The sequence below is a fragment of the Perca fluviatilis genome, chromosome 2 (genome assembly GCF_010015445.1).
Source record: "Perca fluviatilis chromosome 2, GENO_Pfluv_1.0, whole genome shotgun sequence".
Lineage (NCBI taxonomy): Eukaryota > Metazoa > Chordata > Actinopteri > Perciformes > Percidae > Perca > Perca fluviatilis.
Window position 1 is genome coordinate 16,372,428 of NC_053113.1, and position 212,500 is coordinate 16,584,927.

General features: G+C 40.3%; 5 protein-coding genes across 24 annotated transcripts in view; 2 read left to right on the top strand and 3 right to left on the bottom strand.

Annotated features, from left to right (window-relative positions):
- Positions 1-8,915: 8,915 nt before the first annotated feature.
- Positions 8,916-13,641, bottom strand: atf5b (activating transcription factor 5b). Its single transcript, XM_039784419.1, has 4 exons — positions 13,420-13,641; positions 12,504-12,725; positions 10,968-12,153; positions 8,916-10,309 (listed from the first exon to the last, which is right to left on the bottom strand). The coding sequence occupies exons 2-4, from the start codon at positions 12,640-12,642 to the stop codon at positions 10,123-10,125; spliced, it is 1,512 nt and encodes a 503-aa protein (XP_039640353.1). The 5' UTR covers positions 12,643-12,725; positions 13,420-13,641; the 3' UTR covers positions 8,916-10,122.
- Positions 13,642-32,817: 19,176 nt separating this feature from the next.
- LOC120553505 (alpha-2-macroglobulin) lies at positions 32,818-68,989 on the top strand. Of its 2 annotated transcripts, none has more exons than XM_039792014.1 (36): positions 32,818-33,067; positions 34,687-34,867; positions 36,578-36,734; positions 37,448-37,500; positions 39,392-39,412; positions 40,738-40,906; positions 41,032-41,116; positions 42,048-42,168; positions 42,285-42,399; positions 42,867-42,976; positions 44,868-45,023; positions 45,307-45,543; positions 45,732-45,795; positions 47,560-47,705; positions 47,869-48,018; positions 48,400-48,627; positions 48,855-48,945; positions 49,021-49,156; positions 50,007-50,232; positions 50,431-50,557; positions 52,116-52,237; positions 53,053-53,104; positions 53,604-53,687; positions 53,874-54,050; positions 55,113-55,194; positions 56,865-57,021; positions 58,473-58,547; positions 59,844-60,003; positions 61,015-61,211; positions 61,295-61,510; positions 62,524-62,642; positions 63,258-63,348; positions 63,549-63,617; positions 63,772-63,877; positions 67,143-67,184; positions 68,256-68,989. In XM_039792014.1, the coding sequence occupies exons 1-36, from the start codon at positions 32,985-32,987 to the stop codon at positions 68,276-68,278; spliced, it is 4,428 nt and encodes a 1,475-aa protein (XP_039647948.1). In that variant the 5' UTR covers positions 32,818-32,984; the 3' UTR covers positions 68,279-68,989. The 2 variants fall into 2 exon arrangements, with proteins under 2 accessions (XP_039647948.1, XP_039647938.1); XM_039792004.1 differs by lacking the exon at positions 49,021-49,156 and adding an exon at positions 49,205-49,349.
- Positions 68,670-187,641, bottom strand: phldb1b (pleckstrin homology-like domain, family B, member 1b). Of its 19 annotated transcripts, none has more exons than XM_039791847.1 (26): positions 187,483-187,641; positions 153,860-153,961; positions 150,571-150,694; positions 148,051-148,221; positions 125,693-125,818; positions 115,820-117,315; positions 95,444-95,761; positions 93,567-93,713; positions 93,150-93,287; positions 91,128-91,256; positions 88,604-88,759; positions 87,982-88,092; positions 87,759-87,848; positions 87,189-87,323; positions 86,479-86,601; positions 85,410-85,571; positions 83,781-83,918; positions 82,909-83,025; positions 82,614-82,719; positions 80,810-81,152; positions 80,176-80,266; positions 78,943-79,089; positions 78,361-78,580; positions 74,920-75,005; positions 74,718-74,747; positions 68,670-72,692 (listed from the first exon to the last, which is right to left on the bottom strand). In XM_039791847.1, exons 1-26 carry the CDS (start codon positions 187,507-187,509, stop codon positions 72,552-72,554), a joined length of 4,974 nt encoding a protein of 1,657 aa, XP_039647781.1. In that variant the 5' UTR covers positions 187,510-187,641; the 3' UTR covers positions 68,670-72,551. The 19 variants fall into 19 exon arrangements, with proteins under 19 accessions (XP_039647781.1, XP_039647814.1, XP_039647823.1 ...); XM_039791880.1 differs by lacking the exon at positions 187,483-187,641 and adding an exon at positions 176,447-176,823; XM_039791889.1 differs by lacking the exon at positions 187,483-187,641 and adding an exon at positions 171,059-171,196.
- A 4,493-nt stretch (positions 187,642-192,134) lies between these two features.
- Positions 192,135-207,227, bottom strand: arcn1b (archain 1b). Its single transcript, XM_039785396.1, has 10 exons — positions 207,039-207,227; positions 204,178-204,441; positions 203,119-203,298; positions 202,604-202,809; positions 202,245-202,406; positions 200,297-200,462; positions 198,217-198,364; positions 197,955-198,063; positions 192,802-193,006; positions 192,135-192,504 (listed from the first exon to the last, which is right to left on the bottom strand). Exons 1-10 carry the CDS (start codon positions 207,039-207,041, stop codon positions 192,415-192,417), a joined length of 1,533 nt encoding a protein of 510 aa, XP_039641330.1. The 5' UTR covers positions 207,042-207,227; the 3' UTR covers positions 192,135-192,414.
- A 3,453-nt stretch (positions 207,228-210,680) lies between these two features.
- LOC120549246 (porphobilinogen deaminase-like) overlaps positions 210,681-212,500 on the top strand; it is a 9,215-nt gene continuing 7,395 nt past the window's right edge. The window contains 6 exon segments of the mRNA XM_039785986.1: positions 210,681-210,719; positions 210,721-210,766; positions 210,769-210,815; positions 210,979-211,032; positions 211,451-211,523; positions 212,227-212,276. Coding sequence (XP_039641920.1) covers positions 210,696-210,719; positions 210,721-210,766; positions 210,769-210,815; positions 210,979-211,032; positions 211,451-211,523; positions 212,227-212,276 — 294 coding nt within the window. The 5' untranslated portion in view covers positions 210,681-210,695.

Genomic DNA, 212,500 nt, shown 5'->3' on the forward strand with positions numbered 1-212,500 from the left:
TATTTTATTTTTTTTTTTTAGTATAGGTTGTCGCTTGACGAGAGAGTTAAAAAAAAAAAAAAAGCATACAAGATGCCCTGTCTAGTGAAGGTATCAAACGAATTTCAAGTTTCCCTCAGTTAACGTTTATGTTGAAATTATTTTCTTTCTTGAATCATGATAATGTTTTACTGCTGACAGTAGATTTATAATAACTGGAGGTAAAAAAACGTAAATTAAAACTAATAGCAGCAAGCACTACCAAACCAACACATTTACAGTAATGATACTATTGTGGTAAATTATATAAAAATGTTATACAAAATACTTCAGGGTGTGTGCTTTACATGTCAGAACTTAGCAGGGGTGTCAAACTCAATTTCACTGAGGGCCACACTGGAAAATGATAATTACATTAAGTGCCAGACATGTAAAGTTTGTTGACATGCTTTTATTTAATTGAAAAAGTAAAATATTCTTGACTGTATTGTTTGTCTCATATAGCCTATTTGGTCGACGTAAAGCCCTAAATAATTAAGCAAAAAAGTTCCTTAGCCATCAAAGAATTTAGCAAATCAAGCAAAACAATGCATTCTGAGGTATATGTAAGGAGATAACATAGGCACAGGCTAATTATTCCTAACTAACATGCTAGTTAACATTAGTAATTCAACTTAAACAGCTAATGTAAGTTGAAACTGCCTGCAAGCTTCTCCTGTACTGTACAGTAATTCCTCTACTATGCGACAATAAGTCGCGGGGTTATGACACAATCTTTTTTTTACAAAAACGTCTGCTACGGCGCCATAACGTGAGGTACAAGGTAATGGAGCCTTTTATACATTGTCGTGTTTCTTTAGAAATAAACAGTGGACAAATAGAGTTTCAGATGTAAAGTTATTCGCTGTGAAAGTGACGCCAAAATGAATGGCAGTCAATGGAATACTAACGGCGGGTGAGTGCTAGGTAGCATCAAAATGGCGCCATAGGAGGTTCGCTTTGTGGAAGATGGCTTACCCCCTTGGTTAGTACAAGGCAGGATTAGCCGGGAGACTTCTGCAGAAGAGTGGAATACCTGCAGAAGAGGGACATGTAAGTAGTTCTTTTGTAGATTATGGTGAACTTGTGTTTGTTGTACTTGTAGCAGTGTTTTGCGAAAGAGGGGGCTAATCGCTAGCTGGCCCCCTCGTTTCGGCAAGTGACGTAGAAAGCCGTGCAGATTTTGAACAGCTCACCCGGAGACTGAAGGCAGGACACATTCAGAAACCCGTACCTCACTCAAAACAGCATGGATGTTTTTTTTTCCAAGTTTGTATGCGTGTGTAAGCGCCAGAGACAAAAAATAACACCCCAAATCCCATAAAAAGTGATTTTTTTCATAATATGGGCACTTTAAACTGTCAGGCGCACATGTCTCACTATAGTTCTACCATTCATCAAACTGAAAATATGGATCCAGTCTGATGGCATTCTTTCTGCCCTCCCTGTTGTCTTTCTGCCATTAGTCATGCTGGCAAAATCCTACTTGATTTGTTTGTAATTGTTGGTTTCTATTGTGGAATTTAGTTCCTAATTGAACAACTTCTTTTGCGTTCTCTCTTATATCCCACTTCTTTCTTTAACCTTTATTTATCCAGGTAAGTCGATTGAAAACAATTTCTCAGCGGTTGGGGTTAAGGGCCTTGCTCAAGGGCACCTCAGTAGTGGTAATGAGGGAGGGACCTCCCAGTCCCAAGCTCGCTTCTTTAACCTGTAGGCCACCACTGTCCTGTTAGTTAGTTTGTTATTAGATGCCTGAAGAAGAGCAGATAACTACAAAGCATTATTTGTGTGTGTGTAAAGTGGTGAGTAGGCCTGACCTGGGTTTTTCACTCAAAATTTGGCAAATGATCTTGTTCAGTATTATGTTATTATATTATCACCACAGAATGTGTCAGTGTACTCTTGCAAGTAAAGGCTGTTTTCTTTCCAACTTTGGCACGTCTAACTTTGTACACGTACAGTGATCGGCTGCTGCAACTAGTCATTTACCCACGCTGGCCCAGCAAGCCCCAACAAATCTAGGTAATACTGATACACATGAAAGAGCAAGACAGTTTGACACCCACATTCTTAACATTTGTTGAGTATTGAGAGACTCAGGCCAGGCTTACTCACCACTTTACACACAAATAAAGCTATGTAGCTATATATCTCCTCTTCTTCAGGCTTCTGAGAAACTTCCGATGTTCAACCACAAAAAAAAACAAATGAGAGACTGAGGCGGGACAAGGACGTAAGCAAGAAGGCAAACAAGTTGTTCAGTTAGGAACTGTAAATTCTACAACAGAAATAAACGATCGCAAACAGACCAAATTCAGAAAATGAAATCAAGTAGAAGGAAGGAACACGTGTTCAGCAAGATCTTAGTTATTTCATTTTTTTTCCATACAAATATTAGTAAACTGAGATCTGTAGTTTTAACTGACAAACTTAAGATATTTATACACACCATCTCAGCTCACATTGACAACTGTAATGCACTTTTCTCTTTACGTCTGCTCTGGACCGTCTTGAGTATTACAGAATGCTGCATCGAGGCTAGGTCAAATAGACGGTTTTATATTACCCCTGTACTTAAGTCTCTTCTCTGGCTCCCTGTTGCTGTTAAGATAAGATGGACTTTATTGATCCCACAATGGGGAAATTCAAAATTCACTAATAGGATTCAGTTTTAAATTCTTCCTTACGTACAGAGTATTGCGCAGTCTTGCTCTTGCATATGTGGCTAAACTACTTTACCCATACTTGTCAGCTCATTGTCTTGTCAAATATCTAATTTAGTGATATAGATATAGATTGAGCTTTTCAGTACGTAGCACCTAAACTAGGGAATGCTTTGCCTTCTCCCATACAGTCTGCTGTTTCTGTGGACTCCTTTAAAAATCAGATAACGATTTACCTGTTCAGACAGGCGTTTGGTTGACTGGAATGTGGTCTGCACTTTCGTAACGTTGTGTAATGCCGATTGTGTTTACTGTCTCATTGTGTTTTTTGTGTAATACCCCTGAACAGCACTTTGTGACTTACATCTGTGATAGGCTTTATAAATCCATTTTACTTACTCACTGGTTATGGAAGGAGAGCTTACATTATGTATAATATAACACTAAATGGCTGGTTTAGATCATGTACTTGGTATGTGTGGGAGGGTGTGGCGAATGGGAACAACGTCTTATATCAAGGCATGCGTGATTATTAGGCAGCCTCAGGACCTCAGATAGCATTGGCCAAAAAGGGATTTAACGGATACTGAAAAGTCGATTGTAAAATGCCTTTCAGACGGATGTAACACTCTTGAAATAGTAATACTATTGAGGCGTGACCACCGGACAATCAAACATGGAGAAGAAAAGGCGCAAATTAACTAAGAAAGACATGAGAAGAATTCAACTTGAAGCCACTAGGAACCCATTATCCTCCAGTGCCACCACTTTAGACGTGCAGAGGGCTTTCAACATCAACACGACAACTCTCCATGGTGCTGATCGTGTCTGAGCTATCTGTTCACACTTTAAGGAAAGTTAACCTATGCGAGGCAAGGAAGCAATACACAGGTATACATGGTTGGTTCACCCAAATGACAAACAAAACATTTTCTTATGTACCATTAGTGGTATCTAGTCATATAGTAGATATATAGTTTTAGTGTTATTTGAACAGGCTTTGAGATATCTACCTCTTAAATTTCTGCCTCCACCCCAATAGTATTAATTTCACAACAAATGTGACGAAACATATTTGTCAACAGGCATTTTTTTCCATGATGAGACGAAACCAACTGACTTTATTAACTGTGACTAAATCTCAATAAAATATCTTCAACACTGGGCAATTCACACCAAAACAATCTAGACTGATAAATACCATACTACAGGTTAGAGGGGAAATATGTATTTTGGATTTTGGGGTGAACTGTCCCTTAATAGCTCCACGGTGTGAAGACACTAACACTCAGAGTCAGAGCAATGTACTTTTACTCCACTTGCCAGATTATATTTTTCTTTATTATGTTGGAGAGCTGAAGTTTCCTCTTGCTCCTCCATAAGGGAGGATATATCACCATCTAGTGGGCAGATTGTTTGATATTGTATATTGTCATGCATTTTGCATTATCTTGTATGTTGTTGTTTTCCTGCCTCGGGACTACAGGTGAAAATTTGCATTTATGCTATAACCTGGCTCATTTACAGTCTGTACAGAAATGTTAGATTGTTCATTAATGTGCACTGTCCCGAATAAATAAATAAATAAATACATTTTCATAAAATTACTGAACACAATCAAGTCAATATACCACCTTTGCACACAACAGGTCTAAGAATCTAATTGCCTGAGGATGTGCCTTCTTTGATTTAAATGGCCCCTGCCTTTGATATTTTTAGGCCCAAGTGATCCCAGTGACACCCGCAATTATTGTACAATGTATACCTAAACTACTGCTAGAAATCAGAGTTGTACCACTCGTCTGGTCTTCTGCAGCTCCATCTCACCCAGCATCTTCAACCTCAGCCCCCACCCTCATACTATACTGTACCTCCCCCACTGGCTGCATTCAGCAGCTCATAACAAATTCAAAAGCTTCTTGCTGGTTAACACACAGCCTCGAAGAGAGCTGCAGGCCATTCTCATCACTGAGCTCCAGCTCATCCTCTCCACCATTACTGGAGTCTCACTGTGGTCCCTCCACCCCCCTCCTCTCTTTCTCCCATTCTTGCATCACATTCCCTCTCCCACATCGCGCTCCTCTACTGGCTCTAACATGATCCTGTGTTGCCCTCATCTTACTTCTTATTTCTTCAGCCAAGAATATCAGTAGCTCACTTAGCGTGTCAAATCACAGTTGTTGAATGCTACTAGTGATGGATTTATCATATCTTCATCATCGACTGGAAGGTCTCATGTTATTGGTCATTACCTAGTGCTTTGGCCCACTTCTGTACTAATTCTATGCATATTTTTAGTCTGCATTCACACTGGGAAAGTGACAAAATTCAATAGATTCAATGATTTCCCTTTGCAGATCTCCTTGGTTTTGAGTGTGTTGTCGTTGCACCTCAATTCATTAATTCATTCATTCATTCATTCATTCATCCTTTATTTATACGAGAGATATCATCGAGGGGCGGTCCTCATTTACAATGACATCGAGTCAATTACAAACACAAAGAAAGGAAAAACAAAAACAAGAAAAAGAAGAGAAAAGAAGACACACCATCATGAGAACAATAAAAAGCTACTAAAACTAAAAAAAATAATTTTATAAATTACAATGCACAAAGGAAACAGAGGAGCTGCTCACAGCAGGGGGAAATAAAAACATATTGTGGATGGTAATAGACAAAAACTCGACCTTGAGGTGAAAATGTTGTCAACTGTGTTTACAAGGTTAAGAATTAGCTGTCAAGCTTTATTTACCTTTTTCTTCCTTTTTAATTAGCAGTAGGGTTCCAAGGTTACCGGTAGGTTTACATCCATCTGTGAATGTATTGCATCATTTCCTGTTAGTCCAAAACAGTAAATCCCTGTGTGTGTGTGTGTGTGTGTGTGTGTGTGTGTGTGTGTGTGTGTGTGTGTGTGTGTGTGTGTGTGTGTGTGTGTGTGTGTATGTATGTATAAGCGTACAAAAGCGGTATACTGTGACAATTGGAATCTTACTTTCTTGAGAAAGTTTGTGACCAAGTCGAGCCGAAACCAAGCGCCACCCATCGGCCGACCAGCCAGAAAAAAAAGTTCTTATTTTATAGCTAAACGGTACACTAAAATATGTTTCTGAAAACATTTGAGGTGAGAAACAGTAACAGAATCTTGATTCATATTTGATCAGCACTGCCTAGTTGGATTTCAAGATATTCATGAAGTGTTTAGGTACTTTTAATGTGTTTATAGATTAACAAGCAGTTATGCTGTTGTTAAGCATGCTGATAGAGAGCCATGTAAGAAAAGTGTAGACAGTTATATATCTATCTCTTCCCCAACAAATGGACTACATACATTATAATTGACAAACATGTATTGACTGGGCAGGTTCTATTGAAATCCAAGCAGAACATGTACTGTACACTACTCAACTGTTAACCTTTTCCACTACAGTCCTGCATTATAAGACACACGCTTCATAGTTGTATAGTATCTTTGCTACAAGTGCAATAACTGTATTTCATACTGCAAACACTGCAGACACATTTCCCTCCACCTGAGTACATTACCTCAGTTGCTATTTTTGTGTTCTGGCTATTATTTGTGATATTTATGGGCCTCAATACATTTACCTTTAAGTAGTGGTTACTAGATTTCATGTGTGATATACAAGTTTAAGGTTTTTCATGCTTCATGTTGTGTACATGATGCTCATCATGTACAAACCCCAATTCCAATGAAGTTGGGATGTTAAACAGAATAAAAACAGAATTCAATGATTTGCAGATCCTTTTCAACCTATATTCAACTCAATACACTACAAAGACAAGATATTTAAACTGATTCACTTATTTTGAATTTGATGCCTGCAACACGTTCCAAAAAAGCTGGGACAGGGGCATGTTTACCACTGTGTTACATCACCTTTCTTTTTAACAACACTCAATAAGCGTTTGGGAACTGAGGACACTAATTGTTGAAGTTTTGTAGGTCGAATTCTTTCCCATTCTTCCTTGATGTACACCTTCAGTTGCTCAACAGTCCAGGGTTTCCAATGTCGTATTTTGACGCTTCATAATGTTCAACGTTGGTTTTCGGCCTTGCTGCTTACGTGCTGGGATTTCTCTCTGGATTCTCTGGATGTTTTGATGATATTATGGATAGCAGATGATAAAAACCATAAATTCCTTTCAATTGTATGTTGAGAAACGTTGTTCTTTCACTGTTGGGATTATTTTCTCACGTAGTTGTTCACAGAGTGGTGAACCTCGCCCCAGCCTTTAGGGGATGCTCCTTTTATACCCAATCATGACACTCGCCTGTTTCCAATTAACCTTTTCACCTGCGGAACGTTCCAAACAGCTGTTTTTTGAGCATTCCTCAACTTTCCCAGTCTTTTGTTGCCCCTGTCCTAGCTTTTTTGGAACGTGTTGCAGGCATAAGTACATCTTGCTAATAATACTTATTTACTTAAGTAAGATTTTGAATGTAAGACAAGAGTATTTTTACACGGTGGTATACTACTTTTACTAAAGAATCTGAATACTTCTTCCACCATTGGTTTTCTACTTTTTTGCATCTGCTCTTGTTCTTCTTTTTGTTTCTGTGACATTTAAATGTCCCTGCATGGGATTGTAAACATGTATTTGATCTGAAGCGTCTTTATTTGATCCTCATTAGAAAGCATCTGTGCTATGCACAACATCTGGACTGGAATAGTTTATTCATATGATATTGTTATGTGCATTGCTCCACTTTTTTTCTAAGCTTAGAAGGACACCTGGTGGTGAGAGAGGCCCCTGTACAATATATCTAACTGAAAGATTCTATGTGCGCTCACAATAATTAACATAATATTTAACTTCTCCCTGTAGACACTCTGCAGAGCCATTAATCTGACATCCAAATACCTCTTTTTCTTTCTCTGTATATTCCAAAATGTCTGTTATTCCAATAACAGGACAGTATATATATATATATAGTACATTAAAATATAGTTCTCCACATATTCTTTTGTCCTTACAGATTCAGATTCACTTTATTAGCCATTTGTAGTGTAACCCACATTGGAAAAAAAATTGTGAAACATGCTGTGCTTTTATCCTTAGATGACTTTTGATGTCTTCTGTAATTATCAATTTCTCATTGTTAGTGTTTTCAAAAAATGTCCACATTATTTAGTTGGCTCAGTGCAGATGTTTGTGTGATTATAATGTGTAAAAAACAAAAACAACTTTAATTCATATATTTTAACTCAGCATGTTGTATTTGAAATGCTGGTTAATTGGTTAAATAACTCCCATTTTCTCCGTATTTATATGCTACATGTGTATTTATTTATTCTATGCTAACTGTAATTTAGCCCAACTAATAAAGGAATGGACTCTTATCTCACTATCTAAAAATTTTTGAATAAATTAATATGTAACAGTATAGTGAAGAACTTTATTGAACACACTGCAAAATCCCATAATAACTCTAATATCAGCATTACAATCCGTGTTTTACATTTAATCTGTGTCAATCAAACAACAAACAGAAAGAAGACTGATTGAATAGATTTAACGGCATTCCATGTCAACCCAGTACTTTTTTATTCTGATAGTTCACTTGCATCTCTCTCCTCCTCCTGCAAGTATTGTGTGATATTGCCTCATGCACTTGAAAGGCCTACGACTGCTAGGAGAGATACCAAGAGATTTCACACACACACACACACACACACACACACCCACACACAGGCACACACACTCTTCACGAGCTGGGAGATGAGATAGGCAACTTATGTTGTCTGTTGACTGCCGGAGCTTAATATCACTCCGCTCAGCCCCGGGGCTCGATTATAGTGCAAACACAAAGTACTGAAATATTGGAAAAAATAACATGACAAGTGTCTATTAGTTTTCCTCTAAACATATTCACCTCATTGAGTCACTCCCCTTTGAGTGTTTGGACAAGTTAATTCAATCCTAGCACCTAAATCAGAAGGGAAACAGCTTGTTTTGTTGCAAAATGGTCAGGTGACGATCAAAGCCCGCCTCGTGCTGCCGTCCAGTGGTTAATCCTGGGAAATAACTTGGACTCTGACTGCATTGCAGCCAAAAAGGAGGGCTGGATCCAGCAGTTATGGGGCAGGGCACAGAATAGATGGGAGGGGCAGAGTGGGTTTATTCTGCATCACTCTCTATCTCTTAATCCCACCCTTCTTATTCTGTGTTTGTGCTGTTATGGGTGCAGTTCATGAAATTAACACACAGTTGTTGCAAGGCGTTTTAATGGCTGCAGAATGAATGCATAATGGCCGGCATGCAGTGAAAAACAGTCCAAAGGCAGAGATCAATGATACTACATAACTGGTTTATTTGGCTGTAATTTACCTGATGTATAATTTCCTGACATTGACATCGATTATTAAAAGGACCTGAATTTCAGATACATCAAATTGATCAATTGAAAACAAAATTTCCCATGAAGTCGTACCGTTACCCAACAACGATTTATTGTTGTGTCAACAGGTGATTGTTTGTTCGCCAAATACAGCCGAAAGAGAGAAGAAGAGAAGAGAAAGGAAAAAAGCCAGTGAATGTTTCTGTGTTTGTCAGAGCGGAAAACCAAAAACCTGAGCATGAATCACACTGGCGGGGGCAAAACTCAGGGACAAGTCGCCAGCTGATGAGAAGAATAAAGTCAACTCAGTTAAATTGACACGGTGGAGATCTTGAAGCCATGCAGTTAACAGAATATTGCCTTCAAATAACACTCGCACATGCTTTTCCAAAATCAAACATGCATTGGGTATTTCAGTGGGGTAAAGAAGTGTAAATACTCAACATTGTAGCAATACAAATTTTCTAAATGTTTCTGATAATGAATATTTGTAGAGCATGTTACACACTTTTTTTTTCCAGCAATCCCTTTATTCAGTTGATTGTTTAAAGCAAATGATAAATGACCATTATTAAGTAAAAAATAAAATATAAAATAAAATAAAATATTTATTCAGCATGGATCTGCCTCGATGCTGCCAATGTGTGTCACCAAAACCACAAGCAAATTCCATCACTGCTACTAATTCAAAGAGCATTTTGTAAACGATCAATCATTGCAAGCGCAAACTCAGTCATCACAAGGCTGGGAGTGCAGTTCGGATCACAGTGGTCACGGACAAGTTCAGCATCTCCTCTAGGAGCCGCGTCACTAAGGCTTGTTATAGTTTAGTCACCCATTTGGAAACTTCTCCTTTTCTTTTCTTTTTTAGGAAAGGTGTGTTTTTGTTTGGCCATCCTCTTGGAACAATTATATATATATATTATATATATATATATATATTTTTTTAGAAAAGAACTACCAAAATCATGCAACTACCATTTCATTCCTGTGAGACAAAAACCAGTTGGTGCTCTCGACTTGATTTTTCTCTTGGTGCTGGTTGGGAGGTTTGGAGGTGAGGTCAGCGTGGGCGTTTTAGGCACTGCCATCCTGTTTGAGCCGCTGACTGCGAGCCTTGTAGACCTCGATCAGTAAATCTTTGACGTACTGGATTTCTCGCTCCACCGACTCCGCCTTGTCACGAAGCTCCCGGTTTTGCCCCTCGAGGCCGTGCAGCTCCTCCTCCAGAGAGTCCAGCTCCGCCCTCTTACGCAGCCTGTACCTGCAATAAGAAGGGACTTCGTTTTGGTCGCTTTTACAGGTTTCTGCTGCCTTGCATTTTTATTCATGAGTCAAGTGAGCGTGACCTTTGAGCTACATCGGGTGGATTACTCACACGGTTCGGTCATCCCTCCCCTGAGATAACGCGACGTTCTGTTTATTTCACAGAGTGCATGGCTCATGACTGATCAACATGGTCTTTTTCCAACTTATCACTTTTCCACCATACATACTCTTTCTACATATATCCCTTTTTACACAGATGCGAATAACTGAAACTCACACACAGATAAAACCAGACTTGGTTAGGTGGGGCTGAATTTGGCAGGCAGTGAGGTACTTTCCATTTCCCTCCCACACTCTGCAGGACATTTAAAGCAGTGGGGTGGCTGCTTTATGTAGCCTAACACTCCTGCATTGTTAAAGTTGCGAGGCGAAACAAGTATTCAGGTGTTGCTAATTTATTGATACACAAAAAAAAAAAAAAAAAAAAAAAAAATATATATAATCAGTTATAATCCACTGCAACATTGAAAAAAGTCTTCAGACTACAAGTTTTAGATGTTTAGGATGATTTTAGCATGTTTTTAAAAAAAATAGGGTAAGAAGAGCAAAGGAAGGAGTTAAAAAAATGAAAATGTAACAACTGAATTGTTTACCTGTGAGCAGCAGTTTTGTTCTGGTCTCTCTTCTTCTGCTTCCTCTCTCCAGTGCCGCCTTCCAGACAAGCGGAGCCCATCACCAGAGCTGGTTTGACGGAGCAGGGCTCATCCTTTAGCCTCTGGGTGGGGCGGTGGATGGGGGCGCCCATCAGCGTCCCCTCGCCCTCCCCTCTGGACAGACATTCGTAGCTTTGGTCTGCAAGGCATTCTGGATAGAGGTAGTGGCCGTGTTGGGGCTCTACAGCCTGTGCTTGTGACGGCTGATCTAGGTCACCTATAAAGCTATGGTAAGGCTCTGTGCTCATGGACTGGTGGAAGTAGCCGTCACTGGCCACCATTGTCTCTTGGGGAATACTTCCAGAAAGTCCTCCGTCTTTACTGCAGTGCAAGACCTCGAGCCCCGCGCTGTCGTAACTTACGTTTACCTTCACGTTGTGCATCAACTGTCCCTCTCGCTTGTGGTGGCTGTCGTACGAGCCACCCAGACAAAAACCTCGCGCAATCTCTTCGCTGCAAAACATTCCTTCTGAAAAACAATAACTCTCCTCTTCCTTCAACGATAAAGCACATTCTCTCACCTTCTTGACGCTACCGATGCTGTTCTTGCTCACTGTCTTCAGCGTGGAGTAGTGGTTCACAGACAACTCTGTGCTTCCTGAGTAACTTCCCCTCGAGCCCCACGTATCGAGTCCAACTTCCTCCCCGACTTTCACCGCCTCGCTGAGGATTCGACGCCCGTTGTTGTGGTGGTACCGGTGATGGTAGTTGTACGGAGCGGGTCGCGCAATTTTGGTTCTGGCGATGGGACTGCTACAGAAGCTGGCCAGGTCCAGTTCCCCTGTTGCCAAGGTAACAACCACAGGGCTGGTTTCTGATTGGCCGGTCCCATACGAGCCATAGGGTAACTGATAATAAGACTGGGAGCCCATGGCTTGAGCACCCTTGTCACATTTTGAGGATTTCTCCAACTTGTTTGTTGTGGATGTGGACTCGGAGCGGAAGTAGTCCTCCAGCTGAGCCAGCTCCTCCTGCAGCAGTGAGGTCATGACCTCCAGATCCGAGGGCACTTTGACATCTTGTTCTAACGGCGAGGGTGGAAGGGATGAGCTGGGAGAAGACTCGGTCGTCGACACAAATGAAGACAAATCAACTTTTTCCGTCATCCAATCTGAGTGACCATCACCTATAAAAAATTGAAAATAATCACATATTCAGTAAAGCAATCCATTATTTTCATTCAGCTCTTTGTGTAGAATAAGTGAACTAAAATCTACAAATTCAGGAAAAAAATCTTAAATCACGCCAGGCAGAGAGGATAAATGTGAAAAAGAATTAAGCTTTAAAAATCAAGCAATACATCCGAAAGAATCCAAGTGAACAACTAACCGATCATCTGAAAATGATTGAACAGCATCGTCTGCATTCGATAAATATCCACTTAGCTGTACTCACTGTACGACATTAGCCCCGTGCTGCACTGCGGCTCCGACCTCGGGATGTGGAAAAATAAAAAAGCGTCTTGGCAAAACTCACCAATTAAGTGCTGCCTCCCCGCTAGCTCCGCCCCCGTCCTGGGCCGTGATTGGCTGTGGCTAGCCTGTCGGAGATGGGGAGCGCCGAGCTCGCCTGTGGAAATGGGAGGAATTTTCCTGCGAAGGATCGATGCCGCCATTGTGTCGTCTGCTTCGATTAAATTGTTCAAAAGCACAAACCGTGCACTGGGTGGATGAAATAATTGTGGAAACACCTGAAGACCTGTGGGGAAACAATTAGGAAAATTACCAAATGTGACAATTTTTTATTTACCCTTTAAATTCTCCACTTCATCTCCTAAAGCCCTAAATAATCCCCCAAAACATACAAAAATAAATAAGAAGAATTAATATTAAAAAATAAAAACTACAAAATTCAATTTATTTTAAAAGTTGAATGAGTTCAAATGAACTCATTATTGATTTATGTCACAACAATATAATGATCAAGCAATAACGTGCAAAACTGTAACTTGACATACTTTGAGGAAAAATAAACCATGGGGAAATAATTGACAAAATGTAAACAAATTAAAAACATGAAAAACATGACATTATTTGAATAACATAATTACAGACTTCAACACACACGCACACACACACACACACACACACATATACATAGATATACATATAGATATATATTCATATATACATATATGAAGTTATTTTCCAGAATGTAAGCTGTAGTTGTGCACTTAAACTTGTACTAAGAAACAGGAATTAAATAAATTCACCCTTTTAATAAAAATCAGTAATAACGGTAATAATGGCTAAAATAGTCCTCTAAATGTTGTAAATTAACAGCTAAATGTAGCATACAATGTAGTGTTAGTTTAAACAGTGTCGAACCTGAAGACATGATTCTCCGAACTTTCCGCTGTGCTCCCCTAAAGCTAGAAAGCAGTTTTACTCACCCCATAGTTTCGGAATAGTCTTGTAGTGCGTTGCAGGAGCAAAGCACGCGAAGCTTTACGACGAGGAGGAAGACAGACACAGTTTAAAAAGCCATATTTCCCCTTTTGATAGTCAGGGACTCTTCATGAAGCGCTATTTCGACGAACAGACTTGGAGACAGAAAGTTTTTAAATCCGCTACTTCTGCAACTCCTGGTGCCCGGACCTGATCACAGCAGACGAAATTAATCCGCAGTTTACAGAGTTCACCCGGCCGTTACGTCATGAACCTGGGGACTTTCCCATTATCCAGAGACCACAGACATAAGCAGCACACCCTGTTACAACTCTCCTGATTTATATATAATGTATTATAATCATTTAAGTATTCTATATCTCGATTTGCAAATATTCTTTTTTAGCCTACATCCTAAAAATAAGGATGCATTTTAAATATTGACAAAAACATATTGACATATAGCATTTGTGCTTTCTTGAGATGCAATAGAAAGTATTAAAATAATGCCATTATTGAAACTAAAATACACATGACTAGCCTGCTTGAAAAAGTAATTGACAGAAAAACATGGTGCAGAAACGCCTCACCTAACAGTCCAGTCACACTCGAAAAAAAATATGGCAATACGTTAAATACAATAATAATAAAACCCTAAACACACTTTTAAACTGAAACAGTGTAGAGGATCGAGGGATAATTCACCAGACGGTGTAGCAGGCACTAGTTTTCGTAGCGCCGTAGCGGAAGGACATCATGTTGCAGTTCGAAGGTGTAACTTTAGTTGCAGCCCTGTTGCATCAGATCCGCAGGGGATTCGCTGAACGCTGTAACGATGTGGCCACACCATTGGTTTATCTGGGGGAACTTTTTTTATTTCCATTGGCCTGCCATCGGTCTTACACTGATCGCTGATCATTACACATTAGCACCAACCTGGGACTGGTTCACTGTAAATTATGACCAGTGATGTCTGGTGAGAAGAAATTATGACATCCAGCTGGGATCATAACCAGACAAACAGCCACTTCAACTCAATTAGGCTACAATTGTTCATTTTCTGTATGGCCCCCTCATTTGACATCACTTTTATCATGTGATTCTTGGTATCCTCCTAATTTACTTTAGACATGTTCTTAGTATTAACTTAATTTCTAACTTTATTTACTAACTTAAATACTTTGCAAGCTAAACTATCCTAAAGTCCCTTCACTTAACTTTTTATGTAGGTAATTCAGTTTACCACTTTGTCTTCTGCACTTTGTGAAGCTTTCACATAAATACATTACGCAACATCATAGAAGTTACTTGTACTAAAGGTCTTTTAAGTATGACCAATCTAGTCCAGTGTTTTTTTTAGTTGTTTTTTTTATTTATACTTTTTTAAACTTTTACAATATGGGTATACAGCATCTGACATTGTTACATGAAGTAAATTAAGTAATAAAAGAAAGACAGAGGCTATATGAGAATACATAACCAAAGTAGTCCAGTGCTTCCTGTCTCATGAAGTCCACTGTTTTTTTTAAACAATTTTGTGAAATTATGAGAAATATACAGACATTGACGTCACTGCGTGGATAGTCGAGCCGAGGAGAAAACTCAAGCTAATTGCTTTTTTGTTTTTTTAAATAGATTTTACGAGGTGTAATGACTAACACAAATGTTTCTTCATTAGATACATATTGCATAAACAGTATTTAAATGTAAGATACACTTGAGGAGCATAACCTAAGATATATTTTCCTGTATAACATTCACGTCTTTTGTGGAGAGTAGAAATGTAGACGAACATGAGACAGAATGCAAAAATCCACACAGAAAGGAGTCAGACAGCCCTGCACACAGACACGTGTTTTAAATGCCTTATTTGAATCTGCAACTTTTATTAAAAAGTATCAAACATTTACAGAGGTTTTATACATTCTGTGACACTCAAGATGGAATAACATTTTGCCAGCCATCTAGGTCATTTTTGAGCAGTAATAAGAGTCAGTTTGTGAACCTGTATCTCGATCCGTACATCCGAGCCCGCTGATATTTGCACAGAGGGGCTGACAAGTTAATCAGACAAAGCTTTATCCATGCACAAGTCACAAACACAGAGTATACAGAGGATTAGAACGTCTCCTCAGTCAACAATATGTGTGCAGTATGAAACTCTGAATACGCTTATAGCCATTCACAATATATGCCACTGATTCTAAGTGTTGATCAGAGTTAGAATGGATCACCCACATTGCACCTGTAGTCTGGCTTTCACAGTGACCCAGAGAATGTTCTCACCTACAGCCGCACCACATGGAAGGAGACACGGGCGGTCTGCAAGAGGGTTTCAACTGATAAAAACTCAATGTAAGACACACACACACACACAGAATAAGTTGAAAGACATTTAAAATAGAATATGTATCAACATATATCAGCACCATCTAAAAAAAATCTAATATCACGCCATGAAACACGTGGAATAGAACTGAAATGTGTAAACAGATATTTTAGCTTACAATGATAAAGAGTTTGTAAATTGTCCGCCTCACTGCTGTCTACTTTTATTTATTGGACAACGATCCGTAAAATCGGTAGGATATACAAGTGAAATATGGTAGTAACAATCATCAGATTAATAATGATAATACATTTACAAAAAGATACGGTAACTCTTTATTTTAACCCTCCATTAAGCATTTATAAGCACTACATAGATGTTTAATAAATCGTTTAGAACTTACCATAATGTAGTTGTAAGCTGATAAAAGTGTGTATTTGGTAACACTTGAACTCCTCCTGTGTACACCCATAAATGAAGACAAATAATGAATGACAATAAAATAAAACACAATTTTAACAATATAAATTATGCCTTCATAGAAGAAGTTATAATGTTGACAAATACTGTACTCTTGTCAACACTTAAAATGTCCTTATATCTGCTTATTACAGCATAATAGTATGTTATAAACTATTTATGAAATGATTACTGTATATATTAAATATATATATGCTGGTGGGGTTGAAGCAAAGTGTTACTCACAATAATAAAAATATCAAGTATAGTGTTATATAGCTGGATGTAATTCTGTCACAAATATGCCTCACTGTAGTTTCCACTTCACACTCTGATGCCGTTAGAAAGCTCCTCTCAGTCACAACAACATCATTATCATTTAACAGGCTTCTCAAAACAGGATCTTTATTTAATCATGATGTTTAATCAACCATAAAAAAAAACAATGCATCTGCTACGACTGCAAGCAAAAGGACTGCAAAAATGTAAAAACATGTAAGTTAATTACACACTGTTTTTGTTTTTGTTTTTGTTTTTTTGAAGATATATAGCCGAACGTCACTCCCAGCTGCTGGAGGACAGACTTTGATCCCAAATCGATTAATCCCAAATGGCAAAAAAGTAAAGTGAAGTAAAACCGACAGATGATTGAGTCAAGTTTACAGACCGTGACAATAAAACGGCCGCTCTCTGGTGACAGCAATTTAAACCAAATGAAATGCGTGCGTTAATGTGTCTGATGTTCCATCTGTAAGTACTGCCGCATGTTTCAAAATCCATCCGTAACGGGAAAAAGAATGTATGTTATACCACAACAGGTAATAGTCAAAGTTTGGTTCTGTAACCACAGGTATTTAATGTCTCTGTCCCCTGGCTGTCACTGTGTTTGTGCTCCTTGTACCTGACCTCTGCAGGCTGCTTGTGTGGCGTGACAGGCACTGTGACAGGTAGGATGTGTGGAGGCCCTCATTAGTAAAACCAGGAGGACTCTGCATGTCTCCTTGGCTGGAGCTCCTCTGCCTATCCTCTGCCTCCCCGACAAACCAACAGCTGATTGAAGCAGCCAGGTCTTCTTGTTGCTATAGTAATAGGCAACACTGGTTCACCCCTCTCAAAAACATGTTTTTGGCATCCCTGTAGCCGTGGGTTTTTACGGCCTCCCCCTCAGAGCTCTTACACCCCCTTTGTTTACAGTGTTCCTCTTGCTGTTTTTTTTGCAGACGGTGCAGTTTTTTTATTATGCATGATGCACCTCTTTAGTCGCGCATGAATTTGTAATCATCGAGGTCGCGGGGATCAGGAAAAGTTGTGGTGATATGTGCAATGCCCCTGCAAGAATTTTATATTTCGTCTGTTTTATAACCTCTAACAAATCATGTATTAAGATCAGTTATGAATGTATCGACAACACCATTCTTTCATACATTCCAATGTTTTCCTAACAGCAACTGAAAAGTTAAGATTTAAGAGTAATCATGACACAATGGAATAAAAAAACAAATTTAAAATTATTAACTCAATCATATTTTAAATCATAATACAGTTAAGTGCTATTTCATTGACTACATGTTCAAAATCAGATGATCAACTGCAGATTTGAAGAAGTGAAATATAAATGTTAGAATCTGAAATATGAAAAAATATCTCAGTGACCTTGGCACAAAAATAACATATTCTGTTTGATATCAACCCCTACTGTATACTGTATATATATTTACAGTAGAGTTCACAGATTTCAGTGCTGTGTGCAATAGTGAATCTACAATGAATTCCTTAACTTGCAGGCTTTTTCTGTATTGCGGCAAAACGATTGCCTGCTTTTTGTGCAGTATTGCCCTCCATCTGTCTGTTTGTACTGTACAACCATACAGGAGTCCTCTCCAGCAGTGCATCGTGGGGTGGGAAGAGCCTCCTTCAAAGACGAAGGCGGCCATGCACTCCTCTACTATGGCACATTGGTATCAGTTACACCATAATTTCATCACCAGCAGTTCCCTGTGAATCCTGCTTACATTAACTTTTTACAGGGATTGGCAACACAGACGCAGGGATGCATGGCAGTGCCAGCACTTGAACCCATTTAGCTTTAGCCCTTTTATTCAATACTCGATCCCAACATATTGTTATTTGTTGATGAAGTGTTGTATTTGTATGAACAAATGGCCTGAATTGTGAAGAATCCCTGCAGTTACAGTGGGATTACATTGAGAGAAAAGGCGAAGGGGATTAAAAAAACAAGAGGATGGGGAGACTTCAAAGTGGCAAAGTATGCAGGGCTGTGTTTGAATGATGGCTGGCGTATTGTTTTGATAAGTGTTCCCTGAGGAGAACATGTGAGGGAGCGTGTCACTTTCTCCTCTCATCTCCGCGAAAGGGAGCCGGGCACCGAGGGAACGTCAAAACCAGCTGTAATTACAGCATTCATACAACAACACTGCAGAGCGGCTGGTTCACACTTCCACAGCGGCACGAACACACACAAACGGCACAAATGCAAATGAATTAATTTGCTTTAAACATGAGCCTAAATGAACATGTTAGACCCTGAGATGGTGATGATAATACTGATGCACAGGGAGCAAGGAAGAACAACAAATTCAGACAATTTAATCCAATCCCCACGATACACACAACTGCTTTCATCACTGCTCATTGTGATTTTATCAGTCACTAGTGCTTGTTCTGAGACAAAACACAAGGTCAAATACACTGTAAATTTCTATATTTGTTCACAATGAGTCTGGAACATTAATTAACGTTACATCATTTCTGCTTACAAATGTAAATTACAAAAGCAACGTGAATAAAGATGAGTTCATTAACCCATTAATTTGGCCATGAACAGCTTTTAGATGATGATGAAATGATGATTACTCTAGGTCTCAATATGGAATATGTTTTATTTAGACATTTGAAAAAATTGTACATTTAAAGATTGCAAGCAAATACAAAATTCAATTCAGCTTTTAATAGTCAGATTTAATAATTACCAGTACTGGTTCAATTTGATCAGAGCACCTTTGTTGCATGTCCTTTCTTTCTCACACAAACTACATTTCCTGTCTGTGTCTTTTTGTGTCACTTTCAAAATAAAGTCAACATGCAAAAAAAAAAACCACACTGTTAAAAAGACAAAAAACAATCTGCACTGACCTTAAAACGACCTACAACCCTTTCTTTGAACATAACATAACGTAACATAAACACACACACGCACACACACACACACACAGTGCCTTATACTGTATATTAAATTAGACAAATTTATGTGGACAGGCCAGGAGGTTTATTGACTGGGACTGCTAAATAACATTAAATCTGTGCAGCATTTCTTTCACTGCAGGAATACTGATTCTGTTATTATAAAGCCAGATATGTATTCAAGATTTTTAAACTGCACTTCTAGTTTTCTAGCAGGATCACACACACACACAGATTCGAGCAGAGCAGATGGGTTTACACCCAGAGAAACCCACATTACTAGATTACTGTTGTCTTTCTCAGGGTGTTCCACCGCAGTCTCTCGTAACGATGTTGTGGTTGGGGGAGAGTGTACCAAGCCGTCCCAGCGATTTCAAGTCATTGTGGTCTCATTACAGCAGGCTGTTGGTAATCCTCTGCCTTTGATCTAGGAGCTGAAGGGAGCTGTGTTTTACTGTAGTTTAAACAATGTTCTCCCTGCTCCCTCAGCACCTCCACCAGGAGCCCTGTGGTAGCTGAGGAGCCACAGCAATGTGACAATGTGAGCGAGAGAAACGTAAAGTTGGGGGTCGGTTTGTTGAATGCAGGTGAGACAGAAACACAGATGGAGGTGTGTTGGTGGTGTGTAAGTGAATCTGAGGTTAACCAGAAGGAGTTTGATTCCATTGGGCTCACACTGGGCTCAGTTGGAGTGTGCTTTCAATTCAAGTCACAGTGAATACTGTATTCATGCCTTAAGGGAGACTAGAGCACATGATATCATTTGGTAGTAAACAAGAGATGGAACAACAGCTTCATCATTATACACAACTCTGTATATATATATATATATATATATATATTGCATCTGTATATATCTGGTATAACATTACCATTCATATTAGGTTGTGTGGTTCATATAATAAAATCAGACCTTTTCTTTGTAGCTTTGTATGTCAGTACTTTAGCATAAAAGACAGGCTTTTCTTTATTTAAAGGGATATCTTCAGAATTGAATTCAGTGCGAGAATTAAAAGCACCTTGTGTTAAGGGCTGTGAAACCAACAAATAAGTGAAATGATTATAAATGTACATAACAAAGCCGGATAAACATTTAGCCTAAAACCAAATGAGAGCCACAGTCAAAACCATCTTCACTCTCACTTTAAACATTTTGAAACAATACAACGGAATCATAATCAGCTTTAATGGCCAAGTAAGCGGGAAAACAAAGCTTTTTTTCATCTACTGTATATCAAACACAAAATCCCATCCAAAAGCATTTTGCTGTTTATGTGTGTCTTGCCTTTAGCAGTTAACTCAAAAGTCAAGTTAAAAAGTCATACTGGGAGGAATCCATCACAGACTAGGTACATTTTCTTCAGTTTGCAGTAGCCTCAATTGACCATAATGCAATGCAGCTGCCAAAAAAATTGCCTTGCTCGCTGACAAGTACAACCATACAACCAACACCTTTTAAACAGAAACAGTGGTGCATTGGACATTGTTTTGCCTCTGATCATGTTCTCAGAGAAAACCATTTTCATCTTGGAGAGAACCAGGCTAGCTGTTTCCACCTGTTTCCAGTCTTTATGCTAAGCTAAGTTAAGCAGCCCTCTGATTGTAGCTTCATATTGAACAACCATATATACTGTATGAGAGTGAGGTAAACAATGAGCTGATAAGAGCAGTAAGACTGAACCAAACCATTAATGTTGAGGTAAAAGATGCTGGAAGTGAGGCCTGGTCTTTGTTCCTGAACCTTAGTTTTAATAAAGTAAATATGTGAGATGGTTAAAAATGTGCTCCATGGTGCACTGGCAGCTCTTTGGATCATTGTAGTGTGTCTATACATCATTGCTCCCCTGGGCTTTCACCATGGGTGCTTATGGCATCATCCCAGACAAACCAACCATTCAGGAACAAGCGGTTGCAACAATAAACTACAATTGCAACATTGAATGACAATATTTTGTTATTGCTTATGCATCATCCTCTGACTGGGAGTTTACACACCTTTCTTGCAAGCTGTGAAAAAGGCATTCTGCGAAACAAAAAAAATAAATAAAAACAAAACCAGCTAGTATTGTAATAATATTTAATATGTAAATTGGTATTTTTTTTGTCATTTTCCTTGATTCTGGTGCAGTGACCTGTCTTATTCATTGTTATTTCAAGATACACAATTTTTTTAGAAATGACACAACTTGATTTCTATTCATTAGGTTGCAGATTTTAGAAGTTATTCTAATAAAATAAGGTTTCTGCGAGACTCCAGGGATGGCTGTTGAAAATACATTGGTGGTCCCGTAGCTTCTGCTACATAGCAAAGATGGAGACTGTTGAGATTGAGTAGTGTCTAGCGTTTTACACTCAACTTTTTGGCCGTTGAGTGCACCATCCTGGTAGGCCTACTGAGAGCGCACTGCATTGTGTTGCATTTTGCATTATACTTCTGTTTATGCACTCAAAATAGCAAGTAAGTACAGAAGTACGGAAATGGAGACACAACATTAAACTTGTTAGGAATTAATGATGGTATGAAATGACACAAAAACAGTAAGATGAAAATGATCCTGCAGTGAGTAAAGTGGCCGCAGACGATTCAGTTTTTCAGAAAAGTAGCTGCAATTTCACATTAAAACAAATAAGTCAGCAAAAACTAACTGGAGTATTTTGGATGTCACAAAAATGGAGATACCTAACAACATAAGCGCATCAGAGAGGGATCCTTCCTTTAAATCTTAAGTCACACAAAGCATACTAAAGTTAAAAGACAGTGTCCGGGTCTCTGGAGCACCCATGGGACTCTTGAAACAAACCAAGGCGGTGCTTAATAAACCTCTAGAAACTACACAGGCAAAAGAACTGAGGGAACCAAAGGCAGCAAGCTCTCTGCTATATCCACCACCTGAAGCTCAACACATCCCTGCTCCAGCTCTGTACACACACTCACACACAAACACACACCTGTGGATTTTGTTATACCAATATGGAAATCATACAGTCTGATATGGACTCACTGACAAAAGTTCTCTGGGATTGTGCTCATCGCTGGCTCATGTACCGCCGCTGTGCGCTTCTGTTTGTCCCTGATCTTCAACATTTTGGTAGAAGTGTGGATTCCAATAAAGGCTTGTTAAACAACAGATTTCATTCTCAGACTCAAGAGGGCCCTGCATGGCCCAGAGGCGTAAGCTGCTCCTTTGAACATCTAAATCCCCATGCAGCGTCTGACTTCCCTTTGTTATTCGCTGGTGGATGTTCCTTCACTGTTTTTCCGTGTATACTTTCGCTCTGGAAAGGCTCCAGTGGACCGTGTAGGGGGAGCTTTTAGCTGTAATAGATCATCTCATTGAGATCATCAAGCCCCAGTTAATTGAACTTTTATATGATATCTCTGTAGGAGCACAGGGTGAACATATTGTATTAATAAAGAATTCATCAACCAGAGATGGGGAGCCAGATTTAATGAGCCCCTCCCTGGATTGGAGATGAGAGACATGAAACAAACAGTCTGCTCTCAGCCCGAATGTCTGCTGCCCTCTTCTGCCTGCTGCTGTTAACACACACACACACACACACACACACACACACACACACACACACACACACACACACACACACACACACACACACACACACACACACACAAGCATGATAATCATTATGCTGTGAGTGCTTCTGAACAATGAAGTTGTTAAAATAAAATGCTAGAATTAATAAATCAATGTTCAATTGGCAGTATACATTTTCAGAATAAAAGACTTAAGAGGTTAAGGAGTTAGGCTGCAGTCACACACACACACACACACACACACACACACACAAAAAAAAAACCCCAGCAAGACAAGCAAAAAAAAAAAAGGGAAAAAGCAGAGAGAGAGGACCAGGAATCAACCGTCCACCAAGAAATAAAAAGATAACGAGAACCCAGAATAATTAGTAACAAATGGCTGACACAAATAGTAATAGTAATAGTAACAGTAATAGAAACAGTAATAGAAAGGGAGAGGAGAGAGCAGCTCAGTGTGTCAAAGGAAGGAAGTCCCCCGGCAGTCTAGGACTATAACAGCGTAACTATAACAGGTAACTAAGAGAGACAGGTCATAAGGAGAGGTAGCTTTTTCGGTGCCTCCCTATTGCAGCTGTGCTCCCTTATGAGGCCGAGACAGTTTCCAGTACAATGTACTTATACACAGTACCAAAAACAAATGTGCACAGTGTACAGTACAGCCTGTTTAAATATACTTTGACAATAAATTCATATTTTTATCATATCATATTATTATTCAAACTGTGTCAGTTTTAAAGGATTCAATTATTTTTAAATAAATCTACCAACGGCTGGTGATGTTTTAAATTTCCTTCATGAATGTCACACTGATGAATTAGCTTCATGTTGGCTTAGTCTGGGAAATATTATGTATACTACTGCAGTAATCTCATTTGTATGACTCTTATGGTTCTTATGTTGTTTTTTAATGTAAAATAGTATTTTCTAAAAATCAAGTGCTATTTGTCTTTATTCTAGTTCAGTGACCTGCCTTATTCGTTGTTGTTTTAAGACACAGACACTCATTTCTAGGAAAGTCTTGAAAAACCTTTTTAGGTCTTAGTTATAGACATAAATGATGGTGATTGTTTTGCAGTCAGTAAAAAGTGAAATAAGTGAAAAAGTGAAAGCAGGCGATGCTTGTAAATATGTATAATTTCTTGATAAAAACAGAGTTAGGATGTTACAAGATGAAAATATTGAATAAGGGGAAAGTATCTTAGGGGGAGTGTTTCTTTAACACTTCACACGAAGCATGGCAAAGTTAGAGGCAGGTCTCTACACTCAGTGTTTTTAAAGTGCTCATATTATGCCATTTTCCGGTTCATAATTGTATTTTGAGGTTATATCAGAATAGGTTTACATAGTTTAATTTTCAAAAAACATCATATTTTTGTTGTATACTGCACATTGCTGCAGCTCCTCTTTTCACCCTGTGTGTTGAGCTCTTTGTTTTAACTACATAGTGAGACATCACACTTCTATCCCATCTCTGTTGGGAGTTGCACATGTGCAGTACCTAGGTAAGGACTACTAGCCAGTCAGTAGCAGAGTATGAGGGAGTGCCATGCTAGCAGCTAGGCGAGCATTATAACGTGTGTTACAACATGTGTTACAAAGTGACACACGTTCGTCACTGAAGTAAAGGCTGGACTACAATAGAGCTGTTTGGAGCAGTTTGTGAACAGTGTTTTCTGTTGGAGATGTTAAGTCGCTTTTGGGTGGACTTTGGGCTTTTTCACTTTGTAAACCTATAACGTGCACAAAAAAGATATATAACACAATAAAGGAAAGGGAAAAAGCCAAAAAGCATAATATGAGCACTTTAAGGGACTTACCGTTGCTGTCTTTTAACCTGAATGCTACCTGTAGTAAGAATAACTCAAATTACAAGAAAAAAAGCTGCATTCAAGAGTACAAGTAAACAGGTAGGAGTAAAATGTACTCAAGTAAAGACAACGAAAGGGAATAAACTTCACAGATTTGGGGATTTTTGTGCTTGAGAAAGCGACAGGGAGACGATAGGAAGGAAAGAAAAAAGAATACATGTTTAAACAGGCTCATTTGAACAATTACCCATGAAAGTATAAAAGCTATTGCCAGTGGTATTTGGACTGCACTGAAGCCACGATGGAAGCCATACACTTAGCTCATAAAGTGCTGTTAATGGCTGACTTGATTACTCTGAATTGCAGCTACATTGGCCTAAACACTCTTCTTCTTCGTTATGCACCATTATGTACTGAAATAATCTCCCCAGTGGACATATAAAGTGGTAATCTTGACTCTTGAGCACTACCTTGCTCCCAGACCCCAGATTTGTGCAACATTTCATTCACGTTAATTGCCCTGAGGAATGTTTCTGACCTCTGAGATACTGTGGATAAATCTGATAGCAGTATCAGACTAGTGCTGCACACAGTCTGTATAACCAAAGACTGAAATACTGTGTATTGTAATAATTTCTGTTCCATTCAGTTATATCTTTGATTGATTTTTTGTAGCAGCAGAGATCAAAGGCAGGAGGAGACAAAAGATAAAAGAAGACAAAAGAAGAGCTGGAGGAAAGCCATCCTAGAAACTGTCACCGTGTCAACTCCAGTATAGTGGAAAACGTGAAATGAATTAAAAAAACTCAACACAAAACAGTTTGATTAAGTGCCATATGTATTGTTATGCGGGTTACTGATGGTATTTGCAAACTGGAAAAAAAGTGAGACCACGCCATGTCTGTGTTGTGGAAATGAATGACTCTGATCTGTATTCTGCTTCCTGTCCTCACTGGGGAATGAACAGAGGGAGTTTGTTTGTTCAAAGAGAATATTTTTTAATATCCTGAAAGAAATTCCCCTCATGTTTACCTTCTCCTGTGTCTCAGAGATGACGGACCTCATCTTAAGGCTGTTTTATGGTTCTGCGGAGGCTCCACGCAGAGTTTTCGCCGTAGCCTATGTAAGTGGCTTGATGTTTATACTTGTGCGCTGGTGTGTGCAAGGCAATTTTATTTACATAGCACATTTCAGCACAGGGCAACTCAAAATGCTTTACATAAAACACCAAACATTAAAAAGGAAAGAGCAAAAATAGAAAATAAAAAATAACAAATGTAAAAATATTAACGAATACAAATTTAATACGAGATAAAATACAATAATAAAAATCATAGTACAGCCTAAGAATTAAGAAAGGTCTTCAGCCTTGATTTAAAAGAGCTGAGAGTTGCAGCGGACCTGCACTTTTCTGGGAGTTTGTTCCAAATATGTGGAGAATAAAAACTGAATGCTGCTTCCCCCTGTTTAGTTCTGACTCTGGGGACAGCAAGTAGACCTGTCCCAGACGACCTGAGAGGTCTCGGTGGTTCATAGTGCAATAACAGATCAAAAATATATTTTGGCCCTAAGCCATTTATGGATTTATAAACTAGCAGAAGTATTCTGAAATCAACTCTTTGAGGCACTGGAAGCCAGTGTAAAGACTTTGAAACTGGAGTGATGTGATCCACTTTCTTGGTCTTAGTGAGAACTCGGGCAGCAGCATTCTGAATCAGCTGCAGCTCTCTGATTGATTTTTTAGGGAGACCTGTAAGGACACCGTTACAGTAGTCAAGTCTACTAAAGATAAAAGCATGCACAAGTTTGTCCAAATCCTGCTGAGACATAAGTCCTTTAATCCTTGATATATTCTCAAAATGGTAATTGGCTGATTTTGTTATTGTCTTAATGTCGAAATTCAGGTCTGAGTCCATAACTACACCAAGATTTCTGGCTTCGTCTGTTGTTGTTGTTTTTTTAACAATTTCTTTATTGACATTTTTATAAAAGAAGTGATAACACAAGGGTGTAACAAAAGACCATGTCGTTTTAACTTTTTTAACCCCCCAAACCCAACCCTGCATTGCTCAGGAAAGGAAATAAAGACAGAGTAGTAATTGCAATTGCAATTATAACTCAATACCCAAACAAATAGTAATAATTATAAGTAATGACAGTAGTATTACTAGTAACAATGATAATGCTGATACAAGGCAAGAAAAAATAAAAAAATTGGAATTCCAGTCGAGCACAGCAAAGACAGGGAGCTAAGGCACCAGTAGTAGCAGGGTGAAGTGAGTTACTTCCTTGCCTATTGTTACACCAATGGAAGAGGCTGCCCAGCAGGCTGAAGCATATTATTAAGGTACTGCCTAAAGTCCTTCCAGAAATGTACAAATAGATGAGGTTTCTTTTTGAGATTAAACGTAATATTTTCTGAGGCCATATAAGAGGTAATCTCCTTCAACCATAAGGAGACAGGAGGGGGAAGTTCGGTTTTCCACATGATAGCAATGCACTTGTTTCCAGCGATCAAGGCTAGTTTGATGAAGCGTGTATTTTTCCTCCTATCAGCTGGCAGAGCTGTCATGTCCCCTAACAAAACAAGTCTTGGCGAATGAGGAATTTCGACTCCTATGACCTTCTTAAGTGTATCCAAAATGGAGCCCCAATAGTGTGTTAGTTTTGTACAGCTCCAAAACATGTGCATCAGGTGGCCTGTGTCTGTCTTGCACCTAGGGCAGGTTTCTGAGATGGCACTGTTCATTCTATGAAGTCTTTCTGGTGTGTAATAAATACGATGGATAAGATTAAGCTGTAAGAGCTTATGGAGGCTGTTGTAGGAGAAGAGCTTCTGCACATATTGCCTCCCAGTCACTATCCCTAAAGATGTGATCCAGATCTTGTTCCCATGTGACCCGGGATTTTAACACATTATTTGCCAAAAGATCCAACATTCTACTGTAGGTTAGGGACACAAAGTCCCTTAGGTTTTGGATGTCTTTTGGATTTTTATTTTTATTTTATTAGTTTATTAGTTTATTTGTCAGTTCAGGCCCTGTACCAGAGTTAGCTATACAGCTAATTTACATCTGTGGTCCCTGGGCAAGGGAGATAAAAGGACAATATAGACAATACAGACAATACTATCAAAACAGATAAAAACTTAACAACAAACAACATGTGACAAGCATTACATCACATATAAGCCAGAATACAAAATATACATTCCATGTTATAAAAAGATCAATGATCACATAATTGATTCACCTTCAGCCAGGTCTTTAAGGACATTATAAAACAGCTGAGACTTACACAATCTCTAATGTGACGTGGAATTAAGTTCCACTTTTCTACTACAGTAAATGAAAAAGCTGATTGACCAAATTTAGTCTTCCTAAATTGAGTGTAACAGTCACCTCTTACAGAAGCCCTGGTGACCCTTACCTCATCTCTGCAAAATGACACACATTGCTTGAGTGGGGGTGGTGCAAGATCATGGGTCAATTTATACATCAGGCACATATCTGCAAAACAGAGAAAACTGTCAAAGGTTAATAGGTTGTGTTTTTTTATAATCGTGCAGTGATGGTAGTTTCTTGTTTTTTTTGTCAAGAACTTTCACAGCTTGTTTGTAAAGGGTACATAAAGGTTTTAGCGTAGTCCCACCTGCCTGGGACCAGCTTGTAGAACAGTAAGATAAATGTGAGAAGATCATTGAATGCAAAAACAGTTTAGCTGCGGCTATTGGTAGCTGGTGTCTTATATGTCTAAAATTAGCTAAACTAGCTCTGACACAATTGGAGATCTTTTTTATGTGTTTTTTAAAGCGCCCATATTATGCTCATTTTCAGGTTCATAACTGTATTTTAAGGTTTTACCAGAATAGGTTTACATGGTTTAATTTTCAAAAAACACCATATTGTTGTTGTACTGCACAGCTCTCTCTCTCACTGCTGCAGATCCTCTTTTCACCTGGTTTCTGTTTTAGCTACAGAGTGAGACCTCTTTTCATCTTCTTCTTCTGTACTATCTTTGATTGCACTCGCACATGCGCAGTAGCTCAGATGTAGAGCATGTCAGCTAGCTAACTCTAGAGACAGTAAAAGAAAGCCTGTTTCTCCAACTTTGGTCAGTTACAAGGCAGGGAGACTTCTAAATGAGGGCGCACATGTAAGTAGTTCTTTTGTACATTATGGTGAACTTGTGTGTGTTGTAGCAGTGATTTGCTATTGAGAACGACGTAGCATGCTAGCGTTAGCCGGCTAACGCTAACGCTACGAGCTAACGGTTGTGGTTAGCCAGCTCATTTTGGACTGTGACGTCACAGTCCGAGGCCGATTTTGAACAGCTCACTAGGAGACTGAAAGCAGGACACATTCATAAACCTGTATCTCACTCAAAACAGCATGGATGGATTTTTTTCAAAGTTTGTATGTGTGTGGAAGCACTAGAGACATAAAATAACACCCCAAATCCCAGAAAAAGTGTTTTTTTCATAATATGGGCACTTTAAAACTTAAGTTAGAATCAATAATTATCCCCCAAAGACGATGTCGGTTGGGGGAGAGGCAGTGCTCATTCTTCTGTGAACTAATAAAGTGTCTGATCTGCAGGTATTTAAAGGCACTTTTTAGCTGTTCGAAAGATTTAAGTATGTCATTTTCATAGATGTCGCCAAATGATTTGACTCCGTTCATAAACCATATCCTTGTAAGCCCGTCTCTAAGGGCCGGTGGAAGAGCAGGATTGTTATGGAATGGAGTGTTCCTGTGTAGGGTCATTAAGCATTTGTGGCGGGATTGTATAATGGAAAACAATTTGGAGGTGTGGTTTATAAAAGGATTACTTGTGCCAGTTTTCAGAGCATAATATGAGCGTATAAAGGGAATACCAGCCAATGGTACCTCAGCTGCATAGAACTGCTCAATCTGCTTCCAATCCAATTTCGTCTGCAAATCCAAATGGCTCTTAGCTGGGCCGCCCAGTAGAATAGTTCAAAGTTCGGGAGCTTTAGACCACCTTGCTGGGGAGTGTTGTATAGAGTTTTCATTTTTATTCTGGGCAGAGGAGGAGGAACCTAGGTAGCAGATTCATCTTTATGCAGTTAACACGCCGAGTGTTAATTGAGTGTGTAATTAAGCGAAAAGGTTCTATCTAATTGAGTGGGGATCGTCAGACCCAAGTATGTTATACACTGGGTGTCCCATTTAAAGGGAAAGTTTACTTGTGGAAATTGCTCCGCTGGAGGATTAAGAGACAAAGCCATGCTTTTTTGCAGATTTACTTTGTATCCTGATATGCTGCTGTATGTGGAGAGCAAGTCGATAAGAGCTGGCAGGGAGGAGTTCAACTGTGTTAAAAACAGGATTATGTCGTCTGCATATAGCAAGATGGTGTGGTCCACATCCCCCACCCTGACCCCTGAGATGGACGGGTGGGATCTTATTGCAATAGCTAAGGGCTCAATTGCTAACGCAAAGAGCAATGGTGAGAGCGGGCATCCCTGATGGGTGCCACGTGAGAGGGGGAAAGGGAGGGAGATGTCCGAGTTAGTTTGGACCATGGCTGTGGGGTGGAAGTACAATAGTTCAATCATGTGTATCAGGTTTGGGCCCAAATTCATTTTACGCAGAACAGCAAAGAGGTAGTGCCACTCAAGGCTATCAAAAGCCTTCTCCGCATCCAGTGAGATGGCCAATACTGGATCATCAATGGATTTTGCGCAGTGCGCTATGTTGAGGAATCTCCTAACGTTATCAATCAGTGAACGGTTTTGAATAAATCTGGTTTGGTCCAAATGGACCAGAGAGAGTGACAGTGATTAGCTTCGGAGCGAGTAGTGACTCTAGATAGCCTTGTTGATACCAGACCCTTCTCAGTTGTAACTGAGAGTGGGTCTGGGCAAGGTTCATTCACAGCTCATTACAAAAGGGGTGTCACCAACGGACGTCGCTCAAATGATTCTGGGTGCAATTTGATAGTCCTTCAACCAATCAGACCAACGATCCGGGTGACGTAGCAGCGACAGCGGCATCAACGGGTTGCTGCTGAAGTGGTGGCCATCATGTTGAATGTAAACAAAAAGTTGCTTGCCTTCGCTGTGCTATTGTCATCGTGTAAAGCCCGCCACAACGGATGTGATTGATGCCTCGATTTGGAAAAATTGGAAATGGGCTTGGCCAAACTGACTTGCAGAGCAAATCTTAAATTTGCCGGAAGTTCGTCAGGGTTTTCCCAGGCTAGACTCTAGAGTCATAGTGAGAGAAACAAAGTGTGAGTCAGGGGAAATGCAACGCTACCAAGCCACTGTGTGGACTCTGCAGCATTCCGGGATGGGAGACAAACGTGCTTTGGTTTATTAGCATTCCTTTAAACCAATCACAATCGTCTTGGGCGGTGCTAAGCGCCGGACGGAGCAACAGTGCATCGGAAAGCCTCGGGAAGGAACTTGTTTTGGTGGAACATGTGTATGTTCAAAAGTAGGCCTAGTTTTAGTCCTGCGAGAGAAAATTCAGATTGGACAGATAGTCTAGCTAGCTGTCTGGGTTTACCCTGCAGAGATCTGAGGAGCAGTTAACCATAGTCCTCAGAAATCGCCCGGAGTTTAAAATTCCAACACAAAGAAAGCGGAAGGTAACGGACATCTGGCCATTCATTTTGACGTCACTTTGACAGCAAATAACTTTACATCTGAAGCGTTTAAAGACTCTATTTGTCCATTGTTTATTTCTAAAGAAACACGACAATATATAAAAGGCACCATTACCTGCCCTTCAATAGCATTCACACACTACTATTGGCCAGGCATCCATGCTATCCCCTGACCGGCTGACCAATCCCCTAACCCTAACCTTAACCACTCGAGGTCAAATGCCTAACCCAACCAATCGAGCTGTTTCATAGGGTGGGTCTTGGCTTGGCCATAGTGGGACTCGTAATTTAGCCACCGGAAAAGTGCTTCTAATATCCTTCACTGGTCTCCGTCCAGAACAAGGGGGTAAGCTTCGCTTCAGAACTCGAACCTCCTATGGTGCCATTTTGATGCTACAAAACGATCACCTCCCGTTAGCATTCTACTGACTGCCATTCATTTTGATGTCACTTTGACAGCGAATAACTTTACATCTGAAGCGTTTAAAGACTCTATTTGTCCATTGTTTATTTCTAAAGAAACACGACAATGTATAAAAGGCTCCATTACCTTGTACCTCACGTTATGGCTCTGTAGCAGACGTTTTTGTAAAAATAGGCTAACGATTGTGTCACATAGTAGAGGAATTACCATATAGTACAGGAGAAGCTCGCAGGCAGTTTCGACTTACATGAGCTGTTTAGGTTTAATTATTAAAGTTAACTAGCATTTTAGTTAGCAATAATTAGCCTGTGTCCATGTTACCTCCTTACATATAACTACGCTCTCTGTCTCTGCAAGATTGGGAATGATTGAGATTTCTCTTGGCACAGCTACCAGAAGACTTACAACTTTCAGACAGGTTGCTCACGTCACATTTACGTCTTCGAGCTCAGTTGGAGGCTGCGCAGTAACGCTCAGCGCTCGCTCACCGTCTCCGTCCAGAGCAACGGGATCTGTTGGTCCATTCTTATATACTGTCTATGGCCGTGAGCCTTGAATGTGAAATGTATGATTGTAAAAGTAATTTGTTATTATACATTTAGTGGGAGAAATTGTAGGGGGGCCTCCGTAAAGCCACTCACTGCCACAGACAGTGAGATCTTCTATGTTAGAAGAAGTGTTCTCTCTGTTGTTTTCGCTTTTCAAACAGCTGTTGTAGTCAGGCCTGTTGATGCTCAAAATTGCATGGTCATCATGGGTGTATGAGACAATGGCTCCAGTATTTTCACCCCCTCGCCCACTGCGGTGTGGACTTTCCTCAAATTCCTTAGAAACTGGAGGAGTGGTGCTGGCAGCAGGCAGGACTGGTGATTCAACTTTTGGGAAGTAGAACTACTTTGGGAATAGGGAGGAGGCTGCAAAGGTCCAACGGATTTGGGGGGAGTGACTCGAGAGGGAGGGGTAGGTGGTGGTTTGGGGGTATAAACAGCAAACCACCGCCACCGCCCCCTCCGTGTGAGCAAGTTGCCCTGCACATCCCTGTCCGTGTCTCTCTGACTCCGGCCCGCAGCAGGCTGGAAGTACGTCCTCCTCCGGTTGAGTCCGCTCCGCTTAAGTTGTCCCTCTGCTTGGGGCTGCACCGACTCTGCTCTGCAGACATGGCACCTGTCCTCCAAATGTTTGCGGTCATCATCGTATCAGCGCTCCTGCAAACTGCGACATCGGCCCACCTCAATGACACGTAAGTTACATTCTTAACAAACTTTCGCATATTGTGCTGTCTACAAAAGTTTGCTTTGCGCGTCAGTGTTTGCAGGAGAAGCAGAGCTGCAGAAGTTAGTAAAATGGTATGTCGTGTTGGTGTCACTAAGGACCAAAATCCAGTATCGTCCCACTAGTGAGGCAGAAAGTCCAGTGGTTGGCCTCAGGATACTGTTATGCAATGCAGTCGTTTGTTTGTGTTTGTGTGTGTGTGTGTGTGTGTGTGTGTGCATGCGTGTGTGTGTGCGCGCGCGTGCGCGTGCGTCTGCAACCACTTACCACCATTTGACAAGCTGCTCACATCTGCCAATATTATTGGGAAAGTGGTGACCAATTATCAGCTTAAAGGAAACACTGTTTTTGCTCTTCATGGTGCTGTGTTATAAGCCTGTAAGGATTTGTTTTTTGGCTCTTAGTTGAACGCTTATAGACAGAACTCACTGTATCTCCATATTCTTTTCTGACCTTTTTTGTGCAGCCCTGTGTTTAATCTGCACTTTGGTCATCTTAACTCCAATGCCTTTCATAGTTTTGCATCAGTCAAACAACTCTTCATCATAATGCAACTTCGGTTCTAGCTAAAAGAGCGTCAATACTCTTGGCAGCACCACCAAAAACTCAATTAAATACATTTAAATTAAATTCTCATTGGCTGCAGCAGGCCACAGTATGCCAACCAGCCTAAAACACAGACTATTCAGCAGAGTGGTTGTTTAGGGTGTCCTTCCATGTAATTTACATGGAAATTTGAAATATTGATTTGCATATGTCTTTTTCAGTGGTGGAAGAAGTAGTCAGATTAGTAGAAGTACCAATACCACGATGTAAAAATACTCCATTGCAAGTAAAAGTCCTTTATTCAAAAGTGAGTACAGATTCTAATACAAGTATCAAAAGTACTTGTTCCTTGCCTGTTTTTTTATGTGCTGTAAAAACATTTAACATGTATTTCTTAAATGGAGTGTAGTAGAAGTAGCAGAACATAGAAATACCCAAGTAATTGACGAATGCATCAAAACTGCAGTTCTTGATAAATGTTGATAAATGAGTTACTTTCCACCACTGGCCTACTCCAGTGGACAGCAACAGATGTCTTGGCCACTTGGGAATTACGGAAACAAGCCATAAACACTGTGTTAGCATATACTTGTCCATTTCAATATCCAAAATAAAGGGATCAACATTAACAATTATTTGGAGTTGTGTTTCTGGCCACTTGATGAATGTAAGTCCAATATGCACTCTCCTTATAGCTCTGTTTTAGTCTCCACAAACTCCTGAGAAAAAAAATATCTGGATCATTAGCTGCTAAATGCTAAAAGATTCTTGATGAGTCTGCCAGTGTTCACCTCCACCTCATGGCTAAAATTATTTTAACAGGTGATGCCAATAACAGCTATTTAATTTCCCCTGCTCAGCTTCAGTGGGTATTAGAACAATCCAGGATTCCAATAATTGATACAAGAACGTTATTGCAATTACAAAATACATAAGACTGACTATTGCAATGCCGAAACAGAAACAAACTTCTTTTTTTTTCAGATCTGTAGCACATCATGTCCTTTTCCAACTAATGTAAAGTCTTTTCTCTACCTGCAGTATTTTTGCAGTGACTGTGAGCTCCCAGGTGAGAGGAGGGAAACAGGAGACCCTGTGTGCCCAGATCCACGGCCCCACGGAGCCTGTCGCTCTGACCATCGCCCTCGAAATGGACTCTGGCAGAACCGCCATCTTGGAGGAGGCTGTCACACAGGACTTTTACCGCTGCTTAAACTTCCAGGTCTGACTCAACATATGTACACACAGTTTGGCAAATTGCAGAGTGGCGTGTCTTATTTCAGTTTAGATAAATATAACATGTATTTGCTCTGTGCAAGTAGTGGAACATTTGGAACATTGATTATACCTTAAGTTTTTATGCAAACTCAGGGAGTATTTTTAAGAGAGCCATCCAGCGCCTGTTTCTGATCAGGAAACTGAGGAGCTTCAGTGTTAGTCAACACATACTTGAGATGGCATAGAGGGGCCTGGTAGAAAGTATTTTACAGTTTAATATAACAACTTGGTATGGCAACCTGAACGTAAAAGAGAAAAACAAGCTTTCCAAAATTGTTAAAATAGCAGCGAAGGTGATTGGCAGGCCACAAAAGCAGCTCAATGATCTATTTGACAGTGCGGAACTCAGGAAGGCCAGACTGATATCTGTGGATGCCTCACGCCCACTAAACTCTGAGTTTGAGTTGCTCCCGTCTGGCCGTCGATTCAGGGTCCCGAAGGCGAGCCGGAATATTTATAAGGGGTCTTTTGTTCCCCATGCTGTAGAGGCACTGAATGCAAAATGACTGGACTAGAAAAGTTTTTTTTTTAAATGTTCTCTTCTAGGCTGTATACTACCTGCTCTCCACTTGCTGTTGTTTCTGCTCATTGCACAATTGTTCTTTCATGTTTAATGCTATGTATTAGTGTGCTGTATGTTTTAATGTTTCATAACATCCAATGTAATGGTTGTGTTTTAATGTTTTGGAGAAGCCGAAGGTGGACAATAAAGTTTTATTTTATCTTATTTAAATCTGCATTTTCAGTGGCAGCGAGGAAGAGTAGTAGCAGATCTGAACTTTTAATGTTTTTTAGGTTTCCAGGCTCAGTTTACGTCCCCTAGCCCTCCATTAAACTAATGGCACAAATACTGGAGTCCATTATGTACCTAATTATCCAGCCGGCGCCATGACTGAGACTGTCAACACCAATGGTTCTCTGAAAATGACTGCTCTGGTTTCTGTCACACCGCTGCTCGCTGTTATGCAACTTACAGGACTTATCCATATTGATGCGAAATGACCTGCCGACCCCAATCAGCTCTCTGACAATAGTACTTAGTTGCACTTCATTCCCCAGTGTTTGGCCCTGCTGCAGGCCTAGTTTGGCATTTGTCTATCCGCAACTAAACAAAGGCTGCTTTCTGCCAAAGGCTAGCTATGTACCTGCATTCCTCTGGAATACACCCCCTGCCCTCTGCTCCCTAGCCTCAGTCTCACAACACACTCACATACAAAAAACGCCCTTCACAAATTTTCAAAGTGGTTCCAGTCCCTGTTATATAAAAGCAGCTCCATTAGCAAGTGAAAACATATGCTACACAAGTATGACGACATTTCATAATTAACAGTGGTGTAGTGGAAGAGGCCAGTTGCTCAATTTCAGAAGAACACGGATGAATTTGCGTCCAAGCAGTTGTTGTATACCATTATAGTTAACAGATGTTGCAGTGCAAAGACAAAATGTACAATCTAGAAAAGTGCTTTTCAACTGGGCACAAGTTGTGGTTCTGCACAAATTAAATTTAAAAGTCCCCCCCTTCCTTCCTTCCTTCCTTCCTTCCTTCCTTCCTTCCTTCCTTCCTTCCTTCCTTCCTTCCTTCCTCCCTCTCCTCCTGAAGATTCAAATATCCCCCCGGTCCTCTCTGACAGATGTGTGTTTTCGGGTATTGCAGGTCCCTACAGTGCGCGCCAGAACTGTGGCAACCATTAATGTCACTATTCAGGGTGAGAGTGCCTCGATGAACAAGAAGACCAAAATCCTCATCGAGCCTCCTGCTTTCATCCATATTATCCAGACGGATAAACCTATCTACAAACCTGGACAGACTGGTTAGTATCAGATGTTGTGGTACTCTGACCATGTCCACTAGGAGGACATTACAGTAAAAGTGTTGGAGCTTCCTGCTGTGTGGTAGAATTGCTGCTGCTCTGCTGCAGTCGTGTACTGTTCATACAGCCCACATTATGCCCTCTGCACTGCTTACCAATTCAGCTGCACTTGTGCAATTTTGGACTACATTACAATATCTGCATAATGCTGAGTCGCTACTTGACAACTTTAGGAATTATGTCTATATTCTGCACACACAACAATGGTGGTTCCTCAAGAGTTCTTGGTAGAGGTTGTGTGCAATAAAATATAAAAATATCTACATAATAATATCTATATACAACATCCATCAAATCACAATGAAGCCCACAGCATTTAAAATGTTTTTATTTTTAATCTTGTGGATTTGGAATCTAATTTTTGGAATTGTCATGTTATTACCGATTTAACATAACCCTGGTATATTTCCTATGAAAAAGATGAGACAAGTTGTCTCAATATTATTCCAGTGGTATTATTAGGACTTCTATTTCTCAAACGAATATTGCACCTTTTATAAAGTTGGGAGACTTGTGAAAGAGATCTATCTATGATGTCCTGCCTCATCCCATTTATTTTCTGTTTGCCTTACTGATGTCATGTATATATTTGTGTGTATTTAGAGAATAAATGGATGGTCATTTTTTTGGTTTGTTTTTTCTTTCCTTTAAAGTCCAGTTCCGAATCGTCTCTATGGATGCCAATTTCATCCCTGTAGATCGAGTGGTAAGTTTTATGTATTTATTTTATCCCCTTCAAAATGATGTCATATTGTGTGATGTGTGTTATAATTCCAACCAGTGAACTTTGCGATCTGGTGTGATTTCTACCAAGCAGTCAGTGAATCTGGAGCGAGGTCTATTTTGGTTCAGGAGAGTGGGAGGTGAAAGGAGGGCTGTTTGTTGATTTTGAAGACCGCGTGGGCGTGAAGCGCTGTGTGGAGTAGTGTGATAAACATGCTGTCAGAGTTCATTTGGCACACACTGCATCTGACCCAAACATCTGAATCAATACAGGCTCAAGGCCTTTTCCATTTGTGTTGAGAGGCTAAAAACACAACTGCGTGTAGCAAACATGAAATTAATTCAAATGTATCATATGACGAGGGTAAGTCCCTTCAGCTCCAAAGACTGTTTGTTTGAAATGGTCTCATAGGAAACAATGAAGCTGGGGCATAAATCGATCACTTTCTGTCCCCATCACTTTCCATTTCCATACACTTTTTCCTACTCGTGGTTAATTTGGGCGATGTGCTCACCAATGGAACCATACACCGCAACAAGCAGAACCTAATGTCCAATAGTCCAAATTAGTCCCACCTTTTATATGACTTTGCACTACACAATTTTGCTGACTTGTGCTTCCTTATTATGTTATTTTCATTTAAAATTTCTGTTTTCCAGTCATGTGATGATAAAGGAATGGGAAAAGTGAAGTCATGTTTGAGGTGAAACAGAAAATCATTGGCAACATTAAGGATTCATGTGTGAAACTGACCTACTCACTCTGCTGTTAGTCAAAATAGAAACTTCAGGAGATCTAAAGAGGAGTCTACATAGTTTAACATATTAAACTGGAAGGGCACTTGGAGAGCGCAGTCCTCCGCCAAGGCATGCCCTATCTCACAGTGTTAAAGCAATGTGAATTTTCACAGTTGGGAACTCATTTTTAACGATTATTCCGACACCACGTGAATGCAGCACAAATGCCCTATCCCTAAAGAAAGTGAAAAGTAATTTAAGTTAATACAGATCCACTCCAAAATGTAATGGGTTTTTCCTTGGCCCATGCTACACCTTACAACCAAGTTTCATGAAAATTGGTCCAGTAGTCTTTCTGTTTACTTTTTTTCAAATTTAAGTTTTAAGGACAAAAAACTATTAGCATATTTCTTTATTTTGGACCAAAAGTATTAAAATTGTAGATAACTTTTGTTAGCTTTCCGATAAAACCCTTCTAGAAGAAGTGTTTAGGAAGGGTGGTCATTTTAAACTCATATAGGTTAATGTTGAAAAAAAAAAAATGGCTTCAAATCGAAAGCGGGTGAGGTCAGAAATGAATTGTTTTCTTACAAATCCCACAGCCATAATTCATACAATCCTCCTATTTTTTACCCACACTCTATGACAGTGTGCAATACTATGTAGCTGCTGCTTCCAGCACTTCATCAAAGATATATGGCTGCACCAAATTCTATAAAATGTCAAATTTGTACAATGTACAACGTCTTGTACGTTATGTTACACACACACCCCCCCCATTCAAACTTTGGGATCTTGACTAGGACTTAAAACTTAAAAATAAAGTTCTGTGGGTTTGAACAATGTTTGTCTGTTGGGTTGAAAAGGTGAAACAAAACTGTCTTTGTCCTTGGATTATTTATTGAAATTTAAATTTCTGTAGGTTGTGCTTTCCTTTGCCCAGCCAGGACTGTATATTGCCCACTATCCAGTTCTTCTTCTGTTTATTTGTGGATTGCAAGTTATGACTATGGAAAAATTGACAAGATAGTGATTTTTCGTCTAAGCTAGCTTTACAGATGTATTCTAATTGCATATTGTGTGTATTGTGCAGCTTATTAACTTTTACATAACTGTTTTTCTTTTTCTTTTTTCAGTACAAAGTGGTGGAGCTCCAGGTAAGACTGACTAACAGTTATTGTATGAGGGACTGGCTCAGGTTCTTATGGGACCCTGCATGGCACCTCCTCTTCCAACAGTTGACTAGTTGTTTAATAAAATCAGTCGACAGATGGAGAACATTTTGTTCTGTAATGTGCCGTATTTCTGAGTGAGACGCAATATGTAGGGGGCTTACCATGTCGAGGAGGGTGTGATCTAATCGTTCAGGGATTTGATTGGATAACTCAAAACTGTGCCTGGATCTCCGGAGAATTACAGTGATGCACAACTGTGGTAACTGCTGCCTCCACCCTTCAAACCTCTCTCACAAACATTAGGCACATTCAAGATGAACTTCAGCTCTCCTGTAAAGTGGACGAGAGCAGGCGGCAGCAGCCGGGGGCGGTGACAAAACGCTGCGGTAAATTCTGACAGTTTCCAGCCATTTCCAGCACCCTTCAGACTGAAGGGCTATTCTGTACGGGAATAAGCCTTTAAATCAGACACATAGCACTTAAATTCCCTCCAATTCAAAAACAATAAAAAGTTTATATAAAACGTTGAGTCAATTCTGAACCAATCAGCTGTTCGATCAGCTGAGAGTCAGGTGTTTCCCAGCATGCCCTGGGTCCACCTGGGTCTTGCAGTCGGTGAAAATGAACTGCGCTGCCTGTGTCTCAAACCTGCGGCTGCCTTGATCTCGTGAGGTTATCGTTGGCCACGTGTGCATGACGTCCGAGCAAGTCGGGATCAAGTCAGACACAAATCTAAACGGCATGCAACGGGCGGCGATCGCCGGTGATCGATTCTGCGCAGGCCTGGCTCATCTCGAACGAGCCTATTGTTGGATGAAGTGCCAGGGCAGGGCCAGGCCAAAGCTCCAGCTAGAAAAGCGAAATTATGGATTAGAGGTCTAACGGTCAAGTTTTATATGACGAAAGGGATTAACTAGTCATCGAAAATAGCATTGATAGTATGTACACCCCCTGACAAGATGAGTCATGAACAGCATTTTAAAGTTTTACAGGAAGTTAAAAGAAAGGGATTTTGATTTAAAAGTGATATTCATGATTTTTAAACAAGTTTTGGCATACCATCCAATCCGGGGACACGGAGTTGCTGACAGTTGCAAACTCATTTTCATAATAATTATGTTGTTTCTGTACAAACAAATGTATGCCATCTGAATAATTTGAAAGATATTGTAATTACAGAAAGAAAAGGATTTATGTTGCTATTATGGAGGATTAAAAACAATCTTGAAACTCGGTTGCTTATGCTGGTCACCTGCAGCAACTCTGGACCCAACCTTCCGTGAATGTGCCTCTTGTCTTTTATTTAGGATCCCAATTCAAATCGCATTGCCCAGTGGTTGGATAAGACCATTGGTAGCGGCATCCTTGATCTTTCCCACCCCATGATTCCTGAGGCGGTACAAGGAAGCTACATGATCACCGCCTGGACGGACAAAGGAGAGCAAATATCCCACAGCTTTGACCTCAAGGAATACGGTCTGTTGCAGTAACATGCCCCAAAAATAGAAGAATTTGTCACATTTGCCAAACTAATGGGTGTTTGATCTAATGTGCATTTTCAGCAGTAAGATTTCTGATTCTGTTTCTTTCCCTTGCTTTAGTTTTGCCAAAGTATGAGGTAAAGGTTGACCTACCCAGCGTGATTACCATCCTGGACCAAGAGGCAACGATAAGGATTTGTGGAAAGTGAGTTGTGTCTTTGCAGTTTTCGAAAACAAAAAAAAACATTTGCTGCAAATCAAATGTTTTATGGTCACGATTCATCTAGTAGTTGGCTTAGTTCCTCTTAGTCCGTCTTAAAACTCTTTTCACATAAAAAACTAAAAGTACAAAAGTTAAAACAAACTGTGTGTGTGTGTGTGCTGATTTCTTAGCAAAAATACATTTTAATTTCAGTTCGACTTTAAAGGTCCCATGGCATGAAAATTTCACTTTATGAGGTTTTTTTAACATTAATATGAGTTCCCCCAGCCTGTCTATGGTCCCCAATTGGCTAGAAATGGTGATAGGTGTAAACCGAGCACTGGGTATCCTGCTCTGCCTTTGAGAAAATGAAAGCTCAGATGAGCCGTTTTGGAATCTGCTTGTTATGAGGTCATAACAAGCAAGGTTACCTCCCCTTTCTCTGCTTTGCCCGCCCAGAGAATTTGGCCAACCCATGGGAGAGAGACATCATGGCTTTCAAACGAGCAAAGTGGCAGTTGGTCAAGGCCACACCCCCACCCTCCACCTTGCCCCCCCTCTCTCCTCCTCAATAGCTACAGACACAGAAATGGCACATACTAAGGAAAGCTCATTGTGGGACTGGCTCTAGTGGCTGTAGTTCTGCACCAAAGCTGAATTTCGGGAAAGAGACTTCAGATACAGTATTAGGGGACCACTAAGGCCTATATAAAAGCATCCAAAGAGCACCATGTCATGGGACCTTTAAAGAATTAGCTTTTTTTTTAATTATCATATTAGTGTCATCCACATCTGACATGATATTGATATTGCTATTTCTCAGTAAATAATGCACTTGCTGTCTATGGGATGATATTAACCGAAAAATTTTAAAATCCAAAATCGGGATCAATTTCTAAAAAGCATTTCTGTATCCTTTTACTTTTTCCTGCAGATACACCTATGGGAAACCAGTTGTTGGTTCAGTAAAGGCAGTGTTTTGTAGAAAGGCCATCTGGTTTTACTGGTATTCAAGTTCCCGAGAAAGTGACATCTGCAAGACGTATGAACTGACGGTGAGAATTCCAAAATATAATGCTAAGACTTTGCTGTAATCACAGTTTTCATTCACTAATTCTATTTTCTATTTTCTTATTTTGGTTTGAAATTGAGTCTTGTTATTATCTTCTAGACGGATAAAGGTGGCTGTGCTGCACAAACTGTGAGCATGGCAGAGTTTGCCCTCAAAAAGAGCAGTTACCGTGACAGCTTTGAGGTGAATGCTGAAATGGAAGAGTACGGCACCGGTAGGTTTGACCGAATACACATTTAGGCTGACCTGGTACTAGGGCTGCACGATATGAGGAAAATATCCAATTGCGTTTATTTTGACTAACATTGCGATTGCGATATGATTCACAAAGTTGGTGGGAACGATCATTTGTATATCATTATTTACATTTTCATTGAAAAATATAAAAATTGTGACTGTACAAAACAAAGATTTTTTTTTTCTTTAGTCTGTGGGATACAATTTATAGGCTGGGATGTCTCTGTAGCACCACAGAACTAATTCAAAAAAACTTAATTCAGAGTGGTTTGGCACATATTTTGCCTTTAACAAATATTGCGCCCGACCGTGCGATTTGGATATTGCAGTAGTCCACATTTCGATTAAATTGCGATTAATTGTGCAGCCCTACCGGATACTGTTTATTGACTAATCCGCACTATTTCCTGATGAGCAGTGATCTGGGTGTTTACTACCATCTAGGGGTCATTCTTAAAGGCAGTGGGCAGACCATTTTCAGCAGTCACATCAGAACGGTCACCTTTGAGGATGTACCTGCCGCATACAAGCCTGGCATCTCGTTGGAGGGAAAGGTAATCCGTCTCATTAAAAACCACTGGGAGCTTTAGCCTGCTGTCAGCACAGCGCACAGATGAATATTTGTTTTATATCATGCTAGTGGCAAGGCTTGAATGTTAGTTGATCCACCACTTTGGTTTTGACTGAAATATCTCAACAAATATTAGACATTCATGGTCCCCACAGGGTGAATTCCACAGCCACTAGTTTCTGAATTATTACATTTTTTTATTTCTTATATTTTAAAACTGCAGACTTCTATTTAAAACATTTCTTTTAACATTCTCAGAGTCTCCCGGATAACGTGACAATCCATACGTTTTAATTCTTTCAACTTTTTTGTTGAGACGAAAACACATGAACCTTAGTCACGGAGAGGAAGCCAATCAGAAGAAAAAATCCGAGCTGTAGCAAAATCGGATTGCTTTGTTTCTGCAATTGGGGGAAAAGCACTGAATTCATCCATCCACACAATTTTAAGCTTGCCCATTAAATATTTCTCACCAAAATGCTCCTCAGACGTTTATATACACAGGCTTGGGCTTTTTGTTTTATCGAAGAACAAGATATTTTCCACCCAACATTATGCAGAATTCCTATGTTTTTGGTGACGCCTAACATTATCTCTAGTGGCGCCAGCATATCAAAATTGTCACTTGTCCAAGTCCATGACAAGGAAGCTCAACAATTAGGGACAGATATCTATGAGATTTGCTGTAAATATTGCTAATCTCCAGGGGTTGATTTCACATCAGCAAGAGGTACTGAGTGCCAGGAGCAGGACACATTATAATAGGCTGCCTTTATCCCTATCTTAGCAAATTGCATAGTCAGCTATCAACATGGATGTGCATCATGATTATGAAAATGATCATGCCATTTAGTGCTGTCAAACTTAATGTGTTTAATAATTTCTGTTAGGCTAAATAATTCACCAAATTTAACCAAAAGTTTAAACAAAAAATCCTAGCTTGCCCTTTCTGTCTGTCTTCCATCAGAGTGCAGTTTTTCCTTGTCTTTCATATTTGCGTTTACTATTGTGGGACTGGCAGACCTGGTGGTTGTTTGTGAAAACTTCACAGACAAAATTGATAGGGCCTAGTCATTTTCATCATTTCACAGCCTTAATATGAATCAAAAGTATAATATGACATTGACAAAATATTAAATAGGTTATTCAATGTTAATTCTGTCAGGGCCATTAAGTCAAGAACACACATGACAATAAAATGATTTAGGAAATTTGTATTGAATAAATTGCAATTCAAGTTGATAAATTCCGTCTTGACTACTTGGCCTGCCAGAACTGATGCTGACGCTCAATTTCTTTAACACAAAGCAACACATATTATATCATCAATAATAGCTAATCAAAAATCATTTGTTTATTCAGGTTGAAGATAGTTGTAGCACATAGATGACAGGGTAGTAACTAACACTCTCAGTGTAGTTTTGGTCTAGGCCTACAGAATATCTAATCCCCATGTTCAGGTACAGCAAGTAGCCTACTTTATCTCTGAAAATGTTGTCAGTAATACTCTCTACTGTTTTGTGTAATTTTGGGTTTCTGTAGCCAGTGACATTTCATTATTTGTATTTTATTTTCAATGCAGATGTAATGGCATTGTACATTTTTAGTTTTTATTTGAAGGCTGAGGCTTCATTAATAAACACAACTCAATTATCATCATTGGTTTTGAGATATTACTTGCTGTGAACACCTTGTCTGATAGGCTACAGTATTGTGGCATAGTATCAGGACATCCTGGCTCTTGTCTGTCGCCCACGGCTAGGGGCGAATGGCCAGATGATGGGCCTATTTGGGAGAAAGTCCAGGGCATTTTTTTTTTAGCCCCAGTCCGTCCCTTGCTGTGGGTTAGCTTCTGCTTTCTGACTTGTTTGCAGGTCAAAGTGATCGGTCCAGACAACAAAGCTGTTGCCAATGAGGCCGTGTATCTGTTTGTCAACGACTTTCAAAACGTAACGCTCACTACAGACATGACAGGCATGGCTTCATTTTCTTTGGACACCGCCCTCTGGAAGGACACTGTGACTCTAAAGGTTGGTTACTGTTTCTTTTTTTTTTCCTTCAGAAAAATCAATTCAGGGCCTCCTATTAATAACCAGGTCAGTATTTATCAATGATACAATCCATGCCTAATTAAGGAAACTTTCCACCATATGGATTATGTTAGAGGTGAACTACACAGACCTTAATTTTTATTAAATGAATCTATTTTTTCAAATTGGTTTCATGTCAGTTCATAGTTAATAATTAGAGGTTGATAAGTGATGGCTGTTGAGTGAAAATGTGACCTTTGACCTGTGGTTGTTGTGTCAACAGGCGAGGTCTAGAAAAACTGAGGAGCATGAGCCATATGTGCACAATATGCGTTGGCCAGAGTACATGTCGGCCTACCACAGAGTGGCAGCATTTTACTCCAAGAGCAGCAGTTTTTTGAAGCTCATGCAGGGGAGCGGGATGCTCTCCTGTGACAAAGATGCCACCGTGCGTGCTCAGTACATCATCCAGGGGGAGGAGCTAAAGAAAGGACAGGAAGTGCTTGAATTCTTTTTCCTGGTAAGACTACTGTGATGGGTAATGAACTTCTGTCAGTATTACATCCATCTTGTTTAAAAATCACTCAGATCACACATCTATGTTAACGTTAAGTTGAACAGTAATTAAACCAAATTTCTTTTGCAGAAACTGACTCACAAACACTGAAAAACATTTAATGTATCTGCCTGTGTTATGTTTCAATGTAGGTGATGACCAGAGGTGGAATTGTGCAACACGGTCGTGTCCCAGTGGCTGTTAAAGTGGGAACTGGTACAAACTAATGTTACTTAAACTAAGACAGCCATCCTAAAGGGTAAAGTCTGGTGATGATCTGCATTTCCCTTATTTTCAGCAAATCCCATGAAAAGATCACAACCTACAATAAACCAAGAAGGTAGCAGGCAGCTGTTCTAAGCGAAAAAGCTCAGATAAACTCACAAACTAGCTGGTGAATATAGTAAATGGACTGTATTTATATAGCGCTTTTCTAGTCTTAACGACTACTTAAAGCGCTTTAACATAGTACAGGAACCATTCACCATTCACACACATTCATACACTGTGGCTGAGGCTGCCAAATACAACAATAAATAGCAAAAATGTAAGAACAAAAAACTAAACTAATTTAAACAAATGTAATACTTAACTCTCCTTTTGTCCTCGGGTCAAAAAGTTTCTATGTCACAAATTTGGGTTTGTTTCAACCAAATTGTGAAAAAAAAAGCAATGATGATGGTTCCATACAATTAGTAAAGTAAATTATCAGTTCACTACTTTCATTGAATTTGGGTGTCGTATTCAATTTTATGGCATTTGAAAAAAAAAAAATGTTAAAGGAAGTTTGAAAAAATTGTCAAAATCATTGGAAAAAGTGCCCAAAAAAAACTTTCATAAAAGTGAAAAAACATGCTTAGTCAGCTTCCTCAAACAGAAAAGGCGCTGCTGGCTTTTTTTACACAGCATATTGGTATTGCATTCAAAGGTAAGCTTATTATCAATTATAGTGCCCAAGTACTTAACGTGGGTTTCAACTGTTTCTACATCCTGACCATTAACTGTGGTGTTGACAGGGTTGGAATTGTGACGTCTAAAATCTATACACATATCCTTGGTCTTTCTCACATTTAGTTACAAAAAGGCTTCTTGACACCATCTAAAAAAAATTATCTGTGACTGGCCCATGGGACATTTCCTCGTCCTTCAGCAGACCCAAAATAACACTACATAGTGTATGGTGAAATGTTTAGCGGTTAAGGGCCAGATATTTTTCTCAGGAAATGGGTAAATATGCAACTGTTTGCGAACAAGTTTGACATTTTAACTGAAAAGGTGATATTATGTCAGTGTTTTCATTTCATTTCCACTGCCCCAAAGTGGCCAAAAAAAATCAGTCAATACAGGTTAAAAGATTGATGTTTTCAGAAGGGCTTATGGTTAAGGAAATTATTGAGAGATAGACTAACATCTCCCCCCTTTCATTGATGAGGAGAAATGTTATACAATCTCTATTCAATATAGAATATGGCAATTTTTGGGCTGTACAAAACTTCGAAAAGGCGCGTGGCGGAGATTGTGTTACAAATGTCTGTTACTGCACTAAAATGTTGTCTTTAGTTTGTAATAGATTTTGTTAAAACATTTTTTCTTAAATTACAGTGAAAATTCATATAGGGTCAGGTCTGATTTTTTTTCTTCTATTTATTTTATGGGCACCTACCTTATCACATCTACGACCCCTGTTTGTTGCATTGTTCCCTTCTTTCCCCCTTTTCCTGTTCATCTTTTTCATATGGAAAGTAGATAAATTGCTTGGACAGCTTCAGGTAAACCTACATAGCTACATTAGCTTCAGGCTAACCTAGCAGATTATTATGTTCCCATGTACAGTAAAGGTGATTGTATAGACAAAACACAAATATCTGATTTAATATTAGCAAAATGAGTAAAAAGTGTATTATTTGTCTTTGATGTATTTTAATAGTTTCATACGGTCATATAACACATTTCCTTGTCTCTCTGCGTTTCATGCCTCAGTCAACAAAGGAGAGTTGTCCATATCACTCCATCACGTTACAAACCTGGCACCATTTGCCCAAGTGATAGTTTACACTGTGATGCCCAGCGGAGAGGCTGTGGCCGATAGCAAGGACTTCCCCATTCAGCTCTGCCTTAATAACAAGGTACCACCTATGTGACCCATTTGGACGTTCATAACGTAAAGCTACAATAAATGAGTCTTCAAAGCAATTTTGATATGCAATGAAATAAGTGTTTTAGATTATTTTAATTCTGTACTTGTGACCTGACATCTTCTGACTCTCTACCTTGGTGTCTCCTGTGCAGGTGTCTCTGAAGTTCTCCTCTCTCCAGGAGCTTCCAGCGGAGAAGACCACGCTCAGTCTGCAGGCTCACCCAGGCTCCATGTGCTCCGTCAGGGCCATCGACCAGAGCGTCCTCCTGCTGCAGCCAGAGCCGGAACTCTCTGTCGACTATGTACGGCACAATCTTCTCCGCTAGTTTGACCAGCTTTACCAACACTTGAAACATGCAGCATGCCTTGATTTTAGAGAAGAGAAAAGTGGAAATAGTAGTATTTAATTCTAAAATCTAGAATTTATAGTGTGGTCTGGTAGTAAAGCCTCTCAAACTGCATTTGAACTACTTCAAGTCATGATAATCAGATATTACAGTATGTAGTACTCAGTCAATAGGAGTTACTGCAGGTCTTTCAATTGATTTTTTTTTTTAAGATTTTGCTTATATATTTATATATATATATATATATATATATATATATATATATATATATATATATATTCATAGGCCTATACTGATTACTTACCCAGGCTAATGTACGTGTGTGTTCTTGCGCAGGTGTACAGCCAGCTGCCTTTACAGAAGCTGTCAGGATACAGCTACGAGGTTGAAGACTTTGAGCCATATCCCTGCTTCCCTGTGCCAATGCCAGAGCCTGAGCCTGAACCAGAGCCTGAAGCAGAACAAGGGATTGCAGTCGACGATGTGGAGCCAGTTGGTCGAGCCAAGCGCTCAGTCTACTTTGAACCACCCAGTCAGATGAATGATGTCTACAGCATCTTTAAAGTAGATAATTGGTCATTTTCATTGGCTTTAAAGAATAGGCTACAAGAGAAATTGACATTGATCGTACAATATCTATTCAGTTTTTATATACAGTACATTTCCATCTCAATTTGTCTATATCTACGTGTATCTGGGTCAACATATAATTGTCTTTAATTTGTGTTTCATTCTCTGTGTTACCAAAATTATCTCTTATTTTGTTTTATTATCTCTCTCTCCTTTTCTAGGAAATAGGAATCAAAATTGTGACCAACTCTGATGTGAAAAAGCCTTATAACTGCCATGAAAGGAGATATGACTTACTTTACTATGATTCTGGTATGTGTTATAGTTTTCCACTGGTATTTTCCATTACCCGAGAACAAGAAATATAATGTACTGTAAACTTTTAAGTGGCCGATTCATTGATGGGAGAAAGAGGAGCGATTGGGAATTCTTTCAGTTTGGAAGAGCCAGAAGCTGGAATGACCAAGGAGACCATTAGAACATACTTCCCTGAGACCTGGATCTGGGAGCTGGTTTCCGTTGGGTAAGTTTAGTTGTGTAATTTTTTTTTTTATATATGCTGTGTTCCTAGACGTCCTAGACTCTCCGGTTCCCATGGCCTTCAACATGATGCCACAGAGTGTAGGTGGTATGCTGGGCGGTAAAGAGGAGGAGAAGAAGGAGACCGTCAGGACATTCTTCCCCGAAACCTGGATCTGGGACCTAGTTCCTGTGGGGTAAAAATCATATATCATCAAAATCAAAAACATTGTAAATTGTTCTTATTTTCAGACGTGTGCATTTTGTATACTTTAGTTTATGACTGAATACCTGCAAAACTACATTTCCATCAACCTCAGGTGTACTTTGTGTGTATTTCTAATTAGCAAATGTTAAGTTTGTACAGACATTCATGGTTCCCAGACAAAGCATCCTAATGACTTTGGTGATATTCTGACTTTTCCTTTTAACGCCAGAATGAGATTAACATTTGTGCTTTTGACTGAATATCTCAGCATGCGAACATGTTAAACTATGATTGTGACCGTGGTAAACGTTACTGTATACCTGCTTAACATTAGCAAGTTAGCGTTGACCTTGTGAGCATGTTAGCATGCGGATGTTAGCATTTACTTCTATGCACCTCACAGAGTTTGCGTGGCTGTAGACTCTTTGGGTGCAGGAACAAAGGTTATTTCCACCACCGAAGACAGTTTTGAAATATAATAAGCACTCAAAGTCCCCACAGGATGTAAAGTCAAACACACAAGATATCAAATTATGTACTAATGCAGATTGTCATGAAGTTTGCTGAGCATATTCCTGTTTTGACTCCTAAATCTTTCAGGGCAACTCCACTTTTTCATTTGACTGTTGCTCGTATGTTTGTACAGAGACAGTGGGTCAGTGAATGTGGAGAAGACAGTCCCTGACACCATCACTAAGTGGGCAGCTGGAGCTTTCTGTGTCTCCTCTGTGGGCTTCGGTGTGTCGCCCAACACTGGTCTGACTGCCTTCCAGCCGTTCTTTGTTAGTCTCACCTTGCCCTACTCTGTCATCCGAGGGGAGGTGTTTACTCTCAAAGCCACTGTCTTCAACTATCTCTCCAAGTGCATTATGGTAAATATTTAAATCTCACAGATGGAATTTATTTCAATGGATTCACAAGTGCGATGGTGTAGTCTGTGGGTACGGTAATAAGAGACACTGATGAAGTTGCATTTTAACTTGTATCTCTTTGCATAAGTATGTCTTGTATGTTTTTTAATATATTTTTATTTCTGAAACGGAGTGTTTTGTCTTTGTTTCTGTCTGCAGGTAAATATTGCACTGGCTGATTCAGACCAGTACACCTTCAGAAACTGTGATGGCTGCCAGTACAGTGTGTGTCTGTGTGGAGAGGAGAGCAGGACCTTCTCATGGATTGTAACTCCAACTGCATTAGGTATGACTAATAGAAGGCTGACATGAAAACTTGGTTTCAAATCAAAAGTATTTCTTTGCAACATTAAATATGTATGACTAAATGAGCAACACTCAAAGTAAAATAAAAAAAAACTCATTTATTGTGAATTTAACGTTATTTAATTTATTGACTCCTGCGCATCACCTTTTGTCTAAGTCAGCTCCGCCCACTTCAATCCAGTGAGAAAACCACAGGAAAAAACACGCATACACAAATCTTTCATCTGAAATAAGCAAAGTTTGGTATTTTGCCAAAAGAAATGTAGGACCCCATTACTTTGATTAAGAAAATATGTTTTCAAGACCTCCTTTAGGTTTCTCTATATTTTCCAGACAATGTCTGTTTAAAAAACGAAAGTGATCATTCATACTGGAGCTAATGACCTTACTTTGACAAAAAATATAGCAGACATAGTCACTATGCTGGATTGATTTTCATACTATATAGAATTGAATGGAATGAAGTGGCTGCCTGAAAGCTATACATATACATTTGTGAATTTGTTGTGACACAAACATGCATTCACAGATCTAAGACACTATGGTGTGTGTGTGTGTGTGTGTGTGTGTGTGTGTGTGTGTGTGTGTGTGTGTGTGTGTGTGTGTGTGTGTGTGTGTGTGTGTGTGTGTGTGTGTGTGTGTGTGTGTGTGTGTGTGTGTGTGTGAGACTAAGAGGGGTCTGATTTTTATGTTAATCTTCGTTCACCATATCACCTTTTATTTTCAATGCAAAAATATGTATCGGTGTCATTAAAAAATTTATTGAATACCATCTCAAACCGTGTCAACCCGTCCCAGCTCTGCTCTCCCTGCATCGTCATTATGACAAAAAATAGTTCCAAGTGACTGTTATTAATGTCGCTACCAATATAGTGCAATCTTTACATCTTTGATTTAATTAAATACTGATGTGGTTTGTTCCATCCAATGCCAAACGTACACTTTTAGTGACAAAGAGGAGACAGAACAAGCTAATTAATCTGTACTAAGGGCCCTGACAGGTGTTGCGTCTGCACTGCTGGAAGCAAAGACAGGGGGCTGTTGTTGTACCGCTGCCTGGCCTGAAAGCATAGGAATTCTATCAGCCTCCATCAGCAGGGATGGAGACGAGGCTCTGATGAATGTCAAATTGCGCTCCTCTAACTCCCCCTTAGAGGAATGCTGACAATCACTTGTACTAACAAGTCAGGTAGTATCACTGACGAAACACTCAGAAACCTCTCCCTCGAGGGGTGATCTGTACTTGTCCTCTGTGTGAAGGATTGTGGGCTATGGAGAAAAGAAGGGAGGGGGTGTGAGAGAGCGCCATAATAAGGCAACAAATGGGGATTAATGAGGGCGAATAAGATAGGAAACAGGGGGAGGAAGGAAAACATAGATGGGAGGGATGGGGGAACAGGGAGGATAATGAGTTGGATTGAAAAAAGGAGACGGGAAGCTGTTTTGCCTCCGTACACAAAATGTGACAGTGTGACAGGGAGCGCTAATCAATACAGCTATGCTTTCGAAATAAGACGGGTGTATGTGTGTGCACACAGGTCAGGTGAATCTGAAGGTCAGCGCAGAGGCCCTGAAGACTGATATTCTGTGTGGCAACGAGGTGGCCACCGTCCCCGACATGGGCCGAATCGACACAGTGGTCCGCACCCTGCTGGTGGAGGTCAGTGACCTTCATACACAACACAAAACAGCAGAACGCCTCAATTTGAGTACTAATAAAGACATATATACTAGTTTTTTCTATGAAAGTAACCTCTAAAATACAGTCAACACCCTCATAGTGAATGAAATGGTGTATCTCCTGTTATTTTATTCTAGTTTTTTTGTAGTCTTTATGTTCGAATAAACCGTTCTATATCAGAGGAAAAAGTGACCACATACTGACAAAAGAGAAATCGGAATAAATCAATGTCTTCCACGGGCACAATGTGACAAAATGTGAGAAAAAAGAACTTGTAATGTCAGGAATTTGTTTATGAAACAACACAAATATATCGCCACGTTATTATCAGTTGACTGACTTGGTTGTGGCACGTCCTTTTAATGAATAATGCAGTCAGTTATCTTTATACCCCGTTTGTGTCACAGAGCCCATTTTTCCTACTGAAGACATATCTTAAATATAGTTTGTTGTTAAAAGAGACACTTCCTAAAAAAAAAACAAAAAAAACAGATGATATAGTGCATTTGTTGGGGACTATTAATTTGCATTTGGTGTTCTACTGAGCATTTGGGGCAGCGGGACAGTGTATGTAAGATTGAGTTAAAATAAAATGGTGTCCATGGTTTTAAATGAACACCCAGTGCAACAGTGTGGTTCCTTGATATTAAATAGTTGAAACAAGGGTTCAAACAATGTAGCTCTATTGCAACGAGGAATGAGCTATATCAGACTTTAGATACACACACACACACACACACACAACGTTGCCTGTTGATGTAATCAATATAGTTCTCTTTGTCTCTCTCCACAAGGCTGAAGGAACACCACAGATGGTCAGTCATAACGCTCTCCTCTGTCCTGCAGGTAAGCGCTCAGAAACGACCCGTCTATCAGTGTCTGTTATCTGGAAGCCTCAGGGCTAACAGCCATCTTGAACCTCTCATTCAGAACTAAATCCATCATTCTGTCATGGAGACCTGTTTAGGGTCAGAGGTTGAAGTTCTCACAGTTCAGTGTGAGGGTGATTGATTGTAATCGGCCGCTCACTGTTGTTCAGAAGCATTTGTGTTTGTCAGATTGGAGATGAGTACAGTACAGAAATGTATGAACTCACTCACTTATTATTGAGTGTTTTAAACAAAAAAACAAAGTGAAAAAATGCCAAGCTGTGGTTTTATATGCTAAGCTAACCAGCAATAAGTAAGTTTCATATTATCGTACATGTGAGAGGTATCGATCGTCTTACCTAACTCTCGGCAAGAAAGTAAATAAGCACATATCCCAAAATGTCAAATTGTTCCTTTTAAGCTCTTTCCTTTGTGTATCATTTATGTGTTGTTTTTTCTGTTCTTTGTGTTGCCAGAGGGGCCTGTGGAGAAGAAAATCTCCCTTATGATGCCCGAGATGTTTGTGGCTGGATCGGCCAGGGCCTCTGTCTCTGTACTGGGTTGGTGACACTATTTCTCAGTCATTTTTTTTTTTAGTCCAGCTGTCAAGACTCAGCATTTGCATGTGATGGGCCAGCTAACACTACATTATCTACTGTATATTAACCTTCCAACCTGGTAAGAATAAAAAGTTGTCGGGGTGTAATTTTGGAGTCTGCCTTATCTTCCTCCTGTTGCTTCTGCAGGTGACCTGATGGGCCGGGCCATGAAGAACCTGGACAAGCTCCTGGCCATGCCGTACGGCTGCGGGGAACAGAACATGGTGCTGTTTGCGCCAAACATCTTCATCCTCAACTACCTGAAAAGTACCGCGCAGCTGACCAAGGATATTCAGGACAAGGCAACGCGATTCCTGGAGAGCGGTAAGTTGTTCTGTACCATCTGTGACGGCATCGTGAATGTGGAAAAGAAATGTCTGAGTCTCAAGTTCAAAGATGGAGCTGTGAGAATGCTTACTCCCTTGACAGACAATGGGCGATTATTCCAGTCTGCATATATCCTCCATCGGTTCCCAAAATGTTTTTCAGTTGTCCCCTATAGGAAATAATGCCTCTGTATCTGTTGTCATTAGTCTGGCCTAAACCAGTTGAGGGTTAAACAAATAATGAATATAAAAATATAAATAAAATAAATGAGGCTGGCTGTGTTCAGACATGGGAACATGGCTCAAGGCGTTGCATTGGACAATCAAATACATGCTATTCGGGCTGGGCGATATAATGATATATATCGTCAAAACAATGTCAAAATGTCTCTTTCGTATTTATTTTGCTATATATTTATATTGCAATGTCAAAAAAACAGCAGCCAAACTGCGTTTTGACGACTCTTTGCGTTTTGATCCTTGCACGGTATGTTACTTTGCACTGAAGTTCTTAATAAAATATGCACAAATACTCAGTGCTTTTCATTTGTCAAGTATTTAATTCACACAGGAGAATACAAAAGTATGCTTTATCATGTGGTTATTTCATATAGACTATTTATTGAATTACCTGATATTGTGATATATATCGTTTTCAAGATATGAAATGACCTATATTGGGAGAGAAGATTTTGGCCATATGGAATAGCACATTCTTGGTAGATCACTATGTAAAATGAAAAATGCCATTTTTTTTCACAGTTTAACTCACAATCATCTAGATGAGGGTAGAACTTTGAGTGATAACTTTCCAAAGTTTTAAAATCTTGCCTCATAGTATTATAAGTTGCCGTTCATGGTTCTGACATTTGGTAAACCTTCAGTCTCTTGGATCTATTATTTAAACAGCCTTCCGGGATTGTATCATCGCTCACCGGCATGTGGAACAACAGGCCCTCACCAGCACTGACTGTCTGTCTGTCTGTCTGTCTGTCTGTCTGTCAAGGGATTCTTTTGTAAATGTGATGGTTTTGTTCATGTGTGTCTGTGTGTGTTGTAGGATATCAGAGGGAGCTTACGTACAAGCATGATGACGGCTCCTACAGTGCTTTTGGGAAGAGTGATGAGTCTGGAAACACCTGGTCAGTAACATAACTAGCAGATGCTGCTTAGGATACAGATAATGATGTTGTGTAATAGCCATGACATTTTCTATGAACATGCATATAGGAACTGGTCACAAATAAACAAAAGAAACTAACTGTCATATTTGAGCTAAAATGAGAAACATAATTTGAGCCATATTGTAATTTTTTAGTAATGATCATTTTATACATTAACACAAATTTTTTTAAATTAGAAAATTATTCATTTAATGCATTTTAGTTTCATAAAAAGACCATATACTAAAAATGAGATGTTTAACTATTGTGTAAACTGAGGAGGAACCAGAAATCCCACCCACTGTCTGTCCACTTTACTTTCACACCTGTCACTGAAACTTGATGGTGTGTGTTTTTGAAAACAGAAGTACCAAAATAATCTGAATAATAGAATATGTTCATTTCTATAACTCAATATATATTGCAGTTGCATCAGTGGTTATAGAACACTTAAAAACATTTATCTTGAGCTCTGCTGTTTTAAACTGTGTGAATATTTTCAGCTCAAATCTCCCACTTCATTTGATGAAAGAGTACAAATGACACGCAGACACAGTGGGAGGTATATATATACACACACACACACACACACACACACACACACACACACACACACACAGCAGTGTCCTTTCTAGTGTTTGGCACCAGCGAGCATCCTAATAATTTACTTTATGGGGAACCTGCCAGAAAATATTATTTGCATTTAATGGGCTTAAAGCACAGTGCCTCAGGGGATTTAACAAACCCTTTACTGTTTGAAAGGGTGCTGGGCAGTTTGGCAGTTGGTGAGTGTGTGCGTGGGTGTGTGTTTGTGGTTAGGAGAAACTAGGGCTCTCAAGTGTTGAATTACATTATAATTCCAACAGGAGATTGGATTAGTCCAAATCACTTAAAATCCCAGGACTCTCGAACAAGGACTCACTAAAGTGTGAGCAAATATATAGATAGAGAAAAGCCGCACTAATCAATGTTTCATATGAAGAATGGCTTTAAGGACTATGTGTAATGTGACAGGTGTTGATTGCAGTGATGAACCCACAGGTCAAGATATTTTTTTCAGGAGTCAAAATTGTATTTTGGCCTGAATTTACGTGGTGGCAAAACACAACTCAAGATGATTGCTACAGTAGCTCTTTGTCTGCTGGGTGTGTAAATGAATAATTATTTGTTTAACATGTTGCTCTCTATAAGTTAATATTTCAATGTTGTGTTTACAGCTTTTTCTGCTGCCCCCAAGTGGCCAAAATTAATGAACTTATTTTTGTGCACCTTAAAAGTATGATTAAAGAGTCAAGCAGTGTTGACCCATGCTGTACATACTGATTATAGTGCAATGCAATATGTTTAGTAAAATGTCTATAACTGGCTTCCTTTAGAAGCACAACATCTGAATTATGATCCAAATATATGAAATGTAGTTTAACTTTGCTGCCTCTGTCAGCTCCAGCTGTCTTTATTCTGCTGGGCTCTGCGGCTCAGATTATTGTTAAATTGTGGATGCAGCTCTGGCCCAGCGCTTTGTGTTAGTGTGAGACAGGAGGCTGTTATGTAATTGTCCTGAGGCTGGGTTCATTTTGGGGTTACCAACACAGGCGCACGTGGTTACATTTGTTTTCTAAAAAAAAATGTTTCTGTATTTGAACTTCCAGGCTGACCGCTTTTGTGATGAAGTCCTTTGGCGGAGCGAGACCATACATATTTGTGCATGACAAGCACATTGAAGATGCCAGGATGTGGCTGTCCAAAAACCAGCGGACTGACGGTTGCATCACCTCTGTGGGGAAACTCTTCCACAATGGCATGAAGGTGATGACATTAGTTTGAATGTTTTTATATCTATCACATCATCTGCTTTTGGTCGTTTAGTATGTTCCTATAAGACAAAACCACCGAATTAGCTCAATGTGATGAAGCAATTTGCATAGTTTCGGAGTGCTGTGAGTGTGTGCAGAGAGCGGAGATGGCCCCCGGGCCTGCAGGCAAGCAGCACGCGCACACACACACTCACACACACACAGCAGAGAAAATATCCCTAACAAATTATTGCGAGCCAGTCCCCATTAAAGCACAGCATTTCCAAGCCGGCTAACAGCAAAAAGCCATGACAGCTGTGTGTCTGAGGCAGGTACGCGTAGTTGTTATAGGCAAGGCAAGGCAAGGCAGCTTTATTTGTATAGCACATTTCAGCAACAAGGCAATTCAAAGTGCTTTACATAAAACATAAAAAAACAGAACAATTTCAATGCATTAAAAGACAAAAAATAAAATTTAAAGAGCAATTAGAAAACAATGAAAAACAATTTAAAATCATTAAAAGACAAGAATAAAATTTACAGTGCAGTATAAGAATTTTAAAGAAAGAGCAGTTAAAAATAGGTTATTTAAAGAAAAGCAACATTAAAAAGATAGGTCTTCAGCCTGGATTTAAAAGAGCTGAGAGTTGAAGTGGACCTGCAGTTTTCTGGGAGTTTGTTCCAGATATATGGAGCATAAAAACTGAATGCTGCTTCCCCTTGTTTAGTTCTGACTCTGGGAACAACAAGTTGACCTGTTCCAGACGACCTGAGAGGTCTGGGTGGGTCATAGTGTAGTAGCAGATCAGAAATGTATTTTGGCCCTTGGTTATAGATAAAAGTAAGTACTGTGGACTAATATTTGTAATCCGTAAAACACTGCGTGATAAGCAAGAAACCAAGGACAGTCTAAAGCGATTCCTTTTTATGTAAAATTATTGTTTCAGACAACTTCTCCTTGTTGTAGTTCTATTTTTTTGTTTTATAAAGTGGCAATCTCACATACTGGGGTATGGCTGCCAGATAAGGCTACATATACGACTTTTATGTGCTTAGCTCACGCTTAGTTTGTCTACAGTAAGTAGAGAGTCGATAGGTGTGTGTTTCATCATGGTGCTTATTTTCTCAGACAAGGAAAGAGACAAACTGAAGTGTGCACAGTTTTAAATTTAATCAAGAGTTTAATGGCCAATTGCTGCGCAGGTGTAATAAAGCAGCAATGCTTTCAATCAGCAGTTACTGAATCAATTTTGCCACAAAGTGAAAACAACGTTCACATTTAGTACATCATAAACTAAAACTAAAACGAAAATATGCAATGAAAAGTATTATTGTAAATTGAAACTAGATAAAAAGGATATCCTTTTAAGAAAAACTAAACTGAAACGAGTTTAGTGGCGCTGACATGAAGTAAAGCTATATGTGTGACCGGGATTGTTTCCGCTCTGCGCCTGTTTTCGACAGGGAGGAGTGAGTGACGATGTGTCCCTGACCGCCTACATCACCGCTGCCCTGCTGGAGCTGGACACCAACGCCACGGTGAGTCTATCGGCGCTCTCCTCCGTCTCACACTGTGAACGCCTCGCATTGCTGCAGCTGTGAGATGTTCACCTGTTGAACTCATTGGGTCTGCCCTCATTTTAAATGTTTATCAAGGTTAACTTTCTATATCCTATAACACTGGTAGATTTCCTGTCGTGTTTGATGCTTTAAATTTTCTGCAACCAGGATGCTTTATTTATGTTTCATAAATGAAACATTTTCAGATTGCACCATTTAATATAAATTCTTGTTTTTAGACCGGAGGTCCGAGCATGGCCTACAAATGAACTTGGCCAGCCAAAGTTTGTAGAAAGAAAGGAACCACAGTCACCTGTGAGAGCTGTTAGAGAGAATTAACACTATAAGCACCCTGATAAATATTGAGCGGAGGTAATCGCTTGTTATCTCTCACTACTGCCTTTCAGAGATGTCGGCCCGTGTTCCTTTGTTGTCTCTTCAGCTTTTAATAGTCTGTCTTGGGGGCTACATTTGTCTGTAGCAATTACTAAAAAAAGTTCCCTTGCAAACAACATTAAAGCAACTCTCATTTTTAAAAGCCTGCAGAGAAATCAGTTCATTAGTTTTTTCACTTGTTAGCAGGGCTTTTAAATGAATGTTGTTTTTTTTATCACAAGCCAACATGGCTAGTATATTTTTTTAAAGTTACCACTTGCCAAATTTTCCACATTTTCTTCTTTTCCCCCTCCTCTTGCATCTTCATTGTCCACTGTGTCTGCAGCCTTCCTCGTATGCTCTTCTGGTTTCTAAACTCCACGAGAAATATTTCCACGTTTTTTCTTTGTTTTTCCTAACTAACTTTAATACTTGATTTCAGGTCCTGTGGTTTGTTTCTCGTCGTTCCGTTCGTCTTTTCCGGCTCGTAACTGAAACCACAAACACTGGGCACGTAGCCAACGGTTGTATGACATGCCACGCCGTGGTGTTCATGGGAAATGTAGGATTAGTAAATAATAATAATAATAAAGCAGTGTTGCCAGATAAAGATGACATTTTCCAAGCCAAACGCACACACAAAACCACCGTAATTTCTCGGTAGAATACAGACCAATCTGGCAACACTGACTTGTCGACTTGCCTGCCGATTCAAACAGACGGCAGTGTTATTTGCTTCATTCATCACAAGCCAAATTGGCTAGTAACTTTACAATGTTACCCGCCAAAGTTAAATTTTACCGACATTTGGCCGGCTGGCGGGTGTCAATTAAAATACCTGCTTGTTAGGCTTATTTAAAGCACATTGTCTCATCTTTGTGTTTGCCTGTGGTGTGACAGGACCCCGTGGTACAGAACTGCCTGAACTGTCTGAAAGTGGCCGGCCAGCTGGACAACCTGTACACCACCGCCCTGCTGTCCTACACCTTCACTCTGGCTGGGGACCAGGAGATGAGGAGCAAACTCATCACTTACCTGCACCAGAAGTCCAACACACAGGGTAAGACTGAAACCATCAGCAACCCCCCAAACAATTCTACTGCTGCCATTTAGCAGCATCAACACAAACCTAGACAGATAGAGAAGGCTCAACTGTCTGAAGAAAATGTGTGTGTGTGTGTGTGTGTGTGTGTGTGTGTGTGTCTAAAAAAGTAGTTGAACTATTAGAAGGAGAAAGCTGTGTTCAAGTGTCATTCGACATGTAGTGAGTGTAATCAGTTGATGTGTCATTAAAAGGTTAAATGAATTAGACCGAATGAATTAGAAAGGCTCACCTGCTGAAAGCTGAACAAGTGCTATGTCACCCAATGTTGTGGTCTGGCCTGCGCTTGCTTTTTTGTTGTAGCATTTCGGTTTTCATTACATGTTATCCTTCCATATAGTGTCCCAACTGTATATGTATTTTTTTCAGAATGACAATAAAAGGTTGTCTTAAAAGAACGTTTTGTGACAGCTGTAGCTTGGCTGTTGGTATTCGCTCGAGGTTACACAACACAGAGGAGATGGTCATTTCCAAAATGAATTTCCTATCTAAACATTAAAATCTATAGACTGTAGACCTACCTTCTCATCGATTTTTACATTACATCACATGTCATTTAGCTGACGCTTTTATCCAAAGTGCTTTCAACCTTGAAGGTGCAAACTCCAGACAACAAGTAGTAAGTGCAAATACAGTAGCTTTAAATAAGCAAAACTACAATTAAATATTTTTTTTTATCCAAGGTACAGTCGGAAGAGATGTGTTTTTAGCCTTCGTCGGAAGATGCGTAGGCTTTCGGCTGTCCTAATGTCAATAGGGAGCTCATTCCACCATTTAGGAGCCAGGACAGCAAACAGTCGGGATTTCGTTGAGTGATTAGTTGTCCCTCGCTGTGAGGGGGGGGCAGCAAGCGGGTTGGCTGATGCAGAGCAGAGTTGGCGGGTTGGGGTATAGGGTTTGACCATGTCCTGATATAACTCAAGTGTACAAAGTTGGTCATTGCTAACCTTCTAATGAATGACACCACAGGTGGCACCCGTCACTGGAACAGAGCAGGGGCTTCTGGGAAAGGCCTGGACTCTCTGGAGGTGGAGATGACCTCCTACGTGCTGCTGGCTCTGCTCTCCGGTCCGGCCATGCCGGACTTTGGTTTGGACTACTCCTCCAGCATTGTCCGATGGCTCGCCCAGCAGCAGAACCCGTACGGGGGCTTCTCTTCCACGCAGGTAGGACAGATCCTGCACACACAGGTGGTTTATGGGTAACCCTTAACCCCCTAACCGCTTTTAATAACCTCTCTGCTTCTCAGGACACTGTGGTGGCCCTCCAGGCTTTGGCTAAGTACGGCGCTGCCACCTACAGCGCGGAGGGCAGCACTACAGTGACAGTGACGTCGTTAGGAGGCCTGAACAAAGAGTTCACGGTGGATCAGAGCAACAGGCTGCTGTACCAGGAGGAGAAGCTAAGCGAGGTCCCTGGAGAGTACACGGTCCGAGCCGAGGGCCAGAGCTGTGTGCTGGCACAGGTACGATCAACCACAGGATGAGCCGAAGACGAAGCCAACACCACAACACGTGAAGCAGGAACTGAAATAGGGGCAAGTTAGGGGCGAAAGAGAATAGGGGCATCACTTGGAGGCATAGGCAGAGATTTTGGCGGGGGGGAGGGATGCAGGGGATATGTCCCCCCCTCCTTCCCCAATATTTAGAAGAGGTAGATTTGTCCCCCTCAAAAAATATGAAAGACAACTCACTCCCCAAAAGAGGTAAAAATAGACTTTCAGGGGTCTCATCTTACCTGTTAATGTTTCCCAATGATTTCAGACACCCCTAGAGAGGACCATACCATTTTAACTTTGCATTGCCACGTCTTTCTTTCTTTTTTGACCCCTGGTTGTGTCTCTTCCCAATGTTAAAAGGAAACTTACACTCTTGCTTGGAGGCAATAAAAATGACTGGACTACTATAAATTAAAATGTGAAAATGAAACGAGTAATATGAAAGCTGTGTAACACCGATTTTAAAACTCATATCAGTGTATGTTGACGAGATGTTTAAGGTCCAGTAATTTAAAGCCTAAATACATCAGCAGGCCGATATCAACGACATGCTACACATTTATGATTATCGGCGTGTATTTTGACAAAGATTTCTTCCAGTATTTTTTATGTATTTAAGTTCCTTATTTAATTTGCGATTTAAACATAGTTTTCATTGATAGCTATTTTCTTGTCTTTTTTTTTTTACTTATATTTTATTTATTGTAGACAGTCAGCACATCTATACATGGTAAGATAATGAAGTATCTGACTGGACTAAAAAATTAACAAAATCAAATAAAAAAATAAAAGGGGGGTCTGGGGTGATTGCTCTCTTCTTTCAAAAAATGTTTCATTGATAGCTTTTGTTAAAAATAATAAAAATGTAAATGATATTAATTCTATCTACGGTTATTTCAAGGTAATTGTAACTTATATTTTTGATGAAAGCTTATTGTTCCATTGTAAAGTGATGTTTGTGATGATGTGTCCCTCCACAGATCTCCATGCATTACAACATCCCCCCTCCACCCGACTTCTCTGCCTTCAACATCTCTGCTGACACCATGGCCAAATGCAACATCAGCAAGCCCCAGCTCATCCTCTTTGTGACAGTCAGGTGGGTCTACATATTTTTGTAGGGCTGATCATGTCATTAGATCATTGTTGACTTGTAATTGTATTAAGAAGTTTAGTTGACTTCAATGCAGGGATTCATAAATTATATATAGTATTGTTGATACTATTTTTCTGTTAATATTCTGGACTTCAAGGAAACTGATTGCATCAGCAAACCATGCCATGACATAACACAGAACAGAAAATAGCTGCATTAACAGTTTACCTGCAGAGAAGAACTTAAATAATGACTTTGACCTACCTTTACATACATAAACAAGCCAGCATACAGGCCTTTGTTGGTGTTATGATTGTTACTTTTTGAACTTAAAATGATGAATTTAACTTGGGTTAATTACGATGCTCGTTCAGACATGTTGAACAGCATTAGAACATTCACACATTCAAGTTACACTTGAAGGTATCTACATAAGAGTGACATGACACTGTCATGAACGTGTCATGAACATTAGAAACAAGTCCTAAACGTATATGACAACGCTTCTTTTAGTAAGTGTCATTGGGTTTTTGTCATGACAAGTTATGGTTAGAGTTAGAGTTAGGGTTCATGTGTCGTGTGTCATGTGTGTGTGTGTGTGTGTGTGTGTGTGTGTAGGTACCAGGGCAGGAGAGAGGAAACAAACATGGTCATCATCAACATCAAACTGCTGTCTGGGTACATTCTGGATAAGAGCTCCCTGAAGCTGGTCAGTTCTTCAACAGTTAAACCATGAGCAGCCAGTGGATGGAAAATACTTTTATACTTTTAATACACATGTCGTTTGTGCTAATACTACCAGACTTTGCTACTGCATCTAATAGGTTATACATACTACATTATATTACTACATTATATTTAATATGTTGGCGTATACTAATGGCAGTCTGCGCTCTGTTGCTTTGGTAGCTGAAGAGCGACCGCTCAGTGAAGCGCGTGGACGTGGAGGAAGGATTCATCAACATCTACTTAGACGGGGTAGGAAGCACTCACAGAATGACTGTGTCTTTGTTAATGGTGAAATTAAGTTTCATTATTTTGATAAACCTCAGTACAGCCATTGTTTACTGTGCGCTCTGTTTTTAAGTAAGTAAATGGTTTCTTTAGCGGCCTGTTTTGGTTGTGGTTGCAGCTGAAGAAGGATGAGACAAAGATGCACAGTGTGACACTAGAGGAGGACGTGCCTGTAAGGAACCTGAAAGCAGCTGTGGTCAAAGTCTACGATTACTACCAGACAAGTAAGAGCTTCATTGTGTGAATGCTGATTCAGCAGCATACTTTCAGCTACAAAAAAAAACATTCAAACCTCAAAATGTTCAGCTCTTTAAAGGTCCCATGGCATGAAAATTTCACTTTATGAGGTTTTTTAACATTAATATGCGTTCCCCCAGCCTGCCTATGTTCCCCCAGTGGCTAGAAATGGTGATAGGTGTAAACCGAGCCCTGGGTATCCTGCTCTGCCTTTGAGAAAATGAAAGCTCAGATGGGCCGATCTGGAATCTTGCTCCTTATGAGGTCATAAGGAGCAAGGTTACCTCCCCTTTCTCTTCTTTGCCCGCCCAGAGAATTTGGCCCACCCATGAGAGAGAGACATCATGGCTTTCAAACGAGCAAAGTGGCAGTTGGTCAAGGCCACACCCCCACCCTCGACATACATACTATGACTTTTTAACACTTTTTTCGACATTCTATACCAATACTTTATCACTTTTTTCGACATACAGTATCATACTATGACTTTTTCGACATACCAAACTATGACTTTTTAATGTTTTTTTTAGACATACTATGCTATTACTGTTTTCAACATAAATTCTTCGGTGGCACACTGGCTCAGCGTTTAGCACAGCTGCCAACAGGCAACAAGCCAGTAGTCCCTGCAGAGTCTGACCCAGGTTCAATACACAGTCCGGGCTGGCCCTTTTTAGGTTTTTTTCGACATACTATACTATGACTTTTTTATCACTTTTTTCGACATACTATTACTTTATCACTTTTTGATATACTATATAATGTCTTTTTATCACTTTTTTCGACATACTATGGCTTTTTTGATATACTATACTATGACTTATTTTCTCACTTTTTTCGACATACTATACTGTGACTTTTTTGATATACTATGACTATCACTGTTTTCAACAAACTATACTATGACTTTTTTGTCACTTTTTTCAACGTACTATACTGTCTTTTTTTATCACTTTATTCGACATGCTATACTATCACTTTTTTTGAAATACTATACTATGACTTTTTATCACTTTTTCGACATACTGTAATATGACTTTTCCATCACTTTTCTTGACATACTATACTATTACTTTTTATCACTTTTTCGACATACTATACTATGACTTTTTTCACTTTTTTCGACATACTTTACTATGACTTTTTAATCCCTTTTTTGTTCATACTATACTGTCTTTTTATCACTTTATTCAACATACTATACTATGACTTTTTTATTACTTTTTTCGACATACTATACTATAACTTTTTTATTTACTATACTATCACTTTTTTGACATACTATACTATGCCTTTTAATTACTTTAATTACTCGACTTTTATGACTTTGACTTTTCTGTGACTTCATCGATATGACTTCTTTGGTGTTCTATACTATGACTTTTTTTTATCACTTTTCGATATACCATACTATATCTCTTTTATCACTTTTTAGACATACTATACCATTACTTTTTCCAACATATTCTGCCATTACTATGTTTTCTACTTGATTATTTTGGCTGCACGATGGCTCAGAGGTTAGCACTGATGCAAATTCAGTCCCTCCAGAAAAACGCGATTATGCGATCGCATAATTCAATGCATAATCAGCCAAAGTCCGCATATGGATGCAGGGGGCCGCAATTTTTCAAATACGCCGCACTTTCGCGCATAAATTGCTGATTTCTGCGCAAAATTGCTGATTTCTGTGCAAAATATACGGGGCTTGCATGATTTCATAATCCCCGCATTTTCATTGCAAAAAAGTCCCATATATCTTAGCAGAAAGTTGAAAAATGTTGCGTTTACTTCACACAAGAGCAGCCGTTTTCCCCTGTTGCCATGGGAACGTTATGAAGTGACGTAATTATGTGACGTGAACATCATCGAAAAGCAGGGTGTTGGGGAAAATTTTTTTTTTTTCATCAAATCGCAGTTTTTGCAAGTTCCCGCAATTTCATCGCATAAAATATCCCGCATATTCCATCGCATTTTTTAAGAAAACGTGCCGCATAATCAAGGATTTTTGTCTGCAATAATCACAAAAGAACTCTGGAAGGACTGCAAATTAGACCTGCAAGAAGGCTCTGCAGCCTTGAACTCTGTTTTGATCCCCAACCCGGCTGAGTTTTTTGGTGTGGAATTTGCATGTTCTTCCAGACTTTCTTTGACATACTATATTATGGCTTTTAAGACTTTTTTTTTCGACATATAATACTAATACTTTTTAATGGCATTTTCCAACATATTCTGCTATGAATGTTTTCTACGTAATTATTTTGGTTGCACGATGGCTCAGAGGTTAGTTCTGCAGCAAGTAGGTTCTGCAGTCTTGAACTCTGGTTTGATTCCCAAAAGGGCTGGGATTTTTTGTGTGGAGTTTGAATGTTATTCCAGACGTGCTTTGACATACTATACCATTACTTTTCAATGGCTTTTTCCAACATATTCTGCTATAATCTATATAATTATATTGGTTGCATGATGGTTCAGAGGTTAGTACTGATGCAATTAAGACCAGGACGTAGGTTGTGCTTATGACTTACTATACTATGTCTTTTTTCTACAAACTATACTATGAGTTTTAATGACTTTTTTTAAACATACTATACTATGACTTTTTATCACTTTTCGACGTACTATACTAATCATTTTCAATGACTTTTTTTGACATACTATACTATTACTTTTTCATGACTTTTTTTCGACATACTATACATTGACTTCTTCATCACTTCTTTCAACATACTATAGACATACTATACTATTTTAATAACTTTTTTGGACATACTATATACGTTGACTTTATTATCACTTTTTCCAACATACTATACTATGACTCTTTTGTCCCTTTTGTCGACACATTATAAGGTGTTTCGACATACTATACTGTCTTTTTCATGACTTTTTTGACATACTACACTATGACTTTTTATCACTTGTTTGACATACCTATACTATGACCTTTTATTTTATTTTTATTTTTTTAAACCCTTAAAATATTCTACTTTTGTTTAATACATTATTGGTATTATTCAACATTTCAATGAAATTCTTACTATTCTCACTACTTCACCTTCTTATTACGTAATTATGCCAGCAATCCAGTTTAGTTTAGCAATTTAGCTTTTCAGCATTAAAAGCATTTTCTGCAGGAAAAATTGTAGTCATTTTGTCCAAATATATGTGATGCTCACTTTTCTTTACTCACTTTACTTTCCTCTCTGTGACACTGCTATATATCTGATGTGTTTTTGCTGATATTTCCAGGTGATGAGGCAGTCACTGACTACAACTCGCCCTGTGCAGAAAGTAAGTAACATTTTTAAGCTCTGTGTTTACAGAGTTCATATAGGGTCATCACAGTGTTTCATAACACTATTATACCTGAACCAGTTATTATGGCCAAAACGGCATGAATTCACTCGCAACATCAGTGGTATAAATTTCTGATTTTAAAATATGTACAAATGATGTATAAGGAACTTATCTATAGTCAGTGGTATTACCTATATTAGATGGCGGTGTTGGTGTGCAGGCCCCCAGTTTAGAAAAACAGACAGGAGTGCTGACACGGAAGCTAAGCAATATACTGCTGTGGATGGATGCAGCAGCTAAACATATTTCAGCCACCTAAAAAAAAAAGCCCAGCTAAAAAATAATATATCAGTTTAGTCATACACCCTAATGGTTTCACGTCACCTTTCTGTCAGACAGCCCTTTATGACGTGGAACAGAAGCCATTATATACATCTATGCTCTCTTCAAAGCCATCAGACTCCTTTGACAAAAACCGTAATTTTACCTCGTAGAAAGTTGCACGAACGTTGTTCCGTCAGTTGTTGGTCTACTACTGCCTTGATCATTTAGTTTTGTGTTAGTGTGACTTTGGTGAATCCAAACTAACTTTTAAAACTCTTATACTTATTATACATGTATAAGTACCTCATACAACCGCACTTCAAAAAAATCCAAACTATCCCTTTTAAGGAAAAGGGATTAATGCTAAATATGCTTTTGATCTCACCACTGCAATGTACAATGTTTGAAAGTCAAATTATTGACTAAATAGTTCCACATAGGAGGTACTACTCAATTTAATTAATTATTAATCTTAACTGTCGTCCAGTCTACTACACACTAACATTTTGTCAGTGCAGCAGTCAGATAATTTGGGTTTTCCAAAACTGACTTTGTCCAATTTATCTCAGATTTTCCATATGTTTTATCAAAATTCACTAGCCAGTTAATGTATGATATGTAATTGAATGTAAAAACAAAATCCATGTGAATGTTATTTTTCTTAAAGCTGGTCAAATAGTGGGAGGAATACAGTAAATGTATCTGGATAGTTTACAGATAAATAAATTGTTTTTCTTCCAGGTGACAGCATCAACGAGCTGTAAAATCCATGTGCATGCCAGCGCGGGACTTCTTTCAGTTGGAAGAATCACTGTGTCAGAGAAAGAAACTAGGTGTTAATTATTTTTTTTAGACTGTTTCTTTATTTGTTTTTACTCCTATTAAACTTTTTTTTTAGCTGTGTTTGATTGTGAGTGAATTCCACTTTTTAGGAACAAATACTTACTGTCTGTTTTTTTTTAGCTTTTTTGGGGGAGTTTGTTCTACTTACTGTTCCATGGTAGGCTCCTCCTTGTCCTTCCAATTATGACTGTTAGTAATGAACCAATAATCAGTCGGCATGAGAATCCATGCGATAGTTGCTGCTGTCGCTCTCCACAACACTGGAACCTTCACATTATAACCCACTGAGTTCAAGAAAAGAAGACAATGTTCTGTAATAGTTCTGTTTTTAATAGATTTGACAAAATCCATATTAATCATACGTGAAAGTAACGCATGAGACATACAGGGTACCAATAACACAGTATGGTACAAGTATTGATTGTGAGTGTGTGTGTGTGTGTGTGTCTGTGTGTGAAACAGGATCTACTTTCTCGAAAAAAAAAGTACAGTCTCATGAATGCTTGGTGAGTTATGTGTGTGAGTGTGTGTTCTGCTGTACCAGTAAATAAAAATAAAAAAAGGTAGACTGATACATCACTACCATACAATTTGAAATGTAACTGACAATAAAATTTCTAAAATGACAAAAATAAGTAAAAAGTGTACTTCTTTTCATACAATACTGTTTCATCTCTTTTCAATAGCAAGATATTTTTTTCATTTGGGCATCCGGTTTACATTATATTTAGTTTCCTTTCTAATCAACATAGATAACAGTAATGTATATACCACCTACTATCAACAGACATGATTTAACAGCCTTGCCAGTGTTGAATAGTTTGGTTTGCACATGTTAACTGTGCAGGGAAAGTAAAGGCAAGGGGGACAGAATATATTAAGGTCTTTTCACTAGTCTGTTTTTTTTTTTTAAGTAAACGTGTCACTATTTCAGGCACCACAACTATAAATTATCATCACCGTACCAACACATGAAACTAAACAACAGTTCCACATGCTCCGAAAATCACAGCGTAGTTTTGTACTCTGTTTCTACAAAACTGACAACGGCATCCGGCGTCTGCTAACTACAAATGGTCATGTTCACAGCCAATCAATACACTCACAATGTGATGATAAACACTTGACGACAAAGACACCAGGCGAGCCTGGTCAGTTACAGTCTGTTAAAGCTGAAGTACACCATTTCTTCATCCACCCTCATGCACGCAGGCCTCCGCTCACAGTGGGGATTTAAAGCAGGGAGTCAAGATTTTATCACTGTTGGAATTCAGAGTTGTGGTATTAAATTAAAAATGTAGTAAACAGATTTTTTGAATAATACGGCTACAATCAATAAGTATTGATTTTAGAACCACATTTCCATAGGGTATATAGTCTCATATTACCATTTATTTTTACATGTAAGAATCCATAATTGTGAAGAATGCTTTGCATGATATACAGTATAATCTGAACTGAACATTAAAGCCAATGCCTGAACATTTTAGCAAATAAAAAGTTGGCAAACTAAGTTGTGATGAGTTAACCCTGCTACTGAATGTGCAAAAATAATGGCGACATTTGTCTGAGTTCAAACTCTTTTTGCACACACTAAACACAAGCTTTTTTCTGCACCTTTGATTGGTTAAAATTTAAAGGAGCACCCCAGCTATTTAGTATCGCAAGTTGGGGGAACCGAGACAACTTGACGCAGCAGTGGTTGAGACATCTCGACTTTTACTCTCTTATGAGTCAATTTCCCATAATGCAACCAGTGTCTTTTATTAGACTCTCACTAACTGGTAAACACACAAACTCCATGCCCCCAGTTTGTAACACAGTCTTTCCGTTATGAGTTTGTAGTCTCCAAGCTCAATGATGACACACTCAACAAAGACATTAGAAGACATTATACAACTGTTCTCTACTCAGCCTACGAGAACAGTGAACTGAAAAACTAGGGGAGTGCTCCTTTAATAACAGAAGAAGTTTAAGTTAAGTTTAAATAATGACAGTGAACTAGCTGATCCCCACTGTGTTCAGGGCCTTCAGTATTTGTAATGAGGCTACAGGCAGACGTCCCCTCATGTGAACCTGTACTGCATTAGAGCTCAGAAACTAATTTAAATGCGTTCATACGATTGTAGCCTTCCAGCGAGGCTCTGCTGGACTCACAGACACGGGATCCACAACAACACATAGTCAAGGCACAGTTGAGAATTGCATTAGTCCGTATCGTTGATCCTGTGTGGTCTCTGTAGCGCACTCTAGTGGTGGCTGCTTTAGGCTGGCAGTGATGATGGCTGCTTCCCAGCTGTGTTGTCGCATCATCAAGTTAGCTAAAGGCTACTTGGCAAATAGATGATATTTTCTGTTTGTAGCTGTGCACACATGGATATGCAGTTTGTACCTGGCAACATGGCGGCATCGTACAGAGACAGTGAGATAATGTTCAACATATTTACATGTACACTGAGAATGTGGCAGCTGTGGTTAGATCAATACACTGGGCTTGTGGAGAGTCAACTGAGAGTTGGATATCATCCGGTGAGTGTCCTCCAACTGATTTTGATCCTTACATAAAAAAAAAATTTTAATTTGGAAATTCTTTAAAGGCATGTTGAGCCTGGCTTGTACAGCCTAGCTTAGCACAACGGCTGGAAGCAGATGGACGTTCCTTCTTAAGAATTATGGGGATCTGGGGGAAACCCGCTTATTTACTTCATGCCTGTCTGTATGCTAAATTTAAAGTTATGGTCAGGTGTCAGTTAGCTTAGCCTAGCATAAAGACTAGAAGCAAGGGGCAAGAGGCTAGCCTGTCTCTGTCGAAAGATACCTATCAATTACACAAGATACAACATATGAATTAGTGAGTATTGGAACGTACCTAGGCTAGCTGTCTCCCAGTCTTAATGCTAAGCTAAACTAACCGGCTGCTGGCAGTAGCTTCTTATTTAGCATACAGATATGAGAGTGGTATCAATTGAAAAAAAATCAGCTAGAGCTTAGAGAATAAAACTAGAGCCAGGAACCTGTAAGCTTAGTTTAGCTTTGGTAAAATTCACTGGGCGATTAAACAAATTAGATATATAATTTTCATTAGTGAGCTTTAGAAGTGCTGGTAAGAAGATATTTTTACCTTTGGACAGAGCCACGGCTAGCCGTTTCCCCCTGCTTCCAGTCTTTATGCTAAGCTAACCACATCCTAGCTCTAGCTTCATGTTTAGAATTATAGCTAGATGGAAATAAATAGATTTCCCAGAAAGTCAAACTAATGTGCGGATCCTTAAGTTATTTCATTATTCTGCGTTAAGTAGAGGTTTTTATTTCGTAATATTTTTTATATTCTAAATACTGCACAAAATAATGTTTATGAGCAGCTCACAATAATAATATCAGTAACAGCTTTTCAAACCCTGTATTGGTTGAACCATAGTGCGAACCGCAGAGTGAACTCCTGAGCTGTAGTGGGTCAAAGTCTTAACAAAATAGCTCCAATTACTTTGGTCAGCCTATGTGAAGTAATATGACTAGGATGTAACTTAATGTGCTGTAGATTTAGAGTTAGTTAGTCTAAGAGCAGCACTGAGGTGTAGTGACTTGTGGACTGGGTGCAATGTTTTACTGTGTTTCACGGTTAGTCTGGACTCTTAGATCATCTCCAGTCCCTGTTGACTGATTTCTATTTTTTCTCATTCACACATTTTGAATAAGATTCTTTCAAATATATTTCTAAATTGATTAACCCTATGAATTACGATTATTTTATACTCTTTCTGTCTAAACTGAGCATAGTCATGATGGAACACTCAAACAAAACATTGGCATTATGTCATTTGGCAATTTTCTCTATAAGTAAAAAAAAATAAAGAAAGGAAACAAATAATACAAAAGGTTCAACAAACAGTAACTACAAGATCTCCATTTGGCAATATAGAAAGGCTTTTTAAAAGTCTTTGACAGGTATACATTTTGGTTTATATACAGATGTGTGTCCTCCAAGGGCTCCCTTTTTTCAATCCAAACTGACTCACGTAGAAAATGTGGAGGTGAAGACATCTACATAGTAAAATCAAAGTGTGAGATTAAAAACGAAAAGTAACAAACAAGGCGTTGTGTCCGCTGTGGACTGGAAACAGGAAGGGCCTGTAGAGTCTGTGATGGGAGAGTCCCTGACGAAACTATCTGCTCGTCACAGATGCACTGTCTCTCTCAGTTCATAAACTGCGTGTAACCCTCGGCTCCCGTGACGATCACATCCATCCAGATCCTCATGGCCTCTGCTGCGGGGGCCACCATGTAGTAGAGCCGGTCGTGGGTCTTAACGCAGAAAGTCAGGGAGGGGTTCGGGCTCTGGAAGAGAAAACTAGAATCAGAACCTTCCCAGTGGTAGTCCCACTGCCACGTTTACAGACCCCACTGACTCCCTGCTTTCTCATTGTTCTGTACTCTGAAATGTATCAGGTATGGAGTTATATATAGAACTATTTCTAGTCATAGTACCATTATCTTTATTGTGACTATAAGGTTTCTGCCTAAAAAGGAAGTTTTTCCTCGCCACTGCTTGCTCTTGGGGGAATTACTGGAATTGTTATCTTTGTAAATTATAGAGTGTGGTCTAAACCTACTCTATCTGTAAAGAGATAACTCTTTGTTCAATTGAATCGAATATAATATATAGGTCAATTTCAACCTTGAAGTACATATTTGTTGTATTACTTATCAGAACAACGCTAGTTGTCATTGGGGAGACCTTCAATTTAACTGAATCTAATGAGAGACTTTGAGAGTCCACACAGTTCTGCATTAATGTTTAATAACTGCAGTATCAGCCTGTGTTAAAATGGATAGTTTGGGAGTCCAGTGATCTAAATGCTGTTATAGAAGCTGTTCTGTCCTAGCTCTAGTTTGTGCCTCTAATGTAGTACCATTACATTCAAAATAGAGACAGAGCTTACCAAAAAATGTCGATACGCTTCAATCTTTGACAAACATAGGTCGTTTAACGACTCCTATTGCTGTTCTGTCCTAATCCTATGTTCTGCTGTTCTATCCTAATGCAATTTCTAGTTACCATGTTAGGAAAAGAATGTTGAGGATTCTGGAAATACTTTCAGAACAGCATAAAGTGTTGTTGTTAAACAACCGTCTGGGTTCTTTCAAAGATCACCAGGTATTTATTTATTTTAGAAAGAACTGCTTAGCTCTGTGTCTGAACTGTAAAGGTAATAAATTAGAGGCACGGACTGGGGTTAGTTCGGTCCTTAGAAGCAGTGAACGCCCGCAATTTCAGTTTACCATTAACATAAAATACTGTCTGTCTATCTGGAACACTGGTACTGTCAATGAATTGGTGTCAAAAACACAGTAGTCTACCCCCGATCTGCAGATTTAACGGAAATAAGAGAATGACAACAGTCTATAACAAAAAGTACATGAAAAACTAAACTTTAAAGAGCATTTTCCCCACAAAACTGTTATGTTTTTGGAAGAGCAACCAACCAGACTATTGTAAAATTGATTTCACCCCTACACACATGTTCCACTCATCTGCATCACTTTTCTTCTTCTAAACCATCATCTTTCTGTCTTCTAAGTGCATCAGACTTTAAAGTTTTACCCTCTGTAATGTGACATTGGAAGTGACAAGTAAAATAAAAGTTCCAGACATGATCAGAGCCACGCAGTAAGTCAGAGTGCGGAGCATTGCGACAGGCCATCAAACACAAACACGCACACTGAAGATGAGGAGGCAGCAGCAGCAGCAGCTCAGCTTTGGGTTGAAGATGAAAAGTACAAATGACAAGACGTGTAAGGCTTAAGTCAAGCAGCACGCAGCATGGATCATAAAGAACAGAAGTATGGCCAAAAACTACACCTACGGCTCTACGGACCATTTCAACTTCCTCAGCAGAGAAGTGTCTTTGACAAATGAGTAAAAAAAAGGCAGAGAAAGCTCAAATGGGGTCGTATTTCTGTCAAGCCCTAAAATGACTAAAAATGATTTGATAACTTTAATCAGTCAGGAAGTATTGTCCTTAACTGGACTTTCTCGCTCAGCCTACTGTATATACTGTATAATAAAAACATGAAATGTACTATAATAAGGGATATTTCCTCTGCAATAAGCAGCTTCTTGTTTTGTGACCACTTGAGCGATTTACACTGGGATTGACAGAGGGATCACGCAGGCTTAGCAATTCAAATTACAAACACACAAGAATCAAACCAGTGCACTGTCTGAGGTCATGAAACACAAGACTTAACCATGCATCATCAGCCATTGGACTTATAGTCTCTACCACTATTTACAGTCTATGGTTTGGACACACAGGGTTCAGTGAGGTTAGAGGGGAGAACAGAGAGCGTGATACATACACTGGTCATATTCAAGTTGAAAAATCCCTTCTGTGACAGCAGCCGGCCAAAGCAAAAGCAAAAGCACAAGGGGAGAGGCAAACCACAGAATGTGCAGAAACATGGTTTAAATGAAAGAGAATGCAGGATAAAAAATAAAAAATAAACAAAGTGTGAAATAGCTGAGAGAAAATCATTGCTGTCAGAGTCCATTACAACGTACCTTTGTGGCACTGCGGAGGTGATCATAATAGACCTCTTCTATTGCCTGGAAGTAGATCACACCCTTCAGCTTGGTCTCATGTTTGTCTGTGGGAGGGAAAAGAACGTGGGTTTGGTGGAAGACTAAAATCTATTGACACAGACAGACACATCGCTTCCATGTCACCTAGAATAACGACAGGAGGATACGGTCATTAAAAAAAAAAGAAGAAGAAACCAAACTTTGATCATGACCAATTTATGGTTTGTGATGATGGATGGAAAAAGACAACCACAGCACTTTTCCCTCTGTTTTTTAAAACCAATGGGGCTCTCATTGTATTTTCAGACTTGACTGCATTCTTACGCTACTCTGGTACATCATTGCAGTTTGTTTCATCAGCCACTGCAGAACTGCAGTAAGGAACCGGTGGGGAACTCAACACCCCTCTCTACCTCCAGGCACAAACACTCACAAGCCAACTTAAGAGTAGTAGGTAGAAACGCAGAAGTGCTTCATTTCGAGGAATAACACTTTCCTTTTAATACGCAGCTATTATCTGCTAATGACCTCTTTAGCATTCAAATAGCCCTGCATTTGCATCTCATTTGACTGCATCTAAATGACCAAAAACTCTGGTTGTGGTTGAGGTTGATTAACGTGAATTAGCGGCGCTCATGACTTATGCTCGTCACCTCTCATTGTTCAAGGTCCAGAGACGAGGGCAAGCGATGCATCTCAATCTGCCTCCTCAGAGAGTGCAGCGCTGGGCGCATCTTAACTACTGCCAAAGTAATCTCAGTACACCTCCTCACCATGGCTCACTTTCAACAAGGTACGCTTTAAGCAGCTTTAAGCAGAACCTTCTGAGGACTTCAAAGGCCTGACAGCGAACAAGCGTCCCAGAGCTCACAGCACAAGATCAAATTACACGACCGTGCACGCTGCATGCTCCGTCTACTGCTGCTCAAGGTCTGGAGGACGCACGTTCTGCCTGTCACTCATCCACGGCGGGGAATTTTCTACCACTTTATATGTTAAATGTTAAAGTACTTTACCATTTCACAACTGCCACCTCTGATATTTCTATATAGTTGCGAGAATGTTTGGCTTAAAATAACCCGGGGTTTCTCAGACAAAATTTTCTCACAAACGAGTGTCACATATCCATCGTACATCGGTAAAATGCAATTTACACATGAAGACGTCAGTATTAACAATCCAATAATATACTGTAATTTCTAAGAATAAAAACACTCTTAGAAGCCATTTTTCTGCTAATAATAACTAAAGACCTTTTAATTAAGTGACATTTTTTAATGCAGGACTTTACTTAACAAGTATTACTGTAGTAAAGAATCTGAGTACCTTCTCCATCACTTGAATGCAGTCCAACACATTTCTAGAGGGTTTGCATGTTAGATTTTTGTTTGGCTGTAGTTTGCAGTGTTGGATGTTGGATGCCAGCTAATTGTATACAATTGCATTATATTGAAACGTTAATGTAGTGGCAGCATGTTAAAAACCTTCCTTCTCACTTCTTGCAGGATGTAAAGAGTTCTGACTCTATGTTGACCACCATGTCCAACGTCAACATGCAAGGCTATCCAAAGAGGACGAGGCTCGTACCGAGTGAAAAACGGTTTAATTCCACAGATCTGATCAAAATAAGATAAAAAAAATGTAACAATTTGGCTGGATTATCAAAGAAAACTGAAATTTTGAATTTTGAAATTGAATTTCCTATAACCAAAAATACAGTTTACTATCTGCAGTCAGAAAAACTGTTGCATCACATCCTGCTCCGTTGAAGCTTAAATATACACTCACTCCACTTAAAGAAACCAACCTAAAATTGTCCAATAGCAGGACAGATTAATGGAGTGTGAGTCTTAATAGGGCAAAACATACATCAAAGCACATTGCAAAACATGACCAATTACCTGAATTCTAACGTATATTACATATTTTAAATGTCAGAAAACTATTCACTTTTGCAATGGGAATTAAATAAAAAAAAAAAAACTGTAAACAATACAACATGGCATTTACAGTGTTGCTGTTATTTTGTCCACACACCTATATTACTTATACAGCCGACACATCTCCACACTCCACACAACGCAAAGTAGAGGAGCAAATTCCAGGTGTGAGTGTTCTCAAATTCACAGCCAATCAAATGCAACATTTACAGAGTTGGCTCGAATATAAGACAGTATTTTTTTTCCTTAATCACGCTTCAAAAAGTGTTGTATTATATTTGAGGACTAGACATTTATGTATTCACAACATCAGATATTCTTTTTGAATGAAGAGAGCACCAGTGTAAAATCGGCTCCTACAGAGAATGTTGCATTATGTGTTGGCTGCAGCTTTAATGTTACTAGGCTAGCGAGATTCTTCGAGTCTGTTAATAGTGTGCAGGGACGGACTGGGACTAAAAATCGGCCCTGGCATTTTGGCCCAGACCGGCCCACCACATAAGATCACAAATACCACCCGTCCTCACGCTCCCCTGAATATATATACCAACTCCTACTCCTTAAAACTACTAACGCAATGGGCCGCCGATCTAGGCTTATCACTTTTATGGGCCGGTTCATGGGCCGGACAAAAAAAACCAAAAAAAGTGTCAGCGGTATTTCGGGCCACCGGGAAAGTGCCCGGTATGCCAGATGGCCAGTGATAGTGTGCCTGATGGAGTTATTCATTCCTTAAAGTTTAACCTACAGCAATTTCGGAGGACTGGTGCAATGTGTTTTGCTGCCACACATGAAATCAATTCCTGACCAGTCAAAATGTAGAAACAGACCAAAGACCGTCCAAATCATCTGTCAAACAGTCCAATTACCAGAGTCATAAAATGTCACATTGAAGAGCTCAAACAGAGAAGAGAAATCATTCTGACCGCTTCAGCAGCCTGACAGGAGAGGCTGTGAGTATGTGACTGAGGGACACGCTACACAACTGTGGTTTTTGTTGTGCTTTAAAAAAAAAAATAAAAAAAAAAATACGTATATACTCATATGAGTATATAAGTTTGTTTTGGGTTTTTGAGAGTAAAGGTTTCTAGAATTGGGACATGTTCTCCTTAGACTAATAGTATCTCAGAGAAAACCTTCCCAACAGGATTAGGTTCAGGTTACTTTATTTGTACCCCATAGGTAGATTTGTTTTGGATTAGTCTGAAAGTGTAAAAAAAATAAAAAAATTCCAAACACAGGTGTTATATATGGTGTCATGTCTCCAGACCTTCTTGTGTGAGCTTGAGATATTTGCTTAGCTACATGGACAAAAATGTTCTACCTCTCAACAGACAAATAAGCACCAGCCAGGAGCTCCCTCATAGTGAAGGTGTAGGGGTAAAGGCGCTGATCATGAGCTACAACGTCCCCCGGTTCAAACTACTCCGTTCAGAGTAAAACCATCGCAGTAATGATCCAGAATCCTGTGTCTTCTTACCAACATAGTAGGAGAAGGTCCTTTTCAGGCGATCGAAGACGAACCAGCGCTTCTTCCAGGACTTGATCTTGCCCCCCATCTTCACCAAGTAGCCCTTGCACATCTTCTCTGTGAGGATGACGTGGTAGCACGTCTCCACGCTGTGGCCCGACGACTCGACATGGCAGCGCAGGTCAAACTCCTCCTTCCGAATGGGAAGGTAGCGAGTCATAGGACGGGCCTGGACAGAGCAAAGAATCGGAGAAAAACACAGGAGGACAAACAACTAGTTCAGCAAGGAGGAATACTGCCAGTTAGAGAGAGAATTACGGTACAGTTAAATAATGGAATAATCTGATACAAATATGTTTAGTTTGTTGCATCTTTTTCTTGTCCATGAAGAGATTTAGTGTCCTGTGATGGTGCAAATGTTCTTCTACGGATTTTAATTCTGAAGGAGAACTGGTAATAGGGTTACTTTGGTATGAAAATGGTCAAATTTAATGATATTCAACCCTGGCACAAAAAATTACCATCAGAACCTTCACTGTTAAGAGTCGGGTAGACAGACCAATTTTCCACCTTTCGGGCATGCAGACTGACCTGAGAGAAGTTCTTGGACCTCATCTTGACCTCCCTCTCCACTAGCTGCTGCCGGTGGAAGGTTTCATCCTGCAGTCTTTTCTCCGCATCCTCCCTCCTTCTCCTTTCCTCCTCCAGCATCTGACGCCGAGCCAGGCTCTCTCGTTCCTGGAGGAGAGAGATTTCATTTGGTTTCTGTGATCTAGGTAAGGGCTCTTTTTTCAGCCAGAACTCAGCTTTGTAGTCCTATATTCACACACATTTGTTTGTGCTGAGAGCTGCTGGTATCTACGGTGTAGATAGCAACACACATCCATATAATGCACATTACATTCATAGAGACTTGCAGAGAGCTGAAAAAATGCAGAAAGTATACAGGAAGGGAAACATACAAATAAAAGTACTGAGTGTGTTTAAAGTACGTCGTCTTTCATACAATCCTGACCTGGTTTGGAGTTTGTATTCACATTTAAATTCACTGTCTAAATAATAATAAGGTTGCACTGTAACCTCTGCCAGCGTAGCAGTGTTTTAAGTCTCTCTTTATGTTTCCACCTTTAAAAAAACTGTTTAACAGCACATTAATTAAAATTAGAAATAAGAGTATTTGAATGGCATTCATGGCGGCGGACCGGAGCGATTTCCGGAGGAATTGGCATGTACCTACAGTCAGAGATTTTAATCCAACACCCTTATAAATAAAACTTTCTGGTGTGCATGAGCTTTGTAGTAACTTCACACAATTCTAAATGTTTTTTAAAGACATATAATCTGTCTACAAGTCTGTTATTTCCTCATGGCCCATCAAACCAAGGCAATCAGATTCAAAACAGTGGCCTTATAGTTTAAATCAACTGAACTAACTTAATAATACAACTTGTTAAAAGGAGCTACAGACTTATAATGAACTTTTCCAAAGGACCACTGGATTAATCTCCCGCTCACGCTCTGTGATGAGAACTACAGCTACAAGTAACAAGAGAAATGTGGGAGAAAAAGCTTCAGACCAGAGAATTGATTTCAGTCTAAGTTCTTCATCAGGACACAAAGAGAGGAAGACGTTTGAAACACGAAGGCCATTAAAAATGAATGAAAGCCTTGAGTTGCTGTCCTACACCTTTTAAAAAAAAAAAGAAAAATATCAATTTAAAGCTATTGACAGAAACACTAAAAGAGCTCCCATCAATCACCAAGTATGGATTCGGAATAACCAATTTCTCATACTGTAGCGCTCCCTTAGAAGTTGTGCCTTACCCGCGATTCAATAAGTCTAGCTTTCTCCAGCTGCGCCTCCTTCAGCATTTTCTCCATCTCTTCAATCTTCAGCGAGTCCACTCCTCCGACACTGAAGTCAAACACAACAACTCAGTGTTACCACATAATGTTCATCTGCCTTCAAAGTGATTGAGATAGTACACGCTGACATGTTTGTATCCTAAGAAACAACATCTATATCCGACAACTATTTACAACTACAAAATTTTACTTCAAAGTAGGGTTAAAAACAATGTCTGGAGGACAATTTTGTAGATAGTACTTGTGAATTTATCTCCCTTCAGTGTTTACTCCAGACATGTAAAAGCATCTGAAAAAGCTTTTAAACAGCAGCAACAGCAGCAACAGCCACACTCTGCTTTTAGCCACATAAGATAAGACTATGAGTAAAAAACTAAATCCCTTAGTAAAGAAATTAAACAAGCGGAGGATAGTGAACCTAATTTTGGTAAAGACAATATGATGATTATACAATGACGTCCATATCAAAATGAAAAGAGAGTCTGGCCTTGACTGTAGTGTGTGTGTGTGTGTGTGTGTGTGTGTGTGTGTGTGTGTGTGTGTGTGTGAGTGTGTGTGTGAGTGTGTGTGTGTGTGTTTTCCTTGGTTGTACCTGGACATGTTATCTGGTGAGCAAGCCGAGTTGTTCCCTGTGGACACGCTGGTGTCCATGCTGTCGGAGCTCTCCAGGCTCAGGGTGTCGTAGGGCTGCTCGCCAGCTGACGGGGGCTGGTGGTGCAGGATGGAGTGGTGAACCAGAGGGGGGGGGCCTACAGAGCTGTGGCTCAGCGCAGGGCTGTAGGCCATGATCGGGGAGTAGCAGGGCGATGAGGAGGTCGAAGTCATGAGGTGGGACTGAGAGCCGTGGAGTGCCTCCCACTGACACTGAGCCTCCACCGCTGCTCTCTGTTTGAGCTCGGCCAGACGGCGACGCTGCTCATCGATCACCTGCTGACCTGGAGGGAGGAGGGTGAGAGTCGATGAGTGGACGTTCTGATTTTGAACCAATGTGGCAGATGGAACGACAACGGAACTTCAACCTGCAAGAAACTCCATGTCTGTCAGCAGAGGTCTATTTGTTTCCTACAGAGCTGGGAGATCACCACTGTTAAACCAACAGCATCCTAAACTGAAGAACCACTAAATGCACAACCAGCACACAAACGATCTGACCATAAACCATGCACCACACATACAAGTATGCGCTCTCTCAGTAACACAAGCTTGAGGATAATTGCTAAAAACCAATAAAGTCCTGTCATCACAAACGTCAGTATCTATCAAACTCCTCACATCTCAAATCCATGCTGCTGTGCACCTGATAATGGGCACATTCGTCTGGAAAGAAGTGCCCAGGTCGGTCGATAACTCAAAAGGAGGAGCTCACTGAATGCTGAACATGCAAGATTTATTATCCTGCAGAGGGAATTCATAGAAGATTGATGGAGGAAGAAAGACTCTTCGATGTTACAGACAAAAGAAAAGATGAAAAGAAATGTTCGTGGGAGAAGAGTTAATGACACACCAAAGATGGAAGAGACTGAGAGAGAAGGATGAAGAGAGGAGCGTTTGGTGAAGACAGGGTCTGAAATAAACAGCTGCCAAGTGTCAAGTTCTGGTAAACATTACCTTTGATGGATTAATCAATAAAAGTAACCTGCCAGACTGGCTTAAGTTTTGGATAAGACTTGAATTTTTTAGGTACATACAGACTTTGGTCTTCAAGCAGGTTCCTGATTGGCTGCCTGCTATGCTCCCTGGCATCTAATGCTCTGCTTCTCTGGATGGTTAATTATCCACATGGTCGCTTAAACTTATCTGAATGTAGAATTAACACATTGGTCATTTGGAGTTTACCCATTTCTAAATGATCCAAGCAATAGAACAGGCAGGGTGATGTTTGATCTAGAGGTCATTCTCTGCAGGAGAGACAAACGGTTCATTTCAGGATCAATCCGGCTGAACAAAAATAAAGAAAGCAATAGAAATCATCAACTCCTGGATGATTTCACCATAGAGCTTCCCTCTATGGTGATCTGTCTGGAGGTCTGGGGCTCTGTGGTGCAGCAGTGCAAGAAGAGACAAGTCCACAGACAGAAACAGACAGACAGGAAGAAAAAAAAAAAAACAGAACTGCAGACACTGATAAATGTGACTAACTCAGGTTTCCAATCCAGCTGGCTGCCGCACACGTGTGCTAAAACACCACACTCTGATCCATTGAATCAAACAACACTAAAGCATAAGGAACACACAACTCTCTCTGATGTCTCTCACACACACACACACACACACACACACACACACACACACACACACACACACACACACACACACACACACACACACACACAGCTGCATTTAGAACAGTGTTGGTTTTTGTAAAGTGAAGCTCAGGGGCAGACCACGTCAGTTACCTTTTTGCTGAAGAGCCAGCTGTCTCTTGGTCTCAATGTCCTGCAGGGTTGCAGCAAGGTTCCTGGGCAGACTGCCAGTGCTGTTGGCCGCCAGCAGGGGGCTCTGCTGGGTCAGAGGGAGCAGACAAAATATTAGGATTAAATGTCAAAAATAAATAAATACATACATAAGAATTGTGGGGGTTTAAATCATTATCCGTGTTTTAGGGGGAATTGTGTGGACATTCTCAAAGTGGATGGAGATTTAAGACTAAGATTAAAAGTTGATGGCCACATCAATAAACAACCTGTCTACCTTTGAGCTGTAGTTGCGTCCCAGTGTTGCTGCGCCGTGCTGCAGAGGGGATGCAGAGCCTGATTTAGGTTGATGAAGAGAGAGGCCTGGATCACTGTCCAGCTTAGAGCGGAACACCTGAGGGAGGAAGAATACAAAGAGCATGACGAGGGCTGATAGTACGTGTGACGGCAGATGGGGTGTTTTACACCGAAGCACAGCTGAAATCCACCATTGATGACACGAAGCTGACACGATGCTAGAAAACAGAGGTTAAAAGCATGATAAGAATTATGCTGTGAGTGCTTCTGAACACTCACTCTTTAACACTGACGTTGTTAAAATAAAATGCTGGAATTAATAAATCAAGGTTCAATTGGCAGTATACATTTTCAGAATAAAAGACTTAAGAGGTTAAGGAGTTAGGCTGCAGTCACTCTCACACACACACACACACCAACCGCCTATAGCCGCACTACATGGAAGGAGACACGGGCGGTCTGCAAGGGGGCTTCAACTGATAAAAAATCAGTGTAAGACAAATACCCACACACACACCCACACACACACACACACACACACACACACACACACACACACACACACCTGGAACAACCACCTAGTCCCTCTCATTAAATTGCTCTTTGATCAGTAAATTAATGCAACATTCATCTACCGTTGGACTATCTATGAAATGAAGACACCCTCTCTAAACCTAATGTGAGTTTTTTAGTCAGTTCTTCATCTCAAAGCGAGGTGAACTGTATTATCTAGTAGTTTTTTAAAAGGCTTTTTTTCTATTCCTAACATACAGATGAAGTAAGTTGAAGGTTGGCAGATGAATAGCAGCATACACAAACAGCAGAAGAAAAAGAAGAAGAAAGGCCCTCTACCTGCAGCATAGGCCTGCGGCCTGACAGTGATTTGGCTGGCAGAGAAGGACAGAGCTGGCCAGAGCCAGTCATCAGCTCCTGGTACCACTGCTCTAAATCTAGCTTGGGGAGGTGAGGCCTACTACCCTCAGACTGGTACTGGGGAGCACACAGAGGAGCGGCAAAGAGAGACAGAAGAGGAGAGAGGAGAAAGGAAACAAAGAAGAGAAGAAAATAGAGATTAGAAAGCATTCAGTAGGAAGAGGGTAGAAACATTTGTTTTACACACCCTCAAAAGCTGTAATTAAGGTTTTTTTTTTAATACTTTAAATATCTTCAACATATTATTGTTGTCAGCAGCATTATGCTTCATACCCTCCAGCTGCTATATCCCTATTTTACATGTCTCTATTCTAATTCTATGTTGCTGCTGCAATGACCCAGTTTTTCACAAGAACATTTAAGTTCTTATCTAATTTTTAACTTTACTTCAGCTGTCCTTGGAGCCTAATGCATACAGTATCCCTATTGTTTACAATATCTAAAAGAACAATGCTAGATTTAGTTTTCTTTTCTTGTTGCCATTAATGCTGAGTTGTTTTACCACAGTTACAAGCACCCACTGTTCTAAAAAAAACATTTTAAACAGCTGATTGAGACATACTGCTTGCTAACATGACTATCATGCAGCTAATAGTCACATTAAATAGATGTTTTTTTTCATTACTGCACAACTGACAAAAGTGAGTTTATTCAAGTTCAGTTCTGACACAATCTAATTTTATGATACAGAGGCAATGGGTGGGAAAAATTATGTATTCATCATATCAAATATGATGGGTTATACAAGTAAAATCAGCAGTATGACTGTGAGCCACGTCTGGTGAATCTTTGGAAACAATGGGAGTCTGTGACTTGAGGCAAATCTGCAGTACAACAGACGGCAAGAGCTCCTGACTGAGAAATACAGTAAGATCACAGGGTTTAGAGTCTTCATGGGCTTCTATAGTGACAGGAAATAAGTCTTGTGTTATCCTGTAACACTTAAAGTGATATAGGCCAACTGTAACTGTAACTGTGCGTATCTGTAAGTAAAAGCAAAAAATTTCCTTTTTTCCACCGAAACAGATAGTTGCATGTATTATTATGTATTTCAGAGGCGATACAATTATGTATCTATATTTCCAGGGTACCAAGTATGGTGACTTTAAAGGTGTCCCAGATCAATAAGATATACTAATTCTAGGCTGGTTTTTAGTAAGTGTTCACTCTGCAAAAGTGTAGTATACTCACTCCAATTTTGTGTGCTGTCACTGTTCATAATTCGCCCCCCAATGCACAAATGAAGTGGAGGAGCTACATGAGGATGCTGAGAACAGCATGACAATGAATATGTACATACTGTATAGAAATAATATGTAGTACGAATTTGGGAAACAGATATAGGTTGAGATAATTAACAGGGCAGGAGAAATGAAAAACATGTTTTAGATTTTTTCTGTTTCACAAATGACTCTTACATGAATTCAAAAATAAATTAAAATAAAACAAGGGACAAAAGCAAACACTTTTTGGTTGAACTGGTGACAGCCGATAAACAAATGCAGCCAAGAAGGAAGGAAGGAGGGAAGGGAGGAAGGAAGCACACACCTCCACAGAAAGAGAGAGGGAGGAGCCGTGAGGATAGGGGAGGCAGGAGAAGGCGGGGTCTACTGCTCCAGACTGCAGGGGCTGGCGAAGCGGGGAAGTAGGGGACGACTCCACCTTTGGCATCCCATACATCTGATTTAGCTGGCCCACTGTCACATACTCCTTCCCAAAGGAAACACACACGCAGACAGGAGAAAGAGACAGTGAAGACATACACGTCAGCAAGACAGGCAGCAGAAGGGAAACCTATCAAGACCTTCTGTGTGAGGGGAGGAGGGTCATAACAACACACAGCATATGGCAACATGTTTCACACGACCAACATTAGGTTTAGACTGATATACGACACCAACACTGGCCTCTTATCATATCATTCACCACTAACATGTTTATTCTCTAGACAAGCATACATTTCTTTTCATAGATGTATCATTATCCTGGGTTCTAATTAACAGAGCAATGCAATTTTACAGTTATTAGAGCTGCAGCGGGTAGAATGGAAAACAACGCCAGAATTTTAAGTAGAGTGAGACCTCTTCCTGCAGCTCTCCCTCTCCCCTCTTTGTTGCATGGGCAATGCATGCGCAGAACAACCAATAGGAACGCTCTCTCTCTCTGAAATGACCTATGATTGACCAAAGTCTAGCCTGAAGAGGAGATGCAGAAGTCTAGTTTTCTCTCAGACCCCTTGAATTACAATATGCTGAAAGATTATTATCAAATGTGTGCCATACATGCCAAAAATGATGTGAATACCACAAGATACCAGCTTTTGTATGCCTCAAAGCTAACCTGCATTTATTAGTCCAACCCTAAATAAACCCTCTGTACTGCTGATGCTAAGTGTCTCCTGTAATACTGCCTTGCAGCTAAATAGGGGTGAGTACAAGATGCTTATACCTAAAGCTCATGTAGCGGAGAGCAAAGACAACAGGACAGTCACTTTGATTAACAGCAAACCAGCAGAGGGAGCAACATAACATGGAAATGGAATGATGGAGAAGAGACAGAGGAAGGAGAGTCAAGACAGAAACTACGGAGGAAAGAGACAGACAGGAAGTAATGGTACCTCGCAGGGGCCAGCTAATGCAGCATCTATGGCAAACGAGCGGCCGTGAGAGGCGGGCTTGCTGTTTTCATGGAGGCCGCTGCTGCCGTACATCTTATAGACATCTGACAGCTTCATGTACTCCTGAGCACGAGCCAACAGTGGTCAGACAGGATGAGAAGCCATGAGGACAACACTATACCGTACTTCTTATGTACAGTATATTAACACGCACATACAAGCACAGACACCATACTAAACCCGAGTGCTGGTATTACAGCTAAACGATGCGCGACGACAACAGATAGACAAACAGAAACACACCAAGCAACAGAAAGCGCATCTTTAGCATCACATCTGGCTGACACACAGGATGTCACACACAGGCTGTTACAACAACCAGTGATGTAGTGGTTAATAAAAAGATGCTGAAATTGTGAGCGCATTGTATCATTATATACTCTCCTGTTTCTCTCCTGATTTTAGGTGTCTTCCACTACATCCCTGGGCTCGGAACAGATAAAAATCCCAACTTGAACTGAAAGCTACTGTGCCGGCTCCTCTTTTTAACATAACTATGCAACCCGGGCAGGCACAGTAGGTCACAGGTGCAATTAGAGTTGAAGTGTGACCAGGACACTAACAGTACAATGGGTAACCTTTGGGGTGAGTTGCACAAACAACAAAGCGGGACGCAGAGGGCTTCATGCAGGGATCATTAGTCTGGTTACCTCCGTAGGGCTGCTGGGGTACAACTGACAGAGAGGGGAGGGATGTAAGTAGGAAGGAGAGGCTCGACAGAGGGAATGCTGGGAGGAGTGGACATCCTCCAACAACAGGTCAGCCTCGCTGATACGGAGCGCGTCCTGTTTTAACAATTCAGGAATAAGTGCTTTTAATGCTTACAGAAAATGTACGGGACACAGATACTAGTTCTGGTTTCCACAAAAAAAATAAAGGGAATGTGTGAAACAGGTGTTCTGTCAATTGCCCTCCCTCTGTTAAAACACCAGTGAAACATCAAATCCACTAATCTAGTGACCATTAAAAGATTAGTTTGCTCTACACATTAATTATGAACAACTCCACATTATAAACACGCATAACCATCAAACATCTTTGCGTTAGTCTGATTACACCAGGTGTGTTGAACCGTTAGATTCAAATGATTACCAACAAGTTTGCAAAATGACTGTGAGTGAAAGGAGTAAATGTGGTGAGGAATCAGCTACAGGTCACCAAAGCTCCCTTTTGTTTTAGGTCAGGAGCACTGAGTGTGTAAATGTGTGTACTTCTCTCACTTCTCTCATAGCAGAACAGGACTTGGGGAAGATCTTTCCACCCGTCAGGCTGTGGTATCTCTTCTCCAGGGCTGACAGCCTCTCCTTCTCCTGGAACATGAAGGCAATATGTTAGTTTGTTTAAGGAGCAACTCTTTAAATCTAGCCTCAAATACCATATTATGGTAAACTGCTCATTTTTTAGATCTCTGCAATCACCACTATTTTTCCTTCACAGTAGTACCTTTTGGAGCATTTGTAGTGTGAGGGTCCGGTCTTTGGCCAGCCGCTCGCACTCCTGAGATGCCTGCAGTCCAAGCTGGTGGGCCTGGTTCTCCAGAGAAGACACCTTCTCCTGAAGAAGGCAGAAATAATGAAACCCTGAATACAAGCTGTGCCGTGACAATAGCACAAAACGCATTGTATAACTTTCTGAGTACCAGAGTGGAAGGATGCAGCGGTGCAAAATTAATGCATGACTAAAAGAAACCCCACAGACCTTCAAACCTCCATGTTGTAACGCCAAATGTCTATGGTGGGATTTTTTTGGTTTAAATAACAGTATTGTTAAAAAGAAATACTGAATTCATGACCTGATGACACCTCTGTAGTGAGTAAAATAATAAATAAGCAAACTGTCTCCAGATGGTTGAGGCTTGTTTGGATGCTATCTCTCTGCCTGGTGTGAAAACTACTTTTAACTTCTAAAGGCTTTTGGTATGAGCATGGTCAAACTAAATGCTGTAGATGCTGAATGTCTACAGAACTATTTGCCATTGGCTGCTTCAAAAACCCATACTGTACAAACCATCATAAGGATATTCTGGTATTAAAGACGGCCCACAGTTTGTTGGAGGTTTCCTCACCTTCCTCCTGGCCACACTGCTGTGGTACTCGGCTCTCTCCTGGAGCAGCTGCTGGCTGATGGTTTCTCTTTCCTCCTCCAGGCTGCTTTCTCTCTCCAGCTGCTGAAATTCCAAGTCCTCAAACTTCTTGGTTCCTGTTTCCAGCGCCTCTCCGTCCTGATGGAGGCCCACATACAACATCAGCGGTTCCATCATCAACAGATAAACCCACTGTACACAATGCTCATGTGAAAGCCATCCACTATTCTCAGACTAGCGTAGCTGCTGACAGTAAAGCGAAAAACACCTTGACTTTTATATTTGAAAAATGGTTTGACGTTTTCACAGCATGGCTGAAGCTCTTTTTGAGTACAAGCACACCGTGCTCAGTCAAGCAGATGGTCATAAAGAACATGCTTCTACTGCAGCACAGTGACTGGGACGGTCATTTAAAAAAAAAAAATAAAAAAAAAAAGTCTTTCTTTGACCTAATGTCATTTGATGTTTCCCTCCATCACATTCACTCTACTCTTCTACTTAAACTGCTAAAGAATAAACACCTACAATATGGGCTATGAATTACTGTACAAATACAACAAAATATATGTACAGTAAATATAAAATACTGATATAAAACATTGCTGGCTTCAATATAAATATCTGTACTACTGTGTATTCCAGAAGTTTATCTCAGGTTTTAGCCCGTCCTTCCTGTTGTTGCTGACAAGCTTGCGTTTTACAGCACTCCTGTCAGCAGCAGGGAGACAAATGTTTGAGTCTATATGCTCTTAACAATCTTTGTAGCACTTGTGAAGGACCCGACAGCCCGTAATGTCAATTCATTGACATGAGATGAAAGTTTTACAAGTGGTCAAAACAAGAACAAAGAACTCAAATGTAAAAAATGTACTGTAGGCATTACAAAGTTGTTTGTTCTATGTTGAGACATTTTTTCTACTTTGCACCTAAGACTGAAGTGTACTGTGGAAAACCATATCTGTTCATCATAAAAATTTGCAGTCACTTTCAAAGTTTGCTCTCTCACTGAATGTGAGCCAAACTAATTAAGTTAAATAAAGACTCTAGCTCTACATACAGCTTTACTGAATCACAGTGTCTGATTTTACACACAGAGCATCACTGTCAACAAATAATAGCTAAAAATAGGTAGCTTACAATAACTATTCTAGTTGGTAAAAATTATTCATCTTTTTTTTCTTTTCTTTTTTTCTTCAAACGACAACATTCATTTAGATAAGAGAAGTCACAGAATGAGAGCGAGGGAAGACAGAGAATGGATCTAGTCAGGGCCTATGTTAATTGATTAGTGAGCAGTTATACAAATTAAGCGAGCCATGAGAAATCACAGAAGAGATGCAGATCAGATTCACACATGCAGTGCAGCACGACCGTATCACGGGACGCACATTTTACTAAAATGCATCACTAGCAGCTGAAGTGACCAGGAGCTGTGTGTGTGCTCCTATGTTGACCTGAGGGTTTCAGTAGCATGTAGGTGTGGTGTGGAGGAGGGAAAATTCCTGCAGCTTGGAGCAACAGCACGTCTGTGAGGGGCACCGAGGTAGCTTCTCATAAATACACTGAGTTTGTGTGTATGTGTGTGTCTGTAAAACCATATGTAGTGGGCCCCAGCTAAAGGGTTAAAGGTGCCTGTAGCACTATGTGCGGTGGCATATGCTGAGGCCTGGCACACATACTGCCCTAGCAGTAAGTGCAGCAATAGTGAGAGTGAGAAAAAAAGGGTTCAGTTTTTAGGCTGGCTGGCTGGCTGGCTGGCTGGAAAACTGTATGGCAGATAGAAAGGTTGTAATGCCTTCATTTTATGCCCGTTTAGGCTCATTATTTGACCCCCTCCCCCCCAAAAGAAATCGTTGCACTATAACCAACATAATACCTTAAAAAATACAGATACTGCAGTCTGCCTTTGGATCATTAAGAGGAAAAACAGTATCAACCAACATAACTGGTTTCCCCCTCATCTTGTCCATTTTAACTAGTTAGTTTAAAGGTCCCATATTATACTCATTTTCAAGTTCATACTTGTATTTTGGGTTTTTACTAGAACATGTTTACATGTTTTAAATGATCAAAACCACATTATTTTTCTCATACGGTCTGTCTGAATATACCTGTACTGACCCTCCGCTCCGTTTTAGCTCTCATCTCTTTTTAAGAAAATAAGTAAGTAAAATTAATTTGTATGCTTTAGCTAAGGCTAGCTCAGGCTATCTCACCAGCTAGCTTTCACTTGATATAGCCCTCTTGCCAGCTGTCTATTTAGCTTTTTCTCTATAACTTAAATTTACAAACTATACATTTATAATGGGTCCAAATATTGCAGTGCCTGGAGGCTGGAAGGAACATGGTTGATGCTACTCACTAAAAGGTTAGGGGTGATTGTGGGTTTGTGTGTGGTGATATATTGGGCCAGGTTTTCAGGTTTCAAAGGGTCAGGCCACGGCAGACTGAAGTCCGTAGGTGGGGTGCAGGGGGTCTAGGTGCTTCTGTTGGACTAACGACCCACCCTTTTGAGCTGTTCCTGCAACTGTTCCCGCAGGGACTCGGGACAGTTATGAAGCTGGTTCTCCAACTCAGCGTAGCCCTCCTGGAGGCTCTGCAGGGCCCGGCGCTCGGCCTCAACATTAGCCCTCTCCTAGAAAGACACAACACACCCACACATAGAATGGATGGACGAGGGGAGAGAAAGAGAGAGAGAAACACACTGCTCAAAATCCACGCCATGCAAATAAAAAGCTGCAAGGTGTTAGCAACGGACATGTCGTGACAGATTTTAAGGGCTTGACAGGGCACAGGAGACAGGTGCTGAAATGTTGGGATGTTACAACTGACAGTCTGGGATTCACAGATGGCACATGGTCTTAAAATAGCTAGAATAGATCATTCAAACTCTCAGATTTTCCTTATACAATTCAGTTAATTTATTTTAAAGTAATAGATACTTGCATTTGAGTGCCTTCCTTTCCTCATTTCTGTGTCACTGATAACTATTGGCTGCAAATATCCTGAAAGAACCTATATATCTTCCAACAAATATAACTTTGATAAACTTTGAGGAAATTGGCCCATAATTTTACTTGACATTCATTGGCCCCAGAGCATTTATAAACTCACTTGTAATAACCCTGAGCCATGTCTGACAGTAGTGACACTGTCTCAGTTGCTCTCCATTTAAAGTACAGAAACATCATGTCTCTTTGGCGCTGCTCTAGTTTTAGACTCAGGGATACCATCTTCACTTTGATGTGTAAGACTGAAAAGGTTGACAGGTCTTTTAGGACTACCAGTACTGACAGGAGTTTCGCTCTAAAGTAAAAGGCACGGTTCTGTCTTGTGTCTTCAGAGTCGAGGTGAAGCTTTGAGACACCACTGATTCCTTTTTAAATCATAATGGCAACAGTCGTATTATCAGTAGTAGAACCACAGGTTCAGGGTGAATGTATCCTCTAATTTTCTATTAACACCTGGGGTCCCCAACATTTCCATGCCAAATGTTGATCCAATTTCAAGAGAAGAATTTCCACAAAATGTAATATGTGTTCCTGGACATAATTAGGCACAGATTTCCAATTGTACATATAGTTTATAGTGTAGGAGGGGAGGTAGCACAGAGACATCAGATCAAAGCAGCCATTCCTGGTTCACTGACTCAATTACTTATCCTCCAATAAAACAATTATGAATGACACCTTTACATTTTGTTTGGAACTCCGTGGGACCCTCACAGGGAAGTTGGGAAATACAAACAATACTGACGATTTAACAACCAAACGATCTCTCTTCACTTCCTTTATGTCTTGCTACAGTTAAAATGTGGTGGGTGCACATCAAAAGAAAAAAGAACCCCCCTAAAACCCTTACAGAGAACATGCTAGTTGTTTCCCCTGTCCACTACCAAAACAAAATATTCAAAGTCTCTTCGTGCACTACAGAACCAAAGACTACAGAGCCCAAACAGCCATAGAAGGACAGGTTTCCTGGCACACAGGGTCTGTCATGCAGACAGTGAAGAAACAGGTGAGCACAGGGGGTCAGAGATACAGTAACCATGAGTGCTGAAGGAGCAGAGAAAGGATTAGGAGTTAACGGGTGTAGGTTAGTTAGCGGAGTCCAGCTGAGTAGAACACAGATGAGAGTTGACCTGAAAGCAAACCACTAAAGTGAAAACATGCAAAAGAGAATACCCAAGGAGGTAAATCCAATTCTTTATTTAGCCCTTTATATGGCTGTAATTGTCTGCACCAAGCATTCTTGCCTTGAAGAATTGACTATATTGCACAGACAGGAATGCCGACTCATGTAAAGACACCGACAGTGACGTACCAGTAGGGAATGTAAGAGACCAGAGAAGACTGTTTAGGAGACTGTAAAATAACAGGCAGTGTGTGTATGTGTGTTTTCTCTCTTCTCTAAGAATGTACATAACCTCAGCAGATATTTGAATCCTGTATACTTGAATATAATTGGTGGATTCAAATAAAGCATTTAAAACGTGAGCTGTACTATATATACCCACTGCTCTCTGTACCTTGTCTTTCTCCCTCTGGATGGTGCTCTCCAGCTCGTCCAGCTTGCGCTGCAGCTGAGTGATGATGTCCGTTTCAGCCTCTATCTGGTCGAGCTCCGCCTGCCTCTCACCCTGCAGCAAGGCACGCTCCATCTCCGCCTGGAAGAGTGGACCAAACAAAGTCACTCAGTGTCATAGCAGTGAGCTACGAGGCTAATATCAGCCTTCAGGCCCCCACAGAGTAACGGAACCACTTAGTAATGATGCTGTGACCATGAACTGTATTCAGCTTGTTCTGCTACTGTGGAAACTCTTGTCTTTTCTCTACAGAAATCTTAGTTCTTATACATGTAGATGTTTTTCTTGAGTCTAGGCTGGATGAAGGTGTAGACTCAAGTGAAATAATATTCCGTTAGCGTCCACTTTTTTGTACTCTACCTCTTGCTTGGACTCCTGGAGTTGTTGCTCTAGCTCCGTCAGCCGGCTTTTCAGCTCATCGATTCGAGAGAGAACACGAACCCGCTCGTCTTCCAGGTAACCCAGCTCCAGACGACCTGCGCTGCCTGAACTGGAAGAGTCCTCGTGCTGCAAGGAGAGAGAGAAACATAGGAGGTCAGGCTTTCAAGAAAGGAAGTGAAGCCAGGGTTAAGAAGGGAGATACAGATGTACACACCTTTCATTACATGTCAGATGCTGCATCAGTCTGTTTTGTGTTGTACATAAATACAGTCTTATACTTGGCTGTACAGTGACATTCTCCTTCGTTTAGACACCAGAATTCGTGAATTTATTCTGTGATTACTGTTATTACTTTAGTACTAGTTTGTGGTTCACAGGGGAATAATTAGTGTCTGAGGTCTAAAAACTGTTTCAGTGGATTTTCCAGCCTCCCAAAATGCAAAACTCTGTTTTGGTACACAAAAGATCAGTTATAATCAATTCAAAATGACTGAATAATGGCATAATATAATATATTCTATTGGAAACATAAAATTTTACTGGCATTAAGAAAACCTTACTTGTCACAACAAACAGAGCAAGACAGAAGAAAAGGAGTTGACGTAACAAACAGAAAGGAGGCATAAGGTTCATGCGGGAGCCACTGTAAAAACTAAATTCTCATTCCTGAAAAGCCCAAAAAGCTAATAAATGGGAATTTAAAAAGAGAGAAAGTAGCTGACTGTAGCTCTGTGTAGCTGATGTATTCTTCTGCAGACATGTCCCACAAATGGAAGAAATATTTACAGTAAATGGACTGTTGAGTCATTTCTTAAGTCATGCACCTTAATGCTTTAGCCAATGTTTTCCGACTATGTACAGAGATTATTAAACATATTGTACACCTTCCTCTTCACCCCTGGATGATTGTTTTTTTCTGATCATGCAGTGTCACTGATATGTACTGTAGGCCAAATGAGTTCAAAATTACAGAAGATGCATGGTGATCCCATCATGTTTGCATCAATGCAAAACAATATTTTAGATAATAACAGCAACTCTCTGCGTACCCTGACACATGCATTACTCTGCAACACTAAAGGCTTGTCACAAGTTGCCCTTGACTTAAAAAGCAACAGAGTGTGAGAGCACAGGACAGTTTAAGATCCCAGCAGTTAAGTTACTAACAGAAGATCCATCAGACGGGGACCTGGCCCATGACTTATACCTTCGCCAAGGAGGTTATGTTTTCTGTTTGGTTTGTTTGTCTGTTTGTCAACAATATTACAGAAAAACAACAGGCCAGATTTTCCTGAAACTCGGCGAAAGGGTGTAGCATGGGCCAAAGAAGAATTTGTTAAATTTTAAAGTGGATCCGAATCACGGGGAGGATACAGTACATGAATTATTGATATTGGTCTTGGTGGACATCTGTGCTCTCCGAGTGACCTTTAAGTTTTGTATTGTCCGAACTGTTGTATTATGTCCGTGGTAAAACCAGCTAGGAAACTAACAGCTGGGTGCTTCCGTACATTTTTTTTACAAATTAAAACCATGGACAAACCATGGATTTTTTTTTTTTTCACCAAGTATGCAGAGTATACAATGTTTAGAATGAAAACATGCATTAACCTGCGCCTGATATGATTTGAACAGCCATTCAGATGCATTGGCTAATGCGTGATGACTAGTGAAAACATTCTGGTAAGTTTAAACTTTCTTCCGGAGCCCATGGAGCCTCCTGAAGGATTCCTGGGGGTCACTGAACCTCACTTTTAACCACTGATTTAGCAAAGCCAAGCACATTATTTGCACATGCTGGTTCCACAGTGGCATGCAGAGAGTGTCTTTGTTGGGAAACAAGCATTCCCTCTGACCTGTCTGTCTCCATTGTGCAGTGTTGATGCTGTGCTGAGAGCAGGGGATGTCCTCACCTCCTGATGAGTGCTCTCTGTACTACTACACTCCTCCTTCAGGTTCTCCTCATCGCTCTCTCTCTGTCTCTGCAGCAGGCGGAGGGTGGCTGAGGACGGTGTCCCTCCTAGGACATTCTCCATGGATGGTCTCCGCCCCGAGCCGTCTGCCAGTCCCCCGGGGAAACCTGTCCTCCCTGAGCCCAGAGGGTCCAGGCCGGTGCTCTCTCCTTTGTTGTATTCAGCACAGAGGTTTAGGATGGTCTCAAGTCGCTGTCTCTCCTGTAGAAAAATGAACACATGACCAAAGAGGGACATCAGATTAGGGTTTTCTCATCGTCACATACTGTGCCTTATCATGGATTTTAACCTGAGCCTATGTTTGAACATGACTCAAATGCTGCCAAGATACCCAAATTAAAAATCTGACTGACTAGCTGTATCCATTTTTTTAATAAAGGTCCAATATTAGCTTTATATTTTAAGCCTACATTAGATTATATCTAGCCGTGGTAGGGAATGTCCCTGCTATCTAATTTCCTGTCTGTGTGCTGGGTGTTGGGGATGAGCCAGCGACTGATGACAATCTGAAGATGGGCAGGTCAGACAGAGGAGCAGAAAGCAGACCTGATGCTGAAAGAAAATGGTTTAATTTATTATAGATTCTATATTTCCATCTCACTCAGAGTGAAAGACGTACAACTGCCATCTCCCAAATATCCTATTTGACTGAGCTGAATGTAACTAAACCAACCAGACTGATGAGACTAATATTCTATTAATCAACGTCTGTGTGAGCCCTCACTGTCCTGCCCCCTGGGTGCTGCATGGGAGTCAGACTCTGTGACTGGTTGTCCAGCTGTCACTATGAGGGGTCAGCCCACCTATGGGGACCCTGGCAGACCAGGCCAACAGGGTGGCCTCTGAACTCTAAATGTCAGCTGCTGTCTGCTCCTGCACCCCTCTGCTGCAGACACATCGTCTCTAAGGTCTGCAGAGCCTCACACAGCACTATGAGCCTTACACAGCTATGAGCCTTAAAGAATGACTACTGTTTAAGAGATGGTCTCATTGGTACACTTAGATGTTTGGTAATGGAAAATCAGACATCAACTTAATGAATCCCTGGCTCCTGTACTCCATGCTCAGACTACTCTATGAATTTAGAGGCCAACAGTAATATATAAAAAGTCAATCTCATATCAACATTAAAGCAAATGGTAATGTGTGCAAGAGGCTGTTCAAATTACATAACTGATGTCAATAATTATTGATTATGAGACGTTGTTGAAGGTTCTGGAAAAAGCCAGTAAGTGGACCATGAGTCAAGACCTACTACTTGGTATGGAGTCAATTCAATTTCAATTCAATTTTATTTATAGTATCAAATCATACCAAGAGTTATCTCAAGACACTTTACAGATACAATAGGTCTAGACCACACTCTATAATTTACAAAGATCCAACAATTCCACTAATTCCCCCAAGAGCAAGCATTTAGTGCGACAGTGGCGAGGAAAACTCCCTTTTAGGTAGAAACCTCGGACAGACCCACTTTAGAAAATATCAGTGTTTCAAAATGAAAAAATACTAAGTGGTGTGTTGAAAAGATACCCATGAAGTATACTATACTTTGTATATGTTCGTCATAAAACATAAAATGTAATAAAGGTAACAAAATTACATCAGATATTACGTATGTATTTTTTACTTTGGCCTAACTGGTCACTGTGACCACAGGTGGCAATTATTAGATAATGGTAAATGCTAAAACGTAGTATAACAGAAGCACAAGTAATGAATAAATAATTTTAGCTTTGACTAATGTTAAACAACAGTGTTTTTTATTGCTTGTGAGTTTAACATTGCATTTAAGAGAATGAGTGCTATTTCTTCTTTCCAAAACATGTAGTCTCAGTTTGAGGTTTTAATGAAGAATGTAGAAACACAACTGTAAGTACTTTCATTGTGACTTTGAATCCTGTTTCAGCTGGTTTACCATCATGCCAAGATGAACTAACAATATTGATAGAATACTCACACCAATTCAAACCAAAAATATCAGTCAGCTATGAAAAACTCAAACTTAAATACAAGTTATCAGAAACTCCCCTCCCCAAAAATTATTTATTTTTGCTTGTTGTTAAAGAAAAAGGTTTTGGAGCCAAAGAAGGACTGTGCTACTTTATATTCTTATGCTCTGGTTCATGGCTAAATCTGTATCCTGTCGTGTAGGAACACTTGGCAGCTAAATAGTTCTCACACACAAATACATGCCCTGGTGTATCTTCTCCCTCACACTGAGCCCACTGACAGAGCATCTGCATGATTAGGAGCTACAGCCCCACCATTAGCTTCAACCTGTAATCTGGGACCAGTTAGCTTTTATCTGAGTGGGTGGGAGTAAAAGACCCCTTTGGGCCGTGGAACCGTGCTGTATGTATTCAAGAGAAAAGAGTCAAACTTCAAACATTTACTGGCAAGTCTACAACTACTCATAAGACCTCCCACTCAACATCTGCTCGAACATACACACGTATTAGACCACTCAGTGTTCTGACGCCTGTCTCGATTATGTCAAGAATCATTGTCTCATTTGATTGCCAGACAGTCTTCAGGCTACCAAACCTGCATGATGGATGAGTAGCAGGATCACAGACAGATTTCATACCATAAAATGTGTTTGGCCTCAAAATAAATCAACTTGATACAGTATCAAATTTGACGTCAGACATATGCAAACTGTGCTCAAATTATATATAGCTAATCATCTGCATGTTGACACATTTATATGAATCCCATATTTTCTGTGTGTTCTTATGTGGGGCTTTTAAATGCCAGAGGATTTTTTTTTTTTATGTTCTGAGGTTGTTGCTGCCACAGGCACTTAGAAGTATCTAGGTCTCTTTGTGGAGAGACCCTAAGGGTCCCTTCGGGCTCTGGGTGCTGGCTGGGAAGAAACAAGGTGGTACGTCAGTGTGTTAATCCAAACCTTTTTACTAGATGCCAAGCTTTTACGGCCCAGAAACAGTGAGCTTTTGGCTTGAACAACATCATTCCATAATAGTTAAAAGCAAATACAGGCCTCTCTGCTTTGCTCTAATCAATGACAAAGAAAGAATTCCCAAAATATAGCAAACAACTTCTTTTTTTAATTAAGCCTATAACAAAAGGTTTCCCAACCATTAACCTAATTCACTTGGACGCTGGAATAAAGAATGAAAATCTGGGTTTACTCACTCTCATAATGGACACTGTGACACGTTACAGCTCAAACTTTGAAATGAGGCACAGATTTCAGCAAAGACAGCTTGGCGAAAAGACAGATGAACAAATACTGGCTTTTAAAAGGCAGTACCACTCCCCCAACAACACCATAACAACACACCCCCACCTTCTGGTAGGATAAGAGGGTGATGATGACAGAGCTTTACGGCAACATTTAATCATCGGCTGTTTAGAGAAGCTTCTAACACATGAACCAAAAGCTTAATATTGATTCATATCGGAGCAGTTTTCATGGTTAGAATATGGCAGGTATGCAAAACGACAAATTGCTATCTTCACTTACGGCATGCTAAAATAGGCTAGCATGCATAATATTAGCCATTTGTAAACTTCATCAGGGTATCAGCAGGTATCGCAAGGCAAAAATTAAACTGCTGGAAATGCATATTCCTAATTTGTGAATACATGCAGAAAACGGACACCAGGAAATGAGCTATTCAGTGAGTGTATTCAATCATGTACTGCTAAGTGTGTTGTGTTAACTGAGGGCAAACATTCAGAACAAAGAGACACTTGAATACTGAAAAATAAAATCAAACCCTGACACTGCAGGCTCAGGGGGGAAAAAGAATTACCCTAGCTATAAAGGCTAAATATATAGCAGCTCAAAAAGAAGAAGAGATATAACTTGTCTAAAACATACTGTTGTCGAGTGGGTGTGAATCCATTTAGCAATAATAATAATAGTCAGTGACATTGATTTGATTTTAGTATTTTTGAAGTGTCCCTAGCCTATTCCTTTCCCTACATGTAACTTGAAAGAAGCTAGCTTGCTAACATACTAAACAAATATTAACATAATATATCATATCAACACATTATAGCCACTACTACAACATTTAATATTACTATATACAATATCCATTTTGTGAACGTTTAAATCAACAGGGTGACCAGATATTTAGGAAGCTAACAAGCTACATTATCAACATGTATAGTACCTGTTAGCTCCAGCTGTCCTCTTTCACACCTGACCCAATTAAGGCCCACGCATGACACCTTAATTACATCCTAATTAGATCAGGTGTGGAAGAGAGCTGGAAGAACAGCAGTTTCTATGGCTGTTGCACTGGATACGTGAGGGTTTACCGACTCCTTTTTGGAAGTATACCAACTGAATTTCATGAACAGCTGTATTAAGTGTGACATTTTCCAACTCATCATCAAATACAATATTTTTGTCTAAAGGAAGCTGATGTGTATCTGTTAAAAGTCCCATGGCATGAATATTTCACTTTATGAGTGATATATTTTACATTAATATGCGTTCCCCCAGCCTGCCTATGGTCCCCCAGTGGCTAGAAATGGTGATAGGTGTAAACCGAGCCCTGGGTATCCTGCTCTGCCTTTGAGAAAATGAAAGCTCAGATCTGGAATCTTCCTCCTTATGAGGTCATAAGGAGCAAGGTTACCTCCCCTTTCTCTGCTTTGCCCGCCCAGAGAATTTGCCCCCCCCCCCCCCATGAGAGAGAGACATCATGGCTTTCAAACGAGCAAAGTGGCAGTTGGTCACGGCCACACCCCCACCCTCCACCTTGCCCCCCCTCTCTCCTCCTCAATAGCTACAGACACAGAAATGGCACATACTAAGGAAAGCTCATTGTGGGACTGGCTCTGGTGGCTGTAATTCTGCACCAAAGCTGAATTTTGGGAAAGAGACTTCAGATACAGCATTAGGGAACCACTAAGGCCTATATAAAAGCATCCAAAGAGCACCATGTCATGGGACCTTTAACAGCTGAAACAGCCACAGTGAGCCCTGCTGGGTCTCCAGGGCATTAAGAGAAAAGCCAAGTCACAAGTCTGAAACCACCAACAATGTGATACACACATGAAGCCACGTTTGTTAAACACGTCCTGAAAAGCAGCGTAGTAAAACACCTCCTGAAAAGCAGTGTAGTCATACACTAGCAGTAATATTTAATAACACAGTGATATATATTCTTCGACGATTCGCCACTATTGTCAGCTTTCTGTACAGACTTTAAATAGCACCAACTGACTCGGAGCCTTCCTGTATATGGAATTAACAATGAACAAATAATATCTTCAAATAAAGTATTTCCTAGAAAGTTTTTCTTGTTATTACTAAATTACTATATTATCTGTCAACAAGTCAACTTCAAAAAGTAAAGCAATGAAACCTTACAGTAGGTAGGTTATTCTAGCTGCAAGATTAACAGCTGGTGTAAATCCCATACATGTGAGTTTGTATGAAAAGCCTTAGTGCAGGCTGAAGGTTCTCTAGACTCGGTGTTTATCAGAAGGGAGGGGGGTGATACTTCCAGACAACCGCAAGTGTGTAGAGGAATGCCTGGTTCCCAGAGTTCTCCCAGCTCCAGCCTGCATCTACCCCCAAACAGCGTTTCACACATTCCACAGCCCTCCACGTCTCACCTAGTGGGTGGCTCTCATGACAACTGGGTTAGATAAAGAAAAGTTGAAGCTGCTGCTGCTGATGAATCTTTTCCAAAGTTGGCTATTAAGGTCACAGCATTCAACATACTGTATGAATGGCATTAACAAGAATTAACACTAACACACAAACTAAGACATAATCAAGGGGATATTAATGTCACTAGATATAAAACGAAGTATGTATTGAAATCGATGCACTGATAACTAAAAGGCAGACTGTAAGTGATGCACCAGAAAACAGAACCACATAACTCGTGCAATACATATAAAATGAAACCTGAGAAATTAACAATTGCAAAAACAATGCATGTGAAACAAAAGCTTAAGCTAAGTGCACTAGAAAGCATTTTCTGTGACAATTACAGGATAAAGAGACTGCTAATTATTTCAAAGATTTGTTTGAGACAGTTGCTTTAAAAAAGGTCTCAAACTACCTGGGGGTAAGTGTTTATGTTGACAAGTTCCACGGTTATGCAGACCTTGCTAAATGTTAAATGTGAAATAAGAAGCCAGTTTTAATGCTCAAATGTAGCATACATAAAAACTAAAAACTTAATTAGTTAGCTGGATTAAAAAAAATAAAATAAGCGTTTTTCTTTTACTGCCCTTAGCGGGAGAGTCCTTCTTTAAATACACATTCATCATTTGGTAACCTAACTGACAGCTAGTCAAATATCTCATTGAAATTTTATCTGTGGCACACCCAAACACAGTGCAACAGTCGCACAACTAGAGTCAACAAACTGACTCGATAATGTGAGCTACACAAGAATGTCTATCTAAAGTTTGCTAACCTGGCTAACAATAGCCACAATAAGCTACGGGTCGTACCAGACCAAGTAAGGTACGAAAACGCTGGAGTGTATTTAATTGGATAAAGTTCAGTTTAATCGCTTGTAAAAGTTCAACATTAAAAATGTAAGACGAAGATTATGCCATTTCATTTTTTTTAAAGTTACATAGCATTACATTAAACTCATTATGGAGTATTATTTAGTCAACTGCTGTCTCGTCTTTTTTTTTTTTGATGGAGGCAACAATGTTGTTTTGTTAAACATTTTCTACAGTTAAGTCTGCAGGAATTAAGAATAATGCCATTCATTCATTCTCTTGGTACTGTAGACAGTTTTCTACATCCTACATCTCACTCACTCTGTCAGTTTTCCTCATTTAGTCAGTGTAGTCTCCTCACTTTACGCTTTACTTTCCTTATTTTCATCCTCCCAGCAGTCAGCATCTCTTCCTCATGTCTCCCTCTCTCCCCTGAGTCAGTGTCTCCTGTTTTCTCTCTTGCCCTTTAATGTTTCTCTCTCCTCTTCCCCTCCTCCTCCCCGAGTGCCCTGGGGCCATTCCCCATATGTGTACCTTTGATCAGAGCAGTTACTTTATAAGTGTACTGCCATATTTTTCTTTGCCGTGTTCACCTACGTCACAGACGTAAACAGAAATCCACGCGCGTAGCATTTCCAGAGTAAACTGGGAAAGTTCAACAAAGCCTTATTCTCTACATATATATCTGCAGGGGCTCCGTAACAGTCTGCAAAACAAACTCCATTCGCGATCAGACTCTGATCCTTGGAGTGTTCATCGTGTTCAGGTCCCAGAGGAGGAACAAACAGATGATACTAACAAGAGATATTTCTATTTTATTTTCTGCTGCTGCGTTTATTCTTTTCCCCCCTGTGGAACACATAAGCATCAAAGCCAGGCAGGGGGAATAGGACAAGCAGGCTCTCCACGGCAGCCAACCTCTCTGAATAACAAGCTGGTGGTCCTTCATATTGATGTCACTGGTACGGATCTTAAGATGAAACTATGGAGTCGTTGCTCCCGGTGGGGGCGGCTGGCATTTAAACCACTGAAGCTTCTTCTTCAACTGGGATCCAAGCCCTGGAGGCATCTCTCAAAGTGAGGACTGGGTTCCCATTATTATGTCAAGCACTTCCAGCGTAGAGATGACAACATCAAAGACTAGTTACAGTGATTAAAGGCTAGATGGGAGTCGTATTTTCACATCCTCTAAACACTGCTGCCGATAATAAGCAGGCTTACGGCTTGATTATTGTTATAGGATAGAGATAAGACCACGTCTGAAAGATCTGCAGTCAGTTGCATCAGCTTTGTTAAGTTAAATTTGCTGTGCACAAGAAATGATGAGATTAAATATCTATAAGTCAATAGCAGCTGGTTGGAACAGTAGTGAGCCGCTGTACTGTATCTCCATGTGAGACTGTTTAGCCAGAGGAGATTTAGAGAGCATACCAGGCAAAGTAAACAGTTGTCCAGCTGTCAAACTAGAGGATGCACACAGCCGCCTGGAGCTTAACAGCCACGTTACTATCCAAGGAGTTCTATGTAATTTATAATGTATGTTTCTTATTAGAAAAACTGACTGCAAATAGCATCATTGTCATTCCAAAAAAGGTTTTTGTATATGCATTTCGCTGAATTATTTTATGGAATTCTGTAGCATTAAAACAGTCAGGAAATATAATAATATCGAAGGAGCTCTTCAACCTCATCTGACGGTATGTCAGTTAATCGATTAGTCGATCTACAGAAAGAAAATCAACAACCATTTTTCCAACGACTTAAATCATTTAAGTCATTAATCAAAAAACAAGGCTAAAGCCGGCCACACTGGATGCGTGGCGTGAGTGTGGCGTTTCTGTTGCGTGTCAGCTGCGTGGATTTTTAAACACGTAGAAACACGTAGACTGCTGCTAGCCTTGTCTGTACACATGTATGTTTCCCATTGATAAACTGCACTCAAGCAGTAGTATACTTCATGTTAAACATAAATATATACCGATTTGATTACAGCAAAGACAACGTCGGCAGTATTGACGGCAAAATAGGCTACAGAATATTTCGTTCTGTATTGACAGGTGTAGTATTTGAAAATCAATAATTTTTTTAAATTACATTTATATCTACATTCATGTCAAAACCTAGAGACTTTCAAACATCAACATGTCATTTATTCATATGTATTTGTGTCAAAATGACAAATGTTTATATCTTTTCCTATTGTATTTTGCCTGGAAACGCTTCCAACACGCTTGCGTGTCGCGTGAAAAGTAGGCGTCGGTCCTATCTCTAGCATGCACGCGTTTTCGGCGCGGCTCGAGCCGCACCTGAGAAGTGCGTGTCACGCAGGCAGTGTGCAAGCTCTAACCTGTTAACATGGGAACGGAAATAAAAACGGACACGCCATGCAGCTGACACGCTCACGCCACGTGTGGCCGGCCTAAGAGTCTACAGCTATGCTAGTAACTCTGTGAGGCTGCTGTGTCTTTAGTGAAATGCTAATCTTAAGCATGCTAATGTGTTTATGGTTCGCAGGTAATGATGACCATGGTCAATATCGTAGTTTAGCATGTTAGAGGGGGAACTGAGGGGGAGCCTGACTTAAGTTTCTATTTAACCTCATCCTTTCATTCCCAAACATACACATCCCTGCCCCTTTCCTCTAAAACAATCTCTGGTGTCCATCATCATTATAACCACATGCCACTCTTCTGCTCCATGTCAATCTACTGCCTCAGTGGAGCTACAGCATGACTCGGTGACCTCTTGACCCTTATCTGCAATAAACTCAATCTCTGATAAATCATTCTGGTTTAGTACCTATTTCTGTCATGTCTTATTGTCCAATACATAAATTAGTGTGTGGTTGTGCAGTGTGGCTGTGGATTATGTTGGTGGGTTGATGTACAGTATGCATGCTGCTTATGTTGTTGATTTGTCCCTTGTTCCTTGGAATGCTGAGATAAGTTACTGTAATGTGCCTTTTTAAAATTGCCCCTTGGGGACAAATAAAGTGCTTTGAATTGAATTGAATTGAAATGTATTTGCATATTTGGATACATTCGAACAAGGTGTTTCCGAGCATTTCTTAGCTTGATAGCTAAGACGTTATTACCTTTCTAGTACAATGGAAACAGCAGCTCCTTCCATTATAGCTGAGCTACCATATTTACATTCCTAACATGTAAACTGTACTTGATGTGGTAAAATGTAGTTTTTAGAGGTTATTTAGTGCATTTTCTCATTTATTACATATCGCAGGATTCTCTAGTTTGTACCTGCCCCTTCGATTTACAGCAGAACTGAAATTTCCACACACTATAGATTAGGCCATCTCACCTGCCATAATGTGATACATACATACATGCAGCATATCTTTTAAGCCCGACTCGTGAATGCAGAAAAGCAGTATGAGGGCCTGAAAGCTTCCTTTGTTAATGACTGAGCCAGCTTGTAACCACAGCATCACATGTAGGCAACAGGCCTTTCCAAGCACCGTGTATAATATCTTAAAACCAAAGGCCCCATCACAGGAACATCGTCAGTCTATTTAAATCCATTCAGAGAGCAACAACTGGCAGAGCTTTGTTAATATTAGCAGCGGCATCTGTTACCTTCATGAGTGCTGCCACACTGTTGAGAAAGGCCGGCTTCTCTTTAGCCAGAGCGAGCAGATACACCATGGCCTGCTCCCTGCTCGGACCTCGTCTCGGCCCCGGTACAGTCCTGCTGCCACCCAGCACATGATACCGGTCCATGACAGACACACACACACACACACACACACACACTTATATACACACTCAGGATCTTTACTCTACAGCTCTGTAACGAGAGTGTAAGATGTTGCAGCTCCCTGCGCTTCCACACCGCTCCTCCTGTACTGTAAAGTGATTTAACAACTGACTGTGCTACTTTGGGACGGATGGAGAGCAGCCTACCTCCCACCACAGCCCCCCCCCCCCCCAGACCCCACCACTCAGGTCTTGTGAGAGGAGGTGAGGCATCGATGTGAACAGGGGCGGAGTTAAGAGTATCATAATATTTAGGGACTTCCTCATTTGGGAGGTGGCTTGCTGGTTGGTTCTAAGAAAAGCAAAGGAGCTAACTTTATATACCGAGTAGAACTTAACACTGTATGCACTGCCTGCTCTTTATTGAAATAGGCTAATAAATTTAATCCAGGCAAAAAAGGTATAATAATTTTTGTTTCAGTTGTTAAATGCAGAAAATTTTAACAAACCAGGTTTAAAAACATGCTTTGAAGTACATTTAGCTTTAAGTGAGGCTAATATTTGCTGCATATGTGCACATAATCGGACTTCTTGTAATTATTTTATTTGTTTTGACTGTTTAATAATGCAGCAAATAAGGGAAACTCTTTGAAGTGGTTTGTGATGCATTTAACATTAAGTAGAAGCATATAAACAGACCTACAGACAATTATATTCTTAATTGAATGGTATCAGGGGTTTCCAGGAGTCAGGGTGAGACTACATAATAGGAGAGAGGCCACCGAAGAAGGTGTTACTTACCCTAACATTGAAGATAGGAGTTTGAAATTCAAATTTGACTGCAATAATAAAGGGCCAATTTAGCTTAGGTGGTCAAAAACATTTGACCACTATGCAGTCTTTATGTGCTAATAATGTTTCACAGTGCTCTGTAGAGACCCAAAGTGTTCAACTTTAAATGAATAAATAAGAGATCATGAAATAAATAATAATATGAATACATTTCAGAATTTGTGAAATAACACAAACAAATGTTGCAACTCAGCTCATAATCATGAAATGTTATTCATTCCTGCTTCTTGTCACAATAACAGAGTTAATTGCATTTTTCTGATTCACTCTTTAATAACATTAAACAGATAGACGACCCCCTCTAGTGGAGAGGTAACCACACAACAGGCTGCACTACTGCAGTTATGACCGAATGCTTATAGTATTTACAATAGGAGCAAAACAAGTCACTCCCAAGATACTGCCTCCTCTGCTGTATATTCTCTGATGATCAATTAAACACCACGGAGAGAATAAAAGCAACACTGCATCAGTGACATGAGGTTGTCCTAATCTGGAATGTGGCATATTTGTTGGTGCTGTCTCAAGACTGGATTACTGCAGCTTTCCTTTGGACGGGCAGGGAAACAGATTTATTGCTATCCCTGATTAAGAGTCAACTCATCTGTCTTATCTGTTCGAGCCTGTTTAGATGTCAACCCAAAAACAGTAAAAATGATAGTAATCTGCCTTGTGGTTACGTGCAAATGGGAAGGTGGAACCTGTAGTCTAAACATTTATTGCTATATACATTTTTTCCCTCTACAGAAAATTACAGAAAACTGTGTGCAATTCTGCAAAAATTCCCCTTCAGCATGAAGACAGTAACACCCGCTGGTCAGTGGGTTTGTACAGTACTGTGTCCGTGTAGGTGCAGGATATATATTTGGCGGTCTAGGTGGGCAGGTCGGGTGTCCAAGCAGTAGCTGGATATATATGGCCGTGCTCTGTAAGATGCTGGTATATATATGTGGTGTTCTGTGTGAGGGTATATTTGGTCTGCCAATCCTCATTGACAGTAGCAAAGATGCCAACCATGCAGGACAGACATTTCTCCGTGTCACGTACAGCCGACATCTGTGACATCCTGCTGGGCTGGAAAATGACAGAACAGCGCAGACAAAGGGGCAAGAAAAAGACAGAGCAGACTGGTTCAGGTTGTTGGTGGCGGCCTGCCGTATGATGATAAAGGCTAAACTTCATTTTCAATTGCCACTAAATGAAATATCTGCCTAAGGCGACATATTCAGAACTAAAGCGCCATCCCTGATATTTCAAGAGCAATTCACAAAAACACTGACCTGAGTCCAACGAGACTTGAGTGTCTGGGGGAAAAAACGCCTCATGAAGGCTTTTATTAAGGTTGCATTTAGCAATCTGTGACCTTTACCATACCTCCAGCAGCAGCCAGTAGCCATTGCAACAACACAGGAATAGGGCTGCACAATTAATCGCAATTTTATCGAAATTGCAATATGGACTAGTGCAATATCCAAATCGCAGGGGGAAGGGGGGCGCAATATTTGTTAAAGGCAAAATATGTGTCTAACCATTCTGAATGAAGTATTTATTGTGTCACTGTGGTGCTGCAGAGACGTAGTGGGCCTACAAATCAAAAGGAAAACATCTTTGTTTGGTACAGATTCTTGCAAAAATCACACTACTATAGTACATTTGTATTTGTGTTACAATGAAAATGAGAATGATGATGAGTCTGCCCCCTCCTTGCTATCGCCACACAACCAAGTCAAGCAAGCTAATTAGAGTGGGAATCAAACAGGAGTTCTTCACAAAAAGATAATGTGCCACTGTGTAAAATGAACTCAAAAACCCAAGTAAAAAATAGCAAATGAGAAAGTGAGTTGAGAGAGAAGCTGACTTTGTGCCTATTCAAAGTAATAGCAGAGCCATACTGGTCTGATCAAATAGGATACAAAAAGTGACGAGGGAACCCGCTCATTCAAAACAATAGTGTAATCCGAACTAACGTCATAGGAAAGATGAGGTCATCTGTAGTTAACAGAAGAGTGGCGTGTATGTCTGGACAGACGAAGCACGCGGCGACTCGGCTCATATGCCAAGTGTGTTTGCCAAGTCAGCGTGTCAGTCAGACGGCCATGTGGAGGGAGCAGTGCCAGGCTGGACAGCTTGGATCAGATGGACACAGGAAAACAGTGTTCCCTGCAGACTGGTCATCAGAGGGAGCTCACCTCCAGGCTCCAAAGGAAAACGTAATTGAGATGAATTAAATCCTGTTTAAGGAGTTTTTTCCCGTCGTTTGACACTGCTATCATTTAACTGATATATATTTTTAAATGACACTGCCCACAACAGATATTTCAGACTGATGCACATTTTTTTAAATGTGAACATTTGCTTCCTCATGGGTAAAAACTTTACAAGTATTTAGTGCTGTTACTTTTTTCATGTCAGGGTAGAAAAGTCTTCTCTGAAACACCATGGGGAAACTAAAACACTCCGCACAATAACAATACAACATAATGTGGAATCACAATGTTGAATGATAATCTGTTCAGGTTAAAGGGCAAATCCAGCAATTTAGTAAAAAACTTTTATAAAGTTAAAGGGGACTTGTGAGAGACATACTTCCTGACCAGGGCTGTGACCAGGGCTAATGGGGTTGTTGTCTAAGTCTCTAAGATTAAAGACACTACGGGCCCTATCTTGCACCCGGCGCAGCGCAGCACAAAGCCCGACGCAAGTGTCTTTGCTAGTTTAAGACCGAAACAGTTGGCAATTTCCCGTCCAGCACCCACGTCGTTTAAATAGCAAATGCACCTGCGCCCATCTTTGCGCCCATGGGCGTGCTGGTCTTACAGGGAGGTGTGTTCAAGTGCATTCTTGGTGTATTGCTATCTTGAGGCAGCGGGAAGCGATCGTGCCACTGACCAACAAAAACCTGGTCTAAAGTCAATAACGCAGCATTTCATTGTTATTTTAACAATGAATTAGTAAAATGCACCTAGGCTTATGCACAGCGCTCGCACACTATGCTTGTTACACACACACGCACACACACACACACACACACACACACACACACACACACACACACACACACACACACAGGGAAGCGCAGCAGCACACAAACGGGCAAAAGATTAGAAATAAAAATATTACGGTGCAAATCCGCCATCATAATAGCAATGCGCCAAAGTACAAACGCGTCTGCCTTTTAAAGGGAATGGGAGATGATGACACAGATGATGATTGGTTTATTGCATGTTACGCCCAAAACACACCTATGATTAATTAAGACACTAAGTACAACCCTTTTGAACCAGGCGCCCGGCACACGGATCCTTTTTTTCCGCCGTCAAACTAGCAAAAGTAGATTTGGACACGCCCTAAACGCACCATGCACGTCACGCCGTTCGCTTAGATCGTTAAAATAGGGCCCTAAGGGTCTTTGGACATAGACAGTAATTTTTATTTTTGTTCCACTCTCTCAGATGCTTCAATAAAGCAAATAATAAAGTCTAACAGTAACTAAATATATCACAGTAAATGATGATAAATGTGTTAAATTCAACATACAGTGTATAAAATTGAATTAAAAATGTCTTTAATAATAATTTCACACAGATAAGATACTGTAACCTCTGGTTGCTGTATTAGTTGTTTATTGAATGGTCGCTTTATTACTGTCACATCATACTGTCTTTTGGGTTGAAAGCCCTTTAAAAAAGTTTTATTCCACAGTCTCCATGATTTTGATATAACATAACTACCTGACAAAACTCAACAAATTCACACGATCTTTGTAAAATATTCCAAAACTGTGGCATTCACCGGAGAATCAAGTAGTGGACTCTGGCGTGCTGGTTGCCACGGAAACAGGAGCTGTGTTCGTGTCCCCAGTTTATAACACAGGTTTTCTATCAAATAGCCTGTTTGAAGCCTTTCAGTATTTACACTAATTGCATTGAAAAAGCCTAAATGCCACACTATAAATATTCCACATTAAGCACTACATAACAGGTGGGGTATAAATCAAGTATACAATGTAATTAAAATGCATTTAAACAGTACCAATATTCCACATTAAGCACTACATAACAGGTGGGGTATAAATCAAGTATACAATGTAATTAAAATGCATTTAAACAACACCAACAGGCCACAATCCATTCCAAGCCCAATATAAGCCTGATACGTCAGTATGGAGCTGGAGACTCCCAGCAGCCTCCTGCTGCCTCTGAGCTGTGTACTCTACTGTTGATTTCACAATAACACTCCTTTCCCTGAATAAACTTTTCCCAGACTCACTGTTCACATAACTTTGTTTTCTGGTAATCAGTTGTGTGAATGAGTAGCAGGCCGTGTGTGAAATGATTTAAATGCAGACGCTCTGGGGCAAGAAAACTCTGTCATGACAGTGAGTCAACTGTGACTAATTACAGGCCCTGCAGCTCCACGCCCTGCCTTCTCGAAGAGCTGCAAGTTTCCGTGTTCCAAAAAATACAATAACATAACAGGCTGCTGAGGAATCTCACCTTTGTGTCTCCGGAAGCCCTCGCCTGTCCACGTACGCTTTATTTACTTGACATAAGTGTGTTCTTTGACTTGTGTTCTATGAGCTATTTGCATCTAATGCCAATATTTTCTTCGTTTATCTTGTGTGTGCATTTTAGGCAATTATTTGTATAGGACAGCTGAAGACATGAAAGGGGAGAGAGAGGGGGGATGACATGCAGCAAATGGCCGCAGGCTGGAGTCGACCCTGCGGCCGCTGCGTCCAAGAGTAAACTGCTATATATGAGCGTGCCCTCTATCAGGTGAGCTACCCAGGAGCCCAAATGTCAATATTTTCTTTGTGTGCCTGCAAGTTGTGCTAGTCCAAAGGTGGTTGTGGCTAAAAACCTTTCAACGAAATCAAAAGATTGAGGGTTTGACTAATAGGGGTATGTGAAGGCTACAGGTGCAAATAGCCTGCAGTGTTTCTCCTACAAATGTTAATGTTGTAAGAGTGAAAAAAGTTTGCAGACCATAATAAGAGACTACAACCTTCTACTCAACTTACCCTAATGACATTCATTTAGGTTAGTTGGCAGTGGCAATGTAAACCACCAAACCAATATTCACCAAAAATAACAAACAATTCAATTAATTAAATGTGCAAAGAAAATAGAAGTAAATGAAATATCTACGGATGTGTTTAGATAGGTACAGGCTAGCTGCTGCTCTGCTAGCTTCTGTAACTCAAGCGTTGGCTACTTTATTTACATACAACATATTTAACATGTTTTATCAATATTCTAAGATAATAGAATTTAGAAAGGTTAGAATTTGAACCGGTCGTGATTTTATTTAAGCTAAACTGTCTAAAGAACATGTTTGGGGTTGACCCTCCTTGTTCATTCTCATAGGTCGCCTCTCGACCGGCCTCAGTCTGTCAACCTGATGTTTAACTGGCCATGGCCCCATCTGTGACCTCAGCTCTCTCTCTATGTTACTCTGTGATTTGCTCACTCAATTCTTAGGGGAAAAGTCAAAGGCAAATATTTGACCTGTTATGCAGCAGTAGCATGTATCTTCAAAAGGCATTTTCATGATCCCACAGATGTCTACTATCTGGCCAGAATGACAACACGTTTTCTCAGGGTGAAATCAATGTTTTTATCACTCTGGGCAGACAGCAGACATCTGTTGGATAACAAAAATACCCAGGAAGATGCAGACAAGTGGTAAAAATTAACCTTTTGACTTTTCTCTATGGGGAACGCTATGCGACCGTATCAGGTCAGAAATTGAGGTACCCTAATACCTGGATATATCCGCGATGCCTAACCATTAACTAACCTAAGCCAAACCACAACAACGGATGGCAACACAGGACCAGTTTCACTTTGGCTCCCTATCTCTGTGGTGAGGGCCAGACCTGCTAACACTGACTAGCAGACTACCATCTTGTAAAGAACAAAGCATGATAATAACTGCTAATATCTGAGGGGAAAAAACAACTATTGATTTTGATCTACAGATCTTCAGACCTTGTAACCTTTAGCACAGCCCACTTCCCTGTTACGGGTTAAACACTGTCTCATTGTATGGATCCGGCGCTGCCGACACACTGTTTCAACATGACCTGGTACACAGAGAAAGAGGGCATGTCGTCTCAGTCTTCGCTCAGCCTCACAATTTAAAAAACACCCATTTTGTAATTACAAGCAGGACAGGCAAACGTCTTTCTCACGCAGGCACAAACACACATAAAGACTTTTTAAAGGACTTTGTCTCAGTAGTTTCATTCAGACTGGCAGACAAGTTCAAGATGTCTAACGCCGCTCCCTCCCCCCTCTGTTCAGTTTAGGAAACAACAAACAATGTGGTTGCTATGGGCTCATCTGGGTGCCCTGTTACCGCATGTCAGTAGCAGTTTAGACAGCAAACAGCCAAGTAACAGACAGTACACTGAGATGGTTTACGGGCCGGGTTACTCCTCCTTTTCCAGACAATTGAAGACACTGCAATCGTCACACTCCGCTCCTCCACAAGGTCATACAGATTAAAGTTAGACCAAACCTGTGCAGAAATATTTGCAACATTTCTTTGCAAAGGAGAAATCTTCTAGTGATAATCAGACCAATGGCATTCTTTTACAAGGGTTACAAGGTGCCCTAAAAGGTCCAGTGTGTAACGTGTTTAGTTGTTCATTATCAAAATCTGTTGTTTTGGCTTTAAATTTTACATTTGCATTCGCATGAACTGGGGTACACGCTCCATATTCATGCGCCATCTTGAAATACGTTAGCTGGTAAGGGACATACAGGACATACTGCTCCGCCTTTCGCATTTTCACTGTCACATGATAAACTCACAGGTGCTGCTAATGCTGCTAATGGGTATCGTAGCTTCCCAACCCCCGGCAACTTTGAAGAAAGAAACATGGAGGACCACACGTATTCAAAATCCAAATTTCAGTAACAGGAGTCTTCTTCTTCGCCCCGAAAAGGATTGAAAAGAGCAAGAGACCGGCTTTTTGAAGCGTGAAGGCTACCGTAGCTGTAATAAGTACTTTGAACTGCGTGGCGCGAGAGAGATGATTGCGATATATGATCTCAACGCTAGATGGTACACATTGGACCTTTAAGACAATCCTCTCAAATCCCTGGAAAAAAATTATTTGCCAAACAAAACATAAAGTGGATTGTCTTATGGTGTTCAGACTGCAAACACAGGAATACAGAGGTTTCAAGTAGCACTGAAACCATTAGTTGATTAAGTTATTAGTCGATTGACAGAAAAGAATTAGACAACAACTTGATAGTCGATTCATTATTAAAGGACAATTCCGGCGCAAAACGAACCTAGGGGTTAATAACATATGTGTACCAACTCTGTCGTTCTCTGGGACATGTTTTCATGCTAATCGAATGTGTTTGTAGCTTGGAACATGCTAGCACGGACCGCTGATTAGCTTACAGCGCTAGTATATGGGGCACAACGTGGAATCTCCCATGGTCCGATGTTGCCGGAAGAAAGCACTGAGCGCATAAGAGAAGCACTCAACGCAACAACAGACTAGCTAGTGCTTCCACAGGATATACAGGCAGATTATTCAACCAAATTTCAAAACATCGACAAACGAACCCTTTCAGTTTGATTGACGTCCTTATCTTTTCGAGCCGGAATATACTGACGAAGAGCTGCGGGAGCTCCGTGAAAGGGCTACGAGAGAGAAAGAGAGCTACCGGTAGTCAATGCAGCAACACAGCCTCGTACTTCGGGAAACTGGTGGTGTAGCTACCTGCGGACTTGTGAAGCTATGGCCACCGAACAGAAGTGTCTTATGTAAACATAAACGTGACTGTCTTTATAATCTATCTTTTCAATAAACTAACTGTACACTTACAACATTCTCAATGCTTCGGTTAACATTTAGTGACCCTCATTATGCTAACGGTAAGGTGTGGTGATATTTTGAGCCTTTTTTGTGGTATTAAATAGCGATTTAATTTGCATGTCCCTGTGCCCCATATACTAGCGCTGTAAGCTAATCAGCGGTTCGCGCTAGCATGTTCCAAGCTACAAACACATTTGATTGGCATGAAAACATGTCCCAGAGAACGACAGAGTGGGTACACATATGTTATTAACCCCTAGGTTCGTTTTGTGCCGGAATTATCCTTTAAGATCAGGGGTCTTTTTTTTAAGCCAAGGACTCCTTAACTGAAAGAAAGACAGATCAGACCCCCTACTACATATATTGTAGAAAATTAAGTTGCATATTACTGTAAACTGGGCCAACAATAACGTGTAAGCCCATGTTTTAATGTTAAACATACATGTGGCACAGTGAATCCTTAAGGTTAACTGTATCTGTGGATGGCTACCTTAGTGACCACCTTACACACCTATAGGCCAGTAAGCAGTGGGGATTTATACTTGCTAAAAATATATTGGATTCATGTTAAGACTTTTTAAATTTTTGAAAAGAACTTTCCCAGACCCCCTGCTGAAGATCCCCGATTTAGATCATTTATCAAGGAAAAAACAGCTAGTCAAATGTGAGGGTTTGCAGGTTTTCTTTGTTTTGTATCACTGTAAATTGAATATTGTTCGGTTACTGGACTTTTGGTAGGACAAAACAAGCAATTAAAAGATTTTGCCTTGGTCTCCAGGAACTTGTAATGGCTATTTTTGACATTGTATGGGCTAAACAATAAAATAGTCAAAAAACAAATTCATGTGGCCGGGTTGGCTCAGTTGGTAGAGCGGGCGCACATATACTGAGAGGTTAACGCCTCGACACAGAGTTCCAGGGTTCGAGTCCGACCTGTGACGATTTCCTGCATGTCTCTCCCCCCCCTCTCCCCTAGCTGTCCTGTCCATTAAAGGCGGAAAAGCCCAAAAAATTATCTTTAAAAAAATATATATATATTCATAGATAAAGAAAATAATCATTGGTTGTGACTATATTCCCAAAGAATGAACTGAAAAATGTGGTCGGGGATGAACCTTCAATATTTTTAGTGGAGCAATAATCTCAGCATCCCAACATCTGTCTAAACCTGAAAATCCCTGATAGGATTAAGTGTAGCTATCAGGTACACTCTACTGTAAAAACTGACCCAAAGTCATGAGCAAGAAATAGGAACAAACCCTGTGACGGATCAAGTAAATCTGCATTAACCTTTAAGTCAAAATGGTGTAACAAGTACATGACTGAAATGTGTTCTTTTTAAATGTAAACTAAGTGCCAGTAGTTGCCTAGTGACATGTGTTCCTGACTCACCAGTCTCTCCATTTCCTGCTCTCGAAGCCTCTCCTCTCTCTGTCGTCGGTGGTACTCCAGCAGCTCGTCCTCGTTGTCGCTGATCTCTGTGATGCTGTTCTTTCTCTCCCTCATCCCGGGGTGGGGTCTCCCTGCGGACATCTTCCTTTGGGTCCTGGGACTGGCTACGGGGGACGAGCCAGGCAGAGAGCCCAGACTGTAAGCGGGTGACAGGGAATTCCCAAAGCTCGCCTTCCGTACTCCCGCACCGCCACCCTCCATCATAATAGAGGTAGGCGATGGACTCCGGGCTCGGATCCCCCTGCTGCATGTCGGCTCCTCGGATGTAGATCCGCTCTTGCGTCGGAGCCTGGGACTCTCTGGGATAAGCTTGCCCAGACTTGTGGGGCTTTCTGGAGTTCTCAAGGTGGGAATTGTCCCTGGAAGCGCCCCTGGGAGTACCGGGACCCCTCTCCGAGCCATGGAGGGGCTAAGAGGTGGCAGCTCTCTCATACTGCTGCCCCCTCCACTGCCGCCATTCAGCTCCATGTTTCTCCTGACCGTGCGAGGGCTTTCAGGGGGCTGCAGCGAACGTGGATGCTGCTGAAGCGGCGATCCTTGGATGATGTGGACGATGGGGTCCAAGGGAGGCTGGAAGGCTCTGGTGGGTTGGGAAAACTGCCTGGAGGGGCTGGAGGTTATGGCACTATCAGCTAGACTGGTCTGCTCTCTGAAAGGGCTGGCAGGTCTTTCCTGGAGCACTGTGGTTGTCTTGGTCCTGGGACTAGAGGGAGATGGGGATGGACAGCTAGGGAATTTGGGAGTGAGTCTGGGGCTACTTGGCACTACGTTTCTACTACTGAGAGATTCATTAGAGGACAGAAGAGTCAACCGGGGGCTCTCAGACCCATCTTGGCCTAGTCCTCTGCGGCTTGGCTTAGGGCTTGGAGGAGCCTCTGTTAAAACCTTCCTCTGCAGCCTGGGGCTTTCCTGAACCTTGTGGCCCACCCCACCGCTGCTGAAGTTAGGCAGTATGGTCCGTGGCTGGGGTACAGGCGGAGGCTGGGTGGTGAAGTTGTAGCTGGAGGTACGTACAGGCACTGGCGGCAGAGAAGAACTCTGGTCCTGGGGTCCTCCACTAGGAGACGGGCTTGTAAAGCTCCCACTGCTGGCCGCTGATGGGGAGGAGAGGGGAGAGAAGGGAGGGGACGTATTGTCATAGCTGGACCCCACGGACATGGCCCCTGGGCTGGTAGGAGGGGACAGCAGATACCGGCCACCTCCATTGACCATGGGCGACAGGGGGGAGTGGGCAACGGGTTGGCCTCCGGGAGGCTTTTTGCCCTCCGAGGAAGAAGGCTGGGGGTCATCCATGACTAGGGAGTCCATGATGTCCTGGAGGTCCTTCTCAATAGAGCTGACGATTGCACTGTGCTCAGACTGCACTCTCTCTCCAGGAGCTGGAGGAGACTGGGCTGGACTGGCCTGGTGATTCCCATTGACGAAGCTCTCCGTGTCTGAGCAAAAGAAGACAGAAAACAACTGTCATTGGCCTTTGTCTAATAAAACAAAAACAACAAATGGGTACAAAATAGAATACAGTTATGTTTAATCTCTTGGGCAACGGAGTATTAATTGGGAGTCTAAAATATACTCAAAACTGTAGAATTCAAACAAACTCTTAACCAGTGTTCCAAGCTATTAAATGTCATACAGTTTTATCAAACCTCAACATAGCGATATGTTGGAATGACCTTTGCTTAATTCGAAGCAAATGCACCAAATACTACAAAGCTCCTTCAGCAGCGTTCAGACCCAGATTAGACGTGGGTCAAAAAACATAACCTCCTCTTTTGTTTTCAAGAGAGCAATCCATCGGTGATGGGGGTCCTGATGCTGAGGCCTGAATTGACCCTGGTAACGCAAATGCATCATCATCTGGCAAGGACCCTGCACTAGTCAATCAAATCTGTGCTAGCCCACATTCCTAGTAGATTACTTGTAACGTGAAATTGTCAGATGAAGGATGAACTGATTGCCACTATGGTAACTTCCCAGAGTTGTAAAATACCGTCTCACAGCGCTTTATTATTTCATTCTTAGTCTTTCGTCAGCCAAAATAGCTTTCTCACAGTTCTCTTTATCACCGGCCTGAGCTATTAACACAAGTACCTTCTTAACTACTGTAACCTTGTTGTTGTTCTACAACAGCAGCGTGCTTGTTAAGCTAATAGTGAATTGTTATGAACAAGCTAAAACGAAAGCAATAGTCTGTAACTGTTTATCTTAGTTTGCCACAAATCTTAACACTTTCTAGCCCAGTGTAGAAGCCATGCAGACAGGTAAGTGTAAGGTCACAGGAGGGATTAGTGGTGAGGAAAGAAGGAGGGGCACAGCCGAGGAGATGAACAGACAAACAGGCCTTTGCATTGGATAGGGATCAGGAGAAAATGTGCCTACATAACCCAATTACTGTGTGGCCCGAAAGCAACATAGGACACGGGCTGGGTAATCTAATCTTAACCGTCTCTCTCTCTCTCTCTAATGTCAGTATAGTAGATTATTACAACAGAAACGCATGGCCACGTGGGAGTTTCACCAGCATGGCCTTGAGGCAGGGATCAGAGCACAGATCAGGTTTTATTAAGGCTAAATAAAATCTGTTTAAATAGAGTGGTCTGTTTAAATGGAAACATGAAGATAATTGTAGCACAGAGTCATCAGTGCAAACACTGAGAGGTAATAGAAGACAACAGAATAGAGCGGTCATGTCCAATAGTGATGTAATAACATTAGAAATCATAGAAAATGACTGTGGGATTGAGTAATAATTACACAAACAAAAAAAAACAGAATAACATAGAAGTCAATGTTGTCTATTTGTTGATGATGATGTCAGAGGGAGATGTCCCAGAAGCAAAACTGCTCTGAAATATAGAAGCTCACAAATAATGCATCAGCTGTGCTTATTCAACAGAGATGGGAGCCGCTTCCTGCCTGCTCCCTTTAAATGACTCTGCCATACAATAAAGCACTGCCTTCATGACAGCCTGACCACACAAAAATCGTATTATAGTTTCATGCAAATTGTACGGCGTTAAGGTCTGCAGGAGGTCTACCCGTTTAGCAACGCATGAATGTCAATGTCACGTCCATCGTGTCTCACAGACAACAAACCGGCTTGATTCTTGTGTATGTACAGTCAAAAACGACGGGGGTGGGGTGACAAAAAATGTAAGCAACCGTTTGCTGAGGGAAAGCCCGTGCAATGATGTCATGGTACACAGACTATCGCCTCGAGTGCACCATGCCAAACTTCATTTGAAAAAAACGGCAATTTAATGTTAGCTTACCTGCCTGTAAAACGGCCGTGGCCGATATACTATGACTTAAGACATTGTCTTACATGTGGAGACCTCTACAATTCGGCATCAATTACATCGTCAATAAGGTTGAGTTGTTTAAACATACGCTGGGTTCATCTGACATTCCCTAAATATCCCCTAATCAGAGCACATTCTGATATTGTGAACCAAGCTAAAAAGAAATGCGATTGTTTTTCCGAATGAAGGACATATTTATTGATAATATGTATGCTGAATGAAGAATTAAATTCCAATGAATCGCATTAAGTATGTAATTATGTCCTACGCTGTGTGCACCTTTCCAGAAAAGCAAGTGAACATAAAATCGACAGATTTTTCATGGAGTTTGGCGTGTGACCGGTTCGTATCACTTGTCTTGCCCAAAGCTCAGGCATTAAGCAGCAGGGTTACTCACATGAAGGAATAAAACTGCGACCCGGTCAGTTTCAGTGCAGTTCACCTGATATGACACACACTTCCTCCGGACACCGGTTACATACCGGGTCTGACGGAGCCGTGCCTGGCTCCACACACACCGAGGGAGATCAGAAATTCACCACCGAGTTGATATTTCAGCCGGGGGTTGGGGTGCTAGGCACCGCTGCTGCCTCCCGTACCACTGGTGTCAAGTTACTTAAAACGTAACAGCGCATTTCCGGTCACTGCCTTCAAAATAAAACCACAGCTTAATTTAAGTGCACATGCAAAATAATGTGTAGGCTAAAATGTGCTGTAATCGCTAATACGAGCACATACCACAAGGTATGTCCATCTCAAGGTTTCCTAAGGTTGCGAAAGGTCAAATACCAACACTGTCCTTATTGTTATAATACTGGCTTTATACATTTAGGGCGCACATTAATTCAAACATGAGACCAGATTGCTCAGAAGAACAGCTCGGTTTTCTTTAAATGAGCAATGTTATTTTATTTTGAAGGTAAACTAGTCTTACTTCCAGTGCCATGGCTACCTTGACATAGCTCTTCCTTTCCAGGGTGATGTGAACTACTGCGAGATTTTACAGCGTTGTTTTAAAGTGTCACGGCAGTGGATTTTATAGCTTCTCGTTGTTATTGTCTCTATAACGCGGATTCTGTCAGTTTTACATGAGACCGGGGATAGAAGCATCAATTAATGATCATCTGGACAACAAACTGGCAATATGCTGATATTGGCATGAAAAACTAAATTCAATGGATGAATTATATTGTACCATAATTAAACTGGATATACTGTTGTCATACAGTGGCAATGGCAAGACAGCTTTTTATAAGCAAGTGTGATTACCAGAGCAACACTTAAACAGGAACAACTTCCAAATTGGGAAAAAAAATGTTTTAGAGTGGAAGTTAATCCAATAAAATCCGAGATTCTCAATCTTTTTCCAACCAAAGACCCCTTACAAGATAGAGAATATACCGGGGACCCCCTCATGTATGTCCATTGTAATTATTTTATGTAGCCTTTTTTACACTTTTTTTTTACACTTCTATAGTCTTAGTTATGTAAAAAGAACAAAACAAGAATAATAGCCTATTATAGAGATATAAAACATGCATTGACAAAGACTAATCTATGAACTGGTATATTAAAAATTCTAATATTATTTGTTGAACTATGAACCCTTTTGTAAAAAAAAAAGATGAATACAATTTTGTATTTTATGTTCATTTAAATGAATAAATCTAACAAACTTTTCACAGCCCCCTTGGCAGAGTGCCAGGGACCCCACTTTGAGAATCACTGCTTTAAATGAACGATGATTTTCAAGCCTCCAGGTTGCATACACACAATGACAACTTCAGCCGCAACCATGTTTTATTTGACCATACACGTCTTTGAACCTAACAGCAAGAAATCAAGCTTTTGTGGCATTCAAAACCCATCACAACATATTTCAAAACTAGTGGTGGATGAAGTTTTCAGATCCTTAAGTAATTAGTAGCAATACTGTAATATAAAAATACTCCATTACAAGTAACGTCTCAAATAAAGTACAAAGACTGTTTTAGAAAAACAAACCTAAAGTATTAAAAGTAAAGAAAGGTGAAGTTAAAGTATTCACAAAGCTATATATTATGTGTTGTGTAATCGGCATTTTACTGTGGTAGTTGCTCAAGGTAGAGCAATTTTTTATTTTTTAACAATTGCATATACTGTTATACACATTTAGAATGTATAGCAATGCCTCATATATTAAAAACACATCTTGTGTTTTGTATGTAAAATGTTAATCTGCAAGAAGTAACTATAATGGTCACATAAATGTAGTGGAGTTTAAAGTACAATAGTTCCCTCATAATTGTGGTGTGAAGTAAAAGTACAGTATGACTAGGGTTGGGTACCGAAACTCGGTGCCAATAGGGAACCGGTGCCGACGTAAACGGTAGTAACGAGACCGAATAAGAACGAAAGTTTCGGTGCCTCATTTCGGTGCTTGACTTTACACTACACCTGACAGCATGTAACGTTAGCCTACCTTTAGCTAGCAGCTGGATTAAACACCGGTAAAATGCTGACAGCTAACGTTAAACAGTGTAAAGTGTGACTGTATTTCACTGTGGAGGACTTCAACAGCGGGATGTAACAGTCTGCTCTGCAGCGCAGCAGCAGCTGCCGTTGTCGCAATTCATAGATATACAGTATGTTTATATGGTCGGAATTAAACAACACAGACGGTGCGTTCACTTGCAGCTGCCGTTGTCGGAATTAAACAACACAGACGGTGGCACATTCGTAAAACAGTTTGCCTCGTGGTGCGCATTCACAGTAATTGTAAAATACCCTTTTCCCATCTGGGGTTCAACAGCAATTTACTGGTGAAATAAGTTATTGTTATAGTTATTACATTATTATTAAATCTTTAATTTTGACCATGGCCTTAGCAATAAACAAGTCACTGACTGTTGTTTACTGCCCTTATATTTTTTCTTCTTCTTTTTTTTTTTTTTTACTTTATTGAAAAGTACCGGTTCAGCTACCGTTTAGGCACCGGCACCGTTTTAAAAGTATCGATTTAGCACCGGAATCGAAAAAAAACCAAACGATACCCAACCCTAAGTATGACGTAGCATGAGATGGAAGTATACATTTATACTTACGTACAGAAGTTGAGCAAATTTACATATTTAGATTTGACCATACGTATATTGTGAATAAACCTAACCCTTTCCATAATATATACTGCGTAGAGACCTCATTGATCCAATATAGTGAAATATTAAAGGAAAAGAGAGATTTTCCGTAGGGATGGAAATGTGGGTTTTAACTGATTTGGAAATGGAAATGAAGGGGCAGGAAAGAGGTGCAGCCTGCTTTCAATGGCAAAAACATTCTCAGTTTGTTGTCCAAAATTGTCCAGTCCTTTTTTTATTGATGGACCCTTGTTCTAAATGCATAATAAAGAAAAACATTTGAACATCAGAGATTCAACATGTGGTGGTGCCATACTGCAACCATAATAACTGCATCACGAGCATTCAGCCGTGCCTTTAGCACTACTTTTTGCAGACTGTCGAGCAGCCAGTGACAGATAACAGTACAGCAGCCAAATCACAGGAAGATAAAGGCCTTTTATTGAAAAGCGAGGCTAACAAATAGAGGGACGGTGGGTGGTTGCAAGAAGGGACTGGAGGGGAAACCCAGGGAGGGAGGGTGCAGAGATGGCAGACAGTAGAATGGAACTGGAGGTTTATAAATAGTCTCTGAAAAAGATACTGTAACGCCAGCCGTCGGCCACTTTAAGTAAGCAGCTCAGAGCCACAAAGCTGTCTGCTTGGCCAGGCACAGAGGCACAGGAAATGTCCAATCAGTAAATAGATGGTAGCTGAAAGACGGCTGGCTAAAGACAGCTGGTTAGTGGACCATGACTGACCTGGCAAAGCTTGTCAAAACTGAACAACAGACAGGTGAATGTGACCTGCATCATAAAGATACAGTAGCACTGCGGTGTTGTGGTGTCATACTAAATGTATTTAAAGCCGATGAAAAGCAATGATGATTCAAGTTCAACTGGTCAATACGAACATAAAACTAGTGTCTGACCGGCAGTGCAGCGGTAAGCTTTTTTCTCTCACATCACACTGATTGGAATTGATTGGGTTGTGTGTGTCTCTAACTTTCTCAACTTGGAAAAAATTTCGGAAGGTTTTGGGGACGTGCTGCATTGACTCAATATAACACGTGGTATTTGGACCAATAACCTGAATGAATAAAAGTGAGTGAAGACAGCTCAATGACTGAGGTTTCAAGGAAAGAGGAAAAAGTTCTTGTCCATCCCTGCAGAGATCCAGGTTCAACTGCCGGTATAGAACGTGTGGTAGTGTTAGAGGGTGGGAAGCCATGAGGGATCGAGTCTTTGTTAAATTACTAGTGACTCCTACTGCCTGGTCTGTCTCCACTGTCCCTTCCATCCCTACATCCTCCCCTGGCCAAGACTAGGCATTGGTCATTTCTAATTGTGAGAAGAGAAGTAAAATCCACCAATAGATACAGGTAAGCTTTGGTTTGTCACTCCCCAATTATTTATAGGTACATTGTGGTAAGTAATATTATATAGGTACAAAAATTATATTGGAAGAAAGGGTACGGAGTTGTACTTTTATAGGGTACTGCCCAAGCCCCAAGGAACAGAGCTGGGCCAAAATTTGAAACTTTATGTCCAATTAAATTAAAAAGACTCAAAGATACACATGACTACATTATCTTTGTTCCATTATGTGTGTGTGTGTGTGTGTGTGTGTGTGTGTGTGTGTGTGTGTGTGTGTGTGTGTGTGTGTGTGTGTGTGTGTGTGTGTGTGTGTGTGTGTGTGTGTGTGTGTGTGTGTGAGTGGAGCCAGTTGGCTCTGCCAGAGAAGGACTCTTGTGGGAATGCTCCACACGCCAAATCCGGGGAAGCTGAAAACCTCTTTTCCATTTTTTTTCACTTTTTTGCTCAGTGAGCAACTTTCACTGGAACATGTTCACGTAATATGGTATCCAGTTCGCTTCATACATCCATATTACTACCGCAGTGACACGCTTTTGTACTCCCGGGTATTTTAAGGGGGCAATGAGTAAGGCTTTACTACCTTAAAGCACCAACTGACCATAATAGTGCATATTAGCAGGGTTCAGCCTCGATTGACGTGTAACATAAATTGATATTATTGTTTTAGTTTGTACAGAAAAGCTGGAAAATGTATCCTTATGAAAAAGAAAAGTAGGTCAATTGGGTTTAGCTAGGTTTGCCCTCCATAATAGCTCTGGCCTCTGGTCTAGAGTTCATACACAGAGAAGATAAGTCTAATTTCCCAGTGTTTCCAAGTAGATATGACAGATATACACAGATTATCATGGGAGTGGTATAAACAGGTTTCATCTGAATGAAACTCAGGAATGCATAATTGAGGGAAATGACATGTTTCTAAACAACGGAAGGCTTTCATTACTGCATCAGGAGGTCCACAGCACCCTGCATGCCTGTGTTCTATACTTATCCCCTGGTGGCAGACAGTGTCAACAGTGGAAATAACAAGATGCTATGACAGATCCCTGGTAGTAGAGCTAGCCAAGAAAAGGTACACTTACAGTCGTGCGGCTGTCAGGAAGAGCGCTCAGAACATACACACACATGCAAGCAGCTGAAAACTTTGCCTGGAGACGCAGAGGAATGAGATGCTCATAAAACATGCATGGTGTGAACTCCAGAACCAGGTCCCAGCTGGGCACCATTCGGGCTGCAGGGTTTTTAACGGGTACTGAATTTTAAAGGCTGATGCTGTCAACAACGCTGTTGAAAGAGAGCTGCAAACAGGCATGCTAGGCAATTCATGCTTTAATTGAATGCAGTTATGCTAAAATATGAACATTTTGGGGCCTAAAAAATGATGACAAGTTTCTATTTCACAAATAATATTTCTTTTGTCAGAGTGGAAAAGTCATTGAAACCAAATCAGACATACATTCAGGTAGGTTTACAGCTCTTACAGCAAAAGTAGTGGAAACGCATTGTCTTTAAAGCAGGCACTCATGTCTGAAAAGACAATGAATAATCAAAATAAAAACAAAGACAATCTAATTGCATTGCATGTTAAAATACTAATATTAGAGCCCTGTATTGGCCCGGTATTGGCCCACCAAATGAATCTACTCCTAATAGTCCCAGAAGGCTTCTACACTTCCTCCCCCCTTTGCCAGGCTATGAAAAAGGAAAAATGCCGGGGGTTTACTGCTGTGCAAACATCCACCTGTAAAATACACTGCCCTGCTGCTACGCCTCACCACACGTCTGTTGCGCGCTGAAACAATCCGGCCCATTCATTCACACAGACCAAGCTGAAACTGGAACTCCAGGAGGGAAAATGCCTTTTTAGGCTATATTATTCATGTGACAAAAGGTCAGTGTGTTTTTCTTCACACTGGGCCCATGTTTGTGGGAGAAGAAAACCCGTACATGATTTTAAAAGCAGCACGACTGAGTGAAAACAGGCTGAAAATACAGTACAAATACCTAATGGGTGTAATATGAGCATGCATGGTCATACAGTACCTGGGCATAGTCTGTAGTCCCTGCTGGAGACACTTCCTCCCTGGGGCACCATGCTCTTCATCCTGTAGGCTTCTTCAGGGTGGTTGAAGCGGAAGAAGGCTGACTGGCCAAAACACAGCATACAGCCTGGAAAACAGCACATATGTACATGCTTTGTGTTAATTTGATTTCACATAACCGACAGAACTTACTTTTTTGTAAGTTACTTTTTCCTTTAAGGACAGCGTAAAGGAATTAACCAAGTTTTGTGGGATTCGTTTTAAAGTGTATGAGTAATTTTATCTTGAAACTCTATTTTAAAATTTGGCCCACTATCGCTCCAGGGATAATGATGAGCGTATATCATTAACAGTTGGACATTTTGGGAAATAGTGTTTTCTTGCTGATAGATGAAAAGATGGACACTACGGGCTAAAGCTAAATAATCAAAATGTCTAAGATGTCAAGCTATTCCTTTAAGTTGACCAAGGATCAATCATTCAAAAACCGAGGACAGAGACACAGAGGACTGTGATAATAGGGCAGAGAGGTAAGTAAGGTGAAGAACAGGCATCAGAGTCATTCTGACAGCATCAGGGGTGAAAGCAGTGCAAAGTGCTCAAACAGGAATCAACAACACAAAGAGGATGTGCTGACTCAGACGATAATGTGTTCACCGTCATCAGCACAATCACACGAAAAAACTAAGCGTGAGAGCACAGAGTCCCTGGTCACTACATAACTTTGAGTTGATTAACTGAGATGAGAAAAACTGCAGGCAACATAGAAAACCGAGTGGAGTCAAGATCTTTAAGTATCATAGAAGTTTTTTTTGCATCAAAATGAGATATTCTTTAGTTGCACTAAAACACACATTTGTATTTGCATTTCAAAATCTAAAGATAGGTTTTCCTTTCTGGGTAGCAGGAAGCTGCATCAGAAGTGTAAATGGCTTTTTAAATTAGTAAAATACCCCCAACATCTAATAAGTTTGTCTTCTTCTCTCGCTAAAAATCCCATCAGTTTATCCAGTTGAACTATCTGAGGATGTCTGGCCTCGCCCAGACATCCTGCTCCTTCAGGAAATACTTCCAATTAAGGAGATAAGATGCTTCTAAAAATGCGGTTTCTGAATCTATTTAAGCCCACAGTAAACAAAGTGATGACAGACCAAATCTTCTAGTTAAAGGATATTCAGTTTGACAGATGTTTGTTGGCAAATGTTCCAGTCGATACAGTCTATGACTCATTTTAGGGTTTTCAGGTGGATTGTGATCTCGCTGCTATCATCTCAACACTATCAGGTTGATCACATACACTTGCATTTGTTGTTGTTAGGGTGTGTTCAGACCAAACGCAAAGCGAATTTGCAGACGGGATTACATACAAAGGCAATGCTAAGACACAAATAAGTGTCCGGCCAAGTTGCAAAGTATCAACTTCAAAAATGTACATGATGCTGTGTAGCGAAAGCCGATCAGCATTGAGATTCACCTGACGTCACTGAAAATGTAGGATAATCTTACTGTCATTGTCTGTGGGCACCCCAAGCTCTATGACTCAGGTACTGCACAGAGACAGAACCAAAAAGAAGAGAGCCTTGACAAAATGACCTGAAAAAATAAGTGCTGAAAATACGTATGTTACTTGATTCCAGCTATCGGTTGTACTTTACTACAAACCAAGTTAGCAGTAGCACTAACATGCGAGTAACGTGAGGCGAAAATTTGCCCTCACCGCTCTAATCAACTTTGATTACAGCTGCAGCAGGCCATGAAAAAGCTCAGATAAACTGATAGAAAAAGGCAGCAACTAGCTGGTTAACATAGTGAAGCATTTAGCAGGTAAAGAGCCACATATTTCCCTCAGGAGTTGGTGGAGAATTCTCGCCATGATTCACTATTATTCAAAGTAGAGCCCGACCGATAAAGGATTTTTAAGGCCGATATCGATACAAATATTTGGTGATTTAAAAATCCGATATTCCGATATATATTTAAAAAAAAAAAATCCAGAAACGCGTAACAAAACATCAACAGATTTCCCTAACATTAGTTATTTGTAGTTATTTATGAGTCCTCACTAAAATAATATGATAATGCAGTTTAAAAATAAACTTGTTTGTTTTATTGTCACAACAGAACAGAGGAACATCAAAATATATTAAAGTTCTGATAAATTAAATGTATAAAAAGACAAACTTAAAATCCTTTGAACAAAAACACAATAAGTGTTGTCAACAGGGACAGTGTAGAGCATCCTCTGGTGGACAAACTATGCAACGCCAACACTCCTATCATGGTTGAAGGGTGTTTCGTCCGTTTTTATTTTATTTTTTAAATATTAATTTATCGGCCATTATAAATGCTGATACCGATAGTTTGAAAATGCCTAAAATCGGCCAATAAGATCGGCCCGCCGATTTATCGGTCAGGCTCTAATTCAAAGTAAAACACTGTTCACATGATGGTTGTGTGGTGTTGTCCACCGGTGTACACTGAGTGTCGAGAATAAAAAGAAACTGCTAATGTTGTTTTTGGTTTAAGGTGTCTGTTGTGAGAAGCAGCAGGCACAGAATATTACTCTAGCCTTTAGTCAGTGTTGATCCTCACACTGATCAGGCCTGTACACGACACAACCCAACAAACACACTCCGTCTCTATGGTAGTATCAATCGCATCCACTTACCATCCTGGTTTCAAATGTCAAAACGCATAATGCGCATAACTAATTCATCCCCTTCATGTGCCACAAGCTCGATAACAGATAAGCAATCTCATGTTTATCGCTTTCTCAATATAGCACCATTGTCCTGCTGCGATAACGAGGTAAAGGTCTTCCGGCCCGGGCAGAGATAAGATCCCTGTCTGTCGTCAGTGGACAAGGCATAAGGTAAAGATGGAAACTTCTCCGTTACACAAGAGGCTGCGGTGATGTACAACAAAGCCAGATGCCCTTTTATTTTGAACAGACACACACTGACCGCTTGGGAAGAAACCACCTGATTACAGCATGGCGAGCTGTGGCCAAGGACACAACTGAGCGACACGATGGAAAATTTGTGTGGTGTTACACGCAGGCCTTAGACCAAACATTTTTAAAGTGCATCCATTATCTATACCCTAGCACACAAGTTAGGACTTCATCCACTTGCGAAGAGTTGCTGACTAGTACAGTGGTGGTGCTAAATACCAGTTAAATTGATACTTTCCATTGGTACAATAAATGTCACATGCCTACATGAGCCTTCCAAATGCTGCACTTTGCTTATTTGGATTAGTATTTCTTTTTCACCATCAGTATCTGTATGTGAGGCCAGTTCTAAAAATTTCCATCAGCGTTCCCTTCAGTGGTTCAGACACCGTCCCCAACATAATTTTGGTTGGTATTTTCCACAGTTGAAATTCTTTCTGTCGATGTTTGGAAGTCTCGTCAGCGGGAAAATGAGTGAACCATGAGTCTGGTCATGATAGGGAAAAACAAAAAAGATGCTGAATAGGCTATTTGAAAGCGGTCATCAGGATGTTAATGCTGCAGAGCGCGGTCTGCAGAGCCACGTCAGCCCAGCCACCGTGTCTTCATGCTCTCCGCTTCAGCAGTCATCCGACTCCCTCACCTAGCTCCTGTTTCCTCTGGATCCTGGCAGCAGCGCTCCTCTCCCTACAGCACACACTCCCACATCTGACTTGCGCTAACATGATCTCCCTTGTGGAGCTCAATTCAACCACTTCCAAGTTGGAAGAAAAAGCTGGTTAAAAGAATGCAGCTTGAAGTTGTGTGTATCTGACACATCATTGTGGCAAACCCCTCTCTCACTCTGAGATCTGGAGGGGTTTGGCGACGGCTCTGTGGCACGATGCGTCAGCATTACTCCGCAGGTGTGTCAAACAATGAACGTGTCTGTAAGAGGGTTTGGGAAAACAATGACTAAGCACAGACTGACAAACTAAGGTTAATAACTGCACCTGTAAGAACTGTGCGTTAGCCTAATGATATATTTTGCCAATATGCGCCTGTTATTAGTCAAATTAATCAAATTAAGATCATATACTGATGTTGTTTCATTGTACATGTATTGTATTATTGATTAATATTCCACTGGCTGTCAATTGAAAGCTCTTAACTTAAAAAAAGATAGTATTTCACATCAGTCTACAGATATATAGGTTATGTTCTATCAGATATGGACGGAAACTTACAGTTTCCAGACTAATACGCTGGCTATGCCACGGTAAGCATTTAGCGCAAAGCACCATTAAAGTACAGCCTCAAAGAGCTGTTGGCATGACTCAGTCTTGTTTTCTAATACAAAATTCATAGTTTTCTATTAAAATTGGAATAATACATCACAATCTTCTGCAGTATCATAGCACTTCCTTTTAAATTCACATTAGCTAAGTAAATAATTCCACAGCATACTGTACACAATATATGCTTACATCTTCACACTCAGGAATTCCAAGCACACATCAATTGCTAAAGCCCAGTTCAAGTTGAAATTTAACCAACTTCCAAAGACTGGTTCTGGTACCAAATGCAATGTAAATTATAGAGTGTGGCCTGAGATAACTTCTGTTATGATTTGACACTATAAATGAAACTGAATGAAAAAAAAAAATGAACTAAATGTAATGTAGCAGTGTTTCCCACAGGCTGGGAACTTATTTGTGGTGACCGATGCTCCAGGGAGGTGCATTCATGGGCTTCATAGAGACTGGACTCCATACACCATCTGTAAGTATATCCCACCCAGCAGCGACAGCGTTGTTCAGTGTGGTGTTACCGTTTGTATGTGTGGACATGCAGGCCACAGTGGTGCGGAGGCTGCTGCAAGCTGATGGATGAGCGGAGACATTTCCCCTCCTCTACACTGTTCTCTCAGCACAAACTGCTGCTGGCATGGCAGCTGACACTCACTCACTGACTGAGTCCTCTGCTGGCCCCGAGGGAGCCTGCCCCTACACGTCAGCAGCCTATGGGCCTCGCGTCGTGCGTGTGTGTGTGTGTGTGTGTGTGTGTGTGTGTGTGTGTGTGTGTGTGTGTGTGTGTGTGTGTGTGTGTGTGTGTGTGTGTGTGTGTGTGTGTGTGTGTGTGTGGGTGGTCACTGACAGGAGAGAGGCCACCAGGGATCAGAACATGATTAGTCAGCATACAGAGAGCACACACATACTGTATAAACACTAGCTCACTCAGTGGCAAGTGTGTACCATTATTGGGTTAATGTTATTGTGGCACTGTACAGAAAATAATGGCCACTCAAAAAAGTTCACCCATCTTTTTTTACATGCAAAAAGTATTTTAGTACAGTTTCAGGTGTTTAAAAAAAAAAAATACCAATAAATAGAAATACCTGGACATTTCATCGAACTCACATAAAAAGTAATTACAACGTTGTGCAATGTACTGGAATGCATTACATAACACGTTTGTAAAACTAAAATCTTAATAATTTATTTGGGGGACCTGGTTAAGGTGCCAATCATGAACTGTAGTGTCTCTGGTTCTTCCAGCTGGGAACCTTTGATACATGTCATATCCTGCCTCACTCTCTCTTCATTTCCTGTCACCTCTCAACTATCAAATACAGACATAAAAATGCCTGAAAAACTTATTTAGGAAAACACATTTTGTCTCAACAGTATGTGTGCAATAGCTTGGGACAATTTGTAAAACACAGAACGATCATAATTGTATGATTGCACCAATAGTTCATATACTGCCTTGTATTGACATCATAGGAAACAAGACAGTCAAATTATGCTTGAGTGAAATAAAACTAAGTGTCCAGTCACAGACAATGACCTCAGCATCTTACAATTCTCTGGGACGTTCAGCAGACTGAATGGACAATGTTCAAAAGCATCAGCTCCCACTGGACCACAAGGATATTTTTTATGCTCTATTAATTTTATGAGGGTGAAAAAAAACTGAATATGTGTCCCTTCATCAGTGTCTGCAGCCTCAGAACCTACCTCTGTCTAAAGCAGTATGTTTATTGGACAAAAGGCAGTCAAGATGCATTATACACTAATTATGGGCGAAGTGGGTAAAGATGAGGATAAATAGGTGGATTCAGAGAATGATCAGCTAAACAAATCATAGTATGATTGTTTAAGGTTCTGTATGTTTTTGTAATGAAATGAAAACCCCATTTGTGACACTACTATGGTCACAATTATTGCAGCAATTGCCAATGTATTGTTTTTATCGTTACATTAAAAGCGTTCAACAAATCAATCAGGACTGAAATCTTCTTTTTTCCGACTACGTTTGCATGACCTTGTGCGAATCAATTTATACTGCTCCTAATTTTCTTTTCTTTATAATCGCCGGTCCTAAACTGTATCTCAACATTGTTGAATATTTGCCCCTTTACTGACACTTAGCAATTACTCACACATCATGACATTTTCAAGAAAAACAGGCAGTAAATACATGGAAACTAAACTGACCTTTAAAAGAGGTTTTCAATATATATATAAAAAAAAAAATTATGGTTTAATCACAATGCAAAGCCGAAGTCATTAGCATCAATTCATGGGCTGCAGCTCAACACATGACATTTTTCCTAAGTGAAACGCTGTCGTTAAAGTCCATTACTGGCAGTCTCTTGATGCCAATTAGTACTCATCAATTCAGCCATTACAACACCACGCAGCTCCTTATCATGATGGATCCTCCCGCAGCGAGGAGACACACTTTAGGGAGTGTCAGACAATAGATCTCGACAAAATAAGGGTAGATTTATGGTCCTGTGAGACACGGAGTATTTATCCAGGTCCTTGGAAGGGTTCAGGATATGGAGATGCTCTAAACAGGCCATGTATCTTGCTCAGTGGGGGGAGTCAGGATCATAAGTCATGTAGTTACTCCTTATAGAGCCCCCACACAGTGTTGACACAGAGAAACTGCAGCGATTCATTTTGCAATTACAGGAATGCAATGTAATTTAATGGACACACTTGGTGTGAAGTCAATAAACTGAATATGACCGTATAAAGGGAGGTCTGCTGGGACATTTCCAGCTGCAACAAAATGTAAGATCACCAAATAAAATGTTCAATAGCTCATTTCAACTGTTTATGGAAACGTCTGTTTCTGGTCTCAAAGACCAGTCTCCACCCAAACAATGGGGGAGTTCCAAGATTTCTCCAGCACTGAACAGATCTGTTGCAGACGTGCCATTCTCATATTAAACAGACTGTTGGGCGGGGGCGTTTAATGAGACCAGAGAGATGCCAAACCCTAACCACGCAGAGAAATTAACCACACCTCAAAGCACTAAGTGCTTTATTTAGACTGGAAGGGCTCTAAGTGAAAGATGTTTGGGATGAGTCTATTTTTCTGGCATGCCTGAATGCTCAACACATGTATGACTTAATCTTCCTAACAAATGCATAACACAACTCAATATTTGTCAGCTAATATACCCTTAGCTGTCCAGACATCACTTAGTTAGCAGTGACTTGTGGTGATGACGTACAATACTGTAACAAACAAAACACCAACATCCATTCTTTCCCTATACCCTATCAAGCATCTCCCTAGGTGGCCTGGGCGAACTCTGGCTTTAACTTGTAAGGCCTCGTCTCTAAATGTCACGTACTTTACGGTGATCAGTCATCATAGGAGCTAATCGGCTAAGGTGACAGGGAAAGGGACCCCGGGGGTTGGAGGTTGAGCTCTCTGGTGATCAACTTTCCCCCATGGCAGGGAGGGTGGTCCCTTTGGCATTTGGAAATTAAGTTTCAAAACTTGCAGCTAGCTATAAACCTTGGTTTCAGTGAGGGAATGCAAACAAGCTACTTTGGGGTAAATTAAGGACAAATGATGAAACGTACGCTCTGGGTTTGATTTAGATAGAATACCACTGAGCGGGTTTCTGCAGATTCAGATCTGCATGTTGAAGCCGTTTCTATTCACCCTTTTAATGCTGAAACTGGCAATTCTGGACTCCGCGGGTACACAGATTGATTTACTGAAAGTACAGGCTTCTTCTCCTTCCCATCAGCATGAGGAAAAATTAAGATATGGATCTTGGTTTTTCTGCACCTTTAGTTAAAGCAGCATTAATTGATTTCCAGTCATTTGGGGGCAAAGGAACACAACATTAAAATAGTATCACCAATCACGTCCAATATTCCCCTTTTCTCTCTCTGCTTTGGTCTCCATCAACTGAGAAAAAAAATATCTGTCTCTGTACCTCCACTATATTTACCAGTCATTGACTTTGTCTGTCTGCTCTTTGTTGCTCAGCAGTTAGCAACAGAGGGTTTATCAGAGCTTTTTCACTGAAAACAGCTGCTGGCTGCAGCTAGAAACGAGGTAAATGAGAGCCGTGAGGCTGAACCAAAACGTAAATTTGCAACCAAATCAATGAGCTGAAAGAAGCTAAAACGCTCTGTAGAACTGCAAAGTCAGGCGATAATTCTCGGTGGGTTTGTCACTATTCACACCGCACAGTCATTTGATCCACAGTTTATACAAAAATACTGAACAGTGCAGCTTTAAAGTATCTTTTAAAGCTTTTTTAATGACAGGCCAAGTGCTTTTTTCTCAGCTCAAAAACATCCCTATAGTATTTTACTGTGTTTCATAGGTTAGTGTCTGGCCAATATATTTAACAGAACACCTGCTCAAAGTAAGAAAAACTATCACACCAAGACAACAGATTCACAGGGTGTCTATTAAACTCAACACATTTATATCATGTCTTATTGCTACAGTAAATTCATGGTGGTGTGCCTCTGTTGACGGTCTCATGAAACAGATCTTACACAACAGCACACATATTGACTGCTTTGTTCCAGACATCAATCAGGCTTTTTTAAAGTCCCAATGAAATGTCACTTCATTAGCTACTTTTTCATGGTATTATTTGTAAAACTACTTCTCAAGAAATGTAAAAGAATCTATAAAATTCATTTCACATCCAAGTCCAATTACTTTTACTGAAAATCTGTTTTCTATCTGATGGTTACCACATGGTGCACTAAGAGGCATACATATAAATTGAAACCAACAGAACCATGAGAGATTTTTGAGAGATCCTGCTCGTCCAAGGAATTTAAACTATATTTCTCTCCCATAGATCTGGTTTACCCATCCCATTATATACATAACTTAAAAGAGGTACTCCAGCAATTTAGTAATGCAATTTAATTAAGTTTGGGGAGTCAAAAGAGAAAGAAAAATAGAAAAAGTAAAAAGTATATATGGAAGCAGCAGAGGTGGAAAACTTCTGACCTCTAGGCGTTACAATGGGTCAATCTCCAAAAACAGGATCCTACATTTCCCATGATGCAGCTCTTTATACAACAGGCCGTAAACTGAAATTGATGTGTAAAATTAACCGTGATTTGGATCGGTGCTGTTACTGCTTGCTTTCATGTGCAGTATTAAAACATCAGCTCCACATCTGGCCTAACCTGGTTGGCTTTAGTTATTTAAAGCATGACGTATATCTTCTTCTTCTCTTCCCTTCACTCCGTGATAAGAACCCTCTGACCTGGGATAAGCATGTCAGGATTCTTCCAAGAACCAGCGGTTCAGGTTTGCTCCAAGGCTGAGCTCAGCAAAACCAGCTGCGGTAGAAACTGAGAACTGTTTAATCAATGGCTGTGCTTCCAACACTGTCCAACAGGAAAATATGACACATTGTCATTTTCATAAGTATAACTAAGTCATATAGGAAAGGACAGGAAGTATTGTTTAGAGGGATTGGCATTACAGACTGTGTGTTTTTGTGTGTTTGTGTGAGTGTGTGTATGTATGTGTGTGTGTGCGCTGCGAAATCCCCCCCCCTCTCCCCCCCCCAGGTAATCAGTTAGATTGATTCCCTGACCGAAGTGAGAGAGAGAACAATTTCTCCCTCAACACCCCAGGAACGATTCGTCTAATCACAGTGAGTGCACTCCGAGTATTACCGCAAGAACAGCATCTTTCAGCCCCACACTGTGCTCCAGAGTGGCTCCACTTCAACCAAGAAACAACGAAGCCTGCATTAAAGGTGCTACATTGAAGGATTTGTGGGCTATCGTTCATTATGTCATGTTATCAAACTTCTATCTGCATAGAGCTTTCCATATGGCACATCTTCAGGAGTGAGGACACACAAAGATGATCACTACCTTCCCACAAGGACACTATAACCCCATTCTCTAATAACAGTGTAGGAACACCTAAGTGGATTATAGAGCACATACTGTAATGCAAACAAGGATTGATACAGATTGAGTCAAGGTGAAAAGCTATATATATATATATATATATATATATATATATATATATATTACTTGTTAGTCAGCACAATCAAAAACAAAAGTCCTTTAACATGTTATCCTTACAGGTGCACTTTAAAAAACGATATATTATATGTATAAGATGTATACTAATGAAAATAACCGTTATACATTTAAGAAGCTGGAACCAGCAAATGTTTGGCATTTTTGCATGATAAATTACTCAAACAAAGAAATTATTATCAATCGGTTGTGGGTTGTAGCTGTCAATTAACCAATCAATTAATTGACAAATGGTTTCAGTACTAAACATGAACTCCAAGAAACGCATCACATTTTCAGAGATTAAAAAGCAGACATATATTAATGATAACCACCATATTTGTGCCTTCCCACTGGTAACTACAATCTTTATATCTGAGGAAAGTCATTTAGTTAGTTTTAATGCTTAGTTTTGATGATTTCACATTCATTCGGCCTAGGCGGTGCCCAATATGCCTTGGGTGCTGCACCCAAGCATTATAATGGTTGGGAAAACCATGGAATGTGCTCTTACTTACTTACCAAAGTCAGGTAATTTTAGAAAGTATATCTGTAGAATAGGTACTAAAATGCGGGTATGGTATTGACACCAGTGTAGAAAAATGTCAAACCTCTTGATTGGCTCTCCTCATTAAAGGATTACTGAAATCCATCAAGTTAATTCAGTTTGGAGCATTTAAACTGAAAAGCCTCCACTCAGCAGGTTAATTAAAAAAGCTGCTTTTGGCAGCTAAATAGGACTAGTGACTACTGAGTCGTCTGCATGCAAGATTTATGTCTTTAAATTAATTCACTAAATAAGCACTGTTTTTTTAAACTACATGTAGTTTAAAGAAAAAAATGCTTCTTCAGTCTAGGTCTATATTACAAAATTAGAAAAAAAGGATTTTCAGAGAGCATCTATTAAAAAACTATTTCTTTAATACCAGAGCCGACAAGACTGATAATTGTGAAGCCTTGTGAGTATTCCTTTGGGACAACTCAGGCCAAACAGCGTTAATGCCAAATCATGCCTCAGGGATATTGTGGCATTAAGAGGAGAGGTGGTTAGCAGCCCTGGTCTGTTCAACCTATCTGGCATGTGTCTGTGGATGAAATATTCCATCACTTCTCTAATAACATCTCTGTGTTTTTCTTCCATCACTCTGGTATGACCACATTAAATCTTTCCAGTGTGTCGGCTTAGCCTCAAGTACATTTCCCAAAAGATTAGATCAGAGCGACCAGAGGTGGTCAGAGCGAGAACGCTTCACATACTACCAGAGTGAGTTCATGCAGACTCAGGAGAGCTTATTAAAGTGTTGCTCACACTTATCATGATATGACGAAGAAAGGCTGGTACATAAGTACATGCTCGTGACAGTGTCTTGGCTGTGTGGAGTAGCACATCAACGCTGTCTCTTCCAATCCAGCTCATGACTGCTGTCACATGTTATCCCCTCTGCACCATGCTGCCTGACAGATGCTGTGAAAACATGTTTCATGTCATGCAGACATGTTCACAGGACTCCTGTCATCCAGACACCAGAGGAAAAAGAACATTCAGAAAGGAAGAAAATAGGAAGAATATTGGTATTTAAGCACTGTATGCAGTACTGACCTTTCCATTATTGGATTTTTTTTTTGATGAGGTTTCTGTTGTTTGCACTCTTTTTTCTTTCTGGTCAAGTTGAGTGGTTATCACCAGTCATGCCAACTATCTAGTCCCTTTTGTTTCTTGCAAAATAAGAACAATCATGAACCACAGCATTTTCCCACGAAAAATATACTAAATTCTGAGGGTTGTGGATATCAAAGGGCTATGGTTTGAATCCGTTTTGTTTGAGCAAGTAGTGCACTAACTTGCTATTTGTTATTTCCATCTCTTAAAGAGTGGAAAGCTGCCAGCAGAGATCAACTTAGGTAGCCTGGCGCCTATTCTATATCCATGACGTTCCACTTCTGGGATTGCTCCAATGGCCGGATGTCTGTTACCTAACGCTTTCTTTGTGTTAGAATTTTTTAAACTCTGGTCACTTTATGAGGACTATGGTTAACTGCTCCTCAGATCTCTGCAGGGTAAATCCAGACAGCTAGCTAGACTATCTGTCCAATGTGAGTTTTCCTTCGCACAACTAAAACAACTTTTGAACGAACACGTTCCACCAAAACAAGTTCCTTCCCGAGGCTAATTTGCAGCGGGGCCGTGGCCGTGCCCGGTGCTTAGCGCCGCCCAAGACGATTGTGATTGGTTTAAAGAAATGCCAATAAACCAGAGCATTTTCTCCCATCCCGGAATGCTGTGTGGACTCACCAGAATTTCCTCTGCAGCGCTGTGGAGGAAGGTCTGGCAAAGCGAGACTACCTGGCTCTTTTCTGCGATTCAGACAGGTCTGTTGTTGTGTTCATTGATGGCTGTTTTCTACAGATGGAAATCAACTGAACCAATCAAAGCTTTGTGGGTGGGATTGGGAATGGGGACATCATCTCCGGTGCCAGAGCCAGTAAGGGTTGTTGTAAGTCGACTTACAGAAATAACAGCCCTAAATCGGCACTAATTTATCAACATAGACGTTGACTGCTGTAAGTAACCACTACAATACCTCTGCTTCGACTGAAGATATCGCTGACTGGACAAATACGTTAGTCAAACAGAAATCTGCAAACATGAGCACACAACAATTCAGCATATCTTTAAGGCTACATCTTAGGAGTATTCTTTAAACCATGGCCGTGTTTGCCACAAGTGGTAAAAACAGGATAATGGAACACTGAATTCCCCTTAATATCGAAAGATTATCTTCAATCACTTGCTTTCATGATTAGGTAACATGACTGATAGCAAGTTAATGCGCACACGCAGGAAACAACAAACCATCTCCTGATGAGGAACGTTGAGTTTACTTCTGGAATTACTTTTTGAATTTGCCATTGAAATGTTTTTCTGTGAGAGAAGAATCACTTAAATCATGAAGCAATGACTTTGTAAAATCTCACAGCAATATTTAACACATCATTTTAATATATCTAAACGAGCTTACAATATAGTCTAAAGTTATTGACAGCATAAAGTATAGTCTGGTCTTCTAAAAAAGCTCAGAAGAAATCTAAAAGGTGCAGTTTGGTATAGAGCTAGGTGATATGGAAAAATATCAAATATCACGATATTTGTGACCAGATACATCGATGTCGATATTGCAGCAATATTGTAGAGTTGACTATTAGTGCTTTCACAAAATATTTTGAGATTTGATAATAATTACTAATAATGTGGATACAATGACTAAGTGTGTAAAGACAAATAATTAAAAGCTAGTAAGTCTGGTAAGTTTAGAGAATTACATCACTTTACTTTAACGCAGCCTTTAAAACCAGGAAAAGACAACACTTGTGTCATATCACGATATTACGATATCCAAAATTTAAGACGATATCTAGCCTCATATATCGATGTCGATATAATATCAATATATTGCCCAGCCCTAGTTTGGTATTATAAAGCTTTCCACTTGATACCATGATGAGAGCACTACACATACCAGCAGCAGTCCTGGCTGTCATGAAGCTTCGCTACACTTTACTCCACTCATCCTGTCAGTCAAAATGCATTCTCTTTGCCAAGTCGCTGTAGTTTCTGCAACTTTTAACTTACTATCAGCTAACTATGAGGAGAAACTTTATATTTAGTGATTTTACTGTTGTGCGCAACAAACAAAGGCATCGGCACTAAACCACAAGCACGGGACGTCACTAAAGCGAAGAGGAGCTGCAGACAAAAGAGATGCCCAAAACTATGGCTGACGGTTGCTATGGAAAGCTGATGGTTTACAGCCTCAGCAAAGGCCAGGGAGTCAAGCCCACCAGTTAATCAATGACTGCCTTTCGCCGAGCCAGGGGCCATCAAACACAGAAGCACATACCAGAGGAAGATATGGTACTGGGTTGAAAGGAGAACACAGGGAGGAGAAGGAGAGGTCTAATCCTGCATTCCCAGCATGGAATAACCGTCTGAACAAATAAAAAGGTTGGAAGAAATGACTTGGAAGAAGTGATAACAAGTTCAAACCAGTCCGACGCCAGCGAGACGCCAGGATGGAAGATATGTGGAGACAGTGGTTGCTCTTGGGCAGCTGCTTCACACACATGCTTTTGAGTTTATAACATTTGGGGTACATACAAAAATCCAGTAAATAGGTCTTTACAAACATTTTACAAACTGTGCTCATAACATTACATATGGAACAAAAATATGCATTTTGTATCTTGCTGGAATGGTTTGAAAATAATCTATCATTCCTGATACTGGAATACATATTTTTGACTGATTTTTGTTTCACTTAATTTGCGAAATCATCATCAATACCCCGTGTAAATTTACCACATCAAAGCTGTTAACGTTCAGAGGTATTTTCAACAAGGAAGTTCATATTTACGGTCCCAGATCTGTAGTGTCTAATGTAAGAACTGTTAATAGTACTACTAGCATGCATGTTATATGAAAAGAATGTGACACATGCGATTAAAAGCATGCGACAAATCAAAGTTGTGATAAAAGGGTTCCAAGTGTTCTGAAACTCAAAACCAACCTAAATCAAGAAAGAGTTTATTTATCCAAATCAACTCTTTAAAAAAAGTGCAACATTTTCAGACTCACAACAGTTAAAGCTGCCATCCAGCAATTTAGTATTGTACTTCCATAAAGTTGGGGTACTCAAAAGAGACATCTTTAAAAAAGAATGGTCAAAATCAAAGCAGCAGAAACTGACATATCGTGATTTTTAGGCCCTAGTATGAGTCAAGCTTTCAAAAATCCTGAATCCTACATATCCCATAATGCAACCGGTTAGGTTTATCTTTCAGTAAACTCCCTTGAGAACCACAGGAGACACTGTACAATTATTTTCACAGTCTAAGTAGTACTCGCCCTGTTGAGTACACTGAACTTCATGTGTAAAACGTGCCCCCCTAAAACACTGAATCAGACCCCGCTGGTCACAACATCCACATCACTAACATGCATGTAACATGAAAAGAATGCGACACATAGGGTTGCAAAATTCCGGGAATTTTTAAAGTTGGAAACTTTCCATGGGAATTAACATGAATATATGGCAATTTATGGGAAAAACTGGAATTAATGGAAATAAACTGGATATTTTTAATATTGCTTGTTATAATACTGTTAGTATATAACAGAGAACTATAAATGTTGTTGAAAAAAAACATCTTGCAGCATAATCTTGGTTAAAACAACCTGACTTAATGTAACTTCAGTTCAATGTCCTCACACACGCAGTAATCAGCATAGGCTACTACATACTTGCCAACATTTAGTTTTTAAAATAATATTTTTTTGAAAGCATGCAACAAATTTAATTAAAAAGTGTTCCAAGTGTTCTGAAATTTGAAACCAACCTAAACCAAGAAAGACTTTATTTATCCAAATCAACTCTTTAAAAAAGAATCAAAAACAGTTAAAGCTGCCATCCAGCAATTTAGTATTGTACTTCCATAAAGTGGGGGTACTCACAAGAGACATTTAAAAAAAAAAAAGAATGGTCAAAATCAAAGCAGAAAAAAATCCTGAATCCTATATCCCATAATGCAACCAGTTAGGTTTATCTTTCAATATACTCCCTTGAGAGCCACAGGAGACATCATACAACTATTTTCACAGTCTAAATAGTACTCATCCTGACAAGTACACTGAACTTCATGTGTAAAAAGTGCCCCTCTAAAGCACTGAATCAGACCCCGCTGGTCACAGCATCCACATCACTAAGAGCAGATGTACTGTAGTATCCAGCAGGCTGTCAGCTGCTGTCTCTAGTAGACGCACATCACAGTAACATGTTGGAGGCTGGTTACCGCTTGTCCGAACAGATGTTCCTTGCACCCCCCCCCCCCTCCTCCTTTTCTCAGAACAACTAAAGCCAATCCCCTGCTGTTAAACATGCTCCCAGAGGCAGATGGCGGCCGACCTGAGCATCAATAAATATTAAACCAATCTAGTGATCTACACGTGGTTTAGAGGAGGGCTGTTGCTCAAAGTGGCCTAACCTGTATTTGTCCGTGCTGATACCATTTGTCTTTCTAAGCAAATCGAGTATCAGCAATCCGCGACAGATCCACATTTAATACTTTTTTCAATGTACTCTTTGTTCATGTGATTATAAAATCCAGTGTTTGCACTGTTAGTCATTCAGTGACAGCATTCCACTGACTCCGTTTTTAGTGGCGCAGCAATCCCTGGTGTCATTTAAATTGATTTAGAAATGATACCCTGAGTTGAGGTATTGGGATTGGTGAGAGAAAAAAAATCTAATCTGAATATGTCAGTATTGCCTTGACATTAAGTACATCTTATATAATTTCTCTGTGGCACCTTCCCTAATTTTGAATCTGTTGGACAATAAGACACAATGTTTTATTTCAGTAAAACTCAAGGACATGTACTTTTATCAAAATGTGGTGAGAGAAGTATTTTCTAGATACAAAAAGACGCGCGTTGTCTTTTGCTACTGGTACTCCACACAAGCTTGCCCTGTCATACTTGGGTTATATTCATGAATACATATTAACCATTCAGAAAAAAACTGATATTGTAAGCAGTGTGAATTCAGCACAAAGACCTCCTGTGTGAACACAGCCTTGGTCTCAAGGCACTGGTGTATTTGTAGTGTTTAACCATGGCCTCATTTGGACACATTGCCTGGACCTCGGTGTAGTCTGAGGATGTACGGTCAAAGACTGTGTCAACAACAACATGCAGGAACACACACACTGACCCAGCTGCCACCAACTCCTTTCCTCTCCCTCTGTGCTAAGATGCACCCACAAGTCTGACCTGTGCTCTGGGCCCACTGGGAGTCCACATCACATTCACAGCAGCCAGATGACTGTTTGCAGAGGGTCTTCTCTCGGACTCCTCACATCCTTTCTTTACAATGGGGTCAACACAATGTGTCAGAGATGACAGATGTTGAGGAGGTGTGGTGTAGGAGAGAGAATGACCACACTTGTAGAGTAATGTGGTGTTGAACAATGGCTCAGTGAGAAGGTCCTTGATTTTGTACTGATCACTACAGCTGACCTGGGTCCTTCAGAACAATCTAAAACTCTATGAACTATGCTCCACGAATCCATCAAACATGATGAGAACTCGTGGACCCAGAGGCATCTGAATAAGCAGAATGCATGAAAGGAAAGCTCATTTCTATTCTAGTTACCAGCCCTGGTTAGGTCACATTGGCAACCAGGAATAGCAGTGTAACAGTAGACAGACACAGTGAGGTCTGGTCATGCCAGGCTGGATGGGGGGTATCTGCAGATCTGGTAGACTTGTATGTGTTTGTAGTCTATAGACAGAACTCAGATGGAGGCAGTGGGGGAGTTAGAACTGAGAGTACTGGGGACTGAGTGGCTGGAGACAGACCAACCTCCATTCACAAATCTCGCAGTTTAAAGTTTCCTTGCATTTAGGCAAAATGGCCTCGTATTAAAATGTAACTTAAACAACTAAATAATGTCCGAAGGGTATTTCTGACAATTCGGCATTAAAAACAATCCGAAGCAGCAATAATGTAAATAACAAATCAGATTGTGTTTGTAATTTTCTATCACAGCAAGCTACCACCCACCATGGTAAACTTCAGTGGACGACCACAGGCAAGACTATAATATAAGTAGAATTGTTTTAAAGTTGAGAAACTGAGGTTTGGTGTACGTATGCCGAATTGAATAGACCCACGTATTGATTCGTGGAAAGATGTAACTAATGTTCTATTACATGTAGTTAACCGATATGAGAGTATAATGTTACATTTACCAGATTTCTAACCGGAGTTTGGCGAAGGTGTGCGTTTTGACCGATAAAAAAAAAAACGTAATAAAGACAACTGAAGCAATGCAGAAATATGTGTTTTCCACTTTTGCGACTAAAGCCCACAATATGCGAGCTAGTCACATAAAGTAGCTACAAGAAGCACTTGGGTCCAGTTTACTCTGTTAGTTACTTCCCCCCCACCTCCGTCCACCGGCTACAATAATTACAAGCCCAGCAAGTGCTGTGAGCAAACATCACTACAACCACCGACCTAAAACCACCGAAGACCTTATAACTAGTCTAGCACACAGACACAGTATAGACAAACCAACTTACTTTAACTCCAATGTATGAAACTCCTCTCTCCCTCCGTTGTTTTCATCGCCTCTGCTCCTTTAAATAAAGCCACGTGTTTTTCTCCGTTTCTGCGAATTATTGTGGAACAACAGGAGCATTTATGGGGTTTTGTCCTGGCGCGCTTTTGTTATGATAATGCTAAAAGCCCATAGGCTCTAATATATTCTGTAGATATCTCAGTATTCACAAAGGGAGCTGTCTGCTTGCCCACTTGTTAAAACACGGGTTCATCCACTGATGCGTTGGTATATTCCAGTTCATTTAAACCAGTGCGGGAGTTTAGAGTAATTGTAATCTTTGTCCATTGTCTCCTTCCCCGATATTCACGTAGAGACGCTATCTCGTACTGCCGGGGCTCCTGCAAGAAACAGCCGGCTCACAGTCATCTCTCAGCCCGCAGAGAGAGCCGGGGCTATCAGAGTGAAGAACTGGGAGAGAAACCAGAGAGGAGGAGCAGGAGGAAGAAAAGAAGGTGGGGATCCTGAGTCAGAGCGGTGCAAAGAGAGAGAGAGAGAGAGAGAGAGAGAGAGAGAGCGGGGGGAGGCGCCATACCACTGGGGGACACACATCTTAATCCACCATAGGGGAACTACCAAAAGTGATTTATCGATCATGTTAATGTCATGTATTGTGACCTGTTATGTCAATAAAGATTTGATTTCCACTGGCAGAGAGCCACAGTCAGACCATGCCAAGGTGTGGCTCGCTCTTATAGCCTACTTTTATCACTATATAAGAACAAAGGTGAAGCCTCAAGTATTATCAGACATATAGTAGGCCTATTTGAAAACCATAAAAATACAGCAAAGGGAGTATTCAGGATAAGTGCTCCCTCGAGGCACATTAGCCTTTGTATGATAGTGTGTGTGTGTGTGTGTGTGTGTGTGTGTGTGTGTGTGTGTGTGTGTGTGTGTGTGTGTGTGTGTGTGTGTGTGTGTGTGTGTGTGTGTGTGTGTGTGTGTGTGTGTGTGGCATCATTTGTGTTCCTTCTGAAACAACAAACATATATAGTGTAAACAAAAAGGCAGGGATATGAAATAGTATTCAGATCGTTTACTTCAGTTAAAGTAGCAATACAACAGTGCAGCAAGTAACTGAATTTGATGTGTAAAATTGGTGGAGTGAACCTTTAAAAATGTTAAATTATTCAAAAAGAATGAATGAGTTACACATGTTTTCCCATTTTGAGTACCTCAAACCCACACTGTATGTATGCACCGATAGTTTAGTTACCGATGTCAAATGTGGTTCCAATGATGTCGTCGGTTACTACTACTCATAGTGTAAATGGGTTCAGAGGTTTAGCCAGAAACTGGCTTGCCTTAATGTCCTCTTCACTTAATATTGAGATTTTCGTCTGAGCCCCCTCACCCTTGTGTTCCTTCTGATAGGCTGAATCAAGCCGACCATCCTTTATCCCTTTAAACCATCAGCTCATCCCGCTTTGAACAAACTGGCTTAGTTTTTACATGCCCTTTCATTGTTAGGATTTCCCTCCACCGGCTCTTCTGATTTATGTTGTAAATCCGAGCAGATTACCGCTAAATGCTTGTTGAGCACATTTTCATTTTGTAACAATACTGACTTGTTGCTGCTTGATTTTCTATAAACTGTAACACTGACAAGTCAAAGCCATTATGAGAATATTTATTAGCAAAGTAAAAAAAAAAAAACTGCAACTGCTGCAGACATTAGATTACCTGTCTGTGACACACATCAGCGTCTAGTCATATGCATCCCATGGACTATACTTCGTTTGTCTTGTAGGGAACATTTAAGTGTACTGCAATGTATTATTCATTGTGCACATACTGTGGTGGGAGTGGTAAGTAAAAGGTTGTGTAACCAATGATGTCTGATCCACTTCCTGTTGTAAAATTAGATCTGTATCAGCCTGCATTAACACTAAAGGAAGCGATGCCGCCTTGTCAACAATTAACTTTCAGCTCTTCCCACTGTCGTTACAACTCCACCAGGACCCTGACAGTGAACTCTGGTTTACCATCACACTCATTCTTTAACCTGAAACCCCCTTTGGGGCTAAAGTCCGATCTGCCTGGGGTAGAGGGACAGTATAAATAGCCCTGTGTCCCCGCTCAGGTTACCCAACCAGAGTCCAGGTTGAAATACCAAAAGACAGAGGGACACACTTGACAGACAACACACGTTCTTCTACACATACATCGCATAAGTCATGCAGAACACTGAATACTGCATACAGAGAGATGCATTTAGAAAGGAGTCATATATTAGTCCATGCAGTATGTATTGTACTGACTGTGCTATGCCTTTTTTGAATAGGTGAAGATCCATCTGAGAATGACAAATAACACTATAGTATTATTTGTGATTACACAGCAGCAGAGAGGGAAGCTCACATCCTGTGAGCACAGTGAGTAATGATGAGTAGTGCCTTTTTAACTTACTCCCATAACACACTGTGCTCCCTCTGAGGTTCTGAGGTAAAACTTAAAAATGAATTTCCATGACTAAATCGAAACAGTTACATGGTTGACAGATTAATTTCCTCTCTGATTTGTTTAAACTGGGCAGGATTATGATGCAAACGTCTGTTAGTTTAAACTGCACGTTCGACAGTGATCAAAAAGTTTACCCAATTACCCAAACTGTTACATTTTAAATGATGTGTTCACAATTTGGAAGTCAGGTGCCCATATGAAGATGTAATATTTCCTCCTGTTCCTTACTGGCCATTAAGAGATCTCTTCCCAAAACAATATCAATGTTGTGATGGGGGATCAAATCCGCAGTCATCCTTCAGTTCCACTTAAGTTAATATCCAACCCGTTCTCAATCTATAAAGAGCACCAGAGTTCGCAGGAGTAAATAGCTCCAAAGTCAAACATTTCCCTGTTGAAGGCATCCAGTTAACCTCTGCCCTAGCTTTTACCTTTTAAGTAGTCTCGCTTTGCCAGACCATCCACACGCTGTGGAGCGTAGGAGGGTCTGGCTAGTCCACACAGCATTCCCGGGATGGGAGAAAAACGTGCTCTGGTTTACTGGCATTTCTTTAAACCAATCACAATCGTCATGGGCGGTGTTAAGCTGTGCGGAGCCGCTGTAAAATAGTCGTGCGAGAGAAAACTCAGATTGGACAGATAAGTCTAGCTAGCCGTCTGGATTTACCCTGCAGAGATCTGAGGAGCAGTTAACCATAGTCCTCATGAATCCACCAGAGTTTAAAATTCACACACAAAGAAAGCGGAAGGTGGGGGACATCGGCAAAAATACACGCACCCGGCGGAATTTCCTGCGGCACCGGAGCAATCCCGGAATTGGAACGTCAGGTATAGATATAGACTACCTTTAAAGCAATCCTTCACCTTTAAAATGCCTATCCCAGGGCATCATTTTATTAAAATTCTCCACAGAGTCCACTCTAAGATCCACCTAGGCTGTAACAGATTGAAATCAATTAATCTCTCCCTCTGGTTTCTTCAATATCTGCATGCCTGAGCAAAGCAAAGCTTCGGTTAACTCATTAACACAGGAACCTCAGGCTGTTCTTAAATCGATGGCTATCTAAAAGCACACACTGTGCATTTTATTGAACAGACGTGCTTGGCTATTACGCTGCATTTTCATTGACCAGACAGAGAGCTGATGGATCGATCTCTTACAGTAACTGAGATTATACACATCGTAGGCAGGTAAAATTACTTGCCCACATATCCTTTAATGTCTGGTCATTGGTTTCCTGTAATGTTTGTTCAACAGTGGAGAAAATGGAAATCCATACATAGTAAGAGCCAAATCGTTATCAAAATAAAATAAATAAACGAAATGTCTATTTGACAATCTGGTTGCACTGACTCACACAGTGCACTTCAAGTAGTGCTACCAAAAATGCAGAGACAGAAACCATCCAGTACAGCAGAGTGCATTATGGGACAGATGTTTGAGCTGATTCCTACCTTGTGATAGGCGGACAGGCTGTGTGACCTGGAGCCCGTCAATAGCACAGGGGTTCCCACAGGGGTGCAGCGTGATGACCCCTGACCTGTTCTCTATGTAGCAGTGCTGGGCAGCCACTCCAGGGCCCTGGATGTTGATGTCCATGGGACCATGACCTAGTGTTGTCTGGCCTGGGGGAAGTCAAATCCATTTTATTTATATAATGCTAAATCACAACAGAAGTTATCTCATAACACTTTTAATAAAGAGAAGGTATAGACCATACACTTTAATTTACAGAGACCCAATATTCTCCCATGAGTAACAGCAGCAAGGAAACACTCCCCTTTATCGGGAAGTTATTATTATTATTATTATTATTATTATTATTATTATTATTATTAAATGGAAGCAAATAAGTAAAGTTTTAGTGTAAGACTTTTCACAGAGCAATGTCACAAAGTGCTTCAAAAGAGGAAATTTTTTTAAAAATAAGACCCTAAAAACAGTAAAAAGAAACAAACAATAAAACACAAGCGACAGCAGACCATACAAACAGGGAAAGAAGAAGAGTTAGAATAACATTTGATGTGGTCCTGTCCACCTCTGATCAAACAAAAAGCTAATAAGGATCAAATTGATTATTGTTCTTTCTTTCCATAATAATGGTAGAATAACAAAGAATGCTATGCAAACCTCTGTAATTCTACATAAAATCATATCATTTATTGATACCTGACCTAGAGCACTGTGCCTAATTATCTCATTTTTGACTGATGATCAAATTTAGCATATTTTAAGACAATATTATCTGTAAATAAAAAAATTATTATATCAAATGATTTTTAACCTGTAATATATGGTCATTGTTTTCCAGCCCTTTGTAGGGTAGGCAATATTCCATTCAGGTTGAATAAAGGAGACCTGTATGTGTCCTGAGAGGCAAATCCCAGGGCAAAAACTCCCAGTCCCACCATTCTTTGCTTTCTATTAAGCCTGTGAGAGAAGGGTTATAACTGTGGTGGCTGGACAGACAGAGGACAATGTTCAGAGAGACTTTAGTAAAACTAAAATCAACCTGGAACTATTAAAGTCCCTGTGTCCCCAGTGGAAATTACGCCCTTGAGTAGTAATAACAATAGTAGTGGTATTGGCCTCCAGGTCCCAGAAAAATGTAATAGGCAAGTGTAACAAACAAACACACTTTCACACAATGACTCACACACACTACCCTTGCCTGGACACAACCTCTGGAATCTCCCTGCATACCAGCCTGCAGAGGCCCAGACTGAGACAGAAAGGCCAGCAGACACACAGGTACTGACAGAGAGACAGAAAGGGCATCATTCAAACAGACCAAAGGCCAAGAAATCCCCAGACAGAGAAACGTGATGACAAAGAGACATGCAAGGATGAAGGATAGATATAGAGGAGATTACATGGTTCAGGTCACTAGAGATACAAGTGTGTGTGTTTGTTTGTGTTGTTGTGGCCCTTTGTAAAAGCCTATAAATGTAATAAAATCACTTTAAATAAACTTCATGTAATAAAGCCAACCCCCCAATAAAAAAAACCAATAATGCAATACATAGCAATTTTACCAGTGATGTTATAACTTATTACATTTATGATGCTTAGTAACCATTTTGACTAACCATCTTGATAACATGCTTATTTCCCTGATAATTTCTTTTTTTTAAAAGTGTATTTTGTAATCCACGTTATTCTTTGAAGCTAACCCCAAATTTCCACCAGGCAGGTCTGAGCTGCATTCCGTGACAGGGCGTGCCCCGTGAGCAATCCCGCCCATTCAAGTCAATGTTTGATAATCCACCACGGCGCATCCCAGAAGCGTGCGTGAAGCTGTTCTCCGCTCCACTAAAGATACGCGTCAGGTCTATTTTCATGTGGGCCGTTTATGGAAAGCCAAACAGTTCAAATACACGTGATTTCTCACACGTAAACAACACATAAACAACACGTAAACAACCTGTTGATTTTTCACACGTAGACAACGCGTTAACACGTTAACAACACGTTAATAAAATGTTAACAACACGTAAACAATGCATTGTCTATGCGTTGTTTACATGTGAAACTGCGAGAGTATCCAGTCAATTTACCAAAACAAACCCCCACTATCTTTTGTGTCTCCTTTACAACACCACGGACAACGAGAGATTCATCTTGGAGGTTGAAAAACATTATACCACATCACAGATCTTTTTTTTAAAGGACAACGCGCTTCAAAAAAGAAGGCATGGAGTTTAATTACAGGAGTGCCTCGAATGGAAGGTAGATACCATCTTAATAGACACGCGATTGTTCTGTAAAGTATTTGTAGACTCTATATAATCTGCTAGTTGTTTTTTTTAACGTGTGAGAAATCACGTGTATTTGAACTGTTTGGCTTTCCATAGCTATTGGCGCGTGGCGGAAGACAGAACAAAACTGGAACGCAGCCTGAACGCAGCACAGACACACCCAGTGGAGAATCGGAGTAACTGGTGTGTTGGTGTGATGTCTGGCAGATGTCTCACCCTCAGGCAGAGGCAGCAGGGTGATGGCTGTACTCAGTCGTCCACTACCCAGGCTTACCAGGTGGGGGCGCTCTGCCTGGAACTTCAGCCCCTTTCCATTCTCAATCAGGTCCAGAGGAGTGCTCTAAAAAGAAGGCCAAAGGTCACAAATAAACTTTAAATGATATTTATCCTATCCATAGTTTTTGGTTTGGAAAAATTAGCTTTTTGTTTTGTTTGGTGTTACAGTAATGTACTGTTCAGAATGACGTTCTTTTGCTTAATTTTGTTTAATTAAAATAAATCACACAAGGAGATTATTTTTTGGCTGATCTTTATGTTATCAAGGTGGTTCTAAAAATACATTGGTATGTTTTTACTTCCATTTTATTTCCATTTAGTGTTGATTTTTTTCACCTTTTTTAGCAGTTTTACTATATAAAGCACATCAAATTGCATTACATTATCTGAATACGTTGACAAAACATGTATATTGTACAAAAATAACTATTTGAAAAACTCATTACAGTAATAGCTACAAGTGCTATAAATGAGCTACGATATCAATGACTGGGAAACAGAGAAAAAGTAAATCACAGCTTTGCAGACATTGCAACATACTGTAATATTGCAAACTTAATCCTCATCCTCATCCTCTCTATTCACAAAGCTCTGTCTGGACTATGAACGGCACATCATGAATGGGACCTAATCAACGACCATTTCCTGTCTATTAGCGGTACCAATTGGTTTTGCATGACACAAACAATGTGAATATGTAGTATTACAGGGGAGAAAACACTAATATTTCTGTCTGGCACAAATTACAGTTTTACTGCTTCACTAATGCATCAGAGAGAGGTTCATCCTCCACTATGGGGATGAGAAGAGGAGTCTGAATGGCTTCACTATGGGAGGTCATTTCCATAGCTGGCTGCTTTGGCATATTCTTCTACACACTGAGGGAAGAGTTGGTTATTTGTGTGTGTGTGTGTGCCTCGACTCCCCCCTCTACCCCTCCTAGCTCCGCCTAAAGCACCACTGTGTGCTCTCGGCACAGCAAGGGGGAAGGGATGTCGCCATAGCAACAGCACTCCGCAATTAAGAAACATGAAGCTCCTGGAGGGCGTTGAACGAGCTAACTTGTGATGAGCACTTGTCAGTACAGCGATGCCTGAACATAAAGACAATTCTGCTTTTTTAGCCATCTTCTTATTGTTAAATTACTCGCAGTGTAGAGGAGAGTTCTTGCTGCGAAGCAGCAAAATGTGTTATGCTGTGTTTTTCTCTTTTTCTCTGCAGCTTTACCTCCCGGGGTTTGACATAATGAAATAAATTACCTCTCCTGTTGAGTAACATCCTTTATTCCAAAGAGTGAAAAATATGTTGGCATATCAAAGAGAAATATACACCAGATGTTCTCTTCCAGCTGACAGAGTGGAGACAATAATTTAAATTGAGTGATTTTTAGGTTCTAAAATTTGACAAAATTATGGTTGGTAAGTTGGAGTTGTTAAATATTGCTTAATTTTGTATTTTATTTGGATGATATAGAATTGATTATATTTCAACCCTGCTTGGTTGATTAAAAATACATAAAAATGTTTAAATGTCTCAGTCTCAAAGGACCCTCTCTAAGTATCAAGTGTAGGGTCACAACCCCAAGGTTGAGAAACATTGCTTCACAGTTTAATGATTTAACAGATGATTAAGCAGCTTTTATAAGTCAGCATCACTCAAAATTCAACATACTGAAGTATTCACTGCTCAGCAAATTATCTCTGTGCCAGGTGAAGTGTTAAATGGACTCACTGGCATACATTTGAATTTTGAAACCTGCTGCGACTGCGTCTTTTAGTCCCACTTTTGAGCCCTTACATTTCTTATTTACAACCTGTACGCGATCATTGACTCGGCCTCTCGGCTGGTAAACTAGATGTGTGTGTCCTAAAAGGATTATGTGATTGTGGTGGTGCCATCGGTGGAGTGGGGTCAAGCCTAAGAGGATTGCTGAGATAGAGACTGGCTGGGAGACACTGGGAGGCTTACTGGGAGTGAAGGGTGAAGAGGGGAGGTGATTCATACTGCCTCATCTGCTGTGTGCTGCTGCTCCCATGTGGTACGCACAGCAACAGCCTGCTCCTCTGTCTGTCTGTACATGCAGTCTGTACATGCAGAGCATGCCATGTAATGTAATGCAGTTCAGAAGTCAAATAAATTGGATTTTATTAGGATTTTAAGGTACAATTATCTACTGACAGACACTTTTTGTACACTATAGATCTAATCCTGTGCATCATGTCTTTGTTTACTTGTATATTCATTTCTTATTCAAGACAAATTTGAAGAACATAATCAGTAACATTCCTTGGCAACAAGACTCACCATTTATCATTGAAATCGTAAAGTGGAAAAGACAGGTCAAATAAAATTGCAGGTAAGGTAAAAGTAAAAGAGGAAACAATATGACTTGCTGGACAAAAGCCACACCTATGTCAGGTTAACTTCGTGTCTTAAATTGAACATACAATCAGCCAATTTTTGGGGCAGAATTAGGGTAGACTCCTCCCCCAACCCTGCTGGTGAAGTTAACAGAATAATTATGGCAAAATAGTTGATAACAAAGCTTAAATAGATGCATTGTCCCACTTTCCCTACAGTAATCATTAAAGTTTAATCTCTCTCTCATTTCTTGCTCCCTCCAACTCCCATATATGTAGAAGAAAAAACTGAACACGCGCGCACACACACACACACACACACACACACACACACACACACACACACACACACACACACACACACACACACACACACACACACACCCCTCCCCTTAAAATCCGGATGGGTTTGTCAGACCCAGCAGGTGGGAAACGCAGACATCCAATCTCCGGGTCTGTCTAATTACTGACTCTGGCTGAATCCTGAGAGTCCTGCTTTACAACATACTGACATATGCTGTCAGGACGCGTCCCAGCTGTACTGCCTGACCTGACCTGCTGAGAGTTTTAGTGCCAAAAATCCGTCAAAGCAGCCAATGTGGTGACATTTAACATCAATGGATGCTGTTATTCGAAGAAGAGATTGCTTACTGTGTGTGTGAATGGGTCCAAACTGGAAACATGGAAAAAACATGACACACTGACAACATAGTGACTATGCTTTTTCATTGAATGTTGCCATTTCAGGCTCTTTCTCTCGCTCTCTCTGACTCTTTTCTCTGTTTTCTCCCTCTCCATCTCCTCGATTATCCCCAAAACACACACACACACACACACACACACACACACACACACACACACAATCTCACCTGTAACACCTGGTGGGTTTGCCGTCCACACTCAGGCATGTTCCTGTTCAGGCGGTCCATGTCCACTGAGCTGTCCACAGCTCCCTGTGACACATTAAGATCCTGAGGGGAGGAAATGACAACCATGATATTAGCCAGACAATGAGTAACAAAAGTCGTCATGGGTGACTTCATCTCTGCAGGGTAGAAGGGTTGGATACAGTATCAAAATCTTTGTTCTTGTGGTCAAAAATGTAACCATATTTAGTGGGATTCCCCCTCCCCACTCTGCCTACACACTAAAGTGTCAAGGTGTGATTCATGCTGTCAGCGCACACAAAACAGATGGTAGGTGGCATTTGGCAACACACTCTGAGGAAGTAACACTTAAAACACACACACACACACACACACACACACACACACACACACACACACACACACACACACACACACACAAAATAATATCTTGGTAGTTGATATATTCACTGGAAATTAGCCACATTGGCTGCTCTCTTGTCTCTCAGTCTCTATACACACACAGACACACACCACACACACACACACACACACACACACACACACACACACACACACACACACATCCCACAAATTCCTCCCTTCTTACTCAGTCATTCTGGGGTATTTCCATCAAGTCAGCACTGAACAAACGGCTATAAATATATTCCACGTCTATATTGGTACACTTGTATGTGGCCAGATTCTGTATAAAGGTGTAAATAAGAAGTACGTGAGAAGTCATTATATGAGATGTGTAAAGCTTGTGGTTGTGAGGAAGGACAGAAAAGCACACAGAAAGGTTCGAAACACATAATTATAGCAATCACAGAGAATCAGAGTTTACCCGGAGTCATTTGCATGCCTAAAATGTTATGCAGCAGGGATGGAAAATATGTTTCTGATGTACTCTGCCCTCAAGAAAACAAAACACTGCTGCAATAGCATCATATTTGCTCTTCTGACAGACCCATGAAATGATATTCAGCGGAGTCAGCCTCAGGGAAGCCTCAAACAGTAAATCACAAAACAGCCAGAAAATAAAAACAAATGTTGAGAAAATTCTATCTGGAAACGCTTTTGTGCATTAAGAAACTCTTTTCTGAGCCAGAAGGAGCATGAATTCTGCTAACTACAAACTGTTTCTCCCCTCAGGTTTAACAATGTTTCTCATGTGAAATTCCAACCAACTTTTTAGTGTTAACCTGTCCTTTGCTGTCTCTAAATATAATAATTACCTTTCTCCAGTTGTCCAGCACATGCATAGCCTCCATGGCAAAGAGCTGCTTCTGGCTACTGACTCAATCCTATCAGTGTGAACTGGATTGACCAGGACACCTCTGAGACAGCACAGTGAATACAACACAATTTCTTCAACAACGCTCCTTTACATGAAACACAGATTGTCTCTTTGTTTTGATCTCAGGTCTTTGTCTTACGCTAGAATCCACCAAAAGCTCCCATTCAGGAGGTGGACCTGTTGCTGCTTGCTCCTCTAAACTAAGACCTACATTCCTGACTGGCAGCACCAAAGTCCCAGATAACAGAGGCGTGTGTGTGTGTGTGTGTGTGTGTGTGTGTGTGTGTGTGTGTGTGTGTGTGTGTGTGTGTGTGTGTGTGTGTGTGTGTGTGTGTGTGTGTGTGTGTGTGTGTGTGTGTGTGCGTGTGTGTGTGTTTGTGTGTGTGTGTGTGTGTAAGCGGTGATCAAAAGAAGAAGAACAGAGGAAGGGAGGAAGAGAGAGTGATGACTGAAGTGACTGAAAAAATAAATAAAGCTCATAAAAAAAGAGGTGAAGATGCTGAAGGAGAAAGGAGGAGCTCTGTAAATATGCACACATGTACCACAATGCCTGACTGAACAAGCCACAATGAATAAACCATGAATAGTGTTTTCCAGTTTGATTTGTTTATTCCGGCAGAAAGACACGAATAGCTGAACCGATTTAAAGATTACATCCTCAACCATCATACTCGCGCTGCAGCATAAACTTTTCAATTCCAAAATAGGTTGTTAGATACATATCATCATGTAATTTGAACAGTCAATATATAAAACATTTGAGCATTTTGCTTCCTTGAAACTAAATATGCATTAATGACTGCATGTGCTCTGTGTTTTCAACAGCTCAGATAATTGAGTAGCACTTTCCAGACTACTGAAGGTGAACTGGATGTTTGATGTTTGCTCTGGCAGCAGCAGCCGTGCATCAAAGTCTGCTAAAACTATTGTGGCCACTACTTTAAGTCGTATAATTTACTACCTTACTTATTGTGCTAACTGTATAAGCTGTTATAAAACATGGATGAATTGATGTTATAAAACAAGAAGTAAATCGGGCCTAAAACATCAAGTCCAGTCACGTTTCGACTACCGCTCAAACTCATGCTAAATGTCAGTGGTGCAGAATCACATTCGTTTGTTTGTCCTGAACCGAATTCATGTGAGTCAAGTGACAACTGAGCCTCAGTAGCGAGAATGGATAATTATGAAGGTAACACATGAAGAAAATGTGCCCGAGGAAACAAACATTATCCCAACTATGACATTTATCCTGAACCTCTGGCTGTAACTCAGGCCTAATATATCAAGGATGACACAAAAAATGACTTTGTAAAACTCAGGATAAGTGAAAGAGTTTTTCTTTTCGTTACACTGTAACTGTAACACTATGCGAAATATCGTATCAGGGATAAGAAACCTGAGGATTTTATCCATCTGCAACAACTACTACAAATCCATAAAGACGACAGTCCCCACAGCTGTGGCTGAGAGGTAGCCTGTTTATCATGTTTACATTCCATGTTGGAACTGTTTTGCTATTATAATAATATTTTTTATTTTCTCTCTTTCTCACACACATTCAAAACTCACTGGTGGACAACCCCTCTCCTAAAAAAGTTGGGTGACTTAGCTACATTAGCCATCTAAGTAAGGTAGCTAGCTAGCTAGCATGCTGATGCTCAAAGTTTTCAAAATACAGAGGTGAGGAACGGATAATTTAAGAAGTTATGGGCATTCAACTTTTCTCTTTATATTTTATAGTTCCTAGTCCTAGTTTCTGAACTCCAATTTTTCATGCGAGTATGTGTGTTTGTTCCCACCACATCAAAGTCCATTTCTCTCAGACTGTGGGAGGACATCACAGTCCTTGGACATTCTCTCAGATCCAGAAACTCTCACTGGACACACAAAGAAGTCTCAATCTCTCGATTTCTTTCTTTCTTTCCCTCCCTCTCTCCCCCTAATGCCAGGGCAGAAAGGCTGGCATTGTTTCCTGTTGAGCAGGCGTGGATCTCTACTCACACATGAGGGAATCTTGCTTTTTTTTTTTTTACGAAAGCGAGGGAGGGAGGCTCGCCATTTAGTTGGAATTCAAAAATGTAGAAGCAGGCAGGGAAGCTAGACTGCCAACTAGATGGTGAATAAAATTGTAGAGAGGATGAATACTAGAGATGATAGGGAAAATGTGAAATTATTCAATCAGAAGTTATTTTTCCAAAAAAAAAAAAAAAATTTGGACAAAACGTCAAAGAATCATATTGAGATTTTTCAGAATCTTACCAGTAGTGGGCCTAAGATGGAAAGTTTGTCATGTCAGTGGATATGTCATGGTTAATACTAAAATGGCTTATCTTCCTGAGAGCAAGAATGAGCAAACTATATGACAATGTTTCTAGCATATTAGATATATTGTATGCAAATGAAACATTTGGTCTTGATGGTGGTGCTAGACAAAAACTCAAAGCGTGCCCAAAAGGAAAAAGGTTAACCCTCTGGTGACTATCCACAGCAAATCTAATGTAGTTCTTGAGCTACGGGCCAGAGTGTAGTTTTGTAGTCACCAAAATAATTAGAAAAGAACAGGAAAATGGAGTTGCCAGTGGGTGAAGTGAGTCTGTGGGTCTGTGTAGAGGAGGTCTGCCATGCAGCACTAACTCCTTTGGGAGAAATGAACTGGTCATTTAAACAGGCGAGGGGCCATCTCAGAGAATGTGGAGATAATCAGGAATGTGAAATCAGAGAAATGGATGGGTCATTTTTTTTCCAACTCATCTGAGGGGAGCATGCATCCACCATTCCTTTTATGTCAGTCTAATGTTATTGTTCATATTACACAGCTAGTTGCATGTTGTACAGCTACGGACCACTCTACTATCAACATAAAAGTGCAACTATTCTATGTCCACTCAAGGCAATTACTCCAGGTATTGGACAAAATGCGTCTTTGCCCAGTTTATACATTTTGAACAAAAATAAAATTCACATTTTGTAAAACCTATATATAGTGCATTCTATTGAATTTTCTCACAATTTTCCACTAACAATTACTGTGTTTTTCTTTTTAACCAAAATTGCAATCGTCACTTGTATTTCTCTTTCAAATTTTTAGTTGTTCCCTATTATTATTGAAGGTCTTACAAGTTTAATCTTATCCACTAACTGGACTACGAATGCACTCCTGCAAGCACTTGAGACAGCTGTCAACAAGTGGTTTACAATGTGTTGAAAGCGGTCATGTATACAGACAAATACGCTCTTGTACACTGACCCTCTATCACTACCACTTTTCTGAACGTGCCAAGTGGAGTTTCTTTTGTAAGAGATACTACAGCATTGCTTTTCCCTCTGTCAAGTACTTTGTAATCTCGCTTTGCCAGACCCTCCTCCAAAGCGCGCTGAAGAGTCTGGCTACTCCACATAGCATTCAGTGACGGGAGGAAAACATGCTCTGGTTTAATAGCATTTCTTTAAACCAATCACAATCGTCATGGGCGGTGCTAAACTCTGCACAGAGCCGCTGCAAAACAGTTGTGCGAGAGAAAACTCAGATTGGACAGATAGTCTAGCTAGCTGTCACAATTTACCATGCAGAGATCTGAGGAGCAGTCAACAATAGTCAAATGTAAAATTACAACACAAAGAAAGTAGCCTGGAAATCCAGACCCAAATCCGAAAGATTAAGGGTCTGGCATTGAGTAATGAAAATGGTCCAACTCGAGGGGCGGCTCATAGCATGCATCTGAAAATCTCACTGCACGCAATTGGATAACACTACGACCAATCACAACAATACATGGGGTGACGTATCCAGAGCCCCATACGCTTAGCTACCAGCGGGGCTAACTGGTAGATTTAACTGTCGTCATCTGTTTAGCTCGCATCTGGCCCGCCTATATCAGATACACTGATGTGGTACAAGGGCATAGTTAATGAGCATCATTACTCAATGCCAGAGTGACTCGTTGAGCAAATTCAAATTGTGCTCTTGCGAGAACTCTGGATTTCCAGGTTACAAAGAAAGCGGAAGGAAACAGAAAATACATGCATCTGGCGGAATTTCTTGCAGTACCGGAGCAATCCTGGAAGTGGAATGCGAAGGATATAGACTAAGTACTTTGTGACTTCTGTTTTAAAGTGCTATCTTGCTACAACAGCATATGGTCATGTTTGGTTACAATAAGGTACAAAATGCAACCAAGACCAATAGCCTTTCTCTCTGAAAGTGCAGAGGTCACTGTTTGATGTTAAGGAACAAATGCATGCCATAAAGCTGCAAAGACCTGTCTTCTATGATGTAACTAACACTCCTACCAATTACATGTTTGCAGGTTAGCTCATGTGTTGATCATGAGATCATGATTTGGCCTGAGAGTAGATGCAATCTGTAGCCACAGGCAAGACGCTGATCACAGCAGAGAAATGCAGAAGTGCTGGGAACTGTGATGAAGATTTCAGTGAATGGAGGGGAAGGAGGCATTGAGACTTTGCAGGTGTGTCACAAGCTTCCTTGCAAACACACCTGGCTGCTTTATGGATGTCCACCGGTTCTGTGTGTAAATAATGGCAAAGTATACAACACCACTGGAACATCAAATAACTGTTTGTTCCAAAAGCACATCTCTATAGCCTGTAAGGAGTAAAGGCCCGGACACACAGAGCCGACTGCCAAAAGTCGGCAGAAAAGCCAGTTGGACTGATCAGTCTCCCCGAGTTGGTCAAAAAAGTGCCTCGGAACACAGCAAAGAGACGAGACGTAATACGTCTCCATAACAGCAGGTGGCGCTAATCTGTATTGTTGCCCAAAAATGAAAACCGGCAGCTGATTGGACAACGCGTCACGTGGGTCTTGTTGGAAATTCAAAGACAGACTGTCATGGCGGCTTGTTCAGAATACGATCTCATATTGTATTAAAATAGTTCACTGAAACGTGTTTCTGAAAACATTTTAAGAGAGAAATAGGCCATGCAGTTGCTGAATCTGTCTTTATTTCAGATCAATAAAGGTCAGATTTTGAGAGACTCTAGTCACGCTCATTCCGCTCCCCATTTCCGGGTTAGGAATCTACCAATCAGATGGGTCATTTGAGTCTGACTGCCGGCAGTGCCCGCCCCGCCAATTATACATGTCAAATCGGCCAAAATTAACGCCGACAGCCCCTCAGACGGACGACGGCACGGAACACACCGAACAGACTCGAGTCACTGACCTCGCCAGACTGTCCAACGGCCGATTATCAGTTCTATGTGTCCGGGCCTTTAATCACACCTGTAGTCTATATGTTTGGGGCAGCCTTTTCATAATCTGACATCAAGCTTGCCTCTGTGCTGTTAAGGTTCTGTCCTGATTTAAAAAAGTGAGGGCACAATCAGATAATTAAGACATCTGTCAGCCTTCTTGTGTGAAAAAACACTCCAGTGGTGAAATGCGGCTGTGGGAATCAGATCTTCAGAGCAACTCTACTAACAAAAAAAATGCTACTACGTGGTTTGAAAGTGCCAGTCAAAGCAAATCATCTTATAAACTCTGCAAATGTTGCCATGAGCATCCTGGTTAGTCTAGAATGTTTCTTCAAGTGTCAAGAAGGTGGCAGATCCAACTGAGACAGAAGACAAACAAACACAAGTGTTACTGGCTCCACATTAGTCAGCTAAGAGCGGATGAAGGAAGGAGAGGACAGAGAAGAGATAGCGGGATAATGGAGGAGAAATATTAAGACAGACAGTACAGGCAGCAGAGGAGCTGATTCTGGGTTCTATCTTGTCCAGCCAGCTGCCAGCAAACAGCTCTGCTCTGGTCTCCTGAATTCTGATAATAAAGCCTGTTGAACAAGCTTCCCTCTGCAGGGATATCTGTCTTCATATCCCTCCACATTTCTCTCTGTCTGTCTATTTTACTTCATTTGTCTCTCTCTTCATAATTCTTCCATTCCCTTATCATTTTCATGACTTCTAACTTTCTCTCGCTGCATTCCATGTCCATGCAGAGTGATGCAATTTTTTAAACAGCAGATATGGTTTGTTTGTCCAAGAAAAATTTCCTTCGGGACAAAAAAATCTATTTTATCTTGTTCTCTTTGACCTTGGGGTTTCTTTCTACACTCACACACACACACACCAGAGAGACAACAGACACAATATGACAGAGTTGATCAGGGGCATGGCTTCTTTGGCTCTTGCCCCAAATCTTTTCTTTCTTTTTAAGGTTTTTAAAATAACTTAAACTTTGTGTCATTTCCCCTCAGTCTCTCTGACTGGACCGGCGAATCAGTGGAGCAAAGTTCTTCATTCAGTCCGTGAACTCTACTGCAGCATAGTATAACAAAACTCAGTTTCAAGATTAGTTAATTATGTTTATGCCAAATTCCTACCTACCTATGTTATGCAGCCTAACTTAAAAATAGTACTTAAAATTAAACTTAAAGCGCCCATATTATACTCATTTTCAGGTTCATAATTGTATTTTAAGGTTGTACCAGAATAGGTTTACATGGTTTAATTTTCAAAAAACACCATATTTTTGTTGTACAGCACAGATCTGTCTCTCACTGCTGCAGATCCTCTTTTCACCTGGTCTCTGTTTTAGCTACAGAGTGAGACCAGACGCGTAGCCAGTAATGGGCCAGGGCGGCACTGGCCCGCCCACTTTACTCACTGGCCCGCCCAACCAAGTTTAATCAATACGTTTGGTTTTGTTATGAAATATATTCAAATGTATGTAAAAAAGAAATAGTTGTGTGTGTGTTTAATGTGTCTTCTCTTCTGATTAAAACGAAACTATTTAAACCACAGAATAAGGATCAAACAATTAGGACGCCTTAGAACGTATAGGTGGTTGCTACGGTAACAACAGGCAGACTCTCCGGCTGCCTTGAGCAGCTAACGTTAGCTAGCTGGCTGTTTAGACAATGTACCATGGATGTGTTAAGCAATGCACTGTTAAAAGTTACCGCAACAACAATGGCTTCTCTTTAAAGTGGTATGGACAGTTTTCTTGGATGGAATCCAGTGTAAATAAGGACGAGCTTTTCTGCAGCATGTGCAGACATTTCCCCAGCGGAGCTGACAGCCCATCAGCCAGAGAGGAGGCCCTCACAGAGGCAACATTAAGTAAAATGGGTTTCATGCTTCTTGCGTTATTATTTATATCCTATTTAGTAAGAAATGGTGAACACTGATGATGGCTTCTAGCTGAAACGTGTTTGTGTTTTGCCCACATTAAATAAGAAGATAACTTATCTGTGAGTGACATAGTTTTTAGTTTTCTCTGACCCTGTCACTGCCGTGGACTTAAGATTTGGCAACTTGCTGGCCACTTTAAATTATATCTTTCATAATTTAAACAATGCTAGGCTGGAAGTTTTCATTCTTTGATTTTCATTTACTGCTGGTAGCGCATTTGCTGCTCATGATCTGACCATAGTCCTGAAGCATATGGATAGGATATGTTACATGTGCGATTTTTGTCTGATGTAGGCTATTCTGTCATGCAGTATGCAATTTTGATGCCTTCTCTGCTGTTTGGGTTCATGATTAGTTGCCACCAAGTGCAATAAAATGGTTAATTTTATGAAAGTGCTGTGCAGAGCGAATGCTTCTGCTGCTGCAAATATATTTTAGCCTGAACAGGTTTTTGTCTATATTGTTGTGTACGAACTTTTTAGACGGAGCTTTGTTGGTTGAGCATGTTGTAGACAGTACAGCTATTGCCGTTGTAATGCAGTATGTTGGAAGGTAAAATTGTTGCTGTTTTTTTCAGATTTGCTACTTCTACGTCTTTTTTAAAATGGCCCATTCACTTTTGTACTGGCCCGCCCAAAATACTATTTCTGCCTACGCCACTGAGTGAGACCTCTTTTCTTCTTCTGTACTATCTTTGACTGTACTCGCACATCCGCAGTAGCTCAGATGTAGTTCATGTCAGCTAGCTAGCTCCATAGACATTAAAAGACAGGCTGTTTCTCCAACTTTGGTCAGTTACAAGGCAGGATTAGTTGGGAGACTTCTAAATGAGGGTGCACATGGAAGTAGTTCTTTTGTAGATTATGGTGAACTTGTGTGTGTTGTAGCAGTGCTTTGCTATTGAGAACGAGGTAGCATGCTAGCGTTAGCATGCTAACGCTAACACTACGAGCTAACGGTTGCGGTTAGCCAGCTCGTTTCGGCTTGTGACGTCACAAGCCGGGCCGATTTTGAACAGCTCACCCGGAGACGAAGGCAGGACACATTCAGAAACCGTATCTCACTCAAAACAGCATGGATGGATTTTGGAAGCACCAGAGACACAAAAGAACACCCCAAATCCCAGAAAAAGTGTTTTTTCATAATATGGGCACTTTAAAAAAAAAATCCTCTTTTTAGTTGGCAGGAGTGAAAATGTGTCATTGTCACATACAACATTGTTACATACAAAATAGGATGTAGGCTCTACAGGATGATCTTTTTTCTTTGGCAACTATCATGTTTTTCCCAAAGGATGTACAGATTTGTAAGCATTCTATTACTTGAACAGAAAATACTTGAAAAATACTGCAAATAGCTGCCATAATGGGAAAAAATCTCTACAGGGGAGAATGCCCCTGGAGCCCCTCTAGGTTCGGGCTAAGTCCCGAATGTTTGCAATGTCTGGCTCCGCTTGATTGTGGTAGATTTGGTTTTGTTTTGTTTTCAATGACATAGAATCAGATAAAATTATCAGGGTTCTCTAGTGGCCATCACTGGCATCACAGCGTCCTCTGCTCATTAAAGTGGCAGTTGAAAGTTTCTTGCCATTTCAGGCGGTGCGTATGCTGCAGTGTTACTTTGTTTTTCTCTGATGGGTGCAGCCAAAGCCAAATGACACATTCTGATTTTAGAAACAAACCACAAAAATGCAGTAAATTGTGCCATGGGAAGAAGGGTGGATTAACTATAGGGTCCTTTTCAGACAAGACGACATGCTGACTACATGCTGTGTATAAATATGCATATCATAAGAGGGAGAAAATGTTGCTGGTGATGACGCAACACACAAAGCAAAGCATTTCCATTCCAGCTGTAAAGTTCTCCCAGATAATTTACATGACTCCTACTGAGTGTTGCAAACTAATGGGATGAGATGAGGTAGCTGATTTGGACACAACATCATAACAACAATGACAAGATAGTTAAACATCTGGAAACCACAACGTAAATTCTACACCCACAGCCAGGCTGCTCAAAGCTGAAAAGTGAATTTAAGACAATGAGGAGGAGGCAGCTCACACACAACATATATGGATGAAACCACAGTCTGACAACACCCAGCACACAGCCTTCAACTGCTCTCAATTCCAAAACCCCCAGACACTAATATTGTGTCATATTGAAAGACCTCTTTCACTCAAACCTTGTGATTTGTTCATTGCCGAGAAGGCTACAAAGAAATGTAGCCTTAGCCAAAATATTTCTCAAACTGAAGCAAAAATGTTTCTGCTAGAACAGGGCAGATATGGAACTGACATCAGAGTTATAGTTAGATAACATGAAGGTCATTACCAGTGTGAGATATGTGAATCTGTGTGTGAAGCCCTGGAGCCGTTACTTTTTGGTGGTAGACACAGGAAGAAGACCATCTGTGGAAGGTTGGGCATGACAAATCATGTCCTTCAACCTTTTTCCGCAATGTTTTACTACATATATATATATATATATATATATATATATATATATATATATATATATATATATATATATATATATATATATATATATATACACATATATATATATATACATATATATATATATATATATACATATATATATATATCATTCCAGTGGTGGCATCCAATCCTAAACATAGCATTAACAAGTTTTATTGGCCGTTCCTGAATAGCTGTGGTTAGGCGTCTCGGCTTCAAGAAACAACTGCTACAAAAACAACAGCAACAACTTTCTCTTTTGTGAGCTTTGACAGTTGACAGTTGTTGCAAATCCATCAAATATGTCAAGATTCCTGTCAAAGTAAAAGCAGAGTCGGGTCAATCAAGGTTGGTTTCAGAACAAGTAAATTGGAGCAGTTACTTTAAGGAAGAAAAAAGCTTATTAAAATACATTTGCAGATTTGCAAAGATGTAGATTTCACTGCGATATGGGAATATCTTCAACCGAACCATTGTCTTATACAATACAATACAATACAATACAATACATTTGTACTGTATTGTATTGTACATTCCCAGACTCAAAGAAAGAGAGAAAAAGAGTTTCGGAGCAACAGGAGGAAGTGTGTGACAGATTGAGTAAGAAGATGACATACAGAAAGGCTTCATCCAGCAGTCTGAGTGTCACTATATGTAGACTTCCTGTACGGAAAGCCGAGCCAGGGACCATTTCCTGTTGGCGACACAGGCCAAGGTTGGGGTTAGTCTCTGCTGTGGGACAGGACTGACCTCAGCTATGAACACTACTGATGTTTGTTATTATCACATCTGCTCAGACTGCTTCGTTTTAGTTTTACTACGGTATTTGAGTTCTGGTTAGAAGTGGTGGAACTGGTGCTGTAGTGAAAAAGAAGGATATCAGTTATATCGGTATGATGTATTTTATATGTATTTTTCTCATGATGATTTGTCTATCTACATCGGCATGTTAAACCAGTGCAGCTGGTTTTCTCAGATCCGTCTGTTGAATATTAAGCTACAGTCAACAGCTGGTTAGCTTATCTTAGCATAAACACCCGTAAAACCATAAATTAATACTGTAACTTGCTAATTAGATTAGAATTAGAATTATTTACATGTGCTAATATGTAGGGGTGTGATAACACTGCTCTCATGATTCAATTTGATTACGATTACCCTGTCAACAATTCCATACGATTCCATATTACGATGCATCAAGATGCGCCACTTACTCAATATTATTATATATTGCTACGCATGGTTTTCATCGACGAATTCAAGCAATCAGATATATATATGAACTCCCCTTTTCATTGTATCTGCTCTTAAAAAAGACACTTCCTGAATGCAGCGGAATCTGAACACAGCACACAAAAGGCAGAAACAAAAACAGCAGTGAGCTGAAAATCAACACGTAACATCAGTAGGCAATAATCGATTATGGTCTGGTACCGCATTGATGCAGAATCGTCCAGGTCCGCATTGCGATGCATCGATGCAATGATTAATTGTAACACCCCTACTAATATGTGGCTTCTGTTACAGAGCCAGGACAGCTGTTGAGTTTTTCAAATGAATTACATTGGAGGGAAGGCAGACTTTACAGCCGATATCTCCAACAACTCACAATCTAGACTAATGAATAGCACTAAAGGTAAGATGAAAAATGTGTATCTTTGATTTTGGGTTGACCTGTCCCTTTAAATAGATGGAAAATGATTCACAAGTCACTTTTAAAGTTACGTTTGTTTGGGTTTAAACCAGGGTACCAGTTGTTTTATGAATGCTTTTATGAATGCGTTCAGTTGTCCAAAGCATAACTTACTATGGCTAGAAAAGCTCCTTGGCAGCAGCCAATTCATCGGTGAGATATTTGGTGCAGGAGTTGGGACATGTTCTTTTTTTCAAATTACATTTGGTACGGAAGCGCAACAACAAACCAGCCTGTCAGCATGGTCCTGTTCCAATCCATGAATTACAGTATGTGCTGACATCAAAACTGTGCATAACAGAAAAATACTCCAGAGTTCAAAATAGATGCTTGAAACAGACACGCTACGAAGCCAGGTTCAGAACATTCCACCAAAGAAAGGTCATTCAAATGTATCGGTTTAAATGATGAATCAAATTTGAATGATTACCTCTACACAGTATTGTATTTTTCCATAGATAAGACTGAGCCTAACCACACATTAAAATGCAAATCTATGCACAGCGAGATACCAGTGTATCCCTCGTAGCCTGATAAGCATGAGTAAACACAGATTCATTATTCTGGCATGAAACGCTAAGCATTGGAGAGACGCCATTATCAGCCGGCAGCTAAACACACAAGCTGCTCCGTCTCTGTGTCTCGTACAGACACAAAGTGGCATCAACACACACATGCACAACTCTACACACACAAACATACTGTACACACTCCAGTAGCAAGAAATGAGAGGTTACAGAAATTAATCTCAGGACTGAATGGGAAAAAAAATAGGTAAGAAGTGTGAATGAATATACCTCTCATCTTCCTCAATGACTGCTGTTTAGATACCCTTGAGCAAGGCGACTGTTTTACTGTCTCACAGAAGAAATCTGTGGTTATACAGGGTCGAAAAATAGCCCGATCCTCAGGTGACCTTCTACAGATGAAAAAACAGCAACATGAAACTTGTGTGTTTGTCATCAAAGCTGTGAAATCCTCACAAGCAGAGATGTGTGAAACTGCAGGGCAGCAGTTCTGAGGATCAGAGAGCCTGTCATTTACAGATTATTGTCTCCAGTGACAGCAGAAATTATACCTCAAAGCCTTCATGAAAGAATACTTGTTGTCACTGTCCAAACCACTGTTATCCAACACAGCAAAGTGGTAACTTTGACTAAGACACTGAGCTGGAGCCACAGGCAGAGATGACTCAGTGTTTCTCTGGCCTCCTCTTTACTCAAGAGTAGGAGTGGAAACAGTTGTAAAATAACATTTTTTTACTTACAAAAGCACACCTCTGTGCAGTAAATTATAAAAAAAATGGATTCATTGCCACCTCCCTACTAAGTACGGTTGCAGATATATTGCATTAGGTCAATATTTCCACTTGCTGTGCTGCTGCCAATAAGCTATTTGAAGGTTTACTCCACTAAAATCCAACTTTTGGGTATCAAAATACTAACTCCCTGTGGGTAATGATGGCATAGTGAAATCAAACTACTGTCTTTTGTAAAGCAGCAAAACCCTTTCAGAGACAGAGTTTAGGTGTTTTTATACTCCAAACATGGATTTTCAGGTTTGTTTGCTTTAATTCCACTTTGTTCAAACTTCTCGATCTATACCAAAACTATTCTTAGCTCCAGTCCAAGACTAACAATGATGATGAGTGTGCTGTCGTGCCACCAAATGTTCAGAGCCGAGGACTGATAATATAGTGATAAGAATAAATGTGAGGAGAAACATGACCAGCTTAAAGATGGTTAATCACAGCATGTATATATATTATCAGGAGAAATCAGTTGAATTATGAATAGTAATCTAACTGAAAGAGATTTGGGCTTTTGCAAGAACTCAATTACTGAGTTACTGTTCCTGTAAATGGCACCACAGTTGGCCAATTTGGGAAAGGTTGAATTGTAAGGCCAAGTGTTTGAAGCAGCGGTCCTCTGATGGCCATTAGCTTTTTCATATAAGAAAAGTCGAACTATTGTACATGGAAGTCCACTGAAAAAATCTCCTCTCCCCCTCTCAAAACACAGGGTCAGTAGGTTTTCCCAGAAGACATTAAATCTGCGCTAATCAATATTTTCATATGAACAATCAATTAAGTGACTATGAGGGAAGAGGAAAAGATCATAGAGATGAATCCACAGAAAATGATCACCAGACTCTGCAGTTCCCCTCAGCTCTACAGAGCATTTTAGTCCCTCCCCCTCCGCTCTCTCCGCTATCGGGGCTTAGCGCCATCCAGGACAGTTGTGATTGATTAAATAATCAAATAAATACAAACCAGAGCGTTTTTCCCCCTATGCAAGAATAGATAAGCGGTGTAGCCGACACAGGGTATGTGAAAATACGTCTGGCAATGCGAGACTAATGGTTACAGCTCATTGTTTTGCTTTTGCGGCCCTCAGCTTTAATGCTTTCTTTTCAGTTTTCAGTTTTGTTTATGTTCTTATTGGCATCATTTCCAGCACTATCAGGTAGCTGATTTTAGCTCTGATAAACCCACTGTACAAAACCTGCCCAGTACCAAACGGTGCCATGTCATTTCTCCGACGCTCCATTGTTCCTACAGCCCACTAGTCCAACGTCCAGAATCCCACTATGGCCACCCCAAGAACAGCCCTTCAATAGCATTTATTGGCCAGGTGTCCATGCGTTCGCAAGGTAACGTAACACATTTGTACAGGTCCTATCCCCTGACCAATCGGCTATCCTAACCTTAACCACTCAAGGTGCAATGCCTAACCCCAACCAATCGAGCTGCTTCGTAGGGTGGGTCTTGGCGTGGCCATAGTGGGAGTCGTAACGTCGGACTAGTGGGCTGTAGGACCAAAGGGAATTTTTCGGGTTATTGAGAGGTCGGAACAATGGAGCGTCGGAGAAATGGGCAGTCCCCGTACCGAACAGCTGAAGAAAAAATTAGCAACGAGCTGATGAACAGAGAGGAGCAGAACGATATAAAAAGTTGTTGGAGTACTGTAGGTGGAGATGGATATTGGACTTACATTTGTCGGGTGGCCAAAGACACAACTCCAAATGAATGCTAATGTTGCTCTCTCTCTGCTGGATGTGTAACCAGGCAACTGTTTGATAACATGTTAGCTAATTAACATGTCAAAATTCCAACTTGTTGTGGAGAAACCCAAGTATCCAAAAAACTGAGTAATGCTGTTTTTAATATTTCAGCTGTTCATTGTCAGCAAGCAGTAAACCAGAACAAAGGCTTTGAAGCATCTCTTCAGAATCCCTGATTGATATTACAAAAGATGCATCTGTAGCTCTTTACATTCCTTGACAGATAACACAGGAACAAGATCTGGCCGGTTACCAGTGGACAATCTTCACAAAGTAATGAAGATAACAAACACCTGGAACACAGTAGTGAGTGTAAATGTCGTGTTTGACTTCCACCTTTAAGATTGAACAGGGGAACCAGTGGGAGTCCGTGACAGGGAACGTGCTATTCCATTGCTCAGTGGTTCCGTTGACTTTTGGCTCAGTATTTCCAAAAGACGTGGAGCTGGACAGGCATTCCAACCTTGTGGGGACAAAGAGGCTCTTTCAACAGCAGTAATCCTCTGGAGGAGGAGTGGGAACACTGCTGGCCCGCTGCTGCATACTGGACTACAGGAGCCACACTATGGTCCACTCACACTGCTGGACCACAACACACCAGAGGGGACAGGACCTTGTGTGTGTGGGTACATTCTATATGTAAAGTGTCCTGAGATAACATCTATTATGATTTGACACTATAAATAAAATAGTCAAGCATGAGAGTTCCTTCTTAACCCTGGAAATAGTCACAAACAAAGACCCAAACCCTCACTTTTTCTGGATCTTTTAACCGTGTCACACAGTTTTGATTGCCACATGGAGTTTGGTGATGACGTCATAACAGCTACCGAGCTCCCATGTCAGCAGATCTATCTCCATGACAACTGACATGCATTGATGAAGACCATGACAATGTGATGAGGTTGAAAGCTCTGGAAAGAAATGGTTTTGTCAAGCACAACAGTCATTTACTTTAGCAACCACTTCTTACTTACACTACTACTTATTGCTAATATTAGCAGCTTTAATGCAAAAGATATCTTAGTGTCCATGTAAACCTTAGTGCAGCAGTTCCCAACTTGGGGGGGGGGGGTCAGGACCCTCTGAGCAACAGAGTCTTCACTGCCTGATGAAGACCCTGTTGGGTTGAAACGTTTCTTTCGAGTCAAATGATTGGGATCTGTAATCCGGTGTGCGGATCTCCTTTTTCCTTCACTCCCATGGGTTAAAGGTTTCCCACAGATAACTAGTACAGTACTGATCAATTCATCAATAAATATGAAATAAATCAATATCGTATCAGACCTGACTAGGATTAATATAACCTTGTATCGGCTAACCAATATATAAGTTTAACTCCACCTGTGTAAATCTTGGTAGAACAGGTTTACCAGTGAGCCAAGATCATCCCATTTGTCACCAAAACAAACCTGACAGCACGTTTCTCTCCTATCCCCAGCCTGAAGGAGGAGCTTTAACTTCAACCTGATATACAACAGTACAACACTCACAGTGTCACTCACCCTCTTCTCTCTCTCCTATTCAGCGTGATGCTCTCCTTCACAACTGCCAACTCATTCAAAAGTAAGATTTAAAATCCATCCAGTGTCCCTATTTTTATACATCCAAAATCCACCAGGCGTAGTCGGAATGTAGGAATGAACATTGTTGGTGGTAAACTATGAAAGAAGGGAGTGACAGGGAGGAGGTGGAGACAGGGGAGGGAAGGGAAATGAAGGGGAGAGGAGGGGACGCTGGAGTCAGCGTGGGATATCCCTTTGAGTCATGGAAACTAACCCAAGGAGCAGACATGTTCACAGACAACCAAGCAGCCCTGTGTGTCTCTTTGTATTGTCCGCTCATTCAGCCTCATTACAATGTGAGGACATTCAACAGCTTCTGGAAACACTTACTGTACTTCCTCATGGAAAACATGCATAATATCACTACTGAACACACACACTTGTTGTATTCACAACTCTCTGTCATGTTAATATGATGTAAATGTTAATTTCATTTTCTTTGGAGGTTTCTCTTAATAATTCCTATTTATACAGAATGTTTTGTTCCATTTTTGATTTTACGGCATATTTTCATATTCCTCTCAACATGGCCTGCTGTTTTCACTTTATATGTACAAATAAGATAGCATTTCATCTTAAAACATTATTTACGGAAATACTGTATGTTGTCAAATCCCATATTTGCCAAACAATCACACATTTGCTATTTTTATCCAATGTTTTCTTGGTGTATCTTGCTATATTTTGCAATATCCCTGTTAGGATCAGTGAAGTTTATGCCACAACCGTTAACATTATTGTGCATCAGTGTGTGCACAGATTTTCCATCTTAACAGCCAGACACAGAGAGAGCGTGTGTGTGTGTGTGTGTGTGTGTGTGTGTGTGTGTTTCCGTCCAAATAGGCCAGGTGAAGATGAGGAGCAGCAGCAAAAACACCATGAGATCATCCTTTACCAGACTGCTGCCTCTGCCAAATCCTTTGTTACCATAGCAACTCCTCAGCGAAAACACTGGTGTGTATTTGTTTTTGTGTAGATGTGTGTGCTTGAGCAACTGTAGCATTTGCCTAACAGTTGGTTAAATGTTGTAAAACGTCATATTATAGGCCAGCAATGTCTCAGACAGTCTTTATGTCAGAGTGCGAGCATCAGAGCGTGAGAGGAAAAGCTTTTCAGAGAATGAGGCAAAATGAAGTGAGCAGTCTGAGAATGATTAGGTCTTTGTTTTGGGATGAATCGCTGGCCTGAAGGCATGCTGCAGATAAAAGACAAAGACAATGAAGGGAGGAAATGATGGGGGAGGAAAAAAAAAGGGAGAGAAATCTGCAGAGGTCATATCCCAGTCTGCAGATGACATGCATTCTGATTGGCTGCCTGTTCTCTGTGTGTGTGTGTGTGTGTGTGTGTGTGTGTGTGTGTGTGTGTGTGTGTGTGTGTGTGTGTGTGTGTGTGTGTGTGTGTGTGTGTGTGTGTGTGTGTGTGTTACATGCTGCAGCTGTTGAAGAGGCAATGGCAGTACATTGTACAGCTGTTTGTGTGAATAACAAAGTGGAGTGAGCAGAATGTCAGGACTTTCTGACTTCTTCCCCAGTCAGTAATATGGTCCATTATCGTTTTAAATATATTCCACATCTGACCAGTGGTGGCGCAACAATGATTTTAGACATGTTTTAACTTCAAAGGATAATTCTGGTTTATTACAACTTGGATGTAATTTTCCTAGTTTGGGCCATCATGTCCATCTGTTTTGGTAGCACTGTACTCACAGTTATTGCTGATAGGAAGTCAAACTCAAAGCTCTGTTTGCTCTCCACCAACCATAGGAAGAATCTGTCTCTTTAGCTGATAAATGCTCCACTATGTTCACCAGCTAGCTGCTAACTTTATCTGCTGTTTGGTTTGGATTCTGATTGTTAATATTATTGCCCAAGTTAGGCCAATTGGTGTAATCTTTATCATTATTTTATCATTCAATATTAACATTTCAAAGCCTATCAACAGTTTCTTTAATTAAGCACCCCCATCAGGTCAATAAGTGTATTCTTTTAAACTACAGCATGCATCATCAGAGCAGATCAGGCCCAGGTTTACTCTGTATTGGATTTCTTTTATCCAAGTTATTACTTTTGTGTGATGTACCCTTAATTTTGCCTTCAGTTTTTTTTCCTGATACATTCAATTACTGTCACGTTAAATGAACGGACACAACGGATCACTTGTACACACCCATCACAGTTTACACACGGAGGTCAATTACCTCTCAAACTGCTCCACACTGATAAATAACCACTATCCAGATGTAGTATGTAGTATGTACAGTATGTTGTAATTAAGTGGCTCTGATGCAAATTGGCTCCATGAAATGATGCTCCACATTTAGTACTAATAACTGCCTGCATTTGTTAATTTTTCCTTTACAAATTCATTCATTTCCCACGGGTCTTACAGTAAGCACTTATGATGGACTGAAATTACAATCTTATTACAGTCCTCTGGTTGTGAACATCCTACAAGGTGTCTCTCTCCGAGAAAACAATGTGACTGCCCGATCACATTCAAGGTCCCCAGTATCGCTAACAGCAGAAGTGGAGCACCCAGAGGAGGCACTAACGGGAGCCAGTGAGAGAATGGGACTGGATGGATGTTGGGTGTGGGGTTGAGGGTGACGGGGGGGATAGAGTGCCTCTGTGCTGGCCTGATTATGCACTCAACAGAATGTGCTCACATAACAAAGGATTTATTATCACTAGTTGGAGAGTTGCTGCAGTCTGGGAACTCTGCACAGCCGTTTTCTCTGCCAAGCACCCGAAAAATGTGGCCCAGCTCTGCTTCGGTCGGGAGGTTCAAACAACAACGAACCCTGTATGGGTGTCTCTCTCCCTCGGCCTATAAAGCAGCCAGTGTTTCGGGAGGGTGGGAAGACCGAGATACTAATGTGGCAGTGAGAACGCTGCCTCTCACAGGCCCATGTTTTACTGTTTTATCCTTCTCCTTCTCGAACTTCTTTCCTCCAGGTACAGCAACAGTCATGTTTCCATCTAATTGTAAAGTGAATTTAAAGCGAACTTTTAAAATGTCGCAAAAAAGAAAAAAAAAAGAAAATGTGAATTAGAAGCTTTTCCATCAACTAGTTTAGAGCGAATACACTAGACTACGCAAAGTGTAGTTTCGTCACAAGTTGACGTTACGCATGGTTGTAGATTAGAGCTTAGCTTCTAAGAGTTTAGAAGCTAAGTTCTTTGGCTAAATGGAGAGAGGTAGCATTGTACAAGTTGGCCACCTGTGCAGAGTTGTGGCAGAGACATTTGGTGTCGGCGAGACAACCGTTCACCGCTGTGTATACGCGGCGCGCAGGGCCATACGATTCAAGCTGTTGAACCAATTTGTCAATATACCCGACGTGGCTGAGGCAAAGGCAATAGCGCACCGCAACTCCACTACACACCTTGTGCCACAAGTGTACGGCACACTGGATGGGACCCATATCCCAATCCTTACCCCATCTGATGGATACCAGGAATATAGTCATGTGAGCTACATGTTTGCTACGTCACAACTTATTCAGCAAAGCTGTTTCCATCTTCCATTTTGCGCATTAACTCTTTTTTGAAAAACACAAAAACCACCTAAAGCAAGCGTAGAAACCTTTTTGCGAATTTGAGTTAGTTCTTTCAAATGTTGCCATTTCCATCAAATTTTCTAATGCAATACTTCAAAATGCTCATAAAAATACATTGATGGAAACCCCACTATAGTCTATCTGTGCTCAGGGGTTACCCCAAGTTAAAGTAACTAATTATATTTAATGGGATTACACTGATACCGTATAACTGATTTTGGGGTGCTTTTTTTTTTTTATTAAAGGCAAAGTCATCCCAAAAGTCATAACAACAGTAAAAAAGTATATCTTAATCAACAAATAATTTTTCTGGTCACTTATAGTTTTAGCAGAATGAGCTGAAACTATAACATTGGCATGCTATAAAGTTGATATGACAAACATGTTAGCATTAGTTTTCTATTAAAACTTCCAACAGACACAGAGCAACATTAGCAATCATTTCAAATTGTGTTTCTGTCCACCGGATAAATGCAAGTCCAATATTAACTCTCTAATTATGTTTTGATCTCCAACAACTCCTGAGGGTAATATCTGGTTCTTTAGAAGCTAAACACTACTATGTTCAACAGCTAGTCTATAAATGTGTCTGCTGTTTGGAGCTGTCCAGGTAGTGTACATTGGGTTTATCAGATATTTCTCACTGAAAACAGATGCCTGCTGCTGCTGCTGCTGCTGCTGCTGGACATGTGAGAGCTATGAGACTGAACCAAACATTAAAGTTGTGGGCTGAAAATCAAAATAAAGGAGCTGAAAAAAGCTAAAACGCTCTGTAGAACTGAGTGGAACTACAGAGTCGTGGAATGCTCTGTGTGTGACTCCTTTAACGTACACACGGTCATTTGACCCGTTGTTAATATACAACTATTCATTAATGCAGCTTTAAAACTAACATGCATAACCAGCCTTCTGTCTCAGGCTTTACAGTGAGCAGACTCCACCTGACGAGCTCGGCCTCCGCTAGATGATGTGTCTGCGGCTGATAAGCAAAGAACACACTGAACCTACAGAGAACAAAACATCCACAAGATCCCACAGGACAGAGACAATAATCTTCTACTGAATAATTTGTGATGAAGGCAGTGGTAGCAGCAGGTCATTAATTATGTTTGACACTAAGTTTTTTGCTGAATACATTCTTGGATGTCGTAGTAAAAACACAAAACACATACATGTATCCGAACCATGGAAAACTGCCGTATACAGTACGTCCTGCAATCAAAACTACCAACCCCATGCTCATGAAATTCCTTTTAGGAAATAAATAATTGATCTGATCACTGATAGTCGTGCTCATAGTTATCATACTTTATCAAACCACTGGAAAACATAACCAAACCCATTATGTAAAAAAAATCTCTATTATACAAGCAATTCTAGTATATTATTAGCCAATACTGCAACAACATCATAACTTAAAAATAAGTTTCAAATCCGATAAATCACCACTTAATGTAACAATGTGAAGATAGTATTTAGAAACAATTTTTTTTTGCCTTTTAACCAAATTATGTGAAGAATTTTGTGGTTCGTTCTGACATTATCTATACTACGAGTGTATGGAATGAATATAATGACCGAATGATAAAATAAGCATAATTTGCAAATCATGCCAAAAAGCCTGTCTCTGATTTTAATTATTTGATTAGACTCCACTCTAAAACAGGAAAGAGCAGATGTTACAGTAGCTTTATGATCAAACTGACACCTGCACTGTTTACACACACACACACACACACAATCTTAAATGCGTGAAGCTTCTACTGTACCTGACGGAGTGGGGGGGTGTGTGTGTTGGGTGAGGTGGTCCGGTTACACCACAGAACTACACAAACACACACTGCTGCTGCTGCTCATAAAGATGGGATGGGAGCATACACTGCTGATGGTGCCACGCAACTCAAAAACACAAAGAAAGAGAAAAAACTGACTGGGATCCAAATAGGAAGCTCCTTTCTTTGTTGTGTCCTCTCTCTCTCTCTCTCTCTCTCTCTCTCTCTCTCTCTCTCTCTCTCTCCTGCCGTCAGGGTCTTTCAATCACTGCCTCTCCTTGGCACACACACAGTCTCTCTCGCTGTCATAACACACACTGGGCTAAAGCCATGTGGCTGCTGACACACACTGTCTGGCTGCTGCTGGTCCTCTCACTCTCCCTCTCCCTCTGTCTGGACTCACATGCTCACTCTTTTACTCTCTCCCTCTCTCTTTTTTGGCATTACTCTCTCACACACAGACACACACTGCTTTCCTGTCCGGTCAGCCTTGCCCCAACACGTGGACACAAGGCGCTCATTCTTTTGGATAAAGAAATACTGTGTTGTTCGTGAAAACCTGCAGAAATGTTCACCTTAAAACAGGACTCGTAGGTAAACAAGGTGGTGAAAAAGGGTGGAATACAGTGAGGGGGCAACTGGCCATTCATTCTCTCACACTGGAACTACTGTTACTCTGAGCCATTTTAGCCCACATGTTCACCTCTCAGCAATGTCTATTCTACTCTGTACTATTCTAAAAAATCCAAAAAAAATCATGACTCCGTATCATTTAAAGACATTTGATTCAGTGTTTGAATTTAGCATTAAATTCTACAACTGTCTGCACAAGAGTGTCATGGGGACACATTTATACCATAACATGTGTACAGAAAACTGAAATTATCCAAGTAGTCAAAAAACAAATATAAATGGGCTTATTAGTGAGTGAAAAAACAGGTACTATTCTTCAGCCACAACTGAGATCTGCAAATGTGTGTGGGGCTCGGGTGTGGCTCTGTCCGTGATGGGTTTTCTTGCCCTGAGTTGAGGCTGACAGTCTCACACTGCGTAATGCCAGGCTGTATGCCACCTCACTTCCAATTGGCTCCAGTAACTGTACAGCCTACCTACCCCCTAAGCAATCATATACACTTCCATCCATTACAGTAATATGGCCATTAACATTTTTTAAGCACGTATTTTAAGATTCTTTTACACATTTATTTATTTCTTTATTTTATTGGATTCCCATTGGCTTCTGCCATAGCAGTTGCTAGTCTTCCACGTTAAATAATGCTAAATAAAAGTTATACAATGGCATCCAAAATAAGTCATTAGATCAAACAAAGCAGCTATTCCTTCATACAACACAACCATCAATACATGGTTTAAACTCATAGACACAAAATGAAAGCAAAGAGTGCCAAACAAGCACAAACAAATGACAACTAATAATAGGGACATACATTTCACAGGACAGCGACAACAGATGTATGACAAATTAAAGGAGAAACCAACCTAAAGTGACATAGTAAAGACTCCACAACCGCTTCAATGATCCTTGGCATAGTGTGAGGAACTCTACCGGAGGGATGAACAGCATTCTTCCAAAAAACAAAAGATAGCCATTTACTGTCCTGGCTCCTAAATGGTGGAATGAGCTCCCTATTGACATTAGGACGGCTGAAAGCCTACGCAGGTTAAAAACATATCTCTTCCGACTGTACCTTGGATAAAAAAAAATTATATTATATTATATATATATATATATATATATATATATATATATATATATATATATATATATATATATATATATATACTTAGAGCTGCACTTTAATATGCTCTTTGTAGTTTTGCTTATAGTAGCAAATAGTAGCTACTGTACTTGCACTTACTACTTGTCTGGAGTTTGCACCTTCAAGGTTGAAAGCACTTCATTGGAAGTTGCTTTGGAAAAAGCATCAGCTAAATGACATGTAATGTAAATATTCCCTCATTTGACCCTCATACGACTCTTTGTGCACCGTATTCATTCATTCAACTTTTTTTTTTATACCCGAGAGATCATGAAATCATCTGCAATGTTTGTCTACTTTATTCCATTTTTTTCTTTTCATTCGTCGCCTGTCTGTGGGTCTTCATTAGATTGGGAAGTGTTGACAAGAGACTGCAAGATGTTGCATATCCCTGTACAGCCATGGCTGAAGTGCTGACTGGGTCCTGACTTTGCAAGCTGACATCATGTCATAGACAGAAAATCATTTCTGGTCCCACATTCATAGACTTTAATGCATGGAGGTCAGAAGATACAGAGGTATACTACAGCTCAGATGTTGTTCTAATTGGTCCAGGCTGCCATGACAGACCACTATCTTGGCTCTTTGCTAGAGAGAATCAACAGAAATAGAATACACATGTCCAGACAGAGTCACAAACAAGACTTAGGTCACACAAATATGGACATGTACACCCACAATGTACCAGCGCATACTCTGAGTGATGTTTGTTGTGGTGCAGAGTTATGCATGCACAGAAGTGAAATAATTCTGTAATTCATATAGCTAAACAAGAGTAAAGTAATGCTGTTTTTCCAAGTCTACGGTACTGTGTGCAGCTTTGGAGAGCAGAACCACTGCATACTGTCATCAACGTTCAATAGCTGGTGGTTCCTCTCTGACAAAACTGGTTATCTGGATCGAACCAGCCTCCCCATTGTGTCAAGCCCAAATTCCAGCTGAAACCACTGCGTGCATCTGTGTATCTATTGTTCAGTGAATGCCTGCATGTCCGGATCTGAAAAGGCTTTTTTTATTTTTTTTATTTATTACATGACAAACTGCACATACCAAACATTTCTGTAAAGCTGCATTTATATAAAGTACACATCATCTGTCAGCCTAAATCACACAGCTGGGCTGCTACAGAGAAAAACATCCTAACCAATACATATTCAACCTGTTTATCCAAATGAAACTGTTGGTTGTGGTAGCTGGCGGGAAATCTTCTCTACAGACACTTGAAGCACGTATTATAACTGCTGTAATATATCAATGTGGGCTGACAGGAGTTAAATCACTACTGGGATGTCTGGCTTACTAAACTCCCTTTCTTGCTCATTCTCAATTTACCTCCCACCATGACCACTTATCCTACCCACATTTTCAACTGCTCGGCAATGTTACAACAATGTATGACGGTCTATTCTGAAGATAAAATGACAGTTATTGCTCCAGCTCTTCTCATTGCATCAGTTTGTACGATGTTTCTTCTTAACCCTTGTGTGGTCCTTCGGGTCCCAGTGACCCGAAGGACAACACAAGGATTATGTACTTCCCTTTACTTTGTTGAGAATTGCTCTCTAAACCCTGTTTCTTGTAAAGTAAGTAAGTAAAGTTTATTTCTAGAACACATTTAAACACAGTTTAAGCTGACCAAAATGCTGTCCAAACAAGAACTAAGGTGCTGTATTAACCCTTTTTTAGAGAGCAATTCTCAACAAAGTAAACGGAAGTACATAATCCTTGTGTGGTCCTTCGGGTCACAGGGACCCGAAGGACCACACAAGGGTTAACTAGACATTTGTGTTGGCATTAGAAACATTTCACATCTCCATAAACTGTGCTATTGATAGGGGGTCACATGCTTTTATTGGCCCTTCACCAAACCAACCAAACTAAGCCATTTTAGACATTTGGATACCTCCTTCTTGCTAATGCTTTCATTGCAGTATGCTTATAACATTAATCAGGACACGTATAGTATCGCTTTGGTTGTTAAGGTTAACATGTATACAACAGTTTCCATATTCAATAGGGTTATATTTGAAATCATCTGAAGTTGTGGCTCAGTCACCAGATGAATGTTAAGTTCAATATTCCCTCTCTTAGCTAGACGCTTACACGTTCACAAGCTAACTCTGTGTGTCTGCTGTTTGATGCTGCACACATAGCGAACAGTTGATTTATCGGAACTATTTTGCTGAAAAACGCTGCCTACCAGAAATACATTTAATGAACAACTAAACCAAAACAAGGACCTCAGAGTTCTATAAAGCCCCTACACTTTTCAGCCATCCTTCAAGTTTGGCCACAAACAGGTGTAAACAGTTTTGCCTCTAGTTTGTTTTAAGCATACCAATACCTTAAAGGTTCTCTATAATAGAGTTTTCTTGATTACAGACTAAAGTTACGCTTACATTTTGTGTTTCTCAGCTAAATGCATGCCGTTACTGTGACAAAGTGGGTGATGCACTCACCAATTGTCTTTTGTGCCTATGTACATTTGTCCATATTTATTTTACACATTGCTCTAGTTATTTTATATGGTATTTATTTCACACACAACCAATGTTTAGTTTCATTTAGATTTATTAAGATGCAGATTTGAACTTGAATTTTTTGTTCTTCATAGTTCTTGGTCCACAGTTCAGAAATGTTTGGGGAGGAGCCTATCAGCAACATGGTGTATTTATGGTAATTATGATGTCATCACTGACATCATTAGACAGAACCAAGCTATCGGGGTTTTCTGTGTGTAATCAATTTCCATGTGTCTGGTTAATGCATTTGAAAGGTAATTGGTATGAATAACGTCCCTCATAGAGTTTTCTTTATTGTGTAAATGAGTGCAAACTGTGTCTAGCTTTGTCCAGATTAGTTCTTTGTTACAATAGTTACAAATGTTTGGTAGACCCACCGCTGAAAGTTAGTGGTGTAGTCCAGGGCTGATTGAGAGCCCTAAAGTCAATGGCATTTTGCAGCTTGAGGACAGGGAAGCTTAGCCTCGTGAGACCATCCTGATCTCGCGAGCTCCAGTTTTCAACTCTCAGATCAGTCTTGCATCTTGAGATAGAGAAAATTTGGAGCCGTTCACCAAACGACCGGGCCAATCAGCATTGGTTTTGAGACGGGTTTAGGTGATGATAGACAGATGGTTTATCCAATCAGCTAACCAGTATTTTCAGCCAGCGGTAGCCCTAATTCTGTTAGCTGCTCGCTAATGCTTTTTTCGCTTGGATCCTTCTTTTGGAATATGGACCGGGAACCTGAAAGGGTGCCTTTTATTCGTAAATTTTCGTTACACAAACGGCAAATATCCTTAACCGACATGTTGCTTGCTTGCTGAGCTAACGAGCTATGCTTTGCCTGCAGCAGCAGGGGCTTGTGGTTGTATTTTCATACGCTTCGTTGATCTGATTGGTTGATTTGGCCCGTCTATCACCAACATAGGTGACAGACAGATGGTTTATCCAATCAGCTAACCAGTATTTTCACCCCTTCCCAAAAGTTCTCCAACGGAAAGTTCCCAGATGGATATGCCGAGCAAATGCGAAGCAATCCATCTGGCGGAGTCAATGCAGGGAAGCCATGCTGACCTTTTTGTACAGCCTATAGATGAGAAGTTGTGCTGCTACAAATGCACGCATGTCTCATTTTGTCAAGTAGATTTTGTTGGTTTGCTCCAGTTTTCTTTTATTAGTTTCAACTTGTGTATTTTCCTGATTTATACGTGCTGGCACCCTGCAAATAAATATGTACTGTTTGGAATTCAAGAAGTCTGCCTGCCACACAACTGTTACCTTGATGTCAAACAAACATGTTGAATGCATCTTCTTCTTCTTTATGGTTTACTGGCGGTTGGCAAACCAACTTATATAGGTGCATTACTGCCACCAACTGGACTGGAGTGTGAACGAGAAATAAATGCAGAAAAACAAATTCTCTTACTAAATCAAATTCTCTTAGAAGCGTAATACTATTGTAATATGCCTTGCCTGCTGTTTTCCACAAAAGCCCTGACAGTGAAACGTTGTGGTGGTTTGCCTTACGAAGTGTCTAAAAAAGGTGGTCTCTGGGGGTGTTTTATTCCTTGCAATGTATTATTATGTGTTCAACAGTTTTTTTGCTGGTTAGTGTGTGCATTTTGTAAAGACAAATCTTTCCAACTCTAAACTTTATATCCATGTTTGCTAGCTAGCAGTCTTCTTCTTCTCTGCCATTGAGGGCGCATTGCTACGCTTCTCTGCGTGTTACTGCCACCAACTGTCGATTATCTGAATAGCATGAAACCAAAGCCATAAATGTGTGTTGCGTCTCATGCTTGTTCTTACATTCCTATGCACATGCACATGAACAATAGAAACAAAACAGGTCCCCAGTCATGAAAACATTGCTCTATAGTGCTACTACTGATCAACAAAATTCACAAACTACCTTTGACCAAACTGAGGCTAAACTGCTCAGTAGAGCAGTACTACAGAGATGGGGGACTTTCTCACCATGAGCGACACATTACGCATTTGATCCGTTGGTAATATTGAAAATATTGATAAGTTGGAGCTTTAAATCAGTGCAGACTGGCTTGGCTGGTGAACAGTTTACACCGTCACATTGCAGAATTTGTACTTAGCTCAGAATGAAAACTTCTGAGCTGAATATGTGCCTTGAGCAGCTTTAATAGGCATGCGGTGAATAAGGAGAAGCGACAAGTGCATATAAGATTGTCTTTTATGTTTCTTTTTTAGCATCTGGAATGGAACAATGCTAACCAACATGGCATGGCACTGAGCCTCATATCCTTGTTGCTGATGCAGTAAAAAGGCACCAGACATGGATGAGCCTCCAGGTAACCACAAATCCATTGGGGGGAGGTCAAAGGTAAATTTCTCTTTTATGTGAACACACACATACACACACACACACACCCTGACACTTAGCCTAAACAGACGTCAGAGACAGTAAAAGCTCTCTCTCCTTTCATCTTTAATGAAAAGCACATTTGGTTCTGCTCCCCTCTTCCCCTGCACCACACCAGCACCCACGCACCCATTCAAATCCTAACGCCTTTATAGAAACATACAGTGCAGCGCTGCAGGGCTGAGCAGAGGGAAGCGCTCATTATGAACATCAAAGGCCTAGATGGGCGCTGACTTGATCCTTTGAGATGATTGGAGTATCTCACTCATGGAACAAAAAGCTTGGATGTCTACGCGGGACTGAAATTCAATTACCAAGCGATTCAGGGCCGACAGAGGGGGAGGAATGTAAAGATTTGAAGGAAATGGGTCATCATTTTTCTGCCAGGATGTGTTTGCAGTTGATGGGTAGTGGATCAGACTCCCACATGTTGCCCCTGAAGCCCGGGGCCATACTGTAGGAAGCCTCAGCTCTGTTGTGGGCCTACAATGTGCCACCAGAGAAATGTTTTATTGAACAACACTATCGCTGAGTGACTGAGGATTCCCACAAAACGTCCATGTCAATCTGCATGTCATGCTCCAGCATTCAACGCTGAAATGCTGTTCCCGTTTTTGACTATGGCCAGCAGGGCTTTATGTAGACAAAAGTCTGGGAGTGCTGCTGTTCTGAGGGATTACTGAGAGTTTAAGCTTCAGGCATCATTTCTTTATGATGGTGTCTGAGACGGAGAGCAGGCAAACCGCAGAACACCAGTGCCATCTAGTGCTGCTCATGCAGCCTGCTTCAACGCTGACAGGAGAAATCAGTGGCAGCAGCTGTACACATATTAACCATGATGGGAGAGATAAATATGATGCAGATGAGTGTCCCTTCCTCTGCTTCTTCTCCATCTTTTTCCTGGGTTTCAATATACTTTTGATAACAAACCATAGTTTGATGTCAACACTTCACGTTAGAAAATGCCAACAGAGACTTTATTGCCTGCAAAGATTAAATACTTTTGATGTGGATAAGAATATTATGATATGTTCTTAAGTCACAGAGTCAGTCTCTTGTTTTGGAACTACAGTGTGGTCATGTAAACAGGTAGCTATGCAAAGCCAGATGCATTATGATCAGTCCAAATGAAAGGCTGGAATATCCACTGATATTAGCTTATCAAAGATATATCCAATAAGTAACAACACATTGCAGCACATAAATGCTAAACATACGTTGAGGTCATTTAGAAACAATGGCACTATTACTAACATATGGCACATTATTTTTAAACTGCAGAATGTCCCCCTAAACCACATTGTGGTAACTAATCTGTAAAATCTAAGGGCTTAAAATAAGTCTTTTGTGTTGGGTAAATGTGTGTTTATGTCACTAAGAAGACTATTAACTGAGATAAGATTTTTTAAACTCAAATGTTGATATGAGTATTGGTAATGGTCTCAAAAATCCAGTGTTGGTTGGGCTGTAGTCAAAATCCCCCTTTAAAAAAAAGTAGTTTTACTTTTATGCTTGCAACTGAGGCTTAAACAGTCAAACACTTTTTTATAGAATGTTTCTAAATTTGCAGTTGTTTTTTTGACCTAACAAATGGCCCTTAAAAATAAAATATATTACAATAAAATTGATTGTTTATTGGTATCTAATTCATATAACTATGCATTTCTGAACATGTTTGTTGCATTCTAATGATCGATGCAAGGTGAAGTTCCCTTGAAAGCACCCTGAACTGAAGTAAGGTAAGGTAAGAGTTTTAGTGTTCTAAACTCTAACTCTAAAATCCAGTCAGAAGTACTGAATACTTTCAATTTGAATGACTGCAAAGGTTTGACATGATTAACCTTTGAGGAAGTGAACTTAACCTGGATGTTGAGGAAGGAGTGGCAGACAGAATGTAGCAGGGCAGTGCGAGGAGCGATCCAAACAAAGAGCTGCTGAGGGCAGATATATCATGGGGAGCTGACCTGCTGCTGTTTGAATGCTCACAGAGAGGAAATTCCACATATGGATACAGAATTCTTCCAGTATCCTCCCTCTGTCTTTTTTTTCTTTTTTCTGCTCTTAATACAGGTCAGTAAGTAGTAGTACAAAATGGTGCCTCCATGGTTCTACGTAGGCCTTTATGGTGCTTCAATTAACCATTTTTAAAATGTAGATCTATGTGATGTTAAAAATACGTGTATCATAGCTCTAATTGGTCATTTTTGCACAGTGTAAGCAACCGCATGAGTTACGGAAGTAAAGGCCAGCTGCTGTTGGTGAGCTCATCTTCTTTTAGCGAATAATATAATGATAATAATAAAGCACTTTGTAACACTGTTACAAAGTGCTTTATATGGTTAAACCAGGATTAAAACAATTCAGGATTTAGCAAATAAAATCAAGCAAAAAGGGCTCTCTCAAGCAGTGCTGAATTTGAATGTACTATTTGTCCCTCGGAGTACAGGAGTGCACATACGATGGAGAATCTCATTTGCACCATCTCACTATGTATCCTTACGTATTTAACAAACCAGGGGCGGATTTGATATTATACGTTACGTAATCACTCACATAACAAAAGAGCTACTGGAGAACCCTACACTTATTTCTCGATTTGATTTTGTTGACTTGGTTTCTTTCACTCTCACTTTTAGGGTACCTGCCCCTTCTTTCCCACGCTCTCTTTGACACACCGCTCGGGAAAAGTGTCACCTCTCAGTGGATGGTAGGAACAGCTGCTACTAACAGGTGAAAGTGTAAATGACATGAAACAACATACTCTGCGGATGACCCTCCATTCAGTCTCATTCACTATGTCCTGTGTCATCTAAACCTACAGTAAGCCATAGTAACGTGTTGCCAGTTGTGACAGTAATGACATGATGATGATGGCTGCTACATTAGCAGTAATATATTCTATCTGACACCTGACTGCTGTGAGCCCTGCAGGCTGTCTACCTCCTGCAGAGAACACACAGTGGAAAATAACTGGAGTCCACCATTATCTCGTGTTCCTGTGTCATGTCAAGGCTGCTCTTAAGTAGCTTAGCTCTGCTTTGTAAAGTCTTCAAACTAAATGCACTGAATACGTTGCAACTTGCATGAGAAAAACAACGTAGTTGTCATTGGGGAATATTTCACATACGTAAAGCAGCTGACAACTAATGTTGAGTATTTTGTTGTGTTCACAGTTTTATGAATATGTGTGAGGGTTCTTTAATCCTACTCCCTGTTGTTTTTAACGTCTGTAAAGCACTTTGGAGCTTTTATTCTGAAAGGCCCATTGGTGGAGTAATGGAAAGCCTGAAAAACGTAAGAGGCAAATGTTCGAAGGTGTGCAAAGTAATGATAAAGATACAGATATATGGACACAATAAATACTAATGCGCTAATGTCAGATAATAGGAGTTGTCATTGCATTAGTGACAACGCTTTAGTATTTAAAGTTGCTGCTGTAGCTACATCTCCTCCTGTTCCTGTGCTCTAATTATCACCTCAGTGTCACAACACAGACTGAGCAGAAGCTTCTCCCTTTGAACTCCAGACAGGGCTGCTGCTGAGGAGCCAACACAGCTTTGTTCAGTCACAGGTTTTCTTAAAAGCATCAATGCGTGGGAAATACAGGTGGATTAAGAGTTATTCAACATGGTTAAACTGGATACAGAGATGTTAGGTTGTTAATCTGTCACAGTTTCATTTATTTCATTATGATTATTATTATTTAGTTTATAATCTTTGATGTTAGGCTGTGGTATCGGTCCTCTATGCTTCGTAGGGATCATCACATATCAATCAAAGAGTGTGTTGTAGTTCTCTGATGGATGTTTCTGCGGGTGGTGCTCTTTCCTATCTCTGTTTAATTAGAATGGTTATTACTGCCCATGTATTTGTCCCAAATGAAGTAAAACACATCACTTTCTGTGAGCCAAAGGATTTTACCAGGAAGTAGCAACCAGCTACTGAGTGTTTAAAACCAAATAGAAAATATTTAAGCTGATATTTGTTGGACTGTTGCTGTGTTATCTCAAGTTTTATTTTTCTCTATGAAAATGTCCCATATTAGTTCTGTAAATGAGAGTATGGGAGAAAAACCTATTCTATATGGTGCAAAAATGTAGAAGTTTAGACCTGAACAGTGTGTGTAAATCCGGGTTCTCAGTTTAAAGCTAAGTCATAATGTTACTGTAAACAGGATTCCTATAGAAACTACACTGTATATCGTACAGTATATGAGAATGGCGTGGACAGTCATCCAACTGAATGTATCTCCCATACACACAAGTGTTTGATGGCTTAGTCACAATAAAACAAAATCCATCCACAAAAACATGACCAGCTTGACTGTGACACGCAAAAAGGTGCATTTCCTACCTTGAATCGCACTTTCTTGAGCATCATCCTTGAATCTAGGTGAGTGAACAGTAAAGATGAGACGTTACCAAACTTTTCCAACTCCACACTCCATTCACCTAAAACAGCCTCTAACACAACTCCAGTCAGTCAATCTCCTGATTCCAAATCCAGTCAAAACATCCAAACTGAATGACCGTGTGCTCTGCAGTGTGAGGTGTCTGCCTGCCGACTGTGTGTTTAACATGCCAAAGACAACAGTGTCTGCTCCAGTGCTCCAGCCCTGCTCTCCCCTCTCCCTCTCCCTCCTCTGAGACCCTTTTACAAAGCTAATCAGCCTGCTCATTCATTCGTAAAAAAGACACACCCTCTTTTTATGACTGGAGAGCTGCTATTAACACCCCCCTCCTCCGACAACACCCCACAGTCCAAATATGGGTGCCGGTAAGCTCTCTTTAAACTCGCCCCCTCTGACCCTTTAAAGCCCCCCTCTTCATCTCCGAGCATTTACCCATCTGTTGGGCCGCAGCGTCTCTCAGCTCAACGTCTGACTCGGCTCATCTTCATGGCTGTTCTTCTGTCACACATCCCATCTGTGTGAAAAGAATATAAACCTCCCTCTGTTGCAGAGCAAAAAGATCATTTACACTCCAAAAAATTCAAAGCAATCCACGTATGTGGCAGAGATGATGACTGTAGTGGAAATTATAATAATCTGGAGTTATACGTATCAAGATTTGGGAACACTGCCCTGAGACTTTTACAATGTTTTCTTTCTGTTAATGTAATAACACAAAATGCGACCGAATGTGACTAAAGAAATAAGAGAGGGACTGTTTTGACATTAACAAAGTGTTTGTTTGACCCTTGACCCCAAGCTGTTGCAAACAGACACACTTTTCTTCAGGCAAACATTGCTGACAATTCAGAAGGTTGCTGTCAATTTTAATACAAGTTAGAATTCATATTTTATGTGAAAATGTTTAAGTGGTCTTCCCTACTTTCAGCCCAAGTTGTTTATGTGCATCAAGTCATTATTTCTTGGAGATGATGTTCTTCAAACTACAAACATTTTGCCTCTGATCCCCTGACTTTTTTTTGAAGTTGTCGGGTCAAATTATTTAACTTGTCCAATACTTAATTCCATTATAACATTTTCAGCCCTCTGTATTGTTCCGATGTGTCTTCCAAGGTGCTTATAATGCTAAAGCCTTACTATAATCTATGACAGGGGTGTCAAACTCATTTTCACTAAGGGCCACACTGGAAAAAGAGAATCACACCAAGGGCCAGACATGTAGAGATTATTGACGTGCTTTTTGTACTGCATGTCATTTTGTTTTTTATTACATTTTGGTAGCTTTTTTCCTCATTTTTTTCCCGACATTTTTGTAGCTTTCTCAGACATTTCTCACCTTTTTGTAAATTTGTTGCTTTTTCTGACATTTTTATACACTTTTTGTCGTATTTTTGTTGACATGAAGCCCTACAAAAGAATTCCTTAGCCATCATAGAATTTAGCAAATCAAGCAAAACAATGATAATTTTTTTAACAACAACCTGTTTCACAGCCTGAATATGAAAACTCTCTGCTTCTTCTGGGGGAATTTCTGAGTCTCAGAGTTGGCAAATTCAGTTGCAGGTAATTGCAGTTTCCAAAACACTTTCCTGTGTTTTTGGTTTGGCACACAACTAAGCGGGCCAAAATTATTGTGAACCCAAAGTGATATACGGGCCAGATCTAAATCTGCAAGGGGCCGGATTTGGCCTGCGGGCCTTGAGTTTGACACATGTGATCTATGATGATGAAATCACATTAACTGAGGCGAACACAAAAGTTTTTTTTGGCCATGTGGGGCTGTAGCTCATTAGGTAGAATCTGAAAGTTGGTGGTTCGATCCCTGGCAGACTACATGTCAAAGGGAAGATACTGAACCCTAAATTTCTGCGCGTAAATGTTTGTCTGATGAGCAGGTGGCATCGTGTATAGTAGTTTCAGCCACCAGTGTATGAATTTGTGTGTGTAAATGGGCTGCCTGTAGTTTAAGAGTGGTCAAAGTGGTCGCTAAGACTAAAAAAGCACTGTATACATGCCGTCCATTTACCATTAACCATGCTATCAGCGTGGCTGTAGGGATAGCAACGTCGGTCCAGACTGAAATATCTATGAGTTTAGTGCTCAGACAGTCAGTGTGCATGTAGTGTGAGAGGGAGAGTGGCCAGCGGCTAGAGCGGCAAAAGCCAATGTGTGCTTCTTTTACCAATATATATTTAACGATATCTTTTGCATTTCTAATCCAAACAACGTCAAACTTGGTACTGCACTTACTCGTGCCCGTAGGGAGACCCCTGTCAAGTTTGAAATCCATCGGACTTTTTGAGAGCAAGGACCATGTTGGAAATAAGTGTTTACACTTTAACATGCTATCCTTTGGATTATGTTGTCAAATCCAAAATAAATCAAATCAAATCAAAAGAGATATGCGCATAACACCCACACACACAGACAGACAGACAGACAATTTATAGGTAGATGAATATGTTAACATTTGTATGTTAGCATTCAGCTCAAAGGTGCGCTGTGCTGAAGTACAGATGCTAGCATAGTTGTAGAGTCTTAGCCTTAACTTCTGAGTTACTAATCTAAACCATAGCTATTACACTTTCAGGTTGAGCCGCTAACAAGTCTTTGACATATGTAACTGGTGACACAGTGCTGCAGGGCTATATTTAGAGGGTTGCCAAACCTTTTTAACTGTGATTAACCAAAGGCGCCTGTACTTCAGTGGTACAATAAAGGTCAGACATGTGTCATGCATGTAGAAATACAACCTGTGGCTCCCTGATCCATGTTTAGTCTGGCTTCTGTGACCCTCACAGTTAATGCTAATGAATGATGTCTTGCGTGAACGGACAGGATGAGTCATTCTGAGAGCCTAAAGTTGTATGTGTAAAGTTGGTCAGTCATCACAGAAGACAAAACAAAATGCCTCAAATTTAAATTGAGGAAATAAATGTTGTGGATTGTTTAAAAAAATAGAAATAATGTATCCGGTTGGCTCATTTAGCCATAGACTTTAACTGTACTGTCATGGAACATTTCTGACTGCCTCTTTTTTTATATCCTCTTCAATTTTTAATCCATTTAATTGTAATCAATCCAACGTTAAATGCCAATGAAATATAAACAAACACTACAATACATTCTTGCATTATTGGTGAACCCCAACTCCCAAATCCCTGGTGCTTATTAAGTCAAGCTAATTACCAACACAAAAACCCAAGTCAGACTTACATTTTCAATAATACATTTTATTCCATTAAAGATTCTTTTTTTCTAATTGTACACTGGAATGTTAAGATTCCCCTTCAGTAATTTAGTTAAAAATGCTCAATCTAGTCATTTTCAACCCCACATCCATACAACCATTGCTAAATTGAAAATTGGAGAGTACAAATGAAAAAAAACGAAAAAAAAAAAAAAAAAAAAAAAAACAATAACATGAAAGACAAAATGTTATATTTTGAATAATGTTGATGCACTATGAGAATTGAAGTAAAGGATGACTGGGTGGATGAACAGGGGTGTCAGCAGCAGAGTTCACTGTGAGGGCTCGAGGAGTCTCTGCTTAGCTTGGATATGTGGGGGAATGCGTCCAATGTTAGGCTGCCAGCCTCGGCTCCCTGCTCTGCGTGTTTTGTGTGCGTGTGTGTGTGTGGGTGTGTATTTCCGCTATCATGCCAACAAACGTCACTCCGATCTCAGATCTAAAACGCCTTGTGGGATGTTAGATTAAGGGCTTGGATGTTGTTTTTGGGCCACGTGTTCAAAGCACTTTGTACTCTGATATCTGAGGGCTGATCATTGTCTTAAATGGACCAGAGTGAAACATGGCGTCTCTTTTTGATAAAGTGAAGAGGGGTTGCAATGGTGTTACAACAAAAGATCAAACATTCAACAGATGCAATAGTCTTTTGCATTTACTGGTAGGTAACTTTTCCCTGCAGCTGACAATCCTTAAAAAACCGCTCCCCCCCGGTTTACAACAAAAAAAAAAAAAAAAAAAAAAAAAAAAAAAAAAAAAAAAAAAAAAAAAAAAAAAAAAATAAAAAGGACAACAATTTTGCTGATGATAACCGCAGACAGTACAGACAATATACTGAGCACAGAGCCATATTTTGCTTTCAGCGAAGTCTTACCTCTACAAAAACTGAAAACTCAAGTGTCATCACGAGAAGGAAAAAAAAAAAACTATCATCTGAAGTGAGATATCAATAGAGCAAATCACAATAGTTTAACCATTAAAGAGTGACAGGCTTATAATGATTGAGACAGCTACAATTCTGCAATTATTATGGATAAGAAAATTTGAAAAGAAAGAAAGCAAAAACCCCATCATCGATGAACCATTGCAATGTGACCGAGAAGAAAGGGTGTGGAGGATGCATGATGCCCCGGGATGAAAACTACCAGCGCTCATTCTAGTAGAGACTGATACCGTGGGCCTCAGGTCCCGGTTCTCCCTCTCTACCTCCTGGCAGGGTTTTATAGATGGACTGACGAGGAGACGGCCGCTGGCCTCTCTCCTGCACCCCTGCAGTCATCCTCTACTTAGTCTGAAGTCCTCTTTACAGTTCTGCTTGGCGAACACAACAGCATCAGTGTAGCTTTCTTTTTTTTGTGTGTTTGTTGGGTTTTCCTGTTCAATTAACTCTATATATAGATGATCCTCTCTCTCATACAAACATATAAATACACCACCACTGCTCTGCTCCACCACAGGAAGAGGCTTTGCCAGAGGGCTGACGTAGTCCTGTCGATGTACACAGTCTCTGAAATAGTATACAGGGTGGGCAGGCAAGAAAACTTCAATCTTTCTCTGAAGCATAGATTTGGACTTTTTTTTTTGTTGGTGATTTTTTTTTGATTTTGACGTTTTCTTTGAATATTCTTTACAGGATTTCATATTTGTCGACAACAAAGGAGGTTTCTGAAGAGAATCTAATGGAGCTGTCGCCATCTACGTGAGTCACTTTGGTAACCTGGAGAAAAAGAAGAAAAAAAAAAAAAAAAAAAGAAAGGAAATTTAGAGAATGTAAGTCATTTATCATAAAGAACATTACGGAGCACAAGCAGGTTTGACTTTTGCCTGCATGTCTGAACTGGATACAGTTATCCATCCATGACATTTGTTTAGCTTGACAGATACTGGGTTTTGAAGGCCATAGTAGACTTTACGGCAGAAGAGATGGATTGCATTAGACTGTACAGGTGTCCCTAATAAAGTGGCCTACTGAGTGTATGTGACCTATACTCAATGGTTCTTTTCAGTAACCCACCTGGATGTCGCAGTAGTTGCGCTTGGACACAAAGGACACATTGATAGGGAAGAAGTCATTGGGCTGTCCGGCGATGCTGAACTCCAGGCTGCCGGTCTTGTTGTTGGCATCGATGACCGGTAGGCACCACTCCAGAATGTTTCGCCTGCTGTCATGTTTGTACTCGCCATCCAGATCACCAATCACAGGGGCTCCCACACCAGACCTGCAGAGGAACAGGAAAACGGAACGATGTCAATACATATAGCATACAGAGGTTTGCATGCCAATAGATTAGGACAACACTAGGATTGGGCATCGAGAAACGATTCCTACTTGGAATAGTTTCAAAAATCCCTGGAAAACTGCAAACCACCATTGAATCAAAATAATTTGTGAAAATAGGCATGTGACCTGTTTCAACTCCACCCCTCAAAGAATCGGAATCAAGAATCGATAAGAATCGGAATCAGAATTGTTCAAATCCAAACGATGCCCAACCCTAGACAACACATGTGGTGCCAGAAAGACTTCTTTGAGGAACAAGGGCACACCTTTTCCATCCAGGGAAGTGTGTTTTGTATGACATGGACCTAATAGATTAGATTCAACTTCATTGTCATTGTGCAGAGTACGAGTACAAAGACAACGAAATGCAGTTATACAGCCACACCCTATTAATTTGATGAAGCTACACGCTCTCATGGCAGCTTCCCATTATAGGTTTGGACTGACATGACGGTTTGATAATACCAGGGTTTTCCCTGCCATTATACGGCTTAAGGCCGGGACACATATAGCCGACGGCTGACCGTTGACAGAAAACCCCGTCGATATGATCAGTCGCGTCCCCGAGGTCCAAAAAACTGCCACAGAACAGACCAAAAAGACGAGAGGAGACGAGATGTAATACATCTCCATAAGAGCAGGCGGCGCTAATCTGTGCTGTTGCCCAAGAAATGAAAACCGGCAGCTGATTGGACGAACGTGTCACATGGGTTTGTTTTCTCCGGATATTGAGAGCCAGACTGTCATGGCGGCCGTTCAGAATACGATCTCATATTGTACTAAAATAGTTCACTGAAACGCATTTCTGAAAACATTTTAAGCGAGAAATAGGCCATGCAGTTGCTGAATCTGTCTTCATTTCAGCTCAACAAAGGTCAGTTTAAAAGATTTTCCTCAGATTTTGAGAGACTGTAGTCACCTCATTCCGCTCGTCATTTCCAGGTGAGTCCCGATTTCCCTGCCGCCGACCGAACATGTCAGGTCGGCCAAAATGAACGCCGACAGCCCCCCAGACGGACGACGGCACGGGACACACTGAACAGATTTGAGTCACTGACCTCGCCAGACTGTCCCACGGCCGATAATCGGGTTAATGTGTCCCGGGCCTTAGATACACTGCCTAAGCGTACAAACGTAAAAACAACGTGGAGAGCATCTGGACGGGCCCACACACGGGTCAGCACATAGGCGCGGGAAGTAGGGGTGCTGGGGGTGCGGCAGCACCCCTTGTTGGCGGCAGCACCCCTTGTTGGCGGCAGCACCCCTTGTTGGCAAACTGCGATCAAGCCCATATTACCCAATGGGTATTAATCATTATGGTGATAATTATCCAATCAGAATAAAATAAAAGTTGTTTAATGTAATGATTGGGAGAAGGCCGCATGCACTGTGTAGATTGGCTAAAGATAAAGGTGGGTGGGCATAGAGCAGGCTGTTTACATCGCACTGATCCAAGATCAGCTTTCTAAGAACGAGTTGAGATTGAAAGAGTGGAATTATTTGTAACTGATCCCCGGTCAGATTGGGTTGTATCAGCGAGTGAAAGTGTGGAAAAGGGAGAGAAAGATGCGGCTGCTATAAAAAATGTCCCGCGAATAAAGAGCTGGGAATGATGAAGAGGAGGATGTCGAGGAGCTAGCCAACGTTAGCTTGGAAGAATCGCTGCCTTCTACCAGCTACAATCTGCCACAGCTAACGGTGGCTAACGTTAACTTTAGCGAAGTTGTTGTGGAAAAAGACAGAGATGAGGCCGGTCATCAGCATTACAGAACAAGGTAATAGCACCTCAGGTACCATCATCTCTGAAGAGCCTGCACTACGGGGACCGATTACAGAGACCGTCCGGGAGGAAGTTATACCCAGAGGGATATTAGCCTTTCAGAATCGGCGGCTAAATGTCCAGCATCTCGGAGGGGGACGAGGCTGGCGGCAGAAAGACCCGCTCTCTCACTAACGAGGCACTGACCCGACACCTTCACCACGGTGAAACGGTACCACGGGAGTGGATTCTATATTCACTGTCCACCGGAGACATTTGTTGCGTTGCCTGTAAAGTGCTACCAACACACAGCAACGCATCTGTAGTAGGGTTTAGCAAGCTGCTGAGGGAGCTGGACTTTGAGGATTTGATCTGCGACTTTGCAAAGAAAAAGACAAGAAATTAGAACTTCTAAAGGTAAGAGCTATTATGCTATCTGTAAATTGAGTAGGTTAATATAATCTGTTGTGACCGTGTGACCAGATAATGTACATATTTTGTTTAGTTTATTGAAAAGCCATGCATATCAGACGTATTGCATCATAATTTTGTGATGCTGCTATAGGCCTGTGTGAGACTTAGTGGTCAAGTACAGTAGCCTATATGTTGGCTTTTGCAGTTTGTGAAGTTGCAGCTGACTAAGTGACTGTTATTTAACAACCTGCACTCAGCTGTGTTGTGTGATGGCATTGTTGTATCTTCAGTCAATCACGTTTCAGAATTACTATTGTGCTTTCTGCTTGGGTGATTTATAGTGAATACTATATCGCCATAGTCTTGAGCCATACAACGCTTTGGTATGATATAATTAATTGTAACACTGTCTTCTGATGTGTGAGTCAGATGGCAGTACTTGGTTTATTGAACTGGAAAGGCATACTTGACGCCTGCTCAGCTGGACTAGTCATTCATCTTTTTATTATTTTTTATTCGATAGTGACAGTGGATAGACAGGAACGGGGAGAGAGAGAGGGAATGACACGCAGCAAAGGCGCCCGAGGTCGGATTTAAACCGGCCGCTGCAAAGGAATCTTTTGACCAGTAGTGATTGGCATGTGATTTAGTGCCTATATAGTTTGCTGTGCAGTACATAGCAGTATGTAGCCTACTTCATGGAGGGGGCAGAGGTAGAGTTGTTCTCCGCGCGCCAGCACCCCGCACCCCCTGCTGGAAATGACTTCCCGCGCCTCTGGGTCAGCACACAGTGCCAGATGCAGCCCACACATTAGCGAGTGGAACCAACGACGCGTTACTATGGAATCCACGCAACTTCTAGGCAAGACCCGACCTTCAATAGCATTCACACACTACTATTGGCCAGGCGTCCATGCTTACGCTAGGTAACGTAACCCGATTTGTTCAGGTCCTTTCCCCAGACCAATCGGCTATCCTAACCTTAACCACTCGAGGACAATGCCTAACCCCAAACAATCGGCCTGCTTTGTAGGGCCGGACTTGCCTAGAAGTTACGTGGGATCCATAATAACGGCTAAACGACGGTATCTACCGGACTGCATAGCAACACAGATTCCGGTGCCTCATTTCAGTGCCACTTAAATGCCTGCGCTTCTCTCTGATGCTCCGAAACAGATGTTGGAGGCAACAGAAGCATTGCTGTATGAGACGCTAGTTAACAATACACTTGGGTAACGTTAGCCTACCGTTAGCTAGTAGCTAGATTGAACAAGGTTAAAATGCTGACAGCTAAACGGTGTTAAGTGTGACTATTTCACTGTAGAGGATTCCAACACCGGGACGTACAACAGTCTGCTGCAGCTGCCGCTGTTGGAGAAACAACACAGGCGGTGTGTTTACTTGAAACTGGTGAGCCTCGTGGTGCATTCAAAGTTATTGTAAATTGCCCTTTTCCCATCTAGTGGTTGTTTTTGTCATTTAATAACAATTTACTGGTGAAATAAGTTATTGTTATTACATTTTCAATAAATCATTTAAATTTGACTGTGTGGCAAAAAACAAGTTGTTCTTTAATGTTGCAGACTGTCGTTTGTGCTCTTGCTTTTTTTTTCTTAAAGTACTGGTTCAGGCATCGGCACGGTTTTAAAAGTATCATTTTAGCACATGTATCGGAAAAAACCCAAACCATACCCAACCTTAGTGTGCAGAGGAGAGAGAAAAAAAGAGGTGTGTGTGAGCTGTACATGCTGCGAGTGAGTATGAAGTTAGCAGTAACACTATAGCTGTTAAAGTACAGTGGTGCTCATACGTTTATGAACCCATGCTGTTGACTAAAAAGAGGAATAATTTATATATAAAAAAAAAAAAAAATCACCTTTTGGAAATTGATCTTAATGCCTTAATTAAAAACATTAGGAAAATCCAACCTTTAAGGACTTTGGAATTAAAATAGCCCCACATCATCACATACCCTTCACCATACCTAGAGATTGGCATGGAGTACTTTCCATAAAATCATCTCTCAATGCAAATCAAACCAGCTATTAGGCTAACTGAAATAAAACCATGCCACGTCTAGATATGGTGAAGGGTATGTGATGATGTGGGGCTATTTTAATCTTTTTAGTCAACTTTAGCATGAGTTCATAAACTTATGAGCACCACTGTAGCAGTGCAGACTGTGTACAGTTTATCTGCCGGTGAATAAAGGATACAACTCCTCAAGACCTAAGCCAAGTTCCTGTGTCTTTCTGGCTACCTGCTGGTTAAAGTGAAGGGGCTTAGCAGCCACAGAGCTAGTAACAACTTCAGCACAGGCTTACTAACTTAAGGTGGGCTGGCTTTAAGCTGGACCAGCTGGTCTCATTTTAGTGTTAAGCCAGTAAAGTTTTGCTTTAGTGACCTCCCTCGCTTTAACTGACATTTAACTGACTAAAAACCCTGGATACTATCAAGAGTGGCTTAAAATTAAAAACTACAATATTAACCAGATTTTAAGTCCTATAAATAGTCCCTAAATGCTATTATAGACACTTTTACACAATACATTTTATATTATTACTTACATACTTCTATTACTATTATTTTATGTTGATCTCAACACTGAGGACAGTATGTATCAACTGCAACTACAAACTGCTAACTTCAATGCATCAATAACCCACGACAAACTCATTCAGAGCCTAAACATTTGTTTAGTAGATGTACTTACGGTACAGGAATGCTGATGACCACATCGTTGAGCTCAAGGCTCTCCTCCTGCAGCTCGTATTCGATGTTGACATCACAGCCACTACCACTCTCTGAAGGCCAGCAGTTTACTGTGGAAGGAACAGGACATATTATCAGTTACATGAGACACCAATGTGATTGTACAGTGTACAAAGACTAAATGGTTACAATGAATAACTGTATACAGCAAGGCTGAAATAAAACAGCAGCATCACAGATAAATGCCATGTAGTGGCACTTACTGGTTAGAGGTATGAGGGACTCGTCTGTGGACTGTAGTCTCCACTTCAGCACACCAACGTCATTGTTGAGAGGGAAGGACTTCTCTGGGTTTTTCAGGCCAATCACTGAGTCAGCAGTGAACAACTTCTTGTCCACATTGGGATGGGTCTAAGAAGAGCAGACGCAAAAATATAACTCACTCATATTATATTATTTATTTTTATATATATATATATATTAATTAAACAGAGAAAAGTTGCGTGTAGATGAATGTACACATTACAGCTTGGGTCATTTAAAACTCTGGAAATGGAATGGCAACCGTTTTTGAGAAACATTTTAAATAACTGGTGTTTTAGTATGCTGCTTTTTTTCTTCTTTGTTAAATGCATGTGTGAAAAGTAGGGGTGGTACGGTTCACAAAACCCACGGTTCGGTTCGTATCATGGTTTTAGGGTCACGGTTTTCGGTTCTGTACGGTTTTTTGTTATTTTTTCTTTTAATCTTTAACACTCCCGAATATACTTCAGCATATGATATATAGCCAAAATTAGCATATTGAATGCATGTTGCACAAAACATGCACACAGTGGCAGTTCTATATTGTTTTATTTCATCATAGGTACCATGAAATCCAAAATGTTCCCACACACCAGACTATAAACGACGCTGGTGCATCCTCCAGCTCTGGGCAGCCTCTCTCCCACTTGACATTTCTGCAGGTGACGTGACGTGACCTGCAGCGGCACCCCACTCCACTTGAGGAGCGGTCGGCTCGGTGTCTCTCAAAAGCTGACGAAAATCTTTTAAACTGACCTTTGTCGATCTGAAATGAAGACAGATTCAGCAACTGCATGGCCTATTTCTCGCTTAAAATGTTTTCAGAAACACGTTTCGGTGAACTATTTTAGTACAATATGAGATCGTATTCTGAACGAGCCGCCATGACAGTCTGTTTTGAAATTAGGGACCAGCCAGACCAATGTGACGCGATCGTCCAATCAGCTGCCATGGGTTGCGTTTGTCACGCCCATCCCGCTCGTCATTTCCAGTAACTGTTTTAACATAGGTGTATAAAGTGGGCACTACGGCAGTAAGAGGTTAGTGCACATTAACAGTGTACTGACGAACCGTGCGGTACACACACGCTCCGAACCGAGACTAGCGAACCGAGCGGTTAGGGTGTTTTTTCATGAACCGTACCATCCCTAGTGAAAAGCATGAAAGATGATGTCGACCAAAAAACATTATTTACATAATATAACCATAAGCTGCTGTGTATGGGATAGTCTATATCCACAACCTTCCACTTCCAGGATCGCCCCGTTACTGCCAGAAATTCCGCCGTATGTCCTTTTTTCCGACCGGATTTCCATTACCTAGCGCTTTCTTTGTGTTAGAATTTTAAACTCCGGTGGATTTATGAGGACTATGGTTAACTGGTCCTCAGATCTCTGCAGGGTAAATCCAGACAGCTAGCTAGACTATTTGTCCAATCTGAGTTTGTGACGTCACAGTCCGAAATGAGCTGGCTAACCACAACCGTTAGCTCGTAGCGTTAGCCGGCTAATGCTAGCGTTAGCCGGCTAACGCTAACGCTAGCATGCTACGTCGTTCTCAATAGCAAAGCACTGCTACAACACACACAAGTTCACCATAATCTACAAAAGAACTACTTACATGTGCGCCCTCATTTAGAAGTCTCCCAGCTAATCCTGCCTTGTAACTGACCAAAGATGGAGAAACAGCCTGTCTTTTACTGTCTCTAGAGTTAGCTAGCTGACATGCTCTACATCTGAGCTACTGCGCATGTGCGAGTGCAATCAAAGATAGTACAGAAGAAGATGAAAAGAGGTCTCACTCTGTAGCTAAAACAAAAAACAGGTGAAAAGAGGATCTGCAGCAGTGAGAGAGAGCTGTGCAGTACAACAACAATACGGTGTTTTTTGAAAATTAAACCATGTAAACCTATTTTTTGTTCCACCAAAACAAGTTCCTTCCCGAGGCTATTTTCCAGCAGAAAAAGCGGTCCAGCAAAGCGAGACTTTGCATGGTATAACATTGTCTCCAGAAAATGTTTATAATATGTGGTACACGTACTTGCAGTTGCAATCCTTTGTTGTCATTGTTGTTGATGATGAGGCGGATGCGTCCGCTCTTTTCGTCTGTGACTCGGAGCGTGATCATGCCCAGCAGCTCCATGTTCTGTAGGCCGCCGTCACGTCCACAAGTCAGCGAGATCTTCTCCTCCACACGCAGATGTACACTGGAGGGGAAACACATCCCAACAGCCTTTAAGTAATGATTTAACCACACAGAAGACAGTCAAATCAGGTCATATACATTTTTCAAAGTGTAAAATGAAGTAAGCCTCAAACACAGCATTTGGACTATTAAAGAAAAGAAAAAGACTATTTAAAGCAAGAGTAAACGGTTGGGTTTATGGGAGGTGAGCAGTTGATTACTACAGGACAGAAGAGGCCTCACTTACTGGTTTTGCAGACAGACCTCCAAAATATTGGAGGTGAACAAAACTGAATGGCCAAATTCTGATTTTAGGTCAAGACAAATATCTTCTTCATGTTCTGTCAAACCAATATAATAATAATAATAATAATAATAATAATAATAATAATAATAATAATTCTAGTCATACATGAAACATGAATACTTGTCAATTCATTGAATCAAAAACTTCACAAAAAGCTTGGCGTGAATATTCATTTGCGTTTTAACTACTCTTATTACTGATCTCTATTTAGAATTTAGAATGCATAGCATTACTCAATGCATTATTTATTCATCTTATTTATTCATATTTGAACTGCATGTGTGAACTTTATGTCTTTATGTGCTACTCTTCGTGCCTTTTATTTGCCCCTCGGAGACAAATTAAGTTATTTGAATTGAATAATAACTAAAAGCAGCTACTGTTGCATTAAAGTCCATATCATTTTCAATGTATTGCAGGAAATGCATTCAGTTATTGAAAATCAATTTACTGAATTTAAAAAGGAAAAGGCTTATTAGCCTATGAAGTCATAAAAACAAGCAATATGTTTGATGGAAGTGTACACTGTTTAACTAGAGCTTTACTACATTACTGTTAAATATTTGTTCATCATATCATGTTACACCTAATTCATATTTAGGTCACAATAAGGGCCGGACCTGAATGCGAATTTTCCAAGTTGGATTAGTTGTGTTTTTATCAGGGCTGTCAAAATTTAGTAAGCAAAGTACATTTAGAACAGATTAAAACTGTGCTATTAATCGCGAGTTAACTATGGAAATCACGCTATTAAACGTTAAAAAATAAAAAATTAAATTAAATATTTTTATAGATTGACAGCTCTAGCTCTTTTTCTCTAGACCACACTAATTTACAAAAGACCCAACAATTTGTTTTTATAAAATGTTTTCATAAATGCTCAATGTTATTACTGATGTTTCTTCTACAACACAGCTCAACTTGATTAGGAGTAATATATTGTTCAGTACAGTCAGGAGCACCTGCAGAGCAGCCAACCGTTATATGTCAGAGTCACACATTTTAATTGTAAGATGCCTTTGCTTGTCATCTTTACACGCAGTCAAAAAAATCTAAACGTGTGTGTGGTCATAGTTCAGTTATACATTTTTATTACATCAACATTTAGGGTGCAGCCCTGGTCATAAATGAGTTTTGACTTACAGAGCACTGTGTGACCAACCATGCCACATCAACCCTCAGTAACACTTTTGTCAAACCATTCAGGAAGTTAATCTTTTTATGTTTGATCTTTTCATGGTTATCAGATAATCAAAATGAATAAATACATGAAGACGAGTACTTAGTGTCATCCTAATTAAATAACATTTTTAAAAAGGAGGCTAAGGCCACTTCTACGTTCAGACAAATTCTTCAGTATATTATCTGAATTTTAACAAAGTCTGCAAGAACCACAGTGTTACCACTTATGCGGAAACAAGCATTGAGGCCATTATAAAAACTGACAATTCCAGAAGTAACAATATTTAAATCATAAAGATTGTCATGTGTCTGTACCTCTCCACATTGACTGGTGGTGGTAGAACTTTAGATACATCTGAGCCTCTCTTTCCTGAGGTGGGCATGATGGTTTCACCCTCGGACTTGAGCTTGTCGACAAAGTTGTCCACCTCTTTCCCTTTAGCACCCAGTTTCAGGGCCTTACTGGGTCCACTTGGTCTGGAAAGAAGAAGAAAAAAAAACATCATCTTTGAACATTGGTCTTCAACCATTAAAAAGAACATCAACTGCCCCAGTCAAAATTACAATGACTGTCCATAAATGTCCCTTTGCACTACCAATGCAACTTAACAATACCAAAAAGAGAATTTCAATTTCAAAAAGGAAATTACATATGCATTTCTTGGTAGCTGTACCTGACTGTAGCTGGTGTGATCTTGGGCTTCTCAGGCTCGACGAGGGTGTCTGTAATGATGGACCCAGACGAGACGCTGGTCATGCCGCCGCTGCCAAAGCCGCCGAAAGCTGGCACCTTCTTTCCAGAGCGCTCAGCATCCCTTCTAGCCTGCTGCAGCTCCTTGGCCTTCCTCCTCATCTCTGCCTTGGCCTCTCTCTCCTGGGTCTGTGAGTTAACAAATAACAATTAAAGTTGTTCTAAATGATGTGACAGTTATACACTGAGACACAATACATCATTTTCACCGGTGTTTTAATTGCTGCAAACTTGTGCAGTGTACAGGAAATTGGTAACAGAGTTAATAGGACGGAAAAAAATCTGCAAAATCCATTCCTTCACTTGTGGAGATTTCTGTAAATATATACAGTACAGTAGCCGTATCTACAATGTGATACAATGCACACTTAGTATAAGATGTAACACAGTATTGCTGCCATGACCCGATTTCCCCATAGGGATCTCACACACACACACCTCTCTGACAGCACGGAAAACCTTCTCCTCATGAGAGTCCATCTCTGTGAAGGTGCGGATCTGAGCCAGGTTGACGTTCTCTCTGTAGCCTAGTGCCACAATCTCATCGAAGGCAAAGATCAGGTCAAAGCAGTGCTCCGATATTTCGCTTTCCTCCAGCACACGACAGTACTCTGGGATCTTGAATGGTAGGGAAGAAGAAGGAATATCAGACAATTTAACCCAAGCAAGCATTTTGTTAGGAAAAGTGACAATAACTATTTTTACATGACAGTCTTGGCTAAAAGCTTGACTGCTGACAAGTCCACAGATCCTGATCTATCTGATCGTAAAAAAAAAAAAAAACACTACTAAAAACTGTGAGGTTGTTTAAGCATTGGCTCTAATGGCTAAACTTTATCAACAATGCTTGTTTTCTCATAATTTTGGGGTCATAAATGCCTTGTTTCTGACAAGCCGTTTAAACAAAGCTATTTTAAAACATACACAGAAACACCAGTTGCTGTACAGTATTAATAGTAGAGCTTGACGTTTGAAACTATATGTATGAATACAGATGTCAGGCTCTGAGCAATTGTAATGATCATACTTTTATCGCCACATCAGTTGTTTTTTTTTCATTAAGCTTTTGTTGCTGTGCTTGTCAAGCACTACGTGACCGCTACATTTGAAATTAAGGTCAGTAAAAAAAAAATGTATTGCTCACAAAGGATCGTACATATAAAATTATACTGGATTATTACAGAGGCAGACTATAAACCATTGTTCTTTTTAAGCTTGAAATGATAAACTGATGAATATTCACAATCCTACTCCTACATGGACCATTTATATACAGTATATACCATTAATAGAGGGATAACCAGAACCTGGCTGACATGCAGTCATTCAGATTCATTTATATGCAACTAGTATAGACCTACAGCAACAGAAGGTAAATCATTAAAACAATTTCCATTTCTTAACACTGCAATGTGACATGTTAACTTTACATCACATTGATGGACATTATTTTATTTCCAGGCACAGACAGACACCGAAGCACCACGTTTTCCTTACCACACGGGAGAAGAGTCTGAGTGTCTCCAAGTCTTCCAGGATGTTGCTGTTCTTGGTAGTGATGAGGACCATGTAGAGTTTCTCCAGTGGCTGGTACACGTAGCGAACACTGTCTGTTTCCACAAAGGTGTGCTGCTTGCCCATGTTCATCAGTTTAGGGAATGCAGCCAGAAGACCCTCAATACGGGTCCGGGTCATTTCAACAAACTGCCGCGATACAATGGCCTTGCCGGCCTTGGTGCACACCGCCGCTGCCAACAGCACCTACAGCAGAAGAGAAAACTGGACTGTTGTAGTGCCAACATAGCTTCACAATGTTCAGCACATTGTGCATGTATAATTTGTTTGAGCATGCAAATTTAACCAAATGGCAAAATGAAGTTATGGGGCAAAAGGAACTTAATGCTCAAATTAGGTTGACAGTTCCCCCGTTTGCTTCAACTTGCGGTAACCCGAATCCCCACTAGTGTTTGCATCTTTCTAGAGAGAGCAAGTTTTGCAAAGTTAAACATCAGCAATTTAATATCGTCTTGAGACAACATTGGGTGTCAGATTCAGCAACCACAGACCTACTCAGGTAGCCGTACAACTTAAATTATTGGGTCGTACTGTTCAAGGCGAAGTACTATGTTGAGCTTTGGTGGTAGAAGACTGTACTGTAGGAGTAGCAATAGGGCTGGGCAATATATAGATATATCAATATCGTGATATGAGACTGGATATCGTCTTAGATTTTGAATATCGTAATATGACACAAGTGTTATCTGTCCCCGGTTTTAATGGCTGGATTACAGTAAAGTGATGTAATTTTTTTAACATACCAGACTGTTCTAGCTTTTCTATTATTTGCCTTTACCCATTTAGTTATGATATAAACATTAATGATGATTATTTATAAAAACAAATCTCATTGTGTAAATATTTTTTTGTAAGCACCAACTGTCAATCCTAAAATATCACCACAATATCGATATTGAGATATTTGGTCAACAATATCGTGATATTAGATTTTTTCCATATTGCCCAGCTCTAAGTAGCAGGCATTTCTATTTAACCTTTTATTAAGAATAATTGCTGCCGCCGAGAGAACATGTATGCAGAATTTGGCAATGGTGAGAAAACGTTAAGTCGTGTTTACGATAGGTGAATGTCTGCCAACATTTTAAAACTTTAACTGGTGCTTGTTGAGGCGTTGTCTCCTCATCAAACTTGGAGACAACGTCAGCGTGGACAGATATGTTTCCAGTAAATTAACTTACATACAAATTTTAATTTAGCTTAATATAAGTAGTACTTTTAGGCACCAACCGAATTCCATCCACAGTATTGAGTATCGAAAAATGGCTTGTCATTCAATACAAAATTTGAATACCTAAGGCGTAAATCTCATCAGCGTCAGTGAGCCAATAATGCAGCATGGTTGTATCAAGATCTAATAATGCTTCTAATTGGCTGGCCTAAAATGAGTCTATGCTTTTAAAAAAAAAAAAAAAAAAAAAAAAAGGTAGTTACACCCGGATAAAAGCCGTTGGCTAACGTTACGGCTAGCTCTCTACAAGCTGACCAAACTGGAAATCACTTATTCTCCCGGTTTGGTCTGCTCGCAGAGCATGCAACAGAGTGTAATGTTCGTCACAGCTAACATTAGCAAAATATCCGCAATTTGGCACTATTTTACACTGGAACATCCCACCAGTAAAAACGGCATTGTGTACAGTATACAAAGCTTTAGTGTTGCCAATTTGAGTTTCACTACTGTTTAATACTGGTACTGTACTACTTAAAATTTGTATGGGTAATGGTATTTATTTAAAAAAAGATAATTAGAGGATAAACCCCTTGAGATGTCATTTTAAGTGGTCCATATTTATCTTTTAAATTGTGGCTGCACAGGGTTTTTTTATTTATTTTTTTAAAAAGGAACTATTATTTTATTATTTTATGTTATTATTTCTAGATTTATTTATGGGTTTTTTCCAGTTATGACTGACTGTCAAAGTAGATAATAAAAGAAAGGTCTATGGCATTCATTCTCTGTATGTATTTGTTCATGTTTTACAAAGAATGTAATACCTGTATGTATGTATGTATGTTGTATATATATATATATATATATATATATATATATATATATATATATATATATATATATATATATATATATTCATTCTGAATGCACTGGTATCGAACCGTTATACTGTAGCTAGTTCAGGTAACGTTACCGAAATCGGAAGGAAAATTTGCATCGGAACATATCTTAATATAGAAAAGGTAAGCTTATATAAATATGAGTACTTCATCTGTTTTACCCTGGTAATTTAATTGTATTCATTCCACGTTGACAATGGCTGAAGTTAGAAATGAAAGACATCGACTGCATCGAACTTTATATGGACAAGCAACAATTGTGAATACATGTTGTAGCAGCTGGCTAACCATTATGATAACACAAATATGCGGTATATAACGTTAGGTAAGGTTTATTTAAGAACGGGATCTGGGGTTGCCTGGCTGGGATGACAGCAGGTAACGTTAGCTCGGATCAGGCTAGTGACAGGAGCTAGCTAACACTAGCGCTAGTTAACGTCAGCAATGTCTGCACACTCTGTGCCGCCTACTCACCTGAACATTGACTCTGTATAAAGACACGACGATGCATTTATTTGATTTTAGCAACTCTCTTTAAGGTTAGCGCTGTCAGCCCGGTGAAAAGTAACGTTTGGTGTTCCTGTTACTTCGCTCTTGGAGAACCTATCTAACTGATACCTAGCTTTAGCTAGTTATCAGGTTAGCCAGTGTTATGATAATTGCTAGGCCCGATAAAAGCCAGGGACATATCATAATTTTAGACTATCACTCACCATTTTGGTCTCTCTCTATGGTAGGACGATCTTCCGTCTCTCGTGTTTCTTGATTTTTGTGATTTCTAGTCACTCTAGAATAGCAAGGTGCAGATATACAGCTGACTCCAAGTTGTGTGATTGTTAGCTAGCTAGCGTCAATATGGCAGCAGTACAGAGCCACGTCTCCACCGGAAGAGCAGCGATAGAACTGCCCACCGTAAAAACCAATGACGTGGGCCCCAAAATGTTGGCCTTATTGCATAAATAAGTTTCTCGCACTACTTCCACAGGCGTTTCTTCCATTTACTTAGATCCCCGTGTGGTGCCGACATCTTGGAAATATATTAAACATTTTAACCTGTCATATACGTGTAGGTTGAACAGACGACAGCTGTAATATTTAATTATTTACTAACAAATAACATTGTAAACATATAAAACATACAAAAACAGAAAATACCAGGGAATCAATATAGACATGAATCAGTTAAAAAAATGTATATGCATAGATCTAGGGTTTTAATAGCTTTCTTGTTTTTAGAATATAGGATTGGAATGCCAAGTTTGATATAATTTTCCAAAAATTGAAAAGGATGGTTTATGATTGGAAAATTTATGAATATGAGATTTTGCGAGATATACGATCAAATTGATGGTAAAGTATTGATTTGGTAGCAGAGTAAAAAATAATAATATAGTTTTATAGGAAAGGGAAAATTCAGAGACAATATTTTGGGATATAAATGTACAGACATCTTGCCCAGAAATAGAAGAGTGGGGACATAACCAAAAAGATGACATCAGTCTTCTTGAACCATTTGACAAAATGAGCGGACCACGTCAATTAACTGGGCAAAAGCTCTACCCTTACAGAGTGTTAAACTGGTTTGTATTGACTTAATTGATCGTTTAGCAATATGCACCAATAAAGCACAAATGATTAAGGCCCTAAGCTGATTTACTACCTGATCTTGAGGCCATATCTTGTAGAGGGTCCCTGTGTGGAAATCAAGACCTTTATTGTTTCAATTTGTGCTTATGTTGCATAATCCCAAAAACAATTGGTTCAATTAAATTGTGCAAACCATGGGGACAGGTGATATTATATCAAAGAAAGCACAAAAAAGTCACACTGTCATGGCTTTAATTATCATAAATCAAACTTTAAAGATCATGGTTTAATTTGATAGCCTACCACACGTTACCATTCTCAACTGAAGTTTATAATCCACCATATTAATAAAGACTTCACAGTGTTGCAGTAACTTTCTTTGGTCACATTATTTAAAGTGTGTGTAGCCTACTGCCAACTCTATTTATTCAGTGTGAATAGCCTAGGTTTTAACACATTTCACTGTTCCTTTGTCTAAAATATCCAAGAAAAACTAGGGACACGAGGGTCAGCTGTATAGCCTTTGAAGCTGTTTAATGAAACTTGCTTCCACTCCCTCCCAAAAGATTGTCTGAAAATTTCTTTTTGGCAATATGGAAGTAGTGACAGGTGCGGCACTTGACATTCAAGTCCAAAGTTGATATACCTGTATTGTTTATTATATGGCCACATCATCAGGTCACATCTGGAAGGAAAAAAATATTATAGGCTACTGAGCTGTTCTGATAGCAACAGTCTTCAGTAAATTGTTGCATTTTCTCTTCGTATTGCCTAGAATAAAGACTGTAGGCCTACTTTGTCACATCTAATACACAAAAATAACCAATCCGCAACCCACACGTTATACCCGTAGGTTATTTCTTATTTTAACATAATGCTCCTCTATTGCGTAACATCCGAAAGAGGAAACTGAAAAACGGAACAAGGAAACGACCTCTAACCGGATCTTTGGTTCCGCGTTCATTCATTAGAGGAGCTATGGGAGCTGCATGAGAGGAGTTCCCTGGACTGTTTTCAAGGATTTCGTTGTCTTTAAGGCTCTCTGTGTAAAATAAAGCGCGCTGTTAACCCGTGCGACGTCGGCAAAGTGAACCGGACCATCGGCATGTCGGAGGAAGCAAGTTCACCGGTAGGTTTTAAGTAAATTAACCCGGTAGTTTGTACATGCATGAAGCTCCTTTAGTGCCATATGTTTAGTTCTCGCTGTGGCTGGAGAGCGCCATTTCCGTATGCCCCGTCATTTGGAGAGCGATGATTGGTTAATCCTTTTGTCTATTTCAGTGCTCAGTTTTCTATTGGACGATTAATAAGAGATGATCTGTCAGTCAAACCTTGACAGATAACGCGCTAGTAAAGCAAACGAAAGGTTTAAGGGTTGACATTGAAGTTATACCGTTTTAACCACGTAGTTAACCTGCTATATGTTCATAAACTACGATACTATGTTGTATGCATCTTTTGTCAATACTTTTAATGCAGAAAAGTAAACTGTTCATCTGCTAAACTTTACAGCCCAAAATGTTAGACAAGACACTTTCAAACATATGGCAGTTAACTTTCGTATTTTAACTACATTAATAGCCTAATTCCAGTTTTACGAAATGGGAAGCATTGCTCTTTGGTAGTAGTTTAAATACAATCAACAAAACAAAAAGTTAGGATTTAGGATTAAGTGCTGTTTGTTCTACTTCGTACATACCATATGGAAGAGTGTCAACTACATAACTGTAAAAATACTCAATTACAAGTAAAAGTCCTGCATTCAAAATGTTACTCAAGTAAAATTATATTAATTTTGTCAGAAAAATGTCCTTAAAGTATAAAAAGTAAAAGTAACGTTACTCTATGCCAGTATGTATGAATATATACTATAGGATTATTAATACTCATGCATTGATGTTTAAGCAGCATTTTCTTCCTGTCATTGATTTAAGGTGCAGCTTATTTTACAGCTGACTAAAGTTTGACTACAGCTGTCAAACAAATGTACTGCAAAAAAAAAAAAAAAAAAAAAAAAAAAAAAAAAAAAAAAAAAACTATTATTTTTATTAAATGTACTATTACTCTTATAATGTAGTATTATTAATGAATAAGTGTACGTATTAATGTCCATAGTAAAGTGGTTTAATTGGAGTTCATTTCATTTGAAAGCAAGATACCTTTTTTTTTTTTTTTAAATCGGTTGTTTCATAATGGTATTTTTCTCTGTGACACTTCTTGACATTTCATAAAGACTCTTCTCATTAGTGTTGTCACCAATCCCTGGACTCTAAACCGTCATTCACCAGCATTCAGCCACTCTTACCAGGCATGGCCAATCAAATAAGTGCCCAATGACATTAAATGACACATTAAAAACTAGCTTAGTTTGTACACCGTTGCATATGTTATTTGATATGCAATGTGGTTTCTGTGTATTTCCATCAAAGAAACAGCAGGGACAAATATGCTTTAAATGTTCTTTTTTTTATGTGTATTGTTATATCTTAGTCTATGACAGCTAGCCAGTTTTTGGTGGCAGATTATTTAGAAATAAAGCGTTTCACAGGAGAAAAGTTTCTAGCCACAGACTGCTCTGTATATTTAAAAAAAAAAAAAAAAAAAAACTGTGACCACACCTCATACACAAGACGCTGCTCCAATGCCCCTCCCTGCCTTTTTATAACGGACTCAATGAATTGGCACACTTATCTTTTGGGACCAGAGATATCTTAGGGTGGAGGTCCTGAAGGGGGGGGGGGATGTCCGGTAAAAAAGACCACTGTTCAGTATCTAGATGCTATATGACCTCAGCACAGCTCCTTACCAAGACACAGCAGGCAGTCCCAGCCACACAGCGGACACAATAGCCTCCACAGTGCAGTCCGAGAATTATGGAGCAGGGAGCTTACAAGTACATGAGGGTGAGGCGAGCAGAGAAAATGCTTCCGCACATTTCTGAACTAGTTATAGAGGTGGTTGTTAATGTGTAGGGCTGCTTGAATGACATCAGTAAGAATGTTTTGAAGGTAGTTGGAGGAAAGTGAGTTCAAACTCTTTAAGCTGATTTCTCTTTTGTCCTGGCAGGACGGCAATGGCAAGGTGTGTCGGGTTATCCGGATTGGAACCCGCAAAAGCCAGGTACGGTACTACATTAATTAAATCATGGGTTTCATTTTGATTATGCTTGCTGCTTACTTTTTCAATATGTCACAGAATGTGACTTTTGCATCATTGCCATTTTACATTTTTGTCTTTGGATTTAGGTTTTGGCTCTAATTTAAATGTGAGAATGAGCTGCACAGAGCCTCAATATGTCAGTTAAATGTGTATTATCTGATGCACGGCTCCTCCATGCTGGTTTAGATACAGCGGAGCAAGATGTCTGGAGCTCTTCTCGCTGAGATAACATAGCTCTGGCTTAACAATGTCTTTTTAAGATAACTGTCCCTCTTCCAGTTTGTCATGCTGATTTGATGGTCACAAGCTCTGTGGATGGGGGATTGACATTTTTACAACTATCAGTACAATCCACCTAAAGTGTGTTCTTCTGTCCCAGTTGGCTCGCATCCAGACTGACAGCGTGGCGGCAAAGTTGAAAGAACTGAACCCTGACATCAACTTGGAAATAGGTGAGGATCATCCCAGGTTTCATTTTCTGCCAGAGGCTTCGTAGCCGTGGCACAACATTTTTTACTGACTAGCCGGCGTCTTCATGGATGTCTATTCCATAATTGGCAATGTGGGAATTTGAGTTAAATTATTCTAACATTTATATTACGATGTGCTCTAAAATCAGCCCAAGGTCTGATTTGACTGTGGCACAAATGGTCACCATGGCATTCACACAGGTATTTTAGGTTTTTACCAAATACTTGTTAAAGGCCCTACACACCCCTGGGCCACCCACACAGATGAGTTCACTTATTCTGCTGGATTCTGAGCACTGTGTGGGTGTGTACAAACTGTGCTTGATTCACATCTGTCTGACCCCCCATGTTAGTTTTGTTGCGCCTGTTTGGGCCGGACAGGTTACACCTTTTGTTATTCGTATTGGTTCATAGCAACTGGTATTCCTATTGGTTCATAGCAGTTGGTGCTTGCAGCCATTACTCCAACGATCTTATCTGGCTTCACACAGCCGATGCTTGTTTCTACTTCTAAAGTTTTGTATTGACCTCCAATGTGGCTGCTAGAGGGGGCATTCGATCACCTGAATACCCCAAAAAGTTGTTAGACCTGTGTCTTTTGAATGAAACCAGTCATGCATTAGTGTTTTTCCTAGTTTTTCCTGATTGATCATATTATTGAATTTTTGTATCTTTTCTCTTTCAGTTGCCATGTCAACGACAGGAGACAAAATCCTTGACACAGCTTTATCTAAGGTGAGGCTTTTTATCAACTGTCACAAATTAAAGGCTCCAACATCTACAAACAGAAAATTCAAGTAGACAATTTATAATTATTGGTCATTCATTATTACACAAATGAATCCAAGCAAACATGCATGGTAAGGACTTAAAGCTGTCACTGTTTAAATGTACAGACCTGTGACACACTCTTTAGGTTCAGTTCATACTCACGACTCATTGTAGGATTAGTGAATGAT

Excerpts from the sequence above, each read along its gene's own strand:
- atf5b (XM_039784419.1), bottom strand. The coding sequence starts at position 12,642 with ATGGCGGCATCGATCCTTCGCAGGAAAATTCCTCCCATTTCCACAGGC. Across the intron at positions 12,154-12,503 it reads GGGGAGGCAGCACTTAATTG|GTGATGGTCACTCAGATTGG; the intron begins GTGAGTTTTGCC and ends AATTTTTTATAG. Across the intron at positions 10,310-10,967 it reads AACAAAACTGCTGCTCACAG|GTACAGGCTGCGTAAGAGGG; the intron begins GTAAACAATTCA and ends TTCTTATTGCAG.
- LOC120553505 (XM_039792004.1), top strand. The coding sequence starts at position 32,985 with ATGGCACCTGTCCTCCAAATGTTTGCGGTCATCATCGTATCAGCGCTC. Across the intron at positions 47,706-47,868 it reads AGCTCTGCCTTAATAACAAG|GTGTCTCTGAAGTTCTCCTC; the intron begins GTACCACCTATG and ends TCTCCTGTGCAG. Across the intron at positions 54,051-55,112 it reads AACGCGATTCCTGGAGAGCG|GATATCAGAGGGAGCTTACG; the intron begins GTAAGTTGTTCT and ends TGTGTGTTGTAG.
- phldb1b (XM_039791829.1), bottom strand. The coding sequence starts at position 155,130 with ATGGAGGCTATGCATGTGCTGGACAACTGGAGAAAG. Across the intron at positions 150,695-153,859 it reads AAACCCACCAGGTGTTACAG|AGCACTCCTCTGGACCTGAT; the intron begins GTGAGATTGTGT and ends CCTTCTTTTTAG. Across the intron at positions 80,267-80,809 it reads TCACCAGATAACATGTCCAG|TGTCGGAGGAGTGGACTCGC; the intron begins GTACAACCAAGG and ends GTTTGACTTCAG.
- arcn1b (XM_039785396.1), bottom strand. Across the intron at positions 200,463-202,244 it reads CCACCAGTCAATGTGGAGAG|TGTACATCTGCGTGTGGAGG; the intron begins GTACAGACACAT and ends TTTCCCCTCCAG. Across the intron at positions 198,365-200,296 it reads ACAAAGGATTGCAACTGCAA|ACCCATCCCAATGTGGACAA; the intron begins GTACGTGTACCA and ends TGCTCTTCTTAG.